The sequence below is a fragment of the Megalops cyprinoides genome, chromosome 17 (genome assembly GCF_013368585.1).
Source record: "Megalops cyprinoides isolate fMegCyp1 chromosome 17, fMegCyp1.pri, whole genome shotgun sequence".
NCBI classification, from domain to species: Eukaryota; Metazoa; Chordata; class Actinopteri; order Elopiformes; family Megalopidae; genus Megalops; species Megalops cyprinoides.
Window position 1 is genome coordinate 21,590,833 of NC_050599.1, and position 274,724 is coordinate 21,865,556.

Below are 274,724 nucleotides of genomic sequence, written 5' to 3' on the forward strand. Positions count from 1 at the left end.
ACATGAGGAAGCCCCAGGGACCTGCCTTAATCTCCCTAGTCACCGGTCACTGTATCCCATACCACATGAAAGCCTGAAAGAGATCATTTATCAGGTGCAGCAATCAGGACCCCAATAACCCTGGTGAAGTGGAGTACACTGATGTTCCATTCAATTAAACATCAAAAAGAGTAAACCGCTCTGCATTTTACCAACAGGGCAGAATGCACCTAAATGTGATATTTGAAAAGACACTAATCTCTCTTTCATTTTCACTCTCACTCAGATTCAGAGTAATAACAAAAGTGTGTGTGTGTATGTTTGTGTATGTATGTGAGAGATAGGGAGAGACAGACTATGCCCAGGGTGCCAGAAATCCTTGAAAAAGTGTTGCCCGTTGTTTCATTTAAAAGAACAAGAAATAAATGCCTGTAGACACACAATGCTGTCAGTCACAGTGGCCTGCTTGCCTTTGCATTCAGCAATGAGGTTGATCCAGCATGGATGGAGGAGACTGATTTCAGCTTATGTAACATATAACCCAGTTTACTCTTTTTGAGTTCATTGTAAAGACAGCCCTTGGGGATTAACCAGTGAACCGATTAATTATTGAAATCCCAAAATGAACACCATTTACATAGTCGTACTGTACCTATATGATATGCCAACCCACTGAACAAGCAAGATAAACTACAAACCAATTATAAACACACAGCCGTAAGAACAAAGACAAAAGCAGCATAAAAGGATTAACATTATGACATGTTAAAACACGTACAAATTTAATTCAGTATATGAAGTCCCTGATATTGGGACAATGCATCATTGATAATGCATTACAGTAGAATTAACCAAAATCATACAATCATAAAAGAAATCACAGGTGATGCTCAGACCACTGTTAACAAACAATTAGGTAGCTGAATGGGATAAAGACAAGGCTGTTTCAGATCCATCTGTCTGTCTGCCACTATCTATCTATCTGGACAGACTGTTTTCTAATCAGGGACCTTTGTTTTAGCTGACTGTGCTGTTGGGTTTATTCCTTTTATTGTGGTTAACTTGTGAGGGGGAGATGAAGAATGTTCATTGATTCCTTCTGTGTGTGTGTGTGTGTGTGTGTGTGTGTGTGTGTGCGTGTGCACGTGTGTGCGTGCATGCACTTCTCCCCTGTCCCGTGAATGAACAGTGATTTACATATATCTTCTTGTCTAGTCATTCCTGAATTTCCTTTTTCTCATATAATAATGAAGACAGCTAATAACTTATTGTTTCACATTTGTATATAGATGGCAATACCAGGTAGTAAGTCTAGTTTTTGTTATATGATGCAAGAATTTACTGGCAAATACATATTGCTATAATGAAGTGTGCTTTAAGCCTTGTGGAGATTAGATTTTTCCTAAACAAAGCATTTCTGTTTAAAGCCTGCAAACTGTTTACAATTTCCAAAGGTTTCATTACGATACCCTCTTAAGAGATAAATGTGTCAACACACAGTATAGGTCACGCTGACTAAAATAACGTCTGTTTAGGCACTTAGTGTAATAGTTTTCTGCCAGAATATTTACCGCCTAGATTAAAACCATTATTTCAACAGGCTGAGGACAAATACTGCCAGACACGTATAATGGCTGAGACAAAACTGCCCTTCAAGACAAGTAATCCCATAAAATGGGACAGATTCATTTCAGCTGTGGGAAGGGAAAAAAAACATAATTAAAATGGCAAACTTTATCTTTACCCCCAGAAAGAATGGTTGCAATAAGTCTTCGGCCGCACACTAATCTCCCCTTAATGGAAAACAATAGTTTACAGCACAATCGCTTTTACTGAGGAAGGCAGCATTGCTGGCTACATGTGACAGAGCAGGGGGAGGACTGTAATGGCCTGACTATTCATGGGTTGTATCCAGTGAGTGAATGTGACCAAACATTTATTAAGTGTCTGACCATGCCGGAGCAGTAATCCTGCCATGCAGAGGGCTTAAGTTTCTTATGAAACGCCAGTACTGCAGTCATCAGCATGCACACTTAAAAGGCTGACGTTTACTTCCATTTTTGGTAAAGAAAATGCAATTGAATGCAAGCCATCCCTGGAATATTAAAAGCTGGTGTGAAGGACTGGACTGCATCCAGTATGGTTGGCATAGGTAAACCAAGTGTTATTAGTTGTTATTTAATTGAAAATCATTGTCAAGAAGGTAACAAACATCATTGTATTGTGTTTGCAATTTTTTTTACATGTGAAGTTAAAAAGAAGTCTAAACTTGCTACCTTATCGAAGAGTTCTGAAAATAACATATGTACTAAATGCAGACAGCCTACCAAGTGATTTGATATTCAGGTTTGTATAAAGGATAAAACAAGGGACCCCATTAATGCTTCTGCATTGGGAATTACCACACAACCAAGGAATGCATTTCCAAGTGCAGAGCACCAGTGCACCAAAGCCATTCTGCATCCCTTCCCATCATGCCATGTGCCTCTGATTGCCTCAAGATGGCGTCCAGTTGAAATGACCCTATCGCTGACCTCATCAAAGAGAGACGGCCGCATCACAGGGGGCGATGGAGCCTTCTCCTCCCTTCCTGACTGAGAGCAGCGGAAATATTCGGCACTCAATCCGTGTCCTGAAAAACCATCAGCAAGGAGGAAAAAAAACTCCCACTCCTGGGTACCTGAGACATGATATACAGCCTCCGACCTGCCAGAGATGATGTGAGTTCATTCCGCAGCGGGGGGAGTTTTCAGAGTGCTGTCCAGAAAGCGGGGTTCTTGGCACCTGACGCAGAGCTATCGTACCTGCAGATTCAATTTGGTGACACCGGCAGCCGCGGTAACAGGAAGCCATCACTTCTCTATGAGCCCGGGCAGAATTTCACCTGGCAGCTTCTTCATTTCCAATAAAGAGCTGAGTGAAATTAAAAAGAAGAGGGGAGAGGATTTGTTCATGTCTGTCCTTGGAGGAGAGCATTATAGTTTTTTTTCTGTTCTGCTCTGAGAATGCTCAGCCTTCTTGTATCACACAAGTACATTCCCCTTCAGCCAAAGGTATCAATGTGTGCTCTTGTAATGAAGAATTACATACAGAAAGATACAGATGATCAGTCCACTCTCCAGTCTCCTGTCACAGTAAAACATGTCCTATTGCAATGCTTTATTACCATGCAGCATTTTATCAGTAACAAATATGGTGGGAGAAGCTTTGGATGGAAAGATATCATCATGATAATTAGATGGTGTGTTTCACCTGGCCAAAAATGCCTTTAGTTTTGAAGAGATAGTGCTTTTATAGGCAGAACACTCACAGGATGGAAGCATGTGGATACTTATGAGGTTCCAATGAAGTTCCTATGGTGACTGAAGTACATAGCAGACTGAATATTCCCCACAAGTGAATGCACTTTCTTTATGAGTGGCACTTTAAAGGCAATGACTTGAAACTGTAAAAAAAAAAAAAACAACATAATACTACCTGGTGGCATTGTGGATACATTTTCTCATCAGACTCTGGATTATTGGTTTGTGAAATTAATTGGCAGGGAATGGCCACAGCCAGGAGTTTGGACACGCTTTCAAGAGATTTTACAGCAGTCTTCTCCTGGCTGTGGGTCGGCAGTGGCTTACATTGTCCAGGAGTGATGATTCCTCTCAGGTCAGTTGTCTAATTGTGGTGGAATGCACAAGAATAATGAAGGCAGAGTCTCGGCTCTGTGAGAGCATGGTGAAGCTGAGAGCTGCGCATGCCTTATCGCCTGAGGAGACATGACTGGACGTGGAAAAAAATTAACCGAATAATCCCCTGCACTCTCTCTCGCCTCCCACTTCAGCTCAAGCTGCTCTGTGAAAAAGAGTGGCCATTAGTATGCATGATTGAATCAAATTCAAGAAACTCCAGTGTCATAAAAACAGTATGCGATACATACAGAACAGTGGGTGACCCACACAAGAACAATGGATTCCATGTAGTTTCCCGTTATTATGGGGCAGCGGTCAGGAAGAAAGAAAAAAAAAACATTGCATCATTTGGGCATCTGTTGGTTTGTTAGTATGTTCTGGTTTTCAAAACACACACACACACACACACACACACACACAATATTTCTTTTTTGATTTGCTGTATTGGTTGTATTGGAATGTATTGGTTTACTGGGCTACATATCGGTTTAATGTAGGAATGTATTTGTCGGAGGGTGTATTGGTTTGCTTTACCATTCTGGTTTGCTGACAGCTAATAGCAAGTTTGTTGCCTTGCTAACACTGCCATCTAGTGTCCATAACTCCCAAACACAGCTTCAGCCTAATTGGTGCTATTAGCATGTTTACAGTGAACTGCTCCCTATCCACAAATGTCCCGAAGCAGTTATTTTCTTTCTGAGTAATTTTGGTTCCCTCACATTTTGTGTTTTCAGTTTAATTCAGACTCTGTAAATACTGTTCACTGATTTATGCATCAAATCCATCCAGTTTAAGTCATTTAAATTTACATTAATGGCATGAGTTAAGTTAGTGTTGCCAAAGTATATATGCAGTAAATCCAACAATAGATCAGATGCATAGATATAAGTGTGGCTAATAACCTTTTAGAGATGAAAACAACTGCAAGAGAAAAATACAGAAAATTAAAGAAAATAAGGAGAATAAAGGATACTAAAGTACAAATAAAATGATAAAAATATGTGTCTTTTTGTAGGCCTAAGGTGTTTGCTGTATGAATGAGGCCATTTTGTGTCTCTTGCTGTCCCCCAGGAGGCAGCAGGCAGCTGCATAATAGGCTGGTACCACTGAAAGCCTTTGGTTCTCCCCCATGTAGCTGAGCAATACAACCATGTCCTGCAGGCCTGGGGATTATGGGTAGGGCTGTGCTATTTTCAGGGAAGTAGCTCTTGAGTCTCTTTTCTTTTTATATTTTAAAGTAATGTGTGGCAAATGTAAAGTTTGTAAAATGCATGGTTAAAATGTGTGCAAGGTATTAAAGGCTAACAATATCACCTAGGAGGTTACTTACTCTTTTAGGGAAGCTTTGCACCATATTGCAATATCAAACTGCTGCGTTAGGAAAACAGTATTGCAATCAGCTGCAACAGACATCCTGATCAGAAATTAATAGGAGGTCACATGGTCAACATTCACCAGCATTTAGAAAGGCTGTACTTTTCTGGCAGGTTATAAACATTTTTGAAATGTTTCTTAAATCTGCCACAAGTAGATTAAGAAAATTAAATCAGCAGGCAGTTACGCAAGTGTTTGATACATCCAAAAATGCCTGAGAAGAGGTTTTCTGTGGTAAACCTGTCTAGGACATTTAAAATACGTAGCAGAAATTATCACAAACTGGAAGCCTTCTTACTAACCAAGGCAGTTTGAAATGTTTAGATTATTTTAAATAAGCAACACAAGCAGTGCCAGGATCATCCTGTAGCTGTTATGGAACCATATAGTCATGACTCATATTACAGCATGTGGTAATACTGCAAAGTGTTCTCCCCTCCTCGCTACAGCAACCATTAAGGGGAAGACTGCGGGGTGCATTGATTAAGCCACAAAGTTTTCATTGATGCGGTGCTGAGGTATTTGTCCAGAAAGAAAATCAGCTGATCTTGTGTAGTGGATGGTTTTATGAGGGACTAGAGTATAGCATCTGAACTCAGCACTGGACCTAGCCTGTGTAATGTGTAATACAGTATATCATACATAATAGATGTGTGGGGGCTCTGTGTACGCTGAAGAGTCTTACACAAGACAGTTGGATTCTAAGAGTCAGCTTGGAGAGGTAGGGCTAAAGGGTATCTGTACAAGAATTATGTACTCTGCTTTGACCACTACTGATGAGAGCTCCTCTTTCCTGGTGATACTGGCTAGATACAGTAGAGACATGAAATCAGGAATCTTACATGAAACGAAATCACCATGTTTACAGAAACATTTCTTTCTCATGGACGTCAAAGATCATGAACATGAACACTCTGTTCAACTTCACCTAAAACGGCACAGTGTCTGCTTTCTGTACTCTGGGAGAGCACTGACATCTTAAAAAGTATTAGTTTAAGTTCTAATTTAGCTTGAAGATGCTTCAGTGTTTCATTTTAGTTTGATCAAATTATTCCTGCTCAGTTTTTAATTTGAAAAACTTAATGTATTCCATCAAACAGGGGATTAAGAGTCAGACGGGCTGGCTGGCTCAGACAGAACTAGCAGTTTAAATAGCCTGGAGAATCCCTAAACTGACCTCGCCAGCCTCAGGGTTCAAATTCATGGGCTGGTACACAGTCTGGATGGGACAGACTCCTGGGAAAGGACTGGAGTAGGATTCGCTCAAGCCAATTAATAAAAGGCAGAACACTTTACTCAGCTGCTCCAATTGACCATTTATGAAGGCACAGCATTGCATAACAAGAGTCTAAAGAATATTAGCTAATACTAAATAGTTTTCTTTTTTAAGATACCAGTTAGATTCCAGGTGTACAATGTTTGCAGTTACAATAAATTCTCAGGATTTACCTAACATGTACAGTATCCTTAAAAGCAACTACGCTCAAAGTGGCTTACTTAAGTTAATATTGTCATTATCTGTATAGGTTTGTGGATCAACTAGTAGGATTCCACAACATATAGTAACTGCAGTCATGAACAGAGGTTGAAGTATTTTCCAGTAGAGGTGTTCATAGGTTTGTCGGATCCAAATGACTGAATGGATTATTAGTCCCATTAAAACTATGGACACCTAAGTAACAAGAAAGCTAACTTTTCACGGTTAACTTTACACAACCTCCATGTTAATGGTATCATTTCAAGGTTAATACATTTCCACATGCATATCAAAGCTAAAGTTTTTGATTGTTTTTCTTTTCCTGAATTCTTATTTTGAAACAAATTAGTTAATATTTGAATTTTACTTTAGACTGAAAGTGCAGCTACTCCCCCTTAATCCTCCTAATGCCATAGAGGATCTCACCTGACTGGCTAGCTGGGATTTTGAAAGGGTTCCTGCCTAATTAATCTGGTTCCTCCCTGTTGATTTTCTGGGTGTGTTCATAAACTATAATTAAATATTCACATGCACTTTGTGATTCTAGTCTTGTTGGTGAATGAAACATGTGCTCCTGGGAAAACTCTTGCATCCATCTCTGCCTTCTTTTTAAATGTAACTCTGACTATTATTTCAGTGATGTAAATGTAAATTATTTTCTCATTTGTGCGTGTGTTTTACAAACCCAATCCTCTTCACCCAGTCTTCCGTATGGCTTGTTTAGCTCACAGAGCAGGTTAAAAACCCTGAAGGGTACAGTCTTAATGGAGTCTATCCTGGCAGGCCATGCATGTCCAGCTATAGCCAGCTAATTCTGCCTGTACAGAAGCTGAAGGAATCCTCTCTGTGCATACTCAGTGGGTGGTTCTGGAATACAAGCCTCTTGTAACTTTGTCACAATCTCCCTCTAGCTGTCAGTGCAAACTGACAGTGTAGAACAGTCGCCTGAATATGCCTCATGCCCAAAGCTAGCATTACACAGTTTACATTTTACAATGTAGGCCTACAATGTGAATCTTATCTGAAACGATCCTTTCACTGTTTGCAAACTGTGTGTTTGCAATATACAGTATTTAATAATAATAATAATAATACCAATAATAACAATAATGATAATAATAATAATAATAATAATAAATATGTTCATTGAATGCTCATCTTCCACATTTATTTAGTCACAAATATTTGGTGCAGTGCAGTTAATAGTTCCTTCTGAAGACTTTTACCCAGCTTGATCATCACAAAATAGAGTCAGGATCTTTTGAGTGGCATATGTATGTTTATGCATGTACATTTTGTAATCATTCTATGTACTGCAAGTCTTCAAACGCGATTGCACAATTGATAAGACCTTTTTACGATAATGAGAATTACGTTAGTACGTTACGACGTTAGTAGGTCGACAACGACGTTTTGATCTGCATTATTCAAGTGTAGATAGACTATATTTCATTGTTCCATTTAAGTTAAGCTTGATCACAGGTTAGGCTACTCTTGGTAACATATCATTTTCACTGGGTTGCAAACTGTCGGTAACAGACAAATTATAATTATGCCTGGCAAGTAGAGGCCTGATTCATGCATACAGACTAATTACTTTCATTGACTTTTGGTAGTTAAGGAGTTAGGTTTGTGGAGAGAGATTGCAGGTCCAGTTCTCATGTGGAGCAAGGCTATTTCATGTTTCAAATAAAAATCAAGCTCTGAATGAATGACACGTAAAAATGTTCGCGATGTAATTGCTCGCGATAAGGGCATTTGCTGGGAAACAATTATCTTTTCAATACATCTGGAATAAATCTGTCCTTGCATACGCGCTGGATAGACCAGACAATGGAGGAAAAGGACATGGCAGTACCGTAGTGTACAGTATTGCTGCAAATTGAACGGTTTCATGTACAGTATTTTAGGCTTAAGACAGTCTGTCCGGAAGATGGCACCCAACGCAAGTGTAAAACTCAGTGCGCTGGGTCGGAGACGGAGAGTGCCCGGATAGAATCGTAAACAGCAAAGGCAGCTGCCAGCGGGTAGCAGGAAGAGAACACCGAACAGAGACTCCAAGCAAGCGTCTGTGAACAGTGGTGAACAGCTGGCTTGTTATTGCGCTGTCGCCGTGGCCGTCCTACAACGGGCTAAACGTCACCAAACACCTCGAATCGTGAGTACGTTAGTTAGTGTGAGAATTTAAGAAAAGGGTCACAAGGTTCTTCATTCAAAGCTGTGTGCTCTCGTGTTGGAAAAATAAGCACGGAAAGTCGCAGTCTGCGCTCTTAACGTTCAATGGTCGGTAATGACAGATTGAAGCAGCTGTATTTGCTGTTGCTTTATTTTAAATGGTATTTTTTTCAAGGTGTAATTTGCGGCTAGCTGAATATGATGTGTACATTTATGGTGACATGGTCCTGTGAAAGGTCGTTTTGTATGCATGGCCTGTGTTGTAACGCACAGTTGACATACCGCTGCTGCCATCGTGCTAACGCTCAGCCGCAAAGCTGTCGTGGCAATTGTAACCAGCTGCCTACAGCTACCTCTCAATGGAGGTGTCATAATGTAAAGGGATAAGCGCGTCAAGACGTTTATCTGACAGTGGCGACGTTTGCGGAGTCATCTTAGCATTTTTAAGTTGATAGAAAGCCAGTTAAGCTGCATTCAAGCATTTAAATCACTGATCGGCGTTAATAGTATAGTCTACACGCCGGTAAGAAGGATAAAATATGAGAAAAATAATACGAACTGCTCTATTAGAATCGATTATAATACTTACTTCTATATGTAGATCTTTTAACAAATTAAACAAAACAAAATGGGGGGGGGGGGGGGGATCGAAGTTTTGCTGGCAAACCATGGATTTGGGAAAATAAATGCAGTTATTTCTATATGCTTTCTGGCTTACTTGTAGAAATGGCTCTTGATACTTTTCTCAAGATTTGATAATGCATTCTTTTTTTTAGCGTCTTTTGCAAAACAATCCCGATTTAAAAAACGAAAAGCTAGCAAGGTGGTTAATTCACATGTGTAACTAGGTTGTAGCCTAGAAACCGCAAAACAACCGTTCGCCTGAGGTTACAGCAACCACTTTTTACTCCTTTGTCATTATTATGACTATTGTTCGCATTGCTATTGTTTTCAAAGTGTTTTCTTCTTCCAAAGAACAGTTTAGGATAGTTTTCTTTGGCCTTCATTACTTATTTTGGTTTAGAAAGAGAATCAGCTCCAGAATTTCCTGTTCCATGACAGGAGTTATGTTTCTTTCCTCAGTGTGATTAGCTGAGAGATTGACACACCCATAGCAGAATGGCCAGTTGAATCAAAACCATTGGTGTTGCTGTGAACAGGTTGTACTGCTTGGGGAAGCGTTGGGGAATTGAACTCTGGATGTCATATTCTGTTACTGAGGTCAGTACAGGTGACCTTGTGGCACTGGGTTAATTGCTGATTCCCCAACAAGTTTTTGTTATGGAGCCCTCTGATCTCAGTTCATTATATTTTGGAAATCCGAACAGCACAGTGCTGTTCTTAGCTCACCACATCAGTACAGTAATTAGTTTCTTACCGTGGGGGATTCACTTTCCTTGTGCAGTAGACTGCTATGTTTAGTCTCATATAGTGGGGAGTTCACCAAATCAATTGAGAAAATTACTTTCATGGCCAATGGACCGGGACAGACACACAGGAGAAGGAGGACTCGGGTTTGTTTTTGTCATTATGGGTCATTGTTTTGTGTGAGACTTCTTGTACCTGCTCCTTGAGACAACTTAGGGTTTTAAAACACACCACGTGTCACACTGTTATGGCTCAGGAAAAAGTTTGATAGATAATTTCTGCACAGGTTTCCTTTTAGACTCGGTAACTTTTACGAGTTGTATTTAATTGTTTGGTTTTATTTGAGTAAATATCACTGAGAGTTAGCCATTCATAGACAGACAAATGTAAAAGAAATTCATTAAAAGACAAATGAAAGAAGCCTAGCCTACATCCAACAGTCATGTTATCAGAATGTCCCTTTTAGGTGGATAAGTGGCTTATAAGTACCATGTAATTGAAAAGGAACTGAGTAAAGGCAAGGCATGTAAGATATATTTTAATATCTCATCCACAGGCACGTGGTGATGCATTTCTGCCCATTTTAGATTAGAGACAGTGTGGCTTTGGTTCCACATGAGAGTTCCACATTTTCTAGTTCATTATTAACAATAGCAGATAACCAATGGGAAGGAACGGCACTGTAAGAAATACTTGAAGTACTTGAAGCATTCTGCGGGCGAATACTGGGCTGTTGCTAAAATGACGTCTGGGACAAATTGTCCAAAAGGGTTATAGGTGCTGGCAAACTAACAGAAGGAACAGATGCAAACAAGGATTGGGGTTATGAAACATGTTTCCAGCTATTACACGTGGTGGACAACCCTTGCTTTCTTTTTTGCCGCGTGTGCTTATAAGGTCTCTACGAGGTTTGGTCAGTTGGCATGAGATATAATGCACCTTGCACTAGTACAGTAACTTGTTCACTGGTTCAATTCAAGAAACTCCATTATTTAACACTGCAGTACATTATCTACCTTTACATCGTGGCATATACCGCAGTATGCTGCAGCTGTCCATTAAGCAATCAGAGAAGACCACACTAGCAGCCCTGGTGCCAGTAGAAAAGAATAGTTCAGTACAGTTTAGTAATTCCAATGTGAAGGACTCAGTTTGACTCAGCTGTCAATTCAGCAAAATCATTACTCATCATTGCTTATATCTGCTTACTTTATGACTGATACCATCAGTTGCAGTAGTCTTAGTGAAAGAGTTAATTGTCATAGTTTGGGATTGTGATGACCAGAGAGGTGATAGGACCAGCATGTCTGTTCCCTGCTTTCGTAATTAGCCCTGCATGCTGTCTGACCCCTTTACGTCAGACAGGGTAACATCAAGATATGAGAGGGGGAACATCAAGATTAAGACAATGCATTGTTTTGGTTTATGTTCCAAAGGTCCACCTCAAGGTGTATCATTTACATAGGGCGTATAAGATGCCAAAAAGTGATTTGATTGGTTAACTAGAAGGGGCATCAGGGCCTCAGCAGACCATAACTCCTGATGTTTAATCTGTTCTCTTACCTTACAAGCTGACACCTTTTTTATTTGAATGGTTTAAGTCAACATTTCTTAAATCACAACATTAAATGATTGTCCCAAGTTGTTTCAGTTGTCTCCAGCAGCTTGCAGAGGTCACTAAAGAAGTTCTGTTTTGGATTAGCTAAACCTTTGCTAAACGCCTGCTGTTCTTGTTTGACAGCAAACACTGTGTTTAAATTTAAAGGTACAGACTCATTTAAAGTGCCCATAGGAATAGTCCCATAAAGCCTTTGAAAAGCAGTATGTTCTAAGGCTGCTTTTGAAACACAAAAGACAGAAAGTTGAAAAGGAATGAACTGAAATGTCAGGCTACTGCCTATTTTTTCCTGATATCTGAAGTAAGGTAGTGTAGCAGCCATGTCCATTTTGTTAAGGTATATTGCTTTGGCTTGTTATTAGAAATGTGCAGTGACCTCCAGATGTATTCATATCTTTATTAACCTAACAAAAAGGTGAATTAACAGAAAAAACTATTCAAAAACATAAAAAAGTCTGCAAGCAATGACTAATATGTTTGTCATAACCTTATCCTTCTCCAAACCTGAGTGGCTGGTTTTCCCTTTTTCTTTGTGTCGTAAAGGGCACTGCAATCAGGTTATTTTTGGAATTAAATTAGGCCCAGATGAGAGGATTCAAGCAGGTCTGTGGTTTTGCCCTGAATGGTAAAGCAAGAAATACGCAGTGGCCTCAGAGAGAAATGTTGCTGTTAATATCCTTAGAAAGGAAATGTGAGGCCTCTGCTCTGGGCCCCTTCTCAGAGGCGAGAGTATTGCATGTACAGTATTGCAACGGTTAATCACATAGAATTGCTGATACTAAAAATTGCATTAGTTGTTACTTATCCCATAACCTTGAAGATCTTTTTTCATATATGATCTGAGGTACATTTTTACAATTAGCACCCATTTGAATAGTTTGTAAAAGATTTGTAAAACAAAATAGGTTGTGTGTTTTTCTTGTAAAAGAAAACTTTTAGTTTAGTCTGGAAAGTTTTCTTCTTATTTTGTGGAGAAACTGATTCAGCTGAGCAAATGGAATTTTCCTGTCCAGTCACTTCTTATCTGGGAGGTCAGAGGGGCCGGTCTGACAGCCATCTCGCAACAAGCGGAGTTCAGATGTTTCCTCCGTTATTGAGTGCTCCCTGTTGCAGCACCAAGCTGGTTTGTCAGGTCTCTCCCACAGTGCCTACAAGTGAGCCGGGGCAATGGGCAAGTCACTTTTACTTTTCCCATGCTGCTCTTGCATGTTTCTTTCATCTGGAGGAGTTTTTGAATTCTTTACATACTGATGTCAGGATGATTAATTAGTCATCATAGTAGTCTTCGGTTGTGTGCTGTTAATTTCTGCCCTGAATTCTGAAGTGAGGGCAATGTGAATTGACAACCGTTTAATACATTATTTACACTTTAAACTTCAGGCCCGAACTGCACGCTTGATCCGCGGTTGACATTCCTCAGCGTTTCGCATGCACTGTCACACCTTATTTTGTCTGCTGTAGACACTCACTCTGTCAGATGACTCAGCACAGCCGGTGTTTCTAGGCAGCTCGCCGCGCTCTTGTTCGGCCGTCTTTTTCCTGCGGTTTATGGTTTGACCTCTGTAGAGTGCCGTGGTCTCCCCTCAGATGACCGCTCTGCAGCTGTATTCTGGCCAGCCCGTTCCGTGGCCCTGCATTATCGGTTCAACAGTCTTGCTCTGTGTCCGACTGTCGAAGCTTCTTTGGGTTCTGTGTTCTCGCAAAGGTTCAAATTGTCTTTTCGAAACTTGTTGGTTCTGTCCATTTCCAACTGTCTGGAATCCCATGCCAACTGTTGGTATTCTTTGGTTGAAATCCATCACAATTGCTATTGGCCCAGTTTTTCTTGGATTAGTTCTACAAAGACAAAAGAGACATAGTGTCCAAATGTGACACTATGTCTCTATTGTACAGTGGCTACTGTACAGAGGGCCTGTGGCTATGCCATATATATGATACGGTATATACATATGTTACCTAGAAATGATTCTTCTAGATATATCAATAGAGTTTAGTTATCTCTTCCCTAATGATTAGTATTGTAAGTATTATTTTGTCTTCCCTCCCATGTACCCTCTGCAATACTTTTAAGTACCATAGATTGGAAACTGCTGATCTATTGCATCACACAACTTACCTGACAAGGCGTCCACTGTAGCCAGTGCAGCCTTAAGCACTGCTTTTGCCAGGGTGACCAGGACAGCAAGTAGGATCGCTACGAAGGCCAAGCGCCACACAGCCTTGATTACCTTTGCTCTTTGTAATCGGAGGGTCTTATGGCAGGTAGGAGCTGACACTCTCCATCACAGACCACTGCTGCCGAGACCAGAAGAGGACTCCAATTTCACCTCTTTGCAGTGTCAAGGTTATTACTTTTGGCAAAGGCTGTTGTTAAGGTCAACGATGCCATCATAATCCTACTGACGTGTTTCTTCTTGGCTGTAATGGGCAACAATATATCAGGAGAAGCCATCTGTGCCAGTAGGGATTATATCAAAAATGGAAAATATTGATTCCTCGAGTTTAGAGGCATTAAATTGCAGAGGTCCAGGATTAAACACAAAGCACTAAGCAGGCAATGCTTAGATCTGTGGATGCTAATTCACATAGCCTGTAAACTGTCACAATCTCTTTCAGTTGTGTGGAGTTCATTGTGTCCAGCTGATAATCATAGTGCAGTTTTTTATTGCTTTGATTTTCAACAATGCAACATGAAAAGCAAATATTTTCTTGGTTGCCAGGAAAATCAACTTGACCATAGATCTTTTCATATTATTGATTTGCTTTTCAGATAAGACCAACCACGCTTTATCTCAATGATAATGTCTTAAGATAAAGCTTTGAAGTTGACCCTAACTCATGTTTAGCACATTAAGCTACATAAAGATGTATTTTCTTGACCTGACTGTTGGGTGTGTGTATATCCATGTGGAATAATCAGGCCATTATATCATCTGGAAGCACAATAGCCATAATGACACTCTCAGCTCAGCATTAATGGTTATTCTACTGTAATCTTTGAGCCATGACTGCTCTTAGTTTAGTTTCAGATGGTATGCTTAGATGTTGCACTCAGAGCACAGTCACCTCCTGGCTATCCTCTCTGTCTCCCTGTCACTTCTCTCTGTCTGTCTCTCTTTCATTCAGAAACACACTACAAAGTGTGGACAGAGGTATAATAGCTTCCATTAACATCAGTGGTGTCTCTGCTTTTGGTTTTAACCCCTTCCTGACCTTGACCTACTTTATGTCCCCACCCCTTTTAGCCTGATATATTTCATTATTCATCAGCTTGGGGAAGGGGTGTGACCTCAAGGCCCCGCTGACCAGCAGAGGTGTCTTCACACACCTCAGTACTTACGTACAGTTATCGATTTCAACAACGTTTATTTTGTCTTATTGTAAATCTTCTTCAGTTTTTACTTCAGAACACCAGAAACCTAATAAAATCAGAACCTAATAAAATCCAGAACAAAATAAAACAAAAGATGCCGGTTGCTTTTTTTGGTGTCTCTTAACAGCAACCACTGCAACAATATCGCTCTGTGGGTATACGTGTAGCACCTCTAGCCGGTAACATATACTCTGATGTAGCGCAGAGTCATGGTTGGCAGTGATGAATGGCCTTCACTATTTGTCATCTGTAGAGTGCGCACTCCTTCTCTGTCTCCAGTTTCGTGCACACTGATGCCTGATCCTGAAAGCACTTGCTTTGACATCCACAGGCTGTAATACAAGTGCTAGGTTTAAATAATGTAAAGCTGCTGCTATTTTCTCTGGTTTACGTGTACACCTTGTCTCTCACTATGCGTATTCCGTCAGAAAGGTCTCAGCCTTTCACCTGCTCCCAGGAGACATGGCTGTGCGCCTCGGCCCTGGCTAAGCAGGCTGGTTCTACCGCGTTTCAGTCCCGCGGGGGAAACTGCAGTTGAAATGTCAAGCCTCAGTTTGTAATGTTCCACCCAGTGAGCTACAAATCGGAACACGCTCTACCAGTATTCTGCCTGCTCCGCGGCACATCCAAGCATGACTGAAATGAGTTTTGCCGAGTGATTTGTGGCAAAGTGTTTTCACTTGTGGCATTCGGTGCCTTTTCCTTGCAGTGAAACCGATTGCAGTGACATCGGCTGGCATGCACCAGTTGAAAAAAAGTGTTATTAAGTAAGTGCATACAGGGGAATAATATCTGAACCCTGTAGTTTAAGTATTACGTAAGGCCTATTAGCTCGCAGAATTCCACATTAGGGAGTCATGCTAATTGGTTGTTAGTGATCCTTTTGTAGACACCAGAAATGTGTTGCATTCCAGTGCCCTTTATCTTGTCAGAATCTCATACCACAACGAATACCCGTGTAAACTCTTACTTTCATAGACTGTAAGGAAGAAATGTCTGACATGTGGCAAAGGCAGGGGGAATGGTCTGTACGCATGGTGGAAACTGGAGTGGAACAGCTGGGCATAGTGTTGCAGCTAGTGTGTTTAATGTGGTGCTAATACAACAACTAATCCCTAAGATCTTGGGCTCTTTTGTTTTTTGATTTTTTGTTCTTTCCCTTCCTCTCTTCTCCTCTCCGTCTTTCCCTCCTTGAAAATCATCCATAACTGCAAGTAATTCACTTAACACAGTTTATTAGTTACAGTTTATTAGTTTTCATTGTGTTGGTTGCATGCACTGATGCTCTCTATGAGGCCCTTCTGGTAAGAGAGGTGTTATTCCTATTGGGATGTCCTGGTAAAATCAAGGTTAAATAAGAATAGATTTAGGAGACTCCTGATGCTCCCCGCTCATTGAGAGGAGACGAGTTAAAGCCCAGACATGGAGCAGTGCACACAGTGCCAAGGTTGGAAAGGGTGAGGAAGCAGGAAGTGATTCTCGCCATGGCTGAGGATTAACACCTTGGTTTGCCAGGACCTCGGCCTGGTAGGATTTGGGAGCTCCTGTCTCAGGAATGATTTCATTCACAGTGTCATCTCTCCACACAACTGACTGGAATAGGTCCATAAGTGCTTCCTGTTTAGAGGCACCCATCATGCTTTGTTGGAGGGAGGGGGGGGGGGGGGGCACATTGATTTATTAACGGGTCATTTTATTGTAATGTAAATACATATGGTGTGCTGAGAATGTGCAATGATGTCTCCACCAGGTCCCTGTCCATTCCTCCCTTGTCCCTGTTACAAACGAGAAGGTAAACCAGTATTTGACAATTGAATATTTTCATTTTGTTTGTGTAATGCTTTGATTGCCATTGTGCAGAAGTGCCATTTCTGTGTTTTTCCTCAAATGAGTTAACGCTCTTACAAGATACACTTTCTTATGAAAGCTGCTGAACAAAAAAAAAAATGTTCAAAAACAAGCAAAAGCCTTCCGCCCCCTAATGATGTACTAAATAACTCTCCAGTACAGGACCTAAGTAGATGCTTGCCTGCGGATAGCGCCAGTTTTCAGTGCCTACAGTGTCCACTGCTCAGTCAGCCCCTCTCACTCTGGTGTTGGGGGGCGTAAAAATAGCTTCTTGACCCTGCATAGTGAAGAAGTGCTTTATGTAAAAGGTCACATATTGGGTATTTCAACTGATGACAAATAAGGCTCCCATCTAGGTGCTAATTGTTAATTGTTAATGTTAGAAATGTAAATGCCACATGAGAGAATACTGAAGATGTCAAGGGTAGTCTATTCAGAGTGCCCCAATAAATTAAAAGTAGTTGTTCAGTGTTGTTGCCAGATAACCAGACTTAGACTTAGAGACTGATCTGTGGGGGGGCTATCTGCAGACAAGAGGTACAACAGGCTGGTGATTTAGGGGGTCAGCACTGACACTGAGCTGCTCTTTTCTGGAGGTGGGACTGCATTACATCTTACTCATCTGTGCTCTTTCACATTAACTACGCTGGGCTGGACTGTGCTGTACTCTTCTGTGCTGTGTGCCTCAGTATATGTCCCTGTGCTGCTTTTGTGTACTATGCTGTACTGTGCTAACGTCCACTGTGCTAACCTGACCTCTGCTGTAAATTGCTACTGTGCTGTACCATTCTTTTCCTGTGTTTTAATGTGCTTAAATCCTGTCTTCTGTATGTACTTTGCTCGAGTGTGTTAAAGTGTGTGCTGTTCTCCACTGGAGAGAGTCAGGCAGAAATAAACAGCATATAACATCAAAGTGTGGAGTCATAATGCATGCTTTATTTCTTATTTTAATTTTGACATTGACAATAAATTACATTGATTAGCTTTGCATCTAATTGGCTGTGCTACAGTTCTGCACACAGTGTCCACTTTGGGCACACTAATGTGGAATATTTTGTACAACACTTTATGTGCTGAGTAAAATATTTATAAGGGCAAATTAGCTCTAAGGAAAATCTGGACAGCTTGCAGTTGCTGGAGTGAATGGCCTACTTCCTGTGTGGATGTACAAAATCCTGGCCTGAGTTCAGTTGGCAGAGCAGTGGATGGAAGGTAAAATCCGGAGTTAGGGGTGCCGATATTTCAAACAGGCTTTAGACGTCATCCCCTCTCAGGTCCTCGGGAAGATGTTTCATGGCACCTGGCCAAAATAAATAAACCCAAGACATCAAGACAGTCAGTTTTAAACATAATGAATTTCGACACAATGCTGTTAATTGAAGGAGCAGTCACTGTGCAGAGTGGTGCGATCATTTTCAGGCCATTCTCCATAGCAGTGATTTAAAAGGCATTTAGGATTATTCTGTGTGAATGTAAAAGCCAGGGAACATGTGGGGTAGTTGGAAGTACCAAGCACTTATAAATCATTCTTCCACAGGCCATTTAGTGGACTATGGATATGCTTGGTACTTCCCACCAAGCACTTTCTCTGGGGTTCATTTTCAAATGGACTTGGACTCCCTGAAAAATCTATATGAATTTAAACCTCCTTCTGGAAAGACTTGAGGAATCATATTTTTTTCAAGAACATCCCCTGGTGCCATGACCATAAACAGCCTTCAGAAATGATTAAGCTGTTTTGCACTTCCAAGTCTCACTAGCTTCCCACTTGCTGCTCACTGTTAACGCCTTAAGTCTTCAGTGTTAAGTCTTCACCTGAGGGCTCCACAAGAGTGCGCTCTCTGAAGATCAGGGAGGGTTGCATGTTGCATTGACTCTCAGCCAGAGCCTATACAGCAGTGTTATTCCTCCACAATGGGAATTAGGAAGTGTGCCGTCACTGCTAATAAAATTAGCAACAATGCAAGTTCAGTTTAGGTTTCAGCTTCGATTTAGGCTGGATAACTGCATTTATATTTACACCCTTTGCAACTCTGAGAAACAATAAATCATCTCTAAGGACCTTTGCAAACAGCAGGTCATTAAGTTTTGTTACCGAAGTATGAACAATTCAAGGAGCTGAACTGAATCACACCTGAGATCCAGCCACCAATTAGGAATTTACGGTAGTGAAACCTGCTGTTTTCTTGTTCCTTGTATGGGTTATGTCTCAGTGCAGTAAATCAGACTTGTTTTATCATGCTTCAACAGCTGCAGTAGGGCGAAGCACCACTCCGTGATGATTGCATGTGCAAGGTTTAAATGTGCAGTACCAGTCAAAAGTTTGGACACACCAGATTAAGACAATGGGAAACACTTTGATCTAAAAACATATGCGTAAATACATGAAATTTGTTTCTTAGACAAATATAAATAGTGAAGTTCATGCTTATTTGATGAATTTCTTTCCAAAAAAAAGAAAAATAATTTAAAAATATATTTTTGGCTACTTTGAAGAATCTAAAAATAGTATTGGTTGCTGCGTAATTCCATTTGTGTAATTTCATAGTTTTGATGTCTTTACTGTTATTCTAAAACATGGAAAATAGTAAAAATAAAGACCAGCCCTTATATGAGTAGGTGTGTCCAAACTTTGATTGGTGCTTTAAATAAATCAGTTCACAACTTATTTCATATGTAGTACCCTCCTGAGACTCCACACATAAATGCAGGGCCTGCTTAGATGACCCCAGTTGTGAAACTGATACTATTGAGTGGCAGCTGTGAAACTGATACTAATCTGTAGTCTATTGATTATGTGATTAATGGTTGGGGGCGGATCACAGCGTGGATCTAGTCTGTGATCTGAAAGATTGAGATTATTTGTGCTGGAATTATGAAGTGATTATATAAATAAAATCATATGAATAAAAGCGGAGAGAAAGTAAACGACTTAACTCATTATTTACATGCATAAAATTTATTGATTCATTTGTGGGACAGCAGAGTAGTGGAATTAAAGGTATGAGAAGCAAAATAAGTAACACTTTCCTGCCCACTGCATATGGTTTTATCTCTGTGCAAAAACAAATAAGTAGTTGTCCAGAATGTTTGTGGAAAAAAGCTCAGCAATGCTTCGACGAGTGGTGACCATTTGTCCTCTACTGGAGCAGTGGATGGCAACACAAAAACGACACCCCTCTTCTCTCTTGCAGCAGCCAGAGGGGTGGGGCTGTGGGAGTGGTGGGTGGAGTCAACATTCATGCTCACCTGCCGGAGCTCCTCATGGACAAGGGAGGATCCGAGAGGGGCGTGGCGGAGGGGCGCGGACAGTGGGGGAGCGCAGACCTCCGCGACAACATGGAGCACGTCTCCATTATAAGCCTGCGGGGCTCCGACGAGAATCAGAACCTTCTCCCACAGGGGAGGGAGAGGTCGGCTTCTGAGGATTCCGTCAACAACAACGAGGAGCAGGAGACGGACAACACCTTCAGGGGCCACTCAGGAGCGCAGGAACCCGAGACGGTTTCGAGAGAGACCGTAGGCTCCCCTGAGAGGAGTCCACAGAGGACCAGTGAGTCAGGCAGCACAGGTACATATATGGCACACAGCACATGTCCTGGTTTCTTGTTCTCAGTATCCTGTGTCATTCTGGGAAAACAAATGCTCAAAAATAATTGCTATCTTCTAAAGGGAGTATGGCAGGAGTTTGGTGACTCCTGCACAAAAGTGTTAAATAACTTTTGAGTCTCTAAATACAGCAGTTAAGCTGTGTGACTATGTGGCTACAATGAACAGGCAGTTTTTTGTGGCAATCAACGTCCATATATGTTACCAGCAGTAATTTCCCCAATACATTGTTTTGATCTATTAAATTAAGCTAAAAAAAATAGAGTTCCTATTGAGCAATCCCTCAATCAGACCACAGTCTTTACTATAGAATGTTTGCCCAGCATTCTTTTTCTAATTGACCCTTACTATAGGGGGCTGCTCGAAGCGCTCGTCTCCTAGGTTGTCAGTAACAGTTGCCAGAAAGAATTGCCAGTGTGTCATGATTGAAATGCTAACTGAGGTTAATTGTAGCCTCTTAAAGACTGAGTTTGGATTTATTTACCTCAAGCACATTCATTTCAAGTAGAACTGTGTATGGGGTGATGCTGTCATTTTCATTTCCTCTTAAGGTCAAGTCAAGGTACTCAACCCAGCTCCCAAGAGCCTAATTGTGTAGGTCTAATGTGGTTGCATGTGAAAGATGCACTTCAGTAATATGCATTGAAGCATAGCCAAACTAAATGTCATGGGAAGCACTCAAAAAAAAAAAACAAACCTTCACGAAGCTCATGCCAACCCAAACATTTTACTGACTACCCAAGGCAATTCCATTTCAGAGTCAATTCAATTAATTCAGGAAATGATTTGAAATTCAATTCATTAATTGAAAACCCATCACAGACAATGATGAGCAGTCAATGAATTCAGATTCACTTCATTCCTGTGAACAGACTGAATTGAAATGGAGTTGCCCATAACTTCGCTGACTATAGTGATATTTGTAAAGTCACAATTAAATCGGAGGGTTAAAGGATAACCCCTTATAAAAAGAGGAGGGGCCCTCCTGAAATGAATCTCAGGTGCAGTCTTTCATTGGAGTTTGAGTTTCATTGGTCATCCTTTGACTCCTGTGTTTGAATTATTGTCTCTATCTGTAGGAACACCAATGTAAACAATATACAAAATGTCCCATCATTGACATACATGTTTAGCTCAGTAATAAGGATTTGTTGAAATTGCATGCAGGAAATGTCTGGACATTGAGAGACCCAGGGTTTATTTTCCCAAGCTAATGATAAACTGAGATCATGTCTAGTTTGAGTTCAGCAGTACCACTCTAAGTGCATCAGTCTGGCAAATCGAAACTGTTCCCCCAAGTGACCCAGTCAACCAACCAAACAATCCTCCAATTAGTCAATCAATCAATCAATCTGTCAATCAGTCAATCAATCCATCAGTCCATCAGTCAGTCATCTTTATTTTGTGTAATACCTTCATTGACAAATGATAACTCCTTGAAAATTGTGGAATACCTTATATGTGCCTATTAAAACATTGAGCATAAATGCAATTATGATAAATGAAAGACATAACTTTTTGTTTGTCTTTTCCCCTAGAAAAACCCTTTTTCTAGGATTAGGTTTTAGGTTAGGGCTGGAGTGTAGCTTTGGGTTAGAGTTAGGAACATCACATCTGTTGACGGCCTTCCTTTGGATAATGATACCTTTGCCTTTCTGCAGTGAGATCCTTCTCTGGGATACAGTTAAGGTTAAGGACCTGACATCTGTGGACAACATTCAGTTGGACCGTGCTCATTTTGGAAGACCTTTCTCCAGGAGTTAGGAACTCAACCTTCCCTTTTCTCATTAAATGTACAGACGTGCAGGAAGACCACTCTGTGTCTCCAGCTGGAGGCACTTTGTTAGATTCTCTTTTCCTATTGGCTCCAACTGATGAAGAAATGGAGGAAAGTCAGTACTGTAAATGAAGTTGCACTCTCTGGTGTATTTTTGTGCCTGAGTTACCCAGTCTGTCAGATTCCCCATCCAATCTGCAGCTGTCTGCAGGGAGCGCATGCTAACCCTTGCAAATTGCCTGGCTGATTAGATTTGCTGAATGTTGATTGGCCATGCCTGGTAATTAGGACCAAAGCTTTTCCAGTCAGGCTCTGTTAACGGGACTGGTGCTGAATGTGCAGTCAGACAGCAGACTGAATCCGAGGAAGAGCTTGGAGCTGTTGTGTGTATACTTTGCTTTTATGTCTTTCTCTGCACCTCGGGTTGGTTGTTATGGAAGTTTTCTATTACGGATTTCAGATGTCCAGATTGCGCTTGGATTGTCATTTTTCAACATGATGGAAACCGCTTTTCATGTGAGACTTAACTATGCCTTAGTGCTTTGTGGTGGTCTTATGACTAATATCAATGCGGTAGTGTTATTACTGTTATGCAGTGCAGAGAAACCACCTGATGCGTTGTTTCTTTTTTTTTTCCCCATTTCCTCATAAAAGTGTCAGTTGACATAACATTAGAGTTTTTGGACTGGGGCAACTTTTTGCTTTGTCTCCTTCTTGTGAGAAACATGGTTTGCTCTTCCTTTTAATCTGTCTCTTGTTTTTTCAGGAGTCTCAGAGAGCTGCTCGTCTGTGTGCCCTGTAGCCAGGCCCCCATCCCTCGGCCCGAGCACCCCTGGACCCAGCCCCGCCCTGCTGGCCTCCCTGCAGGAGCTGGGGGAACACAGCGACCACACCCTCCTCCCCCAGTCCTTACACCAGGTTTGTCTAAATCTCCCCCTGTGACCACAGGCTGCACTGGGAACTGCATAATAGGCAGCAGTGTCGTATAGTGGTAAGGCACATGGCTTATGGGCCAAAGTGTGCCAGTCAGATACCCCAGTGGGGCACTACTGTTGTACTCTTGGGCACAGTACATAACGCAGATTGCCTCCGTAAATACCCATATTAAGCAAAAATGCTGTGAAACGTGAAAATTGAAGGCTGTGTCACTATGGGAAAAGAGTGTCTGCTTAGTAACTGCCATATAATGTTTGAGTCAGATACTGTCAGCCAGAAACACAAACAGGTGTTATGTGTTTGTGTATCCTTTCAGAGAGTGGTAGAATTGTACTGACAAGACAGGTTGATTTGCATGTCTGTATTTTTTTTTTTTTTTTAAAGCAAGTTTGAACGGTTGTGGAGTTCAGTGGTTTGAGAGACAGAAACCTCACTTATGTCTGTATACAAAGCATTTTCTCCAAGCAGTTTTGGAGCCACAAAAGTCTTGCTTAGTTACCTGATTAAAAAAAGCCTATTTCATCATCATGGGCTGTGCTGTATGTTTGTTGGCACAGTATTAGACAATATCTGAATGTACAATACTGTACATCACTCAGACAACAACAGAACCAAAGTCACATGAAGGCAGTTGTGTGGGTGCACAGTGTGTTACACTGTTTATTTTGTAGTCTGATGGGACTGCTATTTTCAGTCGCACAAGGCGTTAGTGTTTTGGGCCTATATGCTGTCTTAATTTGGGAAGGCGATGGTCATAGCATTGATTTGTTCAGTACTATTGATCATAGTATTAGTCTGTGATTGATTTGTCTAGGCTTAAGGTACTGCAACAGGCAAGTAAACACAGTAAGCAATCAATGAAATAAAAGCAAAAATATGCGGTAATGCACATTATGTGAGCACATATGCATACTCGCAAAGAAAGGCAGACAATGCTGGCAAGATTCCCTGGCTTGTAACCTTTGTCTTACATTCCAAGGAAAATATATTGATATGGTAAAAAAAAAACCCAACAACAGGGCATAGAAACATCATTCATGTTATATATTCAGTATAACACTATACTGCTTGATAGGTCATTGTGGGTTATGGTTGCATCTGTTGGTATCATAAAATACGCCCCAGGTTTCTACATTTTTTGGGACTGAGGTATGCCAGCCCAACAGTGAAACTTCTATTCACAGTTCAACTGCTGGCAGGTTGAAAAAAGTGTAATTTGCTGTTGTTTTTTTTAAATATACAGTTGTGCATACCAAAAAAGGCTACTTTTCTAAATGTTACTTTTTTGTCTTATTTCAGTTCTCTTTTAATCTTGTTTAGATTGGCCATCTTTGAGGTTGCCTGCAGTTTGAAGTTGCTATCATTTTATCGCCATGTTTGGAAAGTTAGTGATGCGAACCCCCAGCCATGATTGAAGTCCTAGGAAGCATTTGTAGCCACTAATGAGCAGTAATGGGCTGCACTGGGATCAGACTCATGGGTTTCAGGAGCAGTAGGTTTGCAGACTTATTGACTTGGAGTTAGGGTGACATAGCAGTTTTAGTACTGCTGGAGGAATTTGAGGGCCGTACATGGCAGTGTTTCGAGGCCCTCAATACTGGGCTTATTTTTTGGTCTTAGAAAGTGCCTTGTGTTGTGATGCCTTTGGGAAAAATTGTTGACTTCCTGCACCACCATTAGTCAGCATTTCAGCATAATCGCTAATTTAGGGCACTGGACAGAAGACTGTGTGGGTTAAAACTGTCAAAGGGATGTTGAGAGCAAGATGTTGAGAACTTCACTTGAATTAAGCTAAAGGCATTGTTGAGTTGAGTAAAAATGTGTGCTGTCGGTATCCCACTCAGAGCAAGCAAATTTTGGCAGGTGTTTGAGGCCCTGTACTCTGTAAAGCTCTGTTCGAGGTCTTGTAGACTTTGCAGTGCTACGGCAGCTGTATTCCTGCAGGGTTTGCCTGCATAATCCTTCATTGTGGAACTTCTTCAGATAAGGGCCTGAGGGACTTGGATAGCTATTTCCAGCATGTGACTTTTTGAGCCTGAGGTAATTGAAACATTTGTTCTGGAATATGCTGATGCTCATGTGATGCGCAGGGCTCTTGTGGAGACTTGTAGCTGAGATTGTGAACTGTATTTGCATACCGAGGAAGCAGGTGAACCTGGTGGACCTGTCTGCTCTGTATGTGTGGTCAGAATGTCGCAGTCAGCACTGTACTGCTCTGCTGGTATCTGGGTTTTTAGGATTCTTTCTGCAGAATTTCTCCATTTTTTCTCAGCAGCCGTAGCCTTCTTTATCCCTCTCTCCCTCCCCTCTTTTTCTCTTTCTCCTTTTTCCCTGTTGTTTTTAGTTACTTTTTCCCTCCATCTTTCATGGCATTTTCCACATTCCTTGCTGGGGTCTGAAGGGAGCTTTCTCCTTTGCGTGATTCTGGCTTTTGAGGTGACATGCTGAGATGGAGTGCTTGTGAGTGAACTGAGGTTACCCCAAGGCTCAGGGGTGCGAGGCAGCTCAGTGCTGGTAATGATCATGCTGCCTTTTTTTAACATGCTGCAGAACAGGCCGGCGTTGAGGAGTGTCAGGAGACCAGGCCTTATTAAGGACCTTCCTGAGGTCGCATTTAAGTGCAGAGCCCAGATGGCTCAAGGCCAACTGAGGAGGGAAAAAAGCACAAAGAAAGAATTCATAGCACATTGTGGGCTGATATATTTCAGTTCAAGGGAATACGTTTTATCATGAAAGACTCCAACCTACAGTCACTCATACAGGTAGATGTTCTGTTTATATGCAGGGCAAGAAAGAAAAGTCTTTGAATGGGACAAGGAGAGCTTTGGCTTGTGTTTCTTTTGGAGTGTGTGCACCCTTTGTATGCACTGCAACTGTGACAGCATTGCAGTGAGGCACCATAACCAGCAGGGGGCACTTTCTCTCAAGGGCTATGGTAATGTTGCTAATGTTGCTCTGTTTTTTGGAAGAACCCATGGTTATTACATCAGTTTTATATGCACTGAACCCGGCATATTGCATCAGATTTGGTTCTATAGCAACCTTTTTAGATAGCTTAGGATTCAGCCACATATTTGGGATTTGATGAGCTGAACCAGATGCCAGGTCTCTGCCCTGATGCTTGTTTAGTGGGCCTATGTGTTGCAAAATGTGATGACAGGTCAAGTGGTTATTTTCAGTGAATTCTCTTGTTTGGAGACTGGAGAAAAGTATCTGAAACAAGTCAGCATCTATAGTTTACTCATTAAAACTGAGTGAATCTACTAAAGCATCCTCTACCTTACTCAGCACAGAGGTGTGTCACAGTGGTAAAGAACAGAACCGGTACACATCACTGTTATTAAGGCTCTAGCCCAGGGAGGCTTGTTCTATAGTGTTTGTACTACTTGCAGACAGCCCATTAATGTGATCTACACCAGTCCTAATGCTTTCACTTACCCCATGAGAGAGCTCTCAGTAACAGAGAGGAAATGAGACTCAGACAACAATGCTGGGCTTTGCTGTGAGAAAAAGGAGGTGAGCTTTTACATCAAAATGACTCCTGCAGCGATTAGCATGATGATGTTAGTGGATGTGAAACCATACTTTGTTGTGGAGGATGTTGGATTCACACAAATGCTTTAACCGCTTAAGCCAAAGTACATCTTTGACGCAATAATACCTGACACGTATGAGAATGTAATGAGACAAACACAGGACTGCGTCTGACACATTGACTCCATTACCGTGAGCAATGGATACACAAACACCTATGCACAGTCTTATATCAGTATTGGTTGTCTCCTTAGAAATAGGAGTCTACCACTGAAATTAAATTTATATTCCTTTCATGCACATAAATAAAAATGATCTACTTGCTTTATGTTTTTTTGTATATGGTATGAACAAGCAAAATTTTGCATCACTGGAAAAGGTACAAAATGTGTAAAAATGCCTTACTCAGTGTTGTTTCATATGTAAGTGTCCTCTTGATTTCTTCCCAGCAAGAGCTGCTTTGGACTGTTTACATCTATGCCTGTTTACATTATACTGTCCAGAGTAATTCCAAGAAATTCCTTATGAGATTTTGCAATATCCTACAATACATTTATTATATTGAGCTTGAGGCTCAAAACAGAATCAAAACTGAAAACAGGATATATTTCTCAGATATGTAAAAAGCAAATGCTTTGAAAATACTGCCTGGGAACCAAAATTACCAGCAAGGGGTTGGGTTGGGGGCAAAGTCCATAACTGAGCAGCAACGTTGGTGAAATATGTGCCGGGGAGCAATCTTAACATTAGCACAACTCCATAATGGATGCTAATGGCTACTTTTACAGAAGTGCTGCTTCGCAGGGTGGGACGCACGTCAAAGACTCGTTATCAGAAATAATGCACATTACAAAGCTCAGCAGGATGCTGCATTCAGCAGACTGCACTTTTAAAAGTGAAGCGTGGAAGGTTGGAGGGTTAGGGTGAGAGGAACATGGTGGACGGTTTGTCCGATTCCTGCCCGTCTCTTCCTCGGTGCCAGAGAAGCTTGCTACCAAAATCCCGCTGCCAGGGGAGAGACAGCAGGCCTGGAAAGCGGAAGGGAGACATGAGCCTGTCTGGTGCTGACTCACCCCTCCGGTCGATTGTAACGTTGTGAAGCTGCCCGTCGCTCATAGACACAGAGTGGATTTCATAAGGTCCCTCCCGCCGGGGGCCCTGCGGTGCACCCTCCCTCTCGCAGACGCACTTATACACAGCCGGCTCCATTCAGCCTCTTCATATTTATGGAAATCTATGGCTGTGGATAACAAAGCGCGCACAGAGCTTGACGGTCCGGGAGCCTCCTACTTAAGCTGAAGAGCAAGCCTGTTTCCCTGTTCTGTGTGGATATACTGCGGTTAGAGGATTGACACTGACACTGATCCTGCAACAGACCCTCCTGAAGCTGTAGGTGAAGCTGCTGTACATTAAGATACTGAATATTATCTGAAGCACATCTGAGCACATCGTGTGCTGTAATATACACTGTGTGCATTTTAGTTTTTGATGTTGTGTGCTAAACCCATTGGTAGAATTAAACTGAAAATGGATTTAGTCTTATTTTTTATTTTAACTTTATACTCTTACGTTTATGTTGCTCTGGATGAGAGCTTCTGCTAAATGACAAAATGTGACTGGAACTGTCTTTTGTCTTTTTCAGATTGCTGAGGCATACTTCCTGGAGGAAGATTGTATCTTTTGCTGTGACTTCACCGCTGTCATTGTATTATGTCGGTGACATCATCTGTACACCGCTGCATTGCTGGTGGAAAGGAACAGGCACACTCGACGATCCTCTTTTGAAGGGGAAGCTTTGCAGAGCTTATTTCAGCAATACTGTGGGTTTACAGTTCTGTGCCTTGCTGTGGGGAGGGTCAGGAAGATTTGTGGGTGAAGATGGTGGGTGTCCATCTCATCTTTTATTAATGCGCAGATACAGATTCATGCGAATGCACATGCCCAAACCCACAAACACTCCCACAATGTATGTGTATTGCTGATAGAAATATTTCAAGTATCTGCTACTCAGGAGATTGGGTAGTGAATAGAGGAATGATTGCCTCTAATCTGGAGAGGAGGCTCGTGGGTAAAGTCCTTTCAGAGTGCCAAGCCGCTACCAAGCACGGCGCTAACAGTGAGACAGTCCAACGCCTTTGAACAGAAGTGAGAGAATAATGTGTTAGACATTAGGTAAGTGTCCGTTTCACTGGTTTCACTATGGTTTTTGCTATGAGAGCTCATGCTTAATGTTCATGCTTGCTCTGTGTTTACCTTGTTAAAGGCCTGAGTTCTGTGTGGGCGTGCCTTTTGACATAGTTTCCTCTGGCCTTTCGCTTTCTCCCAGAGTTGACTTTTTTGCTGGGCTACCATGGTAACTGCCTTATTCTTGAAGTCAGGCAAGAGTCAAGTTGTCTAGTTCAATCAATTTTTTTGTCTCATTTTGAAATGATTTGAAGAAAAAGAGTAGCCATTATATATATTTAAGTATGCAATGTTCTTTATCTGTCTGTTCTTTCTAAAAAGGGGAACTAAGATTCACGTCTTCTAAGAAGAGTACAGGACCTATAATTCTGGAGTGTTAATCTTTTGCTTTTTGGGGAATTCCAACGTATTTGTTTTATTCCTGTTTTGCTTGTTTTTAGGGGTAATTTTCTTGGTTGCCCATAGATTTATGTTTTAATGGCTTTGGTAAATATTGACAGATTGAGGCAAGTCACCTAATGCTTTCAGATAGTGGTCAAAGTACACACACCCTCATGGTCTGTTACTTTCAGTGTGTCTGGAGGGAAATTAACTTAACATTCTGACCCACCCTCTTGATCAAGCCTATAAGCCTTCGTGATTATGTAATTTTCTTTTTTTTTTTTTTACTTTTTTCTGCACTAGATAGCAGCCGTTACTAGCAATTTTTGGACTCCACTGCTGCAGAATTCTGTCAGCTGTTAATGTGTTATCGAGGGTTTAATGATGATTTATACAAAAACTGCTCAAGACTGCGGCTCTCTTTTCAGAGAGGCTCTGTGGAAACTGGGTAGTGATTTGATGTTAGTGAAAGGTGGATGAGAAACATGCCACCTGTCCCCGCGTTCCTTTCTTTAACATGGGCCTCCCTCAGATGAATGGGCGGTTCACTTTATCCAGCTGGAGAGACTGTATCATGAGAGACTGCTGTCCAACCTCGCCGCCCTGCAGGAGCACTGGGGTAAGTGCATCTACTCAGATGAATTTTCACACAGAGGCAGAAGAGATTGACTCAGAGAGAAGTACGTCTAACATTAGGTATTATATCTACATGAACATGTGGTTGAGGTTTTGATATTCTAAAGCAGTGTTTCCCAACTCTGTCCATGTGAGCTCACTGTATATATCATTATAAATGAGCTCTTAATAAGTCAGGTTTGATTGGCTGATTAGCTGAATTCTGATCAGGCAATGGCATCACTGGAAAGGTACATGCTGTTAGTCCTTTGTGAAAGCAGTGCATGTGTGGGTGACATGTCAGTATAGCTTTAGGCCTTGAACTATTAATTCAACAACCATTTCAGCTTCATTAACGCAGATGTCCTGATGCTAAGGGCCACATAATAATAAAGCCAGCTCACACAGTGCTCCCTCAGTCCCAGCATTGGGAAACAGGGCATTAATGTTCATTGTAATGGCAGTACACAGTGGTTTGCCTACCAGGGTGCACAGTGTGTCAACAAAGTCGGGAGGGGGGGGATCATTGGGTTGTATGGATAGTGGAAATGTGATGAAATTGAGTGTGTGCTAACTATGCACATGCACATATGATCTGTGCCAGTGAAAGATCAAGTTGCCCTGTGCTGTGCCAGTGAATGTTGAAGTTTCCCTGCTCTGTGCCAGTGAAAGGTCAAGCTGCTCTGCGCTGTGCACGTGGATGTTGAAATTGCACTGTGCTGTGCCGGTGAGTGGTGAAGTTGCATTGCTCTGTGCTAGTGAGTGGAGTACAGAGCAGGACAGCATGTGCCCGTGCAGCTGAGTATCGCAGCATTGCTGCACCCCCACTCCCAGTCTGCGGAGTCTGCACCTAACCAGGGGATACGGTTACAGGTGACGACAGCCTCTGACAGCGAAAGGAGACGCAGGCTGCCCCCTCTTCCTTTAAAGTCCCCTCTGGCGCTCTTTTGCATGAGAAGAGGTGATAAAGTGCCACAGCACAAGAGCTCTCAGCCCCTAGGTGGCGCTCAGTAGTGGGTCACAGCCGGCTCGTTGCCGGGCCCTGAGATGTCTGACAGAAGCGATGATCGGACATTGCCAGTGAGCGCCGCAGTGCAAATGCTTGCTGCGGAATGACTGTGACGGTCACGGCGTTCCGCGCTGAGGACTCAGCCGGAACCGCTGGCCCTCGCGACCGGTGCGCGTCGGCCGGGCGGGTCGTGACTGTTGTGATGCACGTTTAAGGGAGCCTGCGGGGGCGAGAGGCAGAGAGGCCCCGCCGCAGAGCGCGCACGGTCCTGCGTCGTAACGCTGCCGCCGTGGCTTTCAGAGTCCCGATGGAAGGCCGCCGTCCGCCAGGACCGGAACTCCAAGGGGAGGGCCCGCGCTGACCGGGGGACGGAGAACCTGGACGCACTGAACCACATCTGCAGGACGCACCAGAGGTGAGAGGAGGGGGGTTTCCTGTGAATCCGGGGTGCTTTGCGGTGCTTTTAGGAACGGTTGGGGATGGGACGGAACCGGGCAGTGCAGTTTCGAACAGGACGGTGCCAAACATAGTAGCCCTCTGTTGTGAAGAGTTATTACAGTGTTGTTTCAATGTAGTTTACAGTGAATGCGTGGATAACTGATAAGCAAGGTTTGTTACATGCATACATTGCATTCAGCTGTATTTACTTTTCCTTTAGCATTCACTGTTAACTGGTTTGAAACCACAGTGTAATGTCCCTTCATAACTCTGTGCTGTTCTGTTTAGCACCATCCTGATCTAAACTTTGTTGACGTGAATTTTTCTAAATGTAACTGTAAAAGCAATTTGGCCCTGTGACTCATGAATCTCTGTATAATAGAGGGTTGTAAATTCAAAAGGGTTGTGAATTGTGCTGTTAGACTCAGGAATTTTCTTTTATTGAGACTGCTCCTAAAAAAAAAAACCATCTTGTAAATGAGTTCCAGAATGTATACTTTGCCTCCTTGGGGGTGTTTTCTTCCCCAGAAGTGATGAATACATGTTTTGACTGTGCTGACACTTTCCTTAATGAGGGCCTGTACTCGTGGCCTCAACCCCAGGCCCGCTCCCTCGATAACACACCTGAGCCCTCCCTCACGGCCGCGGTGTGGGGGCCGCTCTCCCCCCCAGCCGATCATGTGACTTGCGCAAGGGGCGGACATGGCTTAAACACATGGCCCGTTGCTGCACTTTGAGCAATTTGAGACAAGCGCTAGGGTTTCAGCCCGGTAAGTGCGCCGCGCTAATATTAGATTCCCAGAGAGCGGGGAGACCTGACCCACGAGCCTCGCCTCTGAACACCGTTTTCTGGTCGGAAAACCTGGAATCCTGCCTCTCCAGCCACGAGCCAAACTGACCCCTTCTCTCTCTCTCTCTCTCTCTCTCTCTCTGTCCCTCTTTCTCTCTTCCTCTTTCACAGATCCTCCCTCAGTGTGGAAAAGGTAGGAGACTAATTCGGGGCCCATATTTACCGCAGTCTGGGGGTGCGTCTATCTCAGAGAGGTGTTTCACGTGCCGTCGTGTGCCTCTCTGCAGTGTGCGGCCGTGGACAGAGGCCTGAAGAACTGCCTGCTTTCGAGGAGGGCGGGCGGCGGGGAGAGACGGGACGCCACGCTGCTTCCGCACAGTGCAGGTGAGTGTTCTTTCATCACGCCCGCTCAGAGGGGCAGGTAGCCCCCGACGCCCAGCAGGGGGCCCTCAGGAAGCAGATTGGAAGAGCAGGTCATTACATATGGTTCAATGTTAGCTCAATATGCACTTTCATTAGCATTGGTGTTCTCACAACGATTTTGATGCGTCTGTTATAAGAGTTCCAATAGCTGAATCGATTGTGTTGACTATGGCTGCAGCCCCACTGGAGAGGTTTAGTTGTAGCTGTGTGAGGTATTATAGCCATGTGCTGTTCCTTTACATTGTGTTCCTGGGTTACGTGAGCTCAGCTGCTTTATAGGAGGCAGTAGGGAGGAGGAACTTTTTTCTTCCCCCAACAGTTAATTCTGAACAAAATTACTCATTTTTGTTCCTGTTCCTTGTGTTCCAGGCACCTACTAAAATTCCCTAGCCAGTTATTGATTTATTGATTACATATGGGTTTATACTGTATTGTTTTTGTTTTTTTAACATGCCAGTTTCTAAGCATTTATTAATTATGACATTGCTCCCAAAGTTGACTCTCTCAGACTGAGAGACTGACGGATGACTCTGAGCTTCTCTCTGTGTCTTTATATTAGTGGCCTCCTTCTCTTTTGCTTTTGGGTATAATGGCATCCACAAGAAAAAGGGTGCCTTCCTGGAAGAAATGTGAAAAAGGTTAAGTGGGGGAGGTGATGTCATTTACAGTGAACATAGTTGTCAAGCATTCCACTTATCTGTACCTTGAGCCAGGTGGCAACATCAGATAGAGGAGGCAATGGGTCCACTCTTTCATCATGCACTGAGTGTCTTTACCTCAGTCTTTGTCTCGTGGGTACACAGGGCGTTAAAACCTAACGGAGAGCAGATAAATGAACACACACACAACGTTAGCACACTACGTTTCCGCTCCATTCGTTGTTAAACTACCAGGACAGAGAGTCTTTCTCATGCATAGCTGGTGAGTGAAAGCGTGTTTGTTTTGTTGTTGTTTGTTCTGTTTGTGACAGTTATATATGTAGACACTGTCAACATAAAGTATGTGCGATCGTAACACAAGTGTGAGCTCGGTTCTGAGGAGAAAAACGCACTGCCTCGCTGTACCATGTCTTGCCTTACAACACCACACAATGCTTATGAGGGATCTCCAAACTCAAGTAGTCCAAGGCCACTCAGAGCTGGTTTCTGTCTACCTCCACTGTAATTATATTATACATTAAAGTCTGCATTAAACATAAATAAAGTGTTAGAATGGTACTGCTGTTCCAGAAACATTTGGATAGCTAGACTGGGCCAGAAGTGTAGGTTTGTTTTTGGTTTAGCTGTAGGATTCAGAAAAATTTCTAAACATTTTTCCATATATTTAAACCATTATAATAGAGTATTAGAGAATTTGTAAAAATAAACTACATACTGTTTGTGTAGTTGAGGAGGAGTAGCTGAAAACAAGGGATTTGGTTGATTGTTTCAAATGATTTCCTGATGACAATGAAAAATTGGCACGTTTGCCGAGGACCCTTTGGAACTGCCACGCCTTTGGAACATTTGTTGTAGAGCAGAGCCACACCACTCTTGATCTGAAAAGCCACAGTCCAGCGGTTTTTCCATTTCTTTAAAGCTTTAACAATCAGGAGCAATGTTCATTTGATGAGGTAATCAGCAGCAGCTTCTCTGACCAGGTTGGGATGGCCTGAGTGACAGGTGGATGAGTTTTCTCACTTTATTTCATACTTTGCTGTTAAAGAGTCCTTGGTGCTTTTCTACATAGTTCTATGCAGTCCTCCTTCAGACAGACATCCACAAAAACACGAAATGACGGCCTGTGCAGCCCTCCATCCCAAACCCAAACCCTGGAGAGAGCAGGGTTGCGTTCCGTTGACGAGGCCGGTCTGCTCCCTAGGCTGTGTGGCTGATTTGTGCCGGGGGGGATGTTATTTATGCCAGTGTCACTCTCGCAATCTCAGCGTGACACCCCCGGCACCTCCCGTCCCCACGGAATGACCATCTGTCTGTGCACGCTAGCGAGCCCACGCTAGCGAAGGAGAGGACTTATCTTTAAACCAAAAATAATACTGAGTGTGTTTTATGATAACAAACTCGCTGATTTCAGCAAGGACCACGCACCTGCATTATTTCAAGCATAACAGTGATTGGAGTATGCTAATTCATTAGTATAAGTGTAAGCATAATATTGCCTTTTAGTATGTAATCAGCTGAACTTAAAACCTTTTTTCGAGATACAGAAATCATCACAACAAAAATGGAAAAAAAAATAAAAAGAAATCAATATAACAAAAAGCAAATTTAATTATCAAGGTGCTGATGGTGATCCTTATTGTTTGGTGTGCTTATTAATCTGTATGAGAACAGTTTGAGGAGATTTACCGAATAAAGTTATGTTCTGTGCCTCCTCTGTTTGCACGGTGGTTCACTGGCCACCGCTGATGCAGGCTGCTCTCTGAGATCCCTGCTCCAGTGTAAGCCAAGCCTGGGGAGCCGAGAGCGGAATATTGAATGAAAGATCTCGAAGAAGGTCTGTGTGCACTGGACCCCCCCCTTTTCATAAAGACGCTAACATCCATCCATTCATTTCTTCTCCTCAGCCCACATAGAGAGATAGACAGGGAGAGGTGGGAGGGGAGCTCTGTTTTGAACAGGGAAATTGGTCTCGGTCCCAGTTACTGCCTCAGCGGCAAAGGAACAGTTCATAAACCAGAGTTCTAAATTCATACGCACGGTCTCTCTGTGTTATCCACTTATATTGCTGTTACCTGGTTACGACTTTGAAAAGGACCTGCTTTGTTTCCCAGTGGAGTGCTCACGCAGGGGTTAGAAAGCAAGATGAAAGTCTGGTTTCTGTAACTCCTCTGAAGTGGAACACTTTGCTGAAGTCCCTCGTCAGACGGTAAGTGAAATTACCCCTGAGTCCTAATCTGAGCTGGCATCTTTCCAAAAGGTGACTGTAAACCAGAAAGCACTAAGCTCATTCTAGTTTGTCCTGGCCCTGGATGGCCTTGAGCTAAAAGATTACCCATAAATCATGCCTTCTGAAGGAACCCTGGGCTGTCGCGCAGTTGCCGATACGGTCACATGTCAAGCGACAGGCCAGAAATTATGCCCATAACCATGAATAACGCGATCTGTTTGCATGGCATTTTGATCCGCTACAAAATGCGCAAGTGTCTGTTTCGGGTGTGAAAAAAGGTGGCGGTCTCTGGTGTAAGCCGATGCCAGAAGCGATTTTTCAAAAGCGTGGCGTGATTCACACTGTTATATATTAACAGTGTTAACACTGCAAAGCTGGAATCGTATCGCTTTCCTGCACAGAGAGTGTGCACGGCGGTAAGCTCTTGAATTGATCGCATGTGCGTAGTTCAAAATCAGAGATTTAGTAGATGGGAATTGTCTGTTTGAGTGCCAGAGCAGAAAAATCAGGGAAATCCAGTGTTTCTGCTATGTCGATACTGAACACAGGTGTTTTCTCTTCTAGGGGACTGAAGGGAGTAATTCTGTGTGACTTTTCAAAAATCAGTCTCTTTTAAATAATAAATAAGCATTGTACTGTTTTGTAACGCAGTCGAGGGGTGTGGACATAACTGCTCATTTTGCCTCTGATTCAAAGGGTGTCTGTATGTATCTCAGAGTCAGTGACGCCACAGAGACCTGGGAAAACGTGACAGGAAGAGGTTTGTGTGGCTGAGAGGGACGTGGAATGAATTGAAGGTCGTTAATAATTAAAGGACTGAGTGAGCTGTGTCATCACCCATTGTCCTTTCTCTCTAATCTCGTTAAGTCCCTTCACTGTGGTCCGTTCTGATCAATGAAAACTGAAAATGAGGGTTTGTGGGGGTGAGAGAGAGGTGAGGGTGCTGTGTGCAGCTCATGATTTGAGAAGAGTAAAGGGGAGACGTCTCTGGTAACAGTGCCCCTCTGTTTCGCAGATAGCGTCGCTGAATCACCGGCGCTGACAGCATCACTGAATCAGCCTCCGGACATGGACGGCACTCTCAGCCCCCCTGACGACACACCAGGAAGGACAGAGGAGAAGGACAGTACCGGGCATGGCCACCAGGGGGAGGCGGCGCTCCCCGCTGAGCCCTCCCCCCGGCTCCGGGACACGCCCACTCCATCTGTGACTGATAAGTGTGGCCGCGTAGGCGGGGACGGAAAGGGTCTGCACTCTGCAGCGGCAACAGCAGCAGTAGTGGAGCCTCGCTCTGGTGCAGAGCCAGAGGGCTTCCCCAGGGAGCCGCTGATGGACGCAGCCGTGCAGCGGGCTGGGGAGGGGAGGGCGGATCCCGCTGAGCCTCTCTCTGAGCTTCAGCCTGCCGCTGCGCGCGGTGCCCTGGGGGGAGGCGGGGGGACGGAACTGGGCGGCCCCGGAGAGGAACCGACGACACGGCCGGGGCGGGAGGAGGGGGACGGGGGTTCTGCCGGGGACAGGGACAGAGCAGAGTCAGAGCGTGGTCCTCTTCCGGCCGGGGAGATGAGTCAGCCGGAGCCAGAGGAGCTAGAGCCCGGAGAGGGAGAGGGAGAAGAAGGAGAGGAGGAGGAAGAGGAGGAGGAAGATGAGGTCATTGATGGGGACGTCCTGGAGTGCGAGCTGGAGGAGGAGGAGGAGGAGGAGGAAGAGATGGGGAAGGTGGCAGGTGTGGGACAGGACTCTCTTGATGACCTGGCCAAGCGCATACAGGTGGAGGAGGTAAGAACAGCAGTTCTGTTAGCTCTATATTTTCCTTCACATACTTAGCAAAAAGAAGCAGAGCAGAAACTCCCACATGGAGGCATGGCCCACAGAGATTGAATTTGTGTTTGGATCAGACTTACCTAGTCCTGCCACAGTGAGAGGATAGTTTGTTCTCAGTGGTCCTTATCTGGTGATGTGTGTTGTTTTTGTTGGAATAAATAGGTGCTTTTTTTTCTCTGCTTTAGTCCTTTATGTAAACAGTCTAGCTCACTGTATTTGATAATCTGAACCTGAAATTATATTGCCCTTTGATTCACTGTCTAATGTAGTAGCTTGTCTTGGTTGTATATTAACTTCTGTCTCATGATGACAAAAGTACAACACGCTGCAAAGCCACACACAGGCTTCAATTATCCCACCTTTGATTCTTCAGACAGTCGTGACACTCATAGATCAGAATATGCAGGGAAGGAAGCAAAGCTTAGAAGTTCTCAGAACACTAGTGATGTGTCCAATCATGGTATAGGATTATTTTTTAAAAAGGAAATTTGAAATATTGTTTTTCCCTCACTAAAAAAGGAATCCTCTATGCTATTTAAATTAACAACCACATTCTAAGCCGGTGGTGTGCCGCATTAGTGGACTGGTTTCTGGGCCATTCACGCAACAAGTCAACAGAAGCCTCTTGCAGAGACAGAGAGCGATACCAGCAACTTCAGCCCTGGCATGTCTGTCTGTTCACGTTCCCAGGAAGGAGGGGAACTGTCACATGTTGTAATTATGTGATTTGTCTGGCTTTGCTGACTGGTTAACCCTTGTATTACACCAGTCTAAAGGAGTGCTTCAGACACGTCCTCCATAGCCTCCTAACACTGTCAGTCTACAGCACTTGTACATTTTCTCCTCAGCTAAAAAGCATTTCTTATAAACTTTATTTTGAGTTGGAAGGACCACATTACTGCTTGATATAAGAGAATACTCTAAATATTTCAGAAGCTTTAGACAAAATAAACTTGCTGAACCCATTTAATAACGTTTGGAATATGTGGTACGCACAAAAGACACCGAAGGCATTATGCATTAAAGGCTTATGCATGAGACATGGATACCATGTTACGTGCATCTTGCTAATGTACAGTAAGTATATGGTTCCTTCATGGTGACCTGTGTGAAAACAAGCAAACAAAAGTCTAGACGCCTGTCATATTTACCCAGTAAAGCAGACACAGAGCTGATTTATTAACTCTGAACACACTCCCTTGGGGGATGCGTAAACAGGGTGTGCAAAGGCGAGAGGAGTTCTTTACCCCAGCCAAAAGAGACACAGTTAAATCACATCAGCTTTGGAGGGAAGATGAGAGCAAGATTGCAATGATCCCATGACTTAAAAATTGGGAATGTGCGCGAGGAACCACTGTATGTGTTTTTTTTTGCATGTGCACACGCGTGAGACAGGGTTTGTGCACAGCGTGCACAAAACTAATCAGTGCTCCGATTTTAACTCCTTTCAGGGACTTCTTTGCAAAGCCTGTTGCTTTCCGTGGCTCCAGTTGTGAGCCTTTTTACACAGCACACAGGGTCTGTTTGTCTTCAGCCGAAGAGCAGTAATGGAGGCTGGATGGAGGCGTTTGTTCAGCCAGATACTGTACACAGACTTCAGTACAGATCTCCCACAAACCAGGTGCATGATGGGAGCCGCAGGTTGTGTGCATCCAGGTCAGAGGCACGGGCCTGCTAAACGCTATCTTATCAGAAGCTTGCTCCTTGACTGATCGAATTCTGTTGACTTAATAGGATGTTAGGATGTTTGTGGTGATGGGGGCCGTGAGATCCAAACCTCCTGTGTAAATGCAGTGATTACGGCTTCTCTGCAAAGGAAGCCAGATCTGGGGCTGAATAACAGGCACACACCGCAGAGAGGATACAACCCCGTGGGCTGCCCCTCGGGTGTTAGGCTGTTTTATTCTGCGTGTTTGCTGTTTGATTGCGTCAGAGAGTGCGTGTGCGCCTGTGTGCTGCCTGTGTGGTTGTGCTGTCTGTTTACAGTATCAAAGCAAGGGTCCACTCATGACTTATTTAGACTGCCTGAGAATATCATGTGTGATGATGAGTCCACACTGAGAGTGGGCATGAATCACGAGGATTATTGAAAAATTAACTTCACCGGAGTGGAGTCAGGTTTACCAAGGAACCAATGAGAATGAGGAAAACAGACGTGACACAGCAATACCTCTGGGGATTGGAGGGTTGTAGGATTTGGATCCCAGAGGGGGAAATTACTGCGGTTTAAAAGAGATGCATTTGAGGTTGGCACGGTGGAAACCACATATTTATGTATTTTCTCACTTGCAGAGATGTTCTTGTCATTTTATAGATCTTTCATTGGCAAGACCTGAGTAATTCCTGGTGGACTGAAAAATTGGCAAGCATTTCACTGAATTTTATTAGTGAATGTTGTTTCCGGTAAAAATGACTCATCGCACAGCTACAGGTAGCCAATCAGTGGCTTCCAGACAGAGTTTAAATTATGTTATAGAATAGGAGATGTTATGGATATGTATTTAAATATAATATATAGTATATAATAGTAAACCACATATTGTGCAAGCTCTTGATCTACCTCATTGGCTATGCCTGCATTTTTTTACTTGTCTTGTCTCCAGTGTTTTGGGTCTCAAGATTCCAGGAATAAACCAAACCTAATATTTGTTGGTTTTCTGCATTCTTTGTGAAATGTTTTTCTACCCATAAATAATGTGAGTAAAATCCATCTCTCGGCTGACTGTGGCTCCATGCATGGATGAAACGTTTTAATTGATTTCACAGTAGATTGTGTCAATGTCCCCTCGCCGGGTCCAAGGGAGATGTCCCGGCCAAATTGAAGTGATGCCGTTTTCGGATGAAATAATTTGGTAATTGGTGAGCTGTCCACATTTGTTTCCAATTAGGGAGGCTCCAAATATGGGGTAATTTCAGCAATGTTTGTGGAAGGTGGCCAGGGGTGTCAGTGAGGACTTGCTATATCCCAGCTGTATGGTGTCGATGAAAAATACCTCAAAAAGCCCCTCCCAAAACCCTTGGGGATAAAAGGAGGCCCCCGCCTAGCAGCCCAACGTCAAGAACTTAAAGCCAGTTGGTTTGGTATTTCCCCTTCTCTGGAAAAAAAGCCATTGAGGCATATGTTTATACTTGACAGAAAAGCCCTTAGATTTTCTTGTTGACATCCTAAGCGATTAGGCTCAAATAAAAGCATTTGCTTTTGGAATGCAGTCTGAAGACACCTGGTTGTTGTTTTGGTTTGAGGGGACTGTAGTTGACGTAATGCAGTCTGTGCAATGACTCATTTAGAGTGATTGCGTTTGGAATCGCTGTTTCTAATCATGGTTAAATACACATACACACTCTCTTTATTGCCCCCGTGGAGTTCATACAAGAATGTAACAGGAATGCTGATGTTCAGCTAAAGAGCCAACGAACACACAGAGGGTAAGTCAAACAGTAACCCTTTCAAATGACTGTAGTTGAGATATAAAGCCCTGTTTGGGTTATTGTCTGTGACTGGGGCAACAATAGGAAGGGTTGTGTCCCTTTCTCACTCACTGGATCCACCCAGCTCCCCACCCATGTAATGGCAGTGACAACATTTTACCTCTAGAGGGTGAAAAGGTTCATAGTATGTTTTGACTTGTGCCCGTTTATTTTCTGTGTATGTGATTAACTTCAGGACTTGGAGGAAGAGCATGAGGCACTTGTGTGACGTTCCAAGGACATATTATCACGCGTGGAATGTTAGTTTGTAATGTTAGTAATTCATTGGTTGTAGGTGTAGGCCTCTCTGCCAGTTTGATCAAGTTAGTGTGAGATGTGCGTGCAGAGGGAGCCCACACCACAGAGCCTGGACTTTGGGCACAGTAGATGGTTCATCACTGTTCAAAGGGCAGCTGTCACTCAGTCAGACACCTGGCTCTGTGCCCTCTATTGTGTAGTTCCCAAACAGACAGGATGCCTGTGAAGTTAAAGCTATAGATATGTTTGCAGTGCTTTCTGTGGCCCTCCCTGTGTGTGCCCAGTTTAAAATAAGCAGTGTGGATTTTAAGTGCATCTCCGCTGCTCCTGACAAGAGAGATGTTCGCACTACCCTCTTTGAGCAGTGTAAAACCTGCATTGCTGTCTGCACTGAAGCGCCGCGCCAGTCAGTTTAAGGTCTTACACTGATCGATTGATCTAAGCCTTACGGATGTGTGGATCAGGGAGGCTTTCTGGGGAGTGTGAGCTTTCTGTGACCTGGCCTGTAGTCACCCATTCACGTTAAGGTGATGTCACCTTGTCAAATGCATTGTGAGGTCAGCAGCTCAGTGACTCCCCCGCTTTGTTTTTTTTTTTTTTTGTCCATCCAGCCCCAATGCATTATGGGAAGCCACTTCTCTCAAACATTCATTTCTTTCTTGTTTACCAAAAAAAAAAAAAAAAAAACGGTGATAAATGTGCAGCTTATCTGCGGATACGGAACGAGAGGGTGATTTGTTGTTTACATTTTACATCACTGTGACGTTGGACTCATTTTCATGGACAGCTTATGACTCAGCTGAGTATTTTCATGCATTCATTTGGCATGTTAACTTTGCATCTACAGCAATGGAAAAACCCCAAAACTATTGGTACTGACTGCTACAGGGACGTTTTTACTGTCTGTGTGTTTGCATACGTAATTGTTGACAGTGAGTCAACAGGCAGCGAGTTAATAGCAGCACAGTGCTGCACCAAAGCCTTCATACACTGACACCATGAGGTGGAAAGATGTGATTGCAGTTCAGTTTTTAATTCGTCGCACTACATACATGTGTTACGTACATGTACACGGAAACTCTTAAAGGGACATGAAAGAAACACCTGTGCTGTAAGCAAACCTACAGTGAGTGCCTAACAGTTCATTCTTCATTGGGTTATGAGAAGGTATTGCATTAGTTCTTAAAGTCTCTGTAGTGTTGGCTCCAATCCTGTCTCTCATGCACAGCCTACACCTCTGGCTCCACTCCCTCACCTGTGTTTACCTGTGTGCAGATCACTCCAGCTGAGGGCCTGGTCTCCATCCTAAAGAGGAGGACTTCTCTGGAGGAGGACACCTCCCCTCAACCTGACCCCCCGAAACGAGTTTCCAAACGCAAAGTCCGCTTCAAGGAGCCGGATGATGGCCTGGACCAAGGTAAGACCCCGGCCTTACTAAGCTATGATCGTAGTTATTCTGCTGTCAGTGGCAGCATTGGTGTTTGCCTTTGTCAGTTAATCATTGCTATCATGTCCTTGATACCAAACAGCTCGGTGAACGAGAGATGTTGAGTGCGTGTGTGTCTGTCTCCATGCCCAGACGAGGTGAGCGGAGACTCCTGCCTCATCCTCCTGCTGCTGTGCCTGGTAACCGTGGTGATCAGCGTGGGCGGGACCGCGCTTTACTGCAGCCTGGCGGACGCCGAGTCCAGCGTGTGCACCGAATTCTCCCAGAACGTGGACTTCTACCTGGGCCACGTGCGGCGCGGGGTGGAGGGGCTCAGACACTGGTTCCCCCCCGGCTCGTAGCGGCTCGCGTCGGGGGCCCGCGGGAGGGAGGGGGAGACCGACCCCTGGGGGGGGGTCCTCGCTTCGATCGGATCCCCTCGCCACCCTCCTGTTCCCGCGACGCCGGCCCTCTGCCCTGGGATGACAGATGCCCTGTGTGCCACTTTGGCAGAAACACTGCGTAATTCAACCCTGGCTGTAATATCCGCCCACCAACACATGGAGCCACTGGGCCAAGGTCTGTCTTAAATCTCCTACCTTCAAGCTGCTCGCCAAGTGCCAGACAGGATGTAACACAGGGAGTCGCCGTAGAGGGTGCCTCTGGGAAAAGAAGTGGGTTTTATTGCGCCGGGAGGCCGTCTCTCTCTCCCTCCGGATGGCTGACAGAGACCAGCGGTCCATGAGACCGTGGAGCTGCCAGGTTCTGCAGACAGCTGCTGATGACGATCACTAGATCAGGCAAGAACACCGGTGCCGCCATTTTAAATTCCCCTCTGACTACTGCCGTTAGCGCTGAAGGCGAACACCAAAAAAAAAAAAAGACAAAATGGCAAAAATACATAATTCCAAATGCTGCAATTTTGGAAAGAAGTCTTAACTTTTTAATAATGAATTTGTATGGGATGAGATGTCTTTTACTTTACTGTTTTTGCTTTCCTTTTTTTGAGGAGGGTAATCATTGCAAAGGAAAGGCATTATTGATCGGGGAAGTTAAATATAGGCTAAGCTAAACGTAGCATCGCTTTGTACCGCAGGGACAGGAAAGCAATACGTTTGATTGTTTCTGGAACTATTCAGGAAAAAAAGATTGATTTTGGTGGGTGATGCCGAATATGTATTTGTCAGAGGATACTAAATGCACAAGCATGCTCGTCAGATTTACAAATCAATTACTTTTACCTTTAATGTTGTTACAATTACTGTTGTCAAATTCTCCCCTGATTGGTGAATATGTTCAATTTTTAATGTGTTGCTATTTTTGTATTTTATTTTGGTTTAATCTCTTACCAGTGGTGACTTGGCTCTATAGAAAATGCACTGATGTCAGTTTTATACTTTTTTTTTCATTCAGGGTACTCTCCACTTGATTATCCATAAAATACAAGACCTTTATTGTAATGGTTAGTGTTATTGGGGCAGCAGAAGTCTATAGGTATAACCTCTTTTCAGAAGAGGAACAGTTATATAGTATTGCAGGAGGTCATGTAGAGGGCAAACAAGCCAGAGGGAGATTTATAGCTGTGTTTCTCATTTTTATTTTCCTGTGTCCTCTGGCTGGCTCAGGTGACACACTTGCTCATTATGTTGGCAATATTTATTTTGTGTATTGTGGTGGGAAAAGAGCAAAATGCAAACGGGACATTTTTATTAAATTGAAAATTATGTGCATGTTTTTTTTTTCTCTTGTACTGTTTGAACTTGATGTCGTTACTGTATTCTAGGATTTTATTTCATCATACATGTGCAATTTTTCTCAGGTTACTTTCCATTTCACTTGCTTAGGCTAGGTTAGGCTAGGTTATTCTCATTACTCTGAAAGATGATTAAAGTAAAAATGCACCAGTTACAACGCCGATATAGTAAACAGAAATAAAAATGGCAAATGATGAACAGTCACCAATGCACTAACTTCAAAACATGTAAAGAACTCATTTTGTATTATTATTTTTCGTAATACATTAGGTAGTACAAGGAACAATAGAACTACCGTGCAAGAGTAGTATGACCATCCTGTTAGCATATTTTCAACTACATCTGCATAAGATTTTTTTCTAACTTGCTTAAAATGAGTTCATACCTGATGATGTGTTCTGTTAGAACATGCTCTCCTGTGAAATCTGCTTTGCAGAATTTTATATTATTGAAGTTTGCCTTCAGCAAAGAAAGAAATGAAAAGCTATCTGATAAAACACTTTTATGAACCCAGTAGTTATTTTTGACGTGAAAAAAATGTCTATAGGAGCCCTGAACGTCATTTGCATTTTCATTTTAAAGACAAATCGTGTTGTCTAAAATGTGTACCACTTCAAGGTACTGTCGGCCTTATGGTTTTATGTGTACCACTTGCAGGTGCCGTCAACCTTATGGTTTTCCTTTTTAAACTATTTAGCTGTACTGTGTATCTCATTTACTGACAAATGTTATGTCACCTCATTTTAATGTGTTATGTTTTCTTAAGTTGTAAAATCTGCAAGGAACTATAAATGGGATGGTTGTCATGGAAAACTGTGGTCGTGATCCTTTTCCCTTCTGGATCTTCTTCCCTTCTAATCTCACTTCAGATTAAAATTTGGGAATTAATTAGAGCTATTGTGACGCTGGGGTTAATTTTGTGGAGACTATAATCACTGTCCAACAAGCCCTTGAAGTAAAATATAGCCTGACCGTCAATTATATACGTCATTCTTCACCTTTACTTTAGTAGGTGTCCATATTGTAAAGCTTTTCATAAGACAAAGAGCTCAAATATGAAATCCTTAAGTAGTTTTATAGCCTAGTTCATGTTATCTGATTAACTGTTTAAACATGCCAGGGAACAGAAGTCTTGAGCATGTGGAAATTAAAAGCATGGCGGTAGCTCATGAAGTGTTGTTCTGTCTCTGGTCTGTAAGAGCAACAGCAGCAATGCTCATGTGCTTTTGCACAGATGATCATACACTCTCGCCAAATCTGATGCTTATTCCATTCCAAGAATCAAACACACACAACGTGGACTGTAGAGGAAATACTGTTTTTTTTTTTTCCAAGTTTAATCATAAATCAATGATCAATAAGGGATATTGGCAGGTGCCTCTTAACGAATGTGGGAAGAACATGTATATATAAAAATATAAATATCTTACTGAAACATGTGAAGAGCAACTAATCAGATTTTTCCAGCAGAATGGAGAACAAAATAGAAGGCAACGGCTCATCTTACCCACCAGAGGGCGTCCTCATTGGTAACTGGAGCTCCAAGACTACACCTTTACACTCAAGTTCTTCCAAATCACTTGTACCTAGTGTCTTATCACTTAGCTGAACAAGTGTTAAATGGTAAAAGAGACAAAATAAGTAGGATGCTTTGACATAATTCAAATGTCATGTTTTAAGTCTTCATACATCAGTTATGACTCCTAAAATATAGCAAAATATTTCCTCCAACTCTTATTACATGAATGTGTCAGTATATGCTGTGATTTTATTCCTGTATTGCCATAAGACAAAAATGAATATTACATGACCTATAGGCATCAGGATGTGGATTTAATCACTGGTGCACTGGTTTGGGAGGTAATGGTAAAAACTTAATGCGACAGTTGGAAACATCCAAACACTTAGTGTCAAAAAATACATCATTCAAAGCTGCCTTCATGAAGATGAATCCTCTTCTGAAGGATTTAAATTTGCAAACACAGAATGATTGAGAGCATGGCTACATTAAACAAAATTCAGCTTTTTAGACATGGTCATCAGTGCCATTTTAGCCTTAAAAATGTGGAAATTTTGTTGAAAGAAATCATGCCCCACTGAGAAATGTGGTGGTCAGTCTATAATTTTGGGGGGTTGCCCTGCATTTCTACAGCTGCTGGGTCCTTATTAAAACACATGGAACCTAAATTCATTCCTAAATCCATTTCCTAAATCCATTTGGGCTGAAAATCTGGGTCTTCCAACCAAGAATCTGAAGCTTGACCAAAAGTGGACATTCCAGGATGGGAAATATCAAAACCACTCTTCCAAATCTACGAAGAAATGGTCACCTGGGCACAAAATAAACAGTCTTAACTTTTCCACTCATCCTCTAGACCAAAATAAAATAAAATTCAAATTTCAAAGGATCTGAAGGACCTGCAACAATTCTCGCTGAGGTCAAAACACCTTAATATTAGTCTTAAAAGGGTTTTTTTCCATTGACACCTGGCCACTGTATTTACTACACAAAGGAATACAACTTTTTAAAAAAATTGTCTAATATACCATTTCAAGCCTAGCTCCTAATCAATTTAGGGATGTCAACCGAGAACGCTCCATGGGGCTTACACTCATAAGCAGTCTGGCATTTCTTCCACTTTACCACTTTACACTACAGCCAGGGAATGGCCCCTCCTTCAGCAGACCCAGCCAGTGCCCGATTCCTCCATTTTGCTTCCTCCAGCCTGTTGTTAGTTCGTTACATTGTTTCCTGCCGTTTACACTGCCTTTGTGTTTAGGTACCAACCTCAGCAACCATTGTTGTATGGCAGCCAATGTGACTGAAGTGTCCTTTGGTTGTTTACCCAAGGCTGTCATTATAGCCTGCATACCATTGTCGCACAGTCAAGTATATCATTTGAAGTTGTAGTTAACACATCAGAACATCAATCTTTCAGGGTCTGCAAGAGCCGGCAGCGGTAGTTTCTTGATTGGTTGGTTCTCCGGGGGGGGGGGGGGTGTAATGCATTCATACATTTAAGTTCTGTATACAGACCAATGTCTGCTATGAAAGTGGAGGAGAGGCTTCTGAAGTAAGTGTAGGATGAGGTGAGGATGCATATTAGCATTGGTTGTTCATTTGGCAACCCCCTAGCTAAAGCTAAAGGCATGCGCAGGAACAGAGGTAATGAGCACACATCTGAGGGCCCTGTGCAAGCGGGGCTGAATATCCAACAAGCCTCAGAAGCAGGCTGAGCCCTTGAAGCAAATGGGGGAAAAATAACACAAAATGATTCCACACAGTCTTAATGGAATAATCAATTATTACCACATCATCCAAACACGGTCATTGCAAAAATATATGTGCATTCATAAAATATCAAACTCTAGGACACTGATTCAGTCGTGCTGCAGACCAAAACTCACGCTTTAGGGCAAGAATTTTGCTAGTGCATTAAATTGTGCAGGCAATAAAAAGTGTTTTTACAGAACTAATTGACAACTAGTCAAAACTAGAAATAACCAAAACTGAGTACAATATGGGTACTAAACTACTGAATGCAAGAAAAAAAAAAAAACAATGCAAATGAAATGTTAAAAATAGCAAACTCATTCACAAGTGTACAGTTTTATTCATACCATTCCTAAAAGACTATGTACATTTTATATAAATGTATTAAGTCTCAGAAAATAAAAACAATCCCCTTCTCCTCTTCGGAGCTCAAGTCCCTTCTTCCCCCTTCCCATAATCCAGATCGGTTTTCTGTAAACATTACAATAATTTATATAAAATAATTTCTCCCAAATTAGATTTGTTCATTAATTTCAAAAACTTTTTCCATTGGTTGTTATCTAAATAGAAAACAGCAGGCAGCAAACTTGATAAAAAAAAAAAAAAAAATGAACAGAAGCCTCTGCTGAGCGACGGGGTTTTGGGAGTGTAGAGTCATTCAAGTGCCGTTCCCGTAAGCGAGTGGCATTTGCGGGGTACAGGGGCGGTTACAACATCTTCCTGCGCGTGACCGGCTTGGGGAAGATGGTGTCCAGTAGGCGCTTCCTGCGCAGGTTCATCCTCTGCAAGGGGGCCTCCGCCTTCTCTTTCTTGTCCACCCCTGGGGCGAGCTCCGCCGGGCTGGCCATGGGGGAGATCAGGTTGATCTTCACGGGCGGGGGGCTTCCAGCTGTCGCCTTTGTCCTTGAACCAATGAGAGACACGCACAGCTGAGAAAAAGGGAATCGCTGCAGGAATATGAGTATATATAACCCTATATATATATATAACCCTAAGAGTATGTCTTAGGGTTAAGGTAGGTTGGGCAGCTCCTAATAACAGCCATTGGTTGTGCCCACCAGCAGGACTGGAGTGAAAATCTTACCAAGCGCATCTAGTGGAACTTCACAGGTAGTGGGTACGAGGATGCAATGGAGGAAAGAAATGAGTATCCATGCCCTGTTTACTCTGAGTTCATCCGAGTGGGTGCCCATTACTTTCAAAAATTTGATGAAGTGACTAATTTATTTTTTTTAGAGGAATGCCATTGTAAAATGTTAAACTTTAATAAAAATCAGCATGTGATGATGGAAAAAAAACTACCAGTGAGACCAGCTACACCTCTTACCTGGTGGCTCGCTTCTTTCTGGATTTGGCAGCTTCAGTCTCATGTTTCCCAGCCTGACCCCCCAAATCACTTTCCTGCATTCAAAATACACACGAAAAGAATCCAGACGTCTCAGATGAAATACTTGGATGGATTTTTAAATGTCATCCAAAACATTCTTTTGTGCCATTAGCAACAGCACTTACAATGTCCTTAAATAGCCATGAGGAGCTCCCATGTCATAGCAACATTGTCCTGCACAGGGACTAAAGGGTCGCTTACCTCATCGTTAGAGGTTTGAGGTATGCTGGCGGCAGCTGGCCGCCGTGCACGAGTAACAGGAGCGGAGGATTCAGTCTGTGGTTCTGAAATCACGTCGTTCAGTACGGAAGAGTCCATTTTCCTTGCTGCACGTGACAAAATAAACAAATTATAGTACAAACATCAAGGCTCTGAACGATAAAAAAAGATCAGAATTTGCAGTGTTGCAATATTTTCTGAATTAACCTGCATGTGTATGTGAAGACAGCCTCTTACATGGAAGACTCTACAGGTGCAACCCTTAGTCAGGCACGTGGCAGAGTGATAATGTTACACGGCTTGGTTTACCTTTCGACTTCCTCCGAGTCTGAGGCGGTGATAAAAGAACAGGGTCCCTTTGCGGAGAGGCGTCCGCCTCAGAGGCCCTGCTAGCGCGTGTCCGTCTGCCCGTTCTCGGTGCCTTCGGCTGCACCTGACCCTGTGCTTCCGCTGCCTCCAATTTGGTGCCCCTTTTGTTCGTTGACTCCTCCTCGTTCCCATCCAGCGCTTCTGTCACTGGTGGGGGGACGGAGGGAGCTTGCTCCAGGGCGGCTTTCGTACCCCTCCGTTTAGCACGGGTAGACGTTGTACCTGCAGTGCTTGTTCCGAGCCCTTCCTCGCTTCTCACACCTTTAGACTCTTTGGCTTCTTCATCCTTGAGTCTCTCCATCAAGGCGTCGGCCACTTCGGTTCCCGGCTCCACCTCTAGGGGCGTGTCTAGGATGAGGCGTTCTTCCTTCTCCTCCCCCTTTCTTGTGTGCTCCAAGTGATTCCACAGACGGCTTCTTGTAGACCGTCGAGAGGTATCCAGCACCGGCAGCTCCTTAGCTACAGCTTCAGTGGTCTTAGCCTCTTCTGCTGTACTGTCTTTTCTCGTCCTTCTGCTCCTCTTTGGGGTCACGGCCTCTTGTTCCACAACCACTGCCTGCTCCTGTGTGGCCAGCTGCGGTATGTCCAGGGCCAGAGATATTCCTCGGGTGGATTTTCTTGTCACCCTGCCTGGACTGCTGGGTACCTTGGCTGGCCGATCGTCTGGTTGCTCCTCTGGAACCACTGTGTCGCTTTCAGGAACTTCCATGATGGCCGTTCTCGTTTTCCTAGCACTCCTTGTGCGAGTTACAGGTACAACTGGGAGCTCGTTCTCGTGCAGTTCGTCCTCCGTAACGCTAATGTCTTCATCGATACTTAGAAGGGAGTTTCTGGTTCGTCGGGTTCCCTTTCTTGGAGGGGTCTTCTGTGGGGTCTGCTGCTTTGTGGCTTCGGGTTTAGCATTGACGGCGGTGCTATCGATATGAACTTCCTCTTCCTTCTGTGGCTTTGGCTCTGTGGCTCTCCTTGTGGTCCTCCTGGGTGTGAGCGGGACTTGGGAATCTTGCTCATGCTTCGCACTCCTGGTGATCCTTCCCGGTGTTGAGGGCACCTGGGATTCTATCTGGTGCTGGGGCTTCTCCTCTTCTGATTGTGTGGCCTTTTCAGTTTCTTCAATGGGTGAAGAGAAGACAACAGTTTTCCTCTGCCTGGTCCTCCTCCTCGTTTCAGGAGTGGGAGCAGCTTTCCTGTCCGCTGTGTGGCTGCTTTTTGACTCTGTATTATTAGTCACCGCCACGGACATGTTAGCGGGTGCTGCCTTTTCTACGGGCTTGGCTGTTGGTGCCTGGGCTGCATCTTCCTCTGCAACCACAGGGGCAGGCCCTGCCTCTGCAATCACAGGGATAAGCTCTGTCTCTGCAACCAGGGCCTCTGCCTCTCCAGCCACGGGTTCAGAGTCCACCTCTTCAAATACTGGGACGGCCTCCACATTTTCAGCCAGAGGTGCAGACTCCGTCCCTCCAACTACAGGGATAGGCTCTGCCTCTTCAACCACAGGAAGCGGCTCTACCACAGGTAAGGATTCTGCCTGTACAACCACGGGTACAGGCTCTACTTCTTCAACCAAGGCAGGTTCGGCCTCTTCATCCACAGGGATAGGCTCCGCCTTTTCAAGAACTGGGGCAGACTCTTCTGCAGGAACAGACTCCATCTCCTTATTCAGAGGTACAGACTCCACAGGGACAGGCTCTACCACAGGGATAGGCTCCACCTCTTCAGGAACAGGGGAAGGTTCTGCCACAGTGACAGGCTCTGCTTCTACAACCACAGGGATAGGCTCCACCTCTTCAGGAACAGGGGAAGGTTCTGCCACAGTGGCAGGCTCTGCTTCTACAACCACAGGGACAGACTCCACCTCTTCAGGAACAAGGGATGGTTCTGCCACAGTGACAGGCTCTGCTTCTACAACCACAGAGATAGGCTCCACCTCTTCAACCTGGGGAACAGGGGATGTCTCCACAGAGGGGCCTGGCACTGCCTCAGCTTGGAATACCACCTCCACTTTACTTGAGCTAGCTGGCTGCTCCGCACTCTTAAGTTCTGCAGCAGACTCCTCTGTACTGATTGGTTTCGGTTCTTTGGTTGTTGAAGCTAGTTCACTCTCAGTGAAGTCCTCTGTAGTTTGAACATCACAATTAGGTGCCTTCTGAGCGACTGCGTCTGTACTTCCCGGCAACTCCCCACCCTCCAATTCTCTGACTGGCAAAACTTCTGTTTCTCTGCTCTCTCTTCCCATGATATCCTCTTCAATGACAGCCATGTCGCTAACAAGACCTTGTGGATGAGTGGGGAGGGATGACAAACCCTCACAAGCATCTGGGTTTACACTGTCCAAGGGGAAGACTTCCTGACTGTCAGCCTGCTCCTGTCCAAGACCTTCTTCTCCCGGCTGCTCCTTCCCACCCAAACCCTGCGAAAGCTGCACAATCAGCAGCTGATTGTCAGAGTCCACCAGCGGCCTGGCTAACCCGTTCTCCAGTTCCTCTGCCTCCAGCATGAGCGTGAAGTTGGTGGGGGCTTCGATGTGGGGCTCTGGTTCCAGCTCATGCAGGGCGAGGCCTGCCCCATCGACTAGCTGCTGTTCCTCATCCAGATCCAGGGGGACGAGCAGCGTGTCGGAGGGCTTAAGCTCGGTGTAACACACCACCTCGTTTCCGTCCTCCTCTGGCTCCTCTGCCTCTAGATCCACCATCACCACCTCCTCCTCCTCCACTGCTTCCACGGTCTGGGGGCAGAGGACATACAATGGATTAGAATACTTACATGCAATTCAATGAGCATGCATAGTCTATACCATCCCAGAAGTGCTCTATATGCAGCTGTGTAGAATTTTCAACCAGTTTCAAAGCTAAAACAAGTAAAATTTCATGATGGCCACTCTTTTTTTTATCATACAATGAAAAATCAATGTTTAATCATAAAAACTGGACAGCACGGATTAGGCTGCAAAAAAAAAAAAAAAAAAAGTACGTTCACAACTACGCGGTCACCTTCAGTTCCATCTCAGGTGCCACCAGTGACAGGACAGCGGTGGCTGGCTCATCGAGGTACTCGGAGCCGTGAGGGGGCTCCTGAAGGAAGAGGCTGGCGTTGGGCAGATGCCTCTGGCCCCCGTTACCCTCCACCTCTTCTACGATCTCCACCTCGCTTCCCGAGTCCTCCTCTTCCTCATCCTCATCCTCCTCCCCAGTGTCCGACTCCTCTTCCTCTGACGAGGCTCTCGACAGCTCTTCACTGTCATTCAGGCTCACCACAGCTGGGACCACAGGGCAGAGACTTCAGTCAGACTTGTCTTTCACTCCATATACATAAATGTCATGCAGTATATCATACCCTGATACAACACTAAAGCATTGTAACAGAAACACACACTGCACTTTAAGGGAAGTGCCTTGAATAGCTGCGTCAACAAAACTGTTAACAGCATTTCTTAGTTGCCGGACGCTGTCATAAAACAAAATACCACTTACAATAGACACTATAGAACGACTACTGGCAGCTGCTAGCTATGCCAGCCTTCAGCACAGAACGCAGCTGTCAGATGAATGTGTGGGGAAAACCACCCCAGCCCATAAGGATGAATTACCCCCCTTCTGACGTGATTGCATGCTCGGCAGCCCTCTTGGCTGTGGTGCTCTAAAAGGACACTCACAGTGAGAGTCGGTGGTGGTGGTGGGAGCAGAGGACACAGACGTCACAGACTTCTGTGTGGTCAGCGCTGGAGGGGTGGTGCCAGCAGTCGCAGGCTCCTCCTCTCTCCCGTCAAAGGAAGACTCGCTGAAGGGGAGAGGAAACACCAGAGTCAGAGCTGGGGAACACTTCAAACACTCCTCTGAAGCCCCAAACTGACTTCAACTGTTTTGTATCTTGCACTATAGGATATATAAGCAGGCACTTGACAGGAACACTGACAACCAGACATGCAAGCAACTGGTCTCTGCAGTAAAGAAAAGCGTTTTAAAAGCTTATTATGTAGCCTGCACCCTACAGTCGTACCTCCAAAAGTTGTACAAACAAAACATGATCTGTTCAACTGCTTGCAATGATAAGGCTACACCAACACATCCATCCAGCGTTGGTTTAGTACTGATAAAGCACACATTTCCGCAATCACCTACTGGCAGATATCGTTTTGTGGCAGACCAATGTTGTCACATGATCCATAGAGCATGAACTGCTGAAGTCTATACATGTTACTGTGTTAATCTTGAGTTCAGGAATTCAGGAAACATCAGTTATTGTCATTGTCCTACTATATTGACACACAGCATACATCACTTGGTACTGATAAACTAACCCATGAAACTCTTCCATCACTATCAACCCAGAACAACGGGGTATAATATCATTTTTTCACACGCGTTGAATATTTCAGAATGGCAAATACTTACTACATTAGTGTGGTTAATATTTTTCCATTAATGGAATCAGCTAAACGTATAAAGACCAGGAAAGTAATTTGAAGGGCACCATTATCATAAGAAAAACAGGTTGCCAAAAGTACAGCAATGCCTGTAGTGAGAAATGAGAATGCAACTACGTACTTCAGAGTAGCAAGCTATGCTATTTTAAAACCCATTTCCTCACCTGTTTGAGGAGTTGGTCCAGCTCTGCGAGGCTTGCCGTATACTGGAACGTGTCAGTGGGGGGGAAAGATCATCACCAAATAAATGCCGCTCCACAAACTCATCCAAATCTGGGGAAAAAGACAGCAACCAATTATTTCAGACATCTGGACAGTTATCAACCTGATTACATGAAACAGGGAGTTCAAACAGAATCTGTTTACACATAATATAGCCTATTATTTCTTTTAAGATGCATCAACTCTAAACATCTGGTAATCGTAACCTACCACCATTAACAGAAGTTCCCTCTAGTTATCTCTCTGACCAGATAATCAAAACGATTTGTTTAAAAAGGCATCACATTAGTTCAATCAGGCTACTGCATCGTTTTCACAGCTTTGGCCATTTTGCAGAGCTATGTTGTAGTGAGCTTGGGCGCATGTTGATGTGATGACATCAATGCTAGACTTGCCCCGCTGTGTACCCAAACTGTCCTATAGCCATTTCCCTACAGGATATCTCTTGACAATCATCCAACATGTGTTATGACTTAAATTCCAATTCATCAATATTCTGTCAGTGATAGTAGCTGGTTGTAAAAGGTGTGAAGTGCTCACCTATGTGCTCTGTGCGTGGCTTTGCCTCTTCCCTTTCGGGGCTGGGCTCCAGCACCTCCAGCTCAGGGCTCTCTTCCTCCGCCTCTTCATGTTTGTTGCTGGGCTCTGCCTCTTCCAGCTCCACATTCTGCTCCTGCTGGGTTTCTTCTTGCTCCGGGATACATTCTGCTTCTTCATGCTCTGGTATACGCGCCACCTCTTCCTGCTTGGAGCTTTGCTCTGCCTCTTCAGGCTCAAGGCTCTTCTCCACCTCTTCCTGCCGTGGGTTTTTCTCTGCCTCTTCCTGCTCGAGGCTTTGCTCCGCTTCCACCTGCTCCAGGATCTGCTCCGCTTCTTCCTGTTTGTGGCTCTGCCTTGCCTCTTCCTCCTCTGGGTTCTGCTCCGCCTCTTCCTGCTCAATCCTCTGATCCAGCTCTTGCTGCTCTGGGTTTTCCACTGCCTCATTCGGCTCAGTTCTCTGCTCCGCCTCTTCCTGCTCTGGGTGCGGCTCCGCCTCTTCCTGCTTGAGGCTCTGCTCGATAGGTGCTTCGGACTGCTCCTCTTCTCCTGTGCCTGTGGGCGGCAGGGGGGAGACGTCTGCAGCTGCTGGCTTCAGGTCTGCTTCTACCACTTCCCCTGTATCCTCCTCCACTGGCTGCTGCAGCTGCTGCAGCTCCATCTCCAGGTCTTCGGGCGCAGGGGCATCGTGGTATTCCAAAGTAGTATCCACAGACTGAACAGAGGCGTAGCTTACTTCAAGCCCTATACTGGGTCTCCCAACCACCACCTCTTCCTCTTTGTCTTCTACGGTCTCTCGTGCGGAGGAGCAGCTCTCGGACTCCCCCATCTCCACATCCCTCTCGCTGTCCTCAGGTTCTCTGAGCTGGGGCTCCACTGCTGGCGGCGCTAACGTCACAGGCTGCTGCTCTCCCTCCTCTTCCTCTTCCTCATCCGGCTCGGCGCACCAGCCCTCCTTTTCGGGCTTCGGCAGAGACGAGGCGCGGGACAGCAGGCTGATTTCAGTCTCTGCTGCAATCTGTAAGAAAACGAGGATCGCAACAATGAGTCCAAGAAGTTTACTGTTTGGCATGTACATCATTTTTTCAGGTCACTGTTCATTACATACAGTATCACATTACGGTCAAAGATAAAAAATTAAAGGTCACATTCTGTAATTGCCTTATCGTACAGCCCATTTTAAAAAGAAAGCCACCCCCGTTTCAAAAGCCTACACATAAGTCTTCTCTGCACACTTACTGGAATATAAAACCATAAAATTATGTAAGACATAAAATTCATTTATTCAAGCATGCTTGCTTGTGTGTCCAGTTGTGTCCAAAAATGTTTTGCACAATTCAAAAATTTGCTTGAAATGAAACCTTCAAATTATTCTTTTCTCCAACAAACCAATGGCAAACATTTCAAAATCACCACTTGGTATTATGGATTTTAAATCAATAGAGTGGAAGCTAGCCTTTACAGTAACATTTACAATGAAATCTGTGAGTGAACCCCATATTGACTCGCAGTGAAGCAAAGACTGTCAGATCTGATCACACCAAGCAAAAATCATGTAGACAACAAATTCATTTTCCTGTAGAATGAGCAGTCGCCAGTAAGAGTTTGCACAGCAGACGGAATGCAAATTCATCGTTTATTTTTATCCTTTATGTTACTTAGATGGGTGAAGTGATAACCAATTGTGCTTTATAATGATGACCTGTGGAAAGGAATTACGTGGGGAGCTATTTACTACAGCTACACTATACACTATGAATTTCATTTCACTGTAAAACCGCAAATTTCTAAAACATCTCTACATCTCTCAGTATTGCCACCTGAGAAACCCTGTTTTCATGCCTACCCCGTTGCTCCAGTGGACCGGGCCCTTGGCGACGTCGGCAGAGGGCTCATCTTCAATGAAGGTGATGCGGCTCTCCTTGGGGCGGGGGGGCGGAGTTACGGAGCGGCCCGGTGAGGCAGAGGGCGACCCAACGGGGGTGGGCCGTAGGCTGCTCCTCAGGATGGACTGAGGGGTGAAGCCAGGGAACACGGGGCCTGTGGCCGTTAGCGCCCGAGCTCTCTGCAGGGGGAGAGACCACAGGCGCTTAGTCCCACTGTACAGAGAGCAGGAAACCAACCGCACACAGGAAAACAAGCTGCCCGGAGCAAGCTCAGAAAGCAGGAAATTAGCCTAGCCTATGAGGAGGCACAATTGCTGCCAGATCGTTACTTGAGATTTTAAGACATGGTCTACCTTCACTTCAGAAGGACTTGTGCTTTGGGCAATGTCTTTCCAAGCATTTCTTGGCTGCACAACCATAAAGTGCCTAAAACTGTTGTCAGCTCAGAACTTGAATTAACTGAATGACTTGGTAAAGACATCCATAATACACAATATAATTGTACACTTTAAATGCACATCCCACAAAGTAGAGCAAGAGAGGAGACTACAGAAATGTAATACTGTACTTAAAAACAGTGCAATTTTAGGCTCCTCCAAGGAGGGACATTGAATAATAGTGTCACCGTGTACCTTTGTTGGGATGGGACCCTTGGGAGTAATTTCACAGTCTAGAACACAGACTGAATGAATGATACTGCATTTAAATTCAAGCAAGGGAAGTGGAATTAATAAGAAAAATCCCCCTGAGACTGATTTAAAAGGATTTCCACTTGTCTGAATGCACGTCTTATACTGACTCAGACACCTTTCAGAGACATGGATGTAATTACGCTCAGAACAATATGACCCAGCGCTGTTGAAAAAATGAAGTGTCTCAGAGCATGCCGTCAGCTCCCATTTCTGAGAAGTGGATGGCTGATGCAATCCGAGTGACAGGAAGGATTGGTCATGCAAGGCATTCAGACCCATGTGCTGCTCTTACCTTAACCACCTGTGGCGTCTGCAGCAGGCTGAGCTCGGGGGCCTTGGCGATGCCCTTGAAGGAGCCGGACTTCAGGGAGGAAGCTGGGGCGTGGCCAGGCGTGACCAATGAGCTCACCCGCCTCGGAGGGGTCTGCTGCAGGTCTGGGCTCTCGGGGCTCAGCTGGGATGACGGGCGTACAATCAGATTGAGAACCCTGTTAAAGGAAGCAAGTAAGAACTATCAGGTCCAGCCCTACATGCTCCAAACACCTGTAGGTGCATATATGAAAATAGAGAAAATCAAAGGGATCTGGTTTGATTTGTGCACAAGACAAACTTAGTCAATCTTAAAATAAAGGCACTTTTCAAAGCGAACTGCTTTTAAATCCAATTCAAAACAACTCTCTTCCCCAACGTCTTTATGAGCCTGACCTGGTCATCCTCTTGGAGCTCATGGTGATGGGCGTGCCCACAAAGGCCTCAGGCAGCTCCACCGAGCGCCGGCTCGGACTGGCCGAGGGTGCCCCTGACACCTTGGGGCTGAAACGGGACGAGAGGGACAAACGCTAAGTGAGATGACGGACCGGAAAAACGCGCTTACCTTCTGCCCTGCAGCTGGGACTTAGAAAAGGACACAATGAGGTGAAATCACCTTGCATTTTAGTTCTCTTTCAATTCGATCATCTCATATCTGCTCAGTGATGTACATTTTATGCAGGACTTTCAGCCCATCTCAGAAAAAAAACTGGATGCTTAAAAATATAAGGTAACCTGGGATAAGAATGTTAAAATAACCCCAGACAGAGAAAAAGTGTCAGTTTTATACAGTATCTCCCTCCCACTGATATGCTGTGTACCTTTTCACTGGAGAGGAGTCGGGCCCGCTGTTCTTGCCCTCCCACACCTCCCCGATCTTGCTGAGGACGTTGCTGATGAAGGCGGCTCTTGTCAGCACGTTCTCCGTCGCTGACCGTTTGGCCACGGTCGACAAGGGCTGCGGTCTGGAAACTGCAGGAACAGATGAAGCAGCGGTTAAGCTCAAGTTCCATCAGGGAAAATGAAGTAAGAAAAGATTCTCTTTGACAGTCAAAGGCCCCATGACCAACTGTAGCGGTTACATCACAGATCCTACTGAGAAGCGGTCAGAAGTCAGGAAATTCTGACCTTACCTCAACAAAAGTCATTCTAACCCAAAGTTATTCTGACAAAAAAATGTTTTGGGAACAAAAACGACTAATTATAGAGTTGTACCAATTAGTCTAAAGTCTTTCCATGTAGTTGATAACAGTATTTCTGAGGGGATAGCCATCTCCTTCAGCATGATAAGCACTGACTACAAATGGCGTGGAGTCCATAGAAAATGAGCTGCAATAAAAGACATGGCCAGAATTTCATCAGTGTTTGGGGACCAGTATAACTCCATGCCATTCCTCTGTCTGATCCCTGGCAAACTGGATTCATACATGTTATGTGTAATATTTTGGATTTGACCATTTCAGAAAATGGAAACAATTATAAGCCAAGCACTGCAGAAAACATACATACCTTCTCTGAAGACCGTAGAGGGGTGTCGGTATGGTTTTGCTCGCTCAGTAGCTAGTTTTCGCTGCACCCTTGGGAGAACCTTGCCGTACTGGTCCAAAATGGAGTTCCTGGTATTCGACCTCTCCTTAAGCTTCGGATCTCTGTCATTCTTGGTTGAAAATCATGTTCAGAAATTTGTAACGGCAGACAACAAAAATGAATACGAGGAGCATTTATGAAACAAGCAACGTGAATATGCTAGCATACGTGTTACTTATATCCTCAATTATCAGAATACCAAGAACATTTACAAGACTTAACAGGGATTGTTCTTGTAATAATGCCAGTCATTCTTATAAATATTCTATACAGATTAGGTACAAACAGCCCAGCGCCTGTGTGATGCTGTACTGTCTAAGTGACACTGTGCGAGCAGGACATACCAGGTTCGTCTTCATGGCCTGGTTGAGCTGCAGTGCAGGGACATAGTTGGCCTGCTGGAGGTAGTGGACCATGAGCAGCTCTCTGTTCTGGAGGCCCCCGCTGTTTTGCAGGAACTTCTCCAGGCACTCCTGTGTGGAGGGAAATGGGGTCAGAGATATAGGGTCTAAACGGCACGAACATGCACACGCATGCACACACGCACCATCTAAAAACCACTCTGAATGTTTGAAAGTATGGACATGTAGCCAAATGGGCAGGTGCGCTCATACTGCCCAAAGCCCACTCGAACACTCACATACACACTCACCCACATGCACGCGTACCTGTTCAGCGAGGCCCAGGGGCAGTTTGAGCAGCTCCTTCATGAGGCCCAGATCCTGGCAGCTCTCGTACAGGAACCTGAGCAGCTCCTCCATGTTCAGCTTGTTAGAGTGCTGCCTCAGGAGCGCCCAGGCCTCCACCATGCACCTGTACACACGTGAGGAGCGTGCCGGTGAGACCTCACACATGCCCACGCATGCACGTGTGCACAGGCAAACAGAAAGGCCTCGGCACGGACAGGGAGGAGTGTGGGCAGTGGGATCAACACACAGGCAAAGATGGAGCAAATGCAAGCAGCAGGAACTCACACACACAGGGGAACACCAAAATGAGACTAACACACAGCTGCCCAGGAGAACAAATATGGCACCCACACAGTCAAGCACAGAAAAGTGGGAACACACACACACTACGCACTCTCACACACACACACACACACACACACACACACACACACACACACACACACACACACACACACACACACACTACGCACTCTCACAGCACGGTGGGCCGGCTGGTACCTGTTGTGGAGCAGGACAGAAAGGCACAGTTTGAGCTGGCTGGAGGTGGACATGGCTGGCTTCATGGTGTGCAGGTAGCGGAGGGCGATGGCGTGCTGGCCCTGGCACATCAGCGCCTGCAGGACGCGCTCGTGCTGCCAGCCCCACAGGGAGCGGCTGGTGGCCGGATGCAGGAGCAGCTCCAGGGAGTTCTGCGGGAGGAGCCAGGAGGTCAGAGGTCACGCACGACACACACGTACAACCAGGCACAAGCGGAGTCTCGCTGGCAGACTTGGACTAGCCATTCATAAATATGCAAACCTTACAGCTGAAACCCAGCTTCCCGGGATTGCATTTACGAGACATGATTTGAACATCAAATCATGATAGATGTTTCTGGTTACCTCGTGGTCATGATGATCCAGGAGCCACAAGCCCTGCACCAGCTTCACCAGGCCGATGGGAATGGCGAACGCCGTGGGGAAAGACTCCACCGACGTGCCACTCTTATTGGGTAAAGAGTACATGACGTCCAGCAACAAATAGATTACCTGGGTGAGGAATACTGTCAAGGCAACAAGCACAGTAGAAAACCTACGGAGGGGTTAACAGAATGACTAATCCTATTAATGTCTGAGGTTGCTCTCTCAGAATCTGAGTGCCTATGTGCAATCACAGGTACGCATTTGCTTTGAAAGTTGAGATGAAAGAACTGCCGGGATAAATCCAACAGTTCGTGTTGGTGCAAGTCAATGCAAGGATACAATGGCGTGCTTGGCAGACTCCTCCATGTTTTCCAGGAGGTAGATATCCAGCAAAGCCTGCGAATAAAATAAAGGTTAGGAACGCTGCCAAGCAAACCTCTCCAGGATGTTTTTTGCTGGGAGAGGCACGGAGAGATGTGGGCGTACATGTAGCGTTGGGGGCGGGTACACCCCCGTTCCTCCGTCGTCCCTCTTCCACAGGTCCTCGATGCGGTCCGCGAACTGGGCCACCAGGCCGTCAATCATGAGGCAGTCCGCACACCATTTCCCCCTGCAAAGCACACAGCAAGGTCAGTTCTTTTGTCATTTAGCACCTCTTCAGAATAAAGCCAATCAGCATGCAGTAAAGGGAGAGAGCGGTTTCGCTGGATTTACACTGGCTTTCAATGAGGGCTTTTACTGTTTGTTTTAGACTCGTGAAGATAAGAACTGAGGGAAACCAGTGGCTAAACGGTGAATGCTGTTTGCTGCTGCGAAGTCGCGCGGTCTCAGTCTCCTACCTAGAGAGGCGTTGCAGTTCTTCACGTCGACCAGTGTAGTAGTTTTTAATCACTGGGTAATTGTAAAAGGGCCTTGATATTTGTAGCACGTCATCATCTGTCAGAGAAGTGAAAGGCAGGTGAGGGATGTGTGCCGGACAGCAGAGACAGCGATGAGATGCAGGTGAGAGACAGGTGAGGGAGGGATGAGAATCAGATGAGACCGGTTAGAAGCAAGTAAGAGACAAGTGAGAGGCAGGTGAGGAAGGGATGAGAGAGGAGCAGTGGCATTCCATTAGGTCTTCATAAAACACCTCCAAATTCAAACTCTACACCAGGAACTCTAAAGCAAGAATGTAAATATGACTACAATGAATGAAGAGTGCTCACCAGAGCCTTCAGGCAGGAGGCCGGTCCGACAGAACCACAGCACAACCTGGGCGTACTGAGAGATCAGGCTGGACACCACGTTCTTGTTGACCAGACCCACCAACCCTGTGGGCAGCCAGTACAACCAGTTAACTCTCCGTCACACTGTAACCGCTCATTCGTCAGACTCAAAGATGACCATCCAATGCACGTCCATTCTTGCTGTTAATCTTATTTTATTTAAAGAATTTCCCATTGGAATTGGAGCTTGAATCTCGATGTTTGCTTCAGTTCAAACTGTTTCGGTACAGTAATATATAGTGTTACCGCTGCTGTGGTAAATCTCTCTCACTTGGGCTGTGTTACCTTTCTGCGTGAGCTCCTGAGCCTCGCTGAGCAGGCAGTGGAAGATGGTGCTGAGGTTCCCCAGGAGCCGCTGGCTGTGCTGCAGCAGCTGGAGGGTCTGCGGGTCTGTGAAGTTCGTGGAGCTGTCGAACAGGGGGGCGCCTGGGGGACAGAGAGGGGGAGAGAGTACAGGAGCTGCTGAAGAGGAGGGCAATCGGGGGACAGTGAAAGGGAGAGTGTACAGGAGCTGTTGAATGGGAGATGTCTAGTGGGGAAAAAAAAAAGACTGAGCCCAGTGTATATCTATATATACAATGTGTGTGCGTGTAGGTGCAGGGTATATGAAGGCTTTGTGAAGTCTGAGCAGCTGTGGGGGGGGCGGAGGGCATCTGGTGGACAGAAACAGCAGGAGAGAGTACAGCCTGTGCCTCTGGCCATGTACTGCTCCTGTAAACAGCGTGCAAATGTGCATGCGAGATGCTCACAGATGCCGTCCAGCTCCTCCTTGGTGAGGACCACCTTGTTCCAAGCCCACTCCAGGATGTAGCGCAGGTTCACGGCAGATCCTGGTTGCTCTGCAAAACACGGGAGGTCTCCGGTTACACCGGCAAAGGGAAACCGCACGCACCAACCACCACTCTGTCCGACACACGCTGTCCTCTCACTCACCCTCAGCCGTCCACCGTTTGATGCACCCTGTGATGAGCCCCAGAGAGCTGGTCTCCACCGCAGCGGACAGGATGGCATCCAGCTGCTCCTCCTGGACGCCCGCGCGTTGGAGGAGAGAGTAAAACTGTGACCCAACACGTTTGCTTGGCAGCTGCTTTCACTGAACCCCTACCAAACACCTCTGAACATTTGTATGACTGGACTTCACAGGAAAATTCAGCAGGTGTCTTAAGGGCAACAGAGCATCACATTGCTCAAAAGACAAACGGCTGTGTAGCCAAGTGCTTTGCAGTGAATTCGCAGACATGTACCTGACTGAGGTTGGACGGCTGCACATCGGCCAGCCGTGGGGACAGGAGGCCCGACATCAGGCAGCGAGAGTAGCCGTCAGGGATGGCTTCGCTCAGGTAGGGGGCAGACCTCTTTAAGAAGCTCAGAGTCTGAAACACGGGAAACATCATCAGCGAGTGACCACCTTTAGTGGTCTGTAAAAAAATGTATTTGACACCAAGAGAAGACCAACCTCTTTCTGATAGCCAGAACATGCTAAGTGCATGACTCCGGAGTTAAGCAAGCAAGTTGCATCTGTATGAGGGGAGAGATGGGAAAAAAAGGGTCTTTATTATTAATACATGTGATTCATATACTTGCCGTCCTCACTGCAATGTTAAATAGGGGCCATTTCCATTCTGGGAAGCTGGCTGAGGTTGGGGAACTTGCCGAAGTTGTAGGTGGTGGGGTTGAAGAACTGCTCGGGTGGGGGACAGGTGTACGGCAGACCCCTACTCAGGCTGCGCTCGTGCACCAGGAGGTCCAGCAGGGTGCAGGGCGACGTCATCTCCACCACCGCGTCCAGCGACCAGACCGCCAGGTACGGGCAGTTATGCAGGGACTCCCCGGTTCTGACCAACCAAACACACAGACACACAGAGCGCTGAGGCTTACCTAAACTGACAGTTACCGATAAACACACAAACTATTCATATGAATGCAGCCCCAACAGGCATGATGACTTGAATACCCAGCCACTGCCACCAGTTGCAAGTGGACACCAGCTAATTCTTCAGAATATGGCAAATCAAAAGTCATCAACCACTGTGCCGCATCACACACCACACTTCACGAAAGCCTAAGAAAGAAAACTGTACAGCTTTTTTCTAATCAGACCAGCAGAGGAGGAAAGAGCCTACAGGGATAGTGTGGGCAAGCAGGAATTTCCAACCTTAGAGAGTCGGGCATCTGTGCGTGGTACCATCGGTTGATGTCAAACACACCCACATATGTGGAGGGCTTGCCCTGTCCATAGGACTTGACTTGCCAACTGAATATCGACACACTGGTGTCAGGGGATGCACCTGCATAGGGGTGATAGGGACAGAGAACAAAGTCAGTACAATAAAATTATACATAATCCATACAGTAAACCACTTACTATGAAATCAGTGCCTTGAAAGCACTTCTGTAGTGCTTTCAGTGACGCTGTGAAAGACGCACCTTCGTTCATGCTGTCGTCGCGGTCCGGGTGGTGCCGGAACTTCTCGATGGTCTGGCAGCCCAGCAGGCGCGTGTTAGTGGCCTGAGCCCTCAGGGGGAAGGCGGCCCCGTTCAGGTCCTGGCTGTAGCGCTCCTCGCAGTACTCCAGGCCCTGAGGGGCACACACGGTTAAAGCAGGCCCTGCTTAACCTCTACTCAACCACTGTTTAAACACACATACAAACACACACACACACACACACACTCAAGCAGAGGCTCCCAAAGGTATCGCTCTACACGCGATGTAGTCATTTTTCCTGCAACACTGTAGCCGCGAAGAAATTGCACTGGTATAACACAGCAACTGAGTCAAATGCAACTGATTCAAACACTGCAGTAATCAAATGACGGCACAGAGCTTAACAAACAGAAGCACTACAAGCTCAGTGCCAGGGGACTGGCACAGCCGACACAGTTGGCAGCACGCGCTTACCTCGTAAAGTATCTTCCCAGAGGCCAGGCACTTCCTCTCCCCGAAAGCTAACTGCAACAGGTGGAGGCTCACCACATCCCCCTCGCTGGGCACAGAACCAAAGGGCAAACCATTAGATTCACATCAGAGAACACTGAGCTCCTCTCATGGGCAAAGAATCAGGGCACTGGGTCAGGTTTCAATTTACTGCTGAGGGAAAAAAAGACACTCTCGGGAGCACGCTCCACAATCCTGATGTTTCCATTAGACTGCATGCATTTCCCTAATAAGGTGAACATTATACTAGCATCATGTGATATTTTCAAGGAAACTACAAGGCAACATGTGGAGTTACAAATGTGGATATTATGCACCTTCTACCCAATTACTGTGTCATAATTACTGACCATCTGTTCAGCAATGGGGCTTCCTGCATCGCTTGCAAATAATAATGAAAGACGATCATTAAAGGGAAAAATAAAGCATACACGGCGTCTAGAAATATGTTACAGCTATTGGCACCGAGCATTACTAGTACACAGCTTCATTACAAAACATGCTAGGCTGAGCTCCAACTGTGAGACAAAGAGCTATTAGACTGCTGTGGTGTAACAGCAGTGTGACAGAGGGAGCCGAGTGGTGAGCAGCTGTGGTGTGAAACGGAGGGGGGAGGGGGGGCTTACTTGTCCTGAGTGGACTGCACGGCCCACAGGTAGCAGCAGTTGCGAGGGTCGTTCTCCGGCTCCTGGAAGGTGAAGGCGTAGACGGGCACCCGGCCGCCCTCCAGCTGGGAATGGTACCTGAGCGAGAGGCAGTAAAGAATGGGCTGGTAAACGGGATACCAGCATGGGCTCACTTCTACGTATTGGCTGAATGCGATTATAGTCAAGAAATGCTATGAGCTGGATAGAGTTATGGATTCATTCATCGGTCTGTATAAACTCCAGTGTTCAGGCATTACACAGATCAGTGCTTCTTAATTGTTATAGCGCAAAAAGTATTGTAAATATTGTAAACATGTAAATATATTCCTAAACTGCTATAGGCATGTGACAACTTTATGTCTCTGTTGGAGGACGTGTAGGGTTTTTTCTCCAGAAACTGAACAGTATTTTGAATTCAGAATTCAGGTTTATCTGCATTCAGTTCAACATACAGAGCACACCCAAACCTATGGCCCTTAGAAGACTGATTGACAATCCAACAAAACACGTTCCCTGTTGTCCCGTAAAAGTAGCGTAGATCCTTTTTAAGTCTGTAACTGTTCGGGTTCCGTTCCAGCAAAGCAACGAGGCGCAGCGAGATAAAGCGGCGGTGACCGGGGCGCGGGCGGGCGCTGGGCGAACGTACTCTTTTTTCAGCGTCTTCATGTTCCACAGCTGCAGGTAGCCGTCGGAGAAGCCCACGGCCAGCTGGTTGGTGCGGGTGACGTACTGCAGGGCAGTGGCGCCGGTGCCCGTGGGGCTGTTCAGCTGCAGGCACAGGTGCCGGCCCTGCTGTGTCACCCTCTCCCGGATGTGAGGGATCTCCGCGGGGGACTTGTTCACCACCTCCAGGTCTAAACAACAGAGACGGAACAGGATACTGAAAAAAAAAAAAACCTGCGCAGGAACTCGCATTTCTTCACGCTTCGTTTCATCCAGTGTGTTTATTGAAAGGCCTGAGGGCCTTGGTCTTTACTACCCGGAACCAGGTTCTCCATTACACAATAAAAGGAGTGCAAGATGAAACGCATTATGCGTGCAAGTGATTTGAGTTGTTAGTACCGAGCATATTACTGGATCTTGGGGGCAGGTGGTAGTCTTAAACCAAGCAAATAAATTCTTGGCTAAACTTCTTAAAGTCCCTCCTTTATTTAATTCCTTCACTTTAAATGCCTCAGCAACAGTGGTATTAATGGCCACACTGGATTAAAGTAGCTAAAATAACAGAGTAGCCTTTCAAACCCTGAGCAGACCTTATCCCCTGGCAACAAAATACAACATGACAGTGACCAGCACTTATGTGGCGATAATGGAATGCATGTGGTCTGGCAACAGCGTTAAGGTAAATGGCTGCTGCACACAAGCAGCTGCTCACCTGAGGCCTCCAGCTCGCTCTGGCTGCAGGACGGGTCGTCCAGGCACAGGTCCACCAGTAGCACGTGGCCGATGTCGGTGACCACGGCGGCCACCCCGAAGAACCAGCGCAGGCTCTGGTGCAGGTGCTGGGTGCTGGTGCTGGCTCCCCCATAGCTCACCAGGGGCTCAATGGCGGTGATCTGCAGAGAGACGAACGGCTTTAGCTCGCCTTTCTGTCGCTCGTCATTACATTTTAACAGGCGTTCCTCAATAGATGTTGATTGCGCTGAAACACAAACTGAAGAGAAAGAAAGAAAAAAAAAAAATCTAACACAGCTGGTGAGATCCAGCTTACACCAGCATAATGACAGGTTGTGTGACAACACTGCAAAAAATAAAGGTCAAAAGCAATGAAAATATACACACAAAAATACACCTCCCCAGACACTGAAAAAAAAAACTGTGAAGCTTATTTGTAAATTTAATGTCAAACTCAACCCAGGAACCAACCTGAAACCGCGTCAGACACAGTGTAATGGATCTGACGGGGCGTGACTCACCCTTCCTGGGATGACCACGGCCTTGACCACGCGGGAGATGCCCAGGTCATACAGGCAGAGCAGGCTGCCCTCCGACTCCTCCAGCCCCACCAGCAGGCCCGTCCTCTTCAGCCAGCAGAAGTCGCGCACCGCCAGCACATTGGGGGCGTGCTCGCTGACGCCGCTGAAGCGGTAGGCCGAGAACCGCTGCCCCGTGGTGGCGTGGACCACCTCCAGGTGAGGGCCGCAGGCCAGCCACGCCAGCCCGCTCCTCCCTGAACCGGGCACGGACAGGTCAGTGGAGTAGTGCAGTAGATAACAGCAAATCTATCGCACCACACAATTCAATTAAGCAAGGGCAGAATAACCCTCATCCTAGTGAACAACTGCGTGCTCTGGTTCAAGACCTCCTTTCAATCATAATAACACCTTTCATTTGTGCTGGATATAAACATGTCACTATACTCCCTTCAATTAAACAAACCAAGCAGATCCACCTGACCTCACCCCCATATGACCCTGTAAAACAGTAAATGGCATTTTTGCATGAAGAAGAATGGCACGGGAAATAATGGCTGAATTATTCCTGAACACGTGCACATGCTTTCCAAAAGCATCTTTCTCATAGGATAGACAGGTGATTCCCTGTCATGCAACCTACAGAATGTTGAAATAGGGTTATTTTTGTCTGCTAGGCAGGTAATATGCAAATACATGTAAACGATGGTTAAGGTTACTTGTTCACCGCGTCTCCAGTGCTTTCATCATCTTGACATGTCTCATTGTTTACATTTCTGTTCTCCTATATAAGCCAGTGGTATTCACTAGTATTTTTTGCCTTAAGCATTGACATTAATTAGCTGAATCAGTCTGACTAATTTGTTAGACCTACTCTAACAAACTCAACCAAATCAAAACTAAAACAAAGCTAATATGATCAATGACAGTACGGTGCTAATGACTGAGCACCTGACTGCAATTACAGCAGTTCCGTATCCGATCCCATGAGGGCCGTCTGAGCGAAAAGACACCTCCACACCTGCAGAACCAGCAATAACTGTGCAAATAAGCTCTATTCTTAGGGAGTTAATCACACTTTGCTCGTCCAAAATCCCTTTTTAACATGAACCACCCACAAATGAGTTCAACCTGTCTGTGCTGGAATGCTAACTTAATTAAAAGTGTTATTTATGTCAAAGATAGTTCGTGCTTTTTTTGAAGACACACTTCACCCACTTGAGTATGTTGATTTATTGGCAAATGCCCTGGGTATAGGGGTACAGGGTATAGCATATATCCTGTGCTTTCCCTTAAGAATAATCAATATGAATAAACTATTCAAAATTAACACTAGCAACCTATAAATACTTTTGCATACATTTCTCTCCTCTTTGTACATTTCACTACTCATTATTTTAACATTACTTGTTTTCAAAACCAAAACACAGAGCTCTTCTATCTAGTCCAGCCTCAAGGTCTATGGAATCTCTTGCAAACAATGATGCCATTTTCTTCAGAGAATACACGATCTGATTGGTTGGGAAGAGACAACATTTATACAAGCAGACATGCTTCGACTTAGCCTGCTCTGAAGTACATTTGCTGATCCTGGGTGTGTTGCCATGACAATAAGCCAAGTTAAATTTTTGCTTGCTTCGTGGAACCTGGAAAGACTTTTTTTTCCCATGAGAATACCTGTAATACGTACAGAAGCTAACTAACTAATACATTAAGTTGTCTTCATGAAATAGGCCCCAGGAAAACAGGGTGGAATTAAGGCTGGCCAAGAGCCCTTGATCAGATTTCCACATTTTGGGGGTTGAGTTTCAGCTGAATGTGGAAACGATTAGATGTGTCAAAAAAACAAAGACAAAAACAAGAAGTTGTGGTTTTGACAAGTGAAGATTGGTGGGCAACAGCTAGTAAACCCCAGAGTGGTTCAATGTGCTTCTACACTCTGTCACAGTGTTCGCTGTAAGCAAGTAAATGGCAGAAAATAAAACTCAGATGGCCTAGCACTCTAACCACTAGCACAGTGGGAACTTGCTCTGAGCTTGCACTGAGCAGCAGGAGGTGAAAGGGAAGGTTAAGGCCAGGCTTACCGACGGTGAATTTGCCGTGTAGCACAGAGTCGAGTGTGATCTCATCCTCCCCCAGGGCGTCCACCGTCACATCTGGGAAGCGCAGCAGGCTGCTGGTGACCTGGGCAGCCAGTTCGCTCATGGTTGCTGGAGAGAAGACAAGCTCAGATCAGCCCCACGGCCTACAAGCCGGAGCCCTACGGAGTAGCCCTGCAACACCTCCTACTCTGCTTCTGTGGAGATGCCTAACCACCGCACTTCAACCGCGAGTCCATTTGTTTTTCTCAGCATTTTGACGCCAGCGACAGAGCGTGTGTGTTAAAGAACACGGGCCTTTCGCCATGCTGTATGTGAAAGATGACGCAACTGCATGTGAATGCATTAAAAGTATTAACGCGTCGGAAGCTGAACAAGACAGCTGCTCAATGAAGACGGTGTGTTTTGTTCTCGATCTGTCAAGTGTCAGCTACAAAACAGAAGAGGCCTTATTAGGCGACATTCTTTCAAACGCTGAACGACCAGAATTGATCAAAGCGCAGATGTCTGAAGTGCACCGTCACAGGATGAAGAGGAGGGATAATTATTGCCCTTACATTGTACTGATGGCTGGAACTTCAACATTCACCTGTTTACTCAATAAGCAAATGAAAGCACATATTCACTAAAACAAACAAATCTGTACATAATCACAACTTTGAAACAAAACAAGCAAAAACACAACAAAAGGAATTCTCTCATCTTCTTCGAATGTCTGCATTGCCAATTTAACATTTCTGTAGGAGCACCGGTCAAAACACTGAAAAACTCTACATAAGCAATCGGTCTGAGTCAAGCTGTGGAAACTGATTTCGCCATAATATGAAATTAAATACTTCCAAACCTTAGATCCTAATTATCATAACCGAGCAGCCGATGAATTACCCTTGAACAAGAATGACCTAAATGACCCATTCTGAAAACCAGCAGTTATCAGCATGCCTCAGAAATTCCAAGACCCGAGCTGCAGCACTATGCAGCGTTCACATTTGCATGTGTAATGCACAATGCAGGAATTACTTCATCCTGTCTTCAGATATGTTACAATGTCTAGATAATGAATCCGTACCAGCAAACGCGTATAGCTGAGACATGCTTTCTTGCAGACCTGTGCTTGCGATTTCTGTTAGCCAGCTGGCTGTGACCTGCTTTAGCCCGGGCAGTTTATGCACCGCAACGTGTCGGCTTAAACGCGGGTACAGATTTTGACTGAATCAAGTCGATAATGTTTTAAATGAAAATAACTTTGCAGTCGTCCGATAAGACGGACAATTCAAACAGCAGCGCCATAGCGCATGGCCTATTCTCTGATCACTTTCCGACACCATCGCATACCGCAGCAGCTAGCCACACGTGAATAGCGCTAGCCTGCTAGCTCACCATACATGCCATGGTGTGTCAGCGCAAGTGCAGAGTGGAAAGAAACCTCCTAGTTATCTGGCTTGACGCCTGGAAACGGACAGTTCAATTGTTTATTTAAAAACATTACATCTATTATCAGGTGTAAATGTATTTTCGCAGGTTAAAGGAGAGGGAATTTGACTTCTTAGCAGACAAGCATTGACAAATTTCAACACTTGCTAGCAATCACGATAGCCAGCTTGCTGCCTTGCATTAAATAAACGTTTTAGAAAGGGCTGACACTGACGTTTACACAATACTACATGGCTACATAGACAGAAACAATGTCTTCCTTTGCGTTTTAAAAAGCATGTCATCGACTGGTGTACTTGAACATCATCAACAGCTATCTTAACATCAGCTACCTAGCGCTGCTATCTGTAGGCGCTAACTAACGTTACTAGCTTTTTGCTATGTAGCGTGAGGCAGTTAGCAACTGTGGCAGGCTAGCTGGCTTTCAACTGTTGCTGGCAACCCGGCGAATGCGTTGAAGAAACTGCCCAAGTACTCTAGCTCAACTTATAACGGATAGCGGTAACTACATAACGTTACCTATTTAATGTCAGCTTCTTAACCAGGTAGCTAAGGTTGGCTTATCCGAAGTTCTGCTTGACGCGCTGTTCTTCCACGCTGGGCCTAGCTAACATTAGCTAGCTAGCTAGCTAACGGTAGTTTATACTAAGAAGTACAAAGTAGCCGAACTAGCTAGCTGGGCGCTTGATGCCATTGCAATAACTGTTACTGCGGTATGTTCCTAGCGATATGTTCACCTTAGTTGCTGAGGTGAGTTATCTTAGACGTCTACTGCAGCAGTGAGGGGCGGCTTTAAGTTAACGTTAAAATGGATTCAGGAACTTCACACAGAAATCCGCTACCATAATTTAGCCGCCGACAGACACTGACATCTTCAAAGGACTCTTCCCCAGCAATACAAGCACATGGTACCGAACGAGATAGTTAGCCAGCTAATTTAGTTCACATAAAATTGAACCTGGTACGTAAGCTAACGTTAGCCAGCTATGTTAGCTAATACGCTTTCAAATAGCGCTCCCTCCCAGTGGTTCCGGCATCGGCACGTTTTAGGTTTTGAACTCGCGTCTTAGCTAGCCTGTTAGCATAAACAGGCTAGCGAAATGTTAGCTAGTTAGCTACACGAAGTACATTGACACACAACAAAACGCTGAATCCACCTAGACTGCTAACGAAGTGATGTGTTAGTCCGTTATTAGCAGCAAACTGGCTACACAACAAGTTCTGCATTCAAAACCCAAGTTCTGTTGCACTGACTCAGCTGACTGCGCCTTACCTGCGTTTCTGGCTGTGTCAAATTATGAGCTAGCTCGCTCGCTAGCTGGCTGGCTATGGTCAAATCTAACTTGTCTCCCGTAGCGACTTGTCTTCGATCATAATCCGCTCCTCTCGTGTATGCTTCTCCGCCTGTTCCTTGTGATTTCTGTATTAACTGTAATCTCTAAGGTGACAGCGCGCGATACCCGCCGGTTAGCTAGCTCCACTGTTTACGGTCTCAACAACGGCGAGTTCAACGCAAGCGCCATTTCTATGTCCCTCAGAGCTACTGCGCACCAATTTGCTTCACGAAATCTCGCAGACTTCCAAGCGCCCGAATAAAGTAACGCGAGAACAGGTAACCGAACACGACAAATCCCCTCTTTCCTTCTGGGAGGAGCGGAGCCAAGTGGGAATTTCAAAAATCCTAGTCATGTTCATCAGGGAGCTAGTCAAAGAAGTCGTGCTTCGCCCAGTAGATTAGAAGACTGGCTGTCTTTAAATTGAAATAAGTACTCGATTGCTGGTGCTGCACCTCACTGCTTCTATAATTGCTGTTAAATTCCAGAGTCAGTTTTAAAACCAGAAACGTGTCATTCATCATTAATCCAGTGGGTTTAATTCCGTGGCTGTACGATTCATGAATTGTAGGTCCCCAGCTGTAATAGACTCACTGGTAGCAATAGCACTATGTCCAGTCATAATGCTGCTCAGATTTTTGTGTTTGTAGGCGTGATTTAGTTGGAAGGATCAGATATAGGTTGATTCGTTAGGTCATACCACAGATTCATAATATATGGGCAAGCTTGGTGATTTCCACTTTCAAAATTCTGTCTCTGTCATCGTTGAGGCTACAAGTGTCCTGGTTTTGCTTACTTGTTTTTAACATTCATGAGGGGCGTCATAACACAGGAACACAGGCTGCATCCCAAACTGTTCCTAACTAGAAGGGAGACAAATTCTGAATGCCTACTAAAATACATAATGTTTTGTTTTGCATTTACACCAGGATAATTCCACATAAAATGACCCAAGAGAATGAAAATGTGAAGTTTATAGGAGCATATCAATTTGGATGTCCAATGAAAGCTAAATGAAGAGTTTCCAAGCCAAATTCATGTTTCTTGTGTTTTGTGTGTTTTAAAAGTGATCATTTCAATGTTTATCTATGCATTTTGCAAAAATTATACATTTTGGCCTTGATGAGCATGTATATTACATATTTCTACCTTTGTGTAGTTATTCAGGCTAAATCATCATTAACATAATGACATTCAAGGGTTTAATTATGCAATTATGAAAACTACAGATCAGAGACCCATTCTGTTACCATCATTCCATTGAAGGATGTTAATCTTGCTGTAGTTTGACACAAGGTATCATATCATAGCTAACACACCACTCTTTCAGCAGACATCTCATATTCATACTCATTAGAATTCTTGGAAAATGTGGTTGTATGAAAAACTGAGCAATTTCACCATCATTCTGTTACCAAACTTTGCATTTGCACGGCTCTTTAAGTAAGTGTGTGTTTTTTTTGTATTTTTTTTGTAAAATATTGAGTGGAAATTAAACTACCCTAGTGGAAACTACCCTTCTTAGTCAATGATGAAGAGGACTTCATTTATTCCTCACTCAAAAAAGGTTAGATTCTCACAACTTTTGTCCTTTTGTGTACACAAAGTGTAAAATGTATAGAGTATACTGTAGTTAGTAGTAGTCATCCACTTTTGGGAGCTGACATAAAGGATTTTCTTGTAAGATGAATTTAGAGCTTTTGGCTCTAAGTCATTGCACAACATCAGTGTCTTTCCAGTCACAATTACATTACATTAGCTTAGCATACAACTTTTACATGATACCCATTCACACAGCTGTATATTTACTGAAGCCAAGTGCAGCAGCAGCTGGGAGTTGACCTCTTAACCTTTGGGTTTGGAAGCCTAATACTTACCACTGAACCACACTGCTGGCTGTGTGTCATAATGAATATAACATACCCAGCCTTTTGGGCCAGGTTTTTAGCACTGACTCCAGGCACTGTGTTTTTGCTGCATGACAGCCCACCTACCATAGAAGTACAACCTACAACAGGCACTGCTAAAGGAGAAAAAGCCTGCCAGCATCATGGAGCTCAGTGTGTGCATGTGTCTGTTATACAAGGTGACATCACCCCTGGAGACAGGAAAAGAATCTCAGCTGTCTCTGAGATTGGCCTGGAACTTTGTGTCTTTGTGTCAGTGAGCTAATTTCCATCAGTACTGTTGTTACTACAACAGACAGCACATTATAACGTGCTGACTTGCGCTCCCTTGAAATCTGGGGCTTTTCAAAATGGCGATACACAACCTTGCTCTCTAACCTCTCTATTTGCTTTTTTGTGCCACTCCATTTAACACACACCTTACTGTACCAATTAAAGAACATACATGGACATGCTTGTTAATTCTGCCCCGCCTCCACCCATTTTCTCACCTGGCTGTCACAACCTCTCTTGCTGGGGCCATGCCACATTTAGAAAGCAGGAGGCAGAAACCAGGTGACAACACATCCTGTCAGTGGAGAGTGGTTGAATAGACAAGGCAAATAAATAGACCAGTGGTGTGTGGAGGCTGGTAAGCTGCTGAGACAGGAACTTAAAAGAATCTATGGACACCAGAAACCTTGCACCAAAGAACACTGTAAAGTTATCTGCTGTGAGAGAGGAACAAAGGGTGAGAGTGGCAGGAGAACAGAGAGCAAATCTGACATGGGTCTGCGGCCCCAGCTTGGATATTTACCATTTTAGTGGAGCTGAGGAAGGATAAGAAATTTGAAAGAAGGGACTGTTGATGGATGTCTACACTATGTTTTTAAATAATCCAAGGGTACAGGATGTGTTGTTGTAGCTCAGAGCTTGGTGGTCTTTATAGTAGAAGTTTTTGAAAGCTAAGGGTGGATGGGTCTGTTCACTACCTTTATTGAATTTCTTCCTCCTCTTCCTCACTGCTGATGGTACAGTGAGGTGGCCAGGCAAAAGTCAGAGGAGGATGTTCTTGCTGACATGTAGGATAGGACAGGGGGTGGTGTGGTGGACAGTGCAGACATGTGGATATAGCAGAATATAACAGGCAGACAAACCACAACCAGTAGACAGACGGGAAGCTGAACTCTAGGAAGAGGAAAAGGAGAAAGATGTTATATATTACACTGAGACCACACAACTTTTCATGGTTAAAGAAATGTTCATGTTAGGACAAACCATGCCATCACATTACCTCTTTATCTGGGACTAAGAAGCACGGGTTCTGTTTTTCCAGAATTCAAACAAATATAAGTTATTCAGTTTTTATATCACCAAGCCAGTCTTTTCGTGTCTCTACTGGTAGAGCTTGTCCTGGTTTCAAACAGGTAAAAAGTTGCATATCATCTGCATAGCAATGTAAAATGACACCTCTTGGAAGAACAGAAGAAACGTTTATTGCTCCTTAAGAGTAAGTGAGGTAGCATGGGCAGATGTGTTAGCTGTGAGATGATCTCATGATATTGACATCAGTAGAGCAAGTGGTAGAGCAGGTTTTGCAAATGTACGTGCCCTGAATATATGATTTGTTCCTATGAATAACAATATGTTTGTGCACTGAAAGTGATGTGTTAAAACACATGAGGAAGTCATTTACACCTATTTTTTTGGAGTTCTGAAAAGCTAAGAGTTTCCTTCAAAAAATTAAACATGAGCTGAAACAATGGTAGCATGGCTCATTTAATGTACTCCCATATAACACAGCCTCCTGCACTAGACAATCTTATTTGTTTCTTTCATCCACATGATCTTCAAATTTGGCCACAAAATGGATGAGGAAAAAAAAAAAACAATGTGTACACTATCCTATTGAGAACTCCGACTGGGATGATTAGATCAATGCGGAATGTGGCACAGCAAACAGCTGGTCATGAAAACAGAAAGGCAATGCTCTCTGCTTAGGCTAAACAGCTAGACTGCATCCTGTGATTGCGGCATTGTAGATTTTTATTGTTTCTCTGGGGTTTGATCTACAGGGTCTTAAGGAGGGCGGGGCAGCTGGAACAGGTGCTTGCTCCTAAATCTTACACCCCAGCTGTACTGAAATCGTCCTGAACCCACGTTATGGACGCCCCCGTGGGAATAGATCAGTTCCGTGAGTGTCAGCTCTGCAACTTCCATCAGACCAGGTCATGGAATATGCTGCGTTACCGCATGCCTGCTCCAGGGATCAGCAGGCATTACCAGTGAGTCTCCCTGGCCCCCTCTCACCCGCCTCCCGATCACTGAAACCCCCTTTGAGAGGACTGGACCAGAAACCAAACCAGAAGCTAGCCTGAACACACAACCACAGCAAAAGCAGCTCAAAACGTGTCTCTTGCTCTCCAGCAACAGCAACTGTATTTAAAGGGCCAGTGATTATAGCAGCTGTGGCCTTAGTCGCTGATGGGTTGATCGCATTTATGTCACAGGTGATGCTTGGCCCATTCAAGTTATTGTGTGTCAATCATCTGCACACACCAGTGCAATAAGCCCCAGACCAACAGCTTGACTGAGCATTTTAACTAGATGCTGAAATGGGTGTTGAAGGATGAATATTGTTGTGAAGAATTTATTTTATTGTAAATTTGATAATTCTGAGGAAAGACCAAACGTAACAGAAACTATACGTGGCCAGAACAATACAGATGGCAACTTCAATAACTGAGTGGCTAACAATGGCCATTACAACTGAAAAATCTGAAGTTATTATAGTATGAGCAAAGGTAACCACCGATGCTAAAATAACTCATTATCATTTAAGTTTTTAAGATCCTCAAGTTTGATTGGTACATGAAAAGGTTGTACAAGACATCTAAAGTTGTATTCTTCATTGTAAATGTGGATGGTTTAGAACAAACATCATTCCTTCCCAAGCTCTGTGAAGATAGTATTTAATAGACTTTAACTTTAATAGACTTTAGTATTTAATAGATTTAATAAATATATAGAATATACATGTTTACACATGTATGAAGTCCAGATTAGTATGGTTAGTTCAGGCATATCTGTGAAAGAGAAGTGTTCCAAAAATATATTTGACCTAAAAGAGTGATTGATGTTTTTGTTTATCTTGTATTTTCCATTCACATGTGTATATGTTGGGTAACATCATCAGATTTTAAGTAAATGAGATCAACTCATCTGAATTGTGGGAGGTGTGATCAAAGAGGAAGTTTTAAAGTTTATTTTTAACTTGAGTGTACTTTTATCAGCACAGTTTGCCAATCCAGCATCCCACAATCAGTGTGGTTTGTGCAGCGATATTTTATACTTGTTTATCAAATTCCATTCACATCCTAGATGCCACAGGTCAACAGGTATAATCCAAAATTTGTTTTGGAATTCATCTGACATCTACCTGACCAATACAAATGATGTGTGTCAGTAGAGGACTGCACTTGGTTGTCTTCTCATTCAAGACATTCACAGACATAACTGGGAAAAATAGGAAACACCCATGTTTGGGTGTCTTAAATGCTGCCCTGATGACTGCCTCTAGATGTCACTGGTTAGCTATCTTTCTACAGCTCTACCGCTTAATGTACAGTGTAGATTTTCAATTGCACAAGCCATTGGTTGGCATTAAACATAAAGTCAGACTGATTTATGTTAAAGATCATAAAAATGAAAAGAAACAGGTTGCACTGAATATGAAAAAATATAGTCTTATTTCCATTTCCATGTGTTTTCTTTGGGAACTAAGTATTGCCTTATGTACATACGAAGGCTTTATAATATGAAATCTATTTCTGTAATGAGCTGAATGTATAAGATTGGCACCCATACATTTTCAAGACTACTGGTGTTTGTGAAAGGTAATCATAATTATCTACTCATACATCTACAATTTTACCTTTCTTTAAAATACAGAAGAATCAATGCCACTTACTATCTTTCTAACACTTATATACATGAATTAAAAATGTAAGTATATAAAACTTTAAGGGACAATGGAGTCCCACATGTATTCAGATCCCCAGAATTACCTTTTTGAAGCGTTATGATTGTTCCAATGTTCATGTCAAATGTAAAACAGCCCTCTATAGACGATGTAGATGTACTGCACTAAATATTCGGCATGATGGTGCATTGAAACAGTTGTTAAACACAGCATAGCTTCAGTAGCACCAAATGATGTCACTATTGAAATGGAACTTTAGTTCTGTTTATTGTTTGAGTGAATAAACAATGACTAAATACATCAGCAAAAAATTACAGAGTAAAAGCCTGAAGTTACATCATCAATCGTCATGTATGTATGTGTATTGTGAAATACACACATACATGTTAATATGTTAAAATGGAATTGCAAAATTAAAGTAATAAGGTATTTTAAAAAATTGCAGTTTTGTGAACTATCACTTCCTGCGAGCGTACACGCTTATTCGCAGAAATAACGCAGCAGTAGGAAGGCTTATGAAAGCGTGACTTTTTCAGGAGGATGAGATTTAGGCCACAGACGACACATCACTCCTCAGCGCAGCAGTGACTCAGTGAAACCTCCCCCAGCGCTTTGTCCCCCTGTTTACAGGAGCGACCACGCTGCCGCGGCGCTCTCAGTGCTCAGTGACTGACTGAAGGGAGAGGGAGTCTCTTTGACAGTCTCCATCTGCCGCGAGCACATCCAAATCATAAATCCCTCATTTCCTCCTAGCACCCTCGGCCACGGGGGATTTCGCTGAGGCTTCAGATGTCACAACGCACACACGTGTTGAAGGGTGGCTGCTAACCAAGGCCCAGGGGCTCAGTTCACTGTGGAGATGAAACACTCATGTTAAGTCTGATGATAGCATTAAATGTTATGAAGTGTGCGTGGAGAGTGTGTCTTTGTCATAAAGGACAGCGTGGTGTTCAGGGAGAATGGGGCTCTGGAATATGTACATGCCTGCTTCGCTATGAGGTGAAAGACAGTATTTATGAGTGCTGTGAAGGCCCAGAACCCTCCGTCTCCCAATTCTCCCAACTGCCGCCCACCCACTCCACCCACCGCCACAGCAGGGCTGACCTTCACTCCAAGCCCCAGATCACAACACCCACGTCCACCACGGGTCCCCTTCCACCCCCCCAGACCAGCCTCAGAGCACAGCACCCCCACGCTGTCCCCCCACCCCTCAGCCGGCGGCAGGATCTGTACCGCGGAGCTAACCCGCTGCCTCCCTCCGACGCCGACGCTCGAGGAGCGAGCGAGCCCGCCCGGGGCTCCGACGCCACTCTGAGCCTTACGTAACCTTTCCCCTCCTCCCCTCCCGCCCGCAAACGCCGGCCTGTCGGATGGCATTAAACACAGAGTAATGTAATCCCCTGGGGGGCTTGTCTCATAGGCTCAGTTGGCCGCGGCCTGCTTGTTACGTACAGCATGAATACATTGAGGGGCCAAAGCCGCGCATAGGCGGAGTGCTGAAAAGAGCAGTGAGAGGGCCTGGGTCCTATCCCCTGCTTTTTTTTTTTTCTTTTTGCAGGCCTGCCTCTGCTGACTTCACCAAACTGGGCCCGGCCTCCTTTCAGCGCAGGGCGACAGAGGAGGCAGCAGCATCCGTCACAGCAGATGAAAGAGAGCGAGGAAGGGATTGGCAAAGAGAGGGAAATAGAGGTCGGCGGAAGAGAGAGGGAGGGAGAGTGAGGTCCACAGAAGAAGGGGGGTGAGGGTGAATGAAAGAGAAGGGAGAGGAGGAGAAGTGCAGGGGAGTGGAGAGAGAGATAGAGGGAGCTACAGCGTGGAGACCGAAGGAGGCTGCGCCAGAGAAAGGCACTGTGATAGAGGTGGAGGTCACACTGTTGGAAACAGTGCTTTGGGAGAGAGCTGCAGTTACGTAACAGAGGCACTCCAAAATGCCAGGCATTTTTAATTACTCCTGACATCATTATGATCGAAAGAAACAGAATCAATCATCCACAGACCTTTCCTGTGCATCACTCAGAGCCTGTGCACGACTAAACACACACACACACAAACACACACACACATTAAAGCACTCCCACTATGCTTTGTTGATCCAGCACATGCATACACACACTCACCCATAACACATTCACAGAAATGTCCACCCATTATCAACACAAACAAACTTCTCCATGCCCTTAGCACCTCCCACCAGCCTCACACAGCCATTCGTGCCTCCGTGCCACAGTCTTATGATGGTCATAAACTCACATCACCACAAATAATTTTTCTCTTTCAAAGTCTCAGAGGGCTTCAGCAAATACACAGTCCTCCTGCTGGCTTTCTCTGGGGCTCTGCGCTGAACCAAAAAAAGGCACTGGTAGGAGGAAGAGAGAGACAGGGAGCGAGGGAGAGAGTCGTGAGGTAGGGGAAGGCGGTGGGGAGGTGGGCGTGACTGGCATGTACTGGCATTTATTGCCTGCCGCCCATGTGACATTTACTGTCACCCACAATAATCATGGGAAAGCTTTCATCAAGGGCCTTCCCTAGCCGACCGCCCACACAGCGGCTGGGCCCTGCAGGAGGGGAAGGAGAGGGAAGCTCTTTGAGCACAACGCAGGACGTCAGTGACCCCTTTCAAAAACAGAGGGTCGCACAAGCTACTAACCTTAAAGAGTCCCTCTCCCCACAACACAACTGGAGAAGGAGGAAGAGGCCCTCATAAACAGGGTGGGCTGCTGCAGCCTGCAAATTGATGGAATCCCCTGCCAGTCAGAGCTGTGTAGTTATACGCTGCTTAATGAGTTAATTAGACTCCCTGGTACAGCTGCTTTGAAATGGCCATTTTCATTGGCGTTCGTGCTGTGGCTACATGCACGTCACATAATGCGGCCCTGGAGCTACTGTGAATCTTTCAGGCTCTGGATCTGGAGCAGATCAAAAAATAAGACTGAAACACATGATGCAATAATCTGAAGTCAGCTGCAAGGGAAAACCTTAATCACCTACTTCAGTCTTTGATGCTAAACTTCTCAATTGCATTTGATGATTTTGTAGGTCATACAGCACCAGCTTTAGCAATAAGAAGGTATTTGGCAAATACATATTAATATTTAGACTGTCATTGCTCTGAACCATGTTTTCGTATTTACAAAGACACAGCTTAGATGTGGTTTTCTCCTTGCCCCTGCTGTGCTTTCAGATTGTAAATTGATTTCCCAATTTCGGGTTGCGTGATATCGCCTTTTGCCTTTACACATCTTTGAATCTGAGTAACTTCCTGTTTTGTAAGAGCCCCATCTCTGATTCAGTGTTTCCTGTGAGAAGTGCACCACTCCAAGGGCGCGGGGTATGTTGCGCTAATTAATTGGTGACATTTGTGATGATGAGCCTGCTCTCATTCAGCTCAAAGGGTTGTAAAAAACCTCGCCGTGAGGTTGCTCGGGATTGGTGGGGCTGACGGCTGGTTTTCACGTCTCACCTCACAGCTAAGGACAACGGGCATTGCGTTTGGCGTCATCTGGAGACAGACAACACAATGCCGAGACCTTTGTGCTGCTGTTGATGTCCCACATTTCCAACTTCAACTGGCACGTCTGGTGATTCAAGTTTGCTGAAAGTGCAGTGGGTTAAGAAGTCCTTTCAAATGCATGGAACCAGGAGACTATAACTAGACACCTCAGTAAAACGGTATCAACAAAGAACAGACTGGACTCTTTTCAGACCTATGTGCATTATGCAAGTAATCCTTTATCACCAGAACTTAGAATGCAACATTACCACAGATATGCCAGGGGTGCTATTTATTTGACAAACGCTAACAGACACCCACACGACAGAGCCCGGCACAATCTTACATAAACACGCACAGAGACACACATACGCACACAAACAGACTATGTGTAGCAAATCTCATGGTTGAGTTGGCCTCCTGTGGCTGTGAAGCGCAGTTCAGGGCGACGCAGGCCTGCATGCACATTAAGCCGCGGCGTAGTCTATCGACTGCGCCATCTCATTCCACTGGCCCTGACGTGCTCCCTGATCATGGTCCCGGGCCTGTTTGTCTTGTTCCAGCCCACATTTGAAAGTGCTCCCACTCAATTATATTTCTGGCCCTGAATCTGATGTCCTACTTGCCGTGCATAAATACCGGTGTCTTGATACACAAATGCTTTTTAAGCAAGCTTTTCAACCACACCTACAGACAAACCAAGTGACTAAATACCACAGCAGCGCTAGTTCATTCAGCATCGTCACTGTACGTTGTATATTGTGGAGGGATAAAATGCAAAACATTATAAGCAGATATCAGCTGTTTTAAATCACTGTACCTCTGATGTCTTTACCTCTCTTTGTCTTTGTCTGTCTTTAAGTATTCATGTGTAGTAAATAGTTAAAAATATGTCTTTTTATTCTATGATATATGCATGAAAACCTTTAAAATGTACTTTCATATTGGTTCACCAGAAGCCCCCACTACCCAAACCAAGCTCCTGTTATATGAGCAGTAATTAGGGTATGTAACTCAGGATAAGTGTCTTTGTGGAAAATAAAGAATAACTGGAGGTGTGTCCATGGGAAAAAAGGGAAGTTGGTCCAAAGAGTATGGATGAGTAATATGGTTTTGGTGGCATCAAGAAAAAACAAAGATACACCAAGCAAAGTAAGGTTTATTATTTTTAATCATTTCAACTAGCTACAAAATGTCAACCACTTCACAAACTTGACAGGAAACAGAAGGAGATTTTAATATTACATGCGTTGAGGACATTGATCTCACAGTTTAACCTATGTATCATTCGGTTCAGTTGTTTATTTCATCGTCTTGTTCTAACTACTCAGCGATTTGGTGTGCATAGCTCTAAGTACAGAAGCAACAAAAAAGGAAAAAAAAATCAGTTTGTATTTTTTTCGTTCAGGAATATTTTTCACCGATAACAAACCACACGGGGAGAGTAAACTAACGAGATACAGTCTTCTTAAAAAAGTAACGTCTTTCAGAAATATGCGCCATTGTTTTATATTGCAGTCATTTTCATCATTAAGAGCATCCAGACCCTATAATACAGTACACAACCAGTCCCCACCTTTCAACATTTATTCAATATCTTCATTGAGCTGCATATTCGTTTAGAAAACAGATCATTTTTTGTGCTACAGCCACATTGTTTTTATCAATGATTACTTGTTCTCCTTAGATCACTTCAGTATTAATGTACAAGGATGGTCACAGTCTGTAAATGTATATTGACAGAAATACCAGGAGTATGAGACTCTCAACTGTGTCCTAACACTGAGCATGCGTTTGTCAACTTGCTACTGCCATGTCAGATCTTCTTTTTTTTTTTTTGTAAATGAATTTTATGTATGATTCTAAACTCTATTTTTAGTCATGCATAATACACAAATCACATCACTTGAATTGCAATGTCTATTACAGTTGCAGTCTAGTTGCACGTTGTCTAAACATGAACTCAGAAATGGCTTGATGAGGAAAAAGAAGTCAAGGACAGCGATTGTAAGTGCTTTTCAGTTTAGTATCTTTTTTCTTTCTCTTTTGCATTTGTCATTACAACATCAAAAAATAAGGAGCACGGCAGTAGCCTAAAGGAATGACACAGTTTTACTAAGACGATACTGAAATACTGGAAAGGAAAAACAAGTTTGGCATTCCTACAATAGATGTCATCCAGCAAAGATATACTGTATATATATAATATATATATATAATATATATATATAAAAAAAGAGAACGAAAACTTCACAAGTGAGCTAGAGCCATTGAGTCAGCACTATATACAACCTTTGGAAAGGAAGATACGGAGTCAAATAAAACCCTTGTACAAGGACTATCATTAAAAAGCCGACAGACGACACAGAACAACATTTACAATGGGGGAGGGTTTGATATGTGCATGTGTGCAAACCGAGTAGGTAAATACCATGATAAAAGCATGTTCACACCATCCCAGGAACAGTGCGGAGAATAAAAGGATGCCTTTCTGGAGCTTAGCCACTTCCCAGCATCTTCGTGGCCCGCTGGTTGGCTTCATCAATCCTGGTTTTGTTGGAATCGGCCTGTAGGGGGAGGGAGAGTAGAATATAAAATTAGGTACAATAACACAGAAGCATTGTTTTCTTGGCACCATTTTACATTTTATCAATGTATATGGCTGAATGTTTACTGAAGCAAAATAAGAGCCTTGATCAAGGGTACAATAGCAATGCCCCATCTGCAAATTCAACCTGCAACCTTTGGCTTACAAGCCCAACTCATTAACTGCCTTGTCTGAAAAGCCATTTGTTTTGAAAATGAGGCCTTCACCAAACAGAACCTAGCTGGCAGAAAAAGCCAACAGCGCCTGACGCTGCAAAATAAGAGAACGGTTCAGCTGTCATGGTGACCGCATCACCGGCAGGCTGCCAGGTCCTGACCAACGGGCCCTCTGAACTCCCACCCCTCGCACACCCCCCCTTTTTTACCTTCTCCATGATCCTGTCAATCTGGCGGTTCTGGGTGTCGATCTCGTTGCCCATGTCCAGGGCCATGTGGCGCAGGTTGCCGATGATCCCGCCCACCTGCTCCAGGTTCTCGTCCATCTCGTTTTCCCGAGCGTCATCCGTTACCCTGCGGAGACACAGAGAGCAGACAGACCGTGGGCGCCGTGCCAGCGGAGGGAGGGAAGGAGGGAGGGAGGGAGAGAGAGATGGAGAAAGTGTGGAGGAGAGCGAGTTAATCCTCCCTGTCACAGCCCAGCAGGGGGCCGTGCTGGGACCGAAGCTCAGAAGATTAGGTAAGGTACACTGCAGGCCCCTGAAGCTACACCTTGCGTTTCTGTGCCCCGATCCCTCGCACATCTCTCACGGGCTGAGAATCCAATCACAAATACTTTTTTTCCCCTCCCCATTGTTAACATATTAGCTGCTCGAAATGAACAATCCCTCGGCTGTAATCTACCTAAACCAACCCTGACGCTAATAATAAACAGTAATCCCGCCCTTGGTGGTTCAGTGCGCACTGGTTTAAAGAGTGTAATGCACAGAGGCAAGGCTGGATTCGTCCTAGCATTTCTGTGCAGCGTGTTCGCCCGCTGTTTGAAACGTATCGGATAGCGACGCCAACTGTCCTCATCCGCCTCTGAGGTTGAGGGATGACGTCTGCGTGTGGCAACCCATGACCTCAGCGTCCCGCACTGAGGGGGCATTTCTGTTGTCATTACGGTAGCCCTGCCACAATGTCATTGTCATTTGCCTGAGGTACACATGTCAATGCCCAAAACAGCAAGAGATAAAACTGAAGCACGCCATTTTAATATCCTGGAGGACAAAAAGGCACATCTTTGCCAGCAGTAAATATGACTGAGCAGGTTAACCTAGGCAATGGAACTTTCCCGTTTTGTTCAGCCCCAAGGTTCAGTCATTAGGACGGTTGTGACTCGTGTGACTTAGTCCACTGAGTCCATTTTTTTGCAATGGGTAGAAATGTGATTTCTTTCTCCACTCTGCCACCAAGACCTTTTTTTTTCTTTACATTTACCTCAGCAGCTCTTAAAAACCGGGAAGTGGGACCAATGCTCCACGGTCCGAACAAGCCTGTTGTGCCCTGCCCTAATCTGACCGAGCAGCCACCTCACGTGTGTACCTGTGTATACATCCACCCCAACTTGTGTACACTAGTCCCTAGTCTGCATATAGACATGCATCTCACACTCACACCAACCTGCACCTCAACTTTGTATACAGCTTTGCTCTTACCTCATATTACCCCTCATCTTCATATGGAGACCCACACACTCACGTGTATATACAATTCAGACTGCCTCTCATCGTTATGTATAGAACCCCCTACACACCTGCATATATGGCAGACTTATCTGAATATAGTGATCCCCTCATATACCTATATATATAGTAGAGACTGTCCCTCATCTGCATACAGACACCTCCCTTATCCACGTATACAGACCCCCACATCTACATATGAAGACCCCCCCCCCCACACACACACACACACGCGTGCCCATACACATACATACACCTGCACACATAGACCCCCCCACCTCACCTGCGGATGAAACCTCCGCTGATGGCCATCTGTTCGCGTTCGTCCACGACGCGGGCGGGCTGGCTGGCCACCACTCCATCCTGGTTGTTTCCCCAGGCCTTCTTGTAGGCATCACTGCCCTTGAGTCTGCACACAGGGAGGACAGTGAGAGCCTGCCCCCCCCAGCCACGCCCCTGCACCCACAGCTAGCTAGCCTATAGACTACTGGGCCAGCAAACCAAGGGACTGCATTATTAGGCAGATGAGATTTATCAATTCATTCATTGGTTTATTTTTGCATGATGATCAATAAATTATATATCATACCATATACGATACTAAAGCAAGGCCTACAGGCTTAGATAAAAGCGCTAAATGCAAAATGTCCTTCTTAGACACACAAAAAGTTTGCAACACAGACAGAGAGATGAATTCAAGGACATTTTCCTCCCCTGCAATAACTCTTTCCAATTGGACTGTGACAAAAAACACAAAGGACAGGTTGTGGCGGACAGACAACACAGAGTGACAGGACTGCCACACGTAGTGTTCGCGCCACGTCATCGGGGACGTTCGCAAATAACTGGAAAGAAAACGAACGGGGTGAAATCCAACTGAGTCACAGATCAAGTTCTGCCGCTTTTCAATAGCACTTTCGAAAATGGAATTAATTTTCTTTCTCAAGGACTATCACTTGTCTCTCTCGGTAATATATGTGCATTGATTAGCAAAAATGTATCCTTGAATAAACCACAAGGAGAGTTGCCTGCGTATTGGGGTCGAGGGGCAGGGAGAACTCAAGGATCGCGTATTCAGAATAAAGAGGCAGGTAGGGCACTCAAGTTCTTTAACCAAAGCGTGGGAGCTACAAGCAGCTTTGCTAGTAGCTATTCACTCACTACTGCTGTTCATTTCCCATAGCCTTTTTTTTGTTTTTGGCACAATATTAGGGTAAAAGATTCTACCAAGAAGTTCTTGAACCATTTGATTCTGGTCTGCACTTTTTTGGTGAATACTGAACTCTGAACTGAATTTGTAAAAAAGTAACAATTGTGTTTAATAGTGAATCAAAGTTAGGGGCAAATGCTGATTGAGGTGTTGAAAAGCAGACTGATTATGTGATTACTTCTACTTAAAAACCATTCATCCTCCATTATTACCTAAGAGACACTGAGGACCAAAGGGATGCTGAGGATCAATATTCAATTTGTGGTATTCTCTTCAAGTTGTTGCCAAAATGCTTTTGCCATTAGAGATACTTTCTCTTCCTTTAGTTCAACTGCACAACCATGGTACATCGTGTTGTGTAACAACTTGTTTACAGTATTTTAAGTAACGTGAAGAATACAGAATTAAATGAGATGTGAGTGAAGGAGAGGGTGAAACTCTACATGATGTTCCTGTCTCACAGGAAAAGTTTTTGCTCTGAACAATCCGGTTTCAAAATATGTTTAAAAGTGTAAATGGGAGACAAGAATCAAAAGAGTTTTGAGCTATTCTCTCTTGCACTCTCTGGCACAGGAAACAATGCCTGTGGTGCAGACTTAGCCTGTGCAGCTTTCAAAACGAAGTGCTTCGCTTTTATAAAAGCCAAACCCTTCAAAACGGAGAGACTGAGGCATGCTTCCAGTGGACCATTTCAGTGCAGCTTTGCACGGAGCCATTTCATCTCTATTGTTTCGCTCCTTCCATCCGTTTCCAAATGCGGCGCGCTAACCTTGGAGTCTGGGAATGTCTAAAAATGGTGAAATCTCCCGCTGTAGATTTATTTATAGAAATAGACTGAGGCTAAGATTCGCTCAGCTTCTCTTTCAGCACAAAGTCATGGGCATTTATTTTCTAACTCTGAACAGCGGGGCACGCTTTCTCCAGTAACAGTCGACAGGGAGGCTGGCAACCGCTCGCATACATGCATGTATATATTCTGTGGAATTATTCCTTTTTATCTTGCCTGTTTATTGGCAATGTAACTATTGTCTATACCCTGCTTTCACAAAACAATCTATGTGTTTATAAGCAATTACAGCACTATAGTCCCAGTAGAGAATATTGTACAGTAGTTTTAGATGTGAATTTTCCCTCATTCTTGCTTTTCTCTGTGTACTAGTTTCTGAAAGGTGATTTCTTTTTTCTTTCAATGACAAGATGAGACAGTGGATAGGAGTGTGTGTGAATGTCGCCAAAACTGCCCTTTGGTTGTCATGACTATGGGATGTTGCCCCACTAAGACGGTGATATGGAGGAATTACTAATGATGGCCAGAAAGGCCTAAATCCTTCAAACAGCAACAGCTGGCTTCTGGTAACTGTAACTATTGGAATAATGAGCCTTATTTATGCCTGTCAGCTCACTGCAACACCAACAAGATTCACCTTGCCATTGGACACTGAGACTGCAAGAGAGATACCACACAGCCCTCATTACCTACCTCTGCCATTTACAAAGCCAGCAAACCTATGCACACATTTACTGCATGCATTTATTTATGTTTTATTTACTTATTCTGGTTTTATATCTTGTAATATTTCTTAGGGGAATGATTTGGTTTAAATTTAGAATCAGTGCTGCTTTGATACTGGTTGTGTTCTGACTGGTAAATTTGATTCAGTTTTTCACCATTTCCCCTTGACGGCATTAAAATTGGTTGAGGGTGAGTACATGAGAGCTGTGGGTACCAGCTGAGGCTTGGATGTGGAACAATCCACACGAGGGACAATTATGTTAGCACACAAACCACTGCATGGAGGAACACCCCACTGTATCTGATCTGCCTAACCTACAGCGCACTTCATTAACACAAATCTGGAACAACACGCAAGAGCCACGGGACTGCACAGGCAGCCTTCATCTTGGGTGTTCTTCCAGAGGGTCACTTGAATTGCAAAATTCTGTACCGCGAGGATATGTCTTTCATGAAATAAAAACTTAAAAAAGGTTAATCATTGACATCATTATTTTACAGTCAGATCATTTTCATAACCATCATCATTTCAGCCACCATCATAATCATCATCATCATTCTCATCATCATCATCATCATCATCATCAGCATGAGCATGCATAACATTCAAGGGCTGTGCTATCCAGTCGTTCATGTCATGACAGTGATGGATGTGCAATCAAAGGAAAACACACATTGGCTGTGTTTGGCTCTAAACATACCTGATATGTTTCCTGTTTTATATTAATGTGCATGGAGGATCAGTGTAAAAAATAACTGTATTTGACATTATGAATGATTTAGTTGTAGTTACCGATTGAATGCTTTTTATAGTAACTGTTTCAAGAACAAAATGGTGTTAATTTGTGAAAAAAGTATTTATATACTTACTATATCCTACAGTATGTAAGCATGCATGGTCACTCATGTCAAAGTGTTCCAGATTTAGCCCTGTGATATGTATACAAGCAAATATACACTGTGCTGGTGTCAAATAAAAGTGGTACTTTCATGCTGTAGAGTTGATAACAACATAACATTATGGTCACAGAGGCAAGGCCAAATATACTCTGGTAACAAGAACATTTAATGTGACTCAGATGCTGCGATACGGCAACACTGAAAACAACCTTGGCTAAATGAAAATTATAACACTGAAAGGCAAAACTCATGTCAAAGGTCTTAGGTGGAGTAGTGGTCTTTGTCGGGGGTAATATGTGAACTGGTAAAATAGCTAACAATGGCTCTGAAAGCCTGACACTGTAGTCCATGCAAAGGAATACTGCCACTGCATTGGAACCTAGGAATGAAAACAGCTCAGAGCAAAGGAGATACACGTATCCTTAACATTAATCCTGATAACAGACCTGATTGCCCCATGTGAATCCCGAATGAAATGAGGGCACCTGTGAATAAAGCTCTGCGTTTGTGTGCGTGTAGTGTTTTGTTTTTTTTGTTCTCAGCTGGCCAGCTCTTCTCCTAAGATGGGGGAGGCAGTGTGTTTGCACCACTGGTGGAGGCTGTGCTGGTGACGCGGGCGGTGAGGCGGGCGGAGTGATTTGAGCGCTCGGTGTGCGGTTGGGCGCCATGCTGTCCCGCACCCTGCTCGCCGGGAGGTTCATGCGCGCCCAGAGCCCCGTGTTTCGACACATTCCCCGCGGGGGGGGGGAGCCACGATCCGCACGACACTGGATGCCCCGTCCACATAGGTGAGGGGACAAGCAATCTGCGACCAAATCAGGTCACCCCAAAGACAAATGCTCAAAGGTAGTCCACAGGCAGAGCCCTCAACACGTGCCTTAACGAATGACATTACTTACAGATATACACGTGTTGAGTTAAGTGCACCTTATACATCAGTTTTGAACACCCCTGCACGTTGGCCAATGGCCTACTTTAAGACTCCCAATTGGAAACGAATGTGGACTACCGTGGAAACGTTCCATGGACTACCCACCCAACCCCCCTGAACGTGCGGATCAGGTGTGGATGTGGAAACACTGCCGGGCCCGACCTGTGGATCACTGCAGCATGCCAGACGTAGAATCGCATCGCCCGCGGGCCGCGCTAGACCTGCAGCTGAGGCTATGGGATGGGTGCGTCTGCGCGCGTGAGCATGTATTCCGCATGCCTCATGCTCATCCTGTCTTGCCCCTGGCAGGCCGAGGATCGAGGTGGGGAGGGGGGCGGGCAGGGGGATGGGGGCTCGGCTACTGCTGGGGCGGGCTGGGCACTGTGACTGTTACTCATTTGCTATTGTTTTTTTTGGTTGTTTTTTTTTGGCAGGCAGGCAGGCAGGCAAGCAGCACCTACTTGTTACATGGACAGGAACAAAGACCACAGAATTTTCCTAGATCGGTCAAATTCTTTTCTGCTTCCTTCATGTCCTTATTGATTTGGTCCATTCCTTCCTCGATGCGCTCCAGTTGCTCTGATTAAACACAAGCATTTTATCCCCCACAGAATGAAGCACGTGAGAAGGAAAGAAAGAAAGAAAGAAGGAAAGAAAGAAGAGACAAAGAAGAGAAGACAAAAAACTTCAGACATTCACTGTGACAAAAGGAAAAAAGAAACAAAAGAAACTTGGACGCCACCACATACGCAAGAGCCTGGGGCTCGTTCCCAGTACCTACTTGTTACAAGGACATATGAAAAGGCCACAGCATTTCCCTAAATCTTTTAAATTTTTCTCGGCCTCCTTCATGTCTTGGTTGATATGGTTCATGCCATCTTCAACACGATCGAGTTGTTCTGGTCAGGACAAAGGGATGACAGCAGTGGAATGAATTTTTGTTGGCTCTTAGGACAGAGGTGTGAGCAATGAGAGCACTGTACTACATAAGACAAACTACAGACGCATATAAAGAGGGTGGATGCATTAGTATGGTATGATGCAATGTAGGGCCCTGCCTTTTTTTTAAAAAAAGAAAAACAGCCACACATATTGAATCCTTCTTGACTGTTCATCATAAGACTGCCTGCCGTAATACATTCAAGCCTTATGACATCATGGAATTGTCAGAGTGTTTAAAAAAGTAAAACTAGAGCAAAAAGAAAGTGGGAGAGGTGAGGCTGAAGTGCAGTTGTTCTGGCCCTCCCCTGGCAGTGAGAGTTTTCTGGCTGTGTGTGCTGTGAAGGTCACAGCAGGTGGGTGGCTCGATAGTCAGACTTTAATTACATGCCGAGAGGAATGAAAGTGAGCCGTGACTGGAGCGCCGGGTCGCTGTGTGGTGGGGGTACCACCCCACCACAAACCCAGGAGACCCTAAATTAAGCTCCTTTCTTTGTCTCCTTTCAAACTAAAGCTCAAGGTGTGTTTGTGTATGTGTGTGCATGAATGTGTGCATGTGTGTATGTATGTGTAAATATGGATGTGTGTGTGTGTGTCTGTGTGTTTGAGTGCATGTGGTGTGTGCGTGTGTGTGTGTGTGTGTGTGTGTGTGTGTGTGTGTGTGTGCAAGAGATGGATGACAGCTCATGAGGTGGAGGAGGCAGAGTGACTCTGAGTGGAGCAACTAGATCTGCTTTTGGGAGGGAAATGACCTTTGTTTTTTCACCAAGGGAGGCTGAGGGAGCTGTGTGGGGTGTGAGGGGGTAAGAAAGGGGGACAGGAGAGGGGGTGTGGGAAGGAGGGGGGCAAAAGCTTGTTACTTTTGAAAGAATTTGTAAAATCCCTGGGGTGTAGCAACATGCGGCTTGCCTATGTACAGCGCAGTAACACAGAGCAGTGAATAAAAAATAAGGCAGCAGCAGTGAGAAGATGGGGGAGAAAAAGGATGGATCTGCTCAGCCTCTGGGATCAATCCGTTTTCTACGACCTCTGATTTCATTTTGACATTCCACACTCCCACTCTCGTGGTTCTGAGAGCCAGTGGGGCGCTCTGTTCTTGTCGTCGGCCCAGTACAGACAGTACCAGTCGGGGTCACCATGAGACACAGCTAATTGGCCTTCGGACAGTAATCCTAGAGGACGGGGTGACTGGAGAGTGGAGGGAACATGGCGGTTATGACGATATCTCTTCAGTGCCTCCATGACTTGCCATTCTGCAGTCCCAGGTGGGGTCCCAGGGAGGAGCCCTGCACTTCAGCCTTGGACACACAGACCACACAGAGTGCTGTGCTACAGCTAACACCTCCGTCAGGACCAGCTGCATCCCTTTTCCATTGCAAATGTAACTGACATGGGCTTAATGATTGTTCTTCAAAATAAATGTGAGCCTCTGCTTCCCAAAGCACCCTGGCTGGTTCAGGGTAGCTGAATAAAACATTTTTTGTGCAAATTCTGTGTTGGGAAAACTGAGCTTGTAGCTTTAGACAACTGAACAACTGGGCGGCAGTGTAGCATAGTGGTTAAGGAGCAGGACTCGTAACCGAAAGGTTGCCGGTTCAATCCCCGCTGGGACACTGCTGCTGTACCCTTGGGCAAGGTACTTAACCCCCAATTGCCTCAGTAAATATCCAGCTGTATAAATGGATAACATTGTAAAGAACTGTAACCTATGTAAGTCGCTTTGGATAAAAGCGTCTGCTAAATGAATAAATGTAAATGAACAAAACAGACCTTCCCACTTCTGACTGTTATGTAAGAAACCTTGTAAAAAAGCATTTAGAGGTATGCTTCCTTTTTGGAATACCTACATATCCTCAAAAGGCAACACTTCTTAGTTGTGATGTTTATTTGCATGGACAGTTCACATATTTTAGCACATTTTAATGCTAGACTTTTATTGCTTGAAAACCAATGAATCCTCCATCCACTTCAGCACATATCAACTTCACTGTGGACCTGTGCAAGGTAAGTCAACCTCTGATCAGTACAGAGGCCCGATTACAGCCTGTTCTGTTTCAGCCAAGCCAGGTTTTTCCACCACCGTGGGCTCATGGTTATGCCATGGCTGTGGGCCATTTGGGAGCCATTTTTTTTAATCCTGTCAACAGTAAATTGCATATGGAATAACTTACGTAGCCGTAAAATACTCCATTAGGACATTTATGTCCACAAACAAGCACATTGCTGTTAATCCTGGTGATCTCTATCATGGCTCTTCCTTTTCTATTCACTGCTTATTACATCTGTTACAACTTGAATTGCCCCTTCAGTATGCAATGGTATCTGTGAAGTGGTCTGTATCAGTTGTTCAGAGCACTGCATTACACAAGTTGTTTTTTTGAGGTTTTTACTAAATTACTTCGCTCCAAGCAATGGCAATGCATGCGATTAAACCGCTCAGCCCTCCAGTCAGTGGTTTTGAGCCTGGCCACTGCTCCACACAGCTGGTCCTTGCTGTTCTTCAACTACAGTGGCCTTGACTGCTTCCAGAAACAAGCTCATTATTCCCTGAAAAGAACTGAAGAACTGCAATAAATACATTCATTTTCCATAACAAAACCTTTAAATGGCTTTGCACTCTAAGTACTTAATTTAACAAGGTCCTTACTGTTTTCCTTCCCAACAGTATAATACCATCCACATGAGGTAACATAAAACAGTGAGGCAGCTGAAGTGCAGGGCTCCTCCTAAAACTCATTATCCCTGGTCAAGGCTGTTAAATCAGCCAGGATCTGAGAGCTGCACGCAGATGAATTAACTGTGAAACAGCAAGCCACACGTAGCGAGAGGGGAAGGGCTCTTTGGCTCGCGACTGAAGCACCTCCGCAGAAACTGAATGGCAATTCATTAAGGGGAGGGTGTAATTTAGATCTGCATCTGCAGCCGAGGGGGGCAAGGGCCCTTAAAATTGATTCTGCATGAACTGTTGGAAGGACATGACCTGCATTAATTCAGGCAGTATGGCGTATGCAAATAGCCCTGACGGGAGCTCCATTTTCAAGGGGAGAGCCTGTTTTGAACAAACAGCTGATAGCTTGTATGTGTCTGGAAAAATTGGGAGACATCAGATAGATGCAGGTATTTAAGTTGATTCGCATTTAAATCAACAGGGGTACAAAAATGAAATTCTGAGCAGTGCAGGCACATTAACAAGCTTTGTCAAAACAGATCAAGAACATGTTATATTAGGCCTACTTTTTTAGCTGGAGGACAAGTCCATCCAGATCCGGTAAGACATTTTTGGAAGGTGTCTTAAGATGACAGCTCCAGATCTGCTGATTTCTGAGCTATTGTGTTACTGAGAGCAGAGAGCTCTGCTGTAATTTCAGTGACCCCATTTGAATGACAGATGTTTTGGTTATTTAGCTGTGGGACTTGGAGGCAACACTGTGCTGGGATAATTTAATGTTAAAATTGAATTGGGAAGGTGACCTCCTTCTGGCCTGACTCGGAAAACTTGGGATGGGATGTAAAACATAGCACTGATGGACCAATTATGGTTCATCTTCAATAAAAAGTAAAGAAAAAAAACCACCTGTTATATTACAGCAGATAAATAAAAGGACTTAGCTAAAATTGTAGTTGCTGCCTTTTGGAAAAAATATTTAAGAGTCAATAATGGTGTATAATGTTTAAAGAAAAAAAATTAGCCAGGGATTATACAAAGAGAAATTAGTTAGTTTATGGGAGAGCAAGTGAGTTTTGTCATTACCAGCAAAACTGATCGTTTACTGACCCTGCCATTGAAAGAACCATTTTCAATGTTACACCACTGATATCTGGGGCCTGAAGTGTCTTGTTGACAAGTCTCTTTTCAGTCAATTACTTCCTGGAGCAAATAAGCAGGAACAGCTCTATGGCAGAATTCACTGTTAACTGTTACTAAAACTGAACACAATCACCCATTATAACAAAATATGTTTGAACAAGAAGAGCAAGGCTATGAGGTAACTGGGGCTCCAGCCACAGAACTTCCAGTTTTACATATACATACTGTATATGTACATTCATTATGACATTCTTAAGACTGCTAACCATTGAATTTAGAATCTGAATTTAGAATACATCATTACAATACATCTATGATGTTAGATTTTGCTTGAACAACATCATTAGCTTAGCATTGTAGCTATGTTGATTTGATCATGAAGGCATTTACGTTGAGCTTTGCCATGTTGAAACATGTAACATTACAAAGGTAGCCATTTGCACATTAAACTGTTTAAGTTTGCCTCATTAACTAATGTTAGCATGGTTGAGCTTTGCTACTTATACCACTTTTAGTAGGTAGTGAGGCCAAGTTGGAATTGCCTTACAATGCTGATGATGCAGCAAGGTAACATTATACTGGATGGTTTCTTTGGCTGGAGATGCTATGGCTGGACCTCCAGCAACCACACTTGCATAGGTTTATTACTGGTTCAAACAGAGACATATAATAGTAAAATGGGTCTTTAATACAGAACGAGGCACCTGATTGTTGTATTTCAGGGAAGAATATAAAGATACTGTTAATATTTCTATATTATAATATTTGTTTCAAAATAATAAACCTCATTCAAAATCATTTGGCCATTTTTTGGGGATTCTCTGTTATGAAGACACCTTAATTATGGCAAAAAGTGAAAAAAGAATCACGCGTGCGAATCACTATGAGTCCATTCAGCTTGTATCGTGTATACATATCTAATTTATAGAAGGTGAAGTAACACTCTTCCTTAAAGAAAAATATGTTCATGTAAACTATTGCTCTACATAAATATGACTAGTATTTAGAAACAACTGGAATTATCAGTGCTCAGTACATGTGTATACATTTGAATATTAAAAGGACAGAGATTTTTAGCAGTAGTACTGAAAGCATAGATTGCAAAAAGTAAAAGAGAGAACCGGAAAACAGCAAGAAAAGAATGTCCCCTCTCTGACAAATCCAGACTTACCTCCCTGTTCATCCAACATGACCAGAGTCCTGATACCAGCATCTTTACTCTACCCACGAGAACAGGAGCAAGGAAGAAAGGAGGGGACAGGAGGGAGAGGAAAAATTGGAAAGAGAAAAAGAAAGAAGCAAGATCAATACAGAAGCATACCACAAAGTTAAGAAAGGGTTAAGGAAAAAAGCCAACTGCCAGGAAAGCTGCATTTCTTATGACCAGGAAATGTGCTATTCTTGGGGGGAGACACAGAGTCATTAATGAGATAGTGAGAAAGAACGAATTATGAGCTGCTATTACCTGGTAAGCTAAAATCCTGTTGTGCAGGAATAAATTCATTATTGGATTGCTATTTTGAGAGGAGTGGGACACTGATTGAGCGAGAGGGCGAAATGAAATGAAGGTTCACTCTGTACACATGAACCTATACGATAAAACTAAATTTATCTTATGATTTATCTAATATTTACCTTATGAGATAAATATGGTTTTATTGCCAAGCATTTAAAGACTAAACTGAAAAAAGCAGGATCGTGCCATTTCATCTTACAAAAATACATATGTGCCAACTGGAAAGAATGAATACGAAGTCCTTGCCACAAAGTTTGAATAGCATATCATAACTGAATGAATAAATTGATCATGGCCTTGCCAACAGATTTAAACAGAGATGTAATGATGATGAACTTGCCAAAAGATCTAAACAAAATATGAAGCCTGTAGCACTACTGTATGATTACACAGGGCAACTCACTGCAAATGGCCTGTTATTCAGTCTGTGATATGTTTTGCACTACATGTGGGTTATAACAATTTTTCAGGAGTTTCCTCCATTATTTAAAAGGTTTTGAGGTAAACTACCATTTACCATTTAATACAGGGTTCTCATAACTTGAGTGAGTGGACAAAGTCAATTACACATGTTGGTGGTGGAGATAAACATGTAAACAGATAAGCTACAGCTGTATGCAAGTCATCAAAAATTATAAATGATGAGCTTGTCACAGCAGTAGAAATATAAAGGAAAATTGTATTGTTTTTCAGAACTTTCTAAAAACTGATCCAGACAATAATTTACCATTACAAATAAGGTCACTACTACTGGAAACACTATAACACAACCAACAAACACAATCCAACTCCTCTGCTTACAGAAAAGTGCTGATTCAGAGACTCACTGTTAGTCCACCTGCTAACGGTTAGTCCTCAGGGCAGATCCATTTTTTTACCAGGAAGAAAAAAACAGAACCAATCCAGCCTGAGTGAATCTAAGGACAGTCTACTAAGATGAGTATTAAATGATGGTGACTGACTGCTGTTTGGAACAGAGACAATCCAATTGTGGTTGGAGAGTTGCAGATTTTTTTAAAAAGGAGAACATTTAAAATAGATTCTAATTTTAAAGATCTGTCGTAATAATAACACAAAATCAAAACTGGCAAGTTTCCCAATAATAAAGAAAACTCAGTATTATTATTTGTTTCAATATGAGCCATCTCCCTTCCCTTTTATAGATCACGTATCATTCATGATGGGAAGGTCAGGCTTCATAAACCCCACAATGAATGGAGCAATGATATTTTGTCAATCAATAACTTATACAAATCAATCAAAACAATTGGCTCTCCATAGGAAAAAAACATTGACTGGTTCCAATCAGTGAATTAGAAGACAGCTCTCCCCAAACTGGAGTTCATGAATCCTTGCTTCCCTTCTTTATGGCTGCTGCTGAATATAACAGCCATTTTATCATAAAATTATTATATCACTTATTAATCTATAGTCATTCAGAATACACCAGATTTAGACCAAGGTATGTTCACAACACTGTTTCAGTTAAAATAAGTCAGTCATTGCTCCTTCGTTATGTGTGATTCATGAACATCCAGTAGAACCCAATATTATTGACTCCAGAATAATGTGTGATTCTCCACTGCCCTGCAAGGCACAAGTGGTGGGGGGCTGCTTCGTGTCTTGGTATGTGAGCAGTGGCCTCCTGTTACTGTATCAGTGACTTACTAATTATGTGTTATCATCAACGTGCCATGTTCCTGTTGTTGACTGACCACAAGAATGTAATTGGTTAGCCACTATAGGACGCTCAATCTAATTACCCTCATCAATGGATTTTTTTTTATCAGCTTCAACAGGCACTGTGTCAATGTGAGGCAAGGAGTCAGCCTTGGTAGCCTTGTTTTCATGGAAGAAACCAGGGTCCACTCCAGAAAACACAAGAGATCATCTGAGATGCTGCTAGTAGTCCTCAGGCGGTCCCCAATTTCATGCCGTGAAACATTCCCAGAAAACCCGCCGTAAACTGAATTGTTGGGAACCCAATCTTATTTTCCTGTAGACACATGTCATGAACAGGACTACATTTGTGAAAATGGACTATACCTCTTTTTAAAATAAAAAGCAGGATAAATGTGGAATTAAATCAAACCTTCAGGAGATATGAATTTGGTATAAATATTTGTACAGACTAAATATACTCAGATGGGAACTTCAGAAATACTCAGTGCTCTGACATGCACTGCAGGGATGGTAGGACATGGATAATGGTAGGACACAAAGCATTGTCTTCAGGCTTACGTTTAAGCTACAGGGTGAGCCAGAAAGAGCACATGCTTTAAGTATGAAATAAATAACCCCCTCTCTTCACTTAATGAAAACAAAAAAACAATAATAAAAAAGACAACTAAAACAACAAGCCCTGATTGTAAAAAAAGACTTTTGTGACTATTTTTTAACTTCATCACATCACTTATTGCTATCGTTCTCACTTCCTAGTTTGTTACCATCATATTAACGATGGCATGTAAATGAGGATCACCATAAACAGCATCATCGTAAAATGGGGACTGTCTATATTCTTCCTCCTGTCTGTCTTATTGGACAATTGATCATTGTACACATTTGCCATGCAAGTCATTGAAGCATATGGCTAACATCACTCAGGTGGTTAAAGCTCAATTTTCAATGCAATAAAACCAGAGTTAGAATTTACTGATGAGGGAGACCAGCTGGATTCCACAAAGCAACAAAATGGCTGCAGCTCTTACACACAGAGGTTTTAGACAATAGTTCATAGGTTCTTTTATAAGTCTAAGACGTGACAGGAAACCCACAGAGCATGTTTTTAAAGGACTTAACTTAATTAAATGCCTTTAATTTTTACCTTAAATGGCATGGTAATGTTTCATGCTTGGCCCTTCAGCGAGCTGTCATTTGAGAAAACGGGCACGTTCCATGTAAATGAGTATGTAATTAGATCGCTGTCCACACGACCTTTCTTTGTTCGTGCTGTTTACATTATATTACAGGGAAAAAACACTGGAGGGGTAGCAGCTTTTGTCCATGGGTTCAGTGCGTACCTATACACACACTGAAATATATTACTCATGAACTGATCTGTTGATGATTAATTCAAACATGCATCAGAAGATTCTCAAAATAAGGTTAAGAAAATAAAGTATCCACATGATACTACAGAAAATACTTTTGGCTAGTAGTATACCCTCTCCCCATGAGTATACATGGCCGCATGAGGTACAGAAGGGTGAGGATAAGGAGGGTGAGGGTCACAGCGACAGCATCTGCACAGGCCCAAAGCAGCAGATGGAAAAAATCTGAGAGGTGCTGACCTCCCATCTGCCCTGACCTTCAATCTCTGATATAAATTTGGCTACATTACTCTGGCCAATCAGCTGTTGAGAACAGCACCAGAATTACCATTTGTAAATCTAGAATGTTCCCTTTTACTTTGGCTACCTCTATGACAGGATCAGGCATTTTAACAGACCCCTCCCTTATTTCGCCATTTACTTACTATGCTTTCATTTAACACAGGTCATGTCACTTATTTCATATCCATACATTTCTTTCACTTTTAGCAGACCAGCCACTTCAGATTAAATTCATTTTTTTACCTTTAGAGAATCTGCAAGGCTCTGTAACGACTGGGCATGAATCACGTCACCAGAGACTTGCTAATGGAAGCTACATCGACTTTCCTCCTCAGTGCAACTACTTCAGTGTAATTTGCTTCCAGGTAAACACTTGAAAACACTTTTGGTGCTCCAGTTACTTTTTTGTTGACTGCACATGACCTGAAAGTGCATAAGTGATCATAAATTGCTATTTTCAAAATAGGTTCTTGCCTGTATTCAGCCATGCTTTGAAGTACACTTTACCCATGAATTATATGTTCCTATGAATTACAGTATATTCACAGCATATTTTCAATGAATAGCTCCCATTATACAGCATATTCTCAAGGGACAAGAAGCGACCCGCATGGCTGGCATTCCCTTATCAGTGATATATGAGTCTATCATCAAAGAGAGAGGTGTAATCAAAAGTTAATTATAGGTATTAGGTAAGCTTATTATAACAACAGATAAGTATTCTGCTGTAATTGCACACAATTAGCAATTGTGCTTTTCTGGCCTTTGCATCCTCAGCACCACTTACCTTTGAATTTCACAGAGACGTCATTAACACAAGATTGCATTCTGATTACAAGGCTATTATTCAATTTCCCAGTCTGAAATGCAAAAACAGCACCGCAAAGTTTGGAATTGTACAGAGTGATTTGTAATTGCAAGGGCTATTCTCAAGGGTTCTGGATCTCAATTATAAAAAAGATAGTCGACTGAGTTTCAGTCATCCCATAATGGTATGAAGAAAAAACATGATTGAACAAGCAAGACTTGTTTAAATGAAACAGAAAAATAAAAGAATTCTGCTGAATATGCAGCAAAATACCTCTGACTATTGTCAAAATTCTGTAAAAAATGTGTGGCTTAGCCCTGATTAATTCATTGAGGTGGGAGGTGGTTGCATTGCTGCATACATATTACAGTATAAATTAATCTTGGCTCAATGAAGTGATTTTTTTTTTCATTTGTACATCCACACCATTATACAGGTCCTTAACTCAGTCTATTTAGAATGCTGCAGCATGAAGGTGTTCCAGTGGGGAAGATGGGAAAGTGGGTGCCAGGGCAAGACATTGTTTATGCAGAAGATTAAACAACATGTCTTGTGTTAGTTGTTGGTAAGATAGGGTGATAAGTATTGTCCTCTCAATAATTTCAGTCTGCTCACACTAGTTGTCAAATTGATAGCTAGCTAAAATTATTTCATTGGAATATTCGTGCCCAGCCAGAATTTTACATCTAATGTTCTAACGTTTCACATTTAGCACATGATAGCTAGCTACTCTAGCTGTTCCCTTGAGCAAAATGTTGGGATATCTAGCAGAGCTGATGATGGTCAGATAGATTTATACATACACCTTACAGCTTATAACTTGTAGAAACATTATATAATAATGAATGTGATCCAAACATTTCTCTGAATCTGCCATCATCATTTGTAATCTTATTTGGTACACAGCAATAGATTAGAGGTCACCAATAATACACCAATGCTAGCCAGGGCAAAATGCTTCACTGCACACTGCCTGCATTGTAGTGTTACAATAAATGGTGACTTTTGTATTTGTGGTGTGCAGGTATAAAATGTGCCACAGAAGTCGCAATTTCTTGTCCCTGGCGCCTTAAATCTTGACTTGTTTTGTCTCAAAGGTCTGTTCAATTTTAAGGAAGAAGTTGCAAGGACTTAGAAGGCGTGAGGAAACAGAAGTTGGAAAGCAAGATTCATTTCACTATAAAAATCCTACTCTGCTCTCACCAATTGTTGATGGAGGGAGGCTGGTAGCTAGCTGTGAAGCGTGCTTTCTGACCAATTCCCACACATTTAGCTATCTGCTGTGATGCCAGCCTAGCTTCAGACAGTAGATGGGTCCTATGGTTTGTTTGTCGTTTTGAGATTCTGACCTGTGAACTGGCTGTGGGCACATCTTGTTTATTCCTCAATGTTAACCTAAAGCACTGGATCATTTATAGCACTGCCTCTAACAGATTGCAGCTAAGGCTAGTGATACAATGTATATTTATGCTTTTGCCAATTATTATAGAACTTAATGTAGAAGTGAAAAGGATTGTTACTGATTGTTATCTAACTGAAACCATGATAAGTAAGGCTATTTATGTGTTTGAACTATAAATACTGATTTTATTGTCACTGTTATGGTCACATTTGAACCATGGTCTTGTTCAATGTGAACTATGTTAATTACGCTGATGTCTCAATTATCACCCCTCTCTCAATTCTACCCTTAGTGAGTTTCTTTTAGTTAGTCAATTTTGCCATCTTCCCTCTATTGATGTATCCTGTGTGGCCAGCTCCCCATCTCTCTCTAATAGACAGAAGGAGGTGCTCTCCCCCGTGATATAAATTATGCGCGTGTTGACTGATGATCAATATGACCTTGAGATATGCTGCAGAGCCTCGCCGCCACAGCCCGCCCGTCCCCCACACCTGTTTCTCCCGTTTCCTGCTTCTGAGACGGTATCCAATTCACCAGTAAACCACACTGTGTGGTGGTGGCACCTTTTCAACACAGGCCACTGATAAATACATGTTTTTTATGCAGTGATCACCCTGAGATTCCTGGACTGAGTGATTTATATCATTAAACCAATTTCACAGCTGTACGTTCTTCAGAGGGTCAGACTGGTAAGAACACCAGCAGTTTCATAATAACAGCACTGAGAATTATGGGTATGGAAATGTGAAAATAAAAAAATTACAGCATTAGAGCTTCATGATTTCTAGTTTTACACTACATTGACTCATTAACCTCACCCATTCCTTTCAGAGCCAACATGCAAAAACAGAAATGTCCAGGTCACCTCTAAAACATGAGCTGGATGTGTTTGGGCCAAAATGTCCACTGGTAGGAGTAATGCAAGCTGAAGCCCCTGGTGACAGTGCACTAATGGGCTCCACAAAGGAAGATCAGCTCCATGCCTTTCTAAGTCTAAGGAAATGCCATAGAGAGGCCAGATCCACCCAGTAGGCTGGACGATGGCAGACCTTGAAGTCCCAGTGAGCCACATGCCCAGAAAGATTGCACATAAACAGAAATGCAAAGAGACTGAACTAGGCCTATTTTCTCTGGCAAGTTCAGAGTTCACACACAGGTGGTGAATTAAAAGGGAGGACCCACCGGTTTATGGACATTTCAACCATTCAATCACAACAGCTTTTATTCCATAAAAAAGCTAACTGTTTGAAATGGAATACTTAAACTAATGGGCTCCCGTAAGGTAGTAGTAAGCATAGTGTAGCAGTGTAGTGTAGAGCGTGTAGTATTTGTAGACAAATTAAAAAGCATATGCTTACAGAGGCTTTGCAGTTTTTAACTTGACAGCTGACAGCTTTTAAACCTGCTGCACCACTTTGTTGGCACTAGAAGAACTAATAAATCAGTTACCAGCTTGGAATTTATTGGGACATATCATGTCAAGTGACCCGTGGTTTTATGGCTACAAAATGGACAGTGTCATCTTTGATTCATGAGGGCAAATGAACTCAGAGGGTAAGTAAATCTTGATTTATTTGAGACTTGAATGTGGATACAATGGTCAAATGTCAGAGGGGTCAATGGAAGGGACTGGACCTAACTATATCACCTACCACCCTATCTCTTTGCTTTATGATGACAACAAAATAAGAACATAAGATTTACACTACAATTGCAGTTGGTGCAAAATGTAAAACCATGAGGCTCTAATTTATTTGTCAATGCTCCCAAACATACACTAGATTAAAAGAGGCATGCATTTTATTCACGTATTCATTGACTGGGGAACATTTTAATTACCTTCACTGCATAACTTATTAAAAAAATGCATGAATATCCTTGTCCCACTTTTAATCCAGAGCAGTGATGAAGTATGAATGATGTTTGTCAAATAACCGTAAGTTTGAAAGGACAGAAATGATATGAATTTTCATGTTTTCCATATACACTTAATACTACATGTATTTACTTCACCCACAGAGACTGAGCTAAACTTACGAAATGCATGAAATGACACATTTTTGGTAATAATTCTCTAAACAAATGCCACATGGTTCAGGCTGTACCGTATAAACTAAAAGACATTGCTAAACTGTACTTTCTTGGTTACTTTGTATGGTGAACATCAGTATGTCTTTTTCTTACCTCTTCTACCAACTGCAGCATACGACGGGTGCTTTCCAGTGACTGTAAAGAGAAAGAAATGGTACACATTAGCTTTTAATAAACACTAAATAACAGATCATTTGAGAACAGAACTTTACCTTCACTTAGAACACTACTTATTATAAACATCTATACCATCTGAGGCAAACCACTGACTCTCTAATGGTCCTTTTTAAAAATGAAAACCTCACAAATTTTTCAAAATATATTTTGAAATTGTCTGCTTTCAAATAGCATAAGCACTTTATTTTACTGATCTTATATTTATATGTATGTGAAATGTATATGTGTGCGTTTGTTTGTCTCATGTATATCACTGAATTACTGATTGTTTTATAATGTAATATTTTATAATAAGTTCATAATAAAACATTTTCTTATATTTGCTTCATACAGATTAGTGTTTTGTGCAGTCCATGTTCAGTACTGATTATGCTGAAAACAAATTCCTTGCACTGAATGTGCACTGGTCTTGTCTCTGAGTAAGTCTGAATACCCATTTTCAACCCACTGAAACTCATTAATACTGTAGAGCTATACAACAACAACAAACACACCAAATGACACGGCTTGCATGATTTTATTCAACGTAAATATGCAGTTCCTCCTTGGACATGGCATTAAGTTATCAGCATGTTTGTTGTCATGTTGGAGGTCACGTTTCACGTTTAAGCTGGTGTGAAATGTTGGCCGCGTCTGTGTGTTTTGACGGGGGCGAGGGTCGCTCCGTCGCATTCTCGCCGCCGCCCGGCGTGTTGCTGTTGCGTAGGTGTGCGCGTGCGCCGCGAGCCCAGGCTGCTGCAGTGGGTGGGGGACTGCGGTGCGCTCTGCAGCCCCGTGACTCGGGTTTCCCTGCTAGCCAGAGAGGGGCCACGCTCCGGCAGATTTACTGCCCCACCTCCCCCTCTTCCTCTCTCCCCTGCCTCTCTGCCTCTCAGCGCAGGGAGCACCGCTGGATCGCATCACCCTGCTCATGAATCTTTAATAAATCCGTTCCAGCCCGAGTGTATTATTCTGGGCTTCACAGTCATCACTCTTCCCTTACTGCTGAAAGAAGATGCCATTATCGAAACGCTTATTTCAGACAGGAACATTTGCGAAAATCTCCGAAGTGTGGATGTGTGGACGTGCGGGCAAGCGGAAGTGCGAACGTGCTAGGACAGCCGCAGCAGTAGCTCGGCTGCTAAAAATACAATGCCGTGGTGGTACATGCAGGGCCACAAAACAAGTCAGATTGCTAAACTAGAAGAAGGGAGGACAGACAAAAAATATACTTATGAATTATGGTACAGTCATTGCATTGAGCTGGATGCTCCATTGGGTACTGGTATTTGTTTGTACAATCCTAATTTCACATCTATTCATTTTAAAGAGCTCAAAGTTTGCTCGAGTGTGACAGAGGACTTGAGTAGGTTATATTCGTGTCATTATTCCCATATTCGACAGAATCAGCATTGTTATTGTTAGTCCCACATTAAAGACTTTAAAACTTTAAATTAGCTATTAATGAGGCATGTAATTTGCCAGGGGTGGGCAGCTTCAGTCTTTGACCCTTCTTGACATAGCTTGTACTGCTTGATCACCTAACGATGCTGAGTGAAGTACTAATCATCCTTTGATAGGACCTGGCAGTTTCTTTACGGTTCCAATTACTGCTGCTGTTTGCTTTTTTACCATCACAAAATTAAGTAAGAGAGAGCAAATATTTTCAGATATCAGACCAGCTTAATTTTGTAGCAGTGCTTGTCACCTCCCATGTCTGCAGTCAGGCACTGTCTCTGGTTGTTCTGGATTGCAAGAAGATTAATTTCCTGACACTTGCACAAGGTCTTGGGTAGAACCTGCTCTGATGGACTGGCATCAAGGAGCTTAACAGGGGCGAGGAGACAGCATCGCAGGAGACAAGGAGCTGCCGCTTCATCACAAAATGGAGAAGAGTCTTAACAGCACGGACGCTGTTGATTGGTCGTGTAACTGTGCTTCCCTGTACGTGTGTAGACACATGTGTCTGTGTGTTTCAACGACTCCAACAATTTCCCAACAAAAAAAATGTAGATTTTTATGGATGTCACAGCAGTTATAGAACTGAGGCCTAAGTTCATAATTAATACGCGCAAGTCCTGAAGTATCATTTGACTCCACGGAAACAAGCATCACTTGAATTTCACATCGCTGCACGGCATCTGAATTCCCACTTTAATGCGCCTTTTTGCCTGCGTGTCCTGCATGTTTCATTACTGTGCTCGGAACGTGTTGAATGAACAGCGGCAGAGAGCCAGCGACTGTAATGGGGAGCTCATTTCTCACTGCACGAGGACACAGCTCAGTGGCTGACTGCTCTGCTCCACCCCTGGAGGGCCCTGCTGAAAGAATGAGGCAGAGACGGGCAGCCTGAGCAGCCATTGCGGGCAGCCTCAGAGTTCCTGGGCATGCCCAGTCCCCTCCCTCTAGAGGCCCAGAAACAATGACCACTCACCAAAGCACACGCTGAAGAAATATTCATGGGCAAATGTTTAACATTTTTTTAGTATGACTGCATCAGCTTATCGTCTTTATTGTTTTTGCTCTGTGGCGCGTGTTTTACAAGCAGCGAGCCCATGCGATACGACACCAAAACATAATGGCTTTCATTCAAGGGCAATATTGTGACTTGTGAGTCTGTATTTTCATATATGTTAAACTTCTCATTTTGATGAAATCCTTATTGTGGTTAAAATAATGCCATAGGATAGTCTGCTTTAGTCTGAGAGTAACGCTGTTTAAATAATTAACAATTATGTGAACACTTTATGATGTAAATATTTAAACATCCCTAATCTGAGGTCTAAATATTCTAAATCTTTATATCTAAATATTTATTTCTAAATATCTAATTCTGATGTACAAATATATGTAAATAATAGCTCTATCTATGAATTTGAATTTAAAACCTAGCTCTAGAAAAGACTGAATACGCTGAAATGTAATTGTTGAAGGAAGCGTGTGCTCGTCTCTGAGGGTAAATGCGTGCAGCGCTGCAGGCAGCTCGGCGTGGAGTGCTGCTCTGTTTGCGCTGCGCTCTGCTTATGGAATAAATGCTGCAGCGTTACGTAACCCTGGCCGTCGGTGGAGACTCCCCCTCCCGCCAGGCATGAGCCATCCTGCGAGGCGCTGCCCGGCCAGCGGAGCCTTGCGGATACGCACGCCGCCCCGTTGGCCCCTGTGCCCCCGCCTAAATCTCCAGCCAGGGTGTATGGGCGCAGGTTCGGCTGCTGCGAGCCGCAGAGAATGGCGCCAGTGGCCGCGGTCACGGCAAACGCCCACAGGGGCCTCCCGAAAGCAGTCCGGGTAATTCTGAGCAACGGTGCACAACAACGAATGTGTGTAATCAGAAACTTGTGTAATCAGCCATTTTGGGTGAACATACAAAGGGATACTGTTGTTCCTAATTTGCTGTTCCATCACTGAATGTTAACAAAAAATAAAGCCATTACCCACAATGCTATTTGAGAGGCTATTTGAGAGACTCTTTGTTCCCAGAGGGCTGCTCATCGCCGTGCAATGTGTTTGGGTTCATGTTGCCAGCGTGTGACTTTGGATGTTAATAACTGCTATGAAGATAACATGTTTGCTGTTCTTCTCGTGTCCCTCCCCTCCCTGTCTGGTCCCAGCCGGAGCACTCTTACCTCGTCGGCCAGCTGGTCGGCGCGCTGCTGCATGTCCGACAGCTCATTGCGCATGTCTGCGTCATCGGCCATGGCTGCTGGGTGTGTCAGCGGGAGCTTGTCTCCAACGGCGATGTGTCAGTCCTACCGGCAGTACTGGGGAGAGTGAACAGTGGGGTACAGCTGTTAGGACGGCACAAGCTCCCCACATGCAGCAGAATCACTGACAGTTTCCCTGTATTGATATTGCTAGATCCCAGTATCCTGGCACAGTCAAAAGCCACCGTCAGATCCCAGAGCACGAGCGGAGGCCAAGACGTGAGAGGATTAGGGAACAGCAACCTCAGCCCGCTGAATGAAGGGAAGCCATTGATAAACAGGCGGGGCCGGGAACCGGGAGAAAATCGCCGGGATTTTAGGATTAACCGCAGTGACACACAAACGGCCCCGAACCGGGATTGTCTTTTGCTTGGAGGCCCGCACACCCATCGATTGCGGGGATCGGTTTTGATCAGAGCCTTCCTCCCACACAAAGGCCGGTCTGCGGCGACGGGATAACAACACCATTAATTAGCCCAGCTGAAGGTCACCTCTCCGCCTCGCAGACAAACAGCCTCAGCCCAGGCGGCTCGGCTCCGCATTGGAAATCTATGCACTCCAGATGGAGTGTGGCCTTTAAGAACCGAGGTAATTGCAAAGACTCCCCATGTGTACCACAAGTTATGAGGTAGAAACATCTGTTCTGACAGAGAGACGTAAAGAGCACAGGACCGTTTTATTGCTTTCTGGGTTCTGATAAAAAGAATTCCCCGTTCAATCTAAACCTAAAAGATCACTAGCAATTGTGTGATTACGTAGTGAATAGACTGACAGATTCCAACAGGTCATACTGTTTATGCTGCAAAGAGAACAACATCACTGCAGTCTCATACAATACATGATTGCTTTAATATGTATGGATAGATATAATGAATATTTCCTCCTCCTAATTCCAGCATATGGGTTCATCTCCCATCTGTCTACAGTGGCAGGTTAAAATTGATGATGCCCCAGAAGCAAGACCACCGAGGTGCTTAAAAAATGAATATATGAATGAAAATTTCACCCAGTCAGAAAAAACTGAAGCATAAAAACGTTATCAGGTACAACCTACCTAGTTTGAAACACACTGATATGTGTGTGTGTGTGTGTGTTTAAGTGTGTATGTATGTTCTAAGTCACTGAGACGAGGAGCACCTATGAGTAGTGCATTTTGTCTGTAAACAGTAAGCAGTGATAGAGGCTCACTGCTGTGATGAATGCCTTTGCTTTGTGGTGTTTGACTGCCGCCTGCTACAAAATACTGTTAAGTAAGCACAGCGAGGTCACAGATAAAGAGTCTATTTATACCCTACTAAGTCACCAGAGATTTAATTTCATGGACAAGAGAGCAGCTTAAAAGTATTTCCCATAAATAATGCATTCAGCTGTTTTTCCCCTCATTTCTTCTTCTTTTGTTACAATACAGTTGGGTAAAGGGGTAAAATGGTATATTCCAGTTATGAATGCATAATACTTGCATTAGCGAGCCTTGTCTCTGAACAGTGAGAAGACAAAAGACGGCAGATGATTTCAGCTAACATCAAGCGGACTTTTTTGCAGCCCTATCCAATGCTTTACCTCCGTGCTGCTCAGAGGTACCTGAAGTGGTGTTCCTCTCTGGCATACTGCTTGGAAAAGCAGATGTCCTAGTTTTCCTTATCTGTCTCTCTCAGTTCTCCTAGTCCTCCTGTCCCTTTCACTGTCTCCCCTAATGCAAGGCAGAAAATGTGCAAGAAAGTAGAGTCAAAGACTTTGAATGGTAACATGAAAGGGAACAGAACCGAGGCCTTCCTCCACAGTGGGCCAGTGAAGCGAGGATGATAATGTGCAGGAGGCATTTCAGCTGAAGGTAAATCTGTTTTTGACTCGGCAATAAGCCCTGCTGCTTTGACAGGGTTCGGCAGCACAGCTGTGCACAAACCGCCAGGTCTCCTCTGGTCTCTGTGAGCTGACAGGACTCCACTGGTCTCTGTGAGCTGACAGGACTCCACTGGAGATGCAACTGCGATCATGGTTTCAGAGAGATGGCGGTTATGTAAGTTTCTGAAAGCAACAATGCACACTGATCTGAAATACACAGTGGCAGGAGAGAAACAGGGCAGGAGAGCTTCTTCTTTGACACACAGCTGACCTCACTGGCATTAAAAAAACAAAAGGCCTCTGACACAACCTCTATATTACCTCTATATCCACAATATAATAAAATACTGAATTTTCAAATCTCCAGTGGCAAGCTGGGATGCAGGGCTGTGCGGACTTAATCTCTGGCTGATTCTGCAAGCTGAAATATTATCAGTCTACATTTCATTTAATATGTGACATGTATATCTAATTGGAGCTTGAAATCCATCTGGAAATTTCTGGAAGAAGTCAACAAGCATTTGAAAACTATGCCCATTGAAAATTTAGTTGCATGTACTAAGCACACACCAAAAATTGCACCAAACATTCATAAATGTCCAATGAAACACTTTGGCTGGCTTTTATTTTGCCATAGAACCATCCAGTTAATGTGCTGGAGTTTGTAATGTGATGGACAATGCGCTAACTGCAACACTGATAGCAAACGACATGAATGATGTTGCAAGTCTCAAGAACAGGGGCACCCCATGCAACATTTAAATGAAAACCCCACTGGACATGACTCCAGGAGATTAAAGTATAAAAACCATAGTATGAAGCACTGGTTAGGGAACTGAACTTGTGACCAGAAGGTCACATGATGAAAAGTGTGGAGGTAGAATAATGTTGCATCCTTGAGGAAAATGCTTAACACATCTCCCAAACCACAGTTTGCCTGTGAAAGTTCATTTACAATAGCCGCACTTTGCTTCGTAGACATTGCCAAGAGGCAATACAGAAATTGCAGCAAACCTGGTGATCACAGAGGGTCAAATTACAAATGACAACAGCAACTGTTGGAACTGTTTTCTCAAACCCTGCAGAAATCTCCCATGGTGTCAGAGACATATCAGTTCAATTAATTCAAATGTTTTCGATATCAATCATATCTATCATATAGAAAAGAAAGGCACTGTTCTTTACAGAAATACAGATGAACAAATATACCCGTACTCCACAGTCCAGTGGACATGCTGTGATATACAGCTGGCCACTCTCTCTTCACTGATCCATCACTACCAGAGTCCTTGGATTTAAATGCCTTTCTAATCCAAACCTCTTTCCTTGGTCAGCAATACATAGACTACTCCTAGGCTTTTAAAGTGTCTTTCCTTTCCTACTTAAACTGTAAATCACTGCTCTCTGAGGATGGGGCTTATCGTTTGAAAGGATGCACTCGCACGCGGCCAGGTTAAAAAACAGCCTAAGACCCACCACTCTGAAATCCTTGCTACTACAGAACAGGATGGAGCAACTGCTTAGTTGTGTCTGATTTCAAACACTCCATTGGCCACTAGTTCTCACGATGTTCACATGTTACTGCAGAGGTCTTTCTTTCAAGGAAATCTTGATATGTATGATAATCTTGATAGAAATTTGATATTTCTGTTGCAACACATGTGGTTATGGTAATGAGGTGATACATATATACATACATACTGTGGCAAAATGTCCCTCCATGATTTGTTGGCTTTCCCACATATTCTTATTTAACACTCTACCCTCTGGTAAAACACGGTTATTCCACTTTTAGACCAGACCAGAGACCACAAAAAAAAGTTTACAAACTCAGACCATTCAAATCCAAAGACTACTGTCTTTGTCCAACATAGTGTGGGCCTTTCCATCAAACTGTCCAAACTGGGTGACGCCAAACGTAGTCTGGATGGAGAGCAGGCATCCTGGTATTCAGTGTGGGTGGAGGGGGGTGGGGGGGCGGTGTTGGAGAGAAAGAATGGGCCCCCACGCCTCAGGCTTCGCCTGTGCCACTGGAGCTCCCCTCTCGCTGGTCTGCCAGGACTCAGGTGTGTTTGATGGCGCTGCACCTGCCCAACGCGCATTGCTGAACTGAGCTCCCACTGTCCCTGGGCCAGCTGAGTCCCTTGCACAGAGCAGAGGGTACACAGCACGGAGCCCTGTATTACGGTGCCCCCCTCACCCCCAACTTCCAGTCATTCTCCTTACCTGCCTACACACCTCCTAACTCCTGCATAGCCATTCCATTATTACAATGTTACAGATAACATTGTGCTGATGCAAATACACACCTCTGAGGAAATACTCCTCTATCTTGTGGTAAAATATCAGTACCTGATCTCACGGCTTTGATGATCAGGTGCACTGTCTTCGAGTATGAATCTCCCTATTGTGTCTCTCTTTGCCAGGATTTTTGGAACTTGAGTTTAAACTGGCACATTCAGGGACACCTTTTATTTCAATGTCTACTCAAAAAGTAAAACCCAGGGAATGCATTTAGTTGGATGCAATAATCTTCCATAAATCAAAAATGTAATCATTAACTTTATGAGTTTGGTGTGTCACACTGTTCAGCCAAACACCGCTCCTCGGGGTTAATTGAACCATGCTTGCTGTCTTTTCCATAAAAACATAACGTATATTTTAAGCTCAAATTATAAAATCATGGTCTTTGGTACCTATACTTAAGAGTCTTTAACACAGCTCTATATTAGATGCCTTTCAAGTTGCACCCTTCTATTATTCCCTATCTAGTTCTTGCCGCTTACAACAATATTTCCTATTTCAAATTCCACCCAAAACCCAAACCCCATCAGTGTCCACACTCTAAATACAGTTTTCTTTTCATATGCAAGCTTTAGTGAATCCCCTATCCTTCTAGGACACCTAGGGTATGTGTTTACTCAACAGTGAGTAAAAATGTTTACATAAAAATTTGCATGGGGAAAAACTGCACACATCCACAGATTGAAAATTGATAGGTCTGGAGAGCCAGGTGGGAACCCGAGCCCAAACAAGGCATTCTCAATCTTATGAAGCCCAAAAGGTAGAGCTATAGTTTTTACAACACACAGGTCTATTGGGGGTAAACCTCAGCACAACAAGGGCATTCTGTTTCCCTGTTTTCTTCAGGGTTCAGGGATTAGGGACTGAGTCATAACATGAAAAAAATATAAATGATTTTTTAGAGGTATTAGGGGGCGCTTGGTATCTAGAGGTATTAAGGGGCGCTTGGTATCTAATCAGTGTCAATGCCAAAAATGAGTTAGAAATTATGTATGCTTAACATTTACATTAACATTTACATTTTACACTTGAGGTTATTAGGAACCCATTTGAGGTGTATGAGGAAGCCAAATATCAAAGAGAGTGGCAGAGACAGAAAGAGAAACTGAGACAGGATCCCTCAGACTCCATTCAGTCCCATCACATTCGATTTGCACTGAACCCAGCTTCCAGTACCCTCACGGCTCAGTGCTTTGGTTCCAATTAATTTCAATGAAATGTCACTTGAAATGAAATGACGCTATCATGTTCACAGAGTGACAGGCTAATTAAAGTGTCTGTTTTTTTTTCCCCCACTGTGACTTTCCAGGAGACAACATCGTTCAGTGGGGAGAAGCTGGCTTAATACCGGTACAACTCACCATAATTTTAAACAAAGCTTTCCCTTCACTTTCTTTCTGCCACGTTATGAGTTTAGGCTTAGCTGTCTGAGTACACTGACAAAAGTAGCATGTAACTAGAATTAGCAAAGATCGCCTCGATCTCTCCTCTCTTCCCAGTGCTGAAAGGTTAGAAGACATTGCCACATTGTTTCATAATCTTTATTCTTGCAGGTCAATGTGGGGTCTCCACTGGCCTGAACCAAGTGCACGTAATTGCAAAGTGAATTTTTTTTCTTGTTGCTAAATGTGACGTCTCTATTCTAAAACAAGTGTACTCAACACAAACATTGATTTCTACAGACAAACTGTACCTGTGATGAAAGTATAGAGTCACTTACAGAGTTAATTATATCTCTCATTGTCAGCAGCAAAGCCTATTGAGATTTTGCTAAGGAAAAATTCAATCCCTCTAAATGAAGACAGAGTAAGTACTTTTTGTTTGATTGAAGCAAACTAAGGCACCTGTTCCCCTTGACCATGCCAGTCTAACTGAAAAAGCAGACATTGCTTAAACACTAAGTAGAATGAATTGCATGAACTGCACAGTCAAAAACACCAAACATAGCTAACTATGGCCATATGAAGGAACCTTAACATGAGTAAGCCAGCAACATCTAAGGACAGCCCTTTAGCTAAATTGTTTTCTGCTCGACCACATCCTCAGTGATGCTCTGTAAACTATGTTAACAATGCACAAGACATATACATTATACATTTTTTTTAAATCCGAGCAATGCAGCCAAATATAGCTAACTAACAACAACAAGAGACCTAAAAGACCTATAGAAAAATGCATTACCAGGCAAGCGTGGTGATGGCTTAACAAAGCATGATGACACTAGCATGCATGTGTATCACTTCCCCTTACGTGTCTGCTGGGGTCGACTCACAGCGGAGAAAATACAGAAAATACGAAAAAAAAAAAAAAACAGCCTGAAAGGCTCTGGTTGCTGACTGGGTTACAGTAGCTTGAACCCAGCGATGCCAAATTCTGGCCTTAGTGGTGGAGGAGGCACTGGGGCTTTGTGTGTTGCATTTTCCTCATAAATGATGCAATATAACGAATTTGAACATCTGCTTAATCTATCGTACCAGAATAGCTCAAACACAATTTTTCTGGGTTATTTGAAGGTGATCTACACAGTCTGCTGGATATGAATTATCAGAGGCCAGGTGTGGAGGTATCTAGGGTATAGTGACATTGGAAAATGCACAGTTCAGTTAGCTATGCAGAGCTCTGGCAGGTGTAACCCAGTGACATTGGTCCCTTGATTTATGGCAACGTGGCCAGTTCATTTGATGACTCTACAGCAGGTTGACTTGACTGAATCCTAATGAAGGCTTCACTTCACACTACACCCAATGCACCATACTGGCCTGCTTGTCGCACAGTGAAAACTCCATGTTCTGGGACATCTCCCAAACTTCAGGACCTGTGACTCTGTGGGACAGTATGCTCAGATTCCACAATCCAACTGCCATGCCACAGCCAAAAGCAACAGCAAAAGACCTCTTCTCCTCTACTCCCCAAAAACCCTGGGAGTTCATAAAAATGAATACGTTCATAAATGTCTTCCCTGAGTGAGTACACTCCAGCGATTAACAAACTTACGGCCAAACTGGCTAAACGAGAAGGAAAAAGCACTCATTTTTTTAATGACCATCTGACTTATACTGCTGTTCTCTACAGCAGATGAATCTAAACCAACATCTTGTTGTGGCAGCAAGCAGCATATATTCCAGAAAACAATCAACAGCATGTCATCTTGTTCAGTCATGTGGCTGCTCCACAAAAACAAAGGATTTCAGATGGTGAAGATGCATGTAGACCTAACATATGAGTGTACAATGTGGAATGCTCTCAGGTTTAAAGTCAATATACTAGGTTTAAACAAAGGAAGAAAACATGGCATGGTTTTCAGTAGGACCAAACAAATGAACCTCGTTGTGAATTCAGTTGACATGGTTGTGAGTTCCAGGTAATATTATTGTCTAGTAAATCTTGTACAAGTTGCTAGCCCTTCCTGCTGTTTTAATTGGAAAATCCACACACAATACTTCTGTCAGTCTGCATTCTGGCCCTTCATTGGTTTTGAAGTCCACATACTGTACAATGGCAGTATGCCTCCCTTGAGATATTATCAATGTGTATCTGACTATGAATATTTTGCTTCTAATTATATAACTAATCTGTATATTATATACCACTACACTTTAATTTTGCAGACTGTTCCACAGAAATATACACAGACATATTGTCAGTATTAATAAGCCTTGATTCTTCATCCTCGGAAAGGTAAGTTTAAATGCCAGTATATCTAGCAAATGTCCAAGTAACAACTGTGCTGGAAAATGACACATGCAAAACAATTGACCATGACAGTCCATGGGAGTCCCCAGAGTAATCTTTAGGGCAAGGATGGTATGTACAGAACGTTGGCTGCCTCGTTGGCAGAGACAGGTAGTAGCTATATGACTTGGTACTAAAAAATTGTATTTGGCACTTGAGCTCCATCAACATCACAATGAATTTGTATATTTCCACAGGCTTGCATAACATTACATTCTAATTCACTGCTGGCAATTCACATTTTCCAAAAAACAAAGAAACACACCTTCAGTGGCGCCCTTTGATCTGTCAATGCCTGAATCAAAAGATTGGACATGCCTCTGGAAAGGGGGAAAAAAGTCACATTTGTTGTGATTTTACATTTATTCATTTGGCAGACACTTTTATCCAAAGCGACTTACATAGGTTACAGTTCTGTACAATGGTATCCATTTATACAGCTGGATATTTACTGAGGCAACTGGGGGTTAAGTACCTTGCCCAAGGGTACAGCAGCAGTATCCCAGCGGGGATTGAACCGGCAACCTTTCAGTCACAAGTCCTTCTCCTTAACCACTATGCTACACTGCCACCCTTGTGATCCGGCTCCATACTGAAAATCATGGATTTGGATCATGGTGTTGGTACTGTACCAGTATGATGAACTCCAGCAGAAATCCTATTATGGACATGATTTTATGACACCCATGAACATGATTATATCATAACAATGTACATGGCAAGCATCCACAAATGCTCACTTTGTTTGGCACAACAGGCCAGTGGTTAGGGTTGAGTCTGTGTTCACTGTTCAGGCTTTCACCTGTCTGTGGGAATCTATCCAAGGAATGTCCCTACTGTGTAATATGCACTGTGTACATTTCTACATGCTCAATTTTTCACCACTGAACAGTACTGGGGGTTGAAGGAGTTTTCCTTCAATTGCTATAAAAAAGAAAAACAGATTAGCCCATACTGAATTAATCAAATTAAATTAATGACTTAGGTCCAATTATGACTTAGGTCCAATTATTTTCAACGTGAAGTCCAGTTCTTCAGATTAATTGTAACTGAACTGATTTGTGGCAGGCTGTGGTCCAATATTACCCGGCTGATAAGCTTACATGCCATTTCGTCCTTCACTTGACCGAGTTGATCAGCCTTCGCTGGGTCCTTGCTTTGATTGATTCTGATTCTTCTCTCGCATAATGAGTGAAGACTAACCCAGAGTGGCTCTTTGCTTGTCTTGTAGTCTGTGGCTCTTTTCTGTTATTCTGCTCCCTGCATTGGTCCATTGCTGTTACTTCAAAATCTATCTTCTCACTTACTGCTGTGTTGACAGTTCTGGTCCTCTTTATCTTCAGTCAGTCATTCCTTCTTGCATTCATGCTGAGATAGACGTTTCTTGGCAGACCCCCTTGTAAATATATGTTACTCCTCTTTCCCTTCAAAATCTTCCTCTCTCTTTATAGCCCCAGAATAGTGGATTAAAGTCCCCATAAACAGTAGAAGTCTCTTACTACCTTGTATTATCTCCAAAAATACATGCCTCTTTACACAAAGCGCATCTCTCTGTGATTACTTTATTCATCATTTTTATTTTATGCATGAATTTTACGTGACTCTTGAATATCTCAAATTATTTGTACAATTTCCACCAAGCAGTTATTACTCCTTGTCTAGCCCTCCTCACTGTTTCTGCATTTGCTAACAGTTGGATCTCATTACCCAATTATGTCATGGAGGATGAAAACAGCCGTCTAACACATAAATGCATGTCTTCCGCAGGGGTTAAAGACACCCCCCCTCTCGCGGCTGAAATTCGTGTCTGCTTTGCTTGCACACATGTGCCCGGGAACGCGCCCTTTCATCGCCTTTCTCCCGCCCTCTGTGTACATTACGCCGTCATGCGATTTGATTTGAGCACGCGGGGCCTGGTAGCAAGAGATTAAACCTGCGGCTGAAAGAGGATTTACGACACTCTATTTTAGCGACTGGCCTCTCCCTTTCCCTGTACGTTCAAGACAGCTCCGAAAGGCTTTTGAGCTTGGGGAACCGGCTTTAATGTTCTCCCATTCACACACACCGGCGTTTGTTGTATATTGAGGGAAAACGTGATTCTCCCTGAGAAAATTCCGTTTTTAGTGGAGCTGAACAATAATGCATGTCTTCCAAGACACCTGCTCCAACCTTGTGGAAATAATTCTTGTTCCATATAATGCCAGCATTATAGGTTTATATTACATAACGAAAGATCCCTTATCTGCAATCTCCCTTCAAATTTCCTGGCATTGCAAAGCACCGGCCAAGCAAGCTATGGTTCTAATACTTTAACGGTCAAGGTATTAGATCATAAACATTCATTTAATGGTGAATTTTTTGATAGCAAAATACTCTAGTTTAATTATGTGAGAAAAAAAAAACACTCTTCCACATGAACATACTTCTGTATGTTGTCTGTAGGCCGGGAATGAAGACACACCGCTGAGTAAACACGTTTACAAATGAGCGGCTCTGACTCATTGACCTCGTTCCATTGGGATCCCAGTAAGAGTTCTCCACACGACACCGCAGTCAGGGGCTTCCCAGAGGAGTCAGTGCATAAGAGAGGTTTGTGCTGCGTGCCCACGCAGAACTCCCGCCTCAGCAGCGGCTTCCTCTGCATCCTGTACCCATCAGGATCAGCAAAGGGAAACAACGCTAATCTTCATCCCCTTTTCATAAATGCTGAATTGTTTATTCTTAGCATATTCATATTCATACATACAAATCCCGTCATTTTATTACCTATAGTGTAAGCACACAAACATTATAGACAGCTTTGTTTTGATTTATACACATTTACTGAAGGACAACACCGCCCCCTCCTCCTTCTCCCCACCACCATGCTACTCTCCTTCTGTGAATCAGATGATACTGTATCACAGACCTGTAAATGTTGATGTGCTTTCCTGAAGCTTGTTTCCTATGGCATGGGAGAGTCAACAACACAGACTACCACCTGCGAGCTAGCTATCTGATTTTCTCACTCAATATATGTGAAAGATATGTGGGAAATCATTGCTCTTTACCCCGCAGCAATGAGCAATGTAAATAAATGGCAATGACTGGATCATATCGAAGAACGTCAGCCCTGAGCTGTTTGTACCACTCCTGTTAACCTGAAAGAAACAGAAATGCTTGACAAAGTGTGGCTTTGCTGCAGATTCAGTAGTCATTGACACTGGACACTCTGCTGAGGGCCTGTTTGCTTTCATTAGAATGGCTGGCACTGTGGATAAATACCACTGACATTCATAAAATCAGGTGAACAATGAATGTCTGTACAGACCAGGTACCTTTAGAAACCCTCTGGAGTGGACACTACAGCAACAATAACAGAAGCAGTTTCAAAGACATGCTTTTCTATTGTAGGCAGATAGCCTGTCTGCATTAATCGAGTGGTGTTGGGCACAATGTGTCAGTGTGCCTGCACAAACACAAGAAACCTGCTATATCATTGTTCATTTCTCATTCCAAGAATGCCTCAGTGTATCCCTTCCCATATCCACAGGGCATTCTGGGTATCGTTTACTATTTTTTCATTGTCCAGATATTTTAATTTTCTGAGCTTCTGCCTTCAGTACTGTATAAAAATAGTGACTCTATTTTTGAGTTCTTTAAATGATTAAAGCATGACAAATTCTCATTCTAATTTTTGAATCACAGATTTTTTTCCCCTTGCTTTCCCTTGTAACCCTCAATCTGCATCATCCCCAAAAACGTAACAAAATATTATGTGATCTCAATCTCAAATTAGGACGAAAGCATTTTTTTTTATCAGATTATCTAAAAATGGGGTCACGATGTTTGCTCTCCACTGCTGCACGCACAGGGATGGCACTTAAACCCATTTTCATTCGTCCCACAATAAAACCGCCAATCTGCGCCATCTTCCATCACATTGTAGTCTACAGTCTAAACACACTACGCACTCAGACTAGGGCTGCAATGGAAAACAATTTCCCAAAGTATAACTTTTGACCCAGCAAAGCCATTCAAAAAATAAATAACAACAATAATAATGAAAAATGGACAAATTTCTCTTTTTTATGGTGGCAATCTGTTCTATTCTGAGCAATGGGAAAAGGATGTAGTGCAGGGAACATTTCATAAACATAAGCAGGTGCTGGCTGCAGCGCCACTGGGACAGGATGACAACACAGAGGAATCAAAGGCCGAAAGAAATGTCATGGTGATGAGACCACATCCGCCCCTTGACTTCACACGGACGATGTCATGCATTATTGATAGTGGAGTCTGAAACCTGCATTATATATGCCTTAGCATGTCTGGGCTGTCTATATGTCTTAAGAGTCATGCATAGTTGCTGTTGTTTACCATGTGTCATGAGGGCTACAATACAACAATTTTACGTTGCTGCCATTGTAAAAAAAAAAATGTGATTATTTTTAGAGCTTTGTTGAAAGCACGTTGGCATTGCAATATGATTGAATAGTACCTTAACTCCAGAGGGCCAGTAATTCTATCATGATATAATAAGTGAATGGTACATTATATAATATTTTATTACACAGGTGTGTGAGCATGTGGGTATGTGCGTGTATGCGTGTGTGTATGTGTGTGTGGGTGTTTGTGCACGTGTGTGTGTGTGTGTGTGTGTGCGCGTGCCTACCTGAATGTATGTGTTTGCGTGTGTTCGCATTTGTGCATGCACGTGTGTGCTTGTGTGTCTGTATGTGGGGTCTCAGAAGGCCACACTGTAGTAAACCCCTGGGATTTCCCTTTCAACACCTCTTCACGCTTATCTCCTGCAAAGCTTTAATCCCGGGATTAGGGAATTCCATGGGTCACGCTACTGTCGTCCACACAGGTAGGGCCCCACCTGGAGTTCACTTCCCCTGTGCGTGCTGACAGTCACGTGACCTGCATGCGCTTGGGCCTCACACTCTGTCACATGCGGTACGTCGTCATGAAACACTCACGGGATTCCAGGGCATCAGGATTTACAGTGACCTGTGTGAACTTCTGCTCCACATCACAGCCCGCTTTCTTATCTCTTCAGTATATACTGTATATGCTGTTTATACGTGTGTGTATGTGTATTATAGATATATGTGTATGTGTGTATGTATATATATATATATATATATATATATATATATATATATATATATATATATATATATGTGTGTGTGTGTGTGTGTGTATGTAAGATTACAGGTGCATATCAATAACTACATTTTTATTTTTTAGGGAGATGAGACCAAAACTCAGTCCAGTCCAGTTTTGGCACTCTGTCATTATCTAAGTAGGACTATGAACAAGGAACAACTCCATTTAAAATGAAAACAGTACATGGTAGTCATACATTGAAACTAAGCAAATTCAAGGGAACAGGGTTGCACCTTGCTTTTACAAATGGCAGAACCACTCTGTGGATGGTAATACATTCAATGCTCATCAAGGCGCTTCAAATGCATTCATTCATTGTAATGATTCTGTCGAGGCAGAAACAGGTTAATTAAAAGTAATTGCCCTTTCCATACGTGGAGCGCTTTTCATTTCGTTGGCCGCAAATAGCAACATTTGTCAAGCTTCACACAGGATTAGCCACCAGGGTCTGGAGAATATGTGTCCTTGTGCTGGGATTGCTGTCTCTGCTGTTACAGAGCGGTGGGGTTTTAATTTGATGCAGGCCCTACCGCTGACCGCTTGCTCTGCGGTGGGAGACAGCCGGGACGTGCAGCGGCAGAGAAACGCATCAGAGAGAGCTTCCTACAGACAATAACCTCAGCTGTCTCCTTGCACAGCAATGACTTATTCCTCAGCCACTGGAACAAGCCTCAGGACAGATTTATGAGCAATCAGGCCATTAAAGCAGCCCCCTCCCACAGGGCCTTGAATAACAGACAAGTGGCAACCGATGTGACAAGGAGGTCCGCGGGGGCTGGGGGCGGGGAACGCGGGATCACCTGTTGTGTGGCAGCGGCCCGTTTCAAATTAAAATATATCTTTGTTTTTCCAACAAGAGCAAGACAGTATATCTGCCAAGAACAGAGGGTGCTGTAAGACATACCGCAGCAGCCGTCTAAAAACACAAGGCCTTCTTGTTGCAGGGAAGAAAGAGCTGTTAATACAGAAAATAACTGTATCAATAAATCTTACTATGAGAAAAATCGGTCATTTATTATTTTTTTCAACCTGTTATTCTGCACCATTTATTTTCAGGGTACTATGTGTATGTCATTTGCAACTATTTGATCCAGCTGACCATTGCATACAGTAACTAAATAAATAAATATTACACGGTTTATTTATTTCAACGGATAGCCCCCTGATGCACAGTAATTTAAGGGGTTTACATCCTACATAATATCCCTTTTATTCAGCTGAATATTTGCTAAAGAGATGTGGTAGATTGGGAATTGAACATATAGCCACGACAAGACCCTTATGCTTGTGCCACTCATTTGTGACTCACGCATGCAATTAGAAGAAATACAGATGCAATGCTCAAGCCCACTCAGTGAAAACATTAAAGGATACTTCTTATTTGAAGAGTCACGAAAGCAAGGGCAGGAAAAAAAAAGCTATAACATCCCAAGAGACAAGTAAGGTATTCTGACAACCCTTGCAAGTTGGACAGCACAGTTGGGTAACATGGAATATAATGGGTTTGAGACAGACCTGAAGCCAAATGAAGCTCTACCCAAAGGTCACTTTATTTATGTCACAGCCGTATAAGTAAGTCTGTCACACTGGCACAGTGAACAAATCCACAGTTCTGCAGGGATGCACATACAGTATAGGGAATATATGCAGAGAGTCCATGAAATAGGATCACACATGATGTATTTTCAGAGGCTGCATGCCTACATGCCATCAGGAATTTCACAGGGGCAATAATGTGCTTGAAATGGCTGCTTCCCAGTTTCACACAGTCAAAAAGCGAGGCTCCTCTTCTCCATTTTGCCCTGCTTTTAAAAAAGTGATCCCAAACATGGCATCATTTCAGCGCTCACTGGAGGCTCCAGTGCAGGAACGTGCAAGGAGAAAGAACAAAGGTGACGATTCACTTTGAATAATGAACTGATGTGTGTTTGGTCTGGGAAAACGAAGTAATGGTTTATAATTAACCATTTCAGAAGAGAAATCAGGAAAGAAAGAGAGACCTTGCAGTGGCTGTGGAATGATTTGCGGGTGAGAAAATTGAAGCCTGTTTTGTGCAATTGCCTCTAATTGATCCTCTGCGCCAATCAGAAGATGAGGACTGGGCTCTGGGAACCAGTGTCTATATCATTATCATGTTACTGACTCTGTGGTTTCTCTGGATAAATGGGGAGGATGTGCTCAAAACATACTCACACACACACACACACACACACACACACACACACACACACACACACACACACTGGTTGAACTACGTGCACACAACCACATTGGAGATGAAAGGCTACTACACCATGCATGCATGCCTTTAAGTCTTAAAATACCAGAAACCTGCCAGTACCACAGAGCCACACTGGCCAAAAATGTATGTGCGTGCAGTGATTCAGTTAAGAATCCTTCCGATTTTCAAAACATCATGCTAAAAATTAGAGGACTTGGATGTCCAGGAACCACTGCTGCATTATTTTATTTTTTGATTGCACATGCATCAGTATTTAACCATACACAGCAAATTTTACAAAAATCACAGGCAGCAGTTGAGGCAGCTCCTTAACACCAACTGTCTGTGGGAAGTGCTGATATAGGTTTTCTCTTTACTAACAGAGATAATGAGGATCATCCTCACAGGGGTCTATGGACACCAACTCAATACCATGTGAGAAGATAGAAAGCAATCATCTTCACCACAACGGATTACTCATTTAAAGTCAGATCGTCCCATCAAGAGAGGATTAGAGCCCACTGTGTTAATCTAGCAGAGTGAGGACCTCGTAGACCAGGGAGTAAATAACCAATCACATCGAAGCACACAAGCATGACAATCTCTCCAGTTCAACTCTATTAAGGGGACAGTCCACCCAACACCTGTAGGATACTATCTGAATGGTATTTTGGCACAGTGACTGGCTGTGTAACCAGGCTGTTGCTGGTGCAAATCCTAGATAAGACACTACTGTTGTACCCTTGGGCAAAGGTGCTTGGCCAGAATTGCTTCAGTAAATATCCATTGGTATAAATTGACAATCTGTAAAATACCTCAAAGCTATGTAAATCACCCTGGATGAAGGTGGTGCTAAGTAAACACTGTTATTTCTATGAGATATATGAAAGGAGGGGTACAGACTCTAAAAGGTTTGAGGGGCTCCAAGGGGTACAGACTATTAGCTTTCCATTTATGTTTTAATTAATATCCTCTTCTGTTAGGATTGGCAAATCAAAATGTGTTAGATTATTTCAGAAAAATGATTTATCTGGGAGGTCCTGGGTTTGGTTTAATGGGCCTAATCCATGATTAATACCTATTTATTATATATGATGTTTAATTTACAGTGTGAATATGGGTACTGTATGGTCCCTTCCAAAATTTCTCAGACTCCTTGCCATATAACGCTACATTATTCTATCAAAGTGTCTCATTACCGTGCTCTTTGGTGCATTCAATTGCTTAGCGCATGTTTGCAATAATTGTTGTGTCAAAGGTACCCAACGACATTTTTCAAGACAGCAGCATTTTATTGACACTTGAATGAAGTATCTATCTGAAGTAAACAACAAATGTTTGCATAACATCAACACCATGCAAAAAAGACTTTTTACCTGCATTATCATAAAGCCTCATCAAGAACTGGTAAGGTCTTGATACTGTTGGGATCTACATTGTATTTATCTTCTTCTATTGTATTTATCATTGTATTTAGGTTCTACTTTGTGGAACAGACAGTCAGATGAATACACCCTGGTAAACTCCGCACAATATTGTCACATGAACCACAGACCAATCCGGATGTGTCACACACAGCCAAGTTTTTCTTTGCCTTCGCATCTTACATCCGGGACACTACAAAGACCAAATGTATGCAAATTGCACAACAATGGGCATAGTGATCCACTACACAGTGATGTTTGGCCATTTGTCACTTGTTAATACTATAAGAAATCAGAAGACTAAACCATATGCAGATATGACACAATAATTAGACTGGTATTCCCGTCTGTGTGAATGGGTAGTGTTGGCACCATCCTGGTTCTCTCCTGACCCTGTAATGCCCTCATCATACATGCCCTCAGTTAGAAGACCTCTGGTTTTACTTTGCTTCTACCTGTATAATGGCTCCTTTTTATGCTGTTCATGTTGATCTTACAGCCTTTGCATTTGAATCCATTCTCCTACAATAGTGGTAATTATAGCATTTTTGTTTTGTCCTGGACTCTACATTTGACTGCAGCTAATATTATTCAAAACTATGTTGGCTTGTGCCACATTACATAGCTTTAGGTTTTTGAAAGTTATCCACTATATTTCCAGGTAATTGGTTATACAGGTGTGAATAATAATGCTCTTCACCATAAAAGAATTTTGTCATTTGAATTGGTGCTGCAGTGAAGCTTGATTTAGGATTTTGCAGTTTCACGTTTCACTGATGTTATGTAAATCTATTAAAAGAGAAAGAGAGTCTTTCATTTTAAAGAAAACCTCATGATAAATCACAAAATGTCAGGTTTGTTCACTGTGGCGGCCTCAAGCATAAAATCAATTTATGTTCCATTTCAGTGATTTTCATTGAGTTATCGAGTTAATATTCCATTTTTAAATAATTCTGCAGACTTCAAGACCACCTCCATTGTCTTTAAGCCAAACTGAAACCCTGGCCTTCAGGGATTTGTTCTTTCCCTCTTGGACCCTCTGTGGGTTACTGTTCATTCCTGTGATCTCATAAATAGTCTGTAAAACACCACATTAAGTACCTCAGAGATTGTTGTGCCATTGTTGTGATTTTTAAAAAAATGTGGAAAACCTTTTTTCACATCTTAGGTGATATATCCTGGATTTTGAAAATACATTGTTAGACTGATATAAATGTACCAACATTGCTGTGGATTAAATGCTCATCCATGGTGTCACTGTTCTCTCAGGCCAACCCACATATGTGTCATTTAAGAATCAGAGCAGCTTTACTTCTTTACATTACCATGTACAGATAGTACTGCTTATAGGTATATTGCAAGTGGAAGGCAGTGTGCAAGACAGCTGCAATTATTTGCTGACCTTTTCACTCTCTATCGCCCTCTAGTGATGGAGAGTTCTGGTACCGCAGAGGCTGCTCAGTGATTGAGAGACACTTTCTAGGATTGCTTCTGTTGGTCTCCCCCTCCGGTCTCACTTAAATGATAATTATTCTCAACCTACTGGGGTGATTGAGAGAAAACCTTCCCCTTTCTTCTGTGGTAATTGGGGGCATCGTCTTCTGAGGCTGTTACTTTAAAAACGTAACCTGTATGGCCAACGTTCACTGGTGGTACGTTTATGGTCTGCAGTTGGAAAGTCTTTTATGGATGTGCTGGCTTCACAACTGATATAGTAACTATACTGCATTAGCATTGGGTTTCTGTGAATCGGATTCAGGTACATAGAGGAACATTTATATTGAAATACCAGTTTGTGCAATCTGAGATGTCGAAATGGGGCAGTTCTACAAAAATCAAAGAGGGTGGCTGTACCTTGGGACTTCAGTGTTCAGTGTTCAGTGTTACAAAAATTGTAAAATTCTCATATTGTCTGCTTGCACTGCTACCATTTTGACATCAGACTAACACCATGTTTCACATTCCATTTCAGTTAGAATTAGTCAACTGTGAAATATTTCAGTACGAAAGCACCAGCTACAAATGCAAACAAGCAACCAAAAATGGCTTGTTTCCAAGCTGCAAAACCTGGACATTTTAACACATAGTAGTAAATGATTCAATTGAACAGAGAAATTAATATAAGCCTTGATGATAATGACATACTTCAGACATTTCATTCCATGTACATATTATTATAAATGTGATTAGCTGTATCGTGGTGATGCTGTCAAACCCCAACATCAACATCAAACTTCCAAATAACAACTAGCATTAATGGCAATCAAACGATCGGGAAGCATCTGATTTGCACAAATCTGAAAAAAAAAAAGGAATCTGAAAAGACACATAACCCCAGATCCAAAACACTGACGTCTATGGTCAAGATTTTGTCTGTTCGAATTGCAGTTGATTGATTATCACTTCATTATCCTTTAACGACTGATGAATTATAAAAATGAAGATCGTGCAGGTATTTCGTATTTTCGCATTATATTGCTAAGGGCAACATGCAATCAAACGCAGGCGATAACACTATGAGTCACAATCCGGGGAAAACCATAATACTATTCACCCCAGTCAAACCAATATAAGCCGCATTAGGCGAGGGAAAGTAACGGTCGTGCCAACATACGCCTGCATCCTACACAATGCCAGTACGCAGTGAGGGATTTCCCACCGAGACCATAAAATAATCGTGACAGAATATACCCGCAGTTAAAACGCATCAACAAGACGCAGTTGCTATGTGTACACTTATTGTTCCTCTTTTTGGTATTTTAATTTGTATTCTCACCCCGGCATTTGTTTATGAACTGCCAAATATATACTGGCCATGTCGTGTTTTCATTATTATTATTTTGAATAGTCGGTCCAATTAACTGCATCTAAAATATATGCATGTAAAAGCTGATTCAGCGGACGGACCGCGTGACGTCCGACATTTTTGTGATGTTTTACATCAAATGGTCCGTCTTAGATACCTTCAGTCACCACACGTTCATTCAAAACAACAAACTGTTTCAGGTGCAATGGAGATGGACACGTGATCCATATGAGAGGCGTCTGCTGCAACCAAAATGCCCGATCATTAAAACAAACGTCACGAAAACAACTGGGTACAGCTAATGCAACATGCTATTTACTTTTAGAGCACATTAATAGACATGATTTAATTCAGATGTTCGACTGGTTTGATTGATTTTGCTGTCTTTGAATTACAGAAGATAACTGTAGGTATCAACAGAAACGTGAGTCGAACTCGAAAGATACGCATTATTAGATAGTCGCTCGTTTGATAGGATTTTTATGTTGCATGTATCATAAATATTACTCTGTTTTAGGTAGGCTTTATCTAATATATTCTTCGAGCTCAGTGTGAAGAAGCTTGTTGTGCCTTATTTTGTCGATTAACGGCACAATTCATTCATAACGCACGTATACATGGTGGATGTTAACTATCAGTTGCTCTGCAGGTATCACAACCCCCGCTTCACTGTCCCCCGGCCCCCGCCCATCGTCTACTGCCGGGAAGACACAAACAGTAATTACCAATGCCTCTGCACGTAAATATGATCAGGTTGTAGCCATTTTGACGCAACTACAAGTGAGCGCAGAGAGAACGGACGGGCAAAATAATTCCACATTTATGAAGTTTGATAGCAACGTCTTCCCCTATCACTCCCTCCCCTTCCTTATTAGCAATGCGCTCTGTGTCGCAGTTTACAACTCAGACGTTCGTGAAATCGATCATTCCAGACCTAATCTCTCATTATTTCCAATTTCTGTTTTCTCATTGGCATTTAATCTCTTTACTTTTAACCACATGTCAGCAAAACAGCTTTCATCCCACTGTTCGATACCTCGCATATTTTACAGCAGTCGTTGCTGAGCAGCTGTGCTTGGGGAACGATTTGGGTACCATATTAAACATTTTAACCCGACAACAGACGTGGGGGTGGCGGACGAAAGGATTAATATCCTTCTGTCAGCAAATGCATCAGTCCCCGGGGAGTCGAGCTGCCCTGCGCAAAATCCAAAAAGCCTTTTAACAGATCCATGCCTTCGGAGACGGCGGTAATAACCAGATAGCAACCGTAACAGCTCGCGTCTCTGTCTAATGTACAGTAATAAATGCGGGGCCGTCAGTTGTTTCTGTGTTTTACCATTGTCTTTACGGGCGCTCTAGTCTATTCCAGTCGGAATAAAGTCGCACGTTGTCCAAGGTCCTGAAACGCAGAAACCGCCCACACCGGTCGCATTAGCGCACTGCATGCTACACCGACTGCTTGCAGCGATTAAACAAGCGTCATGCCTTCAAAAAGGCGTGTCGGCTGTTTTCACCCAGAGTATGAAGACAGCTCAAATAATCCAACCTAAAAGGATCAAATAGGAGAACAAAGCAAAGAAAATTGTACTATAAAACACTGATTCCTACAACGCCAGATAACCTAAATTATCAAAATGCATTCGGCAATAGTTTTTCGCATGCCATGGCTGGTCGTATCAAAACCCTCAGCGTTCTCATATTTGTGCAAAAGCTACCAAATAGCACGTAAATCTGTTACCGTACTTTCTCCACAATTTTGTCTCCAGTAAAACCGTCCATTCTCCTACCTGTGCTTGTGTTCGGTGGTCAAGTCAATTCTGGAGATGAAGTGTCTGCGTATTTAAATAACGAACCGATATCACCCCCCTTCTGTCAAGACTGGCTTGCTGCAAAGGAACTGCGCGTGGCTGATACCTCCTCAATTCTTCTTCAATAGAAAACAGCTCTGCCCACATCAAAGATGGCTGCCGTTTTTGACGTCAGCACCTTATAATAGAAATCTGTCAAGGGGGGAGCGTCAATGAGCTTGATTCATCATCGGCAGCTGCTCGTGTAAAGGCTGGAAGCCTGCATCCATGTTAATTCGCTATAGGAAAACCCTACGGAAAGCATTGTGTTCAGAGACTTGCAGCAGGGCATGTATATTGTTTCTCTGTTGGTTATATATGTTGCAGCACGATGGAAACAGTATGCAGGATTTTCACCGAAAACAGTTTGTCCACGCTGGAGGAGCGGTCTGTTTGGGTATCCCTGCAGGCCGTTGGGTAGTACTAAGGGCTGACTTTTACTACGTTTCTGTGGAGTGTTTCTGTTCTTATTGGGAATGATCCAAAGCCGATAAAACCTGCTTGTGTATTACGAATCAGAGTAATCAGCATTGCATTATTGAAATAAACAAATAAAACCAAGTTCCGTAACATGAAAATGTGTCCGTGGTGCAAACGCTGGAGGTTTGTTTACATAGCTAATTAGCCTTTCCGCTTTTAGAAACGAGCTGCAGAGATCCATAAAGAAAAGCCACAGATATACTAGTTAAGATGGTTTAGTGGGCACAATTCCGCTGTATCAAGCGACAATAGACGGTAAGATGTATGGATGTATCGCCGTTAAGCGAGTTGCCATTTTGTTCTGCTGCAGTACTACGATGAGTCAACTGGCCTGTGGCTGCTGCCCAGTGAACTGGATATAGACGAGTCCGTGATACATAGAAGTAGGAAATAAATATGTGCAATTACCTTATTAAAATTCTATTTTAAGAAGTAGTTAGATGTTATGTGAATATTTGATATCCAGTGTCTTACTATAAAAATCCACATTATTATTATTATGTAACATTATCATAGCAACATTAACAACAATATCAATTTAATAAAAGTGAAGCTCTGTTCACATTGATAGAAGCTTTCTCTCCCCAGCCAGGTGTCTGACTAATCTTCTTCGCAGCGTATAAAGTAAGCCCCACTAATCCTGGGCCTTCTCACCACCATTTTACCCCACTCTTCCACATTCTCCACCTGTCATCCACCACAGATCCAGAGGTCTACTCCCCAACCTGAGGTATCTTTCATAATATCAAGAATAATTCCTTAATTGTGTAAATAAGGATCAAAGTGACAGAAGTAACACAGGTGATGAAACTGTGTTTCTTTTAAATCTAAAGTAGTTTGAATGTAATGCACTGATAATCCTCTCCCATACTCGTGTAGGGTATGAATGCAGCATTGCTTTATCACCACACTAAAATGAATGGTGATATGAATGGTTCACTGAAAAAGTAATTTGGCAGGCAGCCATAAACTCACTCAGAGAGGGAGGGATACCCTGGGGAATGTGACATACTCTCACTCCTTACTGGTCATACATACATCAAGGCCTCAGCTCACATTCACCAGGGGTGCACATTTCCAAGCACCAAGCTTGCCATTTTTAGCCAGACCTTTTAATCCGACTCCCTGCACCATGCAGGCTCACTTAACGAGCGCGCCACAGCTTTCACTTTATACATCGTGGTCCAATAACAGTGATGGATGAGTTTTTAACATCCGACCAATCAGCTGAGGAAGTTACACCCGGATATCTTTGAGTACTGATGTCACAATGTCATAAACAGCTTGAGAGAGGGTTTGAACTTCTAATGCGATTGAAATGGCATGTCAGAACTGCAGGTCTGCCTAGTTTCAAGGGTATTCTAGACCAATACCCATGTAGAACTCTCTCTTAACAGAATATCTAGTGCTGTTTTGTATCTTTGAATAATGTCTATTGAGTAGTGAAGGTGCCATTGGCTGACATGATTCTTCTGTGATGCATTTTCATCTCTGTAACCCAGTTGGTGGTCAGTACTTCACTGGGCCCAAGGTTATTAAGTATGGTTTGCCAAACACTTTTTATTGTGAAAGATATTATCTCACGTCCAATTTCAGTCTGAACCTCATCCGCCTCCTTGACCCCTTTCTAAGAAACAAATTACCTCATTCAAAGCTGAGATATTCAGTACTTTGAATGCGTTAAGCTAAAAAAATATACCCATTTTTCATTCTGTCTTATTACAAAAGCATAAACCCAGACTGGTGAAGTAACAGGTCAGGGCTGTAGATTTTAAAATGCAGACAGGAGAGTTCATAAAGGCCATGTTAATTACCGACAGGCTGAAACTATGACCTCTAACTGTAGAGTGTCTCTTGTAAGTGCAATGCAGTTTGTCCTTCTCGAATCACAGTTATCAGCAAATCTTTTTTTCTTTATCTTATAACACATTCGTAATTGGGTGTTCTGAAATGAAACAAATCTCTCGCTATATTTGATAGTGAAAATAAGGGAAATATGTATTGTGGTTACATGTAACTTCACCATTTACATTTGTTTAATATGTTTTTTGTTTAAAAAGAGTTTTTTGTCCATAGCCGTCTTAGAATTAGCTGAATAACTAATCAAGCCCACAAAAGTCTGGTGTCTAAGCATTTTTTTCTCACTGCAGTCATTTAGCAGCAGTTCCTTTTTTGTGAGGTTAGCAGCTATTCCCCACCCAGAATTCAGACTCGTGACCCAGAGATTACTTTGATCTTGAGCTCCACTCACCTCTCCCCACTGCTACCCTGCAGCGTGTGTGTGTGTGTGTGTACTCACTGCCAAAAGTATACAATGATTATTATTATAAATGATAGAAAACAATATAATCTGATCTGGTCTGAAAGATCAGCTTTATAAGACTGTCTCTAAGTCACTCCAATTGTATACATCTTGTGTACTGATACTCTCTCCTTGCTAAACATCTCTCATAACTATTACTCCCGATGTCTCTTTTCCCTCCCCTCTGCCTTTCTTATTTTCAGAGGGGAGATTAAAGTGAATACATTTCTTCCATTCTGAAGAAAGGGATGCTTTTGAAGTTGAAGCCACGTGATTTTTTTAGACACAGCTCTTGATTTAGTGGTGTATTTTCTGCGGTTTAAGAGCAAAGGCATCGAATCCAATGAAAGATTAGTAGCCACTTTAAGCATTCTTTCATGAGACTGGCCTTCACACTCTGACCTCCTCTCTATGGCTGATTTCTCTCTTAAATCAGGGAGAGAGAATTAGAAGGAGGGTGAGAAAGAGGGTAAATGAGACAGACAGAATGAGAGAAAGAGAGAGAAGGGTTTTTTTATTCTTTATCAAGGCTTTGCTTTGCCACCAGTGTGAAATAACACTTTCTAAATATTCCTCATAATGAATGAATTAAATAAGCCCGCCTCTCCTGCATATTTTCATGCATTAAAGATGAACCCCCTCCTCCTCTTCCTACTCGCCCAATCACATCATTAATGCACCAGGTCCCAGTGAAGCTAATCAAGTCCTGCATCAGGTTGTAGGAGCTGTAATCAATCTTCTCTCTTATGTTTTTTTTTCCATAAAATTTCTGAAAATCCACACCACATGCTGACCCAGATTTTGTTCCACTATTTTTCCTTTGGCTTTGATGAACAGCCATTATTTCCTGCCCCAGCACGTTAATATTCTGATACTGTCATCTTTTCCTTACAAAAACATAATATATTGAGAATATATTTTTGAGAATATATGTTTTAAAGCTCAGTCAATGTATCAAAAATGTGTAAATGATTGCCAATTATATTTTATTACATTATAATATTGCAATATATTTCTGCATAATATTAATATGTTTTAAATGTATTTCTGATATATTCTTGGGCTGAGCAACATATTTCTCAGTACATTATAATGTCTTTCGTTTCTATATGACATTGTGTTTTCCACAGTGAAAACTTGCAGTAAAAGGCAAGAGAGAGTAGGTCATACTTTTAACATGCCTGTCAACAACAGAGTACATCACGGTTTACATGATAAATTTGTGCCATTAGTTTATTCATTCAGACAGTTTAATAGGTTGCAAAAACAAAAGTTCCATGCTGTTGATATTCCACAGTAATGTCATTTTGATTTTCATGGTGTCAGGAATACCCATCTTATATATGACATTACTGTGCTTTTTCATTCAATATGATGTGAAGTGACCTTTCCCATTAGCCAGTTTAAGGTATTACAGTTATGCTCTCCACATGAAAACTCGTTCATGTTGATAATTACATGCAGATGCCGTGAAGAGTCTTCAGCTGATGCAATTACAAAGTAAACTAGATTGTTATTCAGCAAACTTGCTACATTTTTAAAATAACTGATCTAAGCTAAAACACAAATGTTTGTTTTGTTTATAATCAAAATGACATTACTGTGGAATATCAACAGCATGGAACTTTTGTTTTTGCAACCTATTAAACTGTCTGAATGAATAAACTAATGGCACAAATTTATCATTTATCAGGACTCGTAACCGAAAGGTTGCTGGTTCGATCCCCGCTGGGGCACTGCTGCTGTACCCTTGGGCAAGGTACTTAACCCACGTTGCCTCAGTAAATATCCAGCTGTATAAATGGATAACATTGTAATGAACTGTAACCTATGTAAGTCGCTTTGGATAAAAGCGTCTGCCAAATGAATAAATGTAAATGTAAATGTATATGAATTACTGGATGAGCATTAAGCCGAAATTATTGCGGTACATTTTGTTGGTCTAAATGTGGCGATGCAGTCATAGTCCTGTCCCTTTGGGAAGTACATTACCATCAGCCCATGGGGTCCCAATTTAAATGTAAACACAGGCCAATTTAAACACGTTCAAATGGCTTCTCTTCCCTACAGAGCAGCGGCCTTTGCTGCACCAGGAGGCTACATTGTTCTCACTGTCATATTTTCTATCCATGCGCAATTTATCTTCTTGAAAGAAAAACAATTGCGGCGGCACTGGTAATTCACATGGAAAAAAAAAGGAAGCGTGGTTAGCTCTCAGTGTCCTCCCCTACCTTGCTGGGTCCATGATAATAGTGTTGCAAAGGGTAGTGTAGGGCCGTGGATGTGTGGGAAACGGGGCAGGGGAAAGCACAGGGTCAAAGGGTCACAATTTCATATCCTAGGGGTGGCAGATTGCTGATGTCACCTAAAGGAACATGGAGGTGGCTTCAGGAAAGATACAACTGAACAGGCTCTTGATGTAAAATTAGGGCAATGCATTTCATGGGTGGTGGGGGGGGGGTATCTCTTTGCAAATTGCATGGAAATACGTACACCTACACTGGCATCAGATGAAGATGGTATTAATGGATAATTACCTCCCTTCTGACCAGCTAATGGTAATTTGGTATGGAATTTGACTCTTCAAAATAATTAGAGAACTTTTGTGTCAAACCAAGGTGAGGCTCGGACTGTAGTGCTTTATTAGTTCAGTGTGAAGTGACTTGTACTAGATTTGTAGAATTGCATGGCCAGTTGTATTGGTATGTGAGATGTGTAATTGTGAACTATACTTACTGGACCAATTTTTAAAATCGTATTTGTTGTTTTGTACTAAACTTGTATTGCATAGTGCATATTGCATTGTAAATTGTAAATTGTAAATTATAGTGCTCTGTAAGCTGCTTTGGAGGTGGGCTAAAAGGAATAATATTTGAACATTTTTATGAATCAAAATAAATACAAATAAAAGCATCAATAAGATCATGTAAAAAACATTTCAGTGTTTTATGTTTAAATCCATTGAAGCATTTTATTGACAAAACAGATTTACTTGCAATCAATCCACATTTTAATAACTTCTAAAGTCTCTGTAACTGGTACATTGATATTTAATCCAGTGGACATGACACGGGCAACTTCATTAGGCTGATTTCCATTTGCCGTCGACTGGGTTGATTGACAGAAGGTCTACTGAGAAAGACACAGACTGGCAAGTTCACTGGTAAATGCTTGTGTGCCTTGCATATTCTAAATATTAAAAAGCCTGTCAGTCACAAGTCAATTCCCTGTGCAGCGTGATGGCAAAACGCTATAAGTTTTTGTAAGTTTTTACATTTGTAGTATTTGAAGAAGGGAGGCCATATTATAGTGGATGTTCTGACCCAGAGTGTGGGCATTGTGTAGTGGTTGTTCAGAAGCGTGAGTCCATGACATATTCTCAGTTAATCCTTTATAGATAGAGTATGCGATTGTGGGAGGGGGCTCTGATAAATAAAAGATACATCATCAATGAAGACTTGTTTAAGTATGGCCTGTGCCCTATAAGATATGATTTGGTATGATGAAAATGTTATCCAGAAAAATCTTTCTTTCTCTCTCAACAGAAATGACGTAAAAGCAAGAAACCTTACTTGTATGTTGTAATTACATTCCAGCAGTTGTTCCAGAAGAATTGTAATAGGCTGAAGCAATTACTTTGTCAAAAATAATTTGCTGTCAGAAGCGCCACATGGATATGTAGTCATGCCGAAAAATCCAGAGCTCGCTATCAGGAAAGGAGTCAGAGCATTAAGAATGGCTGCCAAAAACAGAGGTCCTGCAGAGTAATTAATGTTTCAAGCAGATATTACAGGGGCCGGAGGGCAGCAAGCAAGACAGGCATACTGATGTAGGCATTTGTGTGTGTGCATATAAGAGTGAGGCATGGAGACTGAAAATTTCAGAATCTTAGGTTGTTCCCATTTTTACTAATAAAAGATAGATGTGTTAGGGTTTTAAAAATAAGGGCAAAAGGAGTTGTCCTCACTTTCCCTTCCTGTTTTGTGTTTGAAAGCAAGCTAGAGCTAGAGAGAGGGAGAGTGAGAGAGAAGGGGGGGAGAGGGAGAGGGAGGGAGAAAGGGAGAGGGAGAGAGAGCGAGTGAAAACTGGAAAGGGGGGAGGGAGAATAATGCAGTGATAGATTCTTACAGCGGCCGTGACTCAGCAGTCTCTTCAAAAACAAAAACAAGTCGCTGCTCCGCTGCAGGGAAGCGGGAAGAAGAGTCTACGCGAGCAGAGCACACAGAACAGGTGCAGCCGTGACGTTACTCGCGCGGAGACGTCGTAACGATTTCTCCCGCTATCATTTCTTTATGCGATTTGTTTACTCCGGCTCTCACGTTTCGTTCTCTCAGGGAATAAACCACAGCCTGTTATTTGTCTATGATGTTTATTCGTCTTCATCAAGGCCCAACCGCACAGCTACACATCCAACTTCCCAGCTGCAAATCCACCAGCTACAGCTGGATATCCAGGCTCCCAACTACTTGTCCAAATCCCAAGCCACATTACCACCCCCCCACCCCCACCCCGACAACAACTCCAACCCTACAGCTACATATCCAACTACCCTACCCTCCAACTATCTTTATCCTGAGCTGCTTACAGATCAAGAATTAGTTTTACAATTGCTGTCACTCTAGTAAATCACACATTAGTGCTTCTGAAAGCCTTTATTCAAGATGTTACTTTCAAGCTGCAACGGGAGATTGACTTGTGGATGGCAACGACAGTAAAGAGCCCAGTTCACCCAGATAATTTGTCAATCCATGGATCTGAAAGGGGTGCTGACACATGACAGCAGGGCTAATGTCCTGTATCCATTGACGACAACGAGGATGGAGGAAACGCCACAGGCGCAACTCAGCGGAGGTATTGACCCTCATTGACTTCCGACCAGGCCGATTTCACCTTTACTCAAAGGCGCTTCTGTCTCTTTGGGGCTTTTTTGCGTCTGTAACATGAGCTCTGTCACTCAATAGTATTGCATCACGGAGGGCATCCTTAGTGTCAGTAGCCATTTGCTGTCATTGCTGTTGGGCGCAGAGTGGAAATGGGCAACGTCCACTGTGTGTGACGTTAGAGGTTCTGGGAGGACAGGGCCTGATGGATGCTGTTACTCAGCCTGTATGAAAATTATTTAACCCTGAGGGCCTTCATGCAGGCAGAAGAGAGGGTTTGGGTATGTGTGTGTGTGTGTGTGTGTGTGTGTGTGCCTATGCCAATGGCAGGGTGGAAAGGGGGCAGGGTTATTTAATGGAATGTGTCTGAATGAGCTATCACGCAAATGCAAATATTTGACTGCACATGTACGATTTATATAGGGCACACGCATGTATGAGTCTAGTGAGCAGACGGTAGATTGGAATAACAGTCTGGATATTCCTGAAATGATGCAGATCCTCAGCATAGATGGGAGAGTACAGTGTAGTGCAACTGCCTGGATCCATTGGATTGAAATATGTCATCCCTGCGGGCTAACCCGCAGAAACTGGCATATTATTACCAAGTGAACAAATGCGTGTGTATTCTTAGCCTCCATATGTGTCTCTCTGAGTGTGTTCGTGTTTGCGCCGAGGGATAAAAAGGCTGAGCAGCTGAGTTAGGCTTACCGCATGAGTAGTTTTGGTCTGCTCAATGAAGACATCTAATTAAGTCTCTGGAGTAGATGGCGATGTTGTGGAGTAGCAATGGCAAATGTAGCCATTCAAAAAATACTGATTAGATAAAAGAATTTTAATGAATTACTGTGACAATGAATGACCATCCTGGCAGATATTTGTGGTAATGGTGGATATGGCAATGAAATGTCAATTGATTCGTATTGCAATGGATGAGACAAGGTACGCATTAAAGGACAAAACAAGATCGCCCAAATGCTATGTTGGACCAGCCATTGGCATTACATCCTGACTGACTCACTCACTCCTGCCACTATTATTGTTAAGGATAGCATTGAGGCTAAGTTATCAAGGATGCAGGAGGGTCTCTATGCTACACTGCCACCCAATACAAACTAAGGAACCAGTCATGACCCATCACCCCCTGGCAGAACCATCCACCTCTTTATTTAACGGCTGCCCTTTTGACAGCCTAGTCATGCTTTCTGTACCACAGGGGACAGAACAGATGCTTTGATTTTACCTTTTACTTAGTGTACAATTTTGGCCCAAGCAGAAATTCCACTGACAAACTGCACTGGGAGCAGTGGTATTTGCAGTTTACCACAATTTCAGTACTCTGGGGAGCTGGAGGGAGTTACAGCACACATTGTGGCCATTAACAGCTAACTAATCCTCCAGAGCAGTGATGGGAACCCTGTGTACTTATGGTGCTTTCTGCTTTTCAGTCCATTTTAAGTGAATGGTGTCACTGTCTGGGCACAACGTCAACCCCACTGCCCTCGGTCCCCATCAGAACTGGCATCTCTACCAAGCAGAGGACTTTAAGTGTCACCTCAGTGCTAGGGTGTGAATGAAAGGAGTACGAGGGGAGGGAGCAGAGAGTGTGGGATACTGTAGGTGATATCCTACCTACAGTAAGACTAATGGCAGACATTACTGAGATGGGTTCTCCACCACTTTGAAGCATCCATCCACAGAAGCACTCGGACCTTTCCACTATTCACTCAGAATGGACTTCATTAAGCAACAGAGCTGTGACATGTGTCCCTAGGAATCAAGGGGCATGAAGGGGCGGGGACGAAGCTGACCATCACCCAGGAATATCTGCAGGACCATGGGCTTCCTCTTCACCATCCGTTTTTGTGTCAGTTTATTTTAAAATTTGTTTCTCTCACTCAGAATTCCGGTTGTGTGGGATCGCTGGCTAGTTTCAGGCAGCATTCTTTGTGATTTCAAAATCTGAGGGACAGCTGACGCAAAGCCTGTTCTGCAGCTCTGACACTGTCAGAAATGTAAAAAAGTGGCACCAGACGTAGCTGATATTCTGTGTGAGCTTAAGGCAGTGCATGTCACTCCTACGACATCTACCAATACCAATACCATCCACCATCTACCAATGCATGGGCAATGTAAATGATTTAGTCAGGTTGTTTCTTCCTCAGTTGCTCAAGCCATAGTAGCATGCCTTTTTTCTTCTTAAAAAAGGGGATGTTTTCCCTCCCATAAATGTAAAACTGGTGATTTCGGAACCTCTAATTGTCATTAAAAGATCCTGCCTCACAGAACACTCCCTAAGCACTTCCCTGATAAACTGAGGCCTTTTGCAAGGGAGACATGGCGCAGTAGGGGACTCCTGTCACCTCACTCCTGAGGCAAACACAGGCAGTAAGACTCCAGCAGGGAGCAGGAAGCTTCGCACCGCAGAGCCCCGGATTCGTATTGATCCTCGCCGCGCATCCCACAGCTGGAGAGTCTCAGTCATTAGAGCCACACTGCTGCGGTCGTGTCTTTGTTCCTCTCAGGGAAATATGAGTCATAAGGCTCCGCTGACCGGGGGAGGACGACCCACCCGCCCACAACTGGGCACGTATCTGCCAGCAAACACTCACACATCCAACTGAAAAAACACTCACACATCTGCCCACACTCACGCATCCACCCACAAACACAAACGCATATCCACCCGCAAACACTCACACATCCATCCACAAACACACACACATATCGACCGACTTCTGACACATCCACCCACACTCACACACCCAACTGAAAAAACACACACACATATCTGCCCACACTGACACATCCGCCTTCAAACATTCACACATCCACCTACATTCACACATTCACCCACAAACATACACACACACACATCCACCCACAAACACTCACACATCCATCCACAAACACACACACATATCGACCAACTTCTGACACATCCACCCACACTCACACACCCAACTGAAAAAACACACACACATATCTGCCCACACTGACACATCCGCCTTCAAACATTCACACATCCACCTACATTCACACATTCACCCGCAAACATACACACACACATCCACCCACAAACACTCACACATCCATCCACAAACACACATATCCACCCACAAACACTGACACATCCAACCACAAACACCCACACATCCACCCGCACTCACACTTTCACCCACAAACATACACACGCACATCCACCCGCACTCACACATTCACCCGCAAACACAGAGACACATCCACCCGCAAACACCCACACATCCACAAACACATATCCAATAACACAAATGCACATACCTGCAGACACACACTCACCGAGTCAAAAACATGGACTCATGTGCTCATTAACACACACACACACACACACACAGACACACACAGAGCGAGGTATTCACAGCGCCCATGGGGCCGGCCTGGTCAGTATCATCACTGCGTCTCTCTCGGGTCGATAAGCTTGGCTCTGATGCTGAGTGCAGCACTGCCGATGCGCTCCCACCTGCCATTCACACAAGCCCTCATCTCACAGCACAGCACTTTGGAGCAGAGCAACGTGCCAACAATCAGGAAGAAAACTGGCACAAACACCAGGAGCTTATATTATTACCATACTCATCCATCTACGTCACATATACATCGATCATGCTAATCACAGCTTTATTAATGGTGGCGCCCCAAACTTGCTTCTCAATTTATGAATGAAAAAAATCAATTGTGCACTATAGTTTTTGAGCGGTGAAGTAATACTAGATAGCCAATGCTACATAATACTCCATAGGGAAATAATACTATTTATTCAAAGGAGCTAAGAACAAACCAAACAAAAGGACAATCGCAGCTTGACTGGAACTACCTCCTGCTGTCCTGTTGTGCCCCCCAATCCGTTTTTGCTTGTTCTGGCTTGTCCTTCAGCCGCGTGAAATGCGTGTCTCAGTGATTTGATACCATCAAGAGGACAAGATTAACTGTAACGCTGCATTCAGCAATTCGCAACGAGGGCACCCTTCCCAGAATGACAATAATTCATTGCATTACAAATCTCCTTATTGCTGTATTCATTTCCGTGGCTGGAACCATCTGCAGCAATAGAGTCGCGGCTAGCTCAGGATGGATTTGGACGTGTTGAATGGATTGGTGTTTAACCGTGCCTTTGACCCTTGGGGCGTAAGGTTGCCAGAGCCGCTGTCCTTTCCGCGGAGAGACGTGCTATAAGGTGAGTCCCTCGTTCAAATGTGGCAACGCTGTGCTCCGTGGAGGTTTGTGGATCATCCATTTGACAGACATGATGTGTGCTGGTTACTAATTCCACTGCACTGGGAGTTCCTGGGAGTTCCTGTATGTGGTCTTATGGATGTGATGAGATCAGCGATGCACCTCACGGGTAAAAATCCCACTAAATTCTTACATACCCTAATGATCAGCTTGAAGCCCTCTCCTGATTAACACACAAATGAATGTGATGAGTCCAGTCTGTATGTGCTCATTTTAGCATTTATATAATTGAAGGCTTGAGGACTAAAATTTAAATTGCATAAATTCTGCTGGGATCCATTTGCAATCCTGGGCTATCTATCCACATATCAAACTGCGTCTGTGAATCAAGATGTGCCCCAAAAGAGACCAGAAGGCTGTGTCATTTCTGCAGGCCTCTGCTGTTCTGTGTGAAGAAGCAGGGATGGAGCCAGAAGATGTATCGCCACAGAATCAATTCTGTATGTGTGTATGTGCCTGGGATAAGAGTGTGAGTAACGAAAGTGTGTGTGTGTGTGTGTGAGTGGGCGTGTGTGCCCAAGAAGAATGTGTCAATGACAAAAAGTTTGTATGTGAGTGTAGTATATGATTGTGTACAAGAGTTTATGTGTGACTGTATGTGTAAGAAAGAGAAAAGTAGTGTCTGTGTATGCGTGAATTTGTGTTTGAGTGTTTGTAGATATGCGTGTGGACAAGAGAAATGTGTGAAAAAGTGTGTTTGTGTGTGTGTGTGTGCGTCTGTGTGGAGTATGACAGTGTTTAATCCTCACAGATGGAACATTAGATTAGCTCTTTCTGTGCCTTCACCTTCATGTTGCCATGGAAACAGGGCATCCTTGCTGCGTTGCCAGCGACCTTGTTTTTATCATATTTTCATTTGTGAGAATCTAAATTAAGAGAAAACAGTCAAGGGGCAAATGCTTGGTGTAAAACGACGAAAGCTACTGCGTAGTGTTCTGCATTTACACCCTTTGATATGTGGCATGGGGTCGGGGCAGGGGCGGGGTGCATCGTCTGAACACCTGCTGACAGAAATATTAAAAAAACACTAGAAAAAAGTCTGATATTAAAGTAGGAGTCATTCAAATATTCCTGCCCACAGCACAGAGTTGATAGATCACAAGTGTCTAAATGCAGAGGCTCCATCTGTGAGCTCAATGGCCTCATTCACACAGCGGCGGTGATGTGGCGGTGTTTGTTGGCACATTTTTGACCGGGGGTCTCTGCGCTTGCTGTTCGGCGCGGGGCGGAGGGACCCCATTGCCGGGCGGTCGCTGCGGGGGGTTCGGCTCGGCTCAGTGTGGCGCGGTGTGGCGTCGGCGGAGGAATCTGCTGCAGTGAAAGCGGACGCCGGATCCTCGCCCCCTCGCTCCCCGCTCGGGCTCCATCGATTCATTGCAGCAATCGGCGCTGGCACGCTCGCCTCTGCAGCATTCCTTTGGAGGGGGTTTCCCTCCCCCCCCCACCCCCACCCCCACCCCCGCCTCTGCCTCTGCCTCTGAGTCACGCGGGTGCCACCACAGAACGCCACATGAATGCAAGAGCGAGCTGGCTCCCGACGCAGCGGTCTGCAGGCGCGGGAGAGGGCTCTATTTCGCAGGGGCTTCACACGCTCGCTAGGTCCCGCGAGGGAGGTGGGAGCCTGCCCTTCAGGTTGAGCGGAAAATGTCACGCTGTACAGTCTGCTTTGATTTCCTTGAAAAATTGCTCAGTCATTACTCTTGGATGTTCCCCTTGTTGTAAATTCGGGTCTTGTATATGAAAGAAAGCGCCCTCTCGGTCAGGTGTGTGAGAGCGCAGATTGTGTGCCGTTGTTTTTCACATAATCAAGGGAAGAGGTGTGATGGGAAATTTCTCTGTCATTACACTGGCTATAATATCACTGGAATGATTCTCTAGTTAATGGATATGTGTATTCATGCAGTATAACTTAATAGGGCTGTCTTACTACTGTACCTGCTGAATGAGAGAAGCTTGGCTGCCTGGTGTTCTGCCTGACTGCAATGGCCAATGTGTCACCCTAGCGTTGTACACTAGACAACCACATTGACATCCATTGTGTTCTTCCCTATAGACCAAGCACTGCAATCTACACATGGGCAGAAAGTTCGAATTAAAGCTCACTTTTTGCAGACCTGGCCTGGTGTGTCTCCAGCTTATTGTGAGCCCAAAGTGAGATTTTGAATGAGGGTCCCCCTCTTGAGCAGACATGCTCCATTCCCATTGGTTTAATCCCCTTCACCCGCCGCCAGCCTTGGACACAACAATGTCGCTACAGTCTGGGACATTTCCAGTGTTTCTCCTCTGATTATAATGTCTTAGACACCTGGGACTCTCTGCTGAAGGAGGTTGCTGGTGATCACTCATAAGCGGGCTCATCTCAATATCACTCTTCTGTGCAACACGTGGCTTTACCTAAGGATAGGAGGAAGCTCTGATGAATGCTTCTCAGTGAGTTATGTTATTAACAACAGAGGTCTACCCTACTAGAACGACCGGAGATGTGCTGTGGTTCTGTATCTAATCTTTTCCTTGTTGTGTGTTGTTGGATTCTTTCTACAGATTGAGTCTGAGGTATGCTGTTTTCTGTGTTGCATTGCAGACAATCTCTGTGTCACACAGATGGATGCGCAACAACCCAACAGCTGAATTCCTGGCAGAAGTAGCTGATAATGTCCAACTCCAAGCTTTGCATTTTCCTGGGGGCTATACCCTCCCTGTGGAACAGAGCTTATCCTCTAACAAGGGGCCCTTCACTCAAACCTCACTCCAGAGGTCAGACAGTAATTCTTCCAAGCTGTGTGGCTATTGCTTTTTGTTCAGGGCTGTTCTGCAATGTTCTGATTACTCAGATGTGAAAGAGGAAAAATGTATATTCACATTCAAGCCACTTTTTGCAGTTTCATCGAGCCTACATTAGTGGTAATGACTGCAGACCAAGTGTGACTCACTCAAGGTGGCTTTGTGCTTTAAAGTAATCTGCTATCAACGTTATGCATTAATATGCCATTGTCTGGTTATCATTTCACTGTATGCCCTGTTGTTCTAATACACAGCAACTGTTTGAGCAGGAAGACATGTTTGAACAATATCCGGTTTGGTTTGTTGCTAGGGATTGAATTCATTACCTTTGTGTTGGTGTGTTCCGTTTTTGCCTGCGGCTTGAATTCAGGGCCAGTCTGGGGCAGAGTGATGAATAAAAGATGCAACCAAACTGGCAGCCATCTCTAACTTGACGGACTGGCTGCTTTTGCCAAAGTTTCTCCTAGTGACTGACTCAGCCACTCCGGAACCAAGCAATGAAGCCGGGGATGAGACACATATTCTGTTATCTTCCCTTTTTCTTCATAAAGGCACAGGGATACTACAGCACATTTTGAACCAGTACCCATCCCATCCTAAATTTGCATTCCTTGAGGCAATTACATGTCTTTGATCATTTACCTGCATTATAACTGTAGGCCATGTCTCTCTTAGTGTACTTTAGATGGATAATGCTGTATGTGTGGACTGCAAATCTTGAACTGACTGATAAAAAAATGATCACACAAAAGAATAACTGAAACCTTGTTGTGATCAACACTGTTCTTATGTACTCTCACCTTGAGAATGTCTCATTGAAAGACTCCACTTTGTTCATGCATAACCATATGCAGCTGTCCCTGAACACATCTCTACATCATGCATTTTGAATTGAGGGATATTCTCCCGTCAGTGACAGAATCTAATACATGCATCATGACTCAAAAATGCCATATTGCGCACCCTCAGGAAATATGTATTCTCATTGGATATCTATGTTGTAACAATGTAGGTGCAGTTAACAGAGTATGTTATGGTTAGGATTATGTGAGTGCTTCCACTTTTTGTCCAGGGTCTAACTATATGCCTCACACATTCTAGATCTCACTTTGGCAAGTGAAATGCAAAGAAGCCTTCATCTACATTCAGCATAATCCCCCAGCCCCTCCCGCTGAGTCATAAATAACTACAACTCCCATCACCTGACTGTCCCGACAGCCTGAGCCATAAAAATAGATTGAGACCGTTCAGACCTCATCCCTGCCTCCGAGTGGTCCCAAGGCTCCAATTTCATATTTACACGTTGATAAGGCCGAGACGTTTAATTCGGGCCCCGCTGATGACTCAACAGAGTGATGCCGTGACGCGTGCGGAATCACATCGCACATTTCCTGCTCTTGTCGGGATGGCTGTCACCCGCAGCATTCGCGGTTCTGATCCGCGGCGCCGTTTTTGTCACTTACCAGAGGGTGAAAAAGAATAGACGTAATCACTTTGATAATCTTTGATAGATAACGATGTGAAAGGAAGAGAAAATACGCTCGGGGATGGATTGGACTTTGGCTGTCTCTGACTGTGTCTGTGATGTGCGTGTAAATGTGTTTATGTGTGTGCATGTATGTGTGCTTGTGAACAGATGTGTGTGTGTTTGTCTGTGATGATGATGGTGTGTGTGTGTGTGTGTGTGTGTGTGTGTGTGTGTGTGTCAATGCACTTTACAAACAAATGTGTGTATGTTTGTCTTTGATGTTGTGTGTGTGTGTGTGTGTGTGTGTGTGTGTGTGTGAATGCACTTTACAAACAAATGTGTGTATGTTTGTCTTTGATGTTGTGTGTGTGTATTTGTGTGTGTGTGTGTGTGTGTGTGTGTGTGTGTCTATGCACAGGCAAGGTAACTTGACCTTCTATCCCTTCAGGTCAGGCACAAGCTGTCTCCTTATCTGCTTCAGATACTCCCTCACACTCTGAGCAGGCTGCAGGCACATTAATCCGCTGCATTTGGCTGCATTGGCATAACCAGAGCGCGCATACCGGATATCAGCACATTGGATATTCATTCTGTTTAATTTAGAGAGTCAGGTGTGTGGCTGAGATAATATTCATAATAATGAAAAGATGCTAACCGTGATTCAGCATCTGGTGACCCTGGGTAATTGCAGCCAGTGGTGAAATAAACAAACGGGACACTGGCACCACCCGTATTGACTTCTGTTATTGATTCATTGATTGCCTGAGGTGGTGTGTGGAGCTGTTTTTCATGCCCTGCCATTACTCAGCACACCTCATTACTTTCCTGCTCCTGCTCCTATTTGCTGGAGGGTGGCTCTGTTCTTGCCTTCTGCTGTGTTGACCATCCTGCTCATCTTTACTTACAGTCTGTCACATTTACACTCCAATAGTTAAACTACTTCCCCCTTCCCCTATTACAGAATCTCAACTTTTGTCTTGTCAAGCTCCCAAAATGATGGAATGACTATCAGTATTAGGGCTGCAGTTTCTCATTACTGCCTGCTGTTTCCTAAAGACTGACTAACACTTATCCTTTTCCCCATACTCTTTTTCCACCACCTGTGCCTCATTTCATTCCTTTAATTTATTTGACACTTAGTTGAATCTTTATGCAAAAATTGCACTTGGCAGCTATGTAAAGTATGACTGAGTGCAGCCGGGCAATGACGAGCAGTTTGCATGCTTCAGGAGTCCACGATGGACGAGTATATGGGAAAAGTTATTGATTTGCATTAAAAATCTGTTCAGGAGCCATATTGTGTGAAGCCATGGACCTTAGACATTGAAGTACATGATACAAAATTTTGTTGTACAACAATGTGAAATGTGCAAATTTTATTGTACAACAATGTGCAATGACAATATAGGCATTCTAATTCTAATTCTAATTCTAATGCAAGGACAGGGAGGCAATGCCGGGAGGAATTTCACAAAAATCATGTTTTGCATTGATATTGGACATTTCTGGGTCAGGCCTTGGAGCCAGTGTTATAACAAATAGTTTAATGATGGATGATAATAATAATGAATTACATTTATATTGCACCCCTTAGCCTTCCAAGGTTCTCAAAGTGCTTTATAGTGAAGGGGGGGGTTCACTTCAGTCACCACTAATATGTAGCACCTACCTGGGTGATGCACGGCAGCCATTTTGCACCAGAATGCTCACCACACATCATCTGAAGCAGAGAGGGAGGGAGTTATTTGGCCAGTTAAACTGGGGGATTAATCAGTGGCCAGATTGAAAGAGCCTGGTTGGGAATTTAGCCAGGACATCAGTGACCCCCCTAGTCTTTCAAAGAAATGCCATTGGATCTTTAATGACCACAGACAGTCAGGATCTCTGTTTAATGTTTCATTTGAAAGACAGTAGGACAGGAAGGAATGAGGAGCTAAATACTTAGCTGGGATTAACAATTTTTCATTTTCACTTTCACATGTGCATTTATCCAGTATGTATTATTCATATTACTGCTGTTTGTGGGGGGAGGAGACATACACAAATTTTACCACTCTGGAAATGAGTATAATAAAAAGTTAGTAATAATAATAATAATAATAATAATAATAGTCATCATCATTATCATGATCATTATCATTATCATCATAAACACTATTAAAATTCATAATAGAAGGAGGAAGAAGAGAGAAAGTAGTAGTTTTGGTTCATGAAAAAATCACCATAAACAGTATCCCAACAGTCCATGCTCTTTGCTCTTACTATATTATTGATATGAATGCTTTTAAAGAAGAAATGACTACTGCTGTCAGGATACATAGAAATTATAATGGCATATTCCAGAGAAACACTGTACCACACAAAGATGACATACATAGCCATGAAAGGTGCACAAAAGTCGATGACTGAAGTTTAATTCAGTTTAAGGAGCTGGCTGTTTCTAATACAAGCTTTCTATATGCTTTCCATGAGCGCTGTGATTTTCTGTCAGGTGCAGACCAGCATAAATTACAACATTTACACTTATAAGGCTAGATATTTACTGAAGACATTAAACTCTAGCGTATAACAGCAAATATGTTGCCTTAAATATCCAACTCCTTAATCTTACTAATGCCACGCTTCTCAACACATCTCAACACCCTTCCCTCAAATTTTCACATTTACTGTGCTTATGACAGCTGAGCTTACATAAATGTCTGACTCTAGCTGCTGTGCAAGGGAACATGGGAAGCTGATCAGAATGTCGAGCAGACGCTGCCGTGATGTTCCACATACATGATGCCTGCGCAGTGACTGCAGCCAAGGCTGATGGCATGCTGTCAATGCTCCCATTGTGAAGCACCCCTGAGCACCCCTGGGTTGCGGCCCGGGGGCTTTTTGCCCCCCCCCGGCTCTCCCGAACGTTCTGGGCTGTTCCAGGCAGCAGAGCCGAGCCGCTTTAGGCAGTAAAACAGCGAGTACCCTGCCCGGCTCTGCTCGCTCAGAGTTATGGAGAGGCCGAAACCGCTGAGTAAGCGCAGAGAGGCCAGAGGCACTGCAGTGCTGGGAGACCTCGGCAATTAGGCTGGGAAGCTGAAGCATTCATCTGAGGCAGGACAGCTGGGAGCAGCTCAGCACTGCAGGAACATAACCCGCTCCCATTTTACCTGCATCCACGTGTGCGCAAATACACACACTCAAACACACATACACACATACAACACACACACACACACACACACACACACTGTGTGTATATATGTGTTTGTTTGTTTAAAGTACAGCATCAGAGGACCCTCATCACTTCTGGATTTATTTCATTGTAAACCTGGTCCTCCATTTTGCACCCAGATCTCCTTCCATGCAACTAACTGTGTTGGCTAATTTAGCAAAAAAACACAACCTGTATACATTTATATATATACTATATAATATACAAATATTGTATACATTACAAGGGACAGAAACATAGATACCATACGCAATACATGTGGTTATTATTCCTGTATAAACACACAGACATATTTAACAGACATCCTTATGTGGCTGTAATACAAAGTAGCTACCATCACAGACTGCAATACATTGTTTGTGTTTCAGAGAGTAACTGACAATATATGTGCAATTAAAACAGTAGTATTAACATTTGCTACAATAAGAATGTAATGGGGATGGTTCAGTGGTTGTGACATCTAGTGGTAAAATTGCATTAACGTGGGAGCTGCTGGAGTTGGATGCTGCAGTTTCCAGAGATTCTTTCCTCAAATTCAATCAAAAACAAAGGAGTATGTGACAACAGCACAGTTAATATTACAAAAATATCACTGGCTGGCACATGTAATTCCATATAGCTGGTATGTTGTTCAATCCACAAAAGTTTTTGTTTATATTACAAAAAATCTGTTCATGTTCTTTTTTTGGTTGTTGTTGTCTTCTTTGTAAACAAACCCTCATTGCAGGTTTCCTCCATACTTTAAGCCCCTGACTGCCCCCTGCTGGGAGAGCTCCAGCAACGCGACCTGAATTTAAAACCGCCATTGTGCATCCAGAGAAGAATGCACAATAGCAGCCAGTTAGAGGAAAATAGAACGCGGGAGTAGAGCTAGGCATTCAGTGTAAAAATGGTGTTTTCTGTGCCAGTACCAGGCGCGGCCCCGGCTTCCGCCGCTTATTCAACAGCCTCATTTCAAGCAGTTTACAATGCTGATGAATGAGCTGCTCTGAGCAGATAATGCATGTGTGTGCCTCCACGGCGTTAACACCCAAATCCCATTAAAGGGGTTCTCTCCTCTCACTCCGAATAACACTCCATTGTCAGTCATTACTGTCCCTCATTAATTGTTCCTTATTTTAGCTTGTCGACGCGCAGGAGGGGCAGTTGGCCACAGAGGTGACATTTGGTGGAGAGCGGAGAGAATGCGGCGTGGCTCACAGGTAGCCGTCCCCGCAGTGAGGAGGCTGGCGGCCGGCGTGCTTTCGACAGAAGGTGAGTGGAGGGGGAGGTGGAGCGCCTGCCAGATACCCGCCGACAGAGGATGTGTCTATTTCGTCTTCGGTTTGTTTGTTGTTTTATCATCCCCGGTTCTTTCATGAGGGTGAGACTTCACTGTGGAGGTCCTCAATCAGATCTAAACCGAACTGACCTTTTTCCGAGTTTTCTTTTTTTGTCCTTGGAGCAGACGGTCATTGGGCTGTCTGCGTGTGTGTAAGAGAGAGAGAGGGATGTGTGCCCCAAGTGTTCATGACAGACCAGAAGTTCAACACTTTCAGGATAAAAGTAGCTTTTGTTTTGAAGTTAAGAGAGTTCAGTATACTTTGCATTCTTTGTACAGAGCATGCAATTCATTATTTTATTGTCTCTTTCCTAGTGTGTATGGTAAGTAAAAAAGTGCTATTCAAAATGAATTATGTTGGCTTTCCATGTGTTTGTTTGGGTTTATATTACCTTTCTAAACCATTCTGTTTAGCTGTCATATCCAGTTATGGGGAAAAAACATAACTGATAACCACATTGTGTTGTTCATAGCGTAATTATAGCTTGAACAAAACATTGACCAGCTTAATTCAGTCAGTGCCAAATGAAATATAATGTGATGTTTCCCTAATTCTGATTCAATTTCCAGTCATTCCAATTCATTTCCACCCCCAAATATACTACATTGAAATAAGTGAATTCCAGCTGTACTACAACCTCTGTAGATAGGTTGCAATGGTTATAATGAAATGGTGAGTAATTCTTTCAGATCAGTCACTTTTTTGCAGCAGTGATGTCTTCTGATGTTTTGAATATTGTTAGAAATGCATACAAATGACAGTATTGATTTTAATCCAGGTGATCCCATGAAATTAACCCTTTGCTTGACTTTATATTTGCTTTAGCATAATGTAGGTATGTTGCTGTTAAAGATTACTGACATCTGCTTGTGTCTGAACTGTTTTTCAGCTTTTTCACATTCCTCTCTATTGTAAACCTAATTATTCTGTGCCTGTATGTTATTGTTGTACTTGTTACTTCTGTGATTTGCATGGTATTTGATGTATCCACACATATTCAAAAAGCTACATCAAAACTCTACAGGTGTATACTGAACACCACATTTTAAACAAACTGCATAGTTAATCAATATATACTCCTTTATCATGTACATGGATTACATTTAGCCATCTCAAACATTACAATATTCAGCTTTAAGCATTCAGATCACAGCATGTAGTCCATCCACAGTTTCAAAGCCAGAACCCCTATTATAGTCCATTTGAACTGTGACCTATATTAATAACTACTTCAAGGGAGAAAAAAACCTAAAGGATTGAAATAAATAATCATTTCTTTACTGCAGGCATTGAGCAACTGCCAGGATCATGCCTGCAGCCTCTCCCTGCCCTTCCAAATGAAAGCCATCACTGTCACGAATCACTCACTCTTCAAGAGCTTTCAGAGATTAAGTTAATCACTCATTAAGGCAGCCACAAGTACTGTGAGGGATGGCATGTCAGCAGCAGAGCTCAGTGGAGAAAACACACACTGAAGACCACAATTTCCTGCAGACTAACAGCTGTAAAGTAGCAGGGTTACAGCCCCTCCTGTGATGGTGTGAAGTATAGCCTGCATTTCAGAAAGGTTTCCTCAGTCATGGAAATACATACAGTACCAGTCAAAAGTTTAGAAACACCTGATTAAGATAAAGGGAAACATGCATTCAAAGATATTTTGATCAAAGACTTATGCTTAGAGGCTTGAAATTTGTTTCTTAGACAAATATAAATAGTGAAGTTGATGCTTCTGTATGAACTAAAAATATGTTTGGTTACTTATAAATAAACATAGATTTTTCATGTAAAAAATTAATTTTCTTGTTTCAAAAATACAGATGTTGCTTCCAAATTACTTCTTTCTCCAAACAAAAAAATCTCTCATAAATGAAATATATTTTGAAGTAAATGTCACCAGAATGATTTTCTCTGAGTGAATGTTTCCACTTGTCTATCCAATCTTGTTTGCAGCTGTCAACAGTAGCCATCTCCTGTGTTTCCTGTGTTGTGTAAGCTGCTAATATGACCTCTAGGCACAGAGGAGTACTTGGCAATCAGGTACAATGTGACATTTACCCGTATGGTAATTCACTTTGACATGAAAGTCCTGTGATTGCATGGTCCATCTGATGATTCGGGCGGTTGGCTTTGTGTTGCAGAGCACCCATGACAGAGCAGAAAAGTTAGTGATGATGTCAAATTGCTTGCCTTCAAGGTAAATATTCCATTTTTAAACTGCCCAGATCAGAGCCAGACGATCCTGTTCTGACCCAAAAATATGTAAGACTTTGCAAAACAAGAGGAAACAAGAGGAGCTGTTAGAGATCTGAGTCAGGACCGCTCCAAGGGCAAGGACGTTTCTGCCATCTGCTAAGAAGGATGATGGAAAGGCAAGATGAAAAAAAAGGCCTTCTGAAAACAGCTTGACAATCGGCCGACTTTTCCCTGCTCATCACCTTCTTTTTGAGATTATTTTACAATTGGTCTGTAAATGTAACTGGTAGTACCACCTCACTAACCCCAGATGCTGTACATTAAACATGCAAGCCGCATGTTTATGCACCCATATCTCAGATGACATAGAAAAGAGATGTGATGTGGTGTTGTAGAAGATGATACTGGGGTTAAGAGTCAAACCTGCCTTCTGTGTTCATTCAGTGGATGAATAAATCATCTCAAAAGATGTAAAAGGCAAGAGATACCTTGCCTTTTACCTCTGCCTAGACTATATCTGTAAGTAATGAATGTAATGGCTGAATTGTTCAGATCAAATGGCATTACTTGGAATTGGTTCAAACCATCAGGAGGGACAACACAGCCTGCTTAAGGCTGGCCTCATTCATAGTGAAATGACAACAGCTAATTTTCAGAATAAGTCTGAGTTTAAGATTCTCCTGAGGGGTCCATGAAATAAGACATGCATTGAAGGTGTCTTTTACATTCATAGCTTTGTATTTGACAGAAAACAGTAGTGTGTGTTACAGAAAGGTCCTTCCTTTCTTTCCAGCAAGACAACCCAATGGTAGGTGAGAAGGTTCTACATCCATCTACACTAGTTTTTCAGCGGTCATTTATGGTAACTGCCAAGGTAGCCTCAATTGTAGAGCATCATATCCATCTTCAAAACCTGGAAAATGTCACCCATGCTACTGCAACCAATAGGTTCTGAGCTTTTTACGTGTTTTTATTATTTACATTACATGACGTTAGTTATTTAGTAGCTGCATCTTCCAGGGTAACTTACAATACATTAGGCGATTACAGTATGATAGCAAAAACTCCAGAATGAAAATAGTTCAAATGCACTGAGGACACATTACAGTTTAGATTTAAAACCAGCAGATGAATGGAAACAGTAAGGGCTCTTGGTTTATGCTGTTGCATTTGATGGCTAAACAGAAGAGGAGGAGATGTCAACTCAATGTTTTAAAGGTTGAGTTGTAAAAATGTTACTTTGGAATGTTGCATCATCAATGTTAAACATTTAAAAATGACGGTTCTGAACACTGATTCTGGAGGCGACCATTCTATGTCTAGAATCCAAATGCATTACAACTACCCAGAATGCTACATGATTATTGCGTAACTGTTACTGTTTCACTCATGTTTAGATGTACATTTTAGTGAATCAAAGCTGTATTTATCATTCAGGATGCCACTAAAAATATACAATCACTATTTTAAATAATTAAAATATGTTACCATTTACACTTCTGTTTACCCGTGTATTCAAAGATCATTTCAAATAAACATTTTAGCAATGAAGCTCACATAACATAACTGCCTGAAATCATAAGGGGAACAAAAGAATGAAAGCATTTTCAGGATATTAAGCATTTGCACGCATTCCTCCTCAAAAATGTCCCCAAACCAACTGCCAGCACTATGCGGTTTCCTAACCTCTGTCTCTTGCTGTGGCAATTATTAATGTGGCTGAAAGATTATTTGCCCAACAGACGCCCACAATGTAAAATTCTTAATTTTTTACATCTGATCAGACTGTTGGACATTTTTACAAAGGCAATACAAAAACACAGCTACCCTGTCTGACCATGTTGTTAGTGTTGTAACAGTTACATGCTGTTCTTTTTTTGCATTAATCTTCGGCTCCCTCCAGCTGCTGGGCCTTCTGCCTGACGTTCTTAATGAACGGCATCAGGAAATCCTCAAAGTCGATGTCACTGGACAGACGTTCCCTCCTTGCCTCCTTCCTCTGAATGAGCTGACTGGTAGTCGGTTGCCTACCCCACACCTAAGAAGCAACAGGAAGAAGTGGGGCACAGGAAGAGGAAGTTAACATCAGACAGCTAAGCCCAGCACGCTAAGCTCCTTAGAGACTAGACTATGGACTAGATTCTGTTAAAGCATAAGACGTGTCATCCTTAAATTTGAAAACAAGAGACAGCCTATTTTGTGTCGCTCACAAATCTGTAGAGACAACAAAAAAGGCAACACCTATGTTATTTTGGTATTTAAAGTTTTGGTATTTTGGTATTTAAAGACAACAGAACCACGATTAGATTCAATCTAGGCCCATCATTTGTTCTCGGAGACACACCGTTCTTGGCTTGAAACTGATGTCAATCTTGTTCATGGCTCCGTTGGTAATCTGAGTGTTCTGGAACAGGATGCTCTCCTTCAGCAATTCCTTCTTTGACGCCGTGTTCGAAGGGTTAGGGGACAACACAAGGGGACCCTGCAAGACATATTTACACTGGAATAATCAAGGTGACGATACATATGTCAGCACGGACAGGGCTGTAGCTTGAGTTGGAAACAAGATCCAAACGTCTCCTTCTAGGACAATGCCTCTGGAATTGAGATCCCCCTGCTAGCCTTGTCGAGAGTAATCCTACACGTCTGGACTAATTTGGTTACAATTTGCTGGTCTAGAGTAATACAGCTATCCGTTTCCCCCTCTCTTGTTTCAGTATGTTTATTATGCAGGTGGAAATTATACATAGATAAGACAGAGGACAATTTTGCAAGGAAAGCACAGTAACAACATTGCTACACAGAAAAAATGCATCCTGAAACTATTAATATACCTCATAGAGACAGGATCCTATCACATGATAACAGGAGAAACTGTTTCCTCAATTAACAAGTAAAATAAACCAGCCAGTAGGGAGCTGGCTGCCTCACAAGGTAATGAATCCCAGACTTGTGTTATCATATCATTTTGTATTATTATAAATAAAACCTATTCTAACCTTGTGGGTAGAAAGTTCAATTTGTCCCAAAAGTTTACAGTATATCCAACAATTAGCTATATACATATAATGGTGTTGTGAACTGGCCTATTACCTTGTCTTTAGCAGAGGTGATTGGTCTTGGTTTTGGTGGAGGTTTGGCAGTTTTTCCTTTCTTGTTCTCCTTGGGTTTAGGAAGAGTGTCAAATTTGGCCTTGACTAAGTCCAGTATCCTCTGGTCAGCATAGACCCGGGCTATATCCATACAGTTTTTCTCTAGAATGAAATATATCACTCATATATCAAATAAGCCACAAAATGTTATGATTACAAGCACTGTGTTTCCATTTACCTGAATGGTATCTGTGTAGCCTGGAAGCCAGCCTGCTAGATAACACTAGCCTTTCCCTTCCACCATCGTCAAACCATGTCTTTTTACTTGCATATTTCTAAAACTTTAAAATGATCAATACATTTCACTACATTTCATTGTATTAGAAAAATAAAATCAATAAGCATTTTATATGTATTGTCAGTGGTTTGTATCTATAAGTGAACTAGCTTGTTGGCTAGTAGGAGTGATAGTGGAACCCTTTTATATGAATGGAAGCACAAGCCCCAGTGCCAATGACAGATTAGGGCTGTGATGCTTGAGGCTGCATTGGGAGCGTGGCAATGTGGAGGTAAGGCTTGTGGGAGGTTAATAGACGGCTATAGGTAACTATTACATTACGTTTGCTTAGATGCTCTTATCCAGTGTGACTTACATAGTTTTAAATGTTATCCATTTATACATCTGGCTAATTTACTTAGATTTTATTGATTATATTTTATATTATTATACATTATATTTTACTGAGTTTGGGTTAAGTACCTTGCTCAAGTGTACAACAGCAGTAGCCCACCTCTCACCTGTGAACTGAACCAGTAACCTTGGGTTACGACCCCTGCTCCTTACCACAATGTCACACTGCAACACTCCCCTTCTGTAGTCCACTATTGCATTGGTTTGGAGAGATGTTTCCAGGAATACTACACTTTTTACAGTAAGGTTCACGATGGGATTTAAGTGTGGCAAATGTGATCAGTTCACTGTTCAAAACAGTGACAAGTAGTGTTACCCTGTCCTCCTCTGCCTCCAAAGTATACCGCCTACACTAATCTCAGGTCACTTTAAAACATTGCTCAGTATATGTGAAATTTATTTCGGACTGGCACTATATACGTCATGAGCTGTTGCATATGTAAATGTAGAAATTTGAATGCATGGGAAACTCCTGTAGAACTGTCCTTGGATGAAGGTGCCAACAAATTAATGAATAATACATCTTAGAGACAGTTTGGTCCAATAACACGGACACAGTGTGCATTTTAATTAAGCTAAGGTGTAGAACAGTTGTGAAACACAAGAAAATAAGTCTTATTCTAGGTCAATTACTTGGAACTTAAATTGTTGGAATAAACTCTGGATTTGGCATTACCTTGAACAAGCATTCGAATCTGTGTAGAGCTGGAGGGTTGGATACTGGATAATGCTCACTTTGACATACAGACACTATTAAAATAGCACTTTTGTTTTTGCATTTTTAGCCTTGAAATTCTCTGCAAGGACTTAATATAATAGAGTAGACTGGGTAGGTGTAAGTTTTGATTTATCTGCATTGCTTCACGTAAACTGGAAAGGAGAATTTTGTGATTGGAATTTGTCAAAAAATCTTATTGGAATGCACAGTAAGCTACTGGAGAGTGGAGATGGTGCTGTGAGGTACCGCTCTTGTTCTCCGCCTGCACCCTGGCTCCGGCCTTGATGAGGTAGTCCACGCAGCCGGGCCGGCCGCTCTCGATGGCCCTCATGAGCGGCGTGCCTCCGCTCATCGCCACAGGGTCCACCGCGGCCCCCGCCTGCACCAGCAGGTCGACGATGTCCTCCTGCCCCGCGTGGCAGGCGTGGTGCAGGGGTGTCCAGTTGAACTGGTCACACGCGTTCACGTCGGCCCTACAGTGACCCAAAGGAGAAGATGATCAGGGCGGCAGTGTAGGATCGTGGCAAGAAGCAGGGTTTGTAACAAAAAGGTTGCTGGTTCAATTCTTTGCTGGGGACTGCTGCTATATCCTTGGGCAAGGTTCTTAACCCAGAATCACCTTAGTAAAATTCCAGCTGTAGAAATGGGTAACATGTAAAAAATTGTAAGTCGCTCTGGATAAGAGGGTCTGCTAAATGCCAATAATGTAATTGGCATAAAGAGACAACAACTGTTTTTTCAGAATTATTTTCCAGACTTTCTGGATGCAGTAACAGTACACATTTAAATTTTGGTATAACTTTAATCTTTAAAGGAAACATAAAAAGAATTACATAGAATATACATATATATTATATATGTAATTCTTGTTATGATACATAATATAATATACCTTTTAATTTCAGGTTTTGTTTCAAGTTGTTTTTATCTATTATACTAAAAGTTATCTATTATACTAAATAATTGTTAGACTATTCAACTAAAAATGATCTCTCTCAACAATTAACGTACATAGGATGATGGGTGAATATGTGTCTAAAATGGTTCTGAACACCACTTGTAGTATGAATAACTAACTTGTTATCCTTAACACAGCACTGCTAGGACATGATGACCTCAATGGCTAAACAAATGATACTTCCTGTGAAAGTGTTCACTCACCCCAGGCCAATGAGGTACTTGGCCGCCTCATAGTTGGCAGTGGCGCAGGCGGTCATGAGGGGCGTTTTGTAGAAGCGGTCCCTCACGTCCACGGGGACCTGCTGGCTGAAGGCCAGGTGCAGGGACTCCAGGTCGCCTGTCTTGACGCAGTGGTTGATGTTGACGTAGATCCGGTCGGGCTCGTCGATGTACCAGGCCGAGTCGTCCTCGACGGGGTGGCTGGGCGGGTGGTCCCGGTCCCAGCGGGAGGCGTCGGTGCAGTGCTGGTAGCTCTCGATCATGAAGTGGGGCGGCCCCCCGTCAGGCCGCCGGTGGACGAGCTCAGGGGGCACGGTGCAGATGGGCAGAGGCAGGACGTACTTGCTCTTCTTCTTCCCCTTGCCCGCCTTGCCGGCCTTCTTCCTCTTCGGCCCGTAGGACGTGATGACGAAGGCCTTCTGCAGGAACCTGACGCCCTTGAAGAACTCGTCCAGGTTGATCCAGCCCTCCCGCTTCTTGTCGTGAGCGAGCACAAGTGCCTGGAGGTCCTCGGCGCTGACGGGCGCGCCCTGGCTCCGCAGCACAGACACGAAGGTCTCCCGGGAGACCGTCTCCGCGCCGGGCGCCCCGTCCTCCGCCGTCTCGAAGGCGCTTCGCAGCGCCGCCTCGTGCTCGTTGGACCAGTCGTGGAGCGCCAGGGCCCACGGCTGGTTGGGGTTGACAGCTCCTTGCCTGGAGTACTTCCCGTGCAGCCTCTCCGCTTTCCTCAGCTCCTTCACCACCGCCCTGTGCCCGTTGTCTTTGGCGATCTGACGAGGGATCAAGCCTTCCTGGTTTTTCAGTTTGGGGTTACAGCCTGGGGTAGCAAACATTAAATGGACATTGGTGCATGCATGTGCATGAGTGGATGGACTGAGACAGCCATACCTGTCATTTACAAAAGAAGAAAATATTTGCTCACATAAAGTAACACTGTTTTGCCTCTCGACAGTACTGATAATATACGCAGATAATTACTGGTACTCTTTATCTCATTGATCACACATATAAGGACATTCAAGAGACGGGCTCAGACCATTTTGGTCTCCCCAATGATAATCATAAATGCAGGCACTGGAGCAGCCATCAGCTTTATGATTTTGCTTCCATGGCAAAACCTGTACAGCATATACAGTCAACAGAGGAACTCTGTTATGTTGTTGTAAATATGTAGTCATAAAGTGGACAGTGACATCCAGGCAGAGTACACTTACAGTCCTCATAGTGCTGGCCTACCTCTCTGAGCGAGAAACCGGCAGCAGTCTGTAAAACCGCCCCGAGCAGCAAAATGCAGTGGCGTGTTCCCCTCCGTTGTGATCACACCCAGGTCTGCCGAATACGCAGCCAGCACCCGAATCACCTGGGAAGAAGAGTCCATATTCACTTATTCACTGACAAAGTAACAAACTATACATATGTATATCCCCTTCTCAAAATGATTTAAATTGAATATTTTTACCATCTTTTTGGCACACACCTGTGAGGACTCAAAGGAGCAGCAGGGCTGAAATAAACTGAAATTTCCTCCATTTGCAACTCATTTTAACATAATGATATGGTAGTGAAAATGTAAGTGACTTTTTTATATGACCTCCCTTCAAATTCCTATGATTACCACGAAATCCATGAACCAGCAGTTTATTACTGTGTCATTATGCCACTGTAATATTCTGCACAGCACGGTCCAGTTTGAAAATAGTGGAGTCAGAACATGCTCGTGATCTTCCTCCGCTATCAGAAACAGTAAAAAAATGTCCTTTTGCCCAACAAGGCAGAAATTACTTCAAAAATGTATGGCCACCCCACCTCAAAGAAGCCCCCCTTGGCTGCGAAATGAGCAGCGTGGGTCCTCTTCCTGTCCAGGGCGTTAACATTGCCCCCCTTCTTCAGGATAGCCCGCACCAGATCCAGGGCCCCAACCCTTGCTGCCTCCATCAGAGCCGTCCGGGCCGTAACCTGGGAGGAGAACAGAGGGTCAGCAGCCCATCAATACAGAATGCATGGGAGATCACTGACATATCTACTGCACTGCAGTTAGCTCTAAATTCTATCATGAATATTACCTTTTTGATATAAGGCTCATGGCTCATAAAAAGTAAACATATAACAAAAAGGACCAGACACCATAGGGGAAGGATATGAGAAAGATTCCCTGTCATGGTAGTTTAATGGGATAGGCCTGCTGTAGATTTTGGGCCACCATCCACACATCACAGCAAGAGCTATAGTGAGACCAAGTCCACCAACAGGGGAACTAATCACACCAGTTGCAGAGGATGGGTGATGTAGTAGTGATTTGCATGTTCACTCCAGCTTTTAAACTCTCCTACAGTAGCACAGGAATGATAATTTTGCCAGCCCCACAACAGTACTAGGTGAGCTACCTGCTAATTGCTGTTGCGCTTTATAAGTTTGATCATAAATCATGTGATTGTTTGCTATTTGTAAAACAAATCATCCTCTGTGAAACATATTGCTCATGCGACCTGAGATGAACCTCTGTAAGTCTTTTTTTGTCATTTAAAAGTTTTATGTATGCTTAAACCTAACCCATTCATCAGGCCTGCCCTTAAAACATAGCATTTGAAGGTAGGGTACTTACCTGATTGGTGGCGTTGGGGTCGGCCCCTTGCTCCAGTATGCTGATGCACATGTTCTCGCAGTCCTGGGCATGCTCACAGGCCAGCAAGAACACGGGCTTCCCTGCGTTGGACACGTTGTTCACGTCTGCCTTGCTGTCCAGAGCCGTCTGCAGGCAGCGCATGTGCCGCTTGGTGGGGGAGATGCAGTAGAACAGAACACCTGTAGGGGGAGCCGTGGAGGTGAGGACACGGGCGTGTGTGGAGGAGTCCGCCCTGATATGCGATTACATCCGCGTGATTCGGTGTAGGAATGCGAGATACACAGCGGTGCAGCGTCAGCGATCTGCCGTGATTGGCTTTTGTACGGCCAGCAGTCGCAATGATTAGGGAGTGTTTTGTTTGAGACTGCACTGGCTCCAGCTCAGTTTCCTGACACCCCGACCTCATCAAATATTAAAGAGGGACAGCACGCATCTCGATGAGTCAGCCTGTCGGGGCACTTGGCGGCACCGCTCGTAGGTCACCAGAAATAGGGCAGGTCAACAAGCATGAGAACAGGGCGGAGCTGATTGTTAAAACAGAAGCAGAACCGGGGATTTTGGGATTCGACCGCTGGTTACCTCTCCCCTCGTTGTCCACCAGGCCCATGTCGGCGTGGCTCCGGGCCAGCAGCGCCACCATCCCGTCGTGGCCCAGCGCGGCGGCCTTCATCAACGGGGTGCGCCCCAGCTTGTCCTGCACGTCGGGCGTGGCCCCCCGGGACAGCAGGAAGCCGGCCATGTCGGCGTCATTGGCGGCAGAGGCCAGATGCAGTGCGCCGGTGCCCTCCTCGGGCTCGGTGAGGTTGATGAGGCCCGGGATGCCCATGCCGATCAGCTTCTCGATCTGGGCTTTGTCGCCCTCGTGGACACACTGCAGCAGCTTGCACACCTGCAGCACCTCCAGGCGCCCCTCGGCCACCGGGCTCCTCATCCCGGGTCAGCTGTGACCACACCCAGTATAGGGATGTGTCACTATTATGTTCTCTCAACATGATAGCTATAATTATGCAATTATGCAATTATATTATACAATTGTTTGCAGTGCTGTAAATGTATGTTTACAAAAGCATATGCAATGGTTTGTGTATAGTAACCTGTTAAAAATCGCATTACATGTATCGGAGAAATGTATGTTATGTATACAATGTGAAGCACATTTACTGATTCTGTATTCGTGCTCCTGTAATAATGCAATGCATCAATCTTACTTGTAATTCTACAGAAAGGTTGACCAGACAAACCAAAGAATAAGGAAGTCAATAAGGAATTAGAAGGGTTTTGTCAGTCTCCTATGTTGTGTATTGTGATCGTGGTTAATAATGAAGCAATGGTAATGCAGAGGAATTATGAGATTTCTTGTCTTATAGCAGTTGCCATAAAATAGCCTACCCTAAACCTGGATCAAAATATTCTTATTAACGAAGTCATGAACCTTATTCAACAGTTTTCATACTAGTATGCTAGTACCAGTATGTACGTTTAGCTATTCACTGCCCATATTATTTGTGATAGTTAGCTACCTACCCAGCAAACTTAGGCTATTAAATGTTGGTTAAAGCTATAATGACATGGCAACGCTATCTTGGTGCCCACGTTTAGCAACTGGCAACATATCTAGCTAGTCCCAGTATAATCACTTTCACAAATGAACTTGTTACTCGTGGGGATTAACACACGTCCATTCAAAAAGCAAAGGAAATGCGTTTGCGGGACGGTTTTTACAACTAACCTCGTTAAACAAATGTTGAGTTGGAATCGACCCAGGCAACTTTAGCCGGAAAACACTGGATGTACTTACGCTTGCGGAGATCCGCGATGATGACAGCAGGGGGTCAAAACTCGTTCGCTCTCAAAACATTGTTAGAAATCTAACCATACTCGGTTGTTAACCATAGGGTTAACACCGTGGAAGAAAGCATTACATTAGTGTCGATCTAGCAGTTTGACTTCTGAAACAGCGTCTCAAAGCAGAGCAGCTGACTGTCTTTCACTTTGTTAGAAGTGCGAGGCTTCGTCTCCGTAGCAACAGGACGTCCCAAGGCAATCGGGAGGAGCTCGGAGGAACGGGTTCTCTGGCTCGTACGTGCGCTTGTTCTTATTTAATTGCTCCACACAGCTAGAATTACCCCTGCCGTATCACCTAACCTTTGATGAGTCGCGGGTATTCTCCATGAAGCTAGGCTAGGACTGAATGTGGGAGGCGCAAACTGTAAATAGCATTATTGCACTCAGCTATGTTTGCAGCGCATAATGCTCGTTTAAAACAGAAGACAGCTCGATAGGCACTGACGGAAAAAAGAAAGAACTGGTTAAAACTCTCTACATCTAATGGTGTCTGTGGCAATTATGAACAAATTAACACCTATCATTTTAATGGACTGATATTTACAAATGTTAAGCTTAATATTATTTGAAATGTAATCAAGGTTAATATTTGTTAATAATAATAAAAAAAGGTTAATAAAAAGTCGGACCTGGAGGACCAAAAGTCAATTGATGACAATGGTGCTGAAGTGTTTTTAGAATTTTCACCATCTGGTGGCTCACTGTTGTATTACCACATGTCCAATCCGCGTCCAATGTCCAATCCAATCATTTTGAATTCTCAATGGATGCTTGAGTGAGTTATGTAAGAATATCTTCAGCATGAGGGCTAGAAACACTTGATAATGAACAATCTTTTCTACTCAGCGATTATTTTCAACATATCTACGTTTGAATCCTGCTTCTATTCTGTACCTTACAATGCGATAAAATCACGACTGACGTGCAGAAAAGCAGTTCATGAAGGCAGAGTAGAAAAATATATGTTAGTATTACAAGGTGACGTGAAGCGGAGTGTAGGAGAACTGAACCACGAATTAGCTGGCAACAGTGAGCACTGGACATTCAAACAAAGAGTCATTGGTCTCATGCAGGATAAATGGATCATATGTAAAACAAAAAACTTGTATACAATTTTTACTGAAATTATTTATTTAACCTTTATTTACCAAGGAAGTTTGCACTGAGCAGCTGTACAGCAAATGACAACCATAAACATATTTTCAGTGTGTAATTATGCTGTATGTTTACAATGTATGTCGCAGAATGTTGCAGGGTATACAGGAAGGGGTCCGAGGAGCCTAAAGAGGAAGCTCCTGATGTAGCAGGATGTATGGATGGTAACGACTGCGAGGCTGTGACAATCAGTCACTTATGAAACATATGAAAAAAACAGTGAATGTAGAATGCAATAGAATTTATTTAGGCTAAATAGGACTCACATTTTTGTCTTGTTTCAAAAGATGAAAAGAAGAATAATATTGTTCAGCATATGTTGACCTTCTGTCATTTATTTTCATTTACCCAGCCAAGAATAATTTGAAAATGGACAAGAAAGGAAAGCTAATCTGCTGTCAAATGTATATATCTGATGTGTGATGTGTGGAGTGCTTTTCATGTCTGGTGGCAATGAAGATATTGTGATACTATTGTGAACAGATTTTAATCCAGAGTACTGTGGCCACCAGATGTCACTAGGGCAACACTAATATTGAGAGATAGGTATTTTCATTGCGGCACACCAGTACACTTCAGCTGGTGTTGTTACCATGCTTGAAAATGTTTAAAAAGGGCCTGTTTTATTTGCTTTGTGTATCTGATTACAGAGCTTGTGCAAACCTCTAAATCCAAGCTTTTGTTTAATGATTTGAATTAATAATTAATGAGTAAGAAACCTCTGTCTAAAGGGAGGACATTAAATTAACTGTTACTATCGCTTGTGAATTCCGTGAATACTGTGTGTATACCTGCACTTTGGATTTTAGCTTTTTCATTTTCTCTTTCTCCATCTGGGATCTGAATACACACAGCTTCCCGGTGTTCTGCACATACACCTTCACTGTCTCTGTTTGGGCCACAGACTGCACGGGCTTCCGAAGGTACACCAGCTGATCTGTTGTTATATCAAATGTGTGTGTAACGATAAAGGATAAACAGGATATTTTGACAGAATCCCACCCTTTCCAGCCCAGGCTGGCTCCCACGGTTCCCACGCCCAAATCGAGTCACCTGCACCAACCTGAAACAGATTTCACAACATTGTTGCCGATGCCACTCATCCCTATTTGTAATGCTCAACATGCAATTAAATCCAGAACTGCACTGAATCAGATGTATGATCTGTAATTTATCCTTCATATACATTCGCATCAATGCTGTGCCACTGATTCCAACTTTATTATACCATTTAGGGCAAAAGGTTTTTTTTTTTCCAAGCAGATACTACATTAGTACTCCTTACTATATCACACATCTATTGGCTCCATTATTATTCATAAAATGCAACATTCCTGAAATACATAGTGAACATATAGGTGACTTTAGTAGTCTAGTAGTAATATATTGCAGAATATAATGCTTTACAGTACATTAAAAAGAGAATACATGTTTAACGGCATACTTTCATTGCATGCTAGGAACTTTGTATGAATGCAGATGTACGCCTTGCTCAGTGGCATTTGTCATGTGTAACCAGTTATACATGATTAACCATGTACTGAACACAGAATTCTTGTGCTGTCAGTTCTTCCCCCTGTATTCCATTACTACGTACTTCACTGAGGAAGGACTGTGGGGTGCACATAAACCATATTCATCATAATAACATAACAGCTGTAGCTTCAAAGAAGCCCACTCTTCGTACTCCAATCTCACTTTTCAAATATTCCCCCTTTCCAGCCCAGCAACTGTAATTATTCAAGTTCTTTCATTTGACAGAAAAAAAGAATAATCCTGCGCACACCACCCATGAACTACTGTATGGCGATGACTGGTAAGGGACTGATATTTATGGAGTTACATGAGTTGGGGTCTTAAGTTCACCTACTGACGCCTTGTCTAGACACCGGAGACTCTAAAAGTCAAATCACAGTGATGCGAATAAAGAGTGCTATACCTTGTAAATGAAGTTATGTGTTTCTATTGACATGCATCCAGAAACCTTTTGGTTTTCTGTGAACTCTTGGGCTGATATTCAAATGGCATTCCTGGCTGGCAACTTGGAAAATGGAATGATTCTACGCTTTTAACTAGTAGTGTCATTTTCATTTCATTCAGTCTATTCAGGTTACACATGCAAGTGTGCACATATACACACATACACACACCCTCACTTGCATCCTCTTTGGACAACATTCATACTTACCATGAATGTAGCAGAGCAGAATTCATTTAGAATTGAAATATAAGCAGTTAAATGCAGTATGGATCTACATCAACAGTATCTATAGCAATGCAAGAAGCCAACATAACCAGGGCCTATGCACAGATCTACTATGATGATGTCACCATTTGTGGGAGAATCATGGACAGACCATTCTCCCTGATGGAAATCTGTTCCTTTTCTGGACCAGAGACAAGCTTGGAGAGAATACCCACACGTGTGCCAAGATCATGGCAGAAATATCAGGATCAAGTCTGGCCTCGCATTCAAATGTACTCTGCAGATGAACCAAACAAAGCCCACACTTGGCAAAACAGCTGTGTAAAATTAAATATCTTTAATAGAAACACACGTGTAGCCAACCTACACATTCCAGACAATAGGTTAATCTGTGAGGAGTCATTAAAAAATACCCATACAAAAAACATTAGCTGTCATTTTGCATTGCATCATGCATGGGGACACTTACATAATGTGCCTTTGTTTCACTTTAAAATGAGTTTAAATTGGTAAATCAAAAAAAAAAAAAATCTGGATAATTGAGCCTTCAAAATGAACACATTTTAGTCATGACATAACCATGTCAAAACATTACTACAGTGCACTCTGCTCATAAGAATCCTTTATAGAGATCGGCTTGCAGACCTGCAGAAATCTATTTTAAATGTTGACATTACTCCCCTTCAATATATGATTTCTGCTTTCATATAATCAGTTTTATATAATCATATAATCAGTTTTATATAGTATATGTCTGCTTGATTGAATTTAGGGTTGACAGGACTGTTTTCCATATGTAAAATTATAAAATCAGTGTTTGCTTTCAACATACATTGTCAATTTATTATAATTTATTTTAAGAATGAAATCAGACAACGTTTATTTTCAGAATGACATCACACAACCAGGTCCCGACAAAGAATTATGAAAATGGGCAACAACCTTGCGCCAAACTTGCATGAGCAGTTTTACTGAAAAACTGAAATGAATTGTCCACTTGGTGCAAAAAGAAACTCCAGAACTAAAATCATCCATTTTGCATTAGAAGAGTACACAGTAGGGGCAGTCATAGTGTACATGGCTGATCACACTGAGGTTTATTACCTTGAAGCCTGCCAATAAGACTAAGAAAGGTTGGCATCCCCATCACAGGGGCAACAAAGCGTGCAATGGTAGTGCTGATATCAGAAATGCTGTCAGTTTGTTTTCAACATGAGCCATTGCCGTAGTAACCCTTGGGCCAGGTACTTAACCCAAATTTCTCCAATGAATATGCAGCCGTATAAAAGGCTACCATGCAAAACTTACTGTCACAGACTCCAAGGTCTGGGTAAACTTTTTGACCCACTGTTTTGTTATGCAGCTCTCAATATTGTAGATGTAAGATGAACTGCCACTGAAGCTTGCTTGTGGTATAAATAAATGAAGCTTTATCAGTATGCACCATCATTGCAGTTTCAAAAAACAGCCACTAGTGCAACATACACAGTTTTAGTCAATAAACATTTTTCACAGTTGTCAGTGTACTTGTATATTTAAAGGGATTTTTTTGGTCTCCTAGAGTGTTTTTTCTTTCCACTGAATCACGTTAATAGATAAACAATATTAACAATAAAATACCAATATAAAACAAATCCCGGTGAACATAAAAAAACTTTTTTCAGTATGTGAAATATAGAGACATGGTTATATGTGTATAAAGTCACTTAGTAGAAAGCAGTCATCATTGATATACTTACTGATATACACATTATATTTTGACAATATCAAAACATATATTACTTAAATTCAGGATTTTATATTTAAACATATATTACCTTTCATAACGTTTTGGACAAATATGATTCTTACAAGCAGAGTGTGCTGTATCACTGAAACATAATGGTATAAAAAGACTAACACGAAAACAGCAAACATTGCCAATAAGATGTTGACAGGTGCTTTAGGCTCCAAACTTTTGGACTTCAACACCCGATATCACACTCAGATGCAAAAATGTTCCTAGCCCTTTTACTTGAGCACAATAGCAATATGAAAGCAATATGCTTTGTGGAAAACATGTTCCAGTTGGTATATATTTAAGTAGCCGATATTTCCTTGGTGTTTTAATTCACGTAACCATGATTGACTCACTTATTGCTTGACTTGATAGCCTTTCACCAGTTTATTACGTAAATATTCCCATGATGAGAACAATTTAGGCTTGGCTCAATAGCCTCACCATGGGTCATTCTATTCTAAAGAAAAATGTTCGGGCACTAAAGTAAGATGCTTTTCAATTAGTTACACTTGGCTTTTCTATTCAGTCAAATGAAGGCCTAAAAAATCCATTTTAACTGCTCTCTGTGTGAGGCTGCTGTCAATGTTTCAGTGAAGCACTTAAAATGCTAGGTCCAGTTAAGCATTTTAAGCAAGTCAGAGCCTTTGTTTATAATAAGGTCCATTCTCAGACCCTTTGGCATTTGTTCAAGAGCTCAACGTGTGAAGGTGGTCTGCTTTCATAATATAGCCATATCTGTACATCGGTAAGCTCTGTTTTTTTAAATTAACATGCTACTTAAAGGACTTGTGTTACAGTTAGGTTAAAATGTTGTTTTGAGTTACATCACTGAATCAGAATTATAATCCACCTCTAAAAGTTAGCAGGTCTGGCCAGTGATTGGGAGGCATGGAGGAAGTTACACTGATTGCACTGTGCAGCCCTAACCATCCCCTGCATGGCTTTTCGCATTCGTTCTAGAGAGTCACACAGCGTTCACCTCAGAGTCAAAGCAAGATACACACAGAGACCAAGATGTGCACAAAAAAAAAACATTCTTCTGCAGTAACATTCTGTGAATTCCTCTTAATGTCATCTCAAGAAACAAATAAACAAATAAAAGAGAAAAATACTTCATTACTACCCCCCACCCCAAACAAAAAACCTCCGGGTTACCTCAGAACCCTTGTTTAAGTTTTCTTTTTTGTCTGGAAGGCACTTTGTAAGGAGGTACATGAGACATTGTTGAAACCTTAAGGTCAGCTTGGGCAGAATATTCACAACACTTCTGTCTACGGATGGGAAAAAACCCCTTGCAGTAGCATCTGTGATAGTATTTATCCAAATGATGGGTAGGTTAGGGAGTCGCAGCCATGGTTTGCGTTCAGTGAAAAATTGTATTCTATCTTTAAGCAGTGAGAGTCTTTAAACAACGGGATCCAAGGCAGAAATGGATCAGAAACATTGCTTCAGTGTTGTCACCATTTACCTTTTCTTTGTTGTGAGGATAAACATTGTATTTTACTGTCCCGCCCCATTTTGGATTTCGTTGCCGTCTTCCGTCATGTCGACACTTTGTCCTTCAGCCTCCGTCAGTCACACCTCAGGACTCTTATTTATCCTCGTACAGCAACATCCCACTGAATATGGTTAGAGGTTCGACGGAGTGGGCCAGCTTGCCCATGACCAGGTCAATGCAGATGGTGTCTCCCACCTGCAGGGGGAGTATGATGTTGAAGACGGCCAAGGATCCCGGTGTAGGCTTGGTCTCTGCCATGGGCTTGTTCTCCAGGCCCTCCGGCTGGTACCCAGCTGAGTCCACGCGCGCCATGCCGTAGTTGGACTTAGAGAGGACCGCCTCGATCTTCTCATTCTTGTGACCCGTTAGGATGGCGCTGAAAAAGTAGCGTCCCTCCAACGGTGCAGTGAAGATTCCTGCCATTCACAGTAACACAGAGATTACACAGAGAATTTTGTGTGAGAAACAACAGTACAAATTCTCAAATAAATAAAGTGATTTAATACACACAGCAGTATGCAAACATATTAGTAAAATATTTGCATGTAGGACTTCAGTGGCAAGTCCTGTCAAGCTGAAGTGTCAGAAACGATTGTTCTTAATTGTTGAACATTGTTCAATGAAATCTAAAGATGTGCACTGTTAGAGCCACCAGATAAGAATGCCTTCAATCACACCTTTATTTTCATATGCTTACAACTATAAACGCTTCAATATACAGCCCTGTTTACCTGTTTTTGGGTTGTAGAATTCGCCCTCGTTAACAAAGACCTTGTCGAAAACGATGGTGCCTGCATTGACCTGGGGGTATGTGAGAGCTGCCGAGAAGGCTAGGCGAGGTACATTGGCGTCAGATCCATCAGGACCTGAGGGAATGATGGATCATGACATCACATAGAATCCCAGTTTGCTCCTTTACATACACAGCAAACCCACAGAGTGACATCACACTTACTATGCATAAACTCACATTTAGCCGTGCCCTCAATGACCTTTCATACATATTTTGTAAATCAGTTCAGATATATCTCATTCATTCATTCCAACTTTACACAGCAACTTCAGATCAACAAGCACAGATGTCTAAATTATATTAGCTGGGGAATTTCATAAACTCAATGCATTACACTCATTAGTCAAAAATTATATCAAAAATAAAATCATACCTTGTTCGCCTCTGAGGCCTGAAAAAAGGAAAAAATGTTTAGTAGCTGGATCAGACTTTTTACATCCAAGTCATCATACACTTTGTATCTGATAAACTTTGCGACAGTTTTCTTCCGGGTGCTCTTCATAAACCAAAACTGCATATTGTTAAAAGAAATGCAAACTCCTTTTCTGGAATTACTTTTATGCTATGAAAAATTTATGAAAACTATGAACTACCAACCTACATTACTTTCAATAAGATCTTAGCTTTGTTTACATTACAACCATATGAGCATCTATAGTTCCTACTACTCAGTGATAGTCAGTCATACTCTATGTAGTTGGTGGGCTATGGTGTCCCAAATGTTCACAGCAAGGCTACCTCTGGGTTGACTGCAGGAATTTGTTCCAGTTCATTTACCTGGGGGTCCCCTTGGCCCCTCCACGCCTGGTTTGCCTGGTGGACCTTCTTTGCCTGGTGGCCCAATTGGTCCTGGGGGACCCTGATCCCCTCTTTCTCCTTGAGGTCCTGGTGGGCCAGGGGGGCCTGGCAGGGAAAAAAAAAGGTTTAAATGAGTAATTCAGACACTAAAAACAGCAAGTTATAAGACAGACATATGACTGGTCATGTTTTTAATCTTATCGTTATCTGTATTCAATGTAACCTTTCATTAGTTTGTGGTCATAAATAGTTATTCCTACCTGCATATGCATATACATATATGAATATACTCACCAACAAAGTCCTTTTTGGAGAAGTCCTGGAACCCATCGAGGATATACAGTACAGATGAGTTCAGGTTCTTGATCTTCCCATGAATGACTTCTAACTGTGTGTTCTGGATGCTGTCAATTAGTCCACTGTGGGAAGCGACAGTCTCATTTAGCCCATTGAAACATTCCCGCAGCCCAGAGACGTGCTTGTTCAGACCGTCTTTGATCTTCTGTAGGCCTTCAGATAAAGAGTCCAGCCGTCCGCAGACTGCCTCCATCTTAGATATCCTCTTCTCAAGGCCGTCCCCTGATCGCTTGCAGTCACCCATCTCCACCATAAAGTTGCTGCCAAAGCGGATGATCTCCCGGTCCACGTGGTCGAAACGGCCCTTGCTATCCTCGATGTGCTCGGTCACCTCCTGCTGGATCTTGTCGATCTCGGAGATGATCTTGTCCTTGGTGTTGCTCAGGTCGGTGATGGCGCTGTCGTGCTTCTGCACCGTGTGCTCTAGCCCCTTCAGCGTGTCGTTGATGGAGCTGAACGTCAGGATGACCTCGGAGAGCTCTCCCTGGATGGACTTCAGGTTACTATTGGACGAGCTACCAATGACACTGTGGCCATCCAGGGGTTTCTGTGGGTCGAGGTCTTCTGGTCCACCGGGCCTTTCCAAGGTAATCTTGCACTGCCCACTGCACTTCTCCACCTCTTCCTTCAGCTTGCCAACTTCCTCCTGTAGGTTCGAGCACACCTGCGAGCAGGTGGACTCATCGTTGTCTATTCTTTTGCGCATGTTGTTGATGTCTGTCTGCCACCTTTCAAAGGCTTTGTTGGTGTGGTTCCTCAGAGACGTCACCTCATCCTCCAAGGAGCTGCAGATGTCACAGTCGTCCACGTTCCTGCCCAGGTTCTCTATTTCTGTGACGATCCTGTTGAAGTGTTCGCCGTTCTCTCCCGTGAGGGCCTTGATCTTGCGGACATCGTGGCTGAGGTCCACCACCCTGTCCATCAGAGAGTCACCCGAAACAGAGAGGTCTTTTAGCCTGGTGTCAAATCTCTGGATCTCTTCCTCATTGGCGATGACTTTCCATTGTAGTGTCTTCACAGTGTCATCAACATCATCTCCCCTTGCTTTCTTAGGGTCACAGGACTCTGTACAGAGGCTTACAAGGGATGTCATCTTGCTGTCCACGAAGGATGTCAGGTTCTCTAGGTGATGTAAGCGTTTGCTGTGGTCAAAAGTTGTGTCTCTCAAGTGCCTAACGTCCTCTTCAAGATTTGAAATCCTGTAGTCTTGCTCTTCAGAGCGATCGAGGAACTCTTTTTGCACATCGCCAAGTTCCTTCTGGAAGTAGTCCTTCACGTCATTCTCCACGTAGCCGCAGTTCTCCTCTGCCCTCTGTACCGTGTTGTTCAGCCGTCTCTCTAGGTCCTGCAGGTGACTGTTGAACTTCTCCTCAGTCAATCTTGTGCTGCCTCCAGTGCCCGCCAGTTCCTTATCCAGACGGTCACTAAGGACGTCGTAGGCCTCAGACGCTGAGCTCAGCTTCCTCTCCACGTCGCTGAGCCTCCCCCGCAGGTCGGTCACAAGGTCGCAGCAGCCTTGCGAGCGCGTCACCTCCTTGCGCAGGCTGTCCAGCATCTGCCGGTGCTGCTGGCCCATGGAGTTGATGTGCTTCTCCAGAGCGCGGATCCTCTCGCGGTCCTCCTGCTGCTGCCGCCTCAGGTCCTCCACACCGGCCTGGCAGGAGGAGCAGGACAAGGCTACCCTGCGCTCCAGCTCCTGCAGGATCTCCTCCTTCAGGGAGTTGAACCGCGCTCCGCCCGCACCGTCCAGCTCGTTGCCGCTGCCCTTGCCGTTGACTAAGTGGTTGTTGATGCTGTCGAGGGTCTGGTCATGCGCCCGGGTCCTGTTGTCCAGCTGGTCCAGCTTGGTCTGGATGCTGTGGATGGTCTCCTTCATCTCCGGCTGTGCGGCGTCAGCAGGCGTCTTGCCACCGAAGCCCGGTTTGCTCATCTCCTCCTGGATCTTCTCGTTCATGCCCCGCAGTGTGGACTGCAGGTCATGAAGGTCTTTGGTCAAGCTCTGGATCTTGTCCTCTAGCTGCTTCATCTTGTCACTGTCACCTCTCCCTGCAGTAAAAGTACAGAATCCAGTCATTTAAATTGAGGTCTGCAATTTATTTGTCTTTTGAGAACATTAATGGGACAATTACACCTTAATATATCTTACCATATCTTATTATCTTATATAGCTATTGAAATAAAGGGCATTGTTCAGCACTCAGTTATGATATTACAGTCATTAATACAATCATTAAAATTAGTATTATCACTTCAGTAACAGTTATGAACTACAACTTTCTGACATTTTTTAAAATAATCATTTGTCATGCAAATTTCAATCAGTAAATGCCAGTGCAGCTGGGGATGTGAAGGGGTTGACGCACCGTCCCCTCCGCTCTGCCCGGTCCATGAGCCGGAGCCAGTCTGCCCTGGGCGGGAAGGTTTGGGCCGGGGCCTGACCGTGACAGACCCCCCACTTGGTCCCTCGTTGCAGTCATCACCGGAGTACCCGTGACAGCACTTCCACTCCATCTCTGTCACCATCTTATAAGCTACCTTGTACCGAGGCCTCATGTAGGTTCGATACCTGAAGCAGAAGCACACAAGAACAAACATATCAATACAGAAACAGTACTGTACATATATTACACTCATGTTATTACATATCCTGTGGTACAGAACAGCAGCTTCTGTGTTTTTACACAGACAGTGTAAAAAAGCTCTTGAAGTGACATACTGGTACATGTCAGTGAAAGATCCAGGACAGCATGTAAGGTGAGTTTGCATTTTTGAAACTGACCATACCTCTGACTGCACCTAATGCTCTATACAGCCCAGGGTGGTCACTTTCTGTGATTGGTCTATAAATACTTATAAATAGTCCTATCTCACACTTCACAAGGAACATTTAACGTGTCTGAATTATGCAAAGATGTAATAGACCAAAATGAACCACACAGTAGGAAGTTTCTGCCTCATTAGGTTCACGTTTCTTTTGATGTTTTCAGATCATTGTTTGGGTGCAAAGCCATGCACATAAATAATAATGTGAACTGCTTCATTTCTATTTCCATGGGCAGTTTAAGATGATGAAAACTATGCCCCTGGCAAGAAAACAACCTGATGATTATTACAATTAAAGGCAAGCTGTGAAAGCCCAAGATGTTTGTTTTAACTCACTATTTCTGTTAAATGAAAGAACATACTGAACAGGATGTACTGCCACTTGGCCCAAATTCTTATTTAAAAAAGCACAAAACTGATGTGGGCTAAACTGTGTGAAAACAGGATGCACATAACAATCGTTGGGGTTCCAGCTCCAGTTTTTAAGCTAAAATGGTTGTGAAAAAAAATGGTGGTGGCTAGGTTTCAATATTCAAAACAGTCCCTTGCAGGAACCTTTGGGCCTTCTAAATCCCACATCTGGAGCAATATCTCCCTTATTGACCCCTGAAAGACCGAGATGTGCAATGAATTCACTGTAGCAAACTGTTTCCCATAAGTATTCCTTAGCTATCAACTGACTCAGTGTGTACAGAGTTCCAGACCGCATATAGCCTTACGTTTATTTATTTATTTTTACTACGGGGGAAATACAGTAAATGTTACTCAATAAATGTATTGCACATGGAAAAGCTGTGAGTTTCCCAATTTGCTTATGTAGGATGCAAATTTGGAAACTCACAGCCATCTGCCCCCCAGCTGTGTCACTGTGGCTCTTCTGAAAACATCAGGGCAGTGCTCTGATCCAGAGTGCTCATGAGGCATCGTATTTAATGTGAGGCTCTGGGCACCTTGTGAATGGATCCAATGTATTTATTAATAGAACGGTGAGCTCAATGAGCTTGGCCTACAGGATGTGCTGTAAAAACAAGCGAGGGGAAAGCTAGACTTCATGAATCCCAAAAGGGGTGGTGCTACCATGTGCTGCCAGTGACTCACTGAGTTAGACCAATCACAGTGTTCTTCTGCAGAGAGCAAATTGGCAGCCATTGCAAGCACATGGTAGCACTACCCATTAGAGGGGTCATGAGGCCTGCCTCTTCCACTGAGAGTTCAGCGATGAATGTCAAAAGGGATATTTTTTTCAATCCAAATGTTGTTTCACTATTTTTGCTGTAATTTTCAGCAGGTAAATAAAAGTTTGAAGTAAAGGTGTTTTGAATTTTTATTCAAATCTCATTCTTCAGTATAGAATTCGTTTGATATCGTATCTGTTTGATATCAAACATTGCAACCTCGTATGTTGTAAGGCAGCCTGGATGATCAGCTCTACCGAATCTCAATTCACAAAGTTAGTCTAACGGAATATTAATGGCACCCTGACAAGCCACAAGTAAAGCTTGTCAACATGTCGTAAGCTTCTCACGCCCAAGCCTTATATTTCTGATTGCATGTTGGTTGGTTTTAGTGTGCTACAAACTGAAACAGACCGCTAATCTACTTCCATTAAAGGTTACAGGCTTTCTGTGTATTCTGAGTTCACAAGCAGCGTGAGAAAAAGGGCGAGGGGATCAAACTCCGCAACCAAGAGTGGAAAAAGCTGGGGTGGCACTCGGTCTGCGGCCCATTCCTGCGGTGGTCAGGCTGCAGCGCTAGAGGGTCCGGGTCGGTTCATTCTTAGCATAGCCCTGGCAGCGTGTCCAATCTGGGGAAGCAGGATTAAGCGTTTCCAGCTGGACTGGTGCGTGCCGGCAGCCACGAGGGACCCGGAGCCAACGGCCATTAAAACAAAGCTTTTCTATCCATGCGAGCCGCTAACACACAGGCCCTGTATCCTTGTAAGTTCCCAGCTTCCCAGCGTCCTCCATCCTCTATGTAACAATACAGATACAGTATCTTATCAAAATACATGGCTGGTTTCTTTCAAGGTTTGTTACTTGTTTCACATTTTCATTAAAATTTAAAGTTAAAAAACAGTATACTTTCAAAATACATTTCAATGCTTTATCATTTATCATTTATTTTGGTATCTATATCTATACGCATCATTTTTTTTGAAAGTTTCAACAATGTAATTCATGATACAATTGCAGATTTTTGTTTTGTAAAATTGCTGTCATCCATCCAGCTGCAAATGACTTCTGTCAATGCTATAAATAGTTGTTCATTTTAGCCCCATTGTCTCTTGAATTATGCATTTCTTCTTCTCAATGGAAGGATGCTGCCCATACTCTAACATTCAGCCACAACAAGCTTCCTCATGTGAACTGACAGTAACAGGATGGTAAACCACTGGCATTTCAATAACTTCCACTGGAACTTTTTTCAAAGGCACAGAAGACACCAGGGTGGATCCACTGAACTTACATTTCTCCTAGAGTAAGCTCAATATAACAGATAGCAATTAGAATGAATGCTCTGTCCAGGAGTTCAGTATTTGTGTTTTGAAAGTGCATGCTGTGACATGCAGTTCCTTTCAAATTAAAGAGCTGGAAGGAGCTAAAATGGAATGAACTGGAATGTATTTATACTTTCAAAGAGACAGTTTTATACATGGAAGGGCATAATCACGCTGTTACTTGAAGGAGAGGTAAGGAGAAGGCTGATACTCACGAGACCACGCGGGTGCACTGCACCTGCCCCCATGTGCAGGGCTGGTAGTCCGGTTTCACGTACGTCTCCACCCCATCCTCCACCACACAGCTCACCGTCCGGGTCACAACATACGCACACCAGTTTCTGGAGAGATAGAGAGAGAGAGAGAGAGAGAGAGAGAGAGAGGAGACAGGCGAGTTAGCAAAACCAGCACTATCATTCAGTATATAGATCAACAAAAATCCAAATAATATCCAATAGTCTTTCTCTGTCTCTCACACGCACAGATACACATGCACAAGCGAGCACACATAAAAACACCAGACGCATCAGTGAGAGAAAGGGAGAGACAGGGATCAGCCATCATAATGCAACGTTCACATTGTAAATTACAGGCTCTAATTTTGGCTAGGCATGAAAAAGATTTACACTGTCATTATCAACAAACTCTGCAAGTCTTCCTCACTGACTCAGGTGTAATGCTTTAATGTATGGGACACAGGGTGGACTGCCATTACACAGCTAATCTTTCCTGGATGGGACATGTGAGACTCGTCCATGAAATGGAACCATCACATCAGATTTCATTTGCTGAAATACCTTTAGAGAGTTAGAGAGGGAGAAGCACCAGTTCACAGAGTTCAGCTGGGAAAATGTGACTGCCTGAAGGAAGTGTCCAGAAGTGTCTCATCTTGGGCTCCAGCCTCTAAAGCCAGGTTTCCACTGACCCGCTGTAGCCCTGTGTGTACTGCCGTGATGTGATCCAGTGTGATGCTTCACATTTAAACCTACCAGATCTCACCTATTGCCCAAGTACTGCTACACCCCAGAATACCATGAGCACTGAGCTTTTCTGAGTCTGCCAAAACCCACCTCTGTCACATGTATGTTTGTAAATTAATTAATGATAAAATATATTTCCATGTTTACCATATTTCTGCAGGTATCTAAATAAACAAATGTACAATAGCTCTTGAATACACTTACATCGACATAAAATATGCTGCATTATGAGGGTGGGTAGGAAAAACGATAACACAGAGTAATTAACTGTTCGGGACTCCAACTTTACTCCCAGTGGACTCTGGGCCAACCTGCTATCATATATGGGGTTGTCCAACATGGTTTGTTGTGGAAACACCTCTTTGCCTCAGGCATATCTGGCCTACTGGTGAAGCAAGTCAGAGGATTCATGCCTCAGGAAGAATATATATACAGTTTGGCCATATTTATTTTTCCTCTGCCTCAGTGTGCTGCTATAGTCCCCTGCAGACCTGAGTAAATACATTTCAAACTTCCCCGTGTTGGTCTTCCACTCACTGGCTTCCTGATGCTATCTGAAGACTCTGTGGAAGTCATACATGATAGGCTTGATGGTATTCCCCTCTGAAAGACGTAGAGGACTGTAGATTTCCGCACAGCCACTGAACAGTCTCGTATTCCACACCAGTTTCATTTAATTATACTGGTAAGATCCACAAATACAACTTATTTTAAGTGGAAAATTTGGAGGTTCACTTCACTGTATGTCTCAGTAGTGTCACTACACATGCTTTGGATTTTCCTAATTTGTTTCACATTTTTATACAGCTTTTTCCTTACAATTGTGACTTTTTTAAATGGGCATTCTGCTTTGGATCCTTCCCATTCGGTACATGGCCATTTGGACGTGGCCACTCCCATTTGAGTTTCAAAGCTCCGACCATCCCATCAGATGTCCGGTTGCGTGCTACAATCGCACAGTATTTCTTGAGAAACACTTTGAGCTTGCATGCAGCAAGACCCTGACCACATACCCCTGACTGAGTTTGCATGCTGCATTGTTCTTCCTAAACAAAAGCCTTGGTCTCTCTGGCACAACCAGGCCCATTTCCAAATGATTGACCCATTAGGGGAACGTTACCCAAGGGAATGATTCCGGCTCCAGACACAACAGGCTTTGCAGAACATGTTCTAAGTGGCACAGGGAGATGAGTCAGAACACATTCCAGCATCAGGCCCCACTGACATCATCTATCTAACATAAAGATGGCCGCTTTAGATGAGTTTTCATGTGTTCCTTCCTCTGCCGAGCCTTCTGTTTCATTGTACACGCGGTATATAAATTACCACTGCGTATGTGTGCAGGACCACCGGTGCACAGGCATAGATCATATTCAGGCAGGTCTGTAGGGATCATGCAACTGTTCTGCCTTTAGTCATAGAGGGGAATCAGCATTACAACTGTCAAATGTTACGCGCAGACAGTCAATGATTTCATTTCTGTAATCAATCATAAATAATTGCCACAGAACTGTGAAGATTGCAGGTCTGCAGGTTGCTAAGTGAATTCCAGCTCTCGGGTAGAACTGAACAAGTGACAGAAATTGCACCAATTTGAGTAATCACAGATTGGGAAAAAGTCCAAAGAACCGTTTTACCATTTGGCATGTGTGCTTTCAAAGAATAAGCTTTACAAATTTTAGAAATCCGTGTAATATCTTTGGACCTCGTCAACACACAGTGGAACAGAGAGAGTAACCAAAACACCATTTGTATCATGTTGGAGACACACTGTTTGTTGCTTGCCATCTGGGGTTTTCACAACCAGGAATTTCTAACCAGGCAAGATGTTCCAGCCAAACACAATCCTTAACTGAATGCCACAAACACGGAGACAATGAGTCACAGTTTGACCAGATCGAGACGCTGTCGCGATTCCTCCTCTTTGCTGTTTTTCACACTGTCAATTTTTTTGCATTATACAACCCACAAGCCATGTGTCAGCAGTCAAGACGTGACATGGTGGCTGCAAAGTTGAAGGTGAGCCATTCGACACAACAGATGTAAGTGATGCATGCTTGATGTAAGCTCGACAGACACGACACTCGCAAGACGATTCCCGCTGTGAAGGAGGACCCTTCACCTTTATGAAGCCATGTAGCTAGACCCTGAGGCTGACTACTTTTCATTCATGTTTAATTTGTGTATTGCTAAAATTTGTAGGCACATATGTTGTGTATTTATTAGTATACTGTTAGCTTCCATTTGACATATTATCAAGGACTGATGTAATTCCATCATCTTAAAAAAATGGTTCATTGTTGACTGTGTAAAGAATGTGCATGCACCAGTGAGGCTAGCCAGTGACTGTGTAATTAGCCTGTCATTGAATACAGGTGTGTGGCTGTTAGCTGAGCCATTGGTTTTGTTTCTGGCTCTGCAAATGTGCTGACTCTTGTTGAAATTTTCAGTTGAATTCTTTGTCACTTTTGGTAATGATTTCTCCCTCAGTGGTTTTTATATTTTGCGGTGAATCGCCCAGTGCTGCAACACCCACCATAATGGTCTCATAGAATGGGAGCTGAGACACTTACTGTGCATGCCAAGGCGACTGCACGTTGACACAGTAAAGAGGCGTGGCTGCAGCAGCAGCACAAATGGGCTCCTCAACAATGGAGCCAAGCCCTCTTTGGGATAAATCAGTTTTAAATTGACCACCCTGGGAGTCGTTAGTTTCTGTGCCTCGGGAGTGCAGGATGATACAGTGATCGTCATGCCGGACAGAGCAGCTGATGGGGAGGTCAGTGCATGATGATCTGTGCACGACTGTCTGAAGTGTGGAAAAAAAAAAAAACAAATGAGATGATGTTGCTTATTCAGCAGCAAGAGCCACCTGAGTCTATATCACTGTCTGTCAGGAATGATGAATGAATTGAAATGAATGCAGGAACTTTGAGTCACAGGCTATTCGTATATTGTCCCCTCAAGGCCGGCCTGCTCCAGCAACACCCTCCTACAGATGTTTGCTGGACACTCTCACTGCTGAGGACCCGGCCAGGAGGCTGCCGATGGAACAAAGTGCTGTGTCTGCTCCAAGTGTCAGGAAGAAAACGGACACACACCCTAACATGCAGCTGCAAAATCTGGACAGAGTTTACGTTTAATACGTGAAAGATTTGTGTCGCCGTTTGTGGAAAGATCACATAATCGCATAACTTCAGACAAATCCCAGGCTGAATTATGACAGCAGCTGTAACAATCCTCCACACATATCCCACCTCTGATCCTCCGCATGGGCTTTCTTGTAAACTCAGATTTGCCTCTTCACACTGCTTTGCTTCTGAATGTGGCTCTGGCCGTCTCATCAGACCAGGTAGAATTATTCCTGCTCAGAGCATGTATCAAACTCCCTTGTAAATATTACATTACATTACATTATTGATATTTAGCGGGCATTCTTATACAGAGCAACTTGCATTGGTTACATTGGTTATACATTTATACAGCTGGATATTTACTGAGGCAATTCTGGGTTAAATATCTTACCCAAGGGTACAACAGCAGTGCCCCAGGGGGAAATTGAGCCAGCAACCTTACAGTAACAATTCCTGTTCCTTATCAATGAGCTATATTGTCACCTAGTATTATACTACAGCTTAGTATTATAGTTCTGGAACTGTGAGTGTAGTATGTGGCACTGCTGACACAGGGATGTGATGTGAGCAACATACGTCATGTTTTGAGACCTCACATAGGTCTACAGTGTGCTGTTTTTCTGCATTAGAAGGTTATTGTTAGCAATGGCATCCAACTGCAGTTGTACCATCAGTGTAATGAGTCTTTAGGCAGGCTAAAGGTAGCATCCACTGGAAGGATGGTGGGAATCAACAAATCAGAGCCGTTATTCTGGTCACAATGAGAATGTGAGAGCCTTGCAATGATACAACTCTTAAAAGCTGGGACAAACACAGTCTTGTGGCAGGCAGTATATGCGGCACTGCTGACACATGCACCAACACAACGTCATGGCAAATGCGGTCAGCTAAAATGGCATTCCACCCAGAAGCATGTACTAGGCCTTACAGACACTGCACTGGCAAATCAGTTCCTACCCTAATGTGGTTCTGCAGCTCTTGCCCACAGACTGAGAACTGTAGACTCTGCAGCAAGCAGTGATCATGAGCCTCCTGCACTCAATGTCAGAGCGTGAAGGCCGGGCTTAAAACTGAAGGGCGATGGTGCAGAGCAGACCTCAGCCAAGGCCTTAAAATAAAGCTGCAGTTCTTCTCTCTGCCTGTCTGGCTGCAGAACGGCAAGAGAGCTCAGCGTTTCTAGGTACGTGAGCCAGCTACGGGTGACCTGCGTTCTTAAAACGTTCGCCACGGAGGATTTGTGCGTCACGCTCTTTCACCGCGGGTCAGGCTGGGGAACACTTACACTTCTTTTTTTCCCCTCTCTTCACCTTCAATGTGTTTCCACAAAGACGAAAATGAGGGAGAGCATTTCTGTATGGCGCACGCGAGGAAGCTCAACAACACAAACCCTCTGTCCGTGCCCAGAATTCATTGCTCAGCTTATAAATGTGCCTTTTTTTGTGCCAGGTTTCTTTCCTGAAGCTCTCTCTCTCTGCTGCTCTTCTGAGCCATTTCTCTCTTTCTTTCCATCATAGTTTCCAAGCAGCCGCTCCTGAACACATTAGAAATCAAAGTCCTTAGAACTCAAGTCCTACCTCTGCAGGATGGCAACAGAGTTTGCCAGAGAGTCCCACATGCATCAGGAAATGGCAGAATATGAATGTAAGTGGGCAGTGTTCACACAAGTTTCAGAAGGCACCTCACTCTGAGAGAGGCTTTCTGAGAGCCAGGAAAACAAACAAAAAAATATATATTTTATTCAGATGTACTGTTATAAGGCAGGAATGGAGAAGGCTCTCTGAAAGTATGTCAGGCTGTATCAGGCACAACAGGAGATATCCTGGGCATATTTAAGAAAGAAACTCTTAACTCACCAATGCTCATGTGACGCCACCCCTCAGTAATGTGGGGGCAGCCTCTAGAGATGGGGATCTGCTGGGGGCAGCACAGAGCAGCTGAGAATAAGTGCATGTGTGTGTGTGTGTTTGTGTGTGTTTGTGAGTGTGTGTATGCGCCAGCGTGCCAGCAAGTTCAAGTGAGCCTCAACTGAAATCACTCCCAAAGGCTTTCCAGGCACGGACCTCTGGCCTCCCAGGGAGAGGAATGGCGCTATTTATTTATGTTAAAGCCCGCGACTCGCTGCAGAGCTAGCGCGGACGCAAATAAATAGCTGTGGGGAGGAATGTTCTGTGACAGGGGCGGAAACACACTGGGGACCGAGGGGGGTGAACAGCGCGACCGACAGATGAGATAGCGCCGAAGGAGGAAAGGTGGCGAGCAGACATTGCCGCTCTCTTGCTAGGGCCCCATTTCAATGTGCGCTCCGCTCTAAATGACTATTGCAGAGTAATGGAGATACCAGAGTGACCGGCTACTGAACTCCCCTTAGAGGTGATCGGCTGTGTATGACCGTATTGTGCTTTTAAGACTGTCCCGCTGCATCGCTCCGCATCAGAACTGTCCGAGCCAATTGGCTTTGTGCTTTTCTATACTGCAAGGCGAGGCCGTCTTCGCTTAACCTTAGACCTGCGGGCGTAGGCGGTAGTGGCGTCCTGGGCTCGATAAATATGAGAACACAGACACAGGAATAGCTGGCAGACAGCACTGTATTTAAAGACAGGATCAGATGAGATCTTTGTCCTCCTTTGGTAAAATGACAAATACACTCCCATATAGAAAGCTCCACTGTTTTAGCAAGACCAGGCAATTAATCAAACGGGTATTTAGGCTGTAATATTGTAATATTCTTTGTGTAATAACATTGTAAGGTGTGGCATTTAAAAAAACATAGATTTGTAGCAGAGGAGATTGTAAAACCTATAAAACTACACCAAATAGTATAAGAGTCGCTGGAGAGTGTAGCCTGTTGAACAAGCAAAATGTAAACCTCTAAATGCTCATTTATGAAGCACACTTTGAGTTGATGACCTTTGATCGTGCCATAACCATGATTAGCAGCATAATCTTCCATAAGCAGAGCAAGCATAAAAATTTCACATAAACACTTAAACACATGCACACATGCACACATGCACATGCGCACGCGCACACACACACACACACACACACAGGGACTCGGTCACGCCCTCCTCCGTCCTCTCCTCCCCCGTTGACCCCTGATGAGAAGCAGCCGATTTAAAGACACAGTCACCCTTTTGTGTGCTCTCTACCACTCATTTTCTGTCATCATTTTTACATTAAAAGAACTGCTGCTCCTGACTGCCCCGCCCCTCCCTGGGCAATAATTACCCACAAATCAATGTGGCCCTTTAATACAGTACGGGAGTGGCCTGGATACATACCCCAACAGCAGAGTCTAACAGTATACGCATACAACGAGCGCTCCTCTTTGGTGGGGGGGTGGGGTGGGGTGGGGTTCAACCCGGGCCCGTTTTCGACGGCTTGGTGAGCGTGTTTATGACCCCTGGCCCCCCTCCCTTCCTGTGTCTGCCTGGTTGCAGTTTTCTCCTTCCTGTTCCCGCCTCGCCCCGCACATCTGTGTGAATCGAAGCCCCAGACACGCCAGGCCCTCAGGAAGCCGAGCAAGCCGTGTGTTTACCTCCCCGTGCTGCCGGGTGCAGATCTCACCCCCCCCCCCCCCAATCTCCCCCCAAACTCAACATCTGTTCCAGGCCTGCAGGCCTCCAATCAAGGCTATGCCTGACTCAGGAACACCCTCGCGCTCTGCTTCTCTTGGGCGAGCCACAGCGGTATCTCCCTGACTGTCTGCCAGAAGACCTCTGCAGCTTGGCCATGTTATCAATGCGTCACACTCTGCGATGTTTTTGAAACATGACGCAGTACTTTAAAAGCACACCCTCAAAATCAGTCTTTAATCTCCCCTGACATGGCTGAGTCCACTGTGAGTCCTGACCCGGCGTACTGCTAAAGAGGTTCTTTGTCATATTAGGTTGACGAGGCATAATATGATATCAGCTGTGAAACGTCCTCAGCAAACTAATGATGAGTAAGCAGAACGGAATATAATCGCAATCAACATCTCCATTCACATTTTTTGTCAAAGAGAAATGAAAAAGAAAACCCTCTCACCTGCTCTGACACGAACGCATAAAGAGCGCGCCAAACATAAGCACCGGCATTGTGGTATTTTAATGTTCCACATTATCATGCAACAGAAGAGGTCAAGTGTCACAAAATAAGTGTTGTGGCAATTATCGCAAGACAGAAGCCACTCATTGTGTGAGCTCATCATTCTCTGTTCCCCTCTTGAATGTCTCTGCTGTCTGAACATTTATCTCTCCTGCAATCTTTCCTCTCATAATTTCAGCTCAGATGAACAGCCCGTTCCTCAGTCCCCTCCACACACGCCACTGCAGTCCGTGTCAGCGATACCGAGATAACATCTCAGTGGCTTCGCAATCAGAGCTAGCGCACGCTCGTGCGTGTGTGTGTGCGCGCGTGAAGGCCACTTTGTCCGGGACACTTTGTGGCAAACTCTGGCCCCGTGCCAGTGTGAGGCTAAGCATTCAGAAACCCTCTGCTGAATACGGTCCCCCCGGCCCAGACGGCCTGGGAGAAATTGCTGGGAAGAAATTTCAGGGTCAAGGTATTTATGGGGGGGAGACAGTTTAAAGAGGTGTCAGGGGAGGCACAATGTCCAGCATTAACTGGGGTTTAGAGAAGATAAATCGATTTTTTTTTTTTAGAAAAAGAAAATCACCGAATAAAATCAGGCGTTCAGGACCTACATCAAGACCAGGGACGTCAACATAAACAATGGACCATTGATTTTATCCTCATCTTCATAATCCCCATCTGCTTCATCTTTCTTTCATCACCCCCCATCACCACCCAGAGAACTGCCCCTAATGTTTTCGCCATGCTCTCATTTCTTCTGATCTGGTCTACAGGGACCTTACATTCAGTGGCATCACTCTCTTCCAGAATCACTCTCCTGGTGCTGCAATATACAGTTGACCCTTACCTTACTGACTGTAGAAGCAAAACTAAGCAAACACTGTAATGTCACATCTGACCGTGGATAACAAATAGCAGCAATAAATGTCCACCCAGAATCCTTTAACGCGTGAGCGCTACCATCGATTTGCACTGCTTGTCCCCACAACTCGCAAGCGGCCAGTTAACTTCCAAGCCTCGGCCACAGGCTCTCTGTATTTATTGCTCGATACACACAGGCCTGGCTCCTGGCCAGGTTACTTAATGGAAACTCCTCCGGCTCCAGTTCTGTTCATGCTTCCCCCCACCCGTTGACTTTTGTAATCCCCCTGTCCTCCTCGCTACAATGCGGATCTTTGTCAGCGCTCGCTGACCTGCGGATCTCTGATCCTGCCCATTTCTGATTAGCTGATTTTATCTGTCCCTTTCAACTGATCTTCAGCTACTCTCTCTGGCTTTTCGCCCCTCCACTTCAAAAAGGCTCCGATCAGTAGTGATAAGCTGATGTGAGGACCTGTTCCTCAGGGGTCGGTCACAGGCGCGGTGGGTATGTTTGGATGTTCCCACAGAACACAGCCCCTGTGTGTTCCTGCCGATGGTGACATCATCTGGAATAATGGTCAGTGGAGATGACATCACAGCGAAACGTGACTACTGTGTCTCAGAGATGTGCTGTGTTTTTAGGAAACCGGCACAGGCCTGGCTCTGGAACGTCAAAATATTTTTTTTTTCTTTCACCCCTTGAGATCAGCATTGAGATGCAACATTAATGCCTCTGCAGATTACAATTACAGCTGTCATTACTTCACTCCCATCCTAAGCTGATGCGTCTGTCCACCCCATTACTACCCCTTCTGCTTTTTTACAACCCCCAGCTCTGAAACAGCCACACTTCTGCTGTACAACCGCCAACCCCCGCTCCTTCCCCCTCCTATACACCCCAACCCCCTCCCAAATACCTTCACTGCCTCCTGTACACCAGTTCTTCTGCTCCCAAACTTCAAAAAAGCAAAACAAAAAAAGCCCCGCATTTAAACCCCTTGCCCTTCCATACACCCCCTGTCCCATCCCGTAAACCCTCATTTCTTCCTCTTCCCACTGGACGGAAACACACAGTGGATAGGTGGTGCACCGCAAAACACAGCCTTTCTAATGTAAGAAACAGAAGGCTGGCTGCTGCTGCAGTTCCACTGCAGGTCTGATTCACCACCATTTGCTGAAGGTAAATAAAGTTTAACACCGCTGGGAGAATAAAGACAATGGAAGAGTCAAAGAATGTATTTTTATTACTAAAAACAACATGTTTCAGCTAAACGCCCTCACCATGTCAATCTCTACAGACATGTAGAAAAATGACATCAATGGCACCTGCCAACATACACTGTCTCTGCCAATTTCATAGTTTTTTTACTGTGAGTTTTAATGCATGTATGCAGAAAACTGGAGATTCTACTACAATATGCAAAGCAAGCTCACAGTGGTGTCAGAGAACTGGTGTCACTTTTCTAGGAGTTGCTGATACAACAGAAATAATAAAAAAAAAGATTTGCTATTAACAACATAAAGGGGAAACAAAGGAAAGATCGAGGACCACAGGAGCAATGACTATTTACCTTTGTTTATGGAAACTGAACTACTTCTTTTTCCTATGAGCATTATGCAGACTCAGAGAGAGATGAGTGTGAGGTACTGCACTGAAGACAATGCTCAAAATGGCGCGAGGTGAGGGAGAGGTTACGACACCATGTGAGCAAACACGCCAGACTCTAGCCTGCCGTGATGTAGCCAAACAACATTCTGTGAATAGCTCCTTTTTGTTCCTGTTTCTCCCCCTCTGTTTAGTATACAGCCCTAAAACATAATTACAGGCCAGGAACGCTCACCGCTGTGATATGAGATGGCTCCAAATAGTATTTAATGCGCTGAAGATGATGAGGCGGGTATTTGAGGCGCTGCAATTAAAGTCTGGCGATGGGCCCGCCGCTGCAAATCTGATGTAAACACTCATGAAATACAAGCGCGTGAGCCGTTAACACAATGGAGAAAAAATCCAGTGCAGACAGGGAACTTGGATGGGGAGGTCAGGTTTCACATTTTAAAGAGGCCTGCCTGATTATGCGACTGCACATTTTTGCACCCACCGTATAATTCATTTAAACTGCGTGCATTATGCTACAGCAAACAAACCATGGAAGCCGGAGCGTTTTCAAAGCACTCTGACACTACTCACTATTTCAAATATTTTAAAACAAGTTATCAGGCATTAATTATGTATTTTTTTTAGGAATACATGGATAACAGTCAAGTTGTGATTATACTGTAGATGGCACGCAGTTTCTCTGTCAGATTAAAGCTCTCTTTGTACCCGTAGAAGAATTTAATCCTGCCATTACATATGGAGAGCTTGTGCTGCACTTTCCTCTGAGGGGAAACAGCTGAGAATGCACTGGTTTCCCAAAGAGAGAGAGAGGAATGTGAGAAACTGACTGAGCAATGCCATCAAGCCGTAATCCAGCCCTGTGAACTGCTAATCACCATGTATAAGCCAAATGGTGTCACAGGCCTCCTCTCAACCTATTACACAGTAGCAGTTCACCCGCAACGACACCAGGCTAAGCTCTGATACGGCAGCTGGTCAGTGCAATGTCTGGTAAGGTGACAGAGGTGTCAGACTCGCCCCCCTGCTGCATTGCATTGTGGGTACATGCCAGGAGTTCGGTGCTAACATAATATCTTGGGTGCACAGTGAGCCGTTGATTCAGTGGGTCCTGAGGGAAGGGAATGAAAGGGAATAAAAAGGGAGGGAATAAACTAAAAAGTGTTTTACCCCCGTGCATTGTGGACCCACATACCTCCCTGTCCATCTCATTAGTTGCTTTTTATAGTACTTTAATGTAGGTAACAGAATGGTTGCACCTGCCAGAACAATGTTTTATGTAGTAATTAAGCACACTGGTAAGCCTCATAAACAGGGGGGTCCGGTTGCAACTGTCACGCTATGCTGTGAGGTCTGCTTCCCCACCATCGCATGTAAAACGCTGTAATAGGGAGCAGAATGAGAACAGTTGCAGACCCTCGGGGCCACTATTAATACACTTAACAGCCCGATTCAGTCTGCTAAATAATGAAGCAAAGATAAAAAGCGAGGAACAGGCAGGCATCCAGGAAAAACAGTGCCGCGGAGGAGGGATAACACTCCTCTCAGTTAGAGTGTGCAAAATGCACGGTTTCAGAGATGCATAGGGACACACAAGCGATTAATACAAATGTACAGTACTGTGGCGCTCAAACGTGGAGAACCGTGACGGCACCGAACGTACAAATAACAAGGAATGACACAGCAAGACATTATTTGCGATAAGCATAAAAATAACTGTATTACAGTGATATCATGGAAAATGCAGGAGTGCATAAAGCTATTTATGAGGCCATGGTACCACACAAATCTGTTAGGATGCATAAAAGTTTGCAGGCATGAATGTTTCCTTATATGTGATAGATATCCATCAAGCATATTATTTAGACATCCTAATGCAAAATGGATTTCCTGGCCTATTGTGAAAAGATGAGTAACAGTAATAGTTCATGTCCTGTAGGTAAAAGATGCCTGATTTTGGTTTGTTGATGTAATATGCCTTATCATTAAGTATGCAAATGTCTGATATATAAACAGGGATCCCAATATCACAGGCATACATTCATGGGTCCTAACTGTCCTTTTATGTTTAATGAGACATAAGGATCCATCCACCACCAGATCACATGAAGAAACTGAGCATAAATCTGACATTTCTATGCCAATCAATTCATTTATCTGCTTCAGCAATACAAGGATTCCACAGAATCTACAGCTACTGTACCCACTTCAGTGAATGGTCAGCAATGAAGGTCCGCCAGGCCAAATTGAGCCTTGCTTGAGTCCCCTTAGTTCCCCTTAGTTCCCTACAGGAAGTCCCCTGACAGCCCAATGACAGCCTGGCAGGCACCGGGTGCCCCATTCCACATGGGAACCCCGCCACATCTGCAGCCCCTGAGCACCGCCACAGTCGCGACAATCTAAACCCTCACAGGGCCCAGCAGCTCCCATTGTGTGAGAGCCTCCATAAGCTGCTTCACAAGTCCTAACAAAAATCCGAGTGGAGGAGGGGGGAAGAAATCGGTGTCGGCATGCCAAAAAGATAAAAATGAAGAGGGATAGAGATGAGCAATCCCCTTGGGTGTGAGCAATCAGAGGTAAAAAGCAACTGCACAGAGAAGTACATCAAACAGCAAAGTATCAAAGTAACACAAAGTGAATGACTCCTTTCTTATGAAGGCTTATGACGGATTCGGCTTTAAGACTAAATGCTGAAAAACACATTTTGGGCCACTTTTTTGCCGTGAACATTAATTGGAACAATCTCATTTTAACCAAGTGAACCAAGCAATTATACCTGGTTGTTGTCAAGCACCACAGTCAGTGGTTTCTGCTGCAAGTTTCAAAGAGATGAATGGAGAAGAGAGCCCCTAATCTTCAGAGGAGGGTCCAGAATGAACCCAGTCCCTTATTGACTTGGGGGCACAGGGGGTATTGTGAAGCTGAGAATGGGCTGCCCTTTGACAGAGGGGCCCTCCTCCTCAGATGCTAATGCTAATCCCCTCTCTGTGTGTCCTTCTCCCATGTCTTTGTGGCGATGAACCGACTTACAGCTCCTTCACCCTTCTTCAGATGATTATGCACTGCCTTAGTGTTCAGTTTACCCCAAACACACGCTTATTAGACTAGGCCAAGCGAGGTGACGGGAGCCTGATTTTTCCTCTGTGCGTCACCTTCCCCTGGCCAATTTCAAAGCCTTTTAAAGGTCACTGCACGTCCTCAATCGTTTCATTCATAAAAGTTAGATTCAGCTTTAATTAACAGGAAACCACATTAATGTGGATGGCGAACTTAGATGAGACAAGGCCAAGGATGGGAAAAGATGTAATTCGTCGCATCCAAATCCAGTAAAAAAGCTTTCCAGTCATGAAAAGACTCCTCATAAAGTCAACAGCAATTTCCAGCCTCTCATATTCTCCACTATAAAATTGCAAAAATGGGCACTGTTTTTTTAGATGCTTAGAGATTGTAAGGATGCTATGCCATGCATCACAGTCTTACACTGAGAAAGCATTAGTAGAGCCCACTTCGATCAAGATGGTTTCACCCTGGCTATTATCTTTTCAGAATCTACAGAACTGCTCACCCAGATCATTGAGGATATGTTCCAGATTTTAGAGTTCCAGTAACTTCAGTTTTCAAAGAGGACGACAAGCAGACACATCTGAAAGACCGCCAAACCGGCAATGCCATTCAAATTCAACCTGATCTCTGGAATTCCAGAGCCCTTCCATTCCAAGGCAACAAGCCAGGCACTCTACAGACTTGTCAGAATAGGAGTTCAAATACTGCGGTCTAATAATAACAAAAGAAGAACATTAATGGTCTACAGTTCTGTCCCCTGGGATGGATTGCGCCCAAGATCATATCAGTGTTGCAACATGTTTTGCAGCAATGAGGCACATCAGCTGTATTCTGGAATCTTGAGTCTTCAGAAAACAAACAACCTCTTCAAATGATCTTCAGCACTTGAAATATCCACAGCGCAATCCCAGCCCTTGTGAGCTGCCAGTGATGATTTTAACATGAACTATTAAACATACTCTCTCCACACGCCACATCTTATAAAGAAATAAAACTGATCTGATTCAATAAAACATTGTGCTTTTAACATGAGACTTTGCCACCCCTGAGACTCACTCACAGGTCTGAGACAGTATGAAACTATTGCTCTTAGTCCAATTCTAAACGAACTTCGGTTCAGTTCAATGAGGGCAGTGCAGTTCACTAAGATACCTACAGAGGTCCTCGCAGATGACTGTCTGGAACAGGTCAGAGACAAACAATCATTAGAGATGTCAGCCCTGCGTGCTTTTCACATTTCCAGTCCATTTCCACACCCTACGTGTGAAGCAACCATCCAACTGTACAGCTCAATTCAGTGAGTTGGGACAAGAACAAGGAGAACCATCTGAATTAATTTTCTTGCAATATTGGACTTACGGGTGGAACAAGCACAACAGTTCTGTGTTCCTCAACTCACTTTGTGAAGTAGCTTGTTTGAGCTCAGATTTCCTTTACAAACATGATCGTACCCAACATTAAATGCTCAGAACAACTGTGTGTATGTGTGTAGGCTTTATGTGTGTGTCACATCTGGGAGAGGTCATCACTGGACAGGTCATCCCTGTTTTATGCGAGGAGAAATATTTTTAACTTAATTAACAAACAATACACAATATGTTCTGAATCTAAGGGCTGTAAGACTTACATTTCAGGTAGAAAAGATTCACAAAATGGTATTGCACTAAGCAAAGGAAAAAGATGTTGAACAATGGTGAGAAAGGGGGGAGAGAGGCTTGTGTTCTTTCATGAAATTGAATTCATCTGTGCCTTTCTTTCAGCACGAGTACAAAAACACACGTCTAAGATGTGTAATCCTAAATCTGTCACTTTCTTAGCAAATATTCCAAAAACAACTGGAATATTGTAAGGGAGAGACAGAATTCCCCCCCAAAAAGTGAAACAGTGAAAGGGAATCATGCACTCCACTACGTGAATATTTCACACATCTGTTAAAACAAAAAGAGTTCAAATAGATGATCAGGCAGTAGCACCAGGAGCCAGAGCGTTCTCTCCCAAACTTTGGGCTGTGCTCTGTGCTCCACTGAATTCGGCAGGAGGAACAGGACAGGACTCCATCACCGACATAATTCATAACATCAAAAACTGGCTCTTAATGGCTGAGATCCATAAATCCAAACGGGGCCAGACCCCCGCGAGCGCCAGCACAGAGCTGCGAGCAGAACTTGAGCTCGTATTGTTCCCCCGGGAGCGAGACAGCCTCTCCAGGAGTCCTCCCCCCCACCCCCCGGTTCCACTGTACGTCCTCCGCCGCACGCGCGCAGGGAGCCAAGGGATTAGGGGCCAACATTCAGAGGGGAAAGTGCACCGTTTAAGTCTGTCTGTCTTAATCCCTCCGTCACTTCCCTGAAGTTACCCGACTGGCGAGGACTCGGCCGATTTTCGCTCACGAGCGTCTGCACCCTTAACTCCCCTGCCTGTATGGTTCGGTTTGAAAGCAGCATTCCGAGCTCTAATTTCCTTCATAAATCATCTAATCGCAATGTGACCTTGGGAGCAGCAGCCTTTGATTTAAGGCACCGGCTTGTATTATTTTATTGTGTCCCTCTATACACATCCAAATCAGATCTATTGCATAAAGATTTTACGTACCCCTAGGTCCGGCCTCCACAAAAAGCACTCCCCAGCCCAATAAAGTCTAACAGCTTAAGCAATGTGTGAGGCCTCACTCAGTGATGGTGGAAGGCATGTCACCTATGTGTTCCTATATGTAAATAATAAAAGTGCTGCTGAAGGGAAGGAGGCATCCTAATATGCAAGCATTTTTCTACAAACAAAAATCAACTACCGAATCAATTAACTGCAGGGTAAAATCCTTGTGAGATACTCCAGGGACCCCAGCATGGGAGCCAGAGACCTGAGGACTCCGTGACCAAAGTTTCATCTTACAGAGGGCAGGCAGGGAAATTCCTTTGGTCACAGTGATTCAATGTCTTCTCTTTATCCGGTCTAAGACTTGTCAGCTTCTGCCACAGGGAACCACGTACTGATGCAGTCTGGTTATTTTTCATCATGCTAACCCCAATGAACCGACTTCGTTCAAGTGGTAATAATTACTCAGTATTGCCACGCGTCTAAGGCATGCCGTTTTTTAATTCTGAACAGAAACGCGGGTTGCAACTTCAAGTTTTTCCTCACCTAAATCAACCCCTAGAAAAAAAAAAAGAAGAAAAAAAAGGAAAACTACTGGATCAGTACTGAGGGCTGGGAAGCCCCATATCACGTCATTGTCTGGGAGAACCTCTCACTCGCTCAGTCCGGCCAGCGTGTGACATCACAGAGCATGCAGCTCATGGGTGTGCCCTCAGAGCGAGTGTGTTCAGTGTTTGTAATCTCGCAGGTCCTGGCCCTGGGGCACAGATAAGGGCGCAGTAACTCAGATCTGTGGCTCACTGATGACCGACGAGTCCCTCTCGCACTGTTGTCCCCATAATCGATGATAACCTCTGAACAACTGGAGTCCGTCGTGTGTTTATCATCCATAGTACAGTTCGCTCTCTTGGTATGCAGACTAATAAGTGGTCATGGCTTGATTGTCACCATTATTATCAGTCTTACTATGGAGATAAGAACTCCTGTCGGGCAGATGACACTTCTGTTGGATATTTCAACGTCCTTTACAGACGAAACGATATGACACTGACACATGCCACACGTGTCCTACGAATATTTACGCAATATTTTGTGATTTTACATTTCATAGTTGCTTATAATACTGTTTACTACTTCGTTTCAAATAACGTGAAGTCCCTGAACAAAGAAGAATGTGATTATCCCCCATTTTTCTTCTTACACTTTTTTCCGCCCTCTCAAAAACTTAATGCAGGTAGTTCTAGAAGACAGCATGCACATTTGATTTTTTGTGGATTTATGTCCAGTGCATCACGAGAAACATCATTTGTTGCGTCTGGACGATTTATCTTTGTATTGCTTTGGAAAACTTGAAAATGAAAACATTTAAAGCGTTTTCCAATTTAACGGTCATTTTATAACTTACTAAATTTTCATTACAAGGTACATTCATTGAAATACCTGCTGTTCCTATTGTTACAAGAATGCTAGACAACATACAGCAAATTTACTATGTCATAGTATATCTGAAAGAAAATCAGTCTTAAAGAGGACTTAAAGAAGGAGAGAGTAGAAGGAATTACCTGTGTCTACTCGCTGCCCTCACCCCATTCTGCGTCTGGGTCTGCGACTGACTCTGCCCCGCGTAGAGATTGTACCGCGATGGGAAGGACGCACTCAAACCGCCTCCACAGAGAGTCAAAATCAAAAATAGTAAGGGAACAGATCCTGCCATTCCGAGGAGAATTCACACTAAAAATATTTCAAAATACCCTCAAAGGTAAATATTCCCTCAGTCCCAATAAATATCCCTAAAATTAATTTAATTGTATAATCCACAACATAGGAGCATGAGCCGTCGGTACGCACGACTTCTTTCAAGTAGGCTAGGTAAAGTTCTATGACTCCATGGTACGTTTCCCGGCTCCGCGTTGAAGTTGTCTTGACTTCGCTGTCCGTTAATTTTGGCAGTCGATATTCTTCCTCTTCTCTTCAAAGAGTGTTAACTCCCTCTTTATTATAACTGACACATGGCTGAAAAAACAGGCGTCACACCCAGGTGAGGTCGCTTTTATTCTCCCTTTTCATAACTTAAAAAATGCAAAACTTTCCTTCTCACATTCTGTGTGCAGTTTCCATACAACGGAGGTGGTATACTTTGCACTGCAGCACATCCGAATCCTTCTCCTCCCCCTTCTCATAGCCCTTACACTCGTTCTCCCTCCCTCTCTCTCTCCCTTGTCTGGGTTTTCCCAACCCTCCCTCCGGTACCTAGCCAACCCACTTGCAGATGACATGTCTTTCCTTAAGTACACCCACAGTCACTTCGGATGGCATCCTTTCATATTGAAAGTTATCACACCAGAAAAATCATAACCAGGAAAACCCCGATTAGTTCAGCCAAAGGAAACAAATTTTCTTTCTTCTTGATTTCTTTCCTTTTTAAAATTAGGTCTTTGTATTTAGTTAGATAATCATGAGGACATCCGATGTTTCTTCTTCAGCTGGCTTAGGGACAGTTAGATAAGGAACCTTTGACAACCGCCTACTCGCCTTCTCATTTTGGGTGTCTTCTAATTTTCCCCACACCCCAGTAATTTTCCCTTTCCGAGTTCTGTGCAGTATTATCTGTAGAACTGCATTTCGCCTACTTCTAGCTGAAGTTTTTCAGGCGACATTGTCCATTAACTAACATTTGCACATTTTAACTATTCCCGTTGAATTCATTTTTCGTGCAGTACTATACTTGTGCGCCTTAGTGTTGTGCAATTCATGCATTATCTGGAAAGCCCACCTCAAGTGATGTATGCCTAATGTTTTGGAGGAGAAAGACTGCTATGAATCACCCCTTTGGCTGTTACGCATTTGAGGTTTTGGTGAGCTTCTAGCCAGACAAGTCTTAAGGCTGTAGTCAAAACATTAAATTCTGTGATGGACAAAGATTTCTATGTAAGGTCTGTCCATCGGTGTTTTTGAAGACCTCCCATGTGTGCTAGTTGTTTCACCTCTGCATGCACTTGCTTACACTTCCTAAATGGCTTTAACCTCAATTAACTGACAGCTGTAACATAAACCATAATGGTTTGTCAAATTAGCCAATCTCAGGCTTGAAAGATGTTATGACATTTAGTGCAAGAAGACACAGGTTCTGCCATACCTAAATGACAATGTTTTTATTGTGGGAGCAAGTGGTCATGCTATCACACACTGTAGCTGTGAACAGCAAACCAGGCTACATTTCAAGAGCTGTATTTATTTAATTCTAAATGCATTCACTATTACAAGAAATTTTTCAATGGATCATATACAGTACACACTGGTTTAACAGACATTTGTTTAAGGGTAGCTCTGAAATATTTTAATTGTTAGCCTATACAAATTATTTTCCCCAAAGTTCATGCATACTATTGAACAATACCTCCCTCTTACATTTTTCCAAAGTCTGCACATAGCATTCAACAACACCTCCCAGCTGTATTTTGGAACGACTGCTCATCCTCTTTTGATCTGCAACACAGAGATTTTATCTGCTCCTATGCCCCCAGGTAATACAGAATAAAGGTTTATCTCATTCAACACTTGTCAGTTTTGCTTCTTGAGATCAAGAATGTCTTAGAGATCATCAGACCACCAGGACACCCTCACATAATGAGAGCGTCAGACCCGAAATGCACATCAGTCTGTGTATGAAGGTGAATCCACATGTTTAGACTACAACAGAGTTAGTGATGTTGCATCATTCCTAACTAATGCAGAAGTAGCTTTTCTTCTTTTCCTAACATACAGCACAAAGGTAAATATTAAAACTAATACTACAAATAAAAAAAAAAAAAACCACTGTAACATTAATGGAGACAAATTGTATCACCAATGATGTACAAAAATTAGTATGAGATCTTTCATACATGTTTTTTTTTTTTTTTGCTTTTTCCCACAGTTACAGTTTCTCCCAGCCATGTTCTTGCAACTTGAACTGGGCAAAGGAGGGGGTGAAATGTATGTCCTGTATCCTCCCTTTGTCCTCAGTGGGTCAGTAAAATGTGACCTGGACCGCAATCCAGAGGCCTGCAAGGGGAAGGGGGGGGGTCACTAACTGGCTGGTGAATTAGTTTTGCTGCCTGTTGCCACTTGTCAGTGTGGGGGTGTTGTGGAGCAGACACTGCAGGCAGGTTGTGGGGGACACACGCTGAAGCACTCTAACACAGAGGGTCAAAGGTCACGGGTAGGACAGCACAGCATTCGTGTGCGCGAGGGGTGTCGGGCTTTTCAATAACGACGCGCCGCTTTGCCGCCCGCCCCACGAGCGCTGCCCTGGGGTGACCTCAGCACTAATGGCTGAAAGAGGAGTCACTTTCACTGCTTCACACCGAAAGCAAGAGTGACCATGGCCACACCTGTTACGAATGTCGCACGTGTCATGAACGCTAATGTTAATGTGCTCTTCTGAAGAGAGTCTTAGGGAGTTTTTTGAAACTTATAATGTACAAAAAAATCAGCTAGTCTGCGAATTCATTAAACAATGATTCAGATTGAATTAACTCAACTCAAAGAACTTTTATTTGTTGTAGAGCTTTTTACAATCAAATTGTTACAGCATGCATTATGCTGCTTTACTTCCAGAAGGGAAAAAAAAATCTAAATTGGAAAAACTGAAATAACCACCCCTTGTAAAAGGCTGTTGAAATAAACTCCTGGAAATATGTGGGAAAAGATTTATTGTTACATATGCGTAAGTCATTACACTACATGTCAGTGATGGTCAGTTTCACATAGACTGTGGGGAGAGAAAGTTTTAGGGTTTTGTTCATGTCAGACATGAATAGTCCAGAGCAAAGGCAGATCTGAATTCTGGTCTCTTTGTTGTTCATGATCGTTGGCAAGGCTTTCTGCCAGGGCAGTCTGCACATTTCTCCTGGCTGGAGAAACCAGCACGTATTTCATGGAAAATAGCAATGAGAAAGGTATTACTGCCTAGGTGTAAGTGAATTGTGAATATATAATTATATGTTGGAAATAGCGCAATTCAATAGTGTAATGTATATTATATGGTCATATGCACTTATGTATGCATGAATTGCCCACAGTAGTTTCGTTATTTCACTTATTGACAAATTACTTATTTGCTCCATGCAAGAGGCTCCAAGGTGCTCATAAAATCCAATTTGAAAAATCTGGGTTTTTCCTTGATTAGTTGGGCTGGTGGCTTTGTGGTGGTTCCGAGGTGCAGAGCAGGCAGCAATATACAGTGTGACTAGCACACCAGAGACTATGCTGCAGAGTCAGTACAGCTGGTGATCAGAACTATACACCCAGAAATACATTTGTGTCCTGTTCAAAGAGGTTTATGCTGGGGTCTGTCTCTCTGTCATGCAAAGGACATTGGTCAGTTAGAGCTTGGGACACTAACCTCTAACCCCCTTCTGTGTTATCCAGACTGTTTTTGTATGGATTGTCCGCTAAGTTCCAGCCAGAACAAGGGGAAAACATTCTTACCAGTTAAAGCCAGAGAGGGGTTCTGACGATGGCTGACAGAAACCAGTGTTCAGGGTGAAAAGTGCTCCGTGCTCTTGAGAAACCAACATACTGGAAATATTCCGCCTTTTATTCAGAGTGCAGAGGCTCATGGGAAATGATGTGCCCTGAGTGCAGCATTGCCTGATACGCCCAGAGTGGGGAGACACATCAACAGAGCAAAATGCACTGTGATGGGCAAAATATAGGTGTCTCTGCAGATGTGTCAGCAGCTTTAATTAACATGAGTCAGTTTGGAGGAATGAGCAAACACAGAGTATGTGTATAGAGAATTTGGCCCCATAAAATAAACAGTTCACTGCAGAAAATTATTGGAAGGAGCTCGGCAGGTATAGAATCCTTTATCTTTAAATTCCACAACAGAGGTATAGCTAACTTCCAAACAAGGGTTGCCATAACAATAGTGACTGTTTCCCTATACTGCTGCCATAACAGTCTCATGCTTTCCTCCCCCTCTAGACTCTGAAACAACATGTCTGGGAGGACTTTTTCACCCCTGGGAGCCGAGCAAGGTGTACGCTGCCCTTAAATGTTCTATATAAAAACAAACCTGAGCAGCACTGAAATGTTCCCTCTACTGTAACACATGGATCTGCCCTACCTCCCACAGCTGCACTGCAAGCCGAAACACATGTGAATGACGGTTTCATTAGGCAAAACAGCTGTGTGTAGAATAGTTAGAAGTGCCCTCCCCACCCCCAGTACCACCAAAATTCCCCGGCGTCCCTCCAGACCTGAAAGCAAATTCCTACTGACTGCCATGTTTCCTTCTTCCAGTATACACCAGAGATTCCAGAATTCGCCCAACTGGGAAGGCCCAGATCAGTGTGCTTCAACCTCCCTCCGGTGCATTAATGATTGGTTCACCAGGCTGCTCAATAGCACAGCCCTGGGGCCACCTTAAGTCCATCGCCTTTACCACGCCTCTTGTCACAACAGACCCTGCATTTTAACTCAGTGGCAAAAGATTTAAGTTACGATGTCCTTAAGGGCAATGTCTGTAGGCATGGCTTGAGGGCAGGGCTTGGTTACATGCTTTCCCTGCTTCATTACATTGGGGCTGATTAGCCTAACAGTAGATGAATGTGAGTGGACTTTACTGGGGGACAGAGTAACAAGGCTTGAAGTTGGTAAAATGACGTGTACCCTAGGATTGAATAGAATCTGAAATGCCGAAACTGAAGACGAAACTCTCCCATGTTGTCGCTTTGCTAGGATTTCAAAATACAGTGTAGTGTGGTTCTAATGATGGTTATGGGATTTTGATTGAAGACCCCATAAGAAAGACAGCGCATTCATCGGTCTGTCATTATTTCATTGCATCTCAAAACATGGCTGTGACAACAGTCATCTGGGAGAATCTTAAAAGCCACACTATACACTGGAGATGCTGCATTCTCCATATGCATATTTTCAAGTTTATTTGAATATTGACATTTCACTGTTATTACATTTTACTTTATTATTAATATTACACATACGGTTGAGTTAAGACAATGCATCTTGCCTCCTCACTGTGCATACCATGCCTTGGAATGTTACGTTAATATCACTTGTGACATTCGTGGTGACACAGAACACAATCTGGCAGTCAGGAACACCACATGCATGTGGAAAGGCGTGACAGCAGAATTCCATTTTGATAGAACTTGTGGTGAGCATAGAGAAAACATCACATTTGTGCTAACTATGGATTTACCAGAAGAATAGCAGACAATGAGTTTGGATGAATTCATACATACATATGGGAGTTGTCTTTTTCTGGAAACACATAAACATGTTAAGTGATGTGCAATAGACCAAACAATAGACCAGGTATTTGGTTTGGGTTATTTAGTGTCTAACATACACATATAAGAAAAAAATATTAAACATAGAAACCCAGTAGATGTTATGCTTGCCAACTTAAATCCTATTTTTGACCGCTGCAAGAGCACATTTTGTGCAGATGGACCCTATGTCTGGATTCAGGCCAGTTTGCTTTCAGAGAGATGATGTTAACGGAAGACTTTGAACTGAAGATGACCATATCTGATACGTCAACATGAAACAGACTAATTCAACAAAGAACTGCCTTGTTTAATGAGAAAATGCAGTCACTCTGAGGCTAGTTATATATTTTCAAACAACAGCCAGCAGATATTTTGGATAATGTGATATATTAAGAAGATGTGACCCTTTAAATAAGGACTGAACCCAAAAGAGTGATCAGTGGGCCTTCGGGGACAGGAATGGGAACAGAGGGAGTTGTTTTTCTTTTTTCCTTTTGGTATGTATCCACGAAATTATGTTGGAATGCCCCTCACCAGATGCTCATTGGGGCCAAAATAGTAAAGAAAAGGTCTTTAGAGAACTGCAAGACCTTTGGGTACCATAACTAAAATGCAGGGTCAAATTAAGAGATGGTGTGAAAGGGTTTGGTGTGGCCAGGAAAAGAGCTAATAATATGTTTGTTTTCTGAATGATTACTAGCTTTACTTGTAATTCAGATATTTTACCATCTTGCCTTCATTAGAGAACAGTGTTGGGCTGCTGCCAGTGGTTATGTTCCTAGCTCTGCAACATCACAGATGTACAGGTTCATTAGGGGGAATTGCTAATCAGTGCTTGCTTTTGAGCAACACTATTACTGAGTTTCTAACATATGGCTACGAACCCCAAAGAAAACTATGTGTGGTCAATCAAGATAACTTTCAACAGCAAAAGCTGAGCATGCAGTTCATACAGTTCAAGACCACTACTTTTATGAACGTAAGTATTAGGGAATTCATTTGACCTATGTACCTCTCTTTTCAAACATAACGGTTTAAATATTGCAAAACATTAAAATACACTCACACATGCACACGACACACACACACACACACATACCTCAAATTATGCTATGTTCAGTCCAGCTCAATAACATTAAGATCCAGTTTGTATTGTCCTTCAACATGATGAATTCTTGTGGTGGTCTGGGATGACAGTGAACTCTGCAGAGCAGCTGTAGTGAGACTCTCCAAGGCCTTCACCTCTGCCTGCCTGATGAGCTAATAACAGAATTCAGCTGAGCTCACTGCGCCGGGTTCAGCACCGGTAACACAATGGTAATTAAGGATACTGTGCTGAAAAAACACCTATTCTCACTGCTGAATCTGAATGTGTGGAGACAGGGGGACCACCCAAGCATAACAATTAGCAAAACTACTGTTTTATATCCACTCTATTAAAAGCTACATGGTTTACAGTGGGTGTCATTTCCACCTCTCCAGAATTGGAGGTGATTGCGTGCAGGTAGCCGTGAGAATGAAACAACCCCTGCAGTCCAAGGCAGTTTTGCTGCGGGCCATTTGTTTTTAAAGCAGATCCCAGTCAAATTAAAAACTGATGCCCGCATGTGTTAACACTTCTTTGGCTGGTCTCAGGTCAGTCTGCAGGAAGAAATGTACACTCTGCCTCAGTGGGAGCATATTACTGACTGTTCATCCCTTCTCCCTCTATGACCCATCCTTTGACCTTTGGGTGAATGCTTCCAAACCAAATTTAATTTCCTCTGATGGGCCCAGTTTGGAAGAGTTTTTGGTATGGCCCAACAGGTCACCCAAGCTACTTGCATTTGAATATGTTGCAAATAAAAATGGAATATGTAAGCTCCTGAAAATGCCACTTTGGAAGTTGTCACTTAAAACTTAAGGAAATGTCGAAAACTTTACAATTATTTAATTTTCAAAAAAAGCATGGAGGCATGTTGTTGTTGTAGGCAGTGGGTGTAATGTATTACCAGCGCAGTGCAGAAATGGTTTTAAATTTGTTCCATCTCAGCTCTCCAAGATGAAAGTTTCCTTTGAGGCTTTTGCATCATGCTGTAAATGTGATGCAGTGAAGGAGTTTGGACTCTGGAACTGTAGATTAAAATACCAGCTGTGCTAAGCCTTCAACGAGGAACCTTTACCTGGGGTGCTCAACATGTGAGCAGCCATGTTGTATGCTAACTTTTAACTGAACCTATATGCCCATTCAGGAATGAAAACCAAAAACAGCCTAAGTTGTTGTTGTACTTTCATTTATTTTTGTCAGTTATACCTTAATAAACAGAGTACCATACAAAGAAGATTTATTTCTCAAATCTGACTTATTTTCTGATTTTCTAATCTAACTTATCTGTTTTATTTTCACTCTCATATATGTAATTACAGGTTTGGTACTTCTACTGTTTTATACCTGCTAAACCTTTTTTCACAGAGCGTTCTCTCAAGGTAAATGGCCCCAGCGGAGGCTTTGTAAATGACACCGAGAGGAGAGCTGCTGGCCACTGCAGGCACCACACCACACAGGATTTCCATAGCTGAGTGCTGTGGGGCTGTTCAGGCTCTCCCAGCTGTACGCATTGGTTATGCCAATCATTTTCTGAAGGTAAAAAGGCAAAAAAATATCATAATCAGGAAGAAAAAGAGAGAAAATGCACATGTGTGTCCTAATGAAAAACAGATGGCTTCCAGAGAAATTGTGAATTAGCGCGTGGAAAAAAAAGCGCAGTCCTTGTCTCCCTCACTCCAGCTGAATGCTTTTGATGCTCTGTTGTTTACATTCTTCAGGCGAGCTAGGCCCGGGCCTCTCACAGGAGCCAGCGGTGGTGTTTTGTTTTGGTGGTATTTTTTCTGTTGTTATTTTGCACTTTGTGACAGGCCCGCGGATAGCATGTGTGCTGGTGGAACAGCAGGGCATCCCAAAATTCTGTTTTGTACAGGTTTTTTTGTGCACTGTCTGCAAAAAAAAGGAATTTAGTGCAAATGAGACCCATAATTCAAAAGCAACTTAAATCTGGCAGTTGGGTGGTAGGAGCATGGTGCAAAACAAGAAGAAAACCACTTACTGTAACCAGTTACTGAGCAAAAGAACATTGACCCATGTTTTCGTTGTAAGACCAAGGAAAGTCCCAATTCACATTCCAACAGCTGAAATAAAAATAGTTAATAAAGCCAAATGACAACTACACTCCCATGCAAAACACTGAGATCATTGTTCAGATTTGTCTCATTTTCACTGCAGGGCAATCTGACAGCAAAAAATGCCACGTTATGTTGAACTACAACTGGGCACATAGCCCATACTGTGGTAGTGTTAATCTGAAACCCATGATACTTGCTTACAAATGTGATTGAAAATGACATTTAGAGAGCTTGCTTAATTTGAAATCTGTAGCATTAACATGGGAGGTCATTAATTTGGTTACATTAACGTTTATTGTAGGGATGGAATCATTAACCAAAGTATATATCCCCAAAACCTTTTTGCCAAAGGTTGACTCCATCCTTTTTTCTTGATGCACAAACTCAAATATTTATTGGATAATGCTTTTAGTATACAGGGAAATGCATGTATATATTCATTGTAAACAAGGATATAGACATAGATGCAAACTTAATTCAATGTACAAATGATTCATGTCAACAATCTAATGTCCAACTGATATCTATCTAATTGAGGAGACAGACTGATAGTGCTTCTGGTGTAACTCATCTCAGGAAAAAAGTTTGTTTAGTCCTTGTACTTCTATCAGTTCAATGTGTGTGTCATTCTTGATGAACAATCCCATAATAAATACAGACATTACTTCATTGGCCTCCTTCTTCTTTCCCCAAAAATATTCAGTTACTTTTGTTTTCTTACATGTCAAAATATGATTGTGTATGAATAAGAATGCTCCTGAGGGTCTCAACCCATGAGCATTCAGACAAAACAAGTTTATTTTCATATGGCAGAAAGAACCCATTACCTCCTCCTAGTGGCGTGAAAAAAAAATCATTGCTTTCATATGAAAGACATTTTCTGTTCATGGGAAAATGCTGGAGACACACACCCTCCAATCACACGTAAATTGCTTTTCCACAATGTTGTCTGTTCAATTCAAAAACTGAGAGTCAATAATTAAAACAACACTTCATCATTGCATCTATATAAAGTGTGTATGTTTTGATTGAACGGCAAAAGTGGAAAATGGACATGAAAGAAAAAAATAAACAGTGCAATAGTATGGGTTATTATTTAACAGCTTTATAGGAATGGCCAAAAATGTTTCTCATGCTCCAAATTTCCCAGCTTTGTGCAAATGATCCATTCTTGGCACTCTTGTCTGTCTCTGACTGCTCCGAAACCAGGCCAGGTGTGCAGCTCCCAGTGAAAGGCCCCATAATCACTCTATTAGTCTGACAAAGCCCCCTCTAAGAGCCCCTGGGTGAACACACAAGAGTGACACATGCGGGGGGAAGGGAAGGCCCTCTGACACATCTCTGGGCAGCTGCGGGTTCACCTTTATCCTGCTGTGTCACACGTCCGTACAGAAGCTTGATGGTTGGTTGGTTGGGCTTGGCCTGCTACCTCAAAAGATCTCTGCTCAAGTGAAGCTTGCCATCTATAGGAGATACTGGTCAGCCAGGCCAGTTGTCAAACAAAATAGTTGAAGTGACACATATATTTGCTCATTTGAAGTTTGAAGTATACACCCATCACATAAATGCAGGAAAACCTGCTTGAAGTACTATCATAATTAATGCTACAATGTGTTAAGCATTTAAACTGGACTGTGGTTTACCCATATCTCCTCAGACGAGAACAGAGAACACAGGAGGGTTCAAAATAGGGCCATTCAACACCTCATCTACCCGTTTACGGAAACAGCTGTCCCTGACCGCAAACTCCCTTTCACTTTCCCCGAAGCACACATAGTTCTCCACTCTGCGCTGGCCAAACCTGGCTCCTCTCAGATGTACTGGTGAACAAGCGCTGGGCAGCGGTCAAGGCTTTTATTTACTGCTAAATATAGCCCTGTCTTAATATGGCTGTTCAGATAGGTAGAGACAGTGATGGAAAGCAGTGTAGAGCCGGCTCTGCAGCAGCGGCGAGGAAGGTGTTTCTGGCCAGATCCAGCTGAAGCTGGCAAAGTGGCTGGAGTACTGCAGGGATCTGTCACAAAGGATTCCAGAGCATGAGTCTGCGCTACAGCATGGGCGAACACAGACTGAGTGTTGTTTGACAATGTGAGTTGAGGTCAAGGTTTTCTCTGACTGTTTATTCTTTTGCTGTGAGTTGAAATCAGATGGATTAAAGATAATCTATTGCACACAGTCTTATTTTACAGATTTGCACTGGTTTTTTTTCAGCCTGCAAACATTGTCATTACACATGACAATTCAGCCTGCAAACATTGTTATTACACTTTGAAATTATAATGCTCTGTTGTATGGCATAAAAAGCTTTTCAACAGATCACATACACTTATCACTTGACTACTTCACTTCACTGTTGATAAAGGAGATTATCTTCAAGAACTTAAATTTCTAAATTTGTTCTGTAATAATATTTTTCTATACTGATTTTCTGTTTGAGAAATGCAGTTGAGTAATTGATACTCAGGGAGGTCATCGAAAACCTTGCGGTTTGTTTTTCACTCTGCGCAATTAAATGGCTGAAGTTTTGCCTTGACAAAACAGACTCAGCTGGGGATGAGGACTCTCATGTCTGGAGCCCAGCTCTGTAGCCGCCACGCCGCATGCTGCCCTCCTGCATCCAGTGCACTCTGTGGGTTTTAATAACAGCCCTCTTCATGCGGCCATTAGTCCCCAGCGGGAAGGCCGGGTGATGTGGCAGTTATATATCTGTGCAGCTTCACTTAAAATACCTACGCGACTCAAAGGCTAACAGGCCCTGTCTCCAGTCTCCACCAGCAGCGCAAGACAAGTCTCATTCTTTGTTTTTTTTTTTTAAGCCAAAGTTTCAAATCCAAAGACCAAGGCACAGCATTTTCCAGTATCAAGGTTTGTGACAACTGTTGTGTGGCAACGGGCAGTCCACATCATTTCAAAGTCTGGTTTGCACAGACATTTGGTGGCGAATAAGTACAAACCACACATTTGCAATAAACCACGGCCCTCAAATTTATCAACAGCACACTTGTGATTATCCCCCACCCACAAATGTAGTAGTTACATTTACAGCTTGCTTGTACAGGAACTTTTTGTAGGGGGAGTGATATTAGTGCCCCTTTTTTCTGATATAAAACTGAATATATCTAGTGACCCATAATCAATGTAGCCAGGTAGTATTGTATTTAGGGATTACAAGTGCCACCCTAATAATGTCCAGCATTGTGGCATAGGGGTAAGGAGAAGGGCAATGTACTTGCCTTTGAATTACCTGAATTGCCTCTGTAAATGCCAGCTAAACTGATGCCATATAGAAGATATATAGAAGTAAGCTATGTGTAAATTGCTGTGGGCAAGAGTATCTGCCTAGCAAAATGTAATGTAATATTTCCACATTCATAGCATGTAACTTTGCATAGACAAGGAAGGATGCATTAGTAAGGCATGGCAATATTATCATGGCAGAACATCTAGTTAAGTGGTGAGCTGGCAGGCTTTCTACTTGCTTTCATGTTCTTCTAATGGGCAAAAACAAGGAATACTTTCTTTGTTCATGTAGATCAGTCAGCTGCACAAATATACAATACTCCTCTGACTGGTAACTGAATCCAAAGATTGAGCTAAGTATTTATTGCTTTGTTATAATGTAGCTATTTTGTATATAGCCTGGAAACAAAGCCTTGCAAAGACGCAGTACACTGAAGACACTCTAATTCTTTCAGAAATAGTGCAGAAAACCACGGCAATTTAGCTAATGTTAAGTAACAATCCCTAACACACAGGTTCCAGTTTAATGCACATCACTTGCGGTTGTAAGAAAACACAGCATCTCCTCCGACCACAATCACACAGCGTAGGATTACTCAGCCACACTGGGCTAGGGTCTCCTCAATAATGTATTACTTCCTGACCATGATCACTGGGAGTCACAGACAGCTGTTACGGCCAGCCTAGCCCTAAATCCTAAGGTGGTGCCTCACCAGGTTAAATACAGCTCATTGAGAAATAGGCGCCGTGCCGTAAACCAGTCCCAGTTTTGCTGGGGAGAGTAGGGGCTGGGCTGCTCTGAGAGCGAGTGTTTAGAAATCTGTATCCTGCCTCCTTCCTATGGGACTGACCCCAGAGCAGTACAAAATTAATCACAGGATGCCTTTCCGCTCTAACAGAGATGCAGCGTAAACAAACAAATACGGTGGCCGCAGCCATCTTGCGGCGTTCAGGGGCCGACCTCACTTCCTGTCACCCTGGACTTAATGAGTGATAGAACGTCCCTTGCTGCCCGGCCTTGTGTGAGGCCTCAAATCCTCTCCAAGCAAAACCTTTCCAAAAGACACTCATATCCTCTGAGATACCACCTTGTCTGTGCTGCTGTGTCTTATCCTCCTAAGTGATCTCATTACAGATCACTTCAGTGATCCCTCCTTATTACTGCCCAGGTTTCTGTCTCACTCCCTCAAGTGTGCCCTGCTCTGCTGTTAGTAATGTGGTTTAGGGCTGTTGGTTACTGACTGTCTCTGGTTGTTCAAATTAAAACTTTTCCAGACTGATCAAGATCGATCAACTGGGATAAAGAAAGCTTAAAGAATAAAGAATAAGAAGAAAGAAAGGAAGTGGAATTTGTGATTGGAGGTGGGATTGTGTGGGGCTGGAGGCTTAGGAGAGGGATTGAAAACATTCTTTTGTTTACCTCACTGCTTCAGGCTAAAAATGTGTTTCTGGAGAAGGGTTTCCTTTGATTTTATTACTGTGCAATGGTTTTGAATAGCAGTAAATAAAGACCCGTGGGCCTTCCAAAAGCTCAGTTTTAATGGCTACTCTCTTCATAGCAAAAATATATCAGCTGATCTAAAGGCAAAGCTAGTTTGGCTGTCATTATCATGATTACAGTCATTATCCATCTTTTCATCAAGGATGTTTATTCATGAAAAGACTATTTACTTTACAGCAAGAGCCAAAAAAATCAGAAATTGGGAAATATGGACAGTTTGGTAAAAAGATGTCAAAATTGTAGGCTGACGCCATTTTCTGTAGACCTGTATTTTTACATTGGTCTAAATGGTAGTTTCCTATGGGAAATAAAACAAAGTGGAGAAGCTCTTAACATCACTTGGACGGGGAACCATTATTGTCAAGACACAAAAATGCCATTGATGTCAACAGAAAATTAGCTTATCAATGTCACACATTCCTGAAAGGAGAACTTGTTGAATTGTAAATGAATAAAGAAAATAAAGCATCATATGGCAGCTATGTGTCAAAAGTTATTTTCTTCTCTCTTCTCATAGCAATATTATGCTGTTTTATAATGGACGAGTCCATTCAATAACTAACACGGAGTATATTGCCAGAGACTAAGGAAGAACAGAAAGTATAGGCAAAGTGAAAAGGCAGCTGCAAATGCAAATAAAGTAATCATGTCTGTAGAGACCATTTATTAAATGCTTGCATCACACACGTCTGAATTAGTGAGATGCTAGTGAAATATAACGCTGAAGAAATTTATACAGAAGAGTAATGACACTAGCCATTACCACCATTCTAATCACAACAAAGTCTTGGAAAGTATAAATGATTGACTGGGGCCTGAGATTTTAATTTGCCCTGGTGTCTCTGGGAAAAGCCAAAAAAAAAAAACAGAACAGGTGGAGAACAGGTGTTTCACCGTACTGCCCCTGGGGGCACACTGTAAATGCAGTTTTTTCTTCTGTTTGATTGAGCTGTCATATGAATACAGAGCTGAATTCTTGGCAGTTAACCTGTTATGTGAAGGCTTGTGTAAAGGAAATTTGGTGCATGTGTGGTTTGTGCTAAATAGATGCTTACAAATAAAGGTGTCTATTTCGCACAGTTTCTCCCTGTAATATAGAGGATAGAGGACAGAAAAGACATAGACAGAGAGGAGACGGCACCTCTGGCTTCAGACCTCTTGGCTCTGTTTCCCACTTTGTAACAATAATTGGATAGTCTGCGAGTCTGTAATGACATGAGAGAGAAAGAATATTTGTGCTCCTCTTTACTACACAATCCATCCAGAGTTGCAAGTTTACACATACTGTATAACCATTAACATAGCACTAGAATGAAAGTGGAAACATTAGAATTATTAGCTGTTGGTACTATTATTATTCTGATTTATCCTCAGTTAGAGGAAGGTTGTCACAGGCTGAAGAACAACCTCTTATCTATTACATGTAAAAAGAACAAAACTATTTGTATTGTTATTACTTTTGCGAAGTTCAATGTACATGGGACATATGTACACATACACAGAGTATTTTTTAATATCCTGAATAAGTCAATACAAAGTTTCGGAGTACAGTGCTGTGCAATAAGTATAGCAGGAAAAAAATACATATTTGAAAATATGGAGGCTCACTCCTATACTGTGTGAATATAGCTGAGTTGTGCATATCATGTAGCATATGTGGCATGTGTATATGTGTGTACATTATCTCTGTCTCTTCAATACTCTATTCTGCAAGTGTTGGAATGTCATTGATGATGTAGCCAAGCCACTGAGAGGTTTGCCTGTACAGAGCAGCAGGCACATAAAGTGAAATGAGTGGCACTGTGGTATTTAGGTGGTTAACAGTACTTTTATCCACTAAAGTGGTAACAGCATTCTAGAGCGCTTTAAACACACAACGCCATGGATAAAGCCCTCACCATTATGGCTGTCAATTAAGTGGTTTGCAGCTGTGACAAGTTCTAATTTCTCTGGGTTTGGTGGTACCTCACAAATTGCATTAGGGACAGATCTAAATGATGTTTGGAAATGAACCCCAGGCAAAGAGTTTTGTTGGATGTAAAAGATAGACAACAAGACAGTGGCCCCAGTAAGGGGCCAGTTATAAATGACTGATGAATTCTGGGTTCGGCCAAGCAGACACTTTCCTCAAGTTTTACCCTCTCATGGCACTTTATTAAATCATTTTTTAACTACTGACACTATTGCAGCTGACATAGGCAAATTATTATCAAACCTGACTGTTAGTCAATGCATGTCACCAGTGCTGGAACAGAATAGAGTAGAATCAAATCAAATAGAATAGAATGGAGGTGATTCTGTTCTATTTTACTGTTTCAGTCGGAACATTACTTTATCCCTGTAATCTACAGCCCTAAAGCAGGGGGGTTCATATTCCCATGGTGGACACCTGGCCTGGGGGGGTCTGGCAGAGGTTTATGGGACTAACCTTCAGAGTCTGTGGATTTGCTATTTTACGAAGTAACTCCTTCACTATTGACTCACCCAGCTTTCAATGAACCATGTCAGGAAGGAGTTTTACTGGGAATGGGAGGTACCGTAGGAAAGTGAGGGGTATAGGAAATAAAGCTACCTTTGTGTGGGGAGCTGAAGGAGAAACCACCCAACTGCCCCCCCCCCCCCCCCCCCCCCCCCCGCCACCCCCCAAACTTTGCAGAACTGCTCCTGGCTGCACAGTCCACTGGGAAGAAAGACTGTAATTCCATACAAGCCAAATACGCTCCACTTCTGGTTTCATTTTGAGACTAAGATGAAATTCCTCCTCCCCCTCCCCCCTGCTCCCCTTAAAAAAACGACTCTTTGTTTGACAAGCATCTCTGTCAAACTGGCAATGGAGAGTTTATTTGAGAAATGAGTCCCTTTGGGGTCCCGGAGACTGAGCAAGCCCCTGAGCTACTCAAACCCGACCTGTCTACCATTAAAAATAACACAGAAATTAAACTGGCTTTCGCCGCCTACCTGAGCGCACCGGGTGACTTGCGCACCGCCAGGCTTGTGGTGAGCGGCTCCGGAACTCCAAGCCTCGGGGGCCGCGGCTGTCTCACCCCTTCTCCCGGCCTCTGGGACTCCTGGTCGGCCTCAGCCTGCCGCAGTGCGAGAACAAAGTCAAGCATTCATATCTTAGCACAGGCATGGGCGTTCTTATGGAGAGGTATGGATGTCTATGGTAGAAAAACACTCACCTCTGGAGTACAGCTTCACAGCAACCTGAAACACAGAAGAATGCATGTTCTCACCTTCCAAAGATCTATTTTGAATTATTTATATGTCTGAAAGTCTGATGCTCATTTCCTGCCAAGTAAATGAAAGTTAAATATGCCAGCAACACACTCATTTCAATGAACTGGGTTTTGCATAAAGATTATACACAGGCTCTACACCTTGATCTGCAGTAAAGTGGCTGACGGCAGTTACTTTAATAACTTTATTAAATTCTGGTTTTCATTTGTTTGTGTTGATGAATGAATGTTTTGTAATGCTGAACCATGTGCGTCGTGTAAATTTGAAAAAGCTGTCCCTTTGATGTTGGATATTGCTTTAATTTGTGCATTCAGGACAATGTGTGACATAGTTCAGTGTGTTCCCTCTGATGAAATACATGGCCTCGCCACATTGGTCACACTCACCAGCATCTCACTCAGATTTTGTGTTTGACTATTTGTGCTTAATATTAAATCATTTTATTTAAACAGTGAACTAGACCAACTTCTGGTACAGGCGGGAGATGGGAGTCCAGTTTGTGAAACATTTTGAAGGTAGAGTGTTTCCTCAGAATACAACACATGGATGGTGTGTCCTGCTCCATCTAAGTTCAATCTTTTAAACTCCATTTGTCCTACCCAAAAAGGTGAACTTTTGTGGGTGTAAAAATGTAACATTTTATTTTGTTGAATTTTCCATAAATAACATCCTCTTGCCATGCAAATGACTCCTTTGTGGCAAGTGTGTTACATAAACCCTTTGCACACCCACACAAGTTTGGTCCCAGTGCAACAGTTTACTGACAAATGACTCATGTCTACTGAGCAATAACGTTAAATCATACACACATTTTGTGTTGCATGAGACACTGTTGCCATTGTGTTAAATGATGAAACGCTCTCCATAGACAAACTACTGCAGCTCTTGAATGAATTGGTTGCTCTTTGAAGCTAGTTCACCATTTAATTTAGAGGGAATATGACTGATTAAAGCACCTATCAAAAGAAAAAATGGTATGGTTTGACACAAAAGATCCATTCAAAGCATGAAAGAATCTGTCTCTTTCAAAACATGAAAGAATCTGTTTAGTTTCATGTCCAGGAATCAATATTTTATTTGCGCTTAATGGAGTCTGTCTGCAGTATAACACAACAATGTGTTTTGATGTTAGCTGGCAATGGATTATGGTTAAAAATCCTGAATACTAGCATAAAAAAGTTGAGCCAGCAGAAAAGGCTGTGGGGAAAGTGAATAAAGAAAAAAAAAAAAGTTGCAAGTCAAAATAAATGCAATGCAGAGCATCCTCCAGCACTTAGAGGGGTAGGCTGATAGAGTCTGACCATGTGGTGGGAGATTGATTAGGTGCAGATATTGCTTTCACTGTCAGTGTTAGGCCCGAGTCAGAGAGTCCCCCTTATTTTGATTTATGAGAACAGGAAGCCTCTGCAGATATTGAATCCTTTCTCTGGGAAAGAGCAAGTATCCAATAACATCGCTGATCGCTCACTGCATCAACATTCAGTGGTGCATACAAGGCTTCAGTTACTCCCTGAGTTTCTTGAAGTTTAGCGTTAATATGAACAGATGCCAAAGGGCTGGCCCCCACACACAGGCAGCGTGATGGATGTGTCTCTTTGCATGGGTACCGATGAGTGAAACGGGATCTTCTGAAATGATGCTGCTTGTGTATTTTTTGTACTGTCTCAGTCAGTTGCAGTTGTTAAATCAAAGCTTTTAGGGAGAGTACAAAGTGTTTTTGTTCTCAAAGGTGCAACTTTCAGCTAATGTGCCTAAAAGACGATGTGATATATATGCTGCTTTGCATGAATACAAATTGGTGAAACTGGATCTTCTGAAACGACACTGTTTGTTTGAGTTTCGAGATGTTTTTCGTCTGCCTTCTTTGAATTTAGACAATCGAAGCATTTAGATTCGTAATGTATCTTTCTCAAAGGCTCAGATTTTGGCTTATTTGATTGGGGCTTTTTGAGACCCAGTGCACTGTGCATGACATCATCTATTTATTACTCATTTCTCTCTCAGGGAATCAAACTGCTCAGCTGGTGAGCTTGCTAATGTCTTTCATGCTAAAAGGCCTGAAAGGGCCAACTTCATGGGCCAAGAAAAGCAATTGTTCTAGACATCGCTGATCTAAAACAACATTACATACTGCAAGATTAGAGCTAATCGTGTCTGCGAAATCACTCGTGAAACACTTTGATACTTCAATAACAAAAAACGAAAATGAAATCAAAGTTATGGGGCTATGTGACCGGGTCTTTCAAGTTGGCATGCTCACTACTTGTTGATTGGAGACCATGGCCCACAAACAGTGGCACTATCTACGTTGAGCTGAAGGTTTGACTCATCCAAACCTGACAGTAAACCAGCTCAAACATACCATTTAGAGGGCAGTAAGTACATAGCAAAGATACTGTGATTACAAAGCTAGAGTTTAATTACCATGTAACCAAAATGGTTATGTCACTGGTGTAATTACAGTGAGAACTCATCTATTGCCTGTTAGAGCCAGGATAATTTTCTGATTCAGCTAGAAAGTACTGCAGCAGTAAGGTTCATGGTTTACTTATGTATACAATAGCTACACCGCTTCTGTAAGATCTTACCGGTTTGCTATAATCAGACTCTTCGGTATATTTCCTTTTAAATATATGGTGTTAATGCAAATCTCATATATTATTTGAAAAAGGGAATGTTTCCTTTTGGACACACCAGGCATCTGTTGATAAGGACAATTCATTTGGTGTGTGGTTAGTATTGTATGTCCAACTGAGCACTTTCCCTCAAATTTTAATTCTTTTTCCTGAAAATGTCAAAATAATTCCAGGTTTAAATCTAGAGAGTCATTTATTGGAGAAATGCCATAGGTGTCCTTTAAAGTGTCCTTCCTATAAGCGTGTTTATGCTATGAGAAAAAATGTTGTGCATTATTGAAATTTTAATAGAAGTAATCAATCTTTCTGTGTTGTGCATGGCACATTTTTGTTAAATGTGTCATTATTAGTTATTCCCTGATAATATACAGGATGTAAGTGCATATTTTCTTATATCTATGACAAACATTAAACCAAAATTTGATCTGTGTGGTGGATGAAAGTAAACAGTTTTGATACCAGTGTACCATGTTTTGCTAGCCAGTAGGCAATGGCTTCCACCATTTTCTGCTGGTTGCAAGCTCTGTGAAAGTGCATCCATGCAAATCACATTGAATTGAATTTTCCTGATATCTGTTTTGAAAAACAATATTCAACATGGAATAGCCACAGTAATAGCATAGCTGTGGTAAATGTTAACTGCCATACATAATACAAAAAGATTGATTACTTCCATGGTAAATTGCATAATGTAATTCATCTTGATGCAGTTTTTACTATAGCTCATTAGGTTGCTCATGCTATTTTGCCTCGTTTTTTCCCCTCATTTGGCAGACAAACCTCAGGCTGACTTACACAGTATTGCAACCGCAAATACAGGTGCAGAGCATAGTGTAAACTACCAAAATACAATACGAACAAACTGCAAAGTGCAAGCACTGTAATTCACAATCGCTGACTATTAAGCTAATGCAACCAATGATTCCATAAAGCGAATAATACCATCAAGGCTAATCACATGGCTGGTAACAGGGTGCTGCTGACTGAGGGTGAGTTGCCAGGCAGCACAGACAGTAGAGCATCTGCACAAACCCGGCTGAAGTTCACAGATATGAGTCTTTAGAGATCCCGCAGTCTCACTTTACCTCACATTAGATATAATGTCGTTGTATGATATGATGGCATGGCGATTTTGATGATTTGGTAATGTCTTCACTCTTAAACTGGTCTTTTTGTATGCAATTATGTAAATTGTTCTGCTTAAGAGCATCTGCTGAATGATTAAATGTAAGTAACTAAATGTATTGAATTTTTACTGAAAGTGAAAAGGTGATTAACTGAATGGGGAAGGCTGATGGAGGCCTTGTGTTAATCTTGACCTGATGACAGTGGCTCCAAAATTTGGTCAGTGGCATTACTAGTGGTAACCCAATCTGGATTCACAGTGCTCCTTGCAACATACTGTCCCTTTGCATGAGGTACATCATTAATCTTAACTTGAACAAGAGGTAACTGGTCCAATGGCCCATCGTGGGGCAAACACACAGGTAAAATGTATTTTTTCTCAAAGTGGATATTTAGGCAAATGAGAGTCACCTGTTATTGCCCAGACTTCACTGTCACCACATAATCAGACACAAGTGGATTACATCATTCTGGATGTAGCTCCCACACAAAGTGAACACAGATCTGTTGAATTTTTCTTGTTAAGTTCAGTTCACTTCAGTTCAGCACAAAAGTTATACAGAGGTACATGTCAATGCATCAATGCTGTTCTGTTATTGTAATCACACTCCAGTGATGTGGAATTCAGTACTCCTATTAGTTTCACTGGAATTCTCCAGTTCATAGTAATGAAAATGACAATGATGCGAGTCAAAATGCAACACCAAGATTGTCTATTTTCGGGTGACACTCTGATGAATATTTGCATCATTAGAAAATTAAGACTTGACCATATTATTGAATATTTTGTTCAAGGTGTTCTGTTGTGTTGCTATGATCTAACATATAACAGTATTAGAGTGGACTGAAAATGCACACCTCTGATTAATGGAGGACCTGTTCTTCACAGAAAAGCTGGACATTTTCACTTTAAATATGATGACATTGAGATAGCAATGCTAAAGATTTGTGGCCTGGACATTTGCAATGGTCTGTATTATAAACAGCATTAATAACTGCAATCTGTACCCCGAATCATAAATAATTTGCGTATTTTTCGATATTTTCCTTGAGACAGATGACTGGCTGAAATGTGTTTTAATGAGACTGAACAAACACAGGAAGGGCGGGGGGGGGGGGGGGGGGGGGAATTTAATATCTTTCAAGTGGGCTGGAAAAGCTCCAAATATGGTAACTCCATCACAATCTATTCAGCAGTATCTTTGTTTCTCTCTCCATACTTAAGAATCAGGTTTCAGCTGATGTGAAGAACACATTTAAATCCTTTTATGGGTGTAGAGAGAGGGGAGGCAAACCCAAGCAATGCATATACACACAGAATGCCTTGATTGTTACAATAACTTCACATTTCTGTACAGCTGTTTCTCCACATCCTAACGTTGGTTACACAGCTAAAGCAATTTATAGCTCTCTGATGACCTTTTATGCCCCGTTTATTGTCATTTATTATTATTTGTTTTAACATAGGATGTCTGTTATTAAACATTGTCTGTGTATGTTTTCTTACATTAATGATTTTCATATCTGATTTAATGTATTGAGGTTTGGATTTCATGTGCAGTTTCTGTGCAGTCTCCAGCAAAGACAGTGAAAAAATAAAACTAATAAAAATGTAGGTCAGCTTTAAAACACGCATAAATGTTTAAATACATATAACATACAATTCTGTTATAACAGAACTCTAGTACTAAATGCAATGTTAAAAACGTCCTGTTATAAACAATCAAAGCTACAGAAAATGAACATATCAGTATAGATTCTATTACAGTAATCAGGCTAAAGGAAGCCAAAGAGAAAAAAGGTTGCTAATTCTGATCAATGCTCACAAAATAATTATTGCCCATGCTTCAGGTTTACATTAGAATTCATTTACAATAGTTGACTGTCATAAACCTTTGGGCCTAGCTGTGCTGTCATGATGACATTGAATGACTTTCATTTTAGATGTATTGTATTACAGCTCTACTGTCAGAGCAAACAATGCTTCTTTTATTGTGATCAAAACATGGAAGTAGGCCCAGGCCATGGTGTAGCAATGATCATAAATTCTGTGTCTTTATTAGTATCCTTATCTAAATCTCTGTTCTTAAATTTTGCCACCAACAATATGGAAAATAAATACCAGTTAATTGGTCCATTGTAGGAGAAGCAGGTTCCTTGGGATGGAGGTGATCTTTTATATTATGTTTTCAACCATCCTGTACAATTGTCCTCTATCAGGTCATGTATGATGAGAATGAAAATTCTAGTCATGATTTAGGTTTTCCTTAAAACATTTACTGATTTCCATCTCTGTAAAAAAGCCTGTAGAATTCAATCAGCATTTGACCTCATGTTTGATCACCAAATATACTCAGGTGTTAGTTTTCTGCAATTCTTTGTTTAACCGATCCATTTTTTTTCATTTCTGAACTCACCAACCTGTGTATATAAAGGGGAAAAAATGCATTTAATTGTGGGTCAAAGGTAAGGGCAAATATTGATTGACTCCAACTCAAAGACATGGATTTCCGCAGATATGGTAGGGTATCCGCTCCATGTGAAATCTCATTTTTCATGCCCTCTTTCACTATTCTCACCTCTGTGTTCACTGTATTGTGTTTCTCTCCTTCCTTCTATTGTCTGCCTGTCAGGCCTCTGTTACCTCACCTGGCCTTCACTCTCTGCCCATCCTGTCCACCATCCTCCTCTCCAGGGTTCCAAAATGGCTGTGTCTCCACCATTCTTATAATCTACACAACACTCCTGGAGTTTTTTTTTTTTTTTTTTCTGTCCGGGGCCCTCAGCACAGCAAACCTGTACTTAGAGGAAAAGAACAGCTAATTGTTCACTTAAAGGAAACCTCAAAGAGAATATAATTCTGTGTATACTTCAGCATCAAGAGAAGAATTGTTAAAAATATTATGTTAAAGCTATGGTAACTTACTTACCATAAAAAGCATTTTTTGTGAAAATAGTAGTGAAAAATAAGGTTGAATTTTGGGATGAACATTTGGAAGACATCCTGTCATTATTTTTAATACTTCCTACTGCAATCAGAAAGACGTCTTTCATACACTTATTTACTGCAATAATGCAATGGCAATGAGACGTACCTTTAATCTCCATAGGAATTTTGCTCAGTGGTGTCTGTGTATATGAGTCTTAGAAACAGAATGCCACCTATTCAAGCCACGAAGCTGACAACTGTAAGAATGTTAGTCTTGTCTGAGATGAGGGGATACAAAGGGCATTGTTTGCATTACGGTAACTCTGCACCCTACTTATAGCACAAGATGGAAGGTTCAGTTACATAACTTCTCTATTTTCTGTTTCCATGTAGTTATTCAACAGAAGTGTGTGAAGGACTGTTTTATTTGGAGATTTACTGTACCATGCAGAAACAGGCTGTACACGTCTAAGGTGTCTGTCATGCCAAAAAAATGAATGGCTCTCCATGAAAATGTTCTTGGGGAAAGAGCAATGAAGTGTCCAATTAGCATGTTCCCATTGCCAAGGCTGTTCCACACCCTGCCATTTAGTGGATTAAGTCACTAAACCCAAAGAGGAACTTTACAGGTGTCTTTAATGATGGGCTGTTTTGCTTGGGAAATGACCAGAATGTCAGCAGAGGGGAGACTATTGTGTGTGTGTGTGTGTGTGTATGTGTGTGTGTGTGTGTGTGTGTGTGCGTGTGTGTGTGTGCATGTGTGTGCACTCGTGTGTATGTGTGTGTGTGCGTGCGCGCATTTGAAATATATGTGGCCTGCACTTCAGTAATAAAAGTAGCATGATGGAGAGGATTGTTAAAAATGCTCATTGTGGTTTAATATGGGGGGGGCAGGAGTGTATTCTTGGAGAGAGAAAAACATCTTGTTTAAACCTTGAAAAATATACTCTGTGGTACAAGATTTGAAGCATGTTCTAAATATCGTCTCAATTCCATGTAAAAACACGAAAATTATTCACAGAAATATCAAGAGGCCACGAAATACCTAAATAAACCAATCTTTGGCTCTAAAAGTATTTTCGGAAAAAAGGGGAAACAAATCCGTAAAAAATTAAATGGACACAAATCTACCTTTCTGACAAGTACTGTCAGAAATAGGGTCTGTCCCTGTGCTGTTCTCCAGCTGGGGTATAGCAAGAGTTCCAGGCCTAATCTTGAATGCTCGTCTCCTTTATCAGCTGGTGGGTGCTTTGCCAGGACATCACACACACTTACAAAGTCCTGGGATATCCACTTGCACACATATGTCTATGTCACAGTTTAGACATATGTGCACACATATGTCTAAACTGTGTACATTAAATGTGCATTCTCATACAATGTGTAGGTTTGATCATCAGAGAAACTTGCACAGAAATGATTTTGAATTTATGCATGCTCCAGACAATGCACATGTGTTTCATTTTCCATATGACAGAATAATAGCATTGCAAGGCTGGATCAAACTTCTGTGTCTCTTTGACAGTTACTCCACAGATGACAGCTGTGTGTAGTCAGGCTATATTTAAAATCTTTTATTGAACTTTTGCAGTAAGCTTCATCTTTACCTATGGTTAAAATCTGTAGCAACAGGAAAATATATTCTACTACGCATGTATAAGATAATGATACTATGCATATATCTGGTAAAGATAATTGATAAAATGATAAACCCATGATGAAAAATAATACAATGTTAAGCCAATTATGTTGTTAAGTATATTAATATACATAGATAATTATTGAAGATGGACCAAACTGACCAATTTTGGACAGCAGTAACAAAGTGATTAATGGTATTTTATATGCATATATACATATGTATATGTAGATATACAGTATATACGACTGTAGTTTGATTAAAGATTGACAGCACTGGAGGGAGATGGATAAATCTTAGAAGATTCCTCAATGATTCCATAGCCCCATAGGAGGGTTTGAAACTCTGTGTTCCTTTCAAGACTCAATTATGCCTCTCTTGAAAGCAATTATTCATTTTCTTGTATCCGACTTCCGATCTAAATGTTTGGTTTTTTGTTTTTGTGAGTCTTTGGTGCGCTGATGAAGCCAAAAATGCATGTGTAATTTCCTGCCGAGCAGTTGTTTTACTCCTTGGGGGGCTTTCATTCTAAACATTACTTGCTGTTTTATGACTTAGCCAGTGTACAATCCTCAAGCTAAGGTCGCAGCACAATTCAATACTTTGAGTGTTCTGTCTGTTACATGGCCTCAGAATTATAGAGAGGAATGGACAAGGTTTAGGTAGAGAGCAGTCAGAGCTACTCTTTACTTAAAGCTACATTACGCCTTTCACTTCTGATTGTCATTCTATGAAGTCTTTTGAGAAAGTGCTTTGTGCCCTTTCAGCACAAATTAATATAATTGCAATGTTAACATTTTCACTACATTAACAGTTAACGTTCCTCTGTTGTGTACATTGTGGTGTCCACATTGCCCATCTAGACTGAATTGTGCTCTCCCTTCAGCATTTGTAGCAGTTTGTGTGGTTTTTTGTGTTTGAAGCGTAAAATGTTTGTGGGGGAGGTTGTGTAATTGTTTTGTGGGTAGTTCTACCCACCATGATTCTCTTTGTACAGTGTTTTTCTCTCTTTTTCTCTGTGTGTCTCATGTAACCTGTACAATTCTGCCCCTCTCTTTCTCTCATATTCTCTGTCCTTGGTGTTATCCTTGGGTTAAGCTCTTATAAATCAGATGCATTCTGTGCTTTTAGGTATTTGAAGTTCCTAAAATCCCTAAGATTAAAGTTCCTTTGTACCTGATTGGGCCTGTCTGAATTCCAGGAGAATAGCCTGATACATTTGGTAATTAGAGAAATGGTAGAAATCATGATTGCGGCACAATAGTATTAATGTGCTGCACATATTGTGCAATCACATATATTTGCTCTGAGGATGCGTTTTGGTGGAATGGTCTGATATGAATTTTTGTCTGATATCCCCTGTTCCAAAGTAACTGTGAGCTCTGATGAACTCCAGATGAAGCTATCTGTCCTCTGAAAACAACTTAGAAGCTGTGGCCTTGATCTTCGCGTTCACTCCTGGTGGGAATTGGCGATGAACTCCCGTGTTTGGATGGTGGTGTCGCAATGGATGTGGATAGAATGGATGTGGATAGTTATGTGGGAAAGGCCTGGGACTCTGGTCAGACCAAACAGAAAGAGCTCAGAACTATCATGGTTACATTGTGCAAAGGTCCAAACCCGCAGGAGCACCGCAAAAAGTCAATTCACTATCCGGCGTCATTCATGGCCCTCACAAATATGCAGTCATTTGCCTTTCCTAGGGCTGATTTTCATAACCTGCAAATATTCATGCAGTCCACACTTACATTACATGACAAGCCTATTTGTATTATATCTGTTCATGTTATTGAAATGTTGAGGATGTTCACTGGTAATTTTTTCATTTTGAAAGATGTCTGTTCAAGGAGAATGCATGATATATATTCATATCTGACAGACATAATCTAAAACAAGAATTTTTAAGATTACTCAGCAGATAAAAGTCCTTCAGAATGTTTGAGGATGTTCTTTACAAAGCACTGTAGTACCACACAGTGTCATCATTGTAAGTCCTAATCCATTTCAGAACATATTGTCTGGCTGGTAATAAACATCACAGATTAATGGAGAGATCACAGCTTTGTTATATACACAAAACATTCAATACGGTACATCTTACTGTTTTCATCTTTCAATGACAACTACTTTGTCTGATTATAGTAGTTTGACATTTATGTTTCTGATTAAAAGTCCTGTAAAAATTCTGTAAGAGTCCAAGAAAAGAAGATTAACTGAGATCCCTGCTTACAGCTCTGTGGGAGAGCAGACTTTATGACTTTGTTTTACATTGATTTATGCAATTTTGGGATTCTATTGAATTTTTCACTGCCCATCTCTTCACAGCTGGCCTGCATCTGTCAAACACTTGACACACTTAAAATGCTTTTCAACAGGGGCTTTGCTTTGCAATCAAGTGAAGAAAAAGTTCTGTAATACTATACAAATAGTGTATTGCATGAATACATCGCCTGACCCTTTCATGTATGCCATGCGGTCCTTGCAAAGAAGTGAAGACTGCTAGGAAATCATGGTAATATCAGAGAGACCCCGCGCCATAACACAGCACAGGATATATAAATCATTATTGTCCTGCATCATGCTCAGTGACAGCTCAAATTAAATCTCAAATGAATCACAACTAATTGCTTAAGTGTGTGGTAATTCATTTTGTTAGCACAGCAGCTGGGAAGGGAGTGACTGATTACCCACGTGCTTATGAGCCCCTGGTGAGAATTCAAGTTTTGCTGTGAAAGTGTATGTCTAGTGGTAAAATATACCTTTTATAGCTATTTTGTGAATAATTTTAGCCAATGAGCAATATCCTGTGAACGGAAATGGAGTAGATTCTAGGAATATTATTAATGAGAGACCATAGGAAGACCATTTGTTAAAATACAGTTCATCGCAATTCACAGCAATTATAATGTCAGATTCCACATTAGCCAGAAGTAAGACAGCCAGGTTATATGAACATTACTGTAGCTACTGCACCTTGCTGCAGTGCTTTTATGTTATCAGTTTGAAACAGCTGACCATTTGTCTTTAGATATATCAGTTAAAAATCAATATTATAATGCCTCTCTCCATATACATATATATAATAACTGAAATGCGTTTTCTTTTTTCCCAGACATAGTTCATCTATAAGGGGTGTATATATGAATTTCATTTTGGCTACCCCGGGGCAGGACTTGTGAATAGAGGACACTGTCCAGACTCTCTGAGGCTTTGAGAGGGCTGAGTTCTGGAACACATTAAACCAGACCAGCTCTGTCATGCCAGACTGCTGAACCTACTGCCCTTGCCCTTGTTGTCATGCAAAGTGTTTAGACTGGAAGGCTTCCCTGAATTTGCATACCAATTTTAGAAAGCAATCTGTTTTTCCAAAGCTACAGTAAGGTGGAGACTAAATCCGGCCTCTACAGTTCACACAGTATATGAGCGCACTGGAGGCATTTGAGTTTATATGGAAACAAACCATATTTACTTTCAGCAGACTCCTTCTTGAGGAGCCAGTAAAAAATTGGCTGCAGAAAATTTTGAGTTATGTTGCTTTTAGAGGAGGTTTTATTTGGCCAAGTGGTTGTATGTTGGACTGCGGGCCATGCTTTGAACAGGGCCTCTTGTGAAGTCAGTCATGAAATCTAGTGGCAAGAGATAAGCTGCAGTTTGCATGATGGCAGTACTCCGGTAACAACTGAAGATGTGGAACGAATCAGATGAACCTCAACCTGAGGAGACATCCCAGACTTGTAAGCTTCTGTTAATAGAGGCCAGAAACCGCATGACATGTCAGAAAGGGTAGCACTGGGTATTGGCCTTGGCTTAGTCATAGAGAAGCCAATACTCTCAGGTGAGGTGCTATTGCAGTGCCCTTGAACAAGGTACTTAACTTGAAACGCTTCAGTAGATAGCCAACTGTATAAATGGATAATAGGGTAAAAATATGAGTTTTCTCACGATGGGGAAGGCTGTCTACTGAGCAATTTAGTAATGCAATATGTATGAGGTAAATTTAGACTTCACAGAATCTAATGCTATATCATGACAATGGTGTTGATGAAGCAGGTTGTTGGGAGAGTGCATAGTAAAGAGCAATCCATGTAAAGTCAGCTAAAAAAGAAAAGCAACAACTGTATGTACAATGCTGCCTGATTCAGGCTGTGCAAATGGAGCATCACCCAGGTCTTTCTGGGTGGCTTCCAAGTTCTTCAGCATCTTATGAATGATTACAAAAGAGAAAGTGCCCCAGTAATGTTGATAAAACTGGTCTTGGAATGCCCTGGATATGTCCTAGAAACATGTGCTTCTATTAGGCACTTTTTGTATTGCAGATTTCTGTCACAGGCATTTGCCTCTGACAATAAATGCCACTTATAATACCTTCAGTGAAAATGAAAATGTGATGATAATTAAAAATCATGGCTAAGACAGCCCTTTCTTTATCCAACATTATGTACATAGGGTAGCATTTCATCCAACAGTTTAGGCTGGCTGATGGCATGATTTGTTTATGCTGTTTTTGTAAAAATTGCAGCACTGCTGTTGAAGACAGTTGATGAACACAACCAGGATCAGATGAAGGGGCGGATGATGGATGATAAACACTACTGATCTCTGACCGTGTCCCTGTCAGGAACTTGATGTCCTTGGCTACTCAAACAGACCTCTTGACTTCCACTCTGTGAGGAATCTCAGCTGCAAAGCTCAGGAGAAGGAGACCGAGACACAGACAGTTTGGGAGCTCATCCGTTGTGCTTAATGAGGAAGCCTGACCTTGGGATTCATCCTCAAAAACTCCTCCCACTCCAGATAAGACAAAAGGCTAAAAATACCATCACGCTGTCAACGAGTCACGACAAAAATAATCTGCATGGTCCATTCAATGGACCGAGTTTCCCCCTTAAAAGATGTTTTTGGAATGTGGAACCAAAGGCTAACAATTTCCATATTATTCCATTTAGATAAGAATTAAATCAACATGTTTGAATACATTGCCTACAGGTTTTGTCAGACATATCACGGTAATCAGAGTTTATGTTTCACCCTACCAGAACTCCAATGATTTTTGCCTTTTTCATGTCTGAAGTTGAATGAATCAAGAGGATTGTGTGTCTGTTGGAATACAGATGGAATTTACAAAAAATATTAAATTACAAACGGCATGCGCAATATTAAAACTTATACTTTCAATATTAAATATTTACTTTGCATACATTACAATCACAGTGTCTAATTTCAAGATTGATTCTGTCTAATCTTGATTTTGATCTTTAGGTGTAAGCATGAATGAACAATCCGGCCTTTCTTGAACACATTATGGACAACTATTCTAGGTATTCTAGGTTGCAAAATATGCAGGATTTGCTCTGTGGAAAAACGAGAGGCCCATTATATTACGAAAGAATTTTGGATCACAGGCAATTTCATAACGTGGATAAAAGCTGGGAGAACAAACCCCTCAGGGCATTCAGGGAAATGTAGACAGGCATAGGTGCCAGCAGGGATGAGAAATCCTTTGTCAAGTGCAACCTAAGATAACTGGACAACTCTGCCTGGAATCAGTGGCACTTAAGAGAGTGCTGACGTGAAGCAGGTAATGGGGAAAGCCATCCAGAGGTTCTGTGACCGATGTGCGTTCCCCCTGGTCCTCTGCTGTCACAGGGCACGCATTCCAGCCTGTGGGTTACAGATCGGTTTGAGCCAGCTCACGGAGGGGATGAATCAGGGAGCCGGGGGCTCGTTTACACAGCTCTACACTTCCACTGGCTCGGCCGTGTGAAGCGCTTAGATTTCTCATCTTAGACAGCCTCCCCCTCCCTCTCCCGGGACGCTGAATAATAGGAAACTGGAACAGAAAGAGCAATACTGTGTTAGGGTTCAAACTGGCGATCTGTTTGCAGCTTTTTTTCCAGGGTACGCTGCAAGAATGTGAATGTGGAGAGTGTTTTATTCTATGGCTGCTGTTTTTCACCTGCGTCTAAGGCATTTTTCTCAGGCCCTGAGAGCAAACCGTTCATCAGAACACTGCAGGTGAGATGCACCAATCCGTCCATCAATGAAGGAATCACAACAATGTAAATTGTAAAACATTTTTTAAAGTATCAGATCAGTCAAGGAGTCCTACTTAATGTTTTTTTTTTTTTTTGCTATCCTGCAAGGTTATGTGATATTTCAATTTGGACGCTCTACATGCAAAAGAAGAGCAGGAAGACTGCCACCAAAGTCAAACATTCACTAAACAAATGTTAACTGAACAAGGCACACAACTCTATCAATATACTGTATCTATCGACCAATCATTTAGAAGTTTAGTCCGTCCATTATATATATAATTTATAGTCAATAGGTCATTTAAAAACCCTCCAGCACAATGATAGCATGGTTCTAATGAAGAACCATGTTAAAAAAAGAAAGAAAAAAAAAGATAAACCAAATATGAAAGCTGGAGCATACATCATATAGCCACATACACATAGGTCTCAACAGCTCCCTCCGCTTAGGAAAATGGCCAAACTGAATTATTTTTTCACTTAAAAGGATCCTTAAATCATTAATTTCTCATTAACTTTGAATCACACTGTGTTTTTTTACACATGGTTTCCTCTGCCATGTTGTGGTGACGCATACCTGTAGTTGCAAACTGAAATGGGTCGTTAATTTATATTTTGGGTGGGAGTAAAATCTGGTGCTTTTTCAAAATCTTGTCAAGTAGCATGATTAATTCGGCTGTAATGAATTCACATGTACCACATAATGGGATCTCCTCTAATTGAAAATAATTGAAGATGTGCTGGTGAAACAATGATGGTGCTAATGATTTGCAGCTGTGAAATATTCAGTGCAACAATGGGATACACAACTGGTTAAAGTTAAGGCCAGCCACTACCAGCAGAAAGATACACCTACATCAATGATTCCTCAATACGTATTGTGGTTAAGATTTAGACCTAAATCTGCAAATAGAAATATAACACACTTATGTCTGTTATAACCTGAGGAGGGACCCATATTCAACACAATATCCATGGAGTACTAACACTACTAACAGAGACCCCAGACAAGGGGCCTCAATCCAAACATTCTAGGATTCCCTCATTCTGGAAACTGCCTGTGAAGATATTGAGTCTTTAGTTACAAAGTGATACCTCTACCTTTTTCAGTGCCTTATCTCAATGCAAAATATAGACAGTTATCATAAAATATTATGTGAAGGACCACTTATTTTAAAAAAAATTAAAATAAACTTTACACACAAAAACAGAACAATGATGTTACTTCATAACTAAAAGGTATATTGTTGCCTTTGTAATTTAATCATTTCTCTATTGCTAAATACACTAAAACTGTATTTCTGTAAAAATCACATTAAGCCTTTTAATGCTTTTGATGGCATATAAGTAATATCTGTTTATCATTTTATTCAATGGTGGCTAATTTTGACTTTTTTTCCTATCATAAACTTAAGAAATATTTATACAAAATAATGAATGATTAATATTTTTTAAACAGCTGCCTAGACAATTAGGCACAAGCTGGGTAGTCAGCTACCTTTTGTTATTGCATTGTTATAACTGTATGTTGTTATACTACTGTATAACAACTGTACAACTACACTGTTGTATGTCTGTAAATAGCTGGCTAGCCATTGGGGTTAGCTAGTGGGATGACCATCACTGCTGTCCTTAAATGAAATGTATCTTTATAACCATAAATTCATTTGATAAGTGGCTAATTTCCCATATTTTCATAATTGATCTTTCAATTGTGAAAAAAGCCAGCTAGGAAACTTTCAGTAGCAGACTTTTTTGACTGTAACTGTTGATATTAAACAGCTACAACCATATCTTTCTTTGTAAAAGCCTTGGAGTTATATCCAGTGGGGGAGGTTTCCCTCTCACTTTTACGGTTTCAATCTAATGTACAGTGGTAACTTAGTACACTGCTCCATGTTAACCATTAGAACAGCACTAGAACAGATTCCTTCTTCATCTATTCCTGCAACCAGGAAGCTGCTTGACCAAGCTACTTTAATGGCATATTGCACCCCATTCTATGTGATCCCAACTGCCTAAACTACAGTTTTACCTTTGTCAATCTGGGAAAAAAATTATTAGCATATATCCTCCAAAGCATGTTCAGCACTACACTTTGCTGAAGATCTTCATCAGTAAAAGTCATTAATTACTCTACCAAACAATTACTCAATTCCATGCAACATGAATCTCCAGTTATTTTGCAAAACTTTTTTTTTAGCCTCCAGTGGTCTAGAAACCAAATCACCAGACTTCAGCTACAGGCAAAGCGATTTATTCAAATCAGTCAAGTAATAAAGAAACTAAACTAAACAAAGAGAATTGGAGAGAAAACTGAGCACAGATATAATAATAACAATATTTTATACCCAAAAATGAACACCTGCCTGCCCCCAACAGAAACCCAATGAAAATAAAAATCATCAGTCTTACATCAATATTGTTTAATAAAACAAGACTCAAATTACTACTGTAATAATGCTTATATGCCTGGAAGCTATGCTCTGAGACTACTCCAGTAACCAGAATTTCTAATTTAGTTTGTATATGGGTCACAGTCTGATTATCTGACCCAGAGATACCATGTTTTTCTTAGCTACCATGGAGATTCCAGCAGTTATCTATGGTGACAGAACACTAGAGCATCGCTAAGTTTTTCTAAATTTAACTTTTCTGTACCCATGATCTGAAAGTTGTGTGACTGAGCCACTCTCCTGCCATATAATATCCAAGCTAATGTGATCTTCTGTGCATATACTACAGTTTCATTTGCGCCAGTCTGGAAAGAATGTGTTAGAAAATAGCTTCTAAAGCACTCACATCACTGTACTTTGCAGGAAGCCTTCATTAATAAAAGTTATTATCTACCATGTCCTTTCACTCAGCTCCCTACAATACAAGACATTCCCTCACTGTGTCTGCTTCTACTCACTGTAGCAACAGGAGAACTTCTTGACTAACTGTGCCACTGTGGTCGTGTTGAGCCAGTGACCCCTGTCTGACAATATTTTTAAGAGTCATGGATATCGCTCTCTGTGGGAGTTATTAACTGCTACTGTATGATGACAATGCAACACAAATCGTTACAGACCATTTGACTAAGGTTGATTCAACAAGGTTTTGCAACTTCCAGGCTACTGGCATGTTCTGGGTGACAGCAGTAGTACTGACCTGGATCATCATGCTTCAAACTTTAGTTTGCAACAGGGGCACAGTATTTCAGGCAAAGCTGACATTATGGGGAAACATACACTGCCAGGGCATGCACAAATCATAAGGAGGCTGATGAAAAACAGCTACTGTGGGCTCTTGAGATGAATAACTGTGACCTCAAGTGAAGGAAAGAGGCTGTTTGTTAGACAACAACAATACGTTTATATTTGAGCACAGTTTCTGAAATCCAGGCCATATAGAGCAAAATGATGGGAGAACAAAGAAAGGATGGGTTGTAACGACAGACAGTCAAGGAGATGTAACACTGTGAGAATGGAGGGATGCAAAGCAACATCAGAATTAAGTGTTTTCAGCCCAGGATAAATGTTACAAACAATGTCTTGAACAATTCCAGAAAAAGTGCTTCCCAAAACATCTTCCCAGAGAAACGACTGATCGTACTGTTGCATCTGTGAAGGCTGTACAGGAGCCTCCCATTTGACAGAGGGAACTGTGATACTCCCATCAAGAAGCAGTATCTACCAAAGGGGTCCAGTTAACCGTGTATGGAATTGCAAAAGTGTATTATATGCAACTGATCTCCAGGCATCTCTCCTGTTTCTCACCCTCCTCCCCTCCTGCAGTACGTGACTAGAACCGTACAAAGTGACAACATGAGGCCGAACTCTATACGAACCAAACGGTGAAGGAAACCAGAGAGGCCGCGCTGGCAGTAGGACGGAGGAGAAAGGCTGGGGGGCAGGAGGTCACGGCTTCCAGCGAGAAGCCGTCGTCTGTAATTCACTCCAAACCACATCTATCTGGTAAGTAAACACTCCGCACAGCAGCTGGACCAAGGAAAATAAACTGCTCCTCTCCAGGCATAATGAAACTGATGAGGCGTGCCAGCCAGGAGAGGACCGTGTTGTCTGGGTTATTGGATACCCGTATCCCTAACGAGGCTCATCTTCCCCAGGAAAAATAAGCAATGGTTGGAGGGGGGCTACAAGCTCCTGTCCAGGAGGTATAGGTCATCTGCCTCAACAGATAAAACTATAATCTTAGAAAAGTGGACAGCTTGAAGTGGAAGTTTTAATACTAAATACCATAATTCTGTCATCTTTTAATATAATGGGAATCACTCAGTTTATAATAATTCTGCATTTTGATTAATTTACTCTAAAGCAATTCCTGTTGTAGATAGGATAGAATTGTATCATTTCCAGAAGACATCTGTATTGTAATAGGCTATTTTAAAATAGGAAATTTAGTTCAGACCCCCTGAGACTCACTCTGGATCAACAGATTCCATTATTTAGTCTTTTTCTGCAGTCTGTAATTCTCATATTTCAATATAAAACTGTTCCCTCCAAGACTGCTTTCATGTATAGACCCCAAATATTTGCCCAGGTTCAGTGATGTGTCTACAAATCAACAACGTAATCAATTAAACAACAGGAAAAATGGGATTTGCTTTTGCTGGAGATCGCTCATGAACCGCCGGGTGATGATTTGCAGCTTTGAAAATTCTTCTTGTTCGGGCAATATGATTTTGGAAGCCAGCTCAACTCTTTTTTTATTGTTTTTGGCGTGGGATAAAAGCACCGCTGATCTTGGAAGTGCTGGAGTTGAGACCGCCTCAGATGAACTGATCCTACTTTCTATTGTTTGTCTTTAATCTTCAGGTCAGAGCAAATTGTAGCACCCTAGGAATGCCAATCATCTTTGCCTCTTCTGTCTTGCATTTGTGCTCCCATAACATAGGTTAGTCCAGTCCATTGGGTCACCCAAACGCGTGTGTCTATTGCAAGTCAGTTTTAGCAGCGCAGATAATTCTATAACTCATTCCAGATCTCGGGCGGTGAACCCCCTGCCTAGACGCCGGCTCTGTATGTGCGTTTCCCCAGTATTTTACATGTCAAATCCATGTGTTTTATTGCCTTCTTGTGTCTTTCAGTTCTCAGAGGAGTAATTTAGAATGAGGGCCATGTAAGGAATGCTATAACAATCTGCCAGCAAGCTTTCAGGAGCTTTTATGAGCTAAGCTGATCTTAAAACATTAACAAATGATGGAGAGGAGATTGCTTTTTAACGAGGAGAGATGATTGACCCTATTTATTGTAAAAATGTAGCCAAGCTAATTTTGTGTTTTTGTGTGAGGAATGTTTAAATTTTCTCATAACATTAAAGCATAAGAAAGGAAACCTTTGTATATTCGAACATATGATGTAAGCATTTGTTTGCTGCTTAATAATGTGATCACATATTGGTATATTTTTACTCCATTTAAAAATATTCCTATTTAAATGGTGGTAATTATCTATTGCATCTGAGCAGAGAAGTTGCATTCAGAAATAATTTTGTCAGTGTGAAGTGTGGCTGTGTACTGTTGATTTTAGTTAGTTTAATATGTTATTTGATCACCATCTATGTCTGATTAGATTTTTTAGTACAGGTAAAATGCTGGCGTGTGAGAAGGGTCTATAGCTATGCTCTGTAGGTCACAGTATCATTACTGCTGTGAGGAATCTTCTTTGATTCTTTTTCTGATGATAATACCTGGAAAGTGTATATGTACCTTTTTTCTGTGATAAATATATACTTTAAATTATCCACTCCAGTCCTTTTTCCTGCCACAACTATAAGCACTCCAGATTATCATTAATGGTAATTCTAAGGTGGCAAGCACTAAGAATAACCAAAGTGTCCTGTATTATATGAGTTTTTACTTAATTCTATCTTCCACAGGCTGTAGAGGGCTTACTTGATCAAGGGATGGTCCTGCTGAGCCAATCAGAGAGCAAGTGGACACAAACTGTGAAACATATGTGCATTGTTTCTGCCAGTTGGCATACAGTGATGTTTGTATAGAAATATCTGCATAAGGGTTTGAGAAACCCATGTGCAATTGTGTTTGTGCTCAAAGAGTTTTTTTTTAACTTAACTGTTCACATGCAAAAACCAGCCATCAAGCAAAGCAATGTGGTGTCCGCATGCGTCACCTTTGAAGAATTGCTGATGACAAAGAAGAAGGAAGAAAGCTGCTAGAAAGAAGCTATTTACCATGTATAACTCATTGAACATAGCAACAGTAACTATTTACCCTCAGGCAACACCATATTGAAGCCAAACTATAGTTCTTCTTCCTGTGAGTACAGACAGATCACTGTAAAATACTGTGCTGTTTGTCTGAAGATAATGTTGTTTGCACTTCTATGGGAAATGATTCAGGCAGCACCTTCAGCATTCATTATTCATATCTGAAGGGAAGACGAGCTAGTGTTATAAGCAAGAACAAGTACAGAAGCAACCATATGTTTTCTATCACAGGGATGCTTGAATATAAACATAAGCACATGGTTTCAAATTATACACTTCAATGACCTTCTGTTCAAACCATGTTTCTGAAGGTCCCTAGTACACTTCTTTGACATCCTTACTATTGCCATGGCATCTGTTATTTTTCAGAGCATAAAGCACGGGTAAAGTTTTAGCTGAATCTACTTATTGTAAGATTGCAAATTTTGCTCTACCCATGTAGAATGGGCAAATATTCAAAAAAGAACTCATCTGTCCCACCTGACTGCATACCAGAGTGACAATTCACCCAACCAAAGTTTGTCCCCTGGTTATGGCTCATTGTTGAGTTTATGTGAAAAGGACTTAACCTCTTTGAAGAACAGACATGCGCTAGGTTTCAGATGCACTAGGCAGCTGGGGATAGGAATAATTTTCACAGTTTCCCCAGACATGTGAATTTTACTGACATTTTTTCTGTGTAACAATCACTAATTTTTTAATAGTTTCCTCCTGGTGAAATATGCATGATAATTGAGTGTTGGAAGTAGTGCTTACAGTAAATGATTTTCTTTTTCAAATCCAGCCTTATGTACTTGATCAGTATTAAGGCCTCTAATCTGCTTTATTTTTAATGAAATTAATTATTTAAGGGACATGATTATATTAATTGCTCTAATATCAAATTAGTGATGGGATCAAATCAATTTTTTCTTATTTTTAAGTCGCTCTGGGTAAGTGTCTGCTAAATGATATAATGTAATGTAATGTAGAATAGATGATGTTCTTAACGCAACAAATCTGATCATCTTCTACCATTAGAGTAAAATTGCTGGATATTGAATGGAATAAAAAAAGAATGTCCTGTTGCAGCTGAAATTATTATTGAAGTGAAACGCAGAAATCTTTAACATGCATCATCAAAATATAAAAAACTATACAAAACGACACAAGATCCTTCTCAACACATAGAGCTAGTCTTAAAAGAACTGAAGATTTACAAATGCTTACCGTGTCACAGAAATTCCGTCACCATGTTGGTGAAAAGAGATGGTTGACTGGATAGCTATGTTTACCCATATGTTTTGATCCGGAAACAGTGAGTTTAGAATAATATTTCTTGAAGTGCTACTGTGCTTGTACCTTTTCAGTGTTCCATCTTGCATGCCCAAATGTTAACCTGATTATTGGATGCAATTGGATTATTGGGTTGTCGCAGCCAAGTTTGATTTTTGTTGCAGGTTTTAACGGGAATCTCTACCTCAGCCAGGGTGTCGCATTAAAAATCTCTGAATTCAGTGGGAGGTCTAAACTTATCATCCCCCTAACCTGACTTGCTGGGGTGGTAGAATATGATCTGGCAACCCCAGGAATGCCACTGAAGACATGATTGATCTACCTGGTGAAATCCACTTAGTGAGCCTTCCCTTTCATTTCTTCTTATTGTGCCTTGTTAACAAGGTCATTTATCACAGTTTGTGAGGGAAGAGCTCTGCTGAACGTTTGGAATAACAGAATAATAATGTTTTTCCTCCGTGGCTCAGTGTAGACCAGACGTATAGTTTTTCACGTTCCCCATTGATCTTGATAATACAACGAGAGCAACAAGACTTTCTGACCACACGGCCACATGAAGACCAAACGGAGGGAAAATGGCAACATTGAATTTCACAAAACGTATTATTTACTTATTACTACCCAGTAATTTTAGCTGTTTTGAATTGGGGTGCCATGGTTCAAGAAGGAAGTGGTGAGCTTTAGCGGTGTAATGGAAATGAGCATTTTGTTAGCAGCTCTTTCCGTTTCTTATTCATTTTAAACCAGTTTCGGTGATAGAGCTGAAACCATTTTGATGGACTGTGACTGGGGTCTCGGAAGGTAGTTTCGGAAGTGAAAACGCTCCAGCCTTGTTCACCAGTGACTCACGGGAGCTCAGAAAGGGAGTTTGTCTGCCAGCTGTATTTGGTTAACGTTGAGGGGCCTTAGCGGTGACGAGTACTCCATTTTGAATGGCTTGCGTAGGCGTATTCATAAACTGTGTCATTGTATGGTTGGCGATTGTGCAATGGTGGCCTAAAAGAGCAAACCTGAAAAAAAGATGGTTAGTAGAGGTTACGCAGTCACTTTTAGTAATTTTTCACAGTAGTTTACAGCAACTATGACTGATACAGACGTTCTGTAGTTTACAACATAAAAATGGTATTTCTTGAATCTCCACATGTACATTTCCCATCTCCCCACCCACTGTAGTACTGATACTGCAGCTCTTAATAGTTTGCCTCCTTGTACTCAATGCACTACACTCAGGCATTTCCCCTATGCCAGAGTGTCACCATGCCAAAGAGTAAGACTCCCACTCCAGAAATCAGGATCACTGGAAATATTGTTTTGGGTTGGTTGATTCTTCTTGTTCTTGTCCTAGTTATTGTTCCTTTTCTTGTTATTGTTCTTCTTGTTCTTCCTATTGTTATTATTAGTGATGTTGTCTCATGTGAGTTCAACTGTTGTACTCTGTTGAAACACTTGTATTTCATTTCATGAGAGTGGTTCTTGGCACCCTCAAGGTTTTTCTTTTCAAACCTTTAGATTTTCAGAAGGATCTCTGAAACAAGCTGATGATTAATCACTACTAACTTAAGCCATTTTTTCTCCTCACCATGATGTTGTCCTACTGTTGATGAGAGTTCATTGCCTATGATTCTGTTGTCAAGGGGAAAACTGTGCTTGTGTGTGTGTGTGTGTATTTGTGGGGGTGTATGTGTGTAGTAATGTGTGTGCATGCGGTTCTGCAGTGTATTGTATATCTCATGGGAGTTTGTGTGAGGACAGTTTACCCAGTGGAATCTTAAACTATTTTCCAACTGATTTCCACTAAGTGATTAGAGATTTCAGTAAATCATTCACCTGATGCAGATGAGGCTAATTATTACGTTATAAACATAAAAAGAATAAATCGAAAAAATGTGAAGTACGGAAATGGTGCTTTGAATATGTCAAACGCTACAACTGGAACTGTGAACTGTGGCCTAGAGCCATTTTATTAGTTCTTGGAGTTATATATTATCTGATAAACATCATGCCAGTATGTCATGCCACTATCTACAACAGCATTGCTCAACCTCGATACTAAAGACATGAATAACTTATATGAGTATCAAGAGAATTCATGTCACTAACCTCATATATTACTCTAGTAGGAGTTGGGGGTGAGCTGCATGCACTTAAACAAAAAATGACTAACATGTTAGCCAGACCAATAAGTACATAAAATATGTTAATGTGTTTGTAAACATTCATTTTTGCCTTCGCACACGTTCATTTGGGGGTAATTGACCTTTTAGGGAAAGGGGTGGGATCATATGAATTTCACTGCCAATTAGTGTGGTTGCTCCCTAGAGAGACCAGGAAAAAATGTGTAGGGCCCTAGCTGAACATGTCAAAACTCAACTGTTGCATTGCTTCATCAGAGGAATTTTAAATGGCTGTGAAAAAGATAACACATAACATATCAAAAAAGATAAGTGCTAATCCTGAAGCAAATGTGTGGTTTGACAGGCGAAAGATGAGCAATACAGCAGCATTTTTTCAACCTTCAAAGGCTGCAGTGACAGTGAGATTGGGCTTCTAGTAGGGATTTTGCTGAGAGGTGACCCAGCCAATTTGGCAGAGGGACTTTATTTCTAATCTGCAACGCGTGGCCTAAGGGCCACGCTGTGCTGTGTCTCACTCCATCCAGGATGTGCGCAAACACAAGGGAATAAGAAGCAGATGACATGCTGTAAATACACATTAAATATGACAGTTTGGAATGCGTTATCAGCACTGTCTGTCATCCTTACATATGGTATTGAGGAAGTTAATGTCTGGACAATACAGAAAGGGAGAATATGTGAAATGCACAAACCATTTCAGGGTTAAAATCTTTGCACAAATATATTTGGACAAATATAAATATTTGGGGAAAAATATTTGGAAAATCCAGTCCATAGCGTGCAACGGGGTTTCCATTAGCCGGTAATTACCGGTTTTTGTCTGGTAAAATTTATAAAAAACTGAAATTAAAAACTTGCCTGTCAAAATGTCTGGCAACAATGCTCATAAAAAACATAGCTATTATGAAGGCTATCCCTAAATAGGACATTTGTGTTTTGACAGTGAAACAGCCTATTCACAGCCTACAGAACTTTTTTTCCCCAAAAGGGTGCGCTCATTTATTGCATGATACTTGCTGCTAGGCCCACTACTATTCAACTTTGAAGCAATTTATCAGTTGCCTTAGCCTATTCATAGCATGCAGCTAGCAGATGTTTCGTAATAGCCTACATTTTAGCGCCTAATGTTGAGGTTTTGCTTAATCGTTACTGCTCATTAATTAGTCAAACTGATTTGAGGTCGTTGTCATTCTTTCGTCAACCTAGGTATACATTATATTTGCTTTTGTAACATAGACTGTTATTGAAACGTGACCGGTATGTTTCAAATTTGTCCAGTAAAATAAATTCTTTCCGGACACTGGTCCGGCAAGAAAAAATCTTAGTGGTAACCGTGGTGTGGAAAAATAATGGAGAATTATGGGAGAGAGAAACAGTGTTTGTTCTCCTGCAGACCAAAAATAATGCATCTTTTGCCATATTCAGCTGCTTCCTTTTTTTGTGTTTTCCAGGAAAGGTCAGAGCTATATGGGGCATCTCTATGTTAATACAGGAAACAGCACTTGGTCTTTCACAAGCCTGAAAGTGCAACAATTATTAGTAATAGCACCCTGACTCACCCACCCACCAGTATAACAGAAAAGGAAATAAAGCAGAACAGGGAACTGGAAATATTACTCATATTTATTCAGGCTCAGAATTAGACAAATTTAAATGTGGATGTGAGACTGAAACCACAGAGTTACCATGAAGGTGTCAGGGCACAGGCACAGACTCACACGCAGACTAGGCGTACTCAGGTTCCAAGATGCTTTATTGGAAGGGGAAATCGCGGGGCAGGTACGTAATGGCAGAACAGGCAGGGTCAAAAACGAGGAGCAGGAATCAAAAACAGGAGCAGGCTGGGTTAAAACGGGCAGGCAGGTAGAACAGGCAACCAATGCAGGGCGGCAGGCAGGGACCAAGTCAGAAGTCAGGTGAAAGCACAGGAACAACACACAAATAATCAGGCAGATACAAAACAGACAAAAACTGAGACAAACTGGCAACGAGACAGAGACAAGCAGGGTATATAAAGGCTGGGCTAACGAGGCGATGGAATGCAGATGGGCAGGCAGGCAGGTGGAGACGATCTGGAAATCAGGTGGGCGGGGACAGGACGGAGAACAGGGCAGGGCAGGGCAGGAACACATGGGATCTGTAAACAAAAGCACATGGACGACACTGACTGACAGGGAGAAACACAAAAACAACAGCAGGGGGCCGAAGTACTGACAGCAGGTGAGTGTTATGAAGTGATCTCCTCACCACACCCTCTCTTCTCTACATGTTTAATTTTCAACCTTTTCACATTCCATGGGATTCTTTTTATGCAATACACAAAGCATGGTGAAGCGGCAGTAGAGGTTGGTTTTGCCTCAGCCTAAGAAAATTAATGAATTAGACTATTATGACTCCCAATGGCTGACAACCCATTTGGATGGCTGCTGTTTGCACATTGAAATGTTGTGCTCAGTTTTTGAGCTTAAAGCCAAGATAAGTTCAATGTGAAAATGAAATAATCACTTTCAGTGAGGGCATACTCAAACTTTATTGTCCGTTGATATAGAATAAAACAGTTGTAGCTACTTACGTATCCCAGTAAAATAGAATGGAATGCATTTAATTTCTCAGGGGACACACATACCAGGCCTATATATCTGATGCCCTATTAGCTGAAAATATTAGAAGGTCCCGAGACTAATAATTGAACCTGTCTCTTCCATATGTGTGTCCCCACTTATACACCTAGTCTATGTTTACTATTTTTGATTATGTGTCAAACCTGAATGAAATTTGATCTCAAATTTGCATTCGTTTTGGCTGTGAAGGGACTTGAGACTTGGGACTTGGGAACTCTGAGGAGACCTAGAACTGGGGAACCCAGAGCAGTGTGGCCCACAAGATGGTAGACAAGTTAGGCTTGGATTTTGAAAAAGGTTGGTAGTCCTCTCTTGCCATTGGTAGGTCAAATACCAAAGCCTCTGGAAAACCTGTACATGTTCATGTGGTTCAGCGTCATTTGCCTTTACGCATGTGCCTTTATGCATGTACCCCAAAATGTCTGACAACAGGACACTTTTTTGTTCCTTCTTGAGGTGATGTTGAATGATGGTAGAGTGGCCCCAGGAGCACTGATGTTTACAGCTGTTGAACTACTATGGCTGGGGTGCCTACTGTGGCAGCCAGATGCTGAGTTTACAATCAGGCAAAAAAGAAGTGGGCTTGGCATGGTCCTTCTGAGTGAAGCTCTGCATTCTCCTAACTAGACATCTATTTGTTTAAGGTCAGCCATCTAAATCTTTATACTGTGCCTGTCAGTTAGCACCGTGGCCCAATGGCTTCCCTTTCAGGGCTGTTGATTTTATGAACATGAGCTGGCGAGGGCGAGCAGAGAGGAGCAGAGGAGCATGAGTCATGGCGAGGCGAGGCAGATTTCACAGAACGGAATTCCTACAGAAGCTCGGAGTAAATTTGTCGCACCCCTGGGTGGGCTACACTCCCCACTGGAAGACATTCCAGAATAAACAAAGGCTGTTTTCAGGTCATCGCTGTCTTCTTTGAGCTGTCCTAAATCACCCTGGCCCCACTCTTTTCCCCTTCATCTCTCCTGCACTCACAACATACTTGAGTTCATTTTTGAGGATGTTGAACTTCTCCTGCATGTTGATTTACCTCATCCACAAATACAACTTAAAGTAATAAATTAGTCACATGGATGTTCACGGACACTGGATTAAGGTCGTTTGTCTTTCACAAAGAAGGAAAATCCTGTGTGTGCAACCAAGCACATAAATCTCATGTAAATAAAGGTAGTGCTCACACAGGTGTCACTAGGCCACGCCCATATTCCCCGGTGTTTGGTAGCAGGAAAAAAACTCACTGTGTGGTCAGTGTCAGTTCTGCAGCTTTGCAAAAATTGTCTTGTTCCATTGCATTATCCAGCATCTGAGAAATGTAAGCATTCCATACTTTTGACAATGCACATTCCTGCTTGTATAAACCCTCCAGCAGACAGTAAATAAGCAGGCATATGGATGATCAAAAACAAACATGGACTTATTATGCAGTTATTTCTGGAAAATTACAGTTTATGTGGGCTCAAGTATTCTAAGTATTCATACAAGTATTGGCACAAGTATTCTATTATCCTAGAATCTCTTCCAATACTTTAACTGTGCTCATCTGCTGCCTAACAGCTTCTGTGCTGGTTCCTTTTCTCCTTGCAGTCAATTCTACACATGGGGCAGCCATGGGATGAGCAAGGTAATGCTTATGAAACATAAGTAGCCCTGATGTCAATCCCACACCTAAATGGCAATGACAGAATGGCAAATAACCCCTGGATTCCATCAACATCTGTCTAACTGACTCTTAGTTAAATGCAAATACCATTTATCCCACACAAATACAGTAACCACCAAAACTGAATAAAAATGTTTGTATTAAAGACAGCTAGCCATTGCATTTGTTTCTGAGCCAGTATTAAGGACAAATACTGATTAAATCCAGAGGTAAGTTAACTGTGAGCTGCTGGGAGTCAGCAAGAAGAATCAGGATGAAATATATCCAGGAAAAAAACATTTCCATGCAATAACGACCTGGTTGGTGTCTTCAATGTGTCAAAAACCTATGGGGAAAATTCATCTTATACACTGTAACCCAAATCACATCATCAGCAGTCTGGAAGGGGTTCTTGCACAGGGCTGAACATTCCGTCTGTTCTGTGTTCACCTATGTACAATATCTGAGTGACCTGAAATGCAGATATGCCAGTGAATGTCCAGCCATCCATTGCTTGGGCAGATTGTGGCACTACAGTCAACAATCCAAGGCTAAGTAAGCACGACATCATAGCGCACTCTCCATTCCACATTTCACTCAATAACACAACATACACTAAAATATCAGCCTGACGGTTCCTATACATTTGAGGGAGCACTGAGGCTTGTGGGAAACCCATATCATGTTCTTGTGGGCTTCAACATCTCAGAATGGGATGACAGCTGAAAAGAAAAGAGCTGTGGAATTTTATAAAGTCAACATGACCACACACACAAGGAGTCTTTTCCATAGAATATAGATAGATATAGCTTTGCGAGAAGTGGCTGACTTCAGACTGAGGGACAATGCAATGCCTGAAAGAACAGAAACTGCTTTGTACAAAACAATGGCACAGACTTTGAACTCATCCCAGTTTCTGGAATCAGGTGAGTCTCGACCCAACCGGGCAGCAGGGGGATGTCTCACTCTCTCAGGAGTCAAAGTGGGCACAGCGCTTTTTGAGTGGGTGGATTGCGAACCTCTGGAGCCTAGCCTGCTGTTTGCTTTCCGCAGATCTGACAGGCGTCCTGATACTCACCAGGGCCCAGCTTGGCAAGCCTCCTTTGGACCCCTCTGAGACCCGTCGAGTTGCGAGCTAATTTCACTCCCTCACATGCTGTTTGGAACTGAAGAGCAACGCTGAGGAGAGGAAAGCCAGCCGCGGGACAACTAAGCGCACCTGGCCATAAAGGCCAACTGCAAGCAAAGGAATGAAGCTACTTAGCATTCTATTCCGGCTCTCATTAGAGAGAACAACTCAGTGTGATGATAAACAGGTGGAACAGTCCAATAAGGTCTTAGAGTGACTAAAGGGGGCAGTCCCAGGACACTGTCCAAGTATGTAACTTGAGGGTGCAGGTGGGAGTCCTTTGGGGGGACTTTTTTCCAGTTTGAACTTTTTAACAATTACAATAAAGGAAGGTGTAGCCTTCCTTGTAATAGTAATGTAATAGTTAGCCTCTTAAAACAAAAAAATGAATGGAGAATATGAAAGGCCTTTAAAGACCACAGAAATGAAGGCCATGTTCAGTTGTGATTAAAGAAAGCATGAGGTAAATGATAAGGTCAGGAATCCATGCAGGCAGGGAAAAGACTGAAAGAGAAATCCTCCCCACATCACCCTTCTGTCAGCATGTGCTGGGCAATCTCAACACCACCCAAAACTACATCCTGTTTCTTAGCTGATGCCATTACCCGCTGCAAAGCACAATGTTTACTGAATGGAAAACACTGAGTGTAACCCATTTTTACACTATTTTTTTTCACTCTGAGTAATTCATTGAGTTGAAATGATGCATTGCTCAACAGTAAACCCGCAGTGTTCGATCAGGGTAGATTCCACTGCAGAGGGCCATCAGAGTATCTAGGACTCAGCTACCTCTGCTTTGGAACTTTGTGCCTTTAAGCTTTGAATTTTTACAAACACAGTCATTTCATACCAGCGCCAGCACTCAGTAATCCTCCCATGCACAGGATCCTCCTTTTTTAAATCAAAGCGAAATGGAATTTCAAAATCTACAAATTTAGTGAGATATGAAAAGAGCCAAAGGGCAAAGGGGGTAGGATAAACCGCATGACTTGGAAAGAAAAGAGTAGCAAGACAAATGATATGCTACGAGCGGTCCCATCATCATACTTCCTCCTCCTGTTCCCAGTGCTGCTGTGCTCAGTGCTGTTTCGCAGCTCCCTCTGCTCTGACATCCATCATAGCCACGGTCTTATCACGTCCTCACCTCTCCCTCCCAGTCTCCCCCTATGCCTGCACCATGCATTCCAATGCGTAGACTGCTGACCCATTCTCTTTGAGCTCCTGAAGCTCCAAGGTTACAACCAATTACTATTTATCAGAGTCATTTATCAATCGCCCTGTCAATTCAACGCCGCCCGAGGCTGGTTGTACAAAATATCCATGCATCTAGAGTCCTATCCTGATGAAAAGTTCAATCAAGTGCAGTTTCTTGATTACTGTTCTTGATTTGATTTAAAAATTGTTACCTGGGGTATAGTATTTCAGTGGTCAAATCCTGAGACACTGACTACTATTAATGATTTATCACAAAAAAGGTTCACACTGCCTTATCTATTTTAAGCACCAGTGGGGTCAAACTGTATCCCCCTGTATTCATTTCATCCCATCACACCTGCCCGCCTAGCTGTGGAGTGCGTAGAATGAGGGCGGTGGACCAAGGGCTCAGAAATCAAGGATTGTCATTTCCTGATTAGTACCAGCTGGCTGGAATCTAAGGAGGATTTTTTTTTTTTTCAACATTTTCCATCAGTCTATCCTGCATTGCCAAAAGAGCCCTGTGTAATTCTGCCTCAGGCAATGAAGGAAAGGATTATCCTTTTAAGCACTCTGGCATGTCAAAGACATCTGTTTGTCAGATGGATCTCCTGCAACAAGGCCAATGGAATGTAAGGCAGTGTCTCTCCACAGTACCAAATCTCTTACTCCTACAGTAGTGCTAATGTTATCCAAGCTAAAGCAATCACTCAATCAGTCAATAGATCAACCAATCAAATTTTAATAGGGCTCCAAAAGAGTTGTCATAGGGCACCTCAGATGAACAACAATTTACAATAATCAGAAGTTTTCAAAGGTATGATCAAGATATGCTGGATTGGGAAAAATGCCTTCTGATGCAACACCTTTAAACTGTATTTGGGAGGATAACCGTTCATAGCATACATTACCTATCACCTAGGAAATCATTAAGAAAAAGGTAGAAAGTACCTAAAACTGGCAGTAAATGAAAGTAAAAGCAAATGTTACAGGAGAATTAAGAAATTTATGCTATATATATGAACAAATCACAGTATAGCCCGTCAACAACTGAAATGTAACATGGCTGTGGGCTTCCATAAAACAGACACGCCAGACAAATGTCTGTGATCAGCAGGAAATTGGCTGAGTATTGGAGTAATGACTCAACAGCTCATTAAGGATGTAGGGTAACAACTATACTCCATTCTGACAGAACATGCATGTGGCCTTTGGGATCTGGGTCATGGCTGCATTTCAGAGAGTCCTTCCAACACATGAGAATCTGAAGCACTGCCCCGCATGGAAACATGTATCCTCCACACCTGCCATGCTCCACAGCGGAACTCTGAAACTGCTCTCCCCAATGGCTGACCTGAATGAATAATGGCTTTTTAGTACAGCACAGTCTCATGAAACCATTCTCTGGTTTAATCGTTTGAGATTTTTTAGAGTTTGAATGGACGAGTGATTGTGATTCAAAGAGTAGGATCTGTGGTCTTAGCTGAATAATAATAATATATACAGACAATAAAAAACATCTGCCATACATAAATAATCTGTGAATATGATGTCCTCTGTAAAGTTAGATTCCCAAAACATTTAAAAAATAAAACTTGGGCATAATCTGTGGCTGGATGTCAAGCTATAATAGATGCTTTATGCCCTAAAATTATAGGATGCAAAATGAAAACTACAGATTTTATTTTCAAAAAAAAAAACAAAAAAAAAACAACCCACACTCTGGGCCTGTAAAGGTGGCTTTTAAAGCTATAAATTGCTATACAGAGACTATGAGTCATGGACAGTGGAAGAGTCGCCATCAAGGGAACAGGAAGGCTTTTGTTAACCTTTAACCTCCACTAAAATATGGCAGTATGTTTCCTTTGTCTTTTCCCAGTAGCACATGATGCCATATATACAGTACAGAGAAATGCAGGTGACAAGTAGTAGTTAAACCTAGATATATGGGAGTGAGACTAGCCAGAGAAAAACAAAAACAAATTACCTCCCTTTAACAAAAATGCAAGTCCAGTAATTAAACTGTAAGCAACCAAGACATTATTTTAATTCAAATGACCTTTGCTGGCATTGTAGTTAAAACAGGTTATTTTAAACTACTAATTTATAAGCTGCAAATGGTGCACAATTGTTGTTTGTCTGGAATCACAAATGAGCAGATACCCTCTATAAAGCTTAAATCATCTGATTTTGATCTGATAAGTTAGTGTGAGCGCATATATAAAAGTATAATCCGTTTCAATGGTTTTACGTAATGATCATGTAGCTAAATACATTTGTATTCAGTTTTGCTCAGCTGGGAATACTTTTTACGAGAACAATGTTGGGATATTAACCCTATTTTAGGTCTGTCTTACATGCCTCCTTACACATCTCTTTGACTTTGACAAAACTTTGACAAAAGAGGCCATTTTGAGGTAAACCATTGTTGTGAGTGAAGATCTGGACAATACAAAAAAGTCATGACATTTGTGAGGTTATCATTGTTCTAAAAGCCCTAATGCTTTATTTTGCCTGTGGGCCTGGTAGTTAAAGGTTCCCATATGTGACTGATTAAAATGTTTGACTCAAGGGTCACCCTTTCACTCTTTACTGTGATGTGCAAATTAAATCCTCACCAGACCCAACAGGTTTGATCCTTGTGTGTGAGACAAGGTGTGAGGTCTAAACCGGGTTAAGGAAGGGAACGTGACTGCTGTTCCACTAAGATAACGGAAGCGTCAAGAAATGACCGTAGTTACAGCTTGAGAGTTGATTTTAGAATCTTTCCCTCCCTTTGGCTTCTCTTTTTGCTATGGGTCTGTTGCATTTTGCCACTGAGAAACAGAAGTGAAGTACATATCTTCCCCTAGAAACTGCAGCCCCCCCCATTTCCTGGCTTGACCCAGAGGAAGAGATGAAAAGCTTCTCTCCTCCACGTCTCTTTCGAGGAAATGGAGAACATCCATCATCGGCCATCTCAGCTAGGCCCGCGGTCCAAGGAAGTGCTCCGGTGGGAAACAAAACAACATCCCGCCAGTTAGGTCTGTTGTTGGCTGTGAGGAAGACGACTAGAACATGCTCACACAATCAGCGAGCTACAATCAGCTAGTGTACGCGCTTCACAAGTGATAAAAATAAAGAAGAAGGCTACCATGGCAATAGCGTGCTGCCATTGGGTCGCTGACACAGCTTTTTTTCCAAGGAGGAACTTTTCAGATTGTTTCCTGTTGCTGCAGTTTCAATTCAAGGAATCAGATTGGTCACCCTCCCCTGGGAGTTTGGTCTGTTTCTATAATTATGCCAAAAAGCACTGTCACCCAGTGAGGGCCGGGTGAGGACGTGTCAGATGAGGACAGGGTAAACCGAGGCAGCTTTGTGGCTTTAGGTCCGTGGATCCGAGTCAGCGGCGGTATGCAAATTGGTATGCCTCTTCCTCTGCGTTTGCCGTCTTGAACTCAGCTCCTTCCCACAACACCCTTGGATCACCTCCCTCGGTGGCTGTCGACCAGCTCTTTCCCGTAGCCACATAGCGAAGCTCTCCTAGAAATCATTGTCTCAGACCTGTGTACATAATCCACAGACAGATGGTTAAGGCCCAGCAATTCCTTTTTTTATTTATTTTTTTTTAGTTTAGGTCTATGGAAACACATGGTATCTTTCTAATCCAGCAACAATACAGTATAATTCCCCATGCTTTTACTGGAACAATTCCTTACTAAAAAAGAAATCAAAAGAGCCATGCTATGAGGTTTCCACAAATTACTGGTACAAGTGCTTCATGTCAAGCATCCAACTCGTAGAGACAATCAGAAGACTTGAAGGTATTTGTGCTTATGCACATAGAGTTTGTACAGAGTGAGTCTACTACACCCTAACTTGTAGCCTTTTTAACTCCTTTGTAGCCTTTGTGTATAATACACTGTAGATGCCATTCACTGCTTGACTCAGGTGTTTCTCAGTTCGTGCCATGCAATTTAGTTTTTGCTCAGGGCAGAGGAAAAGAAATGTGGCAGATTCCTTTGGGAAGTTTTTACGGCCCTCGTAAACACACCGAACTGCTGTCGACCTTGTTCACAGATGTTTACACCAGCGCATCATTATGGGTCTGCACGGGCGGTGGGCTCAGACAACATTGACCCATAGCTGTTTTATAACCTGGCTTTAAAACTCAGGCTGGAAGCGGCCGCCTTGCTCCTTCAGCTACTGAGAAGGCCTGACAAATGCAGTTGACCCCTGCACAGGTAAATTAGGTAGGGGTTAAAGCTCTTTTTACAAGCACGTCAAGAGCCTGGTTGAAGTGGAGACGCCCACCAGGTTCACAGGCCATTTCTCCGAGGCAGAAAGGCCATTTCCCAGCAGACACCTGTAAGAACTTCTGCAGACTCATCAAACTTTGCAACCCGATGACTCTTTTCTTATTTTTGGGAGGTGCTTCCCCTCTATCCTCTGTTATCTCCCGCAAGATAACAGATCAGCCCCCAAGGTCTTAGGGTCTGAACACACCCTTTCCGGAAATGAATCGCTGTGATGCCAAGAGTCTCTCCACAGTGGTATAAGCGGGGTGCGGAAGTCTTTCATGTATACCATCCTTCCAAGATCATTAACTGCAATCAGATTTGCCAACTAAAGACAGCATACAGTATGAGCTTGTTCAGACAGAACCATTTCAACTGCCCCCCACTCACCTCAAAAAACAGGCTTTGGTGGGTAAAATTAAAATGAATTTAAAACGTTACTTCTTTTTGTCAGTATGACATGAAGATGTTCAGCATTTTACGCACCGTATTGATGTTGTCAGCATTCTGCCAGAAATCTATAAAACATGAAAGAAATTGTTTAATTTCTGGGCAGTCTCCCAAACAGATGTTCACTGCAGACTGCTGAAAGGATGCTGTTGTCACAAGAGGCAGAGCAGACAAGTCCTGTCTATTCTATTTGGCTCAGAAGTCATACTCACTTAATTAGGGAATATGTTCCAACAAAATCAGTCATTATTCAGTTGCAAATTGTACAATCAGAGATTCATTCATTGTGCTTTTGATAAAGCTCTCATGAACAAGAGCTTTTCATCCACGCAAGTTCTCAGATATTTTCGATTTTAATTATTTGCACAATTGAAATTGCACTCAACCCCAAAATCAGTCTGTCTCTATCCAGACTTCTTCTGCTTTATGTGTGCCCTGTTTTATTTATGCATACATATATTTATTGACTAATGTATGAAGAGCTACCAACACTGTGAATGGTGGAGAAGGCAAGTCATTCAAAAAATTATATCTTTCTAAATGGTTTTGGACTCATATGCCGAATGTGCAGAATGAATAACAAAATTGCAGGATATGGAAGATAATACACCAGGGAGACATTTGTGTCTTTGATAAACTATGTTAAAATGTGATATTGGCTGCTCATGACCACTACTTTAAACTTACTGGAAACAACACCATTAGCTCATTGTGCTGATTAGAGCTTTGTTTAGTTACATTGACTGTTTCACAAAATCTCTAGTCTAAATAAGCATCCATGTCAACTCTATTGTCTCCAGAACTTTTGTTGCCAGAAAACAATTGCTCTGACTGCACCTCCTCTGTCCCTCTCTATTCAGAATAGAAAAGTGGCAGGAGTCCATGTCAAGACCACCTTTGTGACATTGTCAGGTCACGTTCTCGATGAGCTACGTGACCGTGTGGAACTTCCCATCCATGTGTCAGGAGGTAATGACTCCCTACCAGCTTAACATAAACAAAGACTTGTTGACAGAGAATTGGGAACTATTGGAACAGCATAGAGGAGGACATTCCTTAACGTGCCCTATTGATTCTGTTTAGAAGTAATCAGTTTGCTTGTACCAGCATGGTGACCCCAAAACCGAGATGCTTTCCCTGGCAGATGACAACAATGGTCTCACACATGGGTATAGGCATACTCATACTGTTGGGTATGAGAACATACATAAAAAGCAGGTGCACCAAAAGCAAGAATTTACATATATTATTAGCCCCTAATTCCACTCCATTATACAATTCTGCATGAAGAGAAACTCCACATGTGTCAGAATCCCATTCATTCTACTGTGATTTTTTTTTTAGCTGTTTTCATCATATGTATTGAAAAACTTTAAAGCAGCATTAGCTGACCTCGCTAGGCACACATGAACAGCCACCAGTAGGAAGTTAGCGACATTGTCTGCTGTGGTAGTTTTTATAATGCCCTCTTATATTCTGAACATTTCTGTTTTATTATATTTTGGGTAACTATTTTAACCAAATTTAGCTACTTTGAACCTAAATTTTCATACTGATGTTTATTGACTTGATAACTAACAATTTATTATTTTACTGCCTGCAAATTGTATATCACAGTATGAATGTCTACCATGTATCAAAAGGCAGTTAAAACAAATATAAATTTAATCTGGTTAATTAATAAAAGTGAGGAAACGCACACAGAATTTGTTGATATAAATTAGTTACGAGCTGGTTTTTGTTTTCAAGACTGAATTTCGATGGAACAGAAAAACGGTGCCCTTTTTCTGTCCTTCTGCAGATCACATTCAGTTCAAAAGGTCATGAAAAGGGAGGGAATCTGAGGAAAGTAAGATGGGAAGGCTAATAGCTGGCTCTTCACAAATCTGCTCGCTTTATCATTAAGGGAGATTTACACCATGATTAGATTCTCCAGCTATATTACAGGTAATAAAGGCAGCAGGATTTCGTGCTTTGGCGAGCTGCCTTGACAGCGTCAATCTGTGTGAAGCATTTTGAGTGAGGACACTTGTGCTTTGACAGCATTAGCTGTTCTCTGCCAGGTTGCTCCCCTGGATTTGGCAGCAGTTACTGTGTTTTTTGTTTCATCTGATATATAATATTTGCAATCTTTTTATTTCTCAATATAGTACCGACAGCATTGTACAATTGAAATGAATTACTATCGGTATATCAATGATGTAGTTTGAACTCGCAGGTAGACTTGGCACACTCTGAGTCCAGTTTAAATTATCTTGCTCACATTAATCTTAAATGTTATCCCTAGCCAGTTCAGTTCCTCCTGATGTGATTAATGCAGTCTTACCTTCCTGGTCTTTTCTTGCAATGTCGTCATGCTGGACTTAAAATGGAGATTTCTTCTGGAGAGTAAAGCCGGAGGTAGCTGAATGATAAACAATAAAAGCTATATGGACAAGGAACAACAACCTGTTATGTGATCAAAAGTCTTGCTGATTGGTTATGTTTGCAGTTACTCCAGACTGGTGACCTTTTGTGCAAACATTTCCCCCCTACATGAGACGGGATTGTTTCATGGCACTGCACATTAATTCTATGGTTTATGTGGTTGATGATGAATAATATTATGAGAGTCCTATCATTGTCCATGTATGTGTCAGCCGAGAAATATTTGCACAACATTAACCCATAATCTTAGATAACAAATATCAAAGAATTGGAGCCTGTGTGTGGGATCGCAATGATCGATGGTGCTTTTGAGTGTGGGAAAGAGCAGGCATGCAGTTTGCTTTTTCCCCTGGAAGTATGTGAAGAATTCGATCCCACACAGAGGGCAGGATTACATGTGTTCAGGCCAGCATCCTGAGGTCCTCAGCATCTTATACATGTAGGGGGGATCTCTTTCTCTTATCCTTCCCCGAGCTCCTTATGTACACCAGATCTGGACCAGACAGGGAGGAGCGTCCACCAGAACTGGCTGCTGCAGTTTTATATCCTAACTGGATCTGATGTGCACATGTTCATTCTTCTCCGCTATCTCTTGTTGGCCATTGTATGTTCAGCACATTGCCTTATTTTGCAGCGTGTCTGAGCGAATGTGAGACCAATGGGGCGAGGGTACGAAAGGGATCGGCCGTATCACTGCGCAGCAAGGCTCAAATGGATGCTAAACTCAGGAAAACTCATTCAGCTGATGTTTCGAAGGACACGGATTACTAGAATGCTATTCTTATTTACTGAAGCTTTACTTTACACATCAGGTACATATAAGTCCTATAGGCAATCTGGCAAATAAAGAAATGAGGTAACACACACTCTACTAATGGGTTTACTGTATTGTTAAAAGCTAGGGCTGAAGGCTAAAATGTGAAAAGAATCTGAATGTGATTTTCTATGGCTATTTTGAGCACAATAAGTATGTAACCTACTTTTGATGGCTGTGTTAGTGCACACACGCATGCCTGCTCCAGGAAAAGGATGAGCAGGTGATAGCTGCTGCTGATTGACAGCCCAACCTAGTGTTCATCTCCAAACGTCATTAACATCAACCGTCATCAAGTCAAAGGAGCACCTGGAACAAGGATTTATTACCCATGATTAAAGCAAAAAGCAAAAAAAAACAATTGTGTGTTCCTCCTATCAGCTCTGGCCCAGTCAATCTGCTCATGCACTCCCCCTGGGGTTTCAATGCCATAACTATTTTGTTCAAAAAGCATATCTACATTGCTCACTTTATATTTATAAAATGAGAAGTGATTTAGCTTTCCTGTATGACAGACCCCCGTTCTTTTATAGGGCTCTTGTAAAGGCTGGCTGGAAACAATGCATGGAAATGTAATAAATGTTTTATCATTGCAGTAAAATCTAATGTAAATAATATGTCAGTGTAAATGAATTGAGTTATTCTTTCTGCCCACTCTGACAGATGGTGGTGAAAGCACATAGGCTTTTGTCTCTGAAACAGAAAACTGGATGTTAAAACAGGCCTCCAGTCTTACTGTACAGTAACACAGAGTGAGACTGATACATAGGAGTTTATATCATGTATTAGTTTAGTCAACATACTGAAGTATATGTGACAACATACCATGTGATTGCTGTGATTCCAAAATGTGAATCATTCATGCATATCAATCCTCTCTATTTCATAAAGGCCTTTCATTAGCGGTGGCATAAAATATTTAGTCTAAATCACATGAACATGTCTGTCGATGTTGTTTTCAACATCAGGAAAGCACTGCAGGGTTTGAGACAGGCAGTCCCCCTGGAAACTTCTAAATGATAATGTAAAAAAAATACTCTGTCTCATATGTAAATTGATTGCAGAGATGAAAGCTATTTGTAACAGAGGCTAGCCTTCGCTGACCAAAAATACAAAGCTTTTCTCACAGCAAGTGTCATTTGTTAAAGCTGCTTGGCTTTCCCTGTAGTGATGCATGTAAATCATTACATTTACATTGACATTTATTTATTGAGCAGACGCTTTTATCCAAAGCGACTTACAAAAGTGCATACAGTAAGTATAGCGACAGTACGGGGACAGGATGTGTACAGTTCCACAATGAGACAGTTCTCAACTGAGAACAAGGTCTGTTTGAGGACACAGTACTATCAGATTTGTACAATTACAGCCTATAGGGCAACTAATACGATACACCTTCAAACAGCAAACTTCAACAACTTCAAATGGCACAATGAGTGTCAGGGTAAAGGCGGCAACAAAAAACAATTTAAAAAGCACAATTTAAAAAGCACAGCAATTTACGACAGCACTGATTGGGGGGGGGGGCAGCAATTGTGTGCTGGGGCAGTCCAGGTAGAGTCTGAAGAGGTGCGTCTTGGGGGTGAAGGAGCTGTCCGTAGAGGGACAGGGAGTTTGTTCCACCACTGGGGTGCGATGTAGGTGAAACGCCGATGTCTGGCAGAACGAGCACCTCCTGCCTTGACCATGCAAGGAGCGAGGCGTCCAGTTGCTGCTGTGCACAGGGGTCGGGCTGGTGTGTAGGGCTGGATGAGTTCTTGGAGGTAGACAGGGGCTGTCCTGTTGATTGCAGAGAAGGCGAGGGTCAGGGTCTTTACACGGTATAAGCAGTGTTGTATGATGTAGGTGAGTAAACAATCAGTTCAGGCAGTCAGGCAGTCAGGCAGACCCCCCACAACACACACACACACACGCACACACACGCACACACACACACACACCCAAAAAAACTTGCTTCATATTTATACGCCGTGGGAAATGTGAAGGAACAATGCCTCTAGTGTTATGGCATAAAATTACAGGATACAAGTAGTTTTCCACCCCTTTGAATGATCTATCTATCTATCTATCTATGTGTTAACTAAAAAACAGGTTTTTGTTACAGCATGAACAAAAAAACCAGCCTCTCAGGCATTAAAATCTCTTCACCATTGGATTGTTTGATTGTTATCTTGATCTTTCACACGTCTTTTTTATTTATTGCAGTTTGAAACAATCAAGAAATAGCAGTTTATGACCTGCTTAACCCTACCTTAATTTTATAGCTGAAAATTCAGGCCAGATAACTGTGCTTTGACTTATATTCTAAGTATCATTCTGTCCTCATACAGTAAAAATGTCTTGAAATATGCTGACATAACATGGATATGATTGCACTCCAATGACTTTTGCGATGCAAAAGCAGTCCATATGCTTTTAATTCATTAATTTAGGAAAAGGTTTTGTTTTGTCAGTTCTGCGTGTTCTTTACTAGTACAAGCTGTTGTTTGAACTAAATTTGACATAAGCCAGCAAACCATAGAGCCCATATTATGATATTAGATTTCCACAATGACTATTATTTCTTCCATGAAATGTTAAAAGTTTCCAAGGATTAAGTTATGTGAGAGACATGACACATGGACAGTTTTGACATACAGATCTACGTTTGAAAGACAACCTTTCCATCTCTGTGCATATCAGCTGGGAGACAGAAATCTGCCGAGCCCTGTGGGAAATTATGCTTTGCAGAACAGAAATGCAACCAGTTCCAGAAAACACTGACCAGGCATTCATTAGAAATTTGCACATTGTTTTAAAGTATTTCCCAACCAGTCAAAGGTGCATCATAGATTCATAGGCAGTCATTAGGTTCATGTTTCACTTCGTAGTTGCATAGCCTGAATGAACAGGCAACAACATCCAAAAAAAATGACCCCATTCCAAATCATCATCTCCCACAAAACCCCAAGAGTGGTCACATATATTTATGCTCTAGGGAGGCTACAGGGTCTGATACACACATAGAATGGCTTCAGCCAGCTGCAGAGCCTGCAGAACTGTCCTGCGGTATGGGACACTGCCAGCTTTCTGCTCTCTCTGTTATGATGAAACGTAAACCACCCCCCACCTCTCCTCACTTTGCACATGATGTCAGAGTTTTGGAGGGGAGCGTGCTTTCTCTGCACGGCCCTGACGGGCCCCCTGACTCTCCCCTGCAGGGCACGTACAGACCATCAGCGGGGCTCCTGTGGAGGGGTGCAGCTCGGTTTGTCAGGGGGCCGAAGGGGAGGATTTCGTTGCGGTTATCATTTTGGCCTCTGCGAATGCAACGGTTTGGCAAATGACAGTTATTCAGGTATTTCAGGGAGGAGGTCGTAAACTCTTGGAGTAGATTATGGACTGGCAGGCAGGGTCATGCCTACCCAGAATGCATTTCACAATCTCCCCACGTCCTGATGATAGATGATAGTATGACTCAGGCTCTTTCTAGTAAAACCTTGCCTCATATAACCCATTCCCAGCTGGTTACACCATACATAGTTGACAGTATACAGTAAAAGTATAAGAGAAAACCTCTCTGTGACATCATCATGTTGGTGCAATCATCATTTTGATGCCATGCACCAACAAATGGAAACATATACACAAAATGAAAAACATGTGGCCGTGTTGCTCTTAAACTGGATGAGTGCGTATGGTGGTCATTGTCCATGCCCTCCCATACCTGTACTGGCTTATTGGCCCTGCTTGACCTAGCGTACAGCAGCAGCTGCTCACTGCCCTTCCTGTCCCTGTGCTGATATGCTAGTTTTAGGTTACACTGAAGCCTGGCAGGGTCACATGATGGATGATGTTAATGGCGCACAGCCTTGCACACTAGTGAGTTAGCTAGAATGCATCGTGGAACATTCATCTACCGTCAGTAAGGGTCAAGACTGTGCTCTAGTGATTTCTAGGAAGTGTTCTCAAGGGTAACAACTGTGTCAATCAATCAAAGAAGATGCCCATGAAATCTTACATTCCAATTGACTATAAAACTATCACATATAAAAATATCACAACTTGCAAATCTGAATAGGATTCAGCAAGTGGAAAACATATATACTGTACCATTAGGCACATGCATTTAGGTAGTGGAGTAAAAAAGAGGTGGTGAAAAGTAGCAAAGTTGTAGAAGGATGCTCATGCTAATACGCATAGGGAAGATTTTGTGAAATTGGACCTCACTTTGTCCATCTTGAATGTTCCTTACAGCAGACAAGAGGAAAGATACACCTTTTAAGTACTTCAATGAGCTTGCCATTTGAGCTGGGCAAAATCTTTCATGAATGAATGAACACCTGTTTTCTAGGAAGCCCCTCTTGAAAATAGTGATAAAACTGACATGTACAGTATAACATTGGTTCAGACAGGTTTTATCAACCTGCTGCCAGTTTTTTTTTTTTTTTTTTGATCTGCATAAGGTTGGATCCAAACCAACCAAACATCTTGTCCTTGCATCATTAAATGTGTTTAAGCCTGTTCCTTTGTCTGAAGAGAATTTAACACCAATACCTTTGATTCTTCACAGGCAGCTATGAAAGCCTATGAGTGTGAGATTTTAAACTCAAAAAGCATGAGATTTTGAGCCTGCAGGAAATGCAACTTTGCTTGCCCCCGGTGGCCAAGCTTGAAAACATCATAGAACTGCTGGTGCTGATAGTCACCACCCATATTATATTATCATACAACAGCGCCTCATACATTTTGAATGTATTGTGAGATTCTTCCCCTCAGGCACAGGCAAATCTTAAATCTTATTATGCCTGCTTTCCTGAAACTGAGAAACCACAAAATACATATGGAAAGAAATGAGACAAAGCTTCAGTGTTTGCTGAATGCGGCTTCCTCAAGATTTCTTTGCTCTTTCTTCGTCCTCCCTTGACTGTAACTGGGCCCTGATCGGAACTGTGGAAGGGCTTGTCTCATTTGAAACAACGCCATGTTGTATTTCATTAAAATAAATAGAGGAAGGTAGTGTGATGGTGTGAATCTCCATGGAGCCCCAATGTCCAAGAACAGACCTGTTCCCCATTCTTTCGTCCAGAGGAATACCTGCATCCTATATTATCAAATCAGGAGAGCAACGTCACAGAAGTGGAGTGCCTTTGTTCATACCTCCTCTGAGTGCCGTAAGACTGACAGTGGCTATGGCTCTATTTCACTAACTGTGCATGCATTATACATGTTAAATAGCTTCTTTAGCAAATAGACGTTCAGGGATCGACTGAGTTTAAATCAACTAAACCTGTACAAAAAATGTGGAAAAACAGAACCTCTCACTACTTGACTCTTCTGGAAACATGGTCACTGATACAGATGTGGGGCACTTTTGATTTTTGTGAGCATGATTCGTGATTTTGTTGCACCAACGTGTTCCACAGAATAGTTAAGGCGATCATTTCTCCATATGAGTCCTTTTGAGGGAGTGTAAATTATCTGAGTAGCTGATGGAACATTTTTGGGCTACGGTTGGTACCACGTATGCATGTGTCATAAGAATTTTTTTTCCAAGCCTTACTGGTATTTTTTAATGCCAGTTTAGTTGCATGTTTGTTGTGCTTTTATATGTTAATGGTGCTGTTGGAGACAAATCAGTTTCCCTCTTGGGGATGAATAAAGTCCTGTTCATTCAGGACTTTAAAAAGTGTATGATTTCCCTGATTCCCAGATATAAAATTTGTATGGTGAGTCAGCCTCAAGGCCACCTATTCCACAGTAACCCACCCCAAAAAGCTGTCAAGTTCCATTGCAGTACATTTGCTAATGTTTTCAGAAATTGGGTTAAGGAGGGACTGATTCAATGGAGTATGGTCCTCCTACCACTTTTTTTAAACCTGATGGAAACCACCTTTAGGAAGTGTTTGGTTTTTCACTATATGTATTAATGTGTTGAAATTTAGCCTTGAAGCATGTGAACCAAATTCAGCTCTCTGCAACAGTACAATTAAAACATTATTCCTTTTAACACAACATAAATTTGCCATAAGTGGTTAAACTGTGTATGTGTGGAAACTGAATGTGAGCTTTTTATAGACATATACCACTGTCTGTTTGAACAGCAAGCTATCAGCCAGTGATTAACACTGAAATCATGATCCAGGTTCTTCTTTGCATCCTGCAGTTTATGAATATATATAAGTATAAAAGTAGAGACCAAAAATGAGCCATGACTTTGAGGGGGGGGGGCATCTACAGTAATATCCCCCCCCCCCTACTGTTTCCTCCCTATTCCATATTCACTGTAACACACTGAAAAGGCTGTAGGGGAGGCTCTGAATACTCAATCTATTTGAACAGTGAAATTTCATCACCATATGTTCCATACTAGGATAAAGAGTGCATTCATGAAAAACTAACCAGTGGTTTTATGCTGCCAGTCACAAGGCAGAATGAAAAAAAAAATAGTAGAAAGATCTCCTGATTTTTCTTTTTTTTTCTTTCAGCTCACAAAGGAGCTGTTAAAAGTTAACCTGATTTTGCCCTGGGAAGTAAATTAATAATCAGGTCACTGTCACACAAATGAAGGATAAGATAAAACAAATAAAGTTAATGGGTTCTGTTCAGGTCATGGCCCTCCCATCACTTCCCAAACCCATGGAACAAAGAGGCAGTGTGAACTAACATCATGAGGAAAATGGAGCCTTTCCAAAACAAGCGCGGTACACTGTGCTAAAAAGGTTTTCCCACCTTTGTCGACATTATAGGGCAGAAATGTTCTCTGCAAAGGTAGCCAGTGTTTGCTCTCCAGTCAAAAGAATGGCTTCTTTGATCTAGACCTTGGTTTTTCTAAATTGAATTTCCTTGCTTCGCTTTGTGCCACAGCTGCTCGTCCCACAATGCCTCAGTGTTTGGCGTAATGGATCACTCTGTTGGCCAAGAGGTACATGTTTGATTTTGGTGACCCCAGCCACACAATAACTTTAATATTATTACATTACATTATTGTCATTTAGCAGACGCTCTTGGCCAGAGCGACACACAAAGTGTTATTATTAATGTTATGGTTAATGTTAGTGTTATGGCATATTGTAGTAAACACAGTGCCCAACAGAAGGTTTTTGTAAGACTTTCTGTACTAATGGATGGGGCTAAAGTCATCTGACAGCTCCTCTTCTTCTGTTTTGTCTTAAGGTTGAGGGAATCTGCAAATGTTCGAGCAAAGGTTGGGCATTGGGAAACCACGTGGTCTGAAAAAATAACAATGGCAGCTTGGAAGAGGGGAATAGAGACAAGTAGGTAGAAAAGTCCAAAAACTTTCATGTGGTCATCTGAAAATTCAAATGTGTGAAGTGAACTGCTTTACTCTGACAAACAATAACAGTTAGGCAAAAATGAATGAACTGAAAAGACAAACAAGCCTCGAACCTATCAGTGAGAGTTTCAACTTTATATTCTCTATGTGTACATCTTAGCAGGGGGTTAAAATACATTTTGGCACATTACCAAATGGCCTTTGGAAGAACTTGTCATTTTTCCCAACAGAATGACAAAAGCGTCAGATTTCAATTTAAATATGAAACAGGAGACAGTTGTGGCTGCTGTAGCCAAATGGGGGAATGGATTGCAGCATTGTACCAACAGCCTCAAGAGGTGTCAGAGTGCCTAAAGCAGATTCTGATGCGTCTTAGGCTCAGCAAAGGACCCATGATTTTAAAACCACATGTCCTGCTGCTACAGGTTTCCAATCACCCCCAGAACTTTGATGAAACTCACATCACCACAGAGCAATGAGCTCGAAGCCTGGATAGTACCCCTCAGCAATACAGCTGAAGGAAAACGAGAAACACAGAGCAGGGAGGGATGGGGTGGCGGTCAGGACGGAGAGGCAAAGAGAGCAGGCTGACGAAAGAGACAGACAGGGAAGTTCGTGCCCCTCCCACATGCACTCATCCAGTGGAAAGGGTGCAATTTCATTGACTTGTAACCTATGGCCCCACCCCGGAGAAGCTTAACTGTCATCTTCCCCCATCAACGGTGAAAAAAAGAAACAAACAATTTGTCCAAAACAAAAAAAAAAACATCATTTAGCGTTAATGACCTCCAAGGAGAGCGACCCCCCCAAGGGCTTCATCCGATTTGGCGAGGCCGTCGAGGGGGAAAACTATGCCAAACATCTGGATAAGGTGTTGGGATATTTACTACTCTGTAAATATCTGACGGGGTGGACTCAGCCAGAGATCCGGATCAGGTTCGGTTCAAGGCCGGGACAGGGGGGGCGGGTGCATTCGCTAGGCTGAGTTCAGCCACTTACAAGGTGAGAACAGGGTCAGCATCTTGTGTGCAACAGGGCAGTTGAACGGATATGTATGACATAACCAGATGAAGAGCATAGAGGGTATGATGTTAAACATTGCCAAAGAAATGGAACTGAACTGAAGGATGCTGCCAGTTGTTGTACCTGGGAATCCCATTTACCAATGCTGTATAAATGGCGTTCTCACGATCTCGAGGGTCAAGGCAGATGCCAGGAAAAGTGAATGATAAAATACACTGAAATACACTGCTGAGGATGCTGCTTTGAAAATGCAGGAAAATAGAATTACATACCACCTACTTAAAAAGCCAAGTGCAGGCTACAACCCATTCCAGAACATACAATTCATACTGTAATTTTTGTTATGGTAAGCTGGTAATATTATATGACACATTTATCAGTTAGGCCTATAGTGTTTAGTGTTTAGTAGTTAGAAGTAGTAGTGCCACTATTTTTAGCATACAAATCTTGAGTACAGAGTGGAACTCTGCTGTATTAAATTTAATTAATAAAAGCATGGATAAAACTGATTAATTCTTTGCTTGGTGAATTGAATTCATGATTGAAGGATGATGCCTCAATGACCACTTGTATACATGTATTGTGTGTTTAAAATGTTAAAGACTTTATTACTCCATATACACAAAAAAATTGATATGTATTTAGTTGAGTTGAGTTTTCCCAGAAAACAGGTCTTCAGAACAATATTCAAGATCCTGTGCAGGGATTTTCTTGTATTTATTCTAGCATGAAATTTAGTTCCAAGATCCCTGTGTTATGGAGTGTGGAGGATATTGTGGGGTGAGTTACAATGACACTGACAGATTCTCAGATTTTCTGAGGATGAGCCTGACAAGAGAAATTCTAAACAGAATAACACACACAATATTGTCATGGCTTCTTGGAAATACATTCTGTTTACATTGGGCTGTTTATGATAGAATGAGCAAATTGGACTCAGCACAGAGCAGATGTGAAAGGCAAAGTTGGCTCTGCATTCGATATTCATTTAACATAAGCTAATGGTGGAATGAGGCCATTATGTGTGACTGATATTTCCCTTTCAGGCAGCTGATCATAGCACAAGCACTAGCCATTGTTTGCAGAGTCATAAAACATGTTGTTGTGTGCAATTGTGAATGCTTTCTTGAAACGACCAGGGCACTCTCTAAAAAAGAATCCTCAGGACAATAGTTATACAATGGGATTGTTCATGCTAGCACGCTACTTTTTTGCCAGTAATGTCTTTTGCCCTGAACAAAACCACAACAGGGACTACAGTCCTCTAAATTCTACCCGACTGTTGCCATTCACACTCTGTTTTTTTTTTTTTTTTTTATAACTTACAGCTTCATTAATGAAGAACATACACAACAGAATCCCTGCGCTATCAAAATTATAACCGGAGTATTTCCTCTCCATTTGCTTTTCCAAATGGGGAACAGCACCATATTTAGAATGTTGCATAATAAGCTGGATAGACTGTTCACGTGTTCACATCACATTCTGAGTTCTTCAGTATACCACCTGATATAGTAACAGTGTGCAATAGTACAGACTATACAGTATAGATTTCTGATGTAGTACAGCATATTAGTACTGATATAGTACAATGTATTACTACACATGTAGAGAAAACAGGAATGGCTGTGGAATCAGCTCCACATTTTATGAGACACATCTGTGTCTATGCTTTGGCGGTATTAGGGAAGGCTCCCTGACATCCCCACGCCAGGCACTGATGAATGTGACAAGGAGGAAACGGTCTGTGAAGCTTCCACCGAATGCGTCCTTTTGATTCTCTGACCAACCCACGTGTTTTTTTTTCCTCTGTCTTTCTGATTGTATTTTCACTCAAAGGACACTCCTGCGCACGGAGTGGGGGCACTGGAGAGAGGTGCTGACATCACCGGCCGCTCTTGCCAGCGCGCTCCTGCCATCGGGAAGGCAGCCCTGCAAAGAATGCCTCCTGTTTCAGCGGCTATTGTGCCAGAAGCCTCCCAGCTGCTGGACACATACTGTGGGTTCTGCACCCTGGCTGGCCTCGCTGTCACTGGAAGGCAGTGACTCTGTGTAACTGTCACATGGGCCTTAGGAACGAATGGGCAGTGTAACATAGTGGTTAAGGAGCAGGACTCGTAACTGAAAGGTTGCAGGTTCAATTCCCCACAGGGGCACTGCTGCTGTACCTTTGGGCAAGGTACTTAATCTACAAGTGCCTCAATAAATATCCAGCTGTATAAATGTATAATTTTGAAAAAAAAAAAAAAAACAACCTATAAATGATGTAAGTTGCTCTGGATAAGAGCAACGGCTAAATGGCAATAATGTAATGTAAAGGTTGGGTAGGTCACCCAAAAGAGGGTATGACTGCTGCTGCTGATCATACAGGTCTGTGTAGACTTTTCAAAAAAACAGAACAATAAATTAGGAGTAAAATCACTCTAAAATGATTAATCGGGCTTCTGGGGGGAGGATATTGTTTAATTCTGCATCAATTAGGCAACAAAAGCAATATAATGCAAGTTCATGGCTTACAATGTAAGTCAAATTTGCATAAATATTTATGTACTTAATGTATGCTTAATGTGCATACCAGCAAGTGGCAAAAAAACAAAACAAAATCCTGTCACCAAGGAGGTAGGAGGACAGTAACACAGGATTTAACTTTTCATTTGAACTCAAAATATCTTATACTCCTTAAAGGATCTTGCTTGTCCTGCCATGTGTTACTAACTTATTGACCTGAGATGCACTGCAAAAAAATGACTAACCGTGATACTGACAGGAAAATCAGCTTGCTTCTCTTATACACACATCAGGTTTTACGAAGGGATGTGCATTAAATGGATATAACAACCTTTGTTGAGTACTGATGGAAACTCCATAAGAAAGCACTGTCTACATATCCTCTTGTGAAATGAAAAAAGAACAAGACAAAACAAAAAACTGTGGTTCAGCACCTGATGGCTCTTGTCTTTCGAAGTTACTTCATAGCTCCACATATTGGTATCTGAATTTGTTTAGACAGCGCTGAGTACTTCCTGCATTTCATAGCGCTGAGTGCGTGCAGCAAGAGGCCAGGGTTATAAAGGAAGCGAGCGCTGGATGTATTGCTGTTTAGCCCTTTCACATGTGCCTTATTTTATGCTACGTAGCTTGCATGTTACATTACATGGCTCATTATGGTTTCATTAGCGTTATCAAGCTTCTCATAGATTTTGCCGCCACATTTGCAATACTTTGTAACATTAAATCAGTTTCCTCAAAGCTAACGTTAGCTAGAATTTATCCAATCCAGTGTTCTAATCACACCGGTTTGACCGCACATGCACAAGGGTTAAGGTTGAGGGAGTACTTGGGAATCTGCAGATGCTCTTTTTGTTTTTTTTTTTTTTGTATCACACACCTGACAGGGTTAAATGACTGATCATTCTGGAACCTGGCCACTTCCTCATCGATCAGCAGTTGAATCAAACTATCCCACTGAGAGAGAGGCCATTACAGGGCACTCGACAGGAAACACCCCTTGCCCCCCCCCCCCCCCGCCCCGGAGCATGGCAAGTGGAGGACTTAACCCGACTCAGTCTGCAGGATCAGGCAGATCATTTGCAGGAATTTGTAGCTACGTGCTGTCATTGGGTGAGATTGGAGAGAAATACAGGCCAAGATAACCAAATATTGAAAAGTAACTATTTCAGTACAGAGAGGAAGTCCATGTGTTCCTGATCGCTTGAGGCCTCATATGATAGCTTGGGCAAGGTTCACCGCCCGGAGTGACTTCTTCAGTCTTAACATTTTGAGCGTGTGAAAAGCGCAGTCCTCCTGACTGCAGTCCACAACAAAGAGCCTGAACACTTAAAAAACTCCAATAAAACATGAAGCTAACACTACTTATTGAATTTTCATCAAAATGCTTGGCTGTTCCTTCATGTGACTTTCAAAGTTGTTCAGTGAATAGCAGTTTGGTCAAAGCCTGTTATTTTCTAAGCTTACGTTATTTCTGTTGTAAAATAATTGGTGACTAGGACTTCAATATGTTTTTTATAGATGAATAAAGCCAAAGGACGTATTTTCAACAGAGCATGTCAACACATTAGCTCTACAGATAACAATGTCATGTTTAAAGCCAGTTAGAAATGTCTGGTTGTGTGAGTAGAACTCCTTCAAACATCAATGTTAAACACATCGTTACAGCTTGGTATGACCTCAAACATTTTTTTCCCTAGCCTTGTTTCGAATTCAGTGGCTCCACGCTTGAAAACAAATCATTGGTCAATCGTGCAGTCTACCTTAACACTTTGACAGATGTGTATTTTCCCCCAAATCCCTGACTGAAAGATTGAGGCCAACCCTGCAGCAAACCTTGATCACAGTAAAACTTTTTTGTCTCTGTGCAAGTCTCATTAGGAAGCATTTAGCCAACAATGATTAATTATTTTAATGAAGCAATTCCCAACCCTGTGAAATTCTCTCTCTTGAGTAGATTTTTTAGCATGAGCTTAATTTACAATGCATGTGTGCAAATCTTTATTTATTACAAATTCAGTTTTGCCCTACCACAAACAATGCCAGTTTGTTCCACTCAAGCAGAGTTATGGTGAATGTGACATTACTCAGCTTTTTTATTTCATTGTGTAACCTTCCCTGGAACTTTGAATGTTCCTAAAATGTGCCTTGTTCAGGCAACACACGCTCCATCAGCAAAAGACCAACAATTTTTGCTGAATCTGTAACACACACACACAATCGCAGCTACTCAAATATGTTACAAAAAATGGGTGTTTCATCCAGAAATCAAACACTTTCACTCTCTAAGAAATTACTATAAAAAGGAAGTGTAAACTGCTGATTACAAACATCGGCTACCCTATATAAATTCTATTCTCTTCTGCCATAGCATACTAACCTGTGTCTCTGAAAAGAGGTCCAAACTAAAGGTAAGACTTTCAATTAATCCCAAAGGTATGTTGCAATGTTTTCCATCATGAGCTCAGCTTCTAAACTTTGGATTAATGTGTCAGAGGGTTTGTTCTGTGGCTAAAAATTGTCAGTGATTTTGGGCTTAAAGTTGCACTGAGAATTTATGGTAGTGATGAATGTTTTTCAAGGGTGACACAATGTAAGACACACTACATTTATACATGATGTGGACTTGTTGTTTCTAAATAAAGATGAGGCTAAAGATTCAGCTGCTTCACTTTGCAAAATGAATGTGCTCCTAGCTCTCAAACCACTTCTTTAGAAGTGCAAAGCATCCATTTAATTTGCTGCCATTCCACCCTTGCATTTCCAACCATTAGCTGGAAAATGAAATATCTTTGTGGTACATCAGTTGCTGTGCTTGCATATGTTCTAACCCATTACATCCAGTGCGCTGCATGAAAAAAAGAAAGTACCACCATCTATTGTATTTAATGTCCAATATCAAACCTCCCTTGGTTCAGACTTTGTGGTGTTTCCAGGTCCTGCGGTGCATGTCTCTACACTGAAGCCTGGATGGAAATGTTGAAGCTATTCTTTGTGTGTGCGCTCACCCTGTTGGCTCCCTTTGTGATGGCTGAAGGCCCAGCCCTTCCCAAAGATGGCTGTCCTGCCAATCCGGGTGCCCCAGGACAAAACGGGCTCCCTGGGAGAGATGGCAAAGATGGGAAGGATGGAAGAGAAGGGGTCCCTGGGCCCAAGGGAGAGAAAGGAGATCCAGGTGAAATCTTTCTGCGGTGTGATGATAGATAAAAATGTTTGTGAAACGCCAATGGCCTACAATTCTAATACAATTACAATTCAAACTACAATTGTAATAGGTCTACATTTTATGGATTTTTTTTTTTCAAAACAACAGGGGTCGCAGTTCCAGGTCCTCCAGGCAAAGCAGGTCCTGTTGGTTCAGAAGGATTGAAAGGGCAGAAAGGTGAACTAGGACCTCCAGGTACTTGCAGCCCAAATTTTACATCATTAGTCTCATTTGAAATGTGGAAGGGACACTCAACATCTGCATTTGTTTCCAGCATACACAAATACATGTAATGATCTGGTAAAGAAATACAAGTATTGTGTTTATGCAATAATGAAATCTTCAATTAGAGATACTACTGAAATACTTTTATTAGAGAAGTCTCAGCTCCTTTACACACCCCTGCTTATAGAATCAGAAATTAGCATTAGCATTAGCTTGTCTCACCACAACAACCTCTGCACTGCCACAGTTGCATATAGGGGAGATGAATGCAATCCTCTAATGCACCTCGCATGCAGCCAGTCACTATTTTTCGCACCATAAGTCACTCAGCCCACTACAGTAGAGTAGGCTCTTATTAGCTGAATTGTGTTGCATATGATTCATTAGCCTCCTTAATGTCAAAGTGTTTGTCATGTCTTTCTCCACCAACAGGGGTCTCAGTCAAAGGTGATCGAGGCATAGCTGGTCCAGCCGGTTCACCAGGTCCATCAGGTCCAGGCGGGTTGAAAGGGCAGAAAGGTGAACTAGGACCTCCAGGTACTTGTAGCCCAAATTTTACATCATTAGTCTCATTTGAAATGTAGAAGAGACACCCGACATCTGCATTTATTACTAGCATACACAAATACATGTAATGATCTGGTAAAGAAATACAAGTATTGTGTTTATGCAATAATGAAACGCACCTATACTTCTATTAGTGAAGCCTCAGCTCCTTTACAACAGTTATATTTTTTATACGCTTTACACAACCCTATTTTTAGAAACAGGAATTGCATTAGCTTGTCTCACCACGACAACCTCTGCACTCACACAGCTGCATATAGGGGAGATGAATGCAATCCTCCAATACACCTTGCATGCAGCCAGTCACTATTTTTCGCACCATAAGTCACTCAGCCCACTATAGTAGAGTAGGCTCTCATTAGACAGCTGCATTGTGTTACATATGATTCATTAGCCTCCTTAATGTCAAAGGTTTGTCATGCTTTTCTCCACCAACAGGGGTCTCAGTCAAAGGTGATCGAGGCATGACGGGTCCGTCAGGTCCATCAGGTCCATATGGGTCGAAAGGGCAGAAAGGTGAACCAGGACCTGCAGGTACATGGGGACCAAATTATACATTAATAGTCTCATTTGAAAAGTAGAGCAAACTCTCGACAATCTCACTGCACTGCACTGTACCGATAGCAGACCTTTGTAACTTACACTAAACACTAAATATGTATTCATATGATTAAGGTGCATTTGATATTTCTTTTGTAGATAAGTGATATAAGTGCTTATCCCCCCACCCCTTCCTCCCTTTTAACCATGGGATTTCTGTTTGTGCAACATCAGCAAAAAGCAACTTCACCTGCTCTAATGGTAACATTAATGTTTTGTACTTTTTAGGAAATGAGCTTGGAGACCTGAAAACCAGACTGTCTAAACTTGAGACAGGTGAGATATCTTTACAATAAAGATCATATTTAAAATAAAGACAACATCACAAAAGAATACTAAAGATAAAACTTATTCTCAGATCTCACCCCTCTTCTCCCCATGAGCATTTCAGTGTTCAATTTGGGTCTTGTCAAGTGTTTGAACTAACAAGACTTAATTTTCTGAAGCTATGAGGTTCCCTAACTTCAGGAGGGTCGGCAGCAAATACTACATGACCGAGAGCTTGACGGGAGATTACGACGAGGGCGTGACACGCTGCAGACACTTCGGTGCAACTCTTGCCTTGCCTAGAAACAGTGCTGAAAACCAGAATCTTGCCAACATGATCTCTGATTGGGGTCACAAATATGCTGTTTTGGGAGCAAATGATAGGCAGACAGATGGGAGATTCCAGGACACGCATGGGTATCGTGTGCCATTCACCCACTGGGAAAGTGGTGAACCAAACAACTACCATAACCCTGAAGAGTGTATTCTGTTAAGTAAATATGGAACATGGAATGATGTGGTATGTACTTCAAGATATCTCATCATATGTGAGATATAACATTCTGCATAAGATGTACTTGATTTATAAGACTTATTGAAAAGATAATCAGCAGTTTGCTAAACTAAATCACCAGAAGCATGAGAGTCACTCTGGAGCTTGTGCTATACTCCTGCATCACACTGGTTGACTGTTAATTCGTGATCATCAATATGGGAATTTGTCAAATAAACTTTAAATAATTCAAATGCATGACAGAAGCCCTTTCTTTTTATTAAGATGCACTTGAACATATTGAAAAGTTGAGTTTTGCATAGCTGATTTTCATGTTGTTTTACATTAACACTAACATCACATTAACAGTCACAATTATCAATGTTTGCCAAAAGATGCATTATGCAAGCAATGTATTACAGTCATGGGAAAAAAACTTAACCACGCCAAACCCCTCTTTATTATTATACAATAATGTCCGAATGCAGTTTCATTTTCATATGACTTCCCTGTGTAATACTTTTGATCCAGAGATGATGCAAGACAACTGGTCTGACCACTGGTACATTTATTTAGACATTGAAATGAGGGCATGTTGAAAAGAGACACACAGCGGTGGAATGTGGAATGCTGTCAGCATCTTCATGAATGTAAACCCCTGGCAGATACCTTCTTCATGCTGAATGTGTATGATGGTAGATAATGCTAACTGGATAGAAGAAACAACATGCAGACACACACGTGCGCGCACACACAGACACACACACGTATGCACACACACACACACACACACACACACACACACACATATATATATACCGTAGCTCTAGAAAGTCTACCCATTAAATTAAATTTAAACTGAAAAGCATTAAATCCAATTTTCTTCCACTTGCATTTGGAAATGGTAATCCACAAAATCAAAGCAAAAGGAAGACACAGCACATTTCTGAATATTAATTTCATTTTAATATTAAATATTTAATCTTATTAAATAGAAAAATCAAAACACTTGAAAACACCATGAAAATCATGCCCAAAGCTAATTGATTTCACCTTTGACCAAGTAAAGTGATTCTGGCTAGTTCAGGATAAAATCAGCTGTTTCTTTAACTTTTCTCAGCTGGTTTACTTGCTTCTTAGTGCATGTCAGTATAAGAAAACAACTATGGACAGTAAGGAGATTGAATTCTACTGCAAAGAGGAACTGGAGAAAATTGCAAAATCTAGACGTCAGGGCTCAGGCACTGACTCAAACGCAGACCATGAGTGCTCAGGTTCCAGGGGGTTTTATTGGAATCGTAGGACAAGATCGTAATGGCAGAACAGGCAGGGTCAAAACCAGGCAGGCAGTCTGAAGGCAAAGCAGGGATCAAAAAACAGGAACAAGCAGGGTCAAACCGGGCAGACAGGCAGATCAGGCAATCGGGGCAAAACGCCAGGCAGAGATGAAGTCGAGGAACAGGCCAGGTCAGCACAGGAAACTCAAAACAGAATAACAGGCGGGAAGGAGACAGCCCCCCCCCCCCCCCCCCAAAAAAAAACAAACAAAAAAAACACTGCAACGAACTGGCAACAAGACAGAGACAAGCACGGTAGATATAGGGCTGGAGTGACGAAGAGATGGGATGCAGGTGGGCAGGCAGTAAACAAAAGCACATGGACCACGATGACAGTTGGGGAGAACACCAAAATAGCTAGGGGGGCGGAGTACTGACACTAGATGTGAGAAGAATTGGTAGAGACTTATACAAACAGACTCACTGCAGGTATCAAAGCAAAAGGGGCTACCACCAAGCACAAATTTAAGGGTTTTAGCAAGCTATCCTATACAATCCTATATTGGTTACTGAACCAATTTCAGCTGAAGGTATTTAACTAATTGCTACTGACGTTTAGAGAGCAGGCCAGCTGCTTTTCTATCATTCAGTAACAAAACTGGTTAATTAGCATGCCATCTTGATAGAATGTCTACTCTAATGTCAGCAGCTCCTGCACTAACATATTACCAACTTACCCGGCTAAATAAGATCATAAGAGAATGACAAGAACAGGCCATACTGCTCTTGCCGATGCCATGCTAGGACAGTTAGAGCTGGCAGGAGGCAGCCCAGCTGGGTTACAAAATGCAAACAAGTTTATTTCTTCTCCTGTCCCTTTGAAATGTCAACATTTAGAATGCAAAATGGGAGCATAAGCGGAAGAAGCAGTTTACTGCTGTTTATAAACCATGTGAATACAATGAGATGCTCGCCCCAGCTGTTCCTGCACACTGAACATGTGAGCAGCTGGAAACTGCAATATCTCTCCCTCTCTCTCTCTCCATAAAAAAATACATAACTGATACCCTTCATTTTTATTCACTGGGTCCAGGAAGGATGGTTTAGTTGAAGGCTGGCCTCCTCTGTGTTTTTGGGCTGAGGCTTTTCACAAATTTATTTGGGGTTAAACTGGACTCAGAGTCACACTCCAGGCCAAAAGAATGTAGCCTTTTTCTTTCTATGCAAAAGTGATTGAAAATCAAATATTGCCCTGATTCAGGAGGGATCCAAACCTCTTGTATCTAGTGAATGTATGAGCATGTGCATGTTACTATCATGCGTTTTTTAAATTCTCTTTTCCATTACAACATAGATAAACTACATCAAATAAAATCAACCTAGGAGAGGAGTGAATATTTTTTAATTAGGAAGAAAAAAGTCATGTGCTGGGGCATTCTGACTGAGACTGTAACTGATGTGTACATCCTCTTGGACAAGTGAATATTCAGTATTTGCAGGCCAAATGCTGTGATGCATGCTGTTATCTTTCTTTGGATCAATATGCCAGTGTTTATGAATGAATATCTATTGAGTGTCTGTAGATGGATGCTGTATGATGGATGCTGGTGCTACCACTAGGCACTGTTCTGCCCAGTGTCTTAGTCGGGACAGAATCAGCACAGAAACATGATGTTTCTGATGTTACTACCTGTTACTACCTTGAGAAAATTGGATTAAATGTTATTGCTCACAAGCCAGTACCATCAGCAGATTTGGCAGGTTAGTTATTTCTCCCAACATGCAATGCTAACATCCTTTTGGTTTTCCCATAATTGGTCTGTGCACACAGGGGGTGGTCACTCTGAGTGCTTAAGTGAGCGCTGTTCTGTTCTCACACAGTGTCCTAACCCGTGTCTCTGAAAAAGAGGTCCATACTAAAGGTAAGGCTTTCTCTTCTGCAGTATTAATACCAAATACATGGTGCAGTGTTCACCTAAATGCTTCAAATCATGAAAGCTCAGCATCTAAGCTACTTTTTATTCATTATTTGAAGGTTCTTCAGTTACATTTCCATGCAAGCTTGGATTCATGTGTCTGTCTGAAGGTTTGTTTTGACTAAAGATTGTCTGTGATGCTGGGCTTAAAGTTGCACTGAGAGTTTATAGCAATGATAAATGGTAATGCTTAGGGTGATACACTGTTTTGTTTAAGCCATTGGACTACATTTATACGTGATCTGCACTTGAATATTTCTTAATAAAGGTGACGTTAAAAATTTCAACCATTTCAGCATACTGTTTTCATCAGTAAAACTGTGCTAATCTGTTGGCATCCTTTTTATACCTTAAACATCACTACCTGTGTAAAAGTTAATTAGTAAAAGCTAATTGTTTTAACCTATATGATGAAATAGGACCGAAATCCATTTCTATTAAAACACACATGATTTATTGCCATAAGGTAGGTGCTTGTTAATACCCTTACAGACCGTAGTGGCAGAGGTACTTAGATGTTGGATGTTTCTGATTTTTTATACCTGTGGTGAACTTTGGTTTTGGTATGAAAAGGCTACAGAGTGACAGCATTTCACTGATGATGGCGGTATGCTGAAATCTTTGAATTCATTAGCCTAATCTTCATTAAAACATATTGAGTCTGGACCTTTTCTCATGAAAGCAGTTGCTGAAACTCTTTTGAGATGCACGCTTTTTGCACACCTATTTAACCTATACATGTTTTTTAACCCATAAGAGCAATATCCATTGTTTTTCCCCACCCCATACTGCTTTTGGGTGACAGAGAAAGCATGATTGCAAAGCAAAGTGTTTTCAAAGGAATGCCAGATCAAAAGAGAGGTGGCTATTGAGAATGGGACTCTGACCTGTTTACTGATCTGAGCAAATGCTGGAATTGTCATGCCAGAATGCCACTTAATACAGTGAATACAGAATGTGCATAGATCTCAGTGCATAGAAGAGTATGTCACTCTTAGAGACCAGAGAGGTCAGGTGAATTGCTGTGATAAGAGATGCAGAATACTTTTATTATAGGCTACTTACATGTGATATTGGATTTGTGCACAACATATAAACATTTAAACATATGCACAAATTTCTTTATGTCATTTTCTGTATGTCATTCAGATGACATCATCTACTTCTGTGATAGCTCTGTATACAAACTTCTTGGCATTAAAGAGTCAACCAAATGTGTCCATTATGTGTATGTGTCCATGCAAATAAGTATTGTCTGCAGTACCACCCGATATTTTGGACATTTCATTCTCCTGAAGACTTAGAGGAATTCAGCATTTCCACTTTCAAATCTGAAGTGGAATATATAGTATAAATGTCTGAGAAATACATTTACTGTTTGCAAAATTCATGTATTCCCATTTAAATAGTTATGAGTCCACTTCTTGTTAGAGGTGCAAGTCATTTTATCCCTTGCTGTTCCATCCTTGCATTTTCAGTCATTACTGTATATTAAAAATTATTATTCATTTTCTGTACCGCACACATACACAGTGACTGTGTAGTACAATGACTGCTGTACCTGCATATATTCTAACCTCTTTGATCAAGCCCAAGACATTGGTAAAAAAAAAAAAAGAAAATCTGCTTTATATAATGTCCAGTGTCATTCCTCCCCTATTTTCCAGTTTTTGGTGGTTTCCAGGTTGCATGCTGTGTGACTTCACAGTGAACACTACATGGCAATGTCAAGACTGTCCGCTGTGTGTGCGCTCACCCTATTGGTTCTTCCTGTGATGGCTCAAGAGCAAGCCCCTCCAAAAGAATGCTGTGCTGGCTATCCAGGGGCTCCAGGACAAAACGGTTTCCCTGGGAGAGACGGCAGAGATGGGAGAGACGGAAAAGAAGGGGTCCCTGGACCAAAGGGAGAGAAAGGAGATGCAGGTGTGAGATCTTTCTGCAGTGATGACTTGCAGTTACAGTGTGCTGCATATGTGTAGTTTGGTTTCTCAACGTCAAGGTGTTTGTCACGCCTTTCTCCACCAAAAGGGGTTGCGGTTACAGGTCCTCCAGGCAAAGCAGGTCCAGCTGGTCCAGAAGGGTTGAAAGGGCAGAAAGGTGAACCAGGACCTGCAGGTACAGGTACATAAGCCATTTGTTTAATTTTAAATATACAGGACACGCTTGATATTCTCACTGCGCTGCACTGTACTGATAGTAGACTTACGCATGGATTTGAGCCTGACACACATGCAAACACAATGAAATAATTCAATAAACAAGTAATATCTTTTTTTCACGATAATGAAATACAGGTATACCACAGTATATACCATGACTATTTTCCACACTACTGATCCCACAGTGAGTAGAGCTCAGCCTGTGCTTGAAACAAGTGCCTTTATTGTCTGAGCCACTTGGAAGCCCAAGTACACCTCAATTAAGGAAGCCTCAGAAAAGACACCTCCCTTATAACAGTTACATTTTTGAAATAATTTCAATCAATAAAAAGCTCCAGTAATCACAGGAAGCAATTCAAAGTCTTGCAAATGCACCAACCTAAAGGTAAACAAAGGGGTTATCAAAAATGACAGAGAAATTTACCAGTTTACATTTTTATTTGAGAATCCACATTGCATGTCGCCCTTTATTTCTCAGAAAGGGTAGTGTGTGGCATTTAAACAGCTAGCTGTTATAGTGCCGTCCTGGGCAAAAGATGAAATGGAAAGCAAATTCTAAGATCCTAGAATGTGAATCATAAAGAGGATAGAATGGGTGGGATGAAAAATTATTCTAGTTGAAAAAAAAATTGACAAAAAAAAAAAAAAATCTAAATCGAACAGAAAAAGTTAAGACTTTAGTGAAGTATGCCAGTGACATTATAGGATTACAGCCCAAGCCCCAGTGACATGTTAATGTATGTTCAGATGCATTTATTAACTAAATGTGAAGTTTATGACTATTAATGGTGAATCTTTTTGTAGCCACATGATACAAATTATTATCCCCTCCCCCTTTTTATCCAGGGATATATATGTATTTACCATATACTGCTGCATTGTGCAACATCAAAACTCCAACATTAAAATTTTGTATGTTTTAGAAACTCCAAGCTCCAGCCTAATCACACAACTGCAGAACGAACTTAAAGCACTGAAAACCAGACTGTCTAAACTTGAGACAGGTGAGACATCTTTGCAATGAAGATCATATTACAAAAAAGACTGTCAAACAGGGATTGTATGTTTGAGTAGTAAAACATTAACTTTAGAAAACAAAAACTTTAGTAACATTCTAAAGATTAAAATTACTGTCAAATCCAGTCAACTTTCCCTAACTAACGTGACTTAATGTTCCGAAGCTACGAGTTTCCGTGATTTCAAGAGGGTCGGCAACAAGTACTACATGTCTGAGAGAGTGACGGCAGATTTCGATCAGGGCGTGACTCTATGCAGGGACTTCGGCGCGACTCTTGCCCTGCCTAGAAACACTGCTGAAAACCAGGCCCTTGCCAAGTTCATCGCTCTCACTGATTCCAAATATGCCTTCTTGGGAGCAACTGACAGGGAGACAGATGGGCAGTTTCTGGACTTGGAAGAGACGCCTGTGAAGTTCACCAGCTGGGGCACAGGTGAACCCAACAACTATGGGGGCTCTGAAGAGTGTATTGTCCAAAGCACCAGCACAAATTGGATTGATGTAAAGTGCAGTGCAAAACACCTCATTGTTTGTGAGATAGAATACTCTGCATAGAGTGAACTCAGCTTATAACAGTTACTGACAAGAGAATCAACAGTATATATTGATTAACTAACACTAACACTGGGACAGAATCCCTCCTATACTAAGACTGTTAAACACTGCACTTGTAAGGATCAAGTAATTTGCTAATAAGATGAAGTGAAAAAGCCATTCAGAATTTGAATACAGTGTATCTCATATCTACACAATTACTGAAGCTGTTTCATTATTTTAAATAGAACAAGATTTAGTGGTATAGCAAAGATCCAGGATGCCAGTCAACATGGCAACATGGCTGTGCCCCAAGCCACACATTAGCATACTGCTTACTGAAGTACTGCATACTGCACATTCTCTGCTAAATCTTTTAGTTCATATTAATAAGTACACAAGTGCACAGTGCATAAATTATGAATGCACTTTTTCTCCACATTTGCATGTCAACAAATGCTAGAGAGACTAGCTAGCTAGTGATGGTATTTTACTCTCATCATAAATGCCACAGCTGGAAAGTTTCTCATACTGCTTGACAGTGCATCAAATGATCTATGATAGCTTGATACTGATTGAAGACAAATGTGATATTTGGTAAACAATAGACAGATACTTGCACAAAACACGCACTCAATTGTACCTTTGTTTGGCTGAGAATCTGAGAAATGTAAGCTTCTCTGCTCCACTGTATTGCATCACACTGATTGCCTGTGGTTTCATAGTGATCAAGATGGGCATTTTGTCAAATAAACATTAAACAATTCAAATTTATGACTGAAGTGCTTTATTTACTCTAATATGGAGTGAGTGCGTAAAACCGCATGATAGTGATCTATAAGAAAATAATAGTAAAGAGAGCCTAGCTTTTTTCAAAAATGTTATGCATGGAGTTGTGCACTAACATTATTTTACATTATAAAAGCCATAAATGTTTTCTGACAGACTTCTTATACCAGTGAGGCATTACACTCTCATGGGGAAAAAATGAACCATACTGTCCTTCCCTATACTGATAAACAGTTCTGATGGCAATATTATTTTCATTTGACTTCCCTATCTAAGACTTTTGATCCAGAGGAATATGATACAAAACAACAGGCTTGACCACTGCCACAATCAGGAGAGGTTGATCGCAATGATACCTGGCCAGCAGAGACCTTAGTGAGATTAAACTGCAGTCAAGAAAATATAAGTAAATAAATGATGGTTGAATGATGGTTGAATGACATTTTAACCCTCCAAATGAACAAAAATAAAAGTGTGTAGTTTTTTTTTTTTTTCATAACTTTTTACCTTTCTCAGTTCTCAGTTATATGTGTGATCTCAGTAACTTTAACAGAGATACGGTTATTCTGCAGTCAGGTTCCTGAAGGCTTAATGCAACGTAAAGACTATCAGAAAGCAAATCAGCTTGTTGGCAGCAATCATGTCTGGCTCCACTCAATTGCAGTAATTACAGAGTAGAGTATACAACTACAGCAAACTTAATTGACTTAATTATGTGCCTTTTGTCCTCGTACAAGGTGAACTTGTCTGTGATTGGCACAAAGGTGTCAAACTGGACATCCTGTCCAATAGGAGTAGAGTGCGCTTTGTGAGCACAGACAAAAGGAACGCTTGAAATGGTAGGTTTCTCCACATGCTTTGCACATCTCATACCAGCTCATAGGCAATGATTCTGCAAAGTCTGATTGTCTATGTCAAGAGGGTAGATGGG

At 42.6% G+C, this 274,724-nt stretch overlaps 6 protein-coding genes across 10 annotated transcripts; 2 read left to right on the forward strand and 4 right to left on the reverse strand.

Annotated features, from left to right (window-relative positions):
* Positions 1-8,531: 8,531 nt before the first annotated feature.
* On the forward strand, positions 8,532-44,976 carry cnstb (consortin, connexin sorting protein b). Of its 2 annotated transcripts, none has more exons than XM_036549780.1 (12): positions 8,532-8,672; positions 16,795-16,836; positions 20,087-20,463; positions 23,045-23,196; positions 28,391-28,421; positions 29,846-29,932; positions 31,238-31,352; positions 32,337-32,358; positions 32,453-32,549; positions 36,490-37,250; positions 42,297-42,438; positions 42,601-44,976. In XM_036549780.1, the coding sequence occupies exons 3-12, from the start codon at positions 20,157-20,159 to the stop codon at positions 42,807-42,809; spliced, it is 1,923 nt and encodes a 640-aa protein (XP_036405673.1). In that variant the 5' UTR covers positions 8,532-8,672; positions 16,795-16,836; positions 20,087-20,156; the 3' UTR covers positions 42,810-44,976. The 2 variants fall into 2 exon arrangements, with proteins under 2 accessions (XP_036405673.1, XP_036405672.1); XM_036549779.1 differs by having other exon boundaries at positions 8,532-8,668.
* A 2,913-nt stretch (positions 44,977-47,889) lies between these two features.
* Positions 47,890-72,534, reverse strand: ahctf1 (AT hook containing transcription factor 1). Its single transcript, XM_036549597.1, has 36 exons — positions 72,270-72,534; positions 69,548-69,673; positions 67,467-67,720; positions 66,926-67,106; positions 66,197-66,404; positions 65,530-65,646; positions 64,868-64,952; positions 64,396-64,546; positions 64,124-64,256; positions 63,622-63,803; positions 63,425-63,486; positions 63,213-63,341; positions 62,902-62,992; positions 62,718-62,807; positions 62,254-62,394; positions 61,909-62,013; positions 61,540-61,636; positions 61,187-61,310; positions 61,040-61,096; positions 60,680-60,826; positions 60,297-60,487; positions 59,775-59,919; positions 59,451-59,579; positions 59,029-59,176; positions 58,341-58,491; positions 57,916-58,023; positions 57,503-57,698; positions 56,479-56,697; positions 54,636-55,650; positions 54,038-54,146; positions 53,103-53,227; positions 52,441-52,706; positions 49,391-52,175; positions 49,064-49,188; positions 48,803-48,876; positions 47,890-48,378 (listed from the first exon to the last, which is right to left on the reverse strand). The coding sequence occupies exons 2-36, from the start codon at positions 69,666-69,668 to the stop codon at positions 48,183-48,185; spliced, it is 8,457 nt and encodes a 2,818-aa protein (XP_036405490.1). The 5' UTR covers positions 69,669-69,673; positions 72,270-72,534; the 3' UTR covers positions 47,890-48,182.
* Positions 72,535-83,514: 10,980 nt separating this feature from the next.
* LOC118791890 (synaptosomal-associated protein 25) lies at positions 83,515-129,711 on the reverse strand. Of its 2 annotated transcripts, none has more exons than XM_036549388.1 (8): positions 129,543-129,711; positions 108,192-108,326; positions 104,506-104,547; positions 96,432-96,480; positions 91,295-91,412; positions 86,243-86,368; positions 84,661-84,805; positions 83,515-84,255 (listed from the first exon to the last, which is right to left on the reverse strand). In XM_036549388.1, exons 2-8 carry the CDS (start codon positions 108,261-108,263, stop codon positions 84,187-84,189), a joined length of 621 nt encoding a protein of 206 aa, XP_036405281.1. In that variant the 5' UTR covers positions 108,264-108,326; positions 129,543-129,711; the 3' UTR covers positions 83,515-84,186. The 2 variants fall into 2 exon arrangements, with proteins under 2 accessions (XP_036405281.1, XP_036405280.1); XM_036549387.1 differs by lacking the exon at positions 91,295-91,412 and adding an exon at positions 90,975-91,092 and having other exon boundaries at positions 129,543-129,702.
* A 24,685-nt stretch (positions 129,712-154,396) lies between these two features.
* ankef1a (ankyrin repeat and EF-hand domain containing 1a) lies at positions 154,397-161,748 on the reverse strand. The gene is made up of 9 exons (XM_036550323.1): positions 161,397-161,748; positions 160,797-160,996; positions 160,001-160,150; positions 159,431-159,554; positions 158,177-159,011; positions 157,262-157,488; positions 155,608-155,768; positions 154,859-154,996; positions 154,397-154,552 (listed from the first exon to the last, which is right to left on the reverse strand). The coding sequence occupies exons 1-9, from the start codon at positions 161,746-161,748 to the stop codon at positions 154,397-154,399; spliced, it is 2,343 nt and encodes a 780-aa protein (XP_036406216.1).
* A 7,185-nt stretch (positions 161,749-168,933) lies between these two features.
* emilin1a (elastin microfibril interfacer 1a) lies at positions 168,934-195,033 on the reverse strand. The gene is made up of 8 exons (XM_036550680.1): positions 194,454-195,033; positions 176,785-176,910; positions 173,613-173,815; positions 171,187-173,295; positions 170,872-170,997; positions 170,468-170,485; positions 170,033-170,167; positions 168,934-169,717 (listed from the first exon to the last, which is right to left on the reverse strand). The coding sequence occupies exons 1-8, from the start codon at positions 194,603-194,605 to the stop codon at positions 169,395-169,397; spliced, it is 3,192 nt and encodes a 1,063-aa protein (XP_036406573.1). The 5' UTR covers positions 194,606-195,033; the 3' UTR covers positions 168,934-169,394.
* A 74,136-nt stretch (positions 195,034-269,169) lies between these two features.
* Positions 269,170-273,733, forward strand: LOC118792531 (mannose-binding protein C-like). 3 transcript variants are annotated; one of them, XM_036550406.1, is made up of 5 exons: positions 269,170-269,239; positions 270,961-271,216; positions 271,322-271,414; positions 272,376-272,456; positions 272,634-273,733. In XM_036550406.1, the coding sequence occupies exons 2-5, from the start codon at positions 271,012-271,014 to the stop codon at positions 273,023-273,025; spliced, it is 771 nt and encodes a 256-aa protein (XP_036406299.1). In that variant the 5' UTR covers positions 269,170-269,239; positions 270,961-271,011; the 3' UTR covers positions 273,026-273,733. The 3 variants fall into 3 exon arrangements, with proteins under 3 accessions (XP_036406299.1, XP_036406302.1, XP_036406301.1); XM_036550409.1 differs by having other exon boundaries at positions 271,322-271,408; XM_036550408.1 differs by having other exon boundaries at positions 269,172-269,239; positions 270,978-271,216.
* The last annotated feature ends 991 nt before the right edge of the window (positions 273,734-274,724 follow it).

What these genes read in the sequence shown, in the direction of transcription:
- LOC118792531 (XM_036550406.1), top strand. Translation starts at nt 271,012, where the DNA reads ATGGCAATGTCAAGACTGTCCGCTGTGTGTGCGCTCACCCTATTGGTT. An exon ending in GGGAGAGAAAGGAGATGCAG is followed by an intron (nt 271,217 to 271,321) that starts GTGTGAGATCTT and finishes CTCCACCAAAAG; the next exon opens with GGGTTGCGGTTACAGGTCCT. An exon ending in ACTGTCTAAACTTGAGACAG is followed by an intron (nt 272,457 to 272,633) that starts GTGAGACATCTT and finishes AATGTTCCGAAG; the next exon opens with CTACGAGTTTCCGTGATTTC.
- cnstb (XM_036549780.1), top strand. Translation starts at nt 20,157, where the DNA reads ATGGACAAGGGAGGATCCGAGAGGGGCGTGGCGGAGGGGCGCGGACAG. An exon ending in ATACTTCCTGGAGGAAGATT is followed by an intron (nt 28,422 to 29,845) that starts GTATCTTTTGCT and finishes GGCCTCCCTCAG; the next exon opens with ATGAATGGGCGGTTCACTTT. An exon ending in CCTCCCTCAGTGTGGAAAAG is followed by an intron (nt 32,359 to 32,452) that starts GTAGGAGACTAA and finishes GCCTCTCTGCAG; the next exon opens with TGTGCGGCCGTGGACAGAGG.
- LOC118791890 (XM_036549388.1), bottom strand. Translation starts at nt 108,263, where the DNA reads ATGGCCGATGACGCAGACATGCGCAATGAGCTGTCGGACATGCAGCAG. An exon ending in CCGACCAGCTGGCCGACGAG is followed by an intron (nt 104,548 to 108,191) that starts GTAAGAGTGCTC and finishes TTCTCTTTACAG; the next exon opens with TCACTGGAAAGCACCCGTCG. An exon ending in TTCATATGTCCTTGTAACAA is followed by an intron (nt 86,369 to 91,294) that starts GTAGGTACTGGG and finishes CCCTGTGTGCAG; the next exon opens with ACTCAAGGGCAGTGATGCCT.
- ankef1a (XM_036550323.1), bottom strand. Translation starts at nt 161,748, where the DNA reads ATGAGGAGCCCGGTGGCCGAGGGGCGCCTGGAGGTGCTGCAGGTGTGC. An exon ending in ACCCCAACGCCACCAATCAG is followed by an intron (nt 160,151 to 160,796) that starts GTAAGTACCCTA and finishes TTCTCCTCCCAG; the next exon opens with GTTACGGCCCGGACGGCTCT. An exon ending in GCAGGCGGAGAACAAGAGCG is followed by an intron (nt 155,769 to 157,261) that starts GTACCTCACAGC and finishes ATTTCATTCTAG; the next exon opens with AGAAAAACTGTATGGATATA.
- emilin1a (XM_036550680.1), bottom strand. Translation starts at nt 194,605, where the DNA reads ATGGCAGGATCTGTTCCCTTACTATTTTTGATTTTGACTCTCTGTGGA. An exon ending in CAGTGCACCCGCGTGGTCTC is followed by an intron (nt 173,816 to 176,784) that starts GTGAGTATCAGC and finishes CTTCTGCTTCAG; the next exon opens with GTATCGAACCTACATGAGGC. An exon ending in CGGGCAGAGCGGAGGGGACG is followed by an intron (nt 173,296 to 173,612) that starts GTGCGTCAACCC and finishes CTTTTACTGCAG; the next exon opens with GGAGAGGTGACAGTGACAAG.
- ahctf1 (XM_036549597.1), bottom strand. Translation starts at nt 69,668, where the DNA reads ATGAGCGAACTGGCTGCCCAGGTCACCAGCAGCCTGCTGCGCTTCCCA. An exon ending in CCCCACCACCTACAACTTCG is followed by an intron (nt 63,487 to 63,621) that starts GCAAGTTCCCCA and finishes CCCCTCATACAG; the next exon opens with ATGCAACTTGCTTGCTTAAC. An exon ending in TCAGGAGCTCACGCAGAAAG is followed by an intron (nt 62,014 to 62,253) that starts GTAACACAGCCC and finishes GGCTGCCCACAG; the next exon opens with GGTTGGTGGGTCTGGTCAAC.